The sequence below is a fragment of the Ahaetulla prasina genome, chromosome 2, assembly GCF_028640845.1.
Source record: "Ahaetulla prasina isolate Xishuangbanna chromosome 2, ASM2864084v1, whole genome shotgun sequence".
NCBI classification, from domain to species: domain Eukaryota; kingdom Metazoa; phylum Chordata; class Lepidosauria; order Squamata; family Colubridae; genus Ahaetulla; species Ahaetulla prasina.
This window is the reverse complement of record NC_080540.1, coordinates 95,874,457-96,121,317: the sequence shown is the minus strand read 5'-3', so window position 1 is coordinate 96,121,317 and position 246,861 is coordinate 95,874,457. Positions and strand designations below refer to the sequence as shown.

The window sequence follows — 246,861 nt, the reverse complement described above, 5'->3', positions numbered from 1 at the left end:
CAATTTTTGATTTCACCCCTGCTACAGGTTACTGTAATAAAACCTTGCAAGCCTGATTCACCTCCCTTATATTTTAGTGAATCAGGGAGGAGCTTATTTGTGACTTTTCTGAATACTGTCTCTTTCTCAGTGCTTAAGGAATGTTTCAGCCCTCTTTTTTACTCTTCCATGTCTGCAACCTTGAGGATGGGATTTCTCACTCTTCTCACTCCAGGAGGCATATGTTAACTGGCTGCACAACTGCTTGCATCTGTACCTATTTATCAATTATAAATATATCCTACTGTAAGGCTCAAAAAAATATGCACAAGGGACTTTCCAGTTGGGATATTCATTCAGAAACTAACAAGTTGTCTTACTCAAGCAGTTATAGGCTATGTGCCTTTAGACTGGAGTGAAGATATGTTATTTGTGAGCCTGCTATAGAAGTGATTCATTTCACTTGATCTGTAGCCAACAGTCTGCTGATATTGAATCCAATGCTACACTAGATTTGGGTTACAAAGGCTAAAAAAAGTGGGGTTGAGAATAGGAATTTTAATTCATGTCCTGGATATCAGCTGCATCCCTATAATAAGTAAATACTATCTTTGTTTGAATTAATGATACACTTCTTGAAGAATTTATCTATCAGTGTTGCAAATGACAATACTCTATTCCAGTGATGAACCTTTTCGACATCGAGTGCTCAAACCCGAACACACACGTGCCATAGCATGGGAAACCCGAAGACCAGCTGGCCGGTGCACATGCGCTGGTTTTCTGTTTTCCATCTGGTCTTCGGGTTTCTGGTGCTCCAGTGCGTGCAAAGACCAGCTGGCCAGTACGCATATGTGCACCAAAAACCAGAAGAGCAGCTGGCGACAGTGCATGTGCCCACAAAGAGGGCTCTGTATGCCACCTCTGGCACGCATGCCATAGGTTTTCCATCATGGCTCTATTCTCTTACTTGAGATCCAACAGACATGTTCTGTTTTTCCTGACAGGTATGACAGTAAAATACTAATGTTTATATATGTACATGTATATGACAAACTCCTTGATTTTGACAATTTCTAAGAGTGAAGCTTTATAGCCGTAATTCTAAATGATATACATCTATTATGGAGTTCTATATTAATGATTTAATAATATATTCAGTAACACACAAAATTATTATAATTAGACCAATTTGATCTAGTGATTAAGGAACCATGCTAGAAACCAGGAGTTTTAGTCTCAATTTAGGCATGAAAGTCAAGTGGGTGTTGTTAGGCCAATCACTCTTTTTTAGGCCAATCCAACCTCACAGGTTGTTGTTGCGGGGAAATAGGAGGAGGAAGGAATATTAGGTATATATGTTTGCCATCTTGAGTTACTTACAAAATAATAAAGATGGGATAAAAATACAATAAAAATACTTCACTATTGCTTTTTATGCTTGTACCTCACTTGCCATATTGAGTGATGTATTTCAGAAGTAATCTGTACAAGTGATAAACTCTTTATCCTTAATAAAAATAGGGCCTGCTAATTCAAAGGAATCCAAGCAAAATATGGACATTTATTATCCAGATAACATCCTGGGGTTTGCAAAACATATATGCAGCACCCAAAATAGTCTTCCTTCAGCGATTGTCCACAAGATGTTCCTGCAACTTGATGTAACAATGGAAGTTACGATGATGTAACTTCCATTGTCCTCACTCTGGATAGCTGGTGGGATGAAGGGAGTGCCATACCATTGTATTTATTATTTATTCAGCCTACAATGAGAACATGACAAAAGAGAAGGAAACATATACCCACAATCCACGTAAGACCACTGTATTAGGAAATATGACAGGAGAAGCTTGAACATATGATGATGATGATGAGTCAAGTCATTTTCAACTCCTAGCAACAGATCTGATCTATGCATACAGTGCATTGACTGAGCAACCAACATGGCAGCATGCTATACTTGATATTTATTCAATATTCTATTTGAGGGAAACCTGTTTTAGCATTTCTATCTAGTCTGTCCAAAGTCATCTCCAAATATAGTGCAAGCCAAATTTGATTCAAATTATCTTCCTTATTCTTGTGACCTCCAAATATCCTTACAATTTCCTTAGATATTTTGAGGCATCCTTATATACTGTAGTTTAAATGTGTGCTTCAGTATCTGAGATAAACTTTGTCTATGGGAAGGAGGTTTAAAAAAAAAGCCAGGATGGTAGCCATAATCAGGTAATCAAAGCCCCTATCCATTTTTACATGTCATGATGCACATAAAAAAGGTGGAGCTTTGATCACAAGGTAATGGATGCCATGCTGACTTTTTTTTTTTACCCTCTTCCTGCAGATAGCTATTATTAGTGTGAGAAGCATTATCCAGTGACCCCACAACATCAGCTGTTTAAGACAGGAAGCTTGCCTCAATTAAAACAAAAATCCTAGGATACAGTAACTAATATAATTTCCAATAGCAATTTACGGCAAGGATCTTTATCTACTTTGTTTTCACAATATGCCTCTCATTTTACTGTCGAGGAAGGAGCAAAGCCCAAAAGACAGGAGAACTAACAGGGAAGTTTTTAACAGAATGGACTCAAGTTGCAAACAGTTAAGGCTACAGAAAAAAGCTGCAAGAGCTACGGTGTGCTCGCATGCTGTATGTAGTACGATCCTCCACAGCTAGAAAACCTGCCAATCCGTCGAGTGACGATTGGTAGCAATGATAGTACTTGAATCCAAAACCAGAGCAAGCAATACCAGCTCTGAAAAGAAAAAAAGTTGTCCCTGGGACTGAAGGAATGGGGCCACTGAGAAAAAAGGCTATCAAAGTTCCCGGACTGAGGGGGTTTGCAAGGATGCCATCCAGGGCGAGAGACTAGTGTCTGGAGCGGGCGGGATTCGGTCAGGTAGGCGGCCTGTCCCGCTCTTTTCCTCTCTAGAGTGAAATAATCGCCCTTCTTCTGGAAGTCGGTGCCTGCCGAAAGCAGCAGCGGTGGGTGTGGCCAGCTGGATGTCGGAGCAGTTCTCAGTTGCCGCTGCCGCTACAGGGAAACAGACAAACACCCTCCCAGCCACACGGCTTGAAGTGCATTGTTTGTGCATGACAAGGTCAAGTCGAGAACTAGAGGAGGGCGGCCCTGGGGCTTTTTCTTCCTGTGCAAAACGGCGCAAACTTCGTTTCCCTCGCCGCTTTTCAGAAGCCTTGAAGAGAAGAGAGCGCGGGCGCAGGGAAAAAGAGAAAAGACTGCCGGGAACGTAGCAACCCGGCTTCATGGGACGAAGTGTGGGGGGTGGGGGTGGAGAGGAAAAGCGACATTGCTCCGTTCTTTTCACCCGCTTGGCACCTCTCCTTAAAAAAAATAAAGGAGCAAGTGCTTTAAAGCCAGCTTAATCTCGGCCCAAGGTGATCCCGGAGAACCGTTTCCCTCAACGAACCGCCGCCGCCGAATAACTTTGGGATCCGCGGGAGAACAATCTCCTTCCCATCTACATTTGCCCCGGTTACTTTGCCCCCTGCCCGCTCCTCGTGCATGTCTACTCGGAGGCGATCGCCCGCCCCGCCCCCCACGCGAGGTTTTTGGGTCTTGTTAAAAAAAAAAAATCGGTCCCAGGGTCTTTCTCTCTCTTTTTTTTTTTTGCCCCCTTCACTCCTGCGCTCGCCCTCTCCGCTCTGCACCTCATCTGTTATTTGTAAGAAACGTCTATTTGACGCAGGAAGAAATGGCAAATTTGAAGTACGTCATTAATATGGCGCCAAAAGATTTTGTTAAGTATAAGGTTATTTTTCGTAAGGTTGCAGCAACAGCAGCAGGCTTAGCTGCTACGCCTTTGCATAGCTTCGAGGAGGTGAAAGCGCTCGCGGCGGCGGCGGCGGCGGGGGGGGGGCGCGCGCGAGAGGAGACCGGGTTGGGGGTGTGTGTGTGTTTGCGTATGAAAAGCGGAGGAAGCGAAGAAAGTGTTACAGCTCTTGTGATCTGTGCGTGCACCGCCGCCACTGTTGTGAGAGCGCGCGAGCCTGAAGATCGTTGCGAAAGTGACCTGAGCAGGCTCGGGAGGGAGAGCGCGAGGGAAAAGCGAGTCCGCCTGTGCAACCCGAGCCTTTTCCAGCTGCCCAGGGCACCAGAAAGACAAGAGATGGGGACTCGGCGCACCGGAGGGGGGTGAAAACAAGGGAAGGAGAGGGGAGGGAGGGGGTGGGCGAAGAGTGCGCCGGGGTGGGAGGCAACACATGCCGAGCACAATCAGGGATGGGACCCACGTCTGCAGCTGCACCTGGACCTGCTGCTCGTCAGGAGGGAGAAACAACCAGCAAGAAAAGAAGAAATTGAGAGAAGGGGGGCGAGGGGTGAACTCGCCAGCATCAGTCTTAATTTATACACTCCTTCGGAGAAGTCCGTTCTTCTCCAGCGAGGGGATTAAATAATAATAAATAATAAAGCCTAGGCGCAGACGTTCGGGCAATTGCACAAAGATCCGGAAAGAAGTCTAGAATTTTTTTTTTTTTTTTAAAAACAGAAACACGCACGCAGGGCTTGCTGGATTTTGCACAGAGCGGCCATCTCAGCTGGAAGCAATTCTTTGGATTTTTTTTTTAAATGCATCGATGGAGTTACTTTGTATCTACTCCTGAAAGGGGAGGGTATCATCTTCGGATCCTACGAGGGGGAGTCGTTCTCCCCCTCCGCAATGGTACCGGATTGATCCTTGCAAAGGGAGATTCCGTAAGCGTTGCCATTTCTGGAGCATCTCTCGCTTACCCCTCTGGTAGCCCGACGGAGATTCTCAACTCTTGGGAGGACGCTCTCTCCCAGCCAAGGTAAAATGGGTGGAGGATTGCTCCATTTCCCCCCACCCCACCCCCGGTTTTTGCAGCTCCTCTCTATTCTCTCCCTTCCCTCCTTGCATTTGTTTTACTGCTCCCTGACTGTACTGCCTGCAAAGGAAAGGGGGGGGGATGTGCAGCGTTTTTTAGAGATTGATTGCGCATGTTGGTCAGTCATGTTTTAAAAGGGAGGCGGCAGGAATGTAAACAACAACTTTTTAAAGGAACGGAAGCCTCGGGAAACGGTTCCTCGGATTAATGACTGCGGCAGAGGTAACCCCAGAAGGTCTTAAGGGGGTGAGGGGGAAAAGGGACTCGCCACAGTTTAAGACCAAGTGGGGGGAGGGCGGGGGAAGAGAGGGCACGGAGAAGAAAAATAGGGTTCCAGAATATGAACCCAGGACAGGGGGGTTGGAGGGTAAAAAAGAAAAAAAACAATGCGTTGCATGTGGGGAATTACGTGGGGGCGTGTGTGTGTGTGTCAAGTGGTGCAAAAGGGGATCGCGCGGCAATTAGGAGACGGGAGTTTCATTTTTGTTGAGACGCAGCACGTTTTGGAGCATTTGCCTGTCTTGAAGCTGGTGCACCCACATGATCGGCTCCTCTCACGTGCTGAGGTTGTGGGGTTCCTGCCAAGCTCCTGCAACAGACATAAACAATGCGCCCAGGAGGCAAGCAGAAAAAGCAGCGCAGTCTTCGGCCAGGGTGGGAAAGCCCCACGGGGCTTTGAATGGTATCAGCTTCTCTGGGGCGCTGATGGCTTTTGCAGCCACGCCGTAACCTAGCGAAGGATGGCTGGGCTGCGTGGTGGTGGAGGGAGGGGAGGGGAGGGGAGGGGAGGGAGGGAGGGAGGGAGCGAGGACGAGAGTCACGCCGCTGGGGGATCCAGAGAGATTCGGGAATGGAAATGTACAGGCAGCGGCTGCGATTGAGCTGCGCGGTGGAGCTGAGGACTGTAGGGGGCGTGGCTGTTGTTTACCTTCTCAAACTCTCCCTGTTCCCAACGGGCTGCTCGGGGCCGTCTCATCTTTTGCATCTCTGCTACCGAATCGCTCCCGCCCCTCTATGCCCGCCCGCTGATACGCGGGCTGCTCCTTCCTCCCTTCTCGGAGGCGTTTTCTTCCACCCGGTTTGCCTGCCCCCTTCCCTGCATTCCCTCACAGGCTTGCACTTTGCCTGCGGTAGGCATTCCTTCCGAAAGCGTCTCGCCGTTGTTGCTCTGCTGTTTTCTCATGCCGCCATCCCTCTTCCCTCCCTGTCGGTTTTTTTGGAGGCGGGGGACGGCACAGCCTTTTTCTTTAGGCTCCCTGCTACCAAAAAGAGGACATGATCCCCTTTTTTATAAGGCTTCAACTTGCCTCCCAAGTCATGGGTCTTGTCCCGGGCAACACCCCCCCCCGCCCACATTTCTGATTCGAGGTGACTGAAGATGATGAGAGAGAAGTAAAATATATGCGTTGGAGCCTTTTCCTCTGTTCTGTTCTATTTTGGGATGAAGCTTGTTCTCTCTCCTCCTCACTCACACCTCCTTATCTGTCATAGGGGAGACCTAGATCTCCCTTACAAACTATGGGCAGCTTTCTGGACAGATTCTTCAGGAGAACTGGGGTTGCTGGCTGGGACTTTCCACTTTGTGTCAACTTCCAGAATTCCAGAAAGGAAAAACAGTAAAGGGTTAGAATCTGACTTGGAAGCTAGAAGTGGCTCCCAATTGTCCCATGCTCTCATCGCATCTTTCCCGATATACCTTTTCCCTTTTATAATTCCCAATCAGATTAGTCCAGGTTGAACCGCTTTTTAAGAGTATTATCCTTTCTTCTTAGCAAAACCCACCTGCTTATCCAGTTTATCATTTAGTAACCTTGTCAACTTCTTTCCAGTATTTTCTGTTCTGTCCCCCTTCCACAACACTTAGTTGTCAACTTCATTTCACCTGCACTTTTTGCCTGTTTCTGAATTCTTGAACCTTCCATTCAGAAACTTACTTTTTGTCACCATTCAGTTTTGTTTTTAAAGCTCATAGAAATGCTCATATTCTCACTTGGTGCTGTCTTCCCCAGTGGGACTCATTTCTAATCCCTGATGATAGCTTAAGCCCTCCTTGATGCTCCAATAATACCTTCTATTCTAGCACAGTGGACTTTAGAGTAGCATACTGGCACTCACTGGGCAGCACTGCATATTCTTAATGCTCTCCCCCCTTTCACCACTCATACATTTCTCCTTCTTTTCAAGGAACTGTGAATACTTTAATAGGAGTATAATATGTTGCTTACTGGATTGTTTTGTTATCCAGAAATGGTTCTAAAATAATTTCTTGCCTATGTCCATTTGTCCCTCAGCTAGCTTTCTTTGGTTATCTTATCTTTTCCCTGCCATATCACTGGTTCCTCATTCCTTGGAATTGAGACTGTATTATCCCTGCTTTTCTCAAGCATTGTTTTCAGTATTTTATTTTCCTTCCTTCCTTCCTTCCTTAATTAATTAATTAATTAAACTTGTTTACTAGGAAAAAACCCAATAATATCCAGAAACTGTTTCTTTACGTGATTTGATGGTGTTATTATCATGGTTGATCACAGAGTCAGCCAGAGATTTGGTTTCATTTGGAATTATTATCCACCTGTCACAAGTCCTTCTCAAGGATCTGGGATAGGCAGATGTTGTTATTATATAGTGTTAAAGGTATTGTTGCAGGATGTAATCTATTCCAAGTAAAACTGTCTTGCAATTAACTTGTGATTTTTGGCAATGCTGATGGCATTCAAGTAGTGTTCCAAATGATGTGAGTGTGTAGCTAGGCACCAAGCTTTGTTTTCTTTTGCCACAGTTCTGTTGTTGTTGTTATTATGTCTGAGTTCATCTCTTTACTTTTACTCTTGAAATTTAAAAATATTGCACACAGCAAATGTCCGTCTTCAATTAATTTATCAAGATGTTAAGTGAAACAGACAATTCTTAATTTAATGATCTTTCAAACCAGCAGGACTATATAATGAAATTAGTTAATGAAAATTGTATTTGAAGTTTGAGTGTGTGGAGATTGTATATGTCCTTAACAAGATTTTTTAAAAAGTTAAACTTTGAATGCACTCTATTAATAGATGATCTTAATCTTATGCACAATAGCCTTTGGTTAGCCAAAAAAAAGTTACTTCTTTAGGAGTTATTAAACCTAATGCCTATTGAAAAATAACACCAAACTTCACCAAACATAAGATCAAACTTAAAAGTTTCATTGATTTGCTATTTGATTTGCTCAGTCTATCATTGGTGCTAAGAATTCTTGACTTTTAAACACTTGCTGGGTACTCAGGTGAAAGCATAATTGACAGTGGAAAAGATGTTAGTTTTGCTCTTCTGTAAGAAAATTCAAGTTCAGCTTGAATTTTGATAATCAAATCAGTTAAAGCAAGAAGAAAAACTTTCTTCTTTATTCATTCATTTTGTTCCATAAGATTATAATTAGAATGTATCTTTAGGTAGTTACTAAAAATCTTATTACGATACTTTGGTATAGAGAACACAAAAGAATTTTACTATTTATACAATAATGGGAAAAGTTGCACCTGTTGAAACTGTCTCCTCTATATTCCTATGAAAAATGTAGAAAACATGCCTTTTTTTGACTTTGGTCAAATCCATGATCTTAATCCACGATAACTTGAAATTCTTGTTAGTCAATGTGGCAATGTCCCTTGGAACTAAAAATTGACTTTAATTTCTGTTTAATTTTTTTGGTATGACGTTAAAATGAATGAAATAGGAACATTTTACAGGTATTCCTTTAATAGCAACCCATATTTGTCACTTAAGTTTCTAGTGTTAATATAGAATAATGTAAAAAAAGAAAAAGAAATTGGAATGTTTTATCATTATCTTAGAATACTGTATATCAATTTTCTTTGAGATTTTTTTTTTATTTAAAAAAAACCCTGCTCTTTATCATCATCTCCCAAGCTTTTTAGATAGAATTTTTTTAACAAAAATGATGGATGGGTGCAACTCAGTACTTAGTTTAAGACAGCTTATGTGCCAAGAAAAATAAATTACAGTAGGGTGGTAGGGAGCATCCTGAAAGACTAAGAGGGTTAGCATTTGACCTATATTGATACTGCACATCATGTCTATCATAGCCATTTGACTATGATATATGTCCACCTGTCCAACATAAATAGTCAGACATCTGTAGAGTAACTGCATGAATATTGAAGAGAATAGGAAGTTACTAGTAGCAATACTGTGCTTCAGCTAACTTTTAAGAATAGGTGTTCTCTTCAGCTAAAAGTTGTTTATAGAAGCAGAAAATACTTTTCTAATTGCTAATAGTGGAGTTCACCATCTTTAAAAATCTTTACTAAGTAATCGGAAATTTGCATTCTTGGTAATAAATGTAACACCTTGAAGTAACCTGATCCTCTTTTGCTACCAGTCACTTTCCAAAGTGGCATGGTTAACCTTCTGTATAGTGAGCTAAGCTTGTCATAGTTATATTTATTCATTGCTATTCTAATTTAAACAGTCAGTAATGCTTCTATCTCTCCCCGTATCTTAATAATCATTTATGTTTTTATTTATTAATAAGGTTTTGATTAGTCAGAGAATTAAGAAAAATAAAGGTTAAAAATGCAAAAGAAAAATTAGAATCATAAATATAAGTATCTGCTAGATACAGAAAATATGTTTGCTATTGAAATCACCCAAACAGCTTATTTTATATTTCAGAAAGATTAAAACAGAATCCCCCAGTTTGGTGCCCTCTAGATAGAGTGAGAAAATTCCCTCTAAAGCAGGGCTGCCAAACTCCTGGCCCATAGGCTGGATGCATCATGTGCTGACCACACCACACCAGGTTTAGCGAAGAGGGGAAAAGTCCTGATATGTCACATGATGCCGCTGTAAGTTTGACACCCTTGCTCTAAAGGCATACTGATTGGAAATTCTGAAAGTTACAATCCTAACACATCTGGAGAATGCCAGGTTGGGGAAGCTTAGAAGTTCTTCATAGAACCAAAATATCAAGCATTGCTATAGCACTATCAAAATCATAGCAATCAATATGCATTAATTCCTCAATAAAAACAAAGCATGCTATTGCTAGATCTTATAATGTCAGAATCCATTAAAGCTGAACTGAGCAATATGTTATCATCCAGATCTTACTGCAGCCTTAATTCCTATGACCCATATTTAACATACTGAAGATTCAAGATATAGTAGTTGTACTATCTTTGCTTGATTATGTACCATCAAGTTATGGTTGAGCCTTAGTGACAGCATAGATAGACTTTCTCCATGATAATTCATCCCTATATACCAGGTCTTCCAATAATAGATTCATCACCATTGTAATTTAGTCCATCCACTTTGCTGTTGGTCATCCTCTTCTTTCCTTCTACCTTTTCCAGCATTGGAGCTTTTCCTGATATCTAAATTTTCGCATAATGTGTGAAAGTAGAATAATTTGAGTCTGATCTGGTTGTAACCTCTGGAAGATGCTTTATTGTACATTCTTACGTTAATTCTGTGTACTTTCCCCTGGGATGGTTGGGTAAATGAAAGCAAATCCCTCTAACAGCTGTTCTTTAGTTAGCAAAAACTCTTGATTTTAGATGGAAGGTGCATGACTTCTGGGATTAACATGGAAAGCTCTAAAAAGAGATTATAGATTGCTGAATGATGTCAAACAATATCTCTCAGAATGACATTTTCATCCTATGATTCTTTATTTATGTAAAGATTTCTATGCTTCCTTGCAGGCATTGAAATCTCAGGGTAGCTTTGGAAATCATAAAACAAATTCAACAGTGATAAAAACATAAATATAATTGCACAACACAATACAACAGAAGACTATAAAATGAAACTACAAAAACTTTGGAGTGTAGTAAAAATTACTAGATTAAAACCAGCTAGCTGATAGACTAGAAGAATCAGCAATTAGAAAATCAGGCTTGCCAATTCTCACACTGAACCTGCCTGAGAAGACCAATCCAAATGGAAGACACCACAATAGGGAAGACCCTCCAGTTACTGCCTGTCTATATTCATCAGAGAGCACTTGAGAAAAGTTTTGAGATGGCAAACAACTTTGGAGGCGGCTCATGTGAGCCAGCTATCATGTCATTTGTGTCTGAAAAGGTCAACCCTGTCACTTGTTTTGTTCAGAAACTATCCTGAAGTTCAAGGCATGGCAAGATGTACTACTTATTGCCAGATCTAGAAGTTCTGACCCAGTTTGAAGTCTTCCACCTGTATTTGAACTAATAATTAGGAAACATTTTCATAGTAGCTCCACATCCAATGCATATATTTTATGTGGGTATATGCATATTTATTTATTTAGTCATGTTTCTGTAGTGTATATTGGAGGTGGTGACACTTTGAGAACTGTATGCAATGAAATTTCATTTTAATGTATGCCGATTAGTGTACATTCAAAGTGACAAAGTTATTATAAGTTCTCTGTACTGACCATGCAGACTGGAGTTCCTTGGAATTATATTAGCTCATCAATATATAGAGGCTATGTAGTATGCACTCTACATTGCATATATAATCAAATTTTGGAAATCTGGCCAGGATTCAGCTTCAGTTTTTAGGCCCTTACTCTGTACATTCTATTGCTGTTACAAGATCTTAAAAATTGACTCCATCATTCCTTTTGCTAAATGGAGGGAAGAAGAAATACAGAACTTCCTCTCATCAAAGATTAAAAGTAAATAATACAGGAAACAAGATGGACCATACAATATAAAAAGTCACGTGAAAGTGACTGAAATTACTATAATTCAATGTTTTCCACTCAATCCAGAAGAATGATACAGTTGATGATAATACAATAAACATGTCTGTGACAATGAGCTGAACTCACTGGTTTACTGTCTCTTGGTCCTTTCCCCATCCCCCCCTCATATTTTATTGACAAAATCAGGTTTAAATGCAAATTGAAATCTAGAGTTCTTAGAGATATTGGAAGCAATGTGTAAAAAATGAAAGGTGCAGCACTTAGTTATCAGTGGTATTGGGATGCATAAAACGTTCACGGCAAGGTAATCTGGCACTGAGGTATAATATTTTTCTCTTAGAATAGGGTTCTTTAGCACAGTGGTCCCTAACCTTTCTGGCTTGGCAGACCAAGGAGAGGGGACATGATAGTTTCGTGTGAGTAACAGGCATACAATACCATTTGTGTGAGTGGCAATTGGAGCTTTTTGCATGACTGTGGGCACCCACTACTTGTGCAAATAAAGCTTCATGCAAGTGGAGCTGCGTGCACGCATCCGCTTGCCCACTGCTTGTGCAGCCCAGTTCCAAATGAGCCATAGCCAGAGAGACCCCTGCTTTAACAGACCAGAACTATTATATCCAAAATTACAATACTTGATGCTAAAGTTGAAGAGTTTCAGTGCTATGGGAGCCTCTCCAGCTATTCAAGTAGTGTTCAATTTGTTGCTACTGTCTGATGTATTCATATCTATTTTATTGATAGATATAAAACATGAGTGACTTAATATTCAGATATATACAGTACATATATTTATTAATTTAAGCCTTTCACAACAGATTAACTTGTCCAGCACCAAAGCTTTTTCTCACATATTTGGAATTCTGGTGTGCAGTTCATCAGCATAGTTTGGTTATACAAGCTGATTGTAATTTGCCTTTCATTTCCATGAAATGTCCACACACAGCTGATTGACATGGCATTATATATACTTAGTCTGAGTTATTAACCTTCAGCTGTGTAATGTCTAAGTGTGATACCGAAGATAAAAATTGTAAACATATGAATTGAAAAACAAATTGAAATCTTTGCTTGAGCCCTGTTTTGAGAAAGAGGGGGCTTTTTCCCTATTAACAATCAGTAAAACTTCCTTAAAAATAAAAACATCCATTTTCAGGATTCTAAATGAACTTTTTATAGTGCACATGTATGCATATGCACAAAGGTTAAATACGTTAATCTATTAAATGAAAGCGAATTGGTTACATTTGGTTTTTAGAGACGTGCCTCTTCTGTCTGGTAAAATATGTTAGCTGCTTATATAGCCAATATTCACTTTTAAAAATGAAGAGATGAAAGAGATTTCCTTTGAGTGTTAAGAAAAATAACGATAATAGCAAATTTGATACCTGTCCTTTTATGTATAGCTTATCATGGACACAATCCCCATAGAAATATTATAAATCATTAGATATTAATGTTAAGTTACTGTGAAGTATTATGATTGGTAGATATTGATCCTGAAAGGAATGAGCTTCTCTTCTTGAAAAGTTAGGCCTGATGGACAAACGTGTAAGTCCTTTTTCTTGAAAGAAGTGATCTTTCTGTGAGAAGGAAACCTGCAGCAATAACCAACAGCCTAGAATAAAATGAGAAAAAAGTAGATTTAAAGTAATTCCTGACTTAACAACTAGAAGTTGTCTATTCTTTAAGACTCTGGTTCCTTTTGAATGTACACTATGATGTCCATTTAAGCAGTACTCCACTTGCAGAAGAGGAACTAACTTATTTCTGTCAAGTGCAAACTAATTTGGGCATATTTATTCAAAATACCTGATGTTTTAAATCAGGCAGAAGCTATAGATAAGTTATTAAGGGATCTAAATGTAGAAATAGCTCATTCAGAAGGTCCTTGATCAGGGCCTAAAACCCTATTAAAACAAAAGATAGGTAATCCATACTCCAACAAAATAGGGCCATTTTACTAGGTAGAAAGAATTGTTGCTACAGGTAATACCGTAGCTGTTTGCAAGGCATGAATGTTAATAATAGGCTGTCATATCTAACAGCAGCTTGTTAAATGAAAATGTTATCATTTTCATAATAATTTCCCTGATTCCTGCTCCCCTTAAATAGACAGGGAACACTAATTTTCTGCTCTGCCTGAAGGAGTAGGTTTGGGGCTAGTCTGCCTTAATGGTTGACATTTAAACCCAGCTAATTATTTTAAAATTATGTGCAGTATGAACCCAGAGCAGGTGTTAGTCATCTTCTGAAAGGATTTGCAAACTGCTTACAGAATCAACAGGTACATTATCTGTTCTAAAATGTAAGCTGCTGGGACTCAGTGATTGTCCTTATAATGCATCTTCCATCATTCCTGGTTTAAAAAAAGAGAAGTGGGTCCAGCAAATGAAGGAGTTCTCCTCCTAATGAGAGCCCCCAAGAAAAGTGGGGACAAATCCCCAGTTAGAGGAGATTCTCCCATTCTTGACTAAATAGTTTTTTCTCACCGGTTCCTATATAGAAGTGATTATTGTATGTTCTTCTCGTGAAACACTTCAATACTTCAGTTTTCCAGCAGACATTTTTCCTCCTATTTCGGGGATGGGGGTAGTCAATCTGATTAAGGTGCTTCTAATGAAAGCAAGACATTGCTGGCATTCTGGCTCCTTCCCTAGATTGTTCATCACTTCTAATTCTGAGCCTGAAGTATATTTGTGGATCAAAAAGTCAGCAAATTCAATACTGCTTTCCCTGGCTGGCAGCTGCTATCCTGGGCCCAAGGCAAAAGAAGAAGCCATTTATGACCACCAGCTATTGTGAGAGGAGGTGGCAGGACTAAGCTTGGAACCTCCACCAGGCTAATACCTTTTAATCTGCCCACTCGGCAGAATTAGATTCTGCTCCAGTAGAACTAAATAGCCCACATCTTGTGGCTTCAAGCTGAATGACAAGTGGAGCAGGAATTCGGGCCTGTGTAAATGTCTCCTGTGATGGAACTCACTTTGTGCTTCTTTTTTAGGCTGATTTTCCAAGCCTTACAAACTCCTTTGGGATTCCGTAACTGATCTTAAAAGCTGGCATATTAATGAGAATTTTTTGCATTAAAAACCAGTCTCTCTATCTGCCTACTAATTTGCATTTCAGCAACATTAGTGAAGTAGTTGAGTTCAAAAATGACTGTTCTACACTGAATTCTGACATTCTAAGCAATTTTCATAAGAAATTTGTTACATTAATTTGGTGTTCCTTTCTCCTCAGTGTAGGCCACTCACCCATCCTGCTCCGAGCTTGTAGGGAAGAGAAAGGGGACCTGTGAAATCCTCTGATCAGTTACCTACTTCCCCTGTGTTAGTGAGTAAAATCTATACAAGAATAACTGGATGAAGAATGTCTGAAGCAGAGAAATGTGGGAGGAGTGGGGAAGAGATAAAACTGAGGCTTTCTCAGAAAACTCTGAGAGTTTTCTCTATTCTAAGGTATTGGAAATCCCACTGAGGCAACTGGTAAAAATAAGGATATCAAGAAAAAAATTTCCTGCTTCATTTAGCAACAGGTTTCTTAATTTTGTGACTCTGTTTGCCCAGTTTTTCTATTCAGCAATCCAATGGAGAAAAAACCAAGATTCTTCCTGTGATCAGGGCTAAAAGAAATAACCAAGGGAAGAGTGTATCTGAAAACATTTAGGCTTTGTGCTTGTTGATAAAATCCCTTTATCAGGGAGGAGGATTCAAACTGAAAATGTTTGGGGCTACCAAATTCAGGATTGTCCTGGGTGCTTTATGTCCAACCTGTTGGTTCTGTGCTATCTAGGGAGAACTTAAAAGAATTGACCTCCATTCTGCCAGTTAATCTAATTTCTAGACAGTTGTTTTAGGCAGTATTGTTGAATGAAGATATTCAGAGAGAATACTGATCGCAAAATGCTCAATGATTCTGAGGGAAAAAACAGTATTTCATTCTTTCATTATTATTTTGTTATTATTCATCAACACTTCTGACGAAAGTTGGATTAAAAAGTTGAAGACAGAGCCAAAGACTACCCCAATGATTCATCTCTGGAGGCAGGAAAGTTTTGTTTACAGGCTCTTGTCTTCTCAGTGGAGAAGAATTTAAACAATCAATTTGTTCTATTGGCCCTGCTCTTTCACTGCTTGAGAAGATTTAATAATTCTAATTTCCAACTTACTTAATTACTGCAATGTTTTTAGAACTCCTGTTGAACATGAAGGTTAGTTTCCAAGTCTGGGTATGGTAAGAGATTTTAAAAATAGTTTTACTGGGTCTCTTTCTCCTCTTTTTGTTATTCTCCAGCAGAGGGCCTGCTGTTCAGTTTGGAAACTGCTGTAGGCTGAAATAAACAGGCATAAAATTGAAAATTCCCCCAAAGAAAAATGGAGTGAAAAGCAAGCAACCAAGAGATGAAGGAGACTGAAAAGAAGATTAAGCATAGCAAGCACCATATTAATAAAGACCAACTGATGAAATAATATACAGGATCAGATTCAAGCATCATATGAAACGTTTATTGAACCATATGGATTTTGTAAGAAATGCTTCATCCATATTCAGTAATAATCTTTTACTTTACAGTGATATTATATTTTCAAATTCCACTCAGGTTTTGGGAAATTTGAATATACAGTACACATTTTCATAATCCATACTACGTAAACTGCAGCCTTCTGAAGTGTTGGAGTTTCCTTGGATTCTCAAAATAGAGGTCAATAAATAGTGTACAATGAAAAGGTTAGATGAAATTAATAAAAAAATAATCCACAAGCTTTAGTAAATGCAAATTTTGTTAATATAATGTTGAATTAGTCTCTGTGTGTGCGTGTGTATTGAAACAAGATATAAGATTCCTAGTGCTGGAAAGAGTTTTATATGCCTTGTTCTTCCCGTTCTTTGAAGGATTAACTATTGTGTAAACAAGGTGCCTGGTTTACGTTATGGCCTTTCAGAGGACAGGAGCAGCAAAGTGCATTTCTATGACTGACTATGGAAGGAATCTTATTCATTTTTTCACTGAATTTATCAATGTCGTTCCACGCCCCCACCCAACCAGAGTATATTCCCACTTCAGGCTATACAGCTACAGACAGTTGTGATTCTATTATGACAAAGCCACTCTAGTTTTCTGTGTGGTTCTTCTGATGCTTCAGATTTAAATTCTAAACTACAGATGCAGCTAGTGTAGGACTTCCCCAGCACCTGAAATGTAATTTATACTGACAACTCAATCAGTTTTGCAGGGTATCTTGGGTATTGCTTCCTTTGCTTTCTCTACACCTCTGTTGACCCTCTCCTAATTACCAGAGAAAGTATTATCTGGCTCTTGTTTTTAAATACTCCAGTCCAAAGGTGACTGGTGTTCTGTTAAGGATAATTTGACAAATATCTCCTCAATTTGTTAAAAAATAGATTTACCACAACTTGGCTTATAAATAAAGTAGAAGTTTGAATATTACATGGAATGGTCTCACCATTTTAAACATTTGGGAAACTTTAAAATTCAAGACACTAAGACAGTGCAGTCCAACCTTTAGAACATGATAATGATTAAAATTAAACGGAAAAAATATTTTTCTGGGCTGAAAATAGATATAAGATGGAATGAGAGCTCAAATTATGTATTATATAAACATACACTGGGTCATTAGTCCCTAAACCTTCAGATTTTTTCTACAGACTGATTACCATGCCCCTCCAGACATTTTGGACAAATGTCTTCCTTAGTCTTGTTGGGAGATAGTGGATTGAATCTAGTCCTTTCTTCATGCAAGGCACAGGTGTTAACCAGTCACATTCTAATTCTTTCATTTGGCATCGATAAAGAAACCATTAATGAATTTTCACCAATAGTATTCTGTGTGTGATCATGTGGCAACAAAGGTCCATCAGTAGTTTGTCAGGAAAAGGCACAACGGTCGTAAGTAGTGTCACTGCTGTGTTTCCTGAAAATAAGACCCTGTCTTATTTTGAACCCTAAAATAAGCACTTGGTCTTATTTTCGGGGAGGTCTTATTATTTTGGGGCGGGTGGAGCAGGACGGCTCCTTTTGCTGTCTTAGTTGATTTCCAGCTCTGTCTCCCTAAGCCCGAGGAAATGGCGGGGACCAGCTGCGCATGCATTTAAATATTTTTGGGGAGGGCTTAATTTTGGAGAGGGCTCATTTTGGTGGGGGGATTTTGGCACATGTGCTCAAAAGCCCGATTGGGCTTATCAGGGAATGTCTTATTTTCAGGGAAACAGGTAGTGGAGAAGGGCAAAACTGAGAAAGTCAGCCTCTGTTCAGTTTACTAAGTAATGCCATATTCTAATGAATAGGGAAAGTTTGAAACAATCTTGCTATTCTTTAGAACTATCTTATGATTATACCTTTCTTTGCGATATAAATTCTTCATGGCTAATTCTGTACGTTTCTTTGACATGTAGAGTAAGGGTAGGTGGTGCCTATAGGCTGGAGTTCTGGTTACAATTTTTTTTTTTACCACAAGAGAAATTTGCAAAGATCCCTAGTGGAGTAGAAAGCATGTTTGTATTTCTTTTTTAAGTATGAGGAAATATTTTACACCAGCCTATAAAGGAATGACTTCCACTGAGTCATTTGAGGAAAAAAGTACCGTAAAGATTTTTATTTGCAGTCGGAACAAATTATTTCCTTTGCTCTCTTTGCTCTGCAGGATGACTCTGGTTCTCCTGAGAACAACTTTCATGAATGTGCAGTTTAGTGACCATGAAGAAAGCACTGGTGCCCTTTAGCTCAGGGGTCACCAACTTTTTGGACTTCAGGAACCACTTCAGGAACCACTAAAATTCATAATTTTAAATCCCATGGACTACTAATATGATCTGCCTAATGACCGACTGGGTGGGCTTGGCTAGGTGGTCATGTAACTGGGTGGGCGTGGTCAACTCGATTTCACTCATATCGAGGGGCACCTCGCAAGCCTCTACTTGCCCCTTCCCTGCCAGCCACTCCTTACCTCCCCACCCGGGCTCCTTAGGGCCCCAACAGGAAGCAGTAGTTGAAGCTAAGCCATGAGAAAGAGTTGGCAAAACAGCTGGCTCAGTTCAAACTGGATCTGACCGAGAAGGACACTCATAGAAGCACCTCACTGAGGACTATGAGCATAGGCTTTCCAAGCAGAGCGAAGACCTGTGGGAGTGCAAGGCCAGGTGGAGGCTCAGCGGGCTGAGATGGTCAGCCAGTTCCAGGCCATGATGCAGTTCCACTGGAACAAGACCCTCCAGCTCTTTGCCACCAGCAGCACTTCCCTCCAGCCTTCGCCCAAAGCTCACACCAGGAGGCTGAAGCAGATCCCAAGTCGGAATTTCTTGCCCCCTCTGACCCACACAAAAAGACCCCGAAGGGGGAGACTCTCTGCAGCAACACAAACATTCATTGCACGTATCCAGCCCAGGGGCCATAGTTTGAGGACCCCTGATTTAGTGCAATATAAAAAATGCAAATCATTTTTCTACGGATCACCAACATTTTCTCACGGACCACCAGTGGTCCACGGAACATCAGTTGGTGACCGCTGCTTTAGTCTGTCTTCCCCTTTTGCCACTTATCATAAGGATAAATATGTTGTTGGTTAATAGACGGGATAGGCCCAGGAATTCTTAATTTGGTTGGTTGCTGTTGGAATTAACATAATCAAGATTAGAAGTCGTCTTTGCTTTTATTAAAAATATAATTTTAATAAATATTTTTCCCAGTGGGGCATTTTTAAAGAAAGTTGTATCAATTCCAAGGCTTTTATAGGCTCATGAGTCCTTTTGCTTGAATTTTGAAATAGAACTATATTCACCATGGTTATAAATGTGGGCTTGGTTTGTGTTACTTCATGCTGCAGATGGAAAGAAATTTTATCTGTAAATTGTAGACTAGAGGCAGAATCCAAATTTAGCCAGGAGCTCTAGCTTTTGATTCCCAAAATGTAGAGGAAACACTTGATGACATAACTAAAGAAAGTCTAGGACAAAGCTTGTTCTGGACATGTCTAGCCTAATTATAGAATTTGTGGGTGGGAAGGGTCCGAACATATTTTTCTACCAGTACTGCTGCTTTCTTGCCAAAAGAACTATTAATAAGGGAAATATGGACTAGTTATACAATATCTTTTGAATTCTGCCCTTAGGAGAACTCCCTGTGGAAGCAACGAATCTCTCAGCAGCCTTTTTCTCCCCAGCAAAATATTTTAATGATATTTTACCTATCTAAGAAAACATTAGCTTTATTTTTTTTAGAAAGTACTGTATTATTAACATAAAGGCCAAGCAGCACTGAACTGTCCATCTAATTTCAGCTGAGAAAATAAGAACCAAATGGATTGCTAGAGGGTAGTTAGTGATTCAAAGATTTCTAAAATGCCATTGGGGTTGCCTATTTCTTTCCTGGCTAAGTTTAAAACAACAACAACAGATAAATAGGAAAAACAAATGGAAAATTGTTTTATTTCTTTTTCAGGACAACCCAGCATGTGCTTTTTACTTCTTTATCACAAAATAAGTCACCAGAGACAGGAAAAGAAGCAAGTAGAGATGTTAAATGTGATTAATAAATAAATTAATAGCCAAAGCATTTCAGCGAAAATTATTTGATGACTAATAACTTTGCTGCTTCTCCAATTTGTCCCCTAAAATGATAACCTACTTTTAAAAAAAAGATTGTGATTCTAAGCATCCATTGGATTGATGTAGGAATTTGCACTCTTCATCTGGTTAGAGATATCAGCAGCATTCAGAATCATCAGCCATTGTCTCCTTTTGGATTTTCTGTGAGGTTATGGAGATTGGAGGAACGGTTTTGTAACTTTTTCTCCATAGTGGTAGAGACAGCAGGCAGGAATGGATTGTACTCGTCTGTTCAGTTGAAGGACTGAGTCTGTCAGAGTTGTTAAGTCCCACCCCTGTTGCTAGGGCCTTCCAGCTTTTGACTTAGTCCTTCAAACTGGATGGACATATCAGATAGCTTCTCTTCACATTCCTGGCTACTTCTCCTTATCATCGAGAATTATTCTACTTCACATTTTCATCTTTCATGAGTAGTGACCAGCCGACACCCAATTCTGGTTGAGTCACTGTTGTTTTTTCCCCAATGGCAGGGCTTCGGCTCAGCCATTGTCGGTTTTCCCAGCTTCTTGAGGGTTTGCACGTGGCTACGTTAGCCCTAGCGTCTCCGATGATCTGCGAGCATTCCGGAGTGGCAGTGGAGCTCTGCGCTCCATGGGAGCTGGGATAGCTTACAAGACTCGTGTGATTCTTTGATACTAACAGTGACTTGGCGGAGCTTCGTGCTCCCAGACAGGCTTTTTGGGTGGTCATTTGGTTTAATCTCGGCTGCACCCAACATTTAAATTTCAGTGTGCTTCGGGTTCTTATTTCGTCTGCCTGCATTTCAGACAACCTCCTGTGCTTTCCTTTGCCTCAGCGGCAGCATTAGCAGGAACTCCATGCTTCATAGATATAACGTTTGAGCCGCCATTTTCCTGAGCCTCGTGCTCCACTGGCAGCCGGGCCATACTTATCAGGAGTTTCGTACTCCATTACCGCTGAGCGAGTAATTTCAGGAGCTTCGTGCTCTATTGTAGCCTGAGTACTACTTTTAGGAGCTTTGTGCTCCATTACCACATGAGCTGTCCTTTCAGGAGCTTCACGCTCCACGGTCATCTGCTCACCAATCTCAGGAGTCTATTGCTCTATTATTGGCCGAACTGCTCTTACTAGGAGCTTTCCGCTCCATTGCCGGCTGGACTGACATCATCGGGAGCTTTGTGCTCCGCTGCCGGCCAGACTGCAGTTTGAGGCTTCGTGCACAATTTATCTGCTGCGCTATGCGAGGCAGTTTATATTTCTCCCGGCATGAATACCCTTTGGCAAGCAGAGCAGTGAATCACAGGGAGTGGCAGGTTCTCAGGAGGGCATCGGGCCAACAACCTTCATTCCAGATTAGCAGCACAGCCGCGGCTCAGTGGGGGCCATCACTGTTTGAGGCTTTTGCCTCAGTTAGTGGCCAACAGCAATCTTGGTTGTGATCGGCTTCGGTGCGGAGAAATTGTTCTCTTGGGTACTGGTCAGTCAGCACAAGATGATGCCGAAGGTCCTGTGTAAATCCAAGAGAGGCAGAAAGGCTGAAGAAGCCATAATGGCTACCATGGCACCTATGGAACTTGCCCCAGGGCAATCCAGGGCTATTGACTCGGGGGCTACATTCAGGGAATATCACAGCTCCCGGCCTCATCATAAAACTGGCCACCAAGCAAGTCATCCCTGCAGGATGACAGACACAGGGACCAGGCCCTGCAGAAGATCTGCAGTAAGGCCAGTAAACAAAGAGACTCTCAAGTGACTACCGGGGCAGATCCCTGTACACCGGCTGCCCTAGTTCTGGGCCAATGGTCACCTGGGGCACCCCCTGACCAGATTTCTATCCGAGATTGCCCCCTCACTGTTTCACCATCCGACTTGTGGGGTCTTTCACTTACATTACTGGAACAGCCTGCCTCTGGCAAACCTGTCCAGGATCCCAAACAGGTTCCTCACACCACTGTCCATCCAGACATCGGTTTAGGCCCTGCAGGGGATTGGGGGTTTTCCTTACTGGATAATTTACAAGACATAATTTCAAGAGCCATACAGAAGACTCTTTCTGCCAGTTTCCAACAGCCCAGTTGAGCATTCTCTGATGCGTCAATCGCATTGGGCTCGTGTATGGACCCTTGTCAGGAGGACTTCCAATCCTTTCGAGACCCGGGGTCCCTGGCTCCTTCCCACGAGAGCCAACCATCACTCTTCGAGGAAGTTGAGCACAAGGAACCGGAACTTTCAGATGAAGAAGGTTTGCCACTGAGCAACCTACCTTTACCGGTCTCTTCTCACCTGCCATTTTCAATTCATTGTTGTTCAAGGCCACCAATGTGGTACGTGTTGTGTTTCGTCCGATCTTACCACAGCCGGTGCCTTCTTATCTGCTTCCGAACACGGAGGAATGTCCTAGTATGCCTCCCGGCCCCAGCCCTGGCTCCATGCCCAGACAGGCTGAAGAGGAAGTATCTCCAGCCCCCAGCTCTGGCTCCATGCCCAGGCAAACGGAGCAACTAGACCTCTCCTCCTCCTCCACAGCATGTCAGCCTGAGGGAGGTCAATTGCCAACAGCTGCAGACTGGAGTGACCCTCGCGTCAGAAGACTTGATAGATGGAGGCAACAGAAGGAAGGGAGGGGCAGGCCTGGATAAGTGCTGAGTCATGGAGCCACACCCCATGGCCTATATAAAGGACCTGCTTTCTGGCATTCTCTGAGTCAGGCAAAGTCTAAACATATCTTGCTGAAGTCACTTTCTGGTCTCTTGCCTGCCCTGAGGACTTTGCGAGGACTTTGGCAGAGCTGCGGAGGCACGCCTGATTCAGATTTCCCTGACCCGGCCGTCAGCGGAGGAGTGGGACACGACAGTACGTCTGGGGTCTTCCCCGGATGGGGAGACACCCCAGACTTCCTGTAAGCTGTCGGACTCTGTACAGTTGCGGCTGTTCAACATCTATTAGATATCAAAGCCATTCAGAGGGTATCGGACGATCAGACAGGGCAAGACTTCTACTCTTTCTTGTTTATCATATTCCCAAGTCCTCGGGTGGGTGGCAACCAATTCTCGACCTTAAAAAGCTGAACCAATATATTGTGTACAAACAGTTCATAATCCAGTCTCTTCAATCTATTCTCGCTGACGTCAGGAAGGGCGACTTCCTCACTTCTATTGATCTAGCTGAGGCGTATCTGCACATTCCGATCTGTTATCCACATCAGCAATTTCTGATTTTGTTATGCGGGTGCTCATTTTCAGCATAGAGCATTACCCTTTGGGCTTTCCTCAGCCCCTCATACATTTACTAAGGTATTAGCTGCCTTGGCAGCCCATCTCAGGGCCATACCTGTCCATGTCCAATGTTATTTGGACGATATACTAATTCAGTCCTCTTCTAGTCAGCAATCTAATTATTATGAATAAATAATAATAAATAAATCTATTGAGGATCTCCAAGTAACGATTCAGTCTCTAAAACATCCCGGCTTCTCTGTTAATATGGAGAAAAGCCACTTGACCTCTTCAACCAGCCCGCTCCAACTTGGGGCAGTTATAGACCCTGTTGAGGACAAACTGTATTTGTCTCAGGAGAGACAGGACACCTTAGACACTTGGTGGGTTGGATTCAATTGGAACGCAGAGTACCCTTGAAACTGCTGTCCTAGCTACTGGGCAAAATGATCTCTGCCATTCATATCACCCCGTGGGCCTGACTGCACACTAGAGATCTTCAATGGTTTCTTTTGCCTTTCCAGAGGGCGGGCAGAGGTATTTCCCCAGCCAAGGTCCTGGTTCCAGTCAACGTCATCAAATCCCTCGACTGGTGGAAATCTCCGGCCATCTCCATGGGGCAGCTTTTCCACAAGGCCCAACGACTGGTTCTGAAAATGGACCCAGCCTCTTTGTTTGGGGGGCACATCTCCAGTCGGGTGGCCCACGGCAGATTGTCGCCTGGGATCTCCAACACAACATCAACTGGTTGGAGCTGTGGGCAGTCTTCCTGGCCCTCATTCAATTTCAGCAATCGGTCACAGACAAACATGTTGGTGTTGACCAACAATGTGGCTGCGAAAGTGCACATCAACCTCCAGGAGGGGCACCAGATCCATGGCACTGATGTTGGAATCCAGGAGATTGGGCCTATGGGCGGAGCGTCAACTACGCTCCTTAGAGGCGGAGTACATCTCTGGGGTGTCCAACATGCAGGCGAACTGGCTCAGCCAGACAGTCATTGACCACGCAGAGTGGTGCCTGCACCCGTCCATCTTCTGGGGCCTGACGAACCAATTTAGCGTTCCGGAGGTGTACTTGTTTGCTACCCCCAGAGAATTCACAGCTCCCACAATTTTATACCAGGTTTCCTGCCCCAAGGGTGGAGGGATTAGACGCTCTCTGCAGCCCATTGCCACCAGGGCTACTGGAAGAGAGGGTGGAGGTCCTGCTCCTGGCTCCTTATTAGCCCAGGAGGCCTTGATTCACCAAATTCAAGACCCTGTTGGTGGCCCACCCTGGAGGATCCCTCAGGACGTGGCATTGCTCAACCAGGGGGCGTTGGTCTACCCGGACCCTCAGTGCCTCCAATTGACCACCTGGCACTTGAGCGAGGACAACTCCTCCAGGGTCATCTGGACCATTCAGGCTTCTCGGAAGCTTTCTATGGAGCGTATTTTTTCTGCCCCTTGGGGGGCCTTTTGTGCTTGGTGTGGGCAAGCAGGTATTTTCCTACCTAGAGGTCTCCATCGCCCAAATCCTGGAATTTCTCAAGGATGGATTGGATGATGGGCTTTTGCCAAACACCTTGTGGAGGCAAGTAGCGGCCCTTTCATCTGTACTGACTTGTGGGTCTCTTGATTCCCTGTCTCAACATACCACCATATGGAGGTTTCTTAGGTTTCTTAGGAGAGCAATTAACTTACGTCCCCCATGGTATAGGTGGGGGACCTGTATGGGACCTGTATATTGTACTGCGGTCCCTCATGGGAGCCCCATATGAACCTTTGCGGGTCACCAGCAGGAGTGAAATGCTCCCGGATTGGACCGGATCACGCGATCCGGTAGCGATGGCGGCTGCTGGTTTGGAGGACCGGTAGCAAAAATCCCTGGCCCCGCCCCCCACCTCTACTGAGCCACACCATCAGCAGAGGTTTTTTTTTTTTACTTTTAAAAGCCGGTTTTGCTTCAGCTGAAACATGCCTTTAAAAGTAAAAAAAAAAGCCTTTGAGGATCACGCCCCTCAGCTGAGATCGGCAGACACTTTAAACTTTAAAAAAAAAATTTAAAGTCTCCTCTGGCGATCTCACCTGAGTTCCTCATCAGCAGAACCTTACTTGTACTCTTACTTGTGGAAAACATATTTTCTACAAGTAAGAGTAGAGATTCTAAGGCACTTTCCTGATTACTAATGAACGCATGGCCACAGCTCGAAAGCAGTTTCAGCCAGACAGAATCAATCGCTCAGCTAATCTATTTCCTTGGTGATCAACTGGCTGGCTTTGCAGGCTGAGGAACTCTGGGATTTGAAGTCCACAATAAAATAAAATAAAATAAAATAATAAAATATTTGTGCAGCTTTCTGAGATTTGGTGTGTTTCTGTAATGTTTCACTCTAACTACACAAACACACAAAATCTCAGAAAGCTGTATGTGGCATATTTTGTGTGTGTGTGTGTGTTAGTTGTGTATGTGTAAAGTGAAAGTTGGTTTTTGAGCTTTGTGGCTGTGTGAAGTGCAGCTGCTTTTACATTGTGTGTGAGTCAGTTGTGTTGTGTGTGTGTAAAGTGTGAAAGTTGGTTTTTGGTACCTCTTATTGTTTTTTATACTTTGTTTATTATTTTTATTATTTATTATTGGCCACGCCCAGCCAGCCACGCCCACCAATTAAGCCACGCCCACAGAACCGGTAGGGAAAATTTTTAGATTTCATCCCTGGTCACCAGACTCTGCCTTTTGTCCTGCAAGGTCGCCTTCCTGATGGCGATTACTTCCGCTAGGCAGATATCTGAGATTGCAGCACTCTCTTTGAGGAGCGATCTCTGCATCTTTCATGATGATCGAGTGGTTCTTTGACTAGCTCCTTTCTTTTTGCCCAAGATAAACACTCCCTTTCATAGAATGCAAGAACTAATCTTGCCCAACTTCTGCCCTGATCCTGCACACCCTTTGGAAGTGGCATACCTTGGACATACCAGTAGCATACCTTGGACGTCCGAAGGGCGGAGGGTTGGGTTGCAGTGGACAGAATAGCTTTTTGTCTCCTTTCTGCCAGCGTCTTTGGGTTGCAGAGTCACGCCTTCAACCATCGGCAGATGGATCTGACAAACTATCGCCAAGGCCTATGAGCTGCGTTCCCTTCTGAAGCCTGCACGCGTGACAGCACATTCGACCTGAAGCGCAGCCACATCAGCAGCGTGGGCCACTCAGATTTCCCTGATAGAAATTTCTAGGGCAGCCACTTGGACTTCCCCTTCACCATTTATCGAACACTATAAAATAGATTCACCTCTGCCAAGATGGAATTTGGCCGCAGGGTCTTGCAGACGGGGAGATTTCTGACCAGACTGGGGCAGACTGATTCAAGGGCAGTCAGCTTTGGTAAGTCCCATTCCTGGCTGCTGTCTCCACCACTATGGAGAAGGGGCGTTGGTCTTACCTGAGGCGCACCTTCTTGTTGGGTGGAGACAGCAGCCAGCTCCACCCATTCATCAGTCTGGTCTCCATTTCTTTAACTCACCTTTTCATTCTGACACATCGAGTCTGTTTCTTCATCTTCGCCAAAAGCTGGAAGGCCCTAGCAACAGGGGCAGGACTTGAACAACTTTGACAGACTCAGTCCTTCAACTGAACATGCGAGTACAACCCATTCCTGGCTGCTGTCTCCACCCAACGAGAAGGTACGTCTCAGGCAAATCCAACATCCCTTTTGTTCAGGTTCCTGAGCAATGTTATTAGGACAGGAGAGATCAAGCCCTTAGTCATCCATTTTGTGCCCCCCCCCCCGGTCCACTGATGGGCTTCTCTCTTGTCTTTTTAAACATATATGTAAAACTCCCTCAGTTTGGAACCTGATAAAGGTTGATGAAGTTCATTATACGTTGAGAGCTTATATCAAATAGGAAATGTGGTGGAAGTCCTAGTGCTAGAAAGGTCTACTGGGGTGAAATAAACTAAGACTAAATTACAGCATGATATAAAGAAATGTCTGGTTCCATGATAACTTTGTATATTGTTCTTTATGAGGTTATAGTCTTCCAAAAGGTCCTGATGAGCAATTTGGAAGTTCTCCTGGACTCAGACCTCCTGCTGGAACTGCAAGTAGGAGTTGCAGCCAGGAGCCTTCTCTGGTAGCTTCAGCAGCGAATCCCTCAGTTGCACTTGTTCTTGGACCTAAAGATACTGAAGACAGTAATTTGTGCATAGCTTTCAGACTATTGTAATTTGTTCTAGGTGTGGTTGTCTTTGACGATGACTTGAAAGCATCAGCTGGCACAGAACTCACTTGCTAACCAGTGCTAGTTACTTCAGCCTCTCTATTCCAAAAGTTGCACTGGCTGCCAGTGGGATAATGGACTTAATTCAAAATTCTGATAGTTTGCTTTTAAAAGATTATATGGCTTACGGTAGATCCTTACTATCTCTGGCGCTGCCTTATCCAGATGGAATCTGCTTGCTGCTGGTCCTCCATCTTAGTTTAAATGGTGCAGACTTGGAAAATACATTCTCAGTGGCATTCATGTCATTTTAAAATAGCTTATTACCTAAGGGGGATGGCACCCTTTTATTTTTCAGGAAGTTGGTGAAAACTGTTGTCTTCTTTAGGATTTTGAGAGTAGTTAATTTTAATGGGAAACATATTGTTGAAAGGGTTTAAAGTGATTTTAGCATAGTAAGCTACCTAGATTTGTTTAACTGGGCAGCATGCAAATAATTTGATTTTTTTTTAAATAATGTGGAAGTTCCAGAATTGCCCAGTCAACAGGGCCAAATATACTCCTAACATATCTGAAAGGTGCCAGATTCAGGAAGATTCAATTGCACAAATAGTTACCATCTTTACTTATGGGCTTCCAGAAGCCTCTGGATGGTTGATACTGAAATTCAAGAAGTGGGGCTTCGGAGTGTGATATAATTCACAGAGAGATCTGCAGAAACTGGAGAGATTTGTAAGCCTGCCTGTTCTCTGCATGGGAGAATGGCACAGCTAACAGAGAAACAGTGCAAAGAATGTAGAGAATGCCACTTACCCTGCTGGATGGGTAAACCTAGTAATCTAATCTGCAGATTGTTGTTATTTCAAGACTCTAGAACCACAAGTAACTGTCAAAGCCTGGCAGAATTTCTTTTAGAGGAAACCAGAAGAAGCAATACAATTGGTTGTCAGGAGACTGTGAAAAAACATACACCCTTCCTTTCTTTGAGAGAAAGGGTCCTTGGTGCTCTCAGCTTTCTTGCAGATATTTCATTACCCAAATTAGGTAACATCATCAGTGCTAGTGATGACCGCAGAACTGATGATGTTACCTAGTTTGGGTAATGAAACGTGCAACAAAACAACCAAGCTCAGAGAACATCAAGGACCCCTCATTTCAACCCTGAGCTACAAATATTTTTCCTTTATTGGATTCTTTGAGAGATAAGTAATGGAAGAGTACAGTCCTCCGCCTACTTTGTAGCAATTTACGGTAGTTAACTGCCAGGCTTTGTGATATTGTGTGCTGGTAATGTCCCCATGGGAAAATGCTGCCAGCATGGGGGCATCTCCCGTTTGTATGGCTCCTCTTCTATGAATGGATAATTGAACTACAGTTTCTGCCCCATTATTTGCCACATTATGGGTTTATGATAAAAGAGATTCCGATAATTGCTCAACAGTTCTCATATATAATGCACCTAAAAGGGAAACTTGGTTGCAAATCTATTTCAAAAATTTCTTTTAAAGAATACAATTCTTATTACAGGTAGTCTTCGACTTACAACATAGTGATCGTTCAAAATTGCAACAGCACTAAAAAATATGACTTATGACCATTTTTCAGACTTACAACTTTTGTAGCAGCCCCTATGATCATGTGATCAAAATTCAGATGCTTGGCAACTGGTTCATTCTTATGACCGCTGCTGTGTCCCAAGGTCATGTGATCACCTTTTGCAACCTTTTGACAAGCAAAATCAATAGGGAAGCCACATTCATTTAACAACTGTGTCACTAATTTAACAACTGCAGCAGGGGTAGGTTCTACTTACATTTTCTACCAGTTCACATCGTGCCCGTGCGCTCTTCTGCACATGTGCAGATCACTTTTGATGATGTTCGGGTCAGTGGGCGGAGCCTCCCCCGGTTTTACTACCGGTCTGACCCGGGGGCAACCCAGCACTGAATTGCAGTGATTCACTTAACAACTGTGGCAGGAAATGTCATAAAATGGGGCAAAATCCGCTCATCAAATGTCTCACATAACAACAGAAATTTTGGGCTCAATTTTGTTGTAAGTCGAGGACTACCTGTGTTGATTTTTTACATTGCATGCAATTAAGCAGACCCTGGCCATTTCTCAGAGATGCTACAGTTCAGCGTGGGTCATCTGAGGTTGAAACTCTGATAGGTGTAAAGAGCATCAGGTTGAGAAAGGCTGCTATAATTGTATCTGGCCTTTTGGTTTGTACATAAATAAATAGTTTAACTCCAAAGCCCTTTTTGATTCCACATGTTATCACAATTTTCCTCCAAATGGTGCCTGCCTTCTGTGTTAGAAATGCAATTCTCAAAATTCCCACCAACATGTCTGAAAATTTTGGAAGTTGTAGCTTCAAAGCTACCAGATTAGGGAAGACAGAATTACAAGGTAAGATGTTGCAAGCTCCTATCTAGGAGAGAAGCTTGACGTAAAAGGAAAATGAGCACCAGACTTTTAGCATCATTTTACAAGTGGAAAAATTATACAGCTTCATAAAAAATCCTGATAATCTCTGTGAAGTTATTTATTTATTGCGCAGATTAGCAAGCTTGTGCTGGCACACAGATTCTAGAGAGTAGTATGTTCCCATGGAACTCATTTAGTTCCCTAGATGAAGCTTTTTGCTTCTAATGGATTTTCCCCACATAAATTCTATTTTCAAGAAAAAGCCCATAGGCGTAGGTGTAAAAAATAAAGGACAGAAGTAGTAGTAAGTAGCAAAATAGTTGGCTTAAGTTGATGAAAAATAGGGTAGTAGAATTTTATAGGTATATTTCATTTACCCTGATTTTAGATCTAGATAGCATGCCATTAAATATAACACAGGCACTGCATTCTAAGGGAATTATATAGGATAGCATGAGAACTTGACTAAAATATTTCTCTGTTCTTAGCTTCAAGAAACAGGAATTACCCTATTATAGGTTTTTTTTTTTACCTTTGTCCTTTTGGAGTTTTTACGTTGACCTAGTCAGCAAAAATCAATACTGTATTCAGTTGGAATTTCAGCTCTATAAACTGTCTTCAATCCATCTTCAGCACCTTTTTCTCTCCCTGAAATCTAATAGCCGTCAAGTACAAGGCTGGTTTAATAACATCTGTTCCCTCTGAATTACTGGAGAGAAGTATTGATATAGCCATATTGTCAAGAAGTAATTTTAATCATGTTTTGACGGGGCAATTTTTTATCACAGCATTGTCAGTAAAAATGTTTATGTTAGTTCACTGTTATTATCATTCATAGTGGTATGTTAAAACATTGCACATGTGTTGGAGATGAAAGCAGTACTTAAGGTTTTATGATTTAGTATTTATGGGAATTCCTTTGCAGATTGTCATCTCCTCCAAAGGATAATGGCATCCTGTGGTCTTGTCATCAAGTGCAATTTTCTTCTAATAGCTCTAGTGATTAAACCACAAACAAAAACCACTATTTTCCATACTTTGCTTGTTCTTTCCTCCCTCAGCCTTAGAGAAAGTTAACAGTATCTGTTGGGTGACAGCTTTCGAGAACTTCAGACCAGTGTGTTAAGATTCTTTGTGGTTTTCTTTTGTGAGATAATGTTGTAATTGCATGCTAAATACACCTGCATCGCTTCAATTTTTGTAAAGCAGGTGTGTCAACAAAGGCTTTTTCTCGTGCCAAGGAACTATATGAGCCCTTAATACTTAAGGTGTAGTCAAATTATGACCCCAAGAAGATGCAGATAACTTTTTCATGCAATGAAGAAACAGATAATTTTAGCTGCTTTTGCTAGTTTCTACAGAAATTTTGATATTTTCTTTCCCATATGCTGTACTTTTCAGAGTATAAGACGCACTTCCCCCCCCCCAAAAGAGGGTGGAAATGTTGGTGCATCTTATACACCGAATATAGCCATTTTTGGCCTCCTGAACCCCTGCCCCTTGCATCCCGTTTTTGAAAAAAAACGGACCCATTTTTTGCAAAAACAGGGCATGCAGAGGCTTTGGGAGGCCTGCAGATTGCTCCTGCGAGCTGGGGAGAGCAAGAATGGACTTACTAAGTGAATTCCTTAGTGGAGAATCCTTAGATTTGGGTAAGTTGTAGGGGTGGTTTGAAAATTATACTTATGAGACAAGTTGCATAATTAAAAGCAAGACACACTCATGCATCCAAGAGGCAGAGACTTGAAAAGAAAATAATGTTACATCTAAAAATTTTATTTTTTAAAAAAAAGCCTTTAGTAATTTACTGTCATTAGGCTAAGTATTCACTTGTTCTGCTGGGTTAATGCGATGTGTGGATTTCCTGAGATAACAGTGATTTGGTGCCATAATGAGTTTCTTGGACAGCAAATGTAATGTTCAATTTCTTCAATTTCTTTTCTTACAGATGGAAGAGAAACGGCGAAAATACTCGATCAGCAGTGATAACTCAGACACCACTGACAGTAAGACTTTTTATTCAAGCCTTACAACAAGATAACCAAATGATGATTCATCTTCAGCAGGGAAATAATTTGAATAATTACTTGCAGACAGTTGGGGAAACTACATGTTACAGATAGTCCCTGGTCAATGAATTGTATGCAGGGATTACTTATAAATATATTACAAGAAGTAAATATCTATTTACATACCTGTCAATGGAAGTCTTATAACTACCATATTTGTCTTCCTGTTGTGAATAATGTGGTTAAAATAGGCCAATAGCAAAATCTTGATCTAGAAGTAAGCCTATCTGCAAACACAGGTGGGTTTCAAGTTGAGTTATCTGATAGCTGGACAATAATTACAAGGATGGGGCTACTGAAAGTAGAACATGCTTCAAAATTATTCTCCAAACCAAAAGGTTTAGTCAAAATGTATATTTCTTCTGTCCTTCTACATTTCTTACTTTATCATATCCAAGTGACGTTATGAAGATACCCTACTTTTACTGCTTCTTCCTGTTAAAACCTAAGCCTTGGCCAGAACACTTGGTGCTTAAGAACTAATGTCTGAGTTTGGGCAGTTAAAGCAATCCAGAGTGTAGTTAAAATGAATTGTGCAAGGCTATCTCCGTTGACCAAAGGAACTGGTTTTGGACTTGTGCCAGGCATGGAATTACTTTGGCTTGCAAATGTGATGTAAACTTATCAATAAACTCTTACCTACCTTTAAACAAGGTACAAGGTGTGACATTTAGAGCCACATGACACTGTGAAGCTGCTATCTGTTCTTGGAAAAGGGAGGTTGTAGTTAGGTTTATGATTACTCTAGTTAAAATACCACCCACTGTATAAAAAGCAAAGCCAGCAAAGATGAGGCAGAGCTATTTAAAGACTGACTGATTTTAAAGAGGTTGTGTTTTTTTTTAACGTCTGCAGGCAAAACTGTATATTTTTAGGACCACTGTATTTCGGGGATATTGCGACATTACTTAAACAGGAAGAGGGGGGAATCCTTCCAGTGGGTACCTGCTTTGTCCTCAGGTGGTTCTGCGGCTGTTTCAGGCAGAGGAAACAATACTCGGCTGAGTGACTGTATAAATGTGTGTGCATATATACACGTAGAAAGCCTTATTGCCACTTTCCCTCAGGTCGCTGAGAGTCAAAATTTCAGGAAAGACGAAGAGTCAGATTTGCCCAGAGAATGCTAGTTGCTACCTGTTAATTCTTATTCCCACCTATCCCCATCCGTCCCTCCCACCCTCCAGCTCCTTCTCTCTTTCTCCTCTCTCTGTCTCCCTCCCCCCCCTTGTCTCACACACACAGGGAGAGGGAGAGAGAAAGAGAAAGAGGCAGCATACATCAGAATTTGAAATGTGTAAATTTAAAATAAAGAATTAAAAACTTTAACCTTTCCGTATTATTTCTATATTTATTTGAAGATAGGGTTTTTTAAAGTATTATAACAATATACATGATTCAGTGAGGAAAGAAATCCTTCCCTATTAAGATTAATATTTGATTTACAGGTATCTGGGGGGAGAGAGTATGTTTGATGTTTATAGGACAGAGTTACTCTGCAATCTTGGCACTACTTGCAAATTGACTAAATTTTTAAAAATAATATGTATATATGATTTGTTAGTAAAAAAACCTCTTTTTGTTCATTAGAGTAGAAAGGTACATCATAAATAAAATATCACCTAGAATAAAAATTGCTTTGGTCTAAATTTTGCAAATGCGTTGGTTTAAAATTCAGTTTGTACTTACAAACCATCATGTCTTGTAGTTCATTGTGATAGTTGGGCACCCAACTAGAAACTAGGAGACTGCGTTCTTGTCTCGCCTTAAGCCAACTGTGTGATCTTGGGCCAGTCCCTTTCTCTCAGTCCCAGAAAGAAGGCAATGGCAAATCACTTCTGAAATCATGCCAGGAAAGCTACAGGGACGTTCAGGACAGTCACCAGGAATCAATGCTGACTTAAAGTCACGCACACACAACCAAACAAGTAACCTCGTCATGTTCTTCGTGGTACAACTTTTATATGGTACAACTTTAGGGGTCAAGTTGTGTATTAAAAATGCTACCAATAAGGTGACTTGTAAGCCTCAGATTCAGGAGGGGATTGATACATGAGGTAGCCTTCTCAACTAGAATAAAATGTTATCTACTGGGATTTGAAAGTAAAAGGAGCACATGCAATTAATTCCTTGTGACAATTTGCTTTGAAAGTAAAGAATGTTCACATTCTCCAAAATCTTCATTGTGAGGATTATGGGTGTGGGGGTCCTTATTTGCACTGTTGCAAGAACAGCGACTTTTAAAAAAAAGAAAACACAAGGTAGAGATACGTTAGCCCTGGTAAAAAAAAGGAAAATTTCTAGAAACAAAATGAAGGAACACTAAAAAAACACATCCTTATAGCTTCTGTTGAAATGCAGCAAGCCCCCTACCAGTTGTGTTTTAAAAACTACTACCGTAGTATTAGGTAGCTCCTTTAAAATAAATTAAGGGAGAATAATGTTTATGAACAATTAATATGGAAGTCTGGAACTTATACAGTCCATTTGTGCGGATACACAGCACTTCTACTAAATTACACTCATCAAGAAAACTGTCCAGGTAGTCTCTGAGAATCAGACACAACTAAATGGAAGAGGGAAAAAGACACTTGAGGTGGGTATAAGGGATCTTGCTAGACTTCTTCACTGCAGTCTTCACATTTTTCACTTATCTAAACATTGTCATGGTAGTTAATTGATTATAATTTTTAAATTATAATCCAAATATAGATATGAAAGGTAACCCAGAAGATTTGATAACCAATCTCTCTTTAAAAGTGCAAGGATAAGAAAACCAGTGAACAGAAAATCCGAGGTGGTAAGAGCAGCATGCTTAAAACTTGCTGATTGGTGATTCTAGCACATCAGAACAAGAAAACCATTCAGACCCACAACATATAATTCAATCAGAGTTTATTTTAGCCATAATCAGATTATACAACTTCTAGAAGTGGGCTGCAAGATTCTTAATTACCAGTCAATTAACAAATTGTCAGGGTTCACTCTATATTTGAACCCTACTTGAAAGCCAGATATACACCTTGTGACTTAGCACGGTGTATGAACTCAATTGTATATCAGTATTAAAAAACAATGATTTTGAGAGCATAGTCCTCTCTCTCTCATAGTTCATTGCATGAAAAACTTGGGCAACTAGCTACAATTTGTGAGTGCAGAAGAGGGGCGGTTGATGGAGGAAATCTACCTAACCCACATTTTTCTGCTTAATATTAATTCATTCCATGGAAGAGACAAACCGAGGCAAGCAATTTCAAACTCACAGGTGCAAAACCCAAGGCTGGGAAATATGAACTGCATAAAAATGCTAATTTAACCTAGATTTTCCTACTCCCAGTCTCTATCAGGACCCAGTTACTTGAAAAAGACACATGACCATAAGTTCAAAATTGCAAAGCAAATTGAAGGAGACTAGAAGTAATGTCTGAGTTCACAGATGCATTCTAATTTACAGCTAATTTAACCGCTTTATTTTGTGAACCAGTACAATTGCTGATTTTGCAAAGCACACTGAACCATAACCTAACTGCTCTGATTAGGTTTGCAAATACACTGAGCCAATGATGGGTTTCAAATTTTTTTACTACCGGTTTGTGGGTGTGGCTTGGTGGGCATGGCAGGGGAAGGATACTGTAAAATCTCTATTCCTACCCTACTCCAGGAGAAGGACACTGCAAAATCCCCATTTCTTCCCAATCAGCTGGAACTCGGGAGGCAGAGAATAGATGGGGGCAGGGCCACTCAGAATTTTTACTACGGTTCTCCAAACTACTCAAAATTTCCACTACCAGTTCTCCAGAACTGGTCAGAATCTGCTGAAATCCACCTCTGCACTGAACCAATAAACTAGTTAACAATACTTTAGCTTAACATGTTGTGTGACCCCAGATAGTGAGGGGTTGAGAATTCCAAGATTGTTGGTTAAGTACCCAACAATCATTTCTACTTCACTAGGATAGCCAAGTAAAAAAATAAAATTTGAGTAAAAAGAATTTAAAAATTTAGTCAAGTATTGGGCTTTTCATCCTTTACCTGGTGATGGGTTACATGTCTCTAGATTTGTATTCAATTACTTTCTAAAATGAAAATAAACATTAAAATAACTATTGTCTCCCAAGGTCCTAGCACTCATATACAAACATACAAGCAAATCAACCTTCTGGTCTCTGGTACACTTTATGCTTTTTTGGGGGGGATCTAGCAGCAAGACAATAAAGCAACAAATAATTATCTGCGTCCATCTTGAATGCCCTATTTAGAAAGAAATACCTGAGTCCAGAATGGATTTGGGGAACTGCTGAGTAAATTTGCTCTGTTCTCTTTAATCAAGATGGTGATTATAAATTTGATAGTTCTCTAGCCAAGAAAAAAATGAAAAGAAAGATGAACCATTTTAAGCCATACAGGTCAAGAGGTTTGAGATCACTCCATAGTTTATTTTATTTTATTTTATTTTATTTATTTATTTATTTATTTATTTATTTATTTATTTATTTATTTATTTATTTGTCACAACAGTATATATAAGCATAAGCATGAAATAACTATACAATATATAAATACATATATAAGCATAAGCATGAAATAACTATACAAATTGGATACAATCAAAGGGAACATTAGGATAGGAACGGTAGGCACGTTGGTGCTCTTAGGCACGCCCCTTACAGACCTCTTAGGAATGGGGTCAGTAGTAGATAGTCTTTGGTTAAAGCTTTGGGGTTTTTGGGAAGAGACTACAGAGTCAGGTAGTGCATTCCAGGCATTAACAACTCTGTTACTGAAGTCATATTTTTTGCAATCAAGATTGGAATGGTTCACATTAAGCTTAAATCTATTGTGTGCTCGTGTATTGTTGTGATTGAAGCTGAAGTAGTCTTCAACAGGAAGGACATTGTAATGGATGATTCTATGAATTAAACTCAGGTCATGTTGAAGGCGGCGGAGTTCTAAATTTTCTAAACCCAGGATTTCAAGTCTGATGGCATAAGGTATTTTGTTGTAATCAGAGGAGTGGAGAACTCTTCTTGTAAAGTATTTCTGGACTCGCTCAATTGTATTGATGTCAGAAATGAGGTGTGGGTTCCAGACAGGCGAGCTGTATTCAAAAATTGGTCTAGCAAACATTTTATATGCTCTGGTTAGTAGTGTAATCTTTCTGGAGAAGAAGCTATGCAAGATTAAATTTACAACTCTTAAAGCCTTTTTTGCGATATAGTTGCAGTGGCCTTTGGCACTTAGATCATTTGATATGAAAACTCCAATTGTCTGTTTGACAGGAACGCTGTTATCCAATTATGGAGGGGTCCGAAGATGCCGTAGGATTTTAGTTTTAGAAGAAGTTTGTCATGTACCACTGACTCAAAAGCTTTACAGAAGTCTATGTAAATTGCATCTATTGCTTTGCCCTAATCAAGATTTGTAGTCCATATGTTTTTGCAGTGAAGAAGTTGTAAATTACAGGATAATTTTTTTCTGAAACCAAATTGTTTATTAGCGAGTAGGTTGTTTGTTTATAATAATAGTAAATGTTTATAATTCTTTGGGGAAAAGGAATGAAAGTAGCAAGCATGCCATAGAAGAAATCACTTTTGTGGACATGAATAGAGCTGACCCTGAAGGGAAGGGCTGACATGGGGAAATGATTAAAAATATATGAAAGGGTTGAAGTTGGTCAGGTAAAGACCCTTGAGCCTCATGCCTGAAAAAACTGTTTTGTAAACAAGAGATGTATGACAGAGAGCTTCAATGCTGGAGAAGAAGTATCAGAAATCTGTTGGTAAAACAGGACGAAGCTAAGGATTTTTAACCTTGAGATTGACATACCTATTTATATATATATAAATAGACATATGCAGAATTTCGTATCTACTGTTTCCTGATTCCCTGCAATTAAAGTTATTTGCCTAATCTCCTATCTATTTGGAAATTCAGAGTTGAGAAAGAGGATAACGTTTTCTGGTAAGACACACTGACAATAATGATAGAACTTTTAAAAATGCAGAGTTAACTTAAGTTTGCATAATCTGCAGATATTTTAATGCCAAGGGATACTAACAGTGCAATCCATTTATTGATTTGATTTATTTATCCCTTTTGTTCAGAAGCTTAAAATGGTATGTGTAATATGGAGACTTAATGTCAGATTTTGACAAATTGAAATTGCTGGCATATGTTGCTATTCCATGCTGAAAGCTGAAAGCGTTTGAGATTTGTGTACTGCAAACAACATTTGGTTTGCAATTAAGCTGTTCTTAATTTAAGGCTTGGTTTATCTTTAACTTAATTTATTTTTCTTCAAAGGCCAAACAACATCAACTTCAAGATGCTCCAGAATTCCAAATACAAAATCTGGTTGGTCAAGGCAAAAGGAGAAGAAACCTTCAGAGGTTTGTTGAATTTTTTATTTTCTTAGACCCTTTTCTCGGCATTTTTCTATAATTTCAATTATGAACTGCACTCTTAAAAAGTGCATGGGTGCAGAACAAAGGAAGTAAATAGGGGAAATAAATTTGATTCAATTTAAATTAAATTTAGTATAATTAAAATGATTCATCATGTGCCTATTTTTCCCTTAAGCCCTTTTAAAATTACACAAACAGATTTGCAGTCTCAAGTTTATAGTCTTGCCTTTGAACTTTCCTCCCCATCTTGTTATCCTTGTGTTAGATTTCAATTCTTGTAAGCCCTACCTAGCATAAGGAATCTGAGATGATGGCTAGTGCCTTTTCCCTCTCCAATTATTCACCAAGGAGAAAGCTAGGACTGGCACAAAGAACTGCAGACTTCATGCAGAATTAGCCACAGCATTTTAATTATTTTAAGAAAAAGTTTCGTACATGGAATGATCTACTACAGGCAGGGTGGATTTGATTTAAATCAAGTCGATTTAAATCGTGATTTAAATCACTGGTAAAAAGGCTTGATTTAAATCAATTCGGTTTAAATCATAATTTTTAAAGAGCAACTGTTATCTCTGTCCCACAGCGGCTCATCCTCTGATCCACTGTTGACTCACCGACAGTCCCATTCACTTCAATGGGACAGCTGGTGATGCAGCAGTGACATAACAAGATGAGGGACATGGCAAGCAGCAGGTGAGTGGACGCCCGCTAACAGGTGTTGCCATGATGGATCTGAAATGACAGGTGCTTTTTAATATTATATTTATAAGCTGCTTAGAAGGTTTCACTTTCATTTTTACTGCTTGCCCTTCCTCCTCACACTTAGAGCATGGTGGTACAGATGCATTTCTCTTCAAACAATCATACAGTTTGTAGTATACATAGATTTACAAAACAATGGGATAAAGGAATATTCTTGAACTTTGTTTTATGATTTATCTCATGGTTACTGTGAAATTGTGTGAATGCATCAATGCATTACATGTTATGTCAGCTTGCAGAGCTTGGATTCATTGAATGAGTTTACCAAAAATGTAACTTATTGCAGAATATACAGCCTCATGCTACATAACTAAGCTCCATTTCATGCTGAATAAACTAAATTATTAATGAATAGAAAACTATCTTTAGATAGATTTTTACTCCAAAAGTATTTTATTAAAATAAATTTGATTAAAAAAATCAGATTTAAATAAAACAGATTTAAATTTAAAAAAATCATCGATTTTTATCCACCCTGATTGAAGAGCTCCCCCAATCCCAGGTCATATATCAGTACTTGTCTGTGGCTTGTTAGGAAATGGGCTGCAAAGCTGGAGGTGAGCGGTGAGTGAGCAAAACTGAAACCATCCCCATCCTCCATCCATGGAAAAATTGTCTTCCATGAAACTAGTCCTTGGTGCCAAAAAGGGGACTGCTGATTTATTGGACTGATTATAAGCAATTGGAAGACTTCTAGGTGGAGGTACTGGGTGTGTAAAGAAAATCATTTATAGTGTTTAAAATGCAGTATTGCATGCTGACTCTGCTGACTGCCAGGAGTTCGAGCCTGACCAACTCAAGATTGACGCCACCTTCCATCTTTCCAAGGTCGGTAAAATGAGGTCTCAGATTGTGTGTGTGTGGGGGGGGGAAAGGGGTATATGTTTACTCTGTAAACTGCTATGAAGCGATCTATAAATCTAAATGTTATTGCTATTGCTATTTATGTAGAGGTCTTTAAAATGTACGTGAGGGAACTGACATCATAGAAGAAGCTCTCACAGCAGCTTCTCTGAGCTCCATTCACCATTTGATTACAGTATCTTCATGAGCATTCTTCCCAGACCCCAGTTTAGAGCTATTGTGCACTTTATCACAATATATATGTGTCTGAGTAACATCAATCTAGCCTTCCCTTGTATTTTATTAGTTTATGTCAGGTAAGAAAGACCCACATGTGAAGATTCAATTAAAAACTAATATACTGCTAAGAGCCTATGTGCTGGAATCTTCCCAACTAAGGGCCAGCTTCTGGTTAGAGTTAGAGAAGGCACTCAAGGGGGGTTGACTACAGAGGAATTCTAGGCTGATCCCCCTTTTTGCTCCGGTTCTGTCATCCCTTTTTCATACACATCTTGTCTTAAAATTTATTCAGCTGCCCTTCTGAGGTAAACAGACAGCTCTCAAAGCAGGATGCAACAATGACAATTCAAGATTCCGTTTAAAGTTTGAGGTGAAAATTTGGAAAATATACTTCTGCCTTCTGAAACTATGTAAGGAATAGGAAGTGGGGAAGATTATAGGGAAGTGCTGTTTGTGGGTTGCCATCTTCTTAAAAGTTGTGAAGGTATCTCCAGATGCACAAACATGTAGTGCTGGCCCAAGATGTTTGGTTGCCTGAAGTAGATTTCAAACGCTTCCTCACCTTTTCAAATTGGAGGCATTTTTGGAAATATCGTTGCATCATTCAAGCAATAGTAGCTGACATTATTTCAGCCTTCTAAAAATGAGTTTGGTGTCATGTCTCCTACAATATCTTCCCATTCAGAGCATTTCAGCATGTTTCAGGTTCTGTTTATCCAATAACAGCGGTAATAATAATTTATTAGATTTTGATTCCATCCAAATCCCAGTGGCTTCAGGCGGATCACTGCAATCAAACAAATTATTAAAAAGATACATGATGGCAAGTGTGATGAAGTGAGAGGTCTCAGTCTCCTTTTACAAAGGTTTGGATGAAGATCTAAGTCTTCATGGCTCTTTTAAATAATAGTGGAATGGACGTCTGGATCTCAGGAGCTTTGTTCCAAGGGTCAGGTGATGGGTCCTTCAGTGATACACCATCACTGAAGGACAGGTCCCTTCAGTGATGGTGTATTTCTGAGATCATTGATCTACTAAAGCAGCCCCTCTCCAACCATGTTGGAGGCATAGACTGGGAAATATTGGTTTAAGGGCAGTTTTACTTATTACTACACGTATCATGAACTTTTTGAAAAAGAAAAGTATCTTTGAGACTGCAGGTAATTCTCGCTTAATGACCAGTCACTTAATGACCGGTTGCAATTATGACAAGCCTCCCCAGAGGTACTTAATGACCCAGGCCAGAGGTTCTGATGGCCACACACATACACACCAGTCACATGATCACATTTTGAGTGGTTGGCAACCAGCTCACTTTTATGGCCATTTGCAGTGTTCCATGGTCACATGAATACAATTTTCAGTATTTACTTCTGGGCTCTGAGAAAAAGTTCCCATTGAAGAAAATGGGCTCCTTTAACAACTGTGGTGTTTGGTTAATGATGGCTGCAAAACATCAAAAAATCAGGTGCAGTCATGTGGTGGCTAGTTAATGATCACTATGAATTATGATTGTAAGTGTGGGCTCAGTTACAGGCACTATTTAAATGCACACCTAGTCTGCATATTTCTGACCATTTCAGAAATAGGCTGATATTGAAAAAGAATGCACCCACTTCAGTTAATGGTTTATGACATAATGTATGCACATCAAAGTCAGCTGCAGTAAATAAAGTGAGAAAATGTGCATGTTTCAGTCCAAGCTCAGCAGTAATGCTCTGCACTATTCCTGTCATGAGCAGCTTGTTTTAAGAGGATGGTTAGTTATATGCATTTTTCCAGGCTTCTAGCAAGCATATGACGCATAAACATTCAACACAAACCTCCAGGGAGATGAGATGAATCACTCATCGCAGGCTGAAGGAGAAAGAGTTTGGCACTTTTAACTACTTCTCAAGGTTGGGCAACAGTTTCCTTTGGTCATCTGAGGTGTCAGGCTTCATGTCTCTAGGAAATACAATTTCTTGGAATCATGTTCCAGAAATTGCAGAGTAGGAGAACATAAAACTATTGCTGTTCCTTAATAATGGAGGCTGAGGACATTTATTTTGTAGTTCATGGAAAGAGCTGCTTCTTCATGCTGAACCTAAAAAGCCCCAATACTTTAAATCCATTTGTTTGTTTGTTTGTTTGTTTTTCTGTTTTTCATTCATTCATTCATTCCTGAAGCCGCTCATTTCAAACAAGTGACCCTGGTTGGCTTACTGCTGGAGATCATCTAAGAGCATGTTATAAGTGCATACACAGTGCTTTTTTCTAATATTGGCAAAAATAGTAGAAATAATATTTATCTTTATTTCTTTAATTTTAGAAATTGTCCAATTACTTAATAATAAATAAATAAATAATGAAATTACCTAATAAATAATTGCAACTTTACAGCCCATTCATATAGGTTGCATTATGTATACCAAGTATATACTAATATATACCAAGTTCACTTAATAAAGGAATTATTTATGGAATGCTTCTCTTTATGTTAGACATTATTCCCAAGAGATTTTGAATTTCCAGGTGCAGATTTTTGATGTGCATTTATGAGTGTGCTTGGATTTAAATCCTTTATTCTAGTTAAGCTACATTTGTTCTGTTTCTAGAATGAAAATTAAGATCCAAGCCATTTGTTTGAAATCCTTATAAACCTATAAAACAAGAATAGTATTATTTTATCTTCTTCATATAACCATGGACTTGGAAGGAACCATTGGAATCACCTACTCCGTTCCTCTGCTGTGCAAACCAATTGAACTATGCTCAAGTAGTGACTCATTTTCATTAAAACTACCAGAGATGGAGAGTCACTTCTGTAGATAGACTTTTTCACTGTCATACAGTTCATGCCATCAGGAAGGTTTTCTTTATATCTAAATGAAATAAATAATGCAACTTATATCCATTATTTCTTGTCCCAAAATAACAATGCAAAATATTTCTTGACTATCTCTCCTATTGCATGGTTCACCTCAACTATTGATAAAGAAATTTCCCCTTTAGTCTTCCTTTCTCCAGATGGGACATGCCACATTCCTTCAATTTGTCCTCAGAGCATGTCCTCAGATTAATCTTTTTTGACCTACTGTAACCTGTGCATATCCTTATGGAAATGTGGTACCCAGAATCATACACAATACTCCAGAGGTGGTCTCAACAGAGAATAGAGAATAATACGGACGTTATGCACCTTTGATGCAGCACTTCTAATGTAGCAGAACTTGTTAGTTCTTCTAGCAGCTTTGGGACCTGGGAATTTGAAGGCATTCAGATTAGCTAGGTCTTTTATCATTTCTTTGCTGACCTGCACTCCTCTCAGTTTCAGTTTTGCCCAGTCTGTGCTGCTTAAATCATCATTTCCTTTGTATGTAAATAAAGATAAGGCAAAGTGGGAGTTGAGTTCCTCTGCTTTCTCTTGGTCACTTGTTAAGATTTCTCCTTTTGGATTAAATATCATCCCATTGTCTTGTTTTTCTTTCTTTTCCTGACATATTTGAAGAAACATTCTCGCTGATTTTGCCTTTCTCACTAATCTTATCTCATCTTTTTTCATAGCTTTTTCAGGCTTCAGTTATCTGCTTTAATAAATATTCATCTGCTACTTTAATGGGTTAATGGTCTGTAGCAGATACCTAGCGAGATACCCCTTCTGTGAGCTTGGCTTTTATCTTATCAGATCCTTTCAACACTTGGGCTAACCACGAATCTAGTAAAACTCTGTACTAGTAAGTTTATTCTTGATAGAATATGCCATCTCCTTTGTTGTATTGCCTGTTCCTCTGAAACAAGTGGAGCCAATATTCCATCATTGAATATCATCCCACTACGTTTTTTTAATCTCTAGTAAATCATGCTTGCATTTATGCCTCATGGCATTCGGCTAATCTAGTATATTATTCCTAATTTGTGTATCAATGAAGATAAATTTAAAATGATGGGTTGAACTCCCTCCTCTTTCCTTTTATGCTTGTGTTTTCTTTGTTTCAAACCAGTAATTTTCAACACATTTTGCTTTGTTGCTCTTTTCAACCCATTACTTGCTAATTCATCACTCACCAGTGATTTTACAATTCCTACCTCCTTATATTCTAGTTTAAAGATGCTTTTTCAAGAGGCAACTGGACTTTCTTATTTTTTGTATGTTGTATCCCTCCCCCTCTATTGAGGGAGGGCTTTTCAATTTTGACATAGATGGCCCATTATCCAATTAGGTAACATCAAAATTGAACAGCCCTCCCTCAACAGAGGGAGAGGGATACAACATCATCTGTCTCCAGCCTACAACACAGTCCTTTCAGCAGTTCCAAGAAGGCTCCACACCCATTTGCACTACTCAGGTGACTGAGAACATAGGTAAACTTCCAGGTCTCTTCAGTGATAATGCAAATAACCAGCTGTCTGCAAGGAATACAAATCTTTCCATTCCCTGCCATCCAGTCAGAGCTGAAGAAATTTCTTGGATGAGAAGCAAAATGTCTTCAAAAGAAAACAACAAAAGTCCAGTTGCCTCTTTAAGAAAGCACCTTTGGGACAATCATGACCTGGATGACTGAGAATTTCCATAGATACTCTGGTTTAAAGCCATCCTGATCTGGTTAGCTGCCTGTTACCCAGATACATACTGTCCCTCCTTAGAAATTAATTCCACTTCCGCAAACCACTCTTCTTGACTTTTATACTAGTGTTGAAAAAAATGAAGTCTGTACTGATTACACAAATGTTGCATTGAAGAGTTCACCAATCCTTTCTTTCTATTGCTAGCCTTTTGTCTTCAACAGAAAATATTGACACCAACCAAGCCCTGAGATCTTCATTACCCTCCTTTTAGTAAACATGCTCTATAATATAATTTGTGCTCATTGGAGGAGGAGTAAGTTTGTATAATCAGTGGGTGTGATAAGCCTGATCAGTTTTTACCTCATATCTCAGATTTGTGCTCCTAGAAGATAGCATACATGTTAAGAAAGATGGATGACAGATGGAAATTTCTGTGGCTTTCAAGATGAAGTTGCCTACAAAGCACCCTCTTTTTCTGCTTATTAGTGATTGAATGATTCCACTTGGAAATGCTGGTTGTAGCTAGTCAGATGTAGTCTAACCTTCTCTTCTGCTTGCGATGACTTCTTTCTTTCTAAAACGCAGCGGGAATGCAGTGTTGCAGATATCAGGGTGAGGGAATGACAGGTTCCTTAAAGCAAAGTAGTAAGTTTATGACATGGGTGACAATACCTATTGAGAATTTCCTAATTCTTTCCTAATTAAAATTTATTGCATCTGTTGCCAGGATCACTCACTATGGGGTTAAAAGAGTTAACATAATCATACAGAGCATGGTAACAAGAACCATGAATTCTGGAATGCTTGCTATGAAGATTAGGTAGACTTTGATCCCTTTTATAAGTTGTATTCTACAGTTCTGAAGTTCAAATATCATATATGGCAGTTTCCTTAGTATAGTAGGTGATGAGCTAGATCCTCTTTCTTTGCTAGAATGTTCTGATCAGGAGTGGAATCTAAAAATTTTCCCTACCCATTCGGTGGGTGTAGCTTAATTGGTGGGTGTGGCTTGGTGGTCAGGTGGTCAGGTGGGTGTGGCCAATAATAAAAATAATAAAGTACACAAAACAATAAGAGATACCAAAAACCAACTTTCATACTTTACACACATACACAACCCAACACAACTGACTCACACACAATGTAAAAGCAGCTGTACTTCACCCAAAATGGCCCCTGCAACAAGCAGGAACCTCACACAGCCACTAAAAGCTCAAAAACCAACTTTCACACTTTATACACACATAACACAACGCAACTGATTCACACACACACACACACACACACAAAATGCCACATACAGCTTTGTGAGATTTTGTGTGTTTGTGTAGAGTGAAACACTACAGAAACATACCAGATCTCAGAAAGCTGCACAAATATTTTATTTTATTATTTCATTTTATTTATATTTTTTAGATAAAAGCAGCTAAAATTAAAACTTCCTTAACTTTTAAATTGCTGTCTAAAAAAAACTCCTTAAAAAAACTCAATTAACTATTTTTTAAAGCCCCCCCCCCCCATTACTTACCCAATTGGAGGCAGGCAGATTCAGTTGCTCACTGATGAGATGGATTGCAGGCAGGCAGATTCAGTTGCTAGTTGATGCAATTGATTGCAGCAGCCGAAGCAAGGCTTTTGAAGCCCGAAAGAAGCAGCAAGTAGGCAAGTGGGGACCAGGCAATTGCATGGGCATGGGCGGGGGCTGTTGTAAGAGTTGTAAAAAAATGATTTTAAAGCCTGTGATGATCAGGCAACTCAGCTGGGATCACCAGAGGAAAGAAAGCTTTTAAAAAGCTCCTCTGACGATCCCAGCTGAAATTGCCTGATCACTGGAACCTTTTAAAAGGATTTTTTAAATAATCTCTTCGGCTGAAGAGCTTGTAGAAAACATGCTTTTTAAAGTTTCTGGCAATCAGGCAACTCAGCTGGGATTGCCAGAGGAGCCTTTTAAAAGTTTTTTTTTTTAAATCTCTTCGGCCGAAGGGGTTTTAAAGGGTTCTGACGATTCCAACTGAGCCGCTCGAACATGAAAGGCTTTTTTTTACTTTGAAAAACATTTTTTCGGCTGAAGAAAAAATGCTTTTAAAAGTAAAAAAAAACCACCCTCTGATGATCGCACGGCTCAGCTGGGGCAGGGGGCGGGACCAGGGATTTTTGCTACCGGTTCTCCGAACTACCCGCCGCCATCGCTACCAGATTGGGCAATCTGGTCTGAACCGGGAGCATTTCAACCCTGGTTCTGATTCCATCTTGCAGCTGAGGTGCCATTTGTGGTATCTCCATTGGTATAAACAGGGAAGAGGAAGAAACGAAAAGCTGGCATAGTCATACTCCACTCAGTATAAAGGGTGCAGCTGTAGAGCTAATCAACAGTATTAAGTATCTTGGGGTGCAGATAACTAACAATCTGAAATGGTCTCTCCACATGTCATCCTTAGTAAACCGTGCAAACCAGCAACTGCATTTCTTATGTTGGATGAGGAGAGCACATCTTTGTCCTTCTATCCTGGCCACTTTTTACAGAGACATGATTGAGAGTGTTTTAACAAGCTGCATCACTATTTGGTTTGGTGACAGCAGTGCCTCAGATAGAAAGTCCATACAGAGAGTGGTAAGGACAACCGAGAAGATTATAGGAAGCTCGTTCCCTGTTATTCAGGATACTATGTGCTAAGCTCAAAGCATTGTTAGAGACCCTCACACCCACTTTACAGTCCCATTTCTGTTGGTCTCCTCTGGGAGGAGGTTTCGAAATACCTATAGCAGGACTACTAGATTCTATAACAGCTTTGTTCCCTATGCCATCCATCTGGTAAACTCTTAACATTCGTTTTTCTTGCCATGTACATCTGAACTAGACTGTTGTTTCTCTGTGTCATATATATGTGGGTATATGCATAATTTTTATTTATTTATTTTATCATGTTTATGTAGTGTATATTGGAGGTGGTCACCCTTTGAAAGATGTATGCAACAAAATTTCATTTTAATGTATGCCGATTACTGTACATTCAAAGTGACAATAAAGTTATTCTAAGTTCTAAAAAGTTACATAATCATTACCTATGTCAAAGGTGATGCTTATTATGAAAGACTGTGAGAAATGATTAATTATAAGCATTGCTGTAGAACTGGAACAACTAGATGCTTACCTAAGGGTGGGAGGAGAGAACCATATTAACCTATTTGTAAACACTGATTTTATTGTATAACAATGTTAGGATAGACAAAGAATTCATTATTGGTGATGATTTCCGATTCTTCTCTGGTGTGTCATCAATTCTTTAGAAGCCTTGGGCCTTTTTGCTTCTTGCCACAATACATATTCTGGTTTTGTTTGTTTAATTTAAAGCATTTATAAGGTTATCTAATTCAATCAGTGTGACTCTGGGCAATGTATAATAAACCAATGAACAACGATACTAAAATCAAAATAAACAATGCCAGCTGAAAAGAGATACAGCAATTAATCACTTCCTTTTCACCAATTTTTATGGCTAGCATTTGATTCAGTTCTACTCTGGAAAATACCAATTATTCCAATACAAATCTATTGTGGAATTCTCTTACTTTAGTTCCATTTAAAATTATTTGATCACATTTATTTATTTATTTATTTATTTATTTATTATTTATTTATTTATTTATTTATTTATTTATTTATTATTTTTAATGTAGGTTCTTGTCTTAACCTTTAACAACTTGACCTCATTTTCAAAACAGTTTTTTTTTACTTCTCTCAAAAGTCACTGCCTTTTTAATCACTAGTGTTTCTTGTTATATTTTACTATTTGCTTTCTAACTACCTTTTCTTTATAATATTTTTTCATAATTTTTAGCAATCTTTGTATTGTTTTTTCAACCTATTTTCATTTCATTATTCCACCAAGCATCCATTTTCAAACTTATTAGCATAATTACACAAGCTTCTATAAGGCCATCACTCTGCTAAACAAATAATTCCCTCAACACTGTCAGACTATTTACTGAATCTGCACTACTATTAATCGTTTCATAGCTCCCATCACCAATCTCTTTCCACTTATGACTGTATGACTATAACTTGTTGCTGGCAATCCTTATGATTTATATTGATATATTGATCATCAATTGTGTTGTAAATGTTGTACCTTGATGAACGTATCTTTTCTTTTATGTAACACTGAGAGCATATGCACCAAGACAAATTCCTTGTGTGTCCAATCACACTTGGCCAATAAAATTCTATTCTAATACCCTTTAACCTAATTCTTTTCACTGTTTTCATGCAGCTTCCACAACTTCTTATGTCATCTTTCCATGCATATAGTTGAATGGAACCATATCTTTTAACACTTTTAATACAGGACCCATAATAAATCCTAAGCCTTAGCTTCTCTGCACAGATTCATCAACTTCACTTGACAAGATCACATCATTGTTGCATAGATGTATTACATAGATGTTTTGTTTAATTTATTAAACCATGCCCCTTACTGCTGTTTTATTCTAAACCTCAGTCTTCCATATGCTGTGGGCATCATAGATGGACCCACAATCATTAATTTTTGCTGCCATCATGGCTTTACTTTGTTAAGGTTTTCACATTTACTGTGTAATAATATAGAGAAAGTATAAACATGCTCTTCATTTTTAGCTGCACCTATGTCATATGCAAAGTTCCCTGCTAATAAGGGTATTACTGCTCAGTTGAATGTCTGGAGAGTCTTAGTCATCCAGGTCATGGTTGTCCCAAGGGTGCTTTTTAAGGGGCAACTGGACGTTCTGGGTTTTCTTTGAAGTCATTTCGCTTCTCATCCATGAAGCTTCTTCAGCTCTTCAGAAAAACAAGAACGTCCAGTTGCCTCTTAAAAAAGCACTCTTGGGACTGACTACTGCTCAGTTGGGTGAAGGGCATCCGCTAGGTATGGGAAGGCAACATGCCAGAAGCACAACTAAAACCCAGGGTTATTCCAAGCATGTTCATGCCACTCTGTAACTCAAGGCGGCGCACATACTTAACATTCCTTCTTCCTCCTATTTTCCCCACATCAACTCTGTGATATGACTTGGACTGAGAAAGAGTGATTGACCCAAATTCACCCAACCAGCTTTCACAACTAAGGCGGGACTAAAACTCATAGACTGTGATATGTCTAATGTACTGACACACATCACATTTTTTTTATCTCGAGAGTGCGTATCCATCTATCAGTCTACAGGGTATCTGTTTACAATTATTGCCGAGTTATTCCAGTTTCTGATTTCCACAATCTATTCTAAAGAATACTTCGATGTTGCTGGAAACCGTAAACTGTTTTAACCTTCCAGAGGGCTGCAACATGCTAAGACCCAATGGCGAAGAATATACAATGATGGATTTACCTTTATATTCTTCCACCTTCTGAAATACAGTATATGTGCACCATGAGGAAGATTTAGCTGAAGGGGATACTGTAGATTGTTCAGGGACATGGAATAGATGAGAAAGAGTTTAGGATGAAAATAGCAAAAGGGAGAGATGAATGATAGAAGTCAGTAGAAGATTTATAGTGAATATTACAACAAGGATATGTTTCTGTTTAAATTCCTCACATAAACTCACTGGTATCTCCTATGGAAGGCATTGTCGACAGTTGTGGGTTATCCTGAAGCAGGTTTAAGAAGCTGTAATATAACAGCAGTTTTTTAAATGTCTGCTTCACCTTGGGGTCCACACAAGCCAGTTAACAATATTAAAATATTTTAAAAGATATAACACTAAATCCGCAATGGTCCTTTATCTTTTCTCAAAGAAATTAGAATCATAATCTACCTTAAATAAGGATTGATGATTCCAATTGTAAGTACGGTTTATGGCTTAACAGGAAGATAAACTACTACCATTATAGTAAGGATGAACCAAGACTAGCTTATTAAGAAACCAAAAACGATGTTGACATTGTCACATAAATGCATCAGTGTTTTTAAGTAAGATGTCTGGAATCATGAAATGAAAAATTAAACACTATGTAAAAGTCCCTGGCTGAAATCCAGACAGTTTCCTTTCTCTGCTATGGACTTTCCAGGAATGGCATGTGGCCCGGAAGGGGATGGGGAGGGGAGGGGTTTTCTGCAAGTCCCACTTCCTTCCTCCTCTCCAAATGATCTTCTCAAAAGTTCCAAAACAACTTTGGGAAAAGCTGCAGAGAATTTTGAAACCTGTAATAGAAGAGAGTATCTGTAGTTCAGGATTGAATTGTCGAGTTCTTGGTGTTCTCTGAGCTTGGTTGGTTGTTTGCAGACATTTAATTACCCAATTAGGTAACATCATCAATGCTGACACCTTCATGGGTTGATTCTTTTTTTTGAGATACAGGTAGTCCTCACTTAACATCCATTCCTTCAGCGACTTTGACTTTACGATGGTACTGAATGAAGGGACTTATGGCATATCCTTGAAGTTCCAGCTTTTGTACACCGCCATGGTTACATGAAAATCTGAGCACTTGGCAGCCAGGGCACACTTACAACTGGTTGCAACATCCTGCCATCACTTAATCACTATTTGCAAGTGCAGTCTTCTCTTTTGACTCCTAACAAGAGTTGCTACTGACTCTTCTCCAACCTTATTACAGTCACGTGCTTCACACTTTTCTTTCCTCCTTTGCTTGCAAACATGCATATGCTGTACCCCCCTTTACTGCTTTGCTCACACACATGCACCATGCCCTCCTTTCCTCACATGCACTGCAGCCTTCTTCCTCCCTGCCCTTCCTGGACTTGAGTTGCTCTGCAGTACTCCCCCTTCCCCAATTTGTGCATGACTTGTGCTTCCTACCCAAGGCCTCTCCACCGGGGTAAAATCCAGCAGGTTCTGACAGGTTCTGGAGAACCGGTAGCGGAAATTTTGAGTAGTTTGGAGAACTGGCAAATGCCAGCTGATAGGGAGGAAATTGGGATTTTGCCGTATCCTTTCCCCAGAGTGGGGTAGGAATGGAGATTTTGCAGTATCCTTCCCCTGCCATGCACACCAAACCACACCACACCACACCTGCCATGCCCACAGAACTGGTAGAATTTGAGGAATACCCATACTTAGATACTTATCTGAGAAACACTCTGAAAGACCTGTGCTTCTTTCTGAAGCAAGATAGTTCATGTGAATTTTCTCAGATGTAGATATAAATGACATGTATGTAACTGTCTTTTTGTCCACTCAGAACTGAATCTATCTGATTTTCAGTTGGACTTACTCTGAAATAAAAGTTGTGATTTACCTGCTTCAGCATAGGTTTTTGGCTGATAAATATAAGACAGGGTCTTATTTTCGGGGAAACACAGGTACTTTTTGCAAAAGAATAAACCAAGTACTAACCATTGTTCCAATGCATTAATGAGCTCAGTGTGAGCATTACCCAGCCTACATCAATGTCAGATTGTTCTTTTATGGGGATGTTCAACATCCGGTAAACTATTTGTATTAAGCAAATTTATGCAAATGTGCTTGATCCACTGTTAGAAGCAGTGCTAAACATGAACTTGGAAGGTTTAGTTGATATGTGTAAAAAGAAATATTAGCCTTTTATAAAGAGGCAAGTTGAATCAAGTTTGAGTTATTGCAGAGTTTGTTCCAAGATCAACCTTTCCCAAGATCATCATCTCCAGATGTCTTCTGGAGTAGCTCCATCATCCACAGCAAGCACTGCCAGTGCCCATGCTGACTGGAGATAATGGGTGCTATTGTCCAAAATATCAGAAGGCAGTTGATTTGGCAGTTTATTTCCAAAGGAAATTCAAAAGATTTCCTTTGGAAAATTTAAAAGTAGCTGAGGGGCAAATTTGCCTTTTAAAAGTAGCTGAGGACAAAATTAAAAACAAGCACCACAGCAGTTTTGCATAGTTTGGCAATCCTTTGAGACAGTCTGCTATTATTATCAAAATCAGAAACTAATTTTCTTTGAATTTAACAGTCATGATTTCCTTTTCCATATCAACTGATACAAGTAAACTGGAAAGAAATGCATTCTAACAAGCAGAATAATTTTTATAATCTTTAATTACTGGGAGGATAGAGCCACAGGAGAATTTGATTTCTGGCCAACTTTACTTTTAATCAGCTATCAAGTAAATGGAAATGAAAAGATTTTATCAAATGGATCTTTGAGCAACACTGATATCTAAAATACAGGACTTCCCTGATATTTCTTAGCACAAATTTCAACATTCAAGGGTGAATGTTGATTTACATATTAAAGCTGGAAAGTGGTATTGTTTATCTGTTTATCTACTATTAATGCTAAAGGCAAGAAATGTATGAATTTATAATGTGATTCTGATTCAATAATAGTAGAATGTTAGCCTGGAAATATCACAAATTACTTGTGTTGGTTTTTCACAGAGGTATCAAGAATGATAACATTTTCATGGTTGGTAATTTCAGATAAAAAGTTGATTTCTTAGGGTTCATTTTCTGTCAAATATTTTGATTTTCTTTGCAGAAGAAAGTGCTGGCCAAGGGCATACAGTACATGTATTAGTTATGATTTTTATTTATTTTACTTTATATGATTATCCAATTTGCAAAGCAACTCTGGGAAATTTACCATTTGTAAAAGTGTTTAATCTCATATTAAAAACAATAAACATCTGAAATAAAATCATTCTGAGTAATAGAATGGCTGAGATGAAGATATATATATCCTCAGAAAACATATATATATATATATATATATGTCTTTGGTTGTTCGGGTTTTCTCCCGTGTAAAATTGGAAGTGTCTTGGCGACGTTTCGACGAAGTCTCATTCGTCATCTTCAGGCTTCAGCTTCGTGCTTCTGGCAGCAATGTGTGATCGCAGCTGTTTCTTCCTTTTAACTGCTAGTGGGGGTTTGAACTGATTGGGTGGGAGCTTGGCTGTGCTCTGATAGGATGGGGGTTTTTCTGTGCTCTGATTGGCTGGGGGTGTGTCCTGTGTTGGTGGGGGCTTGGTTGTGCTCAGTCTAGTCTGTGCTGCAGGGGGATTTGAGCTGGTGAGCTGCATAGCTGTTTGGCTTTGTGGTCGTGCTACATCTTCATAGTGGGTGTCAGTCTGCTGCATGAATGGATTGGAGGGGTTTGAAATGGCTAATGTTGCAGCTGCGGTCTGGCTTCTGGTCCTTGGTCGTGCTTCATGATCAGTGTGGGTTTGGGTCTGCTTTCTGGGTGGATGTGCGGTGGTGACATCCTGTGTGGACCTTGTGAGTGTGGGTCTGGTGTCATTCCTCGTGTTAGGGACTCGTTTGTCAATAAGGGCGGGTTTCCAAATGGCTGGTAGGCGGGAGGTGTCATCTCGTTTGTTCATGCTGTGTGGGCGTTTTTCTATCTCAATGGCTTCTCTGATTATTCTGTTGTTAAAGTGTTCAGTTTTGGCGATAGTTCTGGTCTTTTTAAAGTCAATATCATGTCCTGTGACTTTAAAGTGTTGGACCAGGGAAGAAGTTGGTTCCTCTTTTTTGAATGAGTTCTTGTGTTCTTCAATGCGTGCACTTATTCTTCTGTTGGTTTGTCCAATGTATGTGGTGGGGCAGGCGGTGCATGGGATTTCATATACTCCTTGATTTTCTAACTCAATTTTGTCAGACCGCAGCTGCAACATTAGCCATTTCAAACCCCTCCAATCCATTCATGCAGCAGACTGACACCCACTATGAAGATGTAGCACGACCACAAAGCCAAACAACAGCTATGCAGCTCACCAGCTCAAATCCCCCTGCAGCACAGACTAGACTGAGCACAACCAAGCCCCCACCAACACAGGACACACCCCCAGCCAATCAGAGCACAGAAAAACCCCCATCCTATCAGAGCACAGCCAAGCTCCCACCCAATCAGTTCAAACCCCCACTAGCAGTTAAAAGGAAGAAACAGCTGCGATCACACATTGCTGCCAGAAGCACGGTTGAAGCCTGAAGATGACGAATGAGACTTCGTCGAAACGTCGCCAAGACACTTCCAATTTTACACGGAGAAAACCCGAACAACCAAAGACCTATATACAAACACCGTGAAAACCTCAGAAAATATATATATATATATATATATATATATATATATATATATATATATTTATTTATTTATTTATTTATTTATTTATTTATTTATTTATTTATTTATTTATTTATTTATTTATTTATTTATTTATTTATTTTCCATCAAAGACTATTCATTCTGGATAGGCTCATCCTATATTCTGATCCTATGACCAGAAGAAAAACTATGTTTCAGGATCTTAAAGGTAAAGGTAAAGGTTCCCCTGGCACGTACGTGCTAATCGTTCCCGACTCTAGGGGGCGGTGCTCATCTCCGTTTCAAAGCCGAAGAGCCAGCGCTGTCCAAAGACGTCTCCGTGGTCATGTGGCCAGCACGACTCAACGCCAAAGGCGCACGGAACGCTGTTACCTTCCCACCAACGGTGGTCCCTATTTTTTCTATTTGCATTTTTACGTGCTTTCAAAACTGCTAGGTTGCCAGAAGCTGGGACAAGTAACAGGAGCGCACCCCGTTACATGGCAGCACTAGGGATTCGAACCGCTGAGCTGCCGACCTTTCGATCAACAATCTCCACATCCTAGCCCCTGAGCCACCGCATTCAGGACCTTATGGAAGGTCAATAGAGTTGAGGTCATCTAAACCATGGAAGCCATGATACACTGGGCAGGAGCTACAACGGAGAAGGTATCCCTCTTGGATCTCTGGAAGTGACATCTTTTCCTAGAAGAGATCCAAAGTATGCCCATCTGCTGGGCCTCATGGGATAAACTGATTATAGGTGGTCCAAAAATATCCTGGTTCTGTGCTATGTGAAATACTTTCTAGGTGATCACTAGCATTTGACTTAATCTTGGGTGCTTATGGAGCGTCCCTTGAAGTAGTGGCATTATATTTTCCCGATGCATATTCATAATTATTCATATCTCTGCATTATGGACCACTTATTACTTCCAGCTCCATTTAGAACGCACTGCAGTAGTCAAAATGAGATGTGGCCGAGGCAGGAATGACTGTGAGCAAACCCTCCCAATCCAAGGATGGGTGCAGTTGGTGCACAAGATGGATTTGTAAAAAGGACCTCTTTGCCTTCTCCATTTTGGCTTTCTTTTTGTAAAATAAATCATGACATGGTATAATATGTCATGGATTATTGTTCCTCTGAGGTCGTATTTACTTACTTTTAAGAACAGCTAAGGACCAGATTGTTTTTACTATGTCTTTACACATAAAACAATAGAACTCAAAAGAGGGTGTACTTACTTTTTCACATGACTGTAGCTGCAAAAACTAAAACTCAAGTTTAGGTTGTATCAATAGAAGGAAATTGCATCTAAGAAAGAGGGAGGGAAATTAGAACAGATTATTATAGCATATTATATTATATATTATTATATATATATAATATATATATATATTATTATATATATTATATATATATTATATATATACATGGCTGAATTCATCCCTTCCTGACTCCATTATCTCAAACAAAGAATATCAAGTCTATCGATCAGATCGGGAAAACCGAAGAGGTGGTGGAGTGGCTATCTTTTACAAAAAGACACTGAATCTAAAAAATATCCAAGTAGCACATAAACTCTCTCTTCCTGAAACCATAGTATGCGACCTATCCCTTGACACTACTCTTCGATTCTTACTATGCTACAGAGCCCCCGACTATGACATTACCCACGCAAATATGCTAACCTCAATGCTAACATGGACTACCTCTTGCCCATACCCTCTTATCTTCCTTGGTACCTCTCATTAACTGGACAACCAATGAATGTTCAACTGACCCAATCCATACTACACTATACAACGCTGTTACAAACCTAGGTCTTGAACAACTTGTAACTAACAATACAAGACTCAACAACTGCCTTGACCTCATCTTCTGCAACAATCCAAACTCAATTTACGGAATACAAATTAAAGAACCTTTTTCAAACAGTGACCACTGCATGATTGATTTTCGTCTCAATATACGTCCATACTTAATTCGCCATAACACCAGAACTCCCAACTACAACTTCAAGAAAGCCAATTACGACCTTATAAACAACGATCTTTCACTTCTGAACTGGCAAAATCTGTTTGCAACCTGCATAACCGCTGATGACCTCTATAGAATCTTCCTACTTGAAATCAATAGAGTCATTAAATTATATGTACCACGAATGACTACCATGTCCAAGAAAACAAACTACCCATATCAATAAAAAGCTTCAATCAAAAAAATCCCTCTGGAAAAGAAACAAAAAAGGCTATGTTACAAACTTCAGAAACCGTTACAGAAACATATGCAACCAAATTAAAACTGAATGCACAAATTACCACACCAAGCAAGAAGAAAACCTTCTACGCACAAATTCCAATCGTGCCTTTTATAATTTTGTCAACAGTAAACTTAAAGATTCAAGATCCATCCCACCACTAAAAGATTCTAACAACAAAGAATGCAATGACGAAACAGTCAAAGCAAACCTCTTCAACATTTTCTTTGGCTCAGTTTTTGTTAACTCCGATAACACATATCCAACATTCCACAAACGAACCAGCAATGACTATGATGATTTAACTCATATAGATTTCACAGAAGACAACGTTGGTAAAGCTCTTCACAACTTAAAACCATCGCTTTCTATTGGACCTGATGGTCTATGTGCATATTTCTTAAAAACTTTCCATTAATATAGCTGAACCCCTAAGTATTATCTTTGATAAAGCTTTCACTACCAGTTCTCTTCCCAAACTTTGGTCACTAGCCACAGTCATCCCCATCTTCAAAAAGGAGACCCCAGCTTAGTCGAAAACTACAGACCGATCTCCCTTTGCTCGTCACCTGCAAAGTCATGGAATCTATCATCAATCAATCCATTACCTCACAGTTAGAAACTAACAACCTACTCTCCAACAAACAATTTGGTTTCAGGAAAAGTTATCATGTAACTTACAACTTCTCCACTGCAAAAACATATGGACTTCAAATCTAGATCAAGGCAAATCAATAGATGCAATCTACATAGACCTCTGCAAAGCTTTTGACTCAGTAGTACGATAAACTTCTCCTTAAACTAACATCCTATGGCATCTCAGGACCCCTCCACAAATGGATATCTGCTTTTCTGTCTAACAGACAACAAGTGGTCAAAATTGGCAATGCTTTATCAAATCCTGTTCCTGTCAAGAGTGGCGTTCCTCAAGGCAGCGTCCTTGGACCAACACTCTTTATTCTATACATTAATGATCTTTGTGACCATATCTCAAGTAATTGTGTTCTCTTTGCTGACGATGTCAAACTATTTAACACCACAGACAACACTTCTATCATTCAAAACGACCTTGACCATCTAACGCTTGGTCTAAAATTGGCAGCTCAAATTTCAACCAGCAAATGCTCAGTCTTACATATAGGAAAAAGAACTCTAAAACTAAGTACATACTAGATGGACATTACCTTACAGACGACCCCCATCCGTTAAAGACCTTGGAGTTTTCATGTCAAATGATCTAAGTGCCAAAGCCCACTGCAACTACATAGCAAAAAGCTCTAAGAGTTGTAAACCTAATTTTATGTAGCTTCTTTTCCAAAACACCACACTACTAACCAGAGCATATAAAACATTTGCTAGACCAATTCTAGAATACAGCTCACCTGTTTGGAACCCTCACCACATCTCTGACATCAATACAATTGAACGTGTCCAGAAATATTTTACAAGAAGAGTTCTCCATTCCTCTGAAAACAACAAAATACCTTATCCCACCAGACTTGAAATCCTAGGCTTAGAAAACTTGGAACTCCGTCGCCGACAAGACCTAAGTTTAACTCACAGAATCATCTATTGTAATGTCCTTCCTGTCAAAGACTACTTCAGCTTTAATTGCAATAATACAAGGGCAACCAATAGATTTAAACTTAATGTAAACCGCTTTAATCTAGATTGCAGAAAATACGACTTCTGCAACAGAATCATCAGTGCTTGGAATACTTTACCCGACTCTGTGGTCTCTTCCCATAATCCTAATAGCTTTAACCAAAAACTTTCTACTATTGACCTCACCCCATTCCTAAGAGGACCATAAGGGGCGTGCATAAGCGCACAAACGTGCCTACCGTTCCTGTCCTATTGTTTTTCTTTTCTTCTTCCTATATATGTTTATATGTGTATATACTATATAATCTTTTTGTATGATGTTGTGACAAAATAAATAAATAAATAAAAAAAAATAAATAATTAATATAATATAATATTATTATATATTATTATTATATTATATTATATTATAATAATATTATTATTATATTATATTATAACAGGTCAACAAGGATGATCCAGGGAGTAGAACTTTTAAGACGAGAGAATGCAGGAACAGGATATGTTTAGCTTTGGGTAGAAATATGACAATACTAGCATATACCTGTTGTGGTGCCACACAGAAGATGGCCAAGACCTGGTCTCTATTGTCTAGAAAACAGAAAATGACAGAATGAAATGATATAGGAAGGCAGTTACCAATTAAATATTAAGGGGAAAAATCTAAAAAATAAGAGCAGTGCAACCAATGAGCAAGGAAAATGGCAAGTCCTTATTTGGACGTATTCAAATGGAGAAATGTGATTCCTGCACTGAGCAGGTGTTGGCTTGATGGCCTCTTCCAATTCACAATTATTCAGAAGAGACAGTTTTGAAATGCTAATTTTCTTGAGCTGTCCTGCCTTTGGCAACTAAAAGGCTTTAATGCAAAACAGGAGCCTTGATGACCAGTGTACTTTTCCTTCTGCTTTTAATAGAGAAAGCACCTGTGAGTTAGGAAGATTATAGCTGTTAATCCTTCAGTTATGTTTTAAAACATGCCACTTTCTAGGATAGATCATAAGTCAGAAATTTGCAAATAGCATATTGAAATACAGTTGTGGTTGTTCCATTTATCCTCTGCTTCTCTCAGGAGCATGGAGCAGAGCAAATTACATATATTAAAGTTGATTTTTAATGATGGCATTTACCATGTTATAGGAGGAGTTGGGCAGAACTAACCTCTCAAGGAAGAATTGCTAGGCCATCACCTGCAACACTGCTTGAACTTTCAAATGCAAGGAGTCTTAACTAGGCTTGGCAGATCCCAATGTTAGCTGTACCTCCCTGGGAGCAGGAAGTATTTGGGCAAGGGAAATTCATAACATAACATAACAACAGAGTTGGAAGGGACCTTGGAGGACTTCTAGTCCAACCCCCTGCCTAGGCAGGAACCCTACACCATCTCAGTCAGATGGTTATCCAACATTTTCTTAAAAATTTCCAGTGTTGGAGCATTCACAACTTCTGCAGGCAAGTCGTTCCACTTATTAATTGTTCTAACTGTCAGGAAATTTCTCCTTAGTTCTAAGTTGCTTCTTTCTTTGATTAGTTTCCACCCATTGCTTCTTGTTCTACCCTCAGGTGCTTTGGAGAACAGCCCGACTCCCTCTTCTTTGTGGCAACCCCTGAGATATTGGAACACTGCTATCATGTCTCCCCTAGTCCTTCTTTTTATTAAACTAGACATACCCAGTTCCTGCAACCGTTCTTCATATGTTTTAGCCTCCAGTCCTCTAATCATCTTTGTTGCTCTTCTCTGCACTCTTTCTAGAGTCTCAACATCTTTTTTACATCGTGGAGACCAAAACTGGATGCAATATTCCAAGTGTGGCCTTACCAAGGCATTATAAAGTGGTACTAACACTTCACGTGATCTTGATTTTATTCCTCTGTTTATGCAGCCCAGAACTATGTTGGCTTTTTTAGCAGCTGCTGCACACTGCTGGCTCATATCTAAATGGTTATCCACTAGGACTCCAAGATCCCTCTCACAGGTACTACTATTGAGCAAGGTACCACATATACGGTACTGGTGCATTTTGGGTTTTTTTGCCTAAATGTAGAATCTTACTTTTTTCACTGTTGAATTTCATTTTGTTAGATAGCGCCCAATGTTCAAGTCTGTCAAGATCTTTCTGTAACTTGAGCCTATCTTCTGGAGTGTTGGCTATTCCTGCCAGCTTGGTGTCATCTGCAAATTTGATGAGTTCCCCATCTATCCCCTCGTCCAAGTCATTGATGAAGATGTTGAAGAGTACTGGGCCTAAAACAGAGCCTTGGGGTACTCCACTGCATACTTCCCTCCATGTGGATGTAGTTCCGTTGAGGACTACACGTTGAGTGCGGTTGGTCAGCCAGTTACGAATCCATCTGGTGGTGGTGCTGTCTAACCCACATTTTTCTACTTTATCTAGTAGTAGGTTATGGTCTACTTTATCAAATGCTTTACTGAAGTCCAAGTAAATTATATCGACAGCATTCCTCTGGTCTACTAATTTTGTCATTTTGTCAAAGAATGCGATAAGATTAGTCTGGCATGATCTGTTTTTGACAAACCCATGTTGGCTTTTGGTTATTACTTTGTTTGCTTCTAGGTGTTTGGTGATTCGTTGCTTGATTATCTTTTCTAGAATCTTCCCCGGTATTGAGGTCAGGCTGATAGGTCTGTAGTTTCCTGGGTCTGTTTTTTTTCCTTTTTTGAAGATGGGAACTACATCAGCTCTTTTCCAGTCCTCTGGCAGCTCCCCTGTGCTCCAGGATCTTTGAAAGATATAGTTCAGTGGTTCTGAGATCACGTCTGCCAGTTCCTTCAGAACCTTGGGGTGTAATCCATCCGGTCCTGGTGATTTGAACTCGTCTAGGATAGACAGGTGTTCACTTACCATTTTCTTCCCTATTTTAACTTGTGTTTCTAATCTGTTTTTTGTAGTGCTGTTTTTGATAGGTTGGATTGTTTTTTCCTTTTGTGTAAAGACAGATGCAAAATATGAGTTAAGTAGATCTGCTTTCTCCCTGTTGCTTGTCATCTTCTTGCCACTTTCTCCCAGCAATGAGCCAATTGTTTCCTTGACTTTTTTCTTGTTTTTAACATGTTGGAAGAAGCTTTTTTTGTTATTTTTTACTTTTGTCGCTAGCCTTTGTTCATTGTGAGCCTTAGCTTTCCTCACTTCATCTTTACAAGCTCGGGCTATTTGCTGATATTCTGCCTTAGTTATTTGCTTTCCACTTTTTGCATTTGTCCTTTTTGTCTTTCAATTTGTCAGATAGTTCTTTATGCATCCATGCTGGTTTCTTTTGAGATCTATTATTTTTCTTCTTCATTGGTATTGTGCTAGACTGCGCTTTTATAATCTCACTTTTCAAAATTTCCCAAGCTTCTTGAGTTGTTTTCCCTCTGAGGATTCTCATCCATTGAATCCTTCTCAAGCTCTCTAAGTTTATTGAAATTAGCTCTCTTAAAGTCCAAGACTCTAGTTTGACTTTGTTCTACTACTTGTATTTGCTTAATGTCGAATTCCAATATTGCGTGGTCACTTGCCCCCAAGGTTCCTGTAGCTTCAACACCTTCTATCATTTCATCTCTGTTAGTGAGAATTAAGTCCAGTATGGCTGATCCCCTTGTCGCCTTCTCTATTTTTTGGGAAACAAAGTTGTCTGCTAGGTTTGTTAGGAACCTGTTGGATCTTCCACTTGGTGCAGAGTTTGTTTCCCAGTTGATGTCAGGGTAGTTAAAATCCCCCATTACTACTGTGATGTGCTTCCTACATACCTTAGTTTAATTCTGAACTGATTATGCAAGCAAACGAAGAGCACAAGCAACCCACTGGTGATTTAGTTGTTCGTGAAAAACACCTGATCCAGATAAAGTTTGGTAAAATCCTGCAGAAACATGTTTCTGGAATAACAATTTTTTGTTCTCACTGGAACTAAATAACAAATGTTATGTCCACGTTCTCTTGAAAATCTGGAGAAACAAGTGGGATTTGGCATTGTCCTCAAGCAAAGTGTCCATCTTGACATTTCTCTATTCTATCCCATTTTTTTCCCCAGCAGCTACCCCATATTTTGTCACCAATGAGTGTGGTAAATTTTTCTTTTTTTCTCTTCTTTATTATTTAAAAAGTTTTTTATTAAATAAACATTAAAAACATTGGACACAGTGTGACCATTCTGGTTTTGTCATTTCCATACATATTTTTAACATAACAACAAATAGTTACTATTTATCATCCAATTTTACACGGGAGAAAACCCGAACAACCAAAGACCTATATTTATCATACGTTACTACTTTGATCTTATAAACATATCCCTTGTCTTCATTTGTATATTTGTCTAAATATTGTCCATTTTCAGTTCTACAAACCCTAAATCTTTTCTGCTCTGATTCCTTTCCCTCCTTTCCAACCATTGATACAGTTTGTTCCCGATTTCGTAGTATTCTGTCTCACCCTTATTTTTGAGTCCTAGTGTCACCCTGTCCATTTCTGCGCAGACCAAGGTATTATTTCCTCTTCCGGGGAGATTCCTTCATTTTTCCAGTATTGCGCATAAACCAATCTTGCTGCTGTTATGACATGCAACATTATGTATATCAATCCTTTGCCATATTTCTCTTCTGTAATTCCTAGTAGGAATAATTCTGGTTTCAAATCTATGTTTTGGTCCAGCATCTCTTCCAACCATATCTTTATCTGACACCAAAATTCCCTAGCTTTTGTACATAACCACCACATGTGATAAAAAGATCCTAACACTGAGTTACATTTCCAACACTGCGGTGATAAATTCCTGTTCATTTTTCCTAACCCTGTAGGTGGAAGACTGTGCTTAATTTTTCTTGTGACTTGTTTTAGGGTTAATTTGTTTGTTGCTACCAAGAGATTACACTACTGCTAGTGTCAAGGACCTCTCTCCCCTCCCCCCCCACTTTTCTGCCTTATTTTGGCTCCGTTATCTGTCTGAATTTCACGTATTGGTGCTCACTTAGAAGTGATTTACCACTTGCATACTTACCCTTGAATATACCCATGGAAGGTCAAACATGATGAAGTAATGTTTTGTGACTGAAGCCTGTTTGCTGCTAGAGCAGGGGTCTCCCACCCTGGTCCCTTCAAGACTTGTGGACTTCAACTCCCAGAGTCCCTCAGCCAGCAAAGCAAATCTGGCTGAGGAACTCTGGGAGTTGAAATCCACAAGTCTTAAAGGGACCAAGGTGGGAGACCCTGTGCTAGAGGGAAAGCACTCCTTCCACCTTTTTAGTCTCCCTTTGAGAGAAACTTCCTACTTTCTACCTCTCCTTCCCCTTGTGTTTCTTTTTAAAGCTGACTGCTTCACCATGCTGGATGGCAGAATAAACTCTGTTTCCAAATCTTTATTAGAATGCCCTCTCACTGGTATGGTTCAAGTAGTTTGTCTCTTACCTAATGGTTGAGAAAAATCTAAGCAAACCAAAATCAGGTTCCATACCAAGACGTTTTCTGTGTTCTACAAATGTAGGTAATAATGCTTTCTTGCACCTTAGTGAAACCTGAGCACTTTAGATAGATTATTACTTGGTGAGCATATGCAGTGGCTTATCAGCCTTTTTTTTTTCTTCCTCTGACCAATTTTGCTTGCCATTAAATGAGAGGTGTTTCCCTTTAAACAGTTCTCATTGTTTGGAGAAGCAATTAACATCTTTCAAGCAGATCAGTGGAACTGGTGTTGCTAAGCAGCAGACCTTTAAAGATAATTTGTCAATTTCTGCAGAAGGAAGAAAATAATAAACACTCCTATTGAGAGAAAATTGCTTGTTTTCCAGTATGCAACTTTCCCTCCACCATCAGGTCTTCAGTTCATCATGCCCAATTTATTCTTTATTTAGCTTCTATAAATAATTCAGAAGAGCTTGAGTAGAATAATTGAGTTGTTTCCCAAACTCTAATCCCAAATAATTCAAAACCAAAGGGGGAAAATGTTCAGATTGCAGTTTGAGCATATGAGCTGTGGGCAGATCATTTTCCAGATAAACTGTGTTCTTGTTTCTTTTGTAAAATCCCTATTGCTTGATCTTTTAAAGTACTCCTTTCTTGATAGTTCATAATTTCCAGTTTGACATTAGAAAAGGCTTCATCCTAATGGAGGTATTTGGCAGATACTGCTTGTCTTTGAATCTAGAGGCTTTTCTTTTCAATGGGAATTAAACAAGCAAGGCAATAATATTGCACATCCAGGCTGCAGCGCTTTTCATCTTTGGGGGAAATTAATACAAGCATTGCTATTTGGTCAAAATTAGAACTAATCTTTTAACTCTGGTTCTGAACAGAAATGTTAAAAAGAGCGTCTTAGCAATAGTGGGTAAGACTGAAAGGTGAGGAAAGATTTAATGTAAAGAATATACACCTGAAACCCAAAGGTGTTTTTTTAAAAAAAGGCAACTGGACTTCCTTTGTTTTTCCTTGCAGATATTTTGCTTCTTGCCCAAGAAGCTTCTTCAGTTCTGACTGAATGTGGCGAATGGAAGGATTTATATTCGTTGCAGTCATCTGGTCATTAGCACTCTTTCTGAGAGTCGTGGAGGCCACTTGGGGGTTTATCTGAGCCCTTAAGGTCACCTGAATAGTGCAAATGGGTGTAGAACCTTCTTGGAACTGCTGAAAGGACTGGTTTGTAAACAGGAGATAGGTGGCGTTATATGCCTCCCCCTCTGTTGAGAGTGGACTATTCAGTCTCAACATAGATGGCCTCTTTGACTCCTCTTTCAATCATTGGGACGACCATGACCTGGATGTCTGAGAATATCCATAAACATACACTTGGAATCTATGTAGATATGTTGATGAGAAATTGTACTAAATACTGACCTTTCATTCCATAGCTTTTTTGAGTCTTTTGAATGTTGTGGATATTAGATTTTCTAATCCAAGATATTATAAACAACTTGCAGAGTTGTCTTGGCTTATTTGGTGATCAGAATCTCTCAAAAGTGTGAGCTAAAGAAGATGCCACTTGTGGCTGTGGCAGGTGGATGCATGTTCATCTAAAGCACGGGGGTCAAACTTGTGGCGTCATGTTGCCATCATGTGACGTTTTGCGATGTCTTTTCCCTTCCCGGAGCTGAGGTGGGCGTGGCCTGTCCATGACGCATCCGGCCTGCGGGCTGCCAATTTGACACCCCTGATCTAAAGAGAAGCCATGACCCCCATCAAGCTGTCCTGGTGACTTAAAATGAACTATATAAACGTTTTTAGACAGTAGCTGGAAGTAAAACATGCAAACATAATTTTGTTTTTATGGTAGCAAGCAGTGCTCCTTTGCAAAAGAATAGTATTCTATTCTTACCAAGGAGTATGTGAGAAAGATGGGCTGACCTCCTACTGCAGTAAAAAAAAATCCTGGGGGTGATTCCTTTTTTTTTTTTAACGTGTTGATCTCATTGCCTGTATGCCTTTGTCACAGAAGAGGACGGGGTACAGGGGTGGGAGGTAGATGAAGTGAAAGCCGCAAACTATTATGTAGCTGACTGTCAATTAAAATGAGTTATTCTTCATTCAGGCTTTGCGGTCAGGAAGATCTGTAGATGGTGAAGAAGGTAAAGAGGGCAAGAATTTTACTGCACCAGTCTAAGATTACAGAGGCATGGTTAATGATGGGGAATCTCTTTTGTAGAGGTTCAGTACTGAGTTCAGATTCTGTTTGGACAGAGCAATACATGAATAAATACAGCCTGGTTAGTTCAATTAGTTTTTAATCTCCTTATAAATCTGCTAAACTGCTTCAGTGGTTCACACCACAGGAGATTCCTTTCTGTGATTTTGTAAGTATGGAGCCAGAAAGCAATATCAACCTAACCATAATATATTGTGTGTGTTTGTCTGCTAGTCTATAGATTTCTTGTAATTCAAACATGATCTCACTTTGGTTTCTGTTTGAATCCCATAATAGCACCAAGTTTGATCAAGTGGCTATCCCATTGAACCTCTGGTGGAGTTAGTAGTACTATAGTGGTAGTACCACTATACAAATAATTCCTAGGACTCCTTTTTCCATTTGATTTGCAAATGTCTCTCCTAATCTTTTCTCTTAAAATGCCCTTTGTTCACCTTGGGATTTGTGTATCAATTGGTATTTGTTCCTCTGTACTTTTCTCTAAAACTTTTTCAGTCTCATATTTTCTGCTTCTACCTTTTCGCTGGCGATAATCTTCAAGTTCATGTTTTCATTCTGTACTCTCACATAAGTGTAGATGGGATCTGGACATACATTTGTCTGACCAGACAAAACACTGATATTTTAACATCTGCTTCTGTTGCATCACTTCCCATTGCTGAAAAGGCAAGCAACTTTAGAAGTTGTTCCTTGGTCAGCAAATATTGTTAGTGAAGAAATATTTTAAGTTAAACTCTGATGCTATGCATGTTTTCCTCACGTTTCGATGTTCCCTCCTAGGTGTTCCTCTGTCATCACCTCCAGAAATTCAACATAGCAAAGCAGACTTCCTGTTTTCCTCATCAGGCTTGTCTCCTGATTCTCTGTTTAGAGATACCAGCTTTCTCCCTAAACGACCCTTGAAATTTTCTCCAAATTCTCTGTACTTTAGTGAGATGGCTAATAATGGAGGAAAAAAAGATCAAGGTTTCAAATGGACATTGAATGCTCACATCCATAATATAATGAGCAGATTGTCATGGACACGAGATATGCCTTAGATACCCTGAGTCAACTAGGCATCTGGTAGAAGCTGGAGAGCTACGGTAAAAGGCTTTGCTTTATCTTGTTTGCTCTTTCCCTGTAGGTGATAGTTACTTGGCAATACTGAATAATTCAAAACCGCCTCTAGCATGACACTGTGACAGAGAAAAGCAAACACATGGAAAGAGCAATAATGTTTGTTATATTTAGAAAAGATACTAGATTAGCTTTGGACGGTGGTAGAGGTCTTTTTTCTCTTTTTCGTTTTCATTAGCTTACTTACTTCTCTGATAACCAGAAAATACACAAAAAGGATTCTGATGTTTTTCAGATACTGTCTCAACCTTAATTAGCATTTATCTTAATCTCATTTTATTTTATTTTTCCACACCAGCTAAGTAATGAAATGCTATTGCGGCATTTTTAACTATTATGTTCTATTGGCAGATAGAGACTTCAAGGAAGCTGACCTTTCTCAAGCCCAGGCTTTATAAAAACTAGACTGTTAATTATGTTTTTATTGGAAGATGCATCCTGACAATGTCTGGGTAGTTCAGTTTTGCTCTGCTTAGTTGTGGTAGGAAGTATTCACTGAACAAATGCAGTGGATAGAAAGAGCTGCTGATATACAAAAAGTGGAACTGACATTATAGAAAAAGGTTACTTATGTTTGTGTAGTTCAGCTTTAATTGAGTTATCAGCTGAAGCTTAAAGAATTAAATGAATTAACTTCCGTATTAGGTTTCTGTTGAGGTAAATCATCTCTATGCCTTCAAAGGTCCCCCCCCCCAAGTCTTTCTTAGGATAGTTTGCCTTGCATTAAAAGCATAAAATGGACTTTAAATCATTTAGTTGATACTGGGCGATGGTCAGAATGTTGAGAGCAAAGGCTGAAGACAAATAGTATGGATACGGATATTTCAACAAGTCAACTATTTTCATATATTCCCTTCTATTAAAATTATTTTCTCTTCTATTAAAACTACTTTCAATCCAGAAGCAATATAACTATGAGCATTAGGGTGGAGTTTTTCTGATTTTCTCACACAGCCTTTGTTCGAACTAGTGAGAAGGAGGGATTTCCTCACTGATAAAGTTGGTAACTCAGACAGTCGCTCATACTCTAGTCACCTCATGACTAGACTTTTGCAATGTATTCTACGTGGGGCTGCCCTTAAAGACCATCCAGAAGTTACAGCTGGTTCAAAGTACAGCAAAGCAAGATGAGTGTGTCTCATTATGTCAATGTGTTCTTGTGACTTCATAAGCTGCATTAGTTTCCTGCCAGTTTCTGGATGCACTTCCAAGGAGCTGGTTGTCACCTACAAAATCTTTCATGGCATTTTGCCTTGTTTTTGAAGAACTCACTTGTCTTCAATTGCTTCAGCCTGGGTGGAATTTTTATGATATGTGAACCACTTCGGAATCAGATCTACATTTGTTGAGAATCCTTGACCACAGATTTTGCTCATTATTGATAAGATTTAGAACTTTCCCTGTTCATCTCCTAAGAGAACTTGTTGATCTCTCTTAACCTGTCAGTTATGTCTCTGGTGTCTCTGGCTAATTTGAGATCTTCTCTGACTTGATCACCTAATGCTCAGGTTGAGAACCAAGCCCCCAGCTTTCCCACAACAAATAAATTGTCAAAGCTTGTTGGAAAAATCAAATCCAGAAGCACACGCAGATAAACTGGTTCAGCAGGATTCATTAACTTATTTGTACACATAATAATGGGTGAAGTATTTACAATACCAATAGTTGATTCTTCTTCAACATAGCAGTTACAACACAAGGCAGGAGAGAACAGTTAGTTTCATTTTCAGCAGAGCAGACAGCATGCATACACACACTGGTTTTAGTTTCTCTTTTCTCTGCACAGAATCAGAAGCTGCAGACTAAGACATACCCTGGCTCCAGTCTTTCTCAGCTCCCAATTGGCTGACTTAGTTGATATGCCTATTCATTGGCTGACCTTATTACCATGACTTCCCAGTCATGAATATTCTGACATAAATTGATAGGATTGGTATATTATTATTTTTTTTGGTTTTGAGGCTCAACAGTCATCTCTAAAAATAGAATATAATTAAACTAGTCCAAGTTTCTTTTACTCCTATTCCATTTGCTTCTAGTCTTTCTTGAGACAGCAAGAAGTTTCTGGACCAAACCAGTTTTCATGCCATTGACATTTCATTATATTGAGATTCATTATACTGCAGAATAAAGGAAGGACTGCTGTTTCTTATTGCAACATCCATTGCCTAACTCAGTTTTAATGGAGGCAGAGTGGCAGACAACCCTGAGTTGCTGCATGCTGTCAAATAATGACTTAATTTTCAGAAACATTCTGAAGGCTTCTCAGCCAACAGGATAAAGTGTACAGAGGGAACACATACAGCCAAATAGAGCAAGCCTCTTCAGCATAATTTAGTTATGCCTAGTTCCCAAGGGTTTTGTGCTGATGGCTTTTTAAAATTTAAAAGTCTCTTCTAAATTTTTGTTCATTCATCCTTGCAACTGTATATTCTGTTGCACACTTTTGTTTCTGGAACCTGTTGGAGTTTCCACAAAAATCTGTGAAAACAGTATTGGTTGGTATGCCACTCTCAGATCTGTGAATGCACTTTGGTATAAGTATGCTTGATGGCACTATGTAATGCATTTTGCTGTAGAGGCAGTTTTGAACTTGTTGATTTGACTTTTATGCTTTAATGCTTTATGTATAAAATGAAGTTGTTTTCTGAAGCAATTGCACAGCTCTTTTATTCTTTGTATCACTAAGTACTGAGGATGTAAATATACATATTTTAATTAAGATGTAAATGTTGGCAGCAGACAGGAAATTTTGTGTTTATCACATGGGTAGCTGCCTGCCTGCCTGCCTGCCTAAATGGCACTTTTGTTTGTTTTTGGCAGCCAGGAAGGGAAAAGAAGATAAATCTGCAGGTGAACCTTTTCCTGATTATGTCCAAGGTTAAGTTTTAAGTGTAAAGAACATAGGTTTAAAAGAAAGGGTTTATTCAAAAATAAACTGATAGATTTTAATTCATGTAGCATTTTGTGCCACAATGTTCTTCTGCCATGGAGGAGGTAATTAAATGAAAAAATTACATGGAGATCAAACACATAGAGGCAGCCTATTCTCCTCCTCTTGTTTTGCATCAGAATATCTGTCCCCTCAGGGCAAATGGTTGAGGCCAAGGGAGAATCTCAAGCTGAAACTACAGTTCTTGGCTGCAAAAACCTGGATGATCACTAGATGAAGAGATACATATGTCAGTTTTCCAGTGTTCTGGTGACCTAGAGGTTTGTTTTAAATCTCCGTTTGCAATGTGCAAAACAGTTTCCTCTAATGAAACATGGAACTGAATAACAGAATAACAAAGTTGGAAGGGACCTTAGAGGTCTTCTAGTCCAACCCTCTGCTCAAGCAGAAAACCCTGTACCATTGGTTGTCCAATCTCTACTTAAAAACCTCCAGTGTTGGAGTACCCACAACTTCTGGAGGCAAGCTGTCATGCTAATTAATTGTTCTGTTGGGAAAGTTCTAAGTTGCTTTTCTTCTTGAGTAGTTGGAAAATTGATTGGAAAACTAGAAAATTAGGGGTTTTGCTCCTGCTTAAGTTCCATTCTTTATGATCCACTAGGTCAAAATGTTTGGCAGGATCGGGGTGAAATGCTACCGGTTCGCTCTGGTTCAGGCGAATCAGTAGTGATAAAAACTACTGGTTTGGGTGAACCAGTAGTAAAAAAATGTTTTAAAAGGTAAAAAAAAAAAGTTCCGACGATCACAGCTGTGCTGTGCGATCATCAGAACCATTTTTTAAACCTTTTTTTACTACCTGTTTGTGTGAATAGGTAGTAAAAAAAGCTTTAAAAAAGTAAAAAAAGGTTCCAACAATCATGCAGCACAGCTATGATCGTCAGAACTTTTTTAAAAACTTTTTTAAAGCATTTTTTTACTACCTGTTTGGGAAAATAGGTAGCAAAAAAATGCTTTAAAAAGAAAAAAAAGTTGGCCACGCCCATCCAGTCACATGACCCCCACCCCCACCAAGCCATGCCCACCAAGCCACACCCACAGAACCGGTAGCAAAAAAAATTACATTTCACCACTGGGCAGGGTGTATAGTGGGAGTACCCAAACAAGATTCTGCAAAGGCATATAATAACCCATATGTGTAAATCCACAAATGGCTTTTCAGAGAATTGCAGTTACTGTACATGTAAGGAACCAGATCCTTACTGATCTTTCTGTGAGGGGTAAGATTGCCGAAAACAAATTACTGTTCTCAGGTTATTTCCTCATCAAAAGGTTTCATATGCTGTTAAGAGGTTGAGACTTGTTTTGATAAATTATTGTGAATAAACTTACCAAAAGAAAATTGCATATAGCTCAAGGTACTCTCATTATCTCCTTAACGAATATACAGTATTTGCATGTTTTACCTGTGAGAGTGTAATGGTATGTGGGAGTGACCTTGGCAAATCAGTGGTGGGTTGCTCCCAGTTCGCTCCGGTTCTGAGGAGCCGGTAGTAAAAATCTGCTGGCGTTCGGAGAACCGATAGTAATGGCTGGCTGGCCACGCCCTCGAACCAGTTCCCCGATCATCAGAGGTTTAGGTTTTTTTACTTTTAAAAGCATCTTTTCTTCAGCCAAAAAAAGGCTTTTAAAAGTAAAAAAAAAACCCTCTGATGATTGCGGGGCTGAGCAAGGATCATCAGAATCCTTTAAAAGTTTTTTTTTAACAACCTCTTCGCCTGGAAAGGTTGTTAAAACAAAAGGTTTTAAAAGGCTCCTTTGGCAATCCCAGCTGAGTTAAGAGGTTCTGGGCTGCGATTAAGCAACTTCAGCTGGGATTGTCAGAGGAGCCTTTTAAAATCTTTTTTTCCTCTGGCCCACCCAATCCCCCCTCCTCACTTACCTCATTACAGCTTCTTTCAGGCTGGCAAAGCCATGCTTTACATCAGTTGCATCAGCTAGTAACTGAATCTGCCTGCCTGGAATCCATCTCCTCTGCTAAACTGCTTTGCTGGCTGAGGAACTCTGGGAATTGAAGTCCACAAACCTTAAAGTTACTAAGGTTGGAGATCCTTGATCTAAAAAATATAAATAAAATAAAATAATAAAATAAAAATTTGTGCAGCTTTCTGAGATTTGGTGTGTTTCTATAGTGTTTCACTCTAACTATACAAACACACAAAATCTCACAAAGCTGTATATGGCATTTTGTGTGTGTGTGAGAGAGAGAGTTGTGTTGTGTGTATGTAAAGTGTGAAAGTTGGTTTTTGAGCTTTTTGTGGCTGTGTGAGGTTCCTGCTTGTTGCAGGGACCATTTTGGGTGAAGTGCAGCTGCTTTTACATTGTGTGTGAGTCAGTTCTGTTGTGTTGTGTTGTGTGTCCCTTCGCAAGGACTTGGAGGCAGTTCCTTTGAGGAAAAGAGGAAGTGCCGAAGCTCTGGCTGTCACCCGGGAGAAATCGCCCTGTCTCTGCAGCATTGGACATGTCACTGAGTGGGCGTGGCCAACTTGATGTCACTCACAGCAAGGTGCCACCCCACCTTGCCCGGAGTGACTTCAAGTTGGCCACACCCACCCAGTCATATGACCACCAAGCCACACCCACCAAATAAGCCACGCCCACAGAACCAGAAGTAAAAAAATTTGGAACCCACCCCTGGGGTGTATGTGTGTGTGTGGGGGGGAGAGGATAAAAATGTGTATCCCATAAAGAAAGCAATTCAGAAAGGAACCTTCCTAACTTCTCAGGCTGTAAAAGAGAGGGTGGAAGATTTGAATCATCACACTTGCAAAATTCTATCAATGTAACCTTGCAAAAAAGTATAATTAGGTCATTTGATCAGGTTTTCTGTCTGAGAAGGCTGACAGGGAGTACTTTCATCAAAATATTATTCCATATGTTTAAATTTCTGGATAAGTAAGAACATATCTGTTAGACTTGGTAGACATAGTTTGTCCTTTTTAATTATTTATTTAAAACTATTTTTTTTTTTGCCTAATGTCTGAAGACAGTACAAGGACTGTTTTCATTCTGTTTGGCAGATACTCCACTTCACTGCTATGATAGCTTACCTGAATAGAAATGAGCTGTGATTTATGCACTTAATCCACTTTTCTGGGTTAATAGCTGGAATCATTACTGAGCCACGGTTGCGCAGTAGTTAGAATGCAGTACTGCAGGCTACATCTGCTGACTGCAGTTTGGCAGTTCAAATCTCACCAGGTTCAAGCCTTCCATTCTTCTGAGGTAAGTAAAATGAGGACCCAGATTGTCAGGGGCTATATGCTGACTCTGTAAATCACTTAGAGAGGGCTGTAAAGCACCGTGAAGCAGTATATAAGTCTAAGTGCTATTGCTATCATGGACCATGTAAATAGGTTGATGCAACATACTAGGCTTGTGATGGCGAACCTATGCATGTGTGCCACAGGTGGCACGCAGAGCCCTCTCTTTGGGCACGCCAGCTGTCGCCCCAGCCCTGCTCCACAGTGCAGGCACGCGTGCCTCCCGCCGACCAGCTAATCTGCAGGTCTCTGCTGCGCGGGGGGGGGGCAGGGCACATGTGGGTATTGTGCACATGTACAGAGGAGCGGGTGCATGAGCAGGTTGGTGCAGGAGACTTTCCAGGCCCAAAATGGTGCGGAGGGGCCATGTGAACTCTCCGGCACCTCGTTTTGGGCCTGGAAAGCCTCCTGCACCAACCTGGAAGCCAAAATGGGGCACGGGGGGACTGCACAAGAGCCCCCTGCACCCTGTTTTGGGCCTGGAAAGTCTCCTCCACCACCTGGAAGCCAAAAGGGCACGGGAGGGCCAGGGCGTATGTTGGGGACATGCACAGTGGGTGCATGCGCGGGGACAGGACACATGCTTGGGGAACGTTTGCATTGCATTTTGGGGTTTCGGGCACACACACACTTTGGGCACTCAGCACTAGTAGCATCATTGTACTAGGCTGAAAAGTAGTTGGCTAGGTTGTGACTTTGTGCAAAAACAGTCATAGGTTCACCCTAATGTACAAATTCTCTCTTCCTGAAGAAGTACAATACTATGACTATACTAACTTGCACATGGCATATATTCATAAAATTCCTGTGAGGCTTTGAACTGGAAAAAAGAGTTAGAGAAATGGAGTATTGTGGTGTATAAATCCATCCACAGGTGTATCTGGTGTGTTCCTACGTCCCACACTTTATATTTATTTATCGCTACTCAACAGACAATAAATTTTTTATGGCTATATACATTTCCTCCAAGGTAATCATATAGAGTACAAAGTTTTAGAGAAGTCAACGGAAAAAAGAAGACTTATCTCTCTAACATTCTAAAGCACTTCAAAAGAGTAATTTAAAAAAAAACACACTTATGTACAGAGGATTCTCATTTGTTTCAGAGAGTTTCTTCAACATATATTAACAATATGCTAGACAAGGGAATATTAATGTATGGAATTCAAATGGTATATGCTTGAACAGACTTACACTAAATTATCCACTAGTTTGTCCAAACCTATAGCTTATTGATGGAGGTATGGGGTTTTCAAAGCAGATTTTGAAAAAGCATGAGAGGCGAGAGTTTGGATTGCTTAGACTAGTCACTAGAGTGATTTATTTTGTTCTATATCACTGTCATGTGCAGAGATGGAATACAAACTTCAAGGCTGCAAATCATCTTTCAGTCAATTACCAAGGATTAGAATTTGCTATGCTATGTCAAATTGTCACAGGCTAGTCTCTTTTTCTACTCCTACAGTGAAATTAAGCAGCTCTAGAAAGAAGGAAAGAAACATTCCCTAGCTTAGGCTATGCATACATACCACACACACAATTCAATTCAGAAGTTACAAGCAGCACTATAAATTGCTGTTCCAGAATAATTTCTGGGAGAAATGAGGGCAAATTGAAAGATACACTGGTTTCTAAGCATGGAGTATCCCTAATTATAAAGTACAAATTGGAGACTACTTGCTAATATTGCCATACAAAGATCCCCCTGTGTTTCTGGTCATTGGTGAATAAAGTGTTTGTGTTGTTTCTCTTCAGTATAGTGGTACTTTCCTTAAGAATAATGTTCTACTTTGAAAATAATAGTTTCTAAAAATTAAGAGGAGAAAGTTCGTTTTTTTTTTCTTGATTTATATGAATAGTAAAATGAAACATACTTGAGAATTCAGACTGTGCACATGGGAAATACAAGGAAAGTATATGTCCAAGGGGAGAGTAGCACAATGGAAAGAAAACCAGAATAATAGTTGCTAATTTCATTTAGTATCATGGGGGTGATGGTGCATACATTCATTACCTGAACAAAAAAGTTCTTGTCCTTTTTCTCCAGTGTTAAATATTCTCAGTATTAGTTCTACCTCCAAAGGAACTTAGCTCCCTTGTTCAGTGCTTCACTTGCTCAGAAATAAATTTGAGTAACTTTTTTTCCCACCATTGTGAATAGCAAATCATTTTCAGCCTTATTCAGTGCAGTATTGCCTAGTTTTATAAGCAAGCATATGATATGATACTGTTCTCCTCTAGTTTTTCGGAGCTGCGTATTTGAATCCCAGGTTTGATTTTTTTTTTCTGATTGGCTGAATTCAGACATGCCAGCTTAGCATGTATATAAGGAGCCATTTTATTGGCCATATCTGTTTCAGCTTGTCCAATCCACTCCCTCATCTATTACAAGCTTGGCAAAGTTCTGCTTTCGAAATCTTCATTGCCAGTGATTTCATTATTGTCCTTTTCATCTCTCATCTTCAGGTTTTTCGCACCGACTTGATAACAGCAATGAAGATCCCAGATTCTTTTCAGCTGAGCCCGGATGAGTACTATATCCTTGCTGATCCCTGGAGGCAAGAGTGGGAAAAAGGTGTTCAGGTGCCAGCAAATACAGAAACGATCCCAGATCCAGTGGTAAGGTAAGTGAGCCTGGTACCCTTTTCTCCTTCCTGAGTGAGATACATGTTTATGGTTGGGTTTGGCTTGGCTTTGTCTCTGTGGCACTGTATTTCAGTGTTTAGCACCTGTGTTTCATTGAGGGCTTTCCAAAATCATTAAGTAAATCTGGTAAATAAAAGCAAAGAACCATGCAGTGTGATACTTTAGGATACTCAAAAAGAGGAATCCAGTAATACAGCTGTGCTGCAAGACTTCTAAAGTGGTTTGTCAGGACAGTTTAATCAATGCAAAACATGTTTCTCAATGAATTTTGGATCTAAAATGAAGAAGTAAAACAATAGGTAAAGTTCTACCTATATATTTGTATATTTGACTAGAAATTCATTACTGTTGTGAGTTATTAAACCTTTGGAGCGTGCCATGTCTATTATATATTTCTTTGGAAACATTTAGGAACAAGGACTCTATAAGGAGGAATGTTTGAAATGTTATTTTACTTTGTCCTGGAAGGCACTGTTAGTAAAAGCCAGAGTAGTTGATAGAATGGGATTGTGCATGCTACAAAAATCACGTGGAAGAACAGCTTTAGAATTTGCTTGATGAGAGAATCGGAAGCGTTGCGGTGAGACTGGCTGGAAAATAGCGGGCTCTGACGAGCCTCACGAAAATCTAGCCAGACAAACCGCTGTCAGGGGTCTTTGGACTGGAACCATCTTGGAGGGATGGTGAAGAAGGAGAGGCACCTCAGATGACCAAGAGGAACAGGCAAGTTCCTGGAAGGGTCGAAGGCAGCTCTCTGAACCAGCGCCGGGGGTGGCGGCCAGTAAAACGACCGCTCTGAAGCTGGGGCAACCGGACTAAGATTTGTGCAGGACCAATCATTGAAAGGAGTATTGTTACCAGGTGAGTGATTGGCCAACTCACAGGTAAAAAGATTTTTTTAAAAAAAAAAAGGTTAAAAGAAGGTCCCGGCATGGAACTAAGCGGCTAATTAGCACTTGGGAATTTTAATTGGAGGAAGAAGAACAAAGAGGAAGTTAAAGTACTAAACCCAAAAAAGAAAAAAAAAACTTTCTATTTGGATTTAAAATTGGAATTGGAGAAATTAAATGGAATTTAGAGAAATTAAAAACAATAAAAGGAAAAGAAATTGAAGAGAAAGTACTTTTTTTGTGGATTTAAATGTGCTTCTTTGTTGTCTCGGAATTTGTGGATTGGAGAGAGACATCTGCTAGTGGAAAGGAAGCACTACAACTCTTGCTTTCAAAATTGAAAAATTAGCAAGGATTTCAACTACCGTGAGAAATTTTAAGGAGTACTTGTTTATTTTTAAATAGCTGGGTCTTGACTCTGAAAGGAGGTAAAAAAGAACAAAGCCTTAAATTGGAATGGACTAGATAAATATTGGAACCGGATATTATTTGGAAATAAAAAAAGAGAGACTTCATTGACTTGAACCTTAATTAAACATAAAGTAAAAAAATTTTAAAAATTGAATTGACAATATGGAGCACTGGGAATATGAGGAACTAATGGAGTTGTTTAAGGGTAATAAAGAAGCAGAAGCCAGGTTAGAATACACAAAAAAGCAAAAAATAAAAATGAGAAGCAAGAATACAATGTTGAAGGGAAAATAAATGAAGATATAAAGATAGATAATTACACTGGGATTGACAGTGACCCAAAAAAAAAAGGATAGGGGGGAATATCACCCAAAAAAGAAGAGGAAAAAAGGAAATGGGAAAAGACTGGGTAAAAATGGGAAGAAATATAAAGGTAACAGTCTTAAAAGTTAGAGAAAGGATCCAGGGGAAAAGATACAATAAATACAAAAAGAAATAGAAGAAGATAAGAGAATGGGATAAAGGGAGAAAAATATGAAGGAATGGAATTTTGGAGAGGCCCAAAGAAAATGGTTAAAAGGGGAAGAATAATGGAGAGAAGGAAAGGAAATAAAGCATTTATTAGTTGATTTAAGGGAATTGTATTAACAGTAGAAATTGTATGTAAGAAGCAAACAAGATGACGTATATTGTTAATTGTAAAATGGATCAGCAGATGTAATATGAAATGTAATTTGGTTTAACTATGGAAATAACTGAAATTAAGATACAAAATTGAAATGTTAGTAAATGATGAAATAAAATAATTAATTGATGTTGGAATAAGAAACTAGGAATTAAGGAAAATAAGAGGTGGAAGGTTAATTAAGTTAAAAGGTTTCAATGTAAAAATGAAATAATCAAAAAATGTGATGGGCCTGTCGACAAACATTTAATAAAAGGAGAAAAATTGGGATTGCTCAGATGCCATTTTGGAAAATATTGAATTGAAAATGAATACAACAATGGAGAGAGAATGGAAAGAGGAGTAGAGGGGTAGAAGGAGGGGAGAAGAGAGGAACAGAAGAAAAGGAAAAAGAGAGGAAGAAAGGGGAAATAAGAGTAGGAGAGTCAGGAAGGGAGGAGGAGTGGGGGAAAGGAAGGGGAAATAAAGAAGGGAAAGGAGAGAAGGAAAGAAGAAAGTAGAAAAGGATAGAAAAAGGGAGGGAAGGGAAAGAGAGGAGAAGGAGAAGAAGGATTGTTGTAAAGTTAGGGAGTTGGAATGATAGAAGAGCAACCCCGAGTATACTCATACTTACTAGGATGAAGAACGAATTAATATGTAAATTAAAAGAGAATATATGATTAACAATGGATAAGATAAGATAATCAACTGAAGGAGACGACTTCCGGTATCCAGTGGCAACGGACGTCTGGAAGGCTTCTCCTGCCTCCAGCGCCCGAATCCGGCCGCCGCCGAGGCCCTCAGGGGCCAGGTGTTCCGAAAAGGACACCTGCCGCACGGACGGCTCGCCAGGGGTCTCCCAGCCGACATACAGGACTGTGGGGACCGATGCTGGCGCGTCCTAGGCTTGGCGGGGTTTGGAGGCCACAGGCCGCGGCCATTATTTTGGTCGTCGCCTGGGCCGCTGTGCCCAGTGACACCGGGGCATTGGATTTATAACTGCAGCAGCCTGGTGGTGAACAGGGCACGGAGAAGAATTGAGGAGGAGAAGGGAAGGGAATATCGGTAAATGTGAGTGGAGTGCTCCGGAGTGCGGGGGGGTTTTTTCTCCCCTGCGGTTGGAAGGAGCACGAGTTATTCTGGAGAGAGGAGAACTTAAAATAAGAAGATTACCGGTTTTGTGGAGCTCTGGAGAGAAGAGGTGATGGAGAAATTTAGGAGGGAAGGTTTGAGGCCCCTCCTTCTGGGGAACAGTGGTGGCGCCCAGCTTCCGCCTTCACTATGAGAATTTTGATGACATCACTTCCTTCGGCTTCCTGGTTGACTAACTGTACTCTGGACTCGTTGTTCTGTGAGTGCCCCTGGTGGATCCGGAGGAAATTACAAGGATACTGTGCCTGCCTGAGGATTTTGTATTTTTTTTTTCCTTAATGGCAAAAGGTCAGAGACCAACTGCTGGAGAGATGGAGAGAATTTTGGAAAAGTTATCTAATATGGACAAGAAATTGATGAAATAAGAGCAGAAATTGTGACTATCCAAAAGGATTTAAAGGATACTCAACAAGTTTCAGCAGAAAACAAGCAGAAAGTGGAAGGTTTGAGGGTGAGATGCGGGCAGTGCAGAAAAGAGAGGAGACGACAGGCAATGCTGTGCTTGGACCACAGATGGATAAAATGTCTTATTTCCTTAGGTTTCAAAATTTGGAAGAAGTGGACCAAGAAGACTTGAGAGATGTTGTGACTAAATTGTTGGGAGAATTTCTTGGGAGAGGTGTTGATTTCATGAATTGGGATGTGGATCGAGTTTATAGAGTTAATTCGCAATATGCACGCACGCATGCAGTTCCCAGAGAGGTTCATGTCAAATTTGTGAGAAGAGAGACGAGAGATGAAATTTTAGAAAACATAGGAGTGGGGCACTGATTTACAGGGGCAGGGAGATAGCCATTCTGAGGCAGATTCCCAGACAGGTACGTGAAAAAGAAAGAAATATTATTTTTGTCAAGCAAATTGTACCAGAAGGAGTGGGCTTCAGATGGCTGATGCCAGAGGGATTGATGATTTTCCGGGAGGGCATTACGAAAAAATCAGTACAATTATGGAGGCTACGGCCTATGTGGAGGAACACAAAGCCCTCCTGGAATCAGATGACCCAGGAATTGAAGAAGGGGAGGTTATAGATCATGGGGCGGAAGCGGCTGCCGCTGTTGCGGCCCTGGAGTTGGGTCAGGCTGAACCCAGAGTTCTGAGATCCAAAACTAGGAAGTGATAAAGATATTTGGGATTGTGTTGGTTTTCCTTATTCTCTTTTGTACGATATTCTGTTTATTCTTGACTCTTCTTTATTACGTATTTAAAATTTGTAAACTTAGCTACTTCGTGTCACCTGCTTGCCATATGGCTGTTGTATGTGTTAAAAAATTTGAGTAAAATTCTTATTTTAGATAAGAAAAATGAAAATTTACCATACCTGAAATGTATTTGTATAAACCTTTTTTGACTAATAAAAACTTTTTGAATATAAAAAAAAGATAATCAACTGAAATAATGTTAAGAAATTAGGATTTGAGGGCAGATGATGATACTATTTACCATATTTTTCGGAGTATAAGACGCACCGGAGTATAAGATGCACCTTAATTTTTGGGGAGGAAAACAAGAAAAAAAGAATTCTGCTCTGCCTACCAGCATCAAGATCAGCCATGTCCACACTTCCACTTGATTTTGATAACCAGCAGCACAGATCTTTTTATCTGTTTAAAACAAACCCTATCACTCTATATGCATTTAACAGGAATGAGTGGGGTGGAGGATGATTTTCATGGGGCAGAAGAGGGACTTGGCACTGAAGGCTCTGCTCCCAAGATGCCCCCGTCTTCCTACCTATAGCTCTGGGGGAGGGTCAGAGCACAGCCTGAGGAACAAACCTCTTCAGGATGTTCTGGGGGGTGGAATCGGCCCAGCAGCTTCAGCAAACAAGGCGGGCCCCATGGTTCGCGGCTGGTCACCCCTCTGGCTGCCGAGCAGACAGCTCAGGGCAGAGAGTGGTTGCAATGACTTCACTCCCCAGCAACGTGAGGAGCCACTGCTGCCGCCACCGCCTAAGCAGTCTCTACGCCTAGGAGCCGAGCAGGAGTCCCTAAAGTGAAATGTCCCTCCTTTGCAGCCATCGCTGCCTGTTGGCCTGATTCCCCAATGCAATTCTCAGAGCTGCGTTTTAGGCGGCGGCCAAGTCCCCTTCAATGTGCAGCGGGGAACCATGAACCGTTTTGGATTCGGGGAGGGGATTGCAGTGCTGCCGCCTTTGCGTTGCACATTGCAGAGCCATTCACCCTCATCTTCCTTGCAGACTCACCTTCTCTTTCCTCATGGCCATATCTGCCGCCTATTTTTTTTTTTTTTAATTTGCATTTATATCCCGCCCTTCTCCGAAGACTCAGGGCGGCTTACACTATGTTAGCAATAGTCTTCATCCTATTTGTATATTTATATACAAAGTCAACATATTGCCCCCAACAATCTGGGTCCTCATTTTACCTACCTTATAAAGGATGGAAGGCTGAGTCAACCTTGGGCCTTGGTGGGATTTGAACCTGCAGTAATTGCAAGCAGCTGTGTTAATAACAGACTGCATTAGTCTGTTGAGCCACCAGAGGCCCTATAATGCGATGCACTTTTTTTTGCCTCTGCACAAAAAAGAATCAGGAAGGGGATCACGGGTCTGCCTCCTGAAAATGCTTTCCTTTGGAATCAGGAAGGAAAGCTGTCTTTGGAATGTATCCTGATTCCAAAGGAATTCAAAGGAAAGCGCTGTGATCCCTTCCCTGAATCCAAAACGGTTCCCGGTTCCCTGTTGCACATTGCAGGGGAACTGGCCACCCCTGAAACACTGCTCTGAGAATTGCATTGGGGAATTGGACCAACGGGCAGCGGTGGCTGGAAAGGAGGGACGTTTCACTTTATGGGTTCCCACTCGGCTTGGCTCGGCTCCTGGGCGTGGAGAGGGCTTAGGTGGTGGCGGCAGCAGTGACTCTTCACATTGCTGGGGAGTGAAGTCATCGTGACCGTTGTCTAGCCTGAGCTGCCAGCTGGGCGTCCAGAGGGGTGACCAGCCGCAAACTGTGGGGCCCGCCTTGTTCACCAAAGCCACCGGGAAGATCCTCCCACAAACTGTCTCAAAGAGGTTTGTTCTTCTGGCTGTGCCCCGACCCAGATCCCCGCACCTGGAACAGCCCGAAAATATCCAAAGGGTGGGGGCCGGCAGGTGGGCAGGGCTACATTTTGCGTATAAGACGCACCCAGATTTTCGCCCTCTTTTGGGGGGTAAAAAGGTGCGTCTTTTACTCCAAAAAATACGGTATATAGTAAGTATAGAAGTATTAAGACAAGATAAAAAAGTAGGGAAAAATAATATTTTGGCAGAAATTGAAACTATGTAAAATGTATTTGGATATGATAAGTTGTATAAGATATGATTTGGTTAATACTCTGTTCATAAAATATATGTGTGAAAGAAAAAAACCCAATAAAACTTGTTTCCAAAAAAAAAAAGAATTTGCTTGATTACAGTGCTTCTCTTTTGTTTGTTAAATAGCTTGTTCCTTTCTTCAAGCTTCTGTGCAAATCTGAAAATATGCTGCTGTGGCTTTAATAAATCAGACCATTGAAACTGTGCCTCTTATAATAATAATAATAATAATAATAATAATAATAATAATAATAATAATAATAATATTTTTATATCACCCTTGTCCCGAAGGACTCAGGGCGGTGAACAGGCAAAATAAAAACAATCAAATAGATACAGAATATTAATTAAAAAACTTATTTAAATTAGCCCAATCTAAAAATACTTTTAAAATCCCAAAACCTAATTTAAAAATTTAAAACCCTAAAAACAACTAAAATTTAATGCAACTTTTAAAGCAGGGACATCTTATTCTAGGTTTGCATTGAAATCTGAAGGAAAAAAAAGAATTTTAAAGGATAGCAGAAAGATGCTGCGCTTTGTCTGCTTGTCCTTCTGAGTCATTTTTAAAGTATGCATTGTCTTAATATGAAACATGAACTGTAACTCTTAATTACTGAAATCAACCAAATGAAAACTTATTAAGAGTTTAAGGAAGTTGGAAGGCAGATGAAAGGCATTCCACTTCGTTAGAACCTACTAGCTCTTCTTACAAAACCTTTTCTTGCCTTTTCTTTTTCTTGGCTTTCAGAAGAATTAGGAGGCATATTGTTCTAGCTCTATTAACTTCTAGGAGGTGCTTTGGTATTTGCTTCCTAACCGACTATAGATTGTTTCCCTAGCACAGGTCTATTTCGAACATGCTGGTGGGACTGAAAAGCAACTTTAAAAGGGTTACTTGCTCTGTAGGAATAGCTTTTAAGGCTTATAATAATGTCAGTCCTAAATCCTTTGATGTAAGGGGATGAATTTAGGATTGTGGATTGGATACTCTTAGGTGAGAACCGATGTTCCATATCATTTGTTCTGTTCTGATGAAAGATGAAACAGAGCTGGATGTTTTCTTTGAACACACATGTCATAGCTTGGATAGTTGGGTGATTTTCACTTGTATGTGCTGTTCCATAGAGAATTGAATTTTAATTTTAGCCAGGCGACTGTTTTAGTCCCACTTTAGGCATGAAAGCCAGCTGGGTGACTTTGGACCATTTATATTCTCTCAGCCCAATCCTCCTCACTGGGTTGTTATGGGGAAAATAGGAGCCACGAGACTGTCCAATTGTTATCAAATCGGTGTGTAGGGGCAGGCTTACTGTGAACTTAGTTTTTGTTTCAGTCTCTGAAGGGGTAGACTGGATATGGGGTAGTGGTGATGACAAAAGCTATTTGGCTGTCTTTGTCATCTGATGAGTGTTGGTTCCATGGTGGCATGCGTCTTCTGCTAGGATTAGGGGCCCACTAATGTGATCCATCTTATGGCTTGGGGAATCCAATGAATTTCTAAATCCTCCAGGAGAGTTTATAAAAACCAGAGCAAGAATCCTGTCAAGGCTCTGATTGAGAATGGAATTATGAGAAAAATGGGCTACTGATATGGTCAGTCTCAAATGTCTTCTCAGACCATCTAGAACCGCAGTTTGACCCTGATTCTCTGAAACAGAATAATGGAACAGGCCAAGAGAAAGTTAAAATGTCTGTCCAACCAGGCATGCATACTGTATATCTACTAATTTGTGATGAGGCTGCAAAAAAGTTTACTTTGTAATCTCCACTGCATCCTCAAATAAGCATCCAGCAGACCTCTTCAGAATAATTAAGGTCTTGTTATTTGCCCTTGATAATCCCAAAAGCCTGCTATGACCAATTTGCAAGACATTTGGAAGATAAAATCATGTTCCTGTCATCTCGTATTTTACTTTTGACACAGTATCTGGTACATCATTTGGTCCAATTATGTCTCAGTGCTTTCAGTTTTGAACGCCTGAGGATATGGACACGCTGCTTGTAGCTGATCAATCTGCACCTCTTGACCCTTTCCCCTCCTGGCTGTTAGAGCTAGCTGAGCTAAGTATATCTGTAAAGTGGTTGAACACATTTTTGAGTGGTAGCTTGTGCTGCCAGCTTCTTAAAGAGGCGGTAGTTACCCCTTTCTGAGGGACAAAACGTGTAAAGTATTATATTCATCGAAGTACCTCCTTTGAGAGCAAGGAGCTGGAAAGGGATAATGCTGTGCATCTGCGTAGTATTCTCATTTTGTTGAAAAAAAACACCACACAACTACGTTGAATTTCAACCTGGATTCAGACACAATTTAAAGACTGAATTAGCCTTGGATGACCTGATGGATGACCTTCTATGAAAAAGAGATGACAGTGTGATTCTGTTGATCCTGGAGCTTTTTTGTACTATTAACCATTGGTATCCTTCTGAATCAGCTCCATGAGAAGGTTTTGGAGACATGCCAACTTGCAGAGACAGTATTAGAAAATAACATTGAATGACAGCACCTTAGAATCATGGCAGTTGAACAAGGCATAATCATATCTCAAATAATTTTTAACCGTTTATATGAACCCAGTGGATGCAATCATCAGGAGAACCATTTGGTCAATATCAACATTAGCAGGTATTGTCTTTTCCTAAATAAGAATAGTATGTCAAAGCATTGGTTAACTGCATATTTGGATTATTCTAAAACTTCAATGAACACAGAATGTAGAGGTCAGGTTGTTACATTTGGCACATGGCTGGGCAATATGACCCCATCATATTACGGTGTATCAATCTGCTTTTGGGCCACAGGCAGGTTTTCTTATTCATGCATAAATATCTGGATGACTTTGGTCTATGACCAAAATTAACCAAAAATGGCTAACCTTTTTGCCATTGCATGCCAAAAGTGGGGGGTTGCGTGTGTGTACCCACACCCATAATTCTATGCGCCCCACCCCCCACACATGCGCACATGAGCCCCCCGTGCTCCCCCCGCTTATGGCACAGTGGGCCAGATAAGCCCCTTTTGTTTTGTTTTTTGCTCTCCCCAGGCTCCAGAGCCTCTCTAAGAGCCTGTGGAGGGCGAAAATGGCCTTCCCCACCCCTCCAGAGCCCTTCTGGAGGCCAGAAATGGCCCGTTTGCCAACTTCTGATGGGCCCAAAAATCAGCTGGCCAGCACACGCATGTGTGCCGGAGCTGAGCTCGCATGCCCACCGATATGGTTTTGCATGTCACCTGTGGCACACGTGCCATAGGTTCACCATCACAGATCTATGATATTGACTTTCTGCTTCTAAACTGCATAAATACTGAGATTGTCGAAGGCGATCATATTGCAAGTTTCAACAAGTATAGATTGTCACCTTACAGTTACATAGTCAGACCTCTCGGGAAGGATGCCTGCTCTGTGGAATGCTCTTCTCCACTAGCATTCAGTCGTCTCATTGCTGCATTGTTTTGGTACCAAAGACTGATATTTATAACTAGGTCGCTCGCATAGGGACAAATTCTTTTTTCATACCTATTCATGTCTTTGATTGTTTAACTTGGTTTATTTATTTAATGTCAAACCACTTAAAGTTATTTTATGAACAGTAGTATAGAAGTGTTTTAATCAGTAATGAAAATGAAGTAGCATTGTTTGCACATTTCTTGATCAAGCTATTTCCTACATATTATCTTTTCTATCAAAGTCCAGTGCGAATAATTTTTTCCCCTAGTTTTAACCTCATTAAGCAACCCTTTGTTCTACTAGGAAATTTGGGATCTTGGTCATTTGTGATGGTCTCTCTTTGCACAACTGTGTATATTATTTATCGCTAATAAAAAGAGCATTTTAATAGTGTAAATATCCAATTGTTGTTTCCCCTATGTATACAGTATATAGAAAAGGAAGCTGTGGGAAACTCTACACTGACTTAACAGTATCTCTGTCTCTACTTTTTTTTCTTTCTTTTTTTGTAAAAGTCAGCTGTGGTAATGTATAAAAGATTTGGGGAGGCTTCTTTACTTCAAAGATGTTAAGTGTCACTATGAAGACTGATTAGATAGCATTCTTACTCTGCAGAAATAATGCTTTGACAGGAAACAGAATTTTAAACATGTTTAAGGTGTTTTTCAGATTTTATCCAGGAAATCTCTCCCTCCCCACAGGATTCAGTAAAGTCAATAATTGCCTGAAGCACTGCTTGCTCAGCAGTGACAGCAGCAACAGCTGTTGGTGAAGGAAAGTTATGAAATAAACTTTTGTGCTTTCATCTCCTTCCATTAGTATGGGGGAAGGGAAGGCCATAACCTTCAAAAACGAGAAAAAAATGTAATGAGAAATTGGAAAGGAAATTAGGCAAATTACATTTTAAACTCATTCAGTATTTTAACATGTTGGTAGAATGTTTGTCTTTGCCAACTTTGATACATGCATACTTTTTTGCTGTCCTGAATGTTCTGCTGTAAAGCTGAAGGTTGAATCCGGTGCTGGGTCAAGATGAAAAGTGATATCTTGGCATTGCCTGAGCCGGAGGTTCCTATTTAAAGCTAGGCTAAACAGATTCACATTTTTGCAAATGTACTTTGCAGGCATATGCAGTTGTTTAACATGGTCAGCGCTTTCTCCCTGGTAGAAGGCTACTGAATATTCTGACTTCATTCCAGTACAGCAGTAGACGTTTGAGATTCCTTTGGAATCAAGGAATTCAAGACTCCTTTGGATTAAGCATAGCCCTCAGACATAATCCCCAGTAGGCAATAGGACTGTCCTGGCTTGTCCTCAGATGGGTGGATTTCACTTCCTATAATATCTAGACAACATAATATCCAGTCATTGGTTTTGCTGGCTCATGATTATGAAAGTTGAAGACCTCTCACATTTGGTGCAGAACATCTTGGGAAAGGCTGCATCATTTAGACACAGAGTGAGATATTTAGTGCACACATAGTGCTTAGGGAGGAGAAGAACACTTAGGGTGATGAAATACATCAGATCTTCTTGTTTTCCAAATCTAGAAATAATTTCATCTATAGAGATGGTTAATATACTATCCTACTGCTGCTCAAAAAAAAACCTTGGAAGGTTATGTTGTTGTTGTTTTTTTAGTTTTTAACTCATCTGTCTATTAAAACTGATTTCTGAATTAATCTTGCATTTGGTAGATGCAGAAATGGTAAGGTTTTCCTGTGCTAGATACAGACTAAGATAAGATTTGCAGGAGCTGATTTATTGGATTTCTAGAAATATGAGCTCCACCAACCACATATTCACTGCATCCACAAGGAGCAGGTTATCCATTGGGAAAATATATTTATTGAAATATAAAATTGCATCTGTCTTGCTATAGCAGATTAACTGAGTGAAGCTAATTGAGGGGTGGGCGGGGGAAGAGAGACAGCAGTTGTTAAACAAAGTTGGGTGTCAGAAATGCATGCCTGTCTACTTCAGGCTGTCAAGACATCCCACTGAGTGAGTTGGTCTACTCTATGCTATAACCTCAAATTCACTGCATTCCTAGTCCAGGCACCTATCATTGAGGGACTTGTTTCCAAGTTCCCAGATGGATACATTGACCTAAATTCATTCATCTGTATTTGTTCTTCCCCATCTCTCTCATACAGCTCTTTCATAGCCATTTGCACAGTGGACCATTGTCTAAACCAATAAATACATAAGGAAGCCACAGCTTCCTGTGTTGGTACAGAAGGTGCCTCCAAAGTGCTTAGCATTTCCTGTTTTAACTTTCCTATATTTTTGCATAAACATTTTTTCCCCCATATAAATGTTTCAAGGCAGTTGACCTGCCAATTCAGTATAAAAATAAGTATTAAATCTGTAGGAGAAACAATTATCTAGCAAGTATGAGTTATAATGCAGCTTACTAGTTTTCTCAGTCTGTGAACATGTTTTAAAAATGAACGACTTAGCCACCTTACACATTCTGGCACAAAAGATTATTGTAAATGCAGGGCAATTGAGAATCAGAATTGTGATCTGTAAATAGTGACCTTCTTGGATGTCTTTATGTTAGCAAACAAGAAGGAAGGAAATGAAAAGTAATGTATGCATTGTTCCTTCAATTAGTACTCTCCCCCCTCCTCCAAAGTTTTGTCCAGGTGTTTTCTACCTTCTGTAAAATGTCATTAAAATAAGGAAGGTGGGTTTAGATGCAAAACAGATATCTTCTAGCATATATCAAAAACATGAGTTCACCACTTTGAATATGTAAGAATCTGGTGGGCATGTTTCTATTTCATTTGAAAATGAGCTGAAAATAAAATTGATGGAGAGAATATGAAATTCTAATGAAGGGATTCTTTTAGTGTTTAGCAATATAATACAGGCAGCGGGGAAAGATCTTAAGAGTCATTGAAGGACATTATGGGGAACAAAGTAAAAGGAGGTAGACGGTTATGGCATTGGTAAATGAGTGGAGTAAGTACATGTTATCAAATCTTTCCACCATTAATCTTTTGCAGGTCTAATTATCAAAATATTTTATTACTATTTTTGTGTTAATTTGCTCAAGTATGCAAACAGTACTTAACATTTTTTGAAATGTAAATACCGTATATACTCGAATATAAGCCGATCCGAGTATAAGCCGAGGTCCCCAATTTTACCCCAAAAACTGGGGTAAACTGGGGACTCGAGTATAAGCCGAGGGTGGGAAATGAGGCACCTACCGGTTGGGGAAACCCCTCCTCAGCTGAGAAGGCTGGCGGCCCCCGCCCGCCTCTCACTGCACCGCAGGGCTTCCCGTGCCGTCCGCAAAATGTGAAAAAGAAAAAAAACTCGAGTATAAGCCGATATATCGAGTATAAGCCGAGGCTTAAAAAAAAAACTCGAGTATAAGCCGTATAGACCCGAGTATAAGCCGAGGGGACGTTTTTCAGCACAAAAAACGTGCTGAAAAACTCGGCTTATACTCGAGTATATACGGTAGGTATTTTATCTCTTTAAGGTCTCTTTATAACATAATGTATCTATGAACATGAAAAATGCTATAGTGAGGTCATCAGTAAAGAAATGAGGACCATGTATTCTGTCGGACTAGTGCTATTACTCTTGATGATTATTTAAATTTAAATTATTAAATTCTATGTAAAAGACTGGCAGCCACAAATCAAGGTAACAGCATCATATGACACATTAGGAAGTAATTTCACTGTAGGTCTTAGGCCAGGGGTCCCCAACCTCCCAAAATACCTTGGTACCAGTCCATGGTGTGTTAGGAATTGGGCCGTGCAAATGCGAATGAAGCTTCATCTGTACATACGCAGGATCTAGCTTGTGCACAAACCCCCCTTCCTGGTACATGGAAGAATTGTCTTCCATGAAACCAGTCCCTGGTACCAGAAAGGTTGGAGACCACTGTCTTATACAGATCTTCTTAGCTGGCAAATATTTAGATAGTTTATGGATGTGGGATTTTTTTCTAAAGGGAAAAAGAAAAAAACAAGATATCCCATTCTCTAGTGTGCTGAGGAGAGAATCCAGGAATGGGTGTTAACTCAGCTTCTCTGCCTGGAGACTGAGCCTGTCGTCTTTTTGGTGATGCCTCCCTTGCCTGGTGATCTCCCAGTTTCGGCTCAATCTTCAACCAGTAGAGACATACAGAAGAAACGGCTTCACAGCACCATTAATTCCTGGATTCTCTTCCAAACTGTGAGAATTTTTGTTGTAAAAAGGGAAAATCCTTAAAAGATTGCAGGAAAGCAATCCAGGTGGCTTTCTGGTCCGCTGGTTAGCCGCCTCACCAGCTAAATTTAAAAGTCGAGGTGACTGCTATTCCCGCGCTTTAGCGGAGGGGGGCTTGACTTCCGAGCCAGCTCAGAACTAACAAGCCGAGGCCCTGGCAACATCCCGCGTAGCAGCGGAGGGGACTCAGTCACTGTCCGGATCTGTCCAGTCACACTGACAGTGACTAGCGCGATCAGTGCAAATTCAAGCCGTGGCAGCAGCAGTTCACTGCAAACTAGTCTGCCTAACAACGACCTGGTAAATGGCAGCTCTTGAGCCCTCCACCAGCCACAGGAGACGAGCAGGGAAAATAGGGCTTCTCCTATACATCCCCCAAGCTGCTTCAGCCAGAAAGTAGCTGTCAAAGGAGCAAAGGCTCGGAGCCGTATTACAGCCTTTGGAAGCAGCAAAGGCTTGAAGGCTGCTGAAAAGGACACCAGAAGATGCCAAAAGGTCATTGAGAAAGAAATGGCCAAAGCAGAAAAGGCTGTAAAAATCCAGAGGCCGGGGAGCTCTCCCAAGGGAGGAGCTGTCATTTTCCACTCTGAGAGAGAATCCAGCCCTACCCTGAAAAATGTCTGGTCCACAGTCCGGGAGGGGCTAATGTTTTCACAGGTCACAAGCCTAGTCAATCGCTACACCGGGATAGCTCAGGCTGTTAAGAAGCCTGTTATGAACACAGTAGCCTGCAATTACTGCAGGTTCAAGCCCGGCCCAAGGTTGACTCAGCCTTCCATCCTTTATAAGGTAGGTAAAATGAGGACCCAGATTGTTGGGGGTGCAATAAGTTGACTTTGTAAAAAATATACAAATAGAATGAGACTATTGCCTTATACACTGTAAGCCGCCCTGAGTCTTCGGAGAAGGGCGGGATATAAATGTAAAAAAAAAAAAACCTTCACCAAAATTGGGAGGTCACTGTTGTGACCGAGGCCCAAGTAGTGATTACCAAACACAATTTTTTTTAATTTGCATTTATATCCCGCCCTTCTCCGAAGACTCAGGGCGGCTTACACTATGTTAAGCAATAGCCTTCATCCGTTTGTATATTATATACAAAGTCAAACTTATTGCCCCCAACAATCTGGGTCCTCATTTTATCTACCTTATAAAGGATGGAAGGCTGAGTCAACCTTGGGCCTGGTGGGACTTGAACTTGCAATAATTGCAAGCAGCTGTGTTAATAACAGACTGTCTTAGCAATCTGAGCCACCAGAGGCCCCTGGTGCCTCTCAATCCTGAACAAACTTATTTTATTAGAATAGCTGAGAATTAATTCATTCTCACCTTAGCCCAAAGCAAATTCTTCATAAACAGTCCTTCCGCCTTATCACCAACCTTTATTGTCTTTGGCAACCTACCAAAGGCTTTTCTTGGCAAAACCCCCACAAAGTTCAAGAGACACTGACAAGAAGCAATAGAATCAACGTTGCTTTTCTACAAAGAACCCAACGGCTCGTTGCTGCTCTTTTAAGCCTTATGGGAGTGGCCAATCATCTTCTGGCCTTATTCCCGAGTTGTCCTTTTTGCTTCAGCTGCTCTTGCCTTCTGGCAGCTCTTCGCATGCATGCACTAGGAACAGGCTCTTCGGTTCTTCTTGTTCCTCTGTCTCTCTAGAGGCTCCGGAGTCCACGCATTGCTCCCAGATGCCCTGGCCCCATCTCTGCTTCTGACGCAGAGCCCTCGTCCGGGCCTTCCCCTGACTCCAGGACTGGCCCATTGTCCTCCCCAGCCTCCTCACTGTCCAACTCCGCTGCCAGGTCCGTAGGCTGCTGGCAGACCACAACAGTCACCAGGCAAGGAAGGCATCACCAAAAAGATTACAGGTTCAGTCTCCAGGCAGAGAAGCTGAGTTAACACCCATTCCTCGATTCTCTCTCAGCACACCAAAAAGGAGTGTATCAGGTAAGACCAACACCCCTTTCCCTGTTCGTCCTTCTGTCCCAGCAATTAAATCGTTGGGTTTTGGAGCGAAAATTATTTTAGTTGTTTTTTTCTTTTGCCTTTCGTTTTATTTGTGAACTCATATCATAAAAGGAATCTTAAATTCTTAGTAACTCTGTTTCTAATTTAAAGAATAATTATGGATTTTTTAAATAATGTTCATAATTACAGAGATGAGAGGAGGAATTTGTTGAAATCAGTCCAGTTGCCTAAACCTGATGATGTTCCACATTGGTTGAAGATCAGGGAATTGCAGCTTAAAAAGAAGATGAAGAAGATTGTTAAAGTGGATGTCCTATAAAATACTGTGTTTCCCCCAAAATAAGACCCTGTCTTATATTTTTTTGAACCTTGAAATAAGCACTTGGCTTTATTTTTGAGGTGGGGGTGGGGTCTTATTATTTTGGGACACATGGAGCAAGATGGGGCTCCTCTTGCCCTCTTACTTGATTTCCAGCTCTGCGTTTAAATATTTTCAGGGACGGCTTATTTTCACACATGCGCTCAAAAGCCCAATTAGGCTTATTATCAGGGGAAACAGGGTTATAATAACAACTTGGTTTGGGCTGCACAAAACAACCTTTTCCCCACACAAAATGTCAGGAATTAGAAGGAACATAGCTCTTGGGCTAGAAAAGACTATCTATTCTTACTTTATAATGACCAGAATGAACATTGCTGCAAATGTTGGGTTCAAATGTTTTTTCACTTATTTTCAGGTAAAGTTATGGGGGCAAATGGAGGTTTTCATTTTCCATAAGCACAACTTTGTTACTCCATAGCCCCTAAGCAAATTCACTTACTTTTAACTATAACTTGTTTGAAACAAGCAAAATTCAGAATTGTGGTATTGGCTTGTTTAGCAAGCCACTTAAATCAAACAATATTCGAGCTTTTGGACAATACTGTAGCACTAAAATATAGGGCTAAGCCAACTAAAGCAAAAACTTCAGATCTCCTTAGTAGTTGCATTAAAAAGAGAGAGAGAATACGTGAGGTCAAGGTACAGTATATCTTGTTCCCATCAAGCTTTGTTTCATTGTGGCCTCCAAATTGACTGTTGGATTTCCTGTATATACACAGCAAGAGAGAAACAAAGAAAAATTCTGAGCTATTTTGCCTGATATATTTGGGTTCTGTTGATGCTTTTGTAGTTATTGTGGATTTCAGAGACAGACCTTTGGAATGAGAGTGGAAGCCCTTTGGAATAAGGTGGATGAATTCCTGCATTGTAAGAAGTTCCATATCCTCTCTCTGAATCTGTAGCAAATCAGATCATTCCAATGGAATTGTCAACACTTAGAAACCAGGGGATTCTATATTACAAATGTCTGTAGATCAGGAGTCTCCAACCTTAGCAACTTTAAGACTTGTGGACTCCCAGAACTCTGGGAGTTGAAGTTCACAAGTCCTAAAGTTGGCAAGGTTGGAGACCCCTGGTTTAGATTACACCTGTTATACAAGATTAGCAAAGGACTTTGGAAGAATTTAACTTCTAATTAAATTAGGGATTGACTCTGTTTCTCCTAACTACAAGTGAATTGAGAGAACAGCTGTCAATTTATGTTTTTAATACCACATAGACTACCACCAAAACAGATTTTAAGGTGTTCTTGGTAGATTTACCATCTCATGGTAAACATACCTATTATAGGTAAACTGTTACAGTTTTTTGACCAGTCCTGAATACATAGCAACTTTATGAGCATGAATATGTACAGAAAAGTCCCTGTTGTTTTTCTATGTAACTCTACATGAATATGCATATTTTCATTACTGCAATAATTTTAAAATCCTGGTGATTCTTTGATATTTAATTCCAGTCATTCAGCAATTCTTTTCTGGTTCTGATTCAACATAACTTGTGACCCACAGTGCTAAACAGAATCCATCAGCAGTGCTGGCATACATACATCAGGCTAATTGTTAATATGTTAGCTGCTTGCCTGATTGTAAAACAATAGAAAACTGAGGAAACATCATAAGTTGTATTGCTCTACTCTTATCTTTATCTCAGCTGTCCTGTTTTCTTTTCCTACTTCTTTTCCTCCATGAATCTCCCGCCCCCCATTCTAAATATGAATTGTTTAATTTAAGTGATAGAAACCTACCCTTTGTTCAGGCACATGCTTTTTTGTTGTCAGAAAAGAAGATAGAAAAGATTATTCTGCTTATGAATCTCCAAACACATTATTTATTTGTTTGAGTTATATCCCACCTTTCTATTCAATTTGAGCACTCAAGAAGACTCGTATTCAGTGACATACAAAATAAAAAATGCAACTTCAAGCATGATAAATAAAACCAATTAAAAGCCTAGTGATAGAGCTTATATATGTCCCCTTAGCTCTGAAAATTGGAGCACATATGCTCTGTTCCTAATGAGGATTGGTTTGTTTTGGGAATGAGAATTAGATTTTAATGAAGAGAAGGGGTATTACCTGAGAGAGCCTGTTTCAGGTAAGGCAACAGGGCATAAATCTTCAAAAAAAAACCAAAACCCTTCCAACACAAATGTTTGGGATGATAGTCTGCTTAAGGCTGCCTCTCTTTTGTTTGAGAGTTTCTTATTCCCAGGTCCATATACTTCTGATAGGTAGAATAACTGGGAAGAAAGATCCCATGCTTACTGTGATTAGTCTGTTACTTAAAAAACACCTCTAAAAAAGACACTAATTCCTTCCCGTTCTTCTAACTTGGTTTTTTTAATAGAAGCCAGGTCAAAACACTTTTCCACAATTGTATTAGAAAAGAAACAAAGCATCCTCTTTCCCCTTAAACTAGAAGGTTTAGTAAGGAGGAGGCTGCAGGCAAGCCACAGAATTTACTGGAGTTAGTAGATGGATCAGAAGGGGAAACTGTAGATTTTTCCGTTTTCATTTCTCACCAGTATTCAAGTCTATCAGTGTCCTTCTGTATCTGAAGCCTATCTTCTGGAGTGTTGGTTATTCCTGCCAGCTTGGTGTTATCTATAAATTTGACGAGTTTCCCTTCTGTCCCCTCCTCTAAATCATTGATGAAAATATTGAAGATTACTGGGCCCAGGTTAGGGCCTCAAGGTACTCCACACATACTTCCCTCCTTGTAGATGCAGTTCCATTAAGATTACATGTTGAGTGCAGTTAGTCAGCCAGTTACAAATCCATCCAATGATGATGCTGTCTAACCCACATTTCTCTATCTTACCAAGAGTATGTTGTGGTCTACTTTATCAACTGCCTTGCTGAAATCCAAGTAAATTATATCCACAACATTTCGCTGGTCCACTAATTTTGTCACATTGTCAAAGAATGCAATAAGCTTTGTCTGGCATGATCTGTTTTTGACAAACCCATGTTGGCTTCTGGTTATGACTTTGTTTGCTTTTAAGGTGTTCACAGATTTGTTGCTTGATTATCTTTTCCAGAACCTTCCCAGGTATTGATGTCAGATTGATAAGTCTGCAGTTTCCTAGATCCAGGTTTTTGGTGTTTTATTTTGTTCTTCATTTTTTGAAGATGGGAACCATACCAGCTGTTTTCCAGACATCTGGTAGCTAGCTCCCTGATGCTCCAAGATTTTTGAAGGATATAGTTCAATGATTCTGAGATCACATCTGCCAATTCCTTCGAAACCTGGGCACCTTCCTGAACTCACAATTTCTGCATGAAGAGCAGGTGGCAGTTACGGCTAGAAGAACCTTCATACCAATTGCACCTATTCCTGCAGCAGGAAGTTCTAAGTTCAGTCACTCATGCCCTAGTCACCTCCTACATGGATTGCTGTAATGTTTTCTAAATGGGGATGCCCTTGAAGTGCATTTGGAAGCTTCAGTTGCTATACAGTGCAGTGCTGTTGGCAGTTATGCGCCCACCTAGATTACAACTCTGTTCCAAATGCTGCATTGGTTACCAGTTTGTTTCCAGGTCCAATTCAAGCTGTTAGTAATATCCTGTGAAATCCTACATGGCCTGAAGCCAGTTAAATTGAGGGACGGCTTCTCCATAGTATCATCAGCCCATCAGGTCCCATCAGGTCCAGCAGAAGAGGTTTGTTATGAGCTCCCTCCACTAGAAAATGTCATCTTGCAGGACCAGGAAAAGGACCTTTTCTGTTGCTGCACCCTCCCTTTGGAACTTCATTCCCTCTGAGGTCAGGCCGACTCCGACCTTGATTACTTCCAGGAGGGCCTGAAGACCTGGCTTTGCCAGGGGATCAGAGAGTGGTGTGGAGCTCATAAAATGGCAGTGTTGTGTCTTGCCCGCCCTCAGAGCAGCCGGGGCCTTCTTACCTGCTCCCGAACACTGAGGAATGTATGCCTCCCGGCCCAAGTCCTGGCTCCATGCCCACACAAACTGCAGAAGAAGGAGCACCTCCCTGCCCCAGCCCTGACTCCATGCCCAGGCAAACGGAGCAGCTAGACCCCTCCCCCTCCTCCACAGCAGGTGAGCCTGAGGAGGGTTTACTCCCAACAACAGCTGATTGGAGTAATCCTCGCATCAGAAGATTGGAGAGGCGGAGGCAACAGAAGGAAGGGAGGGGCAGGCCTTAATGAGTGCTGAGTCATGGAGCCACACCCCATGGCCTATATAAAGGATCTACTTTCTGGCAGTCTCTGAGTCAGGCAAAAGTCAAACTTATCTTGCTGAAGTCACTTACTGGTCTCCTGCCTGCTCTGAGGACTTTGCTAGGACTTTGGACAGAGCTGCAGAGGCACGCCTGATTCGGATTTCCCGGACCCAGCCGTCAGCGGAGGAGTGGGACACGACAGGCAGTGCAGTTCTTGAATGGCTGTGCTCTCCTGGTGATTCTATTGCATTGTTTTTCATATTTGTATATGTTCAATGCCTCCCTTATTCACTGGAACATAAGAAGAGGGAGAAGATGCAGTACTATCAGATTCACAAGATTCTGTTATTATACCCATCCTCAATAAAAGTGGTTTTAGCTTTTCTGTGGAGCCGAGTTTTCAGTCTGCTCTACATAGTGGGGCTGAGACTATTAGAAGCAATATATAAAAGTAGCCCTACAAGACTACCTGGTACTATTATTCTTTCGGAGCAAATGATCCCTTCAGGCAATCAAACAACAGTAACTTTGAAATCATGAACAACCTAATAAAATTGCAATGCCAAGAGTTCTGATTTCCTCTGCTTCTATTCTTTTGCTGCTGATAAGCAAATATCCATATCGGATATGAGCAGGTTATTGCTGTTGAACTACTTCTGTGCCAGAGGTGTTATCTAAGTGGTTCAAGAGGATCAGTTATTAATTCTTTCTCAGTTGGCTGAGATGAGATGCACCTGGGTTCCTCACACTAGCTTTCCAGATATGTCTGGGCAGCGATCAGTCCCTCGTACAGAAAATGACAAGCCTTGGCGTAGGCTGAGATGTTAACATTTTCCTTGCTGCCATTGTAGCTGCTGCTGTGGTACTACTTTCTTCTGTTTTCCTCCTGCAAGATCTCCTTCTGCTACTGCAGCTGGGACACTTGGCATGGACTTTTCTCAGAGAAGCAGCAACAATGGATGCTGCTCTATTTCTTTCTCTGAACATCTTTTAAGGGTTCAACTCAGGGGTGAAATGCTCCCGGTTCGGACCAGATTGCTCAATCTGGTAGTGATGGCGGCGGGTGGTTCGGAGAGCCGGTAGCAAAAATCCCTGCCCGCCTCCATGCCCAGCTGAGCTGCGCGATCATCAGAGGGTGTGGGTTTTTTTTTACTTTTAAAAGCATTTAAAAGCATTTTTTCTTCAGCTTTTAAAAGTTTTTTAAAAAGCCTCTGGTGATTGCGCAGCTCAGCTGGGATCACCAGAGGCTTTTAAAAGCATTTTTTTACAACCACTTCGGCTGAAGAGGTTGTAGAAAAAATGCTTTTAAAAGGCCCCTCTGACGATCCCAGCTGAGTTGCCTGATCATCAGAAGCTTTTAAAAGCATTATAGAAAAAATGCTTTTAAAAGTAAAAAGAAAAAAGTTGGCCACGCCCACCCAGTCACATTACACCCTCCCCACCAAGCCACGCCCATGGAACCTTTTGTAACAAATTTTACATTTCACCCCTGGTTCAGTTCCTTCAGCTGCTACTTGGCTCCTCAGGTCCCAGTTGCCTTGGTCTCTGGCAGCCCAGTCACGTAGCTGTAAAAGGCACAAAGACAATTGCTTGCTGCTGCTGCCACCTTCATTACTTCCACTTAGGGAACTTCTGCGGCTGCCGCACTTTTCTTCTCTCTCCTGATTCCTTTTTATTATGATTCTTCTGTAATAAACTTTATGATCTGTATAAACTAAAAATTATATAGCACAAGAAACTTTTAAGTTCTTGCTCTTTAACTCACAGTTCTACTGAGCAGTATGTACATATTTGTATTGATGAGTTATACACATGGATATCTATCCTGGGCCCTGCATTTCATATGTATAGTGTATTAACATAACATAACATAACATAACATAACATAACATAACATAACATAACATAACATAACAACAGAGTTGGAAGGGACCTTGGAGGTCTTCTAGTCCAACCCCCTGCCGAGGCAGGAAACCCTACACCATTTCAGACAAATGGCTATCCAACATTTTCTTAAAAATTTCCAGTGTTGGAGCATTCACAACTTCTGCAGGCAATTGTTCCACATATTGATTGTTCTAACTGTCAGGAAATTTCTCCTTAGTTCTAAGTTGCTTCTCTCCTTGATTAGTTGCTTCTTGTTCTACCCTCAGGTGCTTTGGAGAATAGTTTGACTCCCTCTTCTTTGTGGCAACCCCTGAGATATTGGAACACTGCTATCATGTCTCCCCTAGTCCTTCTCTGCACTCTTTCTAGAGTCTCAACATTTTTTTTACATTGTGGTGACTGAATGCAATATTCCAAGTGTGGCCTCACCAAGGCATTATAAAGTGGTATTAACACTTCATGTGATCTTGATTCTATCCCTCTGTTTATGCAGCCCAGAACTGTGTTGGCTTTTTTTAGCAGCAGCTGCACACTGCTGGCTCATATCTAAATGGTTATCCACTAGGACTCCAAGATCCCTCTCACAGGTACTACTATTGAGCAAGGTACCACATATCCGGTACCTGTGCATTTTGTTTTTTTGGCCTAAATGTAGAACCTTACTTTTTTCACTGTTGAATTTCATTTTGTTAGTTAGCACCCAATGTTCAAGTCTGTCAAGATCCTTCTGTATCTTGAGCCTATCTTCTGGAGCGTTGACTATTCCTGCCAGCTTGGTGTCATCTGCAAATTTGATGAGTTCCCCATCTATCCCCTCGTCCAAGTCATTGATGAAGATGTTGAAGAGTACTGGGCCTAAAACGGAGCCTTGGGGTACTCCACTGCATACTTCCCTCCGTGTGGATGTAGTTCCTTTGAGGACTACACATTGAGTGCGGTTGGTCAGCCAGTTATGAATCCATCTGGTGGTGCTGCTGTCTAACCCACATTTTTCTACTTTATCTAGTAATAGGTTATGGTCTACTTTATCAAATACTACTATTTACACTCTCAGATATATGTTGACAGAGCAATATGTATGTATATTGATTGGTTAGTTGGTATCTCCAGCAACATATTTGCAGCTGCTTCTGCCTTGCATCATTGTGCATTAATAATATTTGTAATGCAGCAAGTTTTCCTTATCACATGGTTCCCGCATGTCAATTTTCTCTTGATTAAAAAGGATATTTCGCAGGACAGGAAGAATCAGATATTTATTTCTCAGTAACTATCTAACAGCAAAACTACAAAGCCATTATGAAAGTATTCCGGTGACTACTGTGTATGAAACACAAGGTCAATTTATAACAACTGTTATTCAGGTTTTTTGCCCTCTTTTTCCCTCCTGCAGTACATAAAAGGTCTAGCAGTGATTCTCTTTTGGATGGGAGGTAAAGTTTCCATCTGTTCTTTGTCTGGTAATTATGTGATCTGGTATCTGGTTGCTTATTTTGATCATGTGAGAATTAACTTTCACACCACAGTCCAAAAATTTGCTCCTGTTTTTGTTGGATTAGAACCAGATTTATAATTGTTTCTTCATGTATTTTATTTATATAGACACTCTTCCCAATCTTCTATTCCCTACACATAATACAAATATACTAGCAAAACACAAAAACAGTTTAAAATGTCTACAACTGTTGGATAAAAATGCTGAAGAATTCTCTTAGCTTTTCTATCCTGAAGGACATTTAGTCAACACTTTTGCTGTTTTCTTAGAAATATTAAAAGTAATATTTAATCAATCCTTAGAGGATCAAATCATCGGAGCAGGAGACTTCAATAAAGTGATAACCACTTTGGGATCTGTCTTAAGAACTTTATTTACAAAATATATTGTAAGTTAAACATACGTTGTAAGTCCTAAAACATATGTTGGATATCTTTTTATTTTGTCCACTTATTTTATTAATTTTGTTTTAACTTACCAAAGAGCATATTATCAGGCAGGCCAAGGGAAAATTTACAGTAAATAGTGGAACAGTCTAGAATTGAGGGCAGGAAAACCTTAGGAACCTGATTTCTAACTCATTTCCATAGGCTGGTCACTGTGGCTAAAATAATTTGGGGTTCTCGTGTGCTGGTAAGGTTTTAAGCTTCATTCCTGTAATGTGGTGGGGAAAGTGCTAGGGCGGAAAGGGTTGAGACCCAAGATAGAAATGCTTACTGAGCCATAAAGCTCATTGAAGGGCGTTGGTCCAAGTCTCTCTTCTTAAGATTCTTTGGCTATTTTCCCATAAGTTCTTGTGATCTGCAGTTTCACGGGAGAGAAGAAAAAGATAGCAGGGCAGAACTGTTTGCAGATCATATCTCTCAATTTGCCCCACTTGTACATAAAGCAGCATCCAAGTAGAAGATCCCATTTTACTCTACGTGATTTTAGCATTGTTTTTACCAGTGGTGGTATTCAAAATTTTTTACTACTGGTTCTGTAGGCATGGCTTGGTGGGTATGGTGTGGCTTGGTGGGCATGGCAGGGGAAGGATACTTTAAAATCCCCATTTCCACCCCACTCAAGGGGAAGGATACTGTAAAATCCCCATTCCCTCCCCACCCAACTAACCTGCTTTCCGGTTCCCTTCTCTTGTGCAGGGCAACAAAAGAAGACCCAGCCAATCAGCTGGGTCTCAGGAGGAAGCGAATAGATGGGGGCTGGGCCAACCAGAGGTGGTATTTACCAGTTCTCCAAACTACTCAAAATTTCTGCTATCGTTTCTCTAGAACCTGTCAAAACTGGCTGAATAGCACCTCTGGTTTTTACCCTGCTACCCTTCACCATCACCTATGTCCTACCAGGGTGGCACATACGATTTTGTCTTGTCTTCAGATTAGTGCATGGAGATGCAAAAACATTTTTTTCTTCATCTAGAAGCACTTCATAAAATGTCCTAATACCGGCCTAACCTGGCAGGATTTGAACTTGAAGCTTTTTCTGGGAATTCCATTCTTTCATCTTTCATCTCTAATCATAACCCTAATAGTCCTACATGTTAACCAGTGTTTCAATATAAATTTGCCATCACTTATAAATAAACACAATGAAATTTTAGGTTCATAATGTGTGACAAGTACCCTAAATTCCCAATATTTTAATACATGGCAATAATAAGTTATTGTATTTTTCCAAAATAATTCCCCAGTTAATTGAGGTGGCATAATAGCAGTAGGAACATCCATTGAAGGCTGCTGGCAGAATTATCTTCCCACTGGCTTTCATGAACTAATTTATTTATGGATACTAGCTGAGAAATCTTTAGATGACAGTATAGGTAAAGAGAAGATGACTGACTAAAAGCCTCTGTTATAATAATACAATTAAGGATTTATATGAAGGTCCTACGTCATGTCTTTCTTTCTCAATGAAGATTGGATAAAAAGAAAAATAGCTGTGTTTTGGCTGACTTACATCCAGAATACGGTAATGTTTTGGGACTTGTTTAAATACGTTTTAACCATTCATCATTTTCATAGTTTTCTTGTTAGCCTTAGTTTATTCCTTTCATCCATCTTTAGTTATTTCATATTTAGTAAGACCAGATGTGCCATTCATTCATTCATTCATTCATTCAATTTATATGACTGCCTATCTCAAAACATGTCTCTGGGAGCCTAACAGAAAATTAAAAACAAGATAAAAACATACACTATGTAAAACATTAAAAAGGAAATATATGAACCAAAATGTATATGCCATTTAGTTGAAAAACTCTAGGCAGCTTACAATGATCCATTAAAAACATTCATAAATTCCATAAATCATTAAAATCTTTTTTTAAAAACTGCTGCTTCCATTATCATTCAAATTCTCCCAAAGCCATACAGAACAGGCTTTTCACATGACTACTGAGGAATAAAAGGATGGGGCTAACCCACCTGGAGGGTAAGCTTTTCCTAAGCAGTTATTTAAAGCAATTACTAGTGCTGATTCCCTGACGTGGATCTCGGTAATCTTATTTTACTCACTCGATTTCTTTTTCTCGGGTTGTTACTTTAATTTTAATTATTTGTACTTTTTAAGCTACCTAGAAATCAGTTTGGTGTAGTGGCTGTGGCATCAGAATAGAAGAGGCATCTAGACTTGTCCAGACAGTTGCTAAGGAACATAACTTACCACCAGAGGGATTGATTATCCAGAAAATATTTGAACGTGCCGAAATGAATAAACTAACCTTAAAATTAAAAGAAAAAGATGATTTGGAATATTATGCGGTTTGGGAAAAATGGTATTGGTGGATAGACAACACAACAAAAATAGTAATATTCATAAGGAAATTGAGGGTGTATATATATATATATATATATATATGTAGGTCTTTGGTTGTTCGGGTTTTCTCCCGTGTAAAATTGGAAATGTCTTGGCGACGTTTCGACGAAGTCTCATTCGTCATCTTCAGGCTTCAGCTTCGTGCTTCTGGGAGCAATGTGTGATCGCAGCTGTTTCTTCCTTTTAACTGCTAGTGGGAGTTTGAACTGATTGGGTGGGAGCTTGGCTGTGTTCTGATTGGCTGGGGTTTTTTTTGTGCTCTGATTGGCTGGGGGTGTGTCCTGTTTGGGTGGGGGCTTGGTTGTGCTCAATTTAGTCTGTGTTGCAGGGGAATTTGAGCTGGTGAGCTGCATAGCTGTTGTTTGGCTTTGTGGTGGTGCTACATCTTCATAGTGGGTGTCAGTCTGCTGCATGTATGGATTGGAGGGGTTTGAAATGGCTAATGTTGCAGCTGCTTCTGGTCCTTGGTCGTGCTTCATGATCAGTGTGGGTTTGGGTCTGCTTTCTGGGTGGATGTGCGGTGGTGACATCCTGTGTGGACCTCGTGAGTGTGGGTCTGGTGTCATTCCTCGTGTTAAGGACTCGTTTGTCAATAAGGGCGGGTTTCCAAATGGCTGGTAGGCGGGAGGTATCATCTCGTTTGTTCATGCTGTGTGGGCGTTTTTCTATCTCAATGGCTTCTCTGATTATTCTGTTGTTAAAGTGTTCAGTTTTGGCGATAGTTCTGGTCTTTTTAAAGTCAATATCATGTCCTGTGACTTTAAAGTGTTGGACCAGGGAAGAAGTTGGTTCCTCTTAACACGAGTCCTTAACACGAGGAATGACACCAGACCCACACTCACGAGGTCCACACAGGATGTCACCACCGCACATCCACCCAGAAAGCAAAGGTGCACACAAACACACACACACACACACACACACACACACACACGGGGGGGGGAGAAATACTATGTCTGACATATAGTAAAGCAAGAATTATTGATTTAACTCCTCGTGGTCCAGAAATGAGCACAACCAGCCAAAGCTAACCAAGATCTCTCCTGGCAATGTTTTCCATCTGTTGTTCTGGCAGGAGGCAGAAGTTCAAAAGAATGCCCAGATTGAACACCTCACAATTTCTGAAGACACATAACTCTGTTAAGAACTATAGATTGAACTTCAGTGGAATTGTATACTTTTTGTACCAACAGTAATTCCATTTTGCTGGACTGTAACTACAATCTATTTTTCCTCATCAGTTGCTTATACCCCAAATATTGGGTAAGACCTTCAACTACAGTACAGCACTTGTAAGGCTTGGGGTCAAGAAGTAATCCTGATTGGGATTGCCCAGCTCTCAAACAAGATTGCAAAGGATACCACTGAACATTACTCAGAGATTGAAATGAATGAGAAGAGGTACACCACTTCCCTCAAACCATGCAGTGGGTCCTCCACAGGAATGACTAATACAGTTTCAGTTGTGTGCTCAGGCCCACAAAACGCATTTCATCAAAGACCTTCTCTGGTTGGAGGCTAACCACCTTCTCAATAATTTTACTAAAAATTGGCAGGGTGGAGACCAGCCCATATTTATCTAACTCAGATGAGTCCAGGAATGGCTTTTGTCCTGGAGAATAAAGGGAATTTAGGCCATTCATAGTTTCTTGGCAAATACATGCTGGATGTTTGCTAAAGTGTATTGCCGCATTCATAATTTACATTAACTGCACAAATATCCTATCGGAGATGTAAACCTTCCAAAATACAGATGAAGTAGCCATCCACCAATAAAAACTGAATTCATATAATGGGTCTGTGGTATTCTGGAACCTCAAGGCTAATTCAGTCGTTCATAATCCTATTTATGTGATGTGGTGTAATGAAATATGTGACCAGTGCTGTCCACAAATTGTTACAGCAAATCAGATATAATTATTCCAGTTGCAGCAACTGACAGTGTTGCCTCAAGATGTAAATCATCACCAGGAATCTTCATTAGTCTTTGCAGATATCCTGGACCATAATTTTAATTCTCCACACAAATATGTCTCCTAAAACAGTTGCACAGAGAAAATTTTGAATATTTACAATGGTCTCTACTACTTCTAATTGGATGGTACTCTAACTTTTATGGTATATTATTTCATAGGTTATATCTGCGTATTCAATTACCATTAGTGTAAATGTGTACTTTAGAAGCTTTAGAGAACAGATTCAGAAAGTGTTACAAAATATTTTATATTTTATTCAGAAAAATGATATCAAGAGATAAAGCCTTTATTTTATTGATTTTGTGATTGCTTATTGTTTCCTCCAGGACATTCTCCTTATTCCTCTAAAGATACTTATCATAAATTTCCAAAAGAGAGCAACATGTTTAAGCAGTGAGAAGGAATGCTACATATTACTGACATTCATAGATAATACATGCTTCTCTTGTGTTCCCAATTAAGCAATAGCTAAGGCAGGGATGGACAACTAAAGCCCCATTATGACCTATGGACTTCAACTACAACCTATAGCTTGCCCAGGAATTCTGGGAGTTGAAGTACACAGGTTGTAAAAGGGGCCATAGTTCCCCATGGTATTCTGATAAATCATGTGCTTAGTTCACTTTTATGTACTTGACAAGGCAGGAGGCAAGAAAAAAGTTGGAGAGTGAGTACACAAAACTCACTAGGGATCACTCCCTATTAAGGCTTCTTAAATGAAGTTACTTGTTAAGGAATGTTGTTTTCATTGTTGGCAGAAGATATCAGACAAGTAATATAAAAATGAATCTAGTAGACTTGTAATAGCGTGTTCAGGGCACTAATATTAGTCCCTAACTATATCTTGCCTTCAATAGGGCAGAACCCTTTGTATTCTTCAACAGTAGTATGTCCTGTTTTTTTCGTCTGAATTTCATCCCAAGTAACATTCATAATATTGCAAATCTCTGTGGATGCAGGTTGTAATCTCCATGGTGACTAAGAGGCTGGGTTCATATAAATTTTGCTAAGCCATGATATGGTTTACATTGTTTTTGCATAGAGTTGTGTGACTGCAAACATTTCACTTTGTGGAACAGAGTTTATGATTCAGAATACAATGTGAATCCAGCCAATTTGTTGATTAAAAATGGTTAAAATTGGTCTCTGGTGATGCCCTGACTCATAGGCTTGTCATTCCCCAGAATCTTTTTTAAAATTACTCTTGCCTTGAGTTTCTTTTTGTCCTTATTGTATTAGACAAGCTATTTTCTTTGATATACATGTCCTGGTCCATGATGGAACAATAATAATTTTATTTGTTACTTTCTATCCAGTGCTTCCTGTGAGGAATTCAGGGCAATTTTGACTTTACAAATTGAAAGAAGCTAGTTATAAGAAGACATGCCTCTACAGCTTTTAATAGGTCTGTGGAAGAGGACATTTTATGAGAAGTTTCCACTTCTGCTCAACTGTCCCGCCACAGCCCTCTCTTCAGAATGGGACTTTTCATCTCCTACCCTTGGCCATGCCTCCTTCTCTGCCAGCGTTTCTCCTCTGGCAATTCTCCTTTGACTTTTCTCCTCAGCTGACACGCTCCCACTCATTCTCAATGGGCAATGGCCATGGCCCCTCTGTCCCACGCGCTTCATCATGGCCAATTCGCAGAAGGGTTCATCCTGGGTTTTTCGCCTCCCAGGACAGTTAGCCACCAACCAACCCCAGCAGCCGTAAGCCAAACACTTGTTAGGAGAAGGATCAGGAGGTAGTGGAAACAAACAACAGGAGAAGAGCGGGAGGGAAGGGGTGGTAAGTACACCAGCTTCATCCAAAGGGAAGGGGGAAAGAGAGAAAGAGAGAGAAGGGAGAGAAGAAGAAAAAGGAAGGAAGGAGGGAAGAGAGAAAGAAAGAAAAAGACGGAGGGAAAGAGGGAAGGTAAGACAAAGTGAATGGGAGGGAGGGAGGTTAGGTCCATCCATTCATCCATATTTCATTCACTTTCCCTTCCCTTTCTCTTTCTCCCTTCCCTCCCTCTTTCTTTTTCTTTATCCCTTCCCACCCTCTTCCTTCCTTCCTTTTTCTTTTTTTTTTATTCAAAATGTTTTACAAAAAAAATTCCCCCCCAACCCCCCTCCCTTCATTAATCCCTCCCCCCTCCCCCCTGACTTCCCGGATGAAGTACAAGGTATAGTTAAAAATAAAACAAACATATGCTAAGAAGATTTTCCACAAAAACTATTATACCAATTTTCCCTCTCTAGCTCTGACTTCCTCCTAACACAACCAAAATCCTTCAAGAAAAAAATATATTAACAATTAAGAATAACAAAATATGTAAATCAATAAAACAAATTAATCCTAAAGTATTTAAAACCAACTAAAACATAAAAATCCAATCCAATTCAAAGAATATCTCCCTTATAGCTTCTATAACCATATAATTTTTCCCCCAGGTCTTTCTTACATAAACTCTTTCAAAAATATTCTATTCAAAATACAATACAACACATTATAAAATTTCAATACCAAGAATTACAGTAGCTATTCAAATTTAGTCCATCCTCGTCAAAATCCAGTATAAATCCAAATACCTAGTCTTTTATAATAGATATAAAACATATAATCAACCCATTTCTTCCAGATCTTCCTCACATATTGTCTTTCAGGGACAGTAATATTTTTGTCTGTTAATAATTCAAAGGATAATACTTTTGTCTCTTGCCATTTTTTTGATGCATTAATCTCTGTCTTTCCTTCATTTCTCCTTTTGAAAAGTCAGTCACAATATTGCCTAATAGATCCTTATGTTCAAAAATCCACAAATTACTACCATATATTCCATCAATCCAAAGAGAGAATTCTTGAAAAGCATTAAGCCTGTAAATTTTTTCAGTTCGGGAGACAGCCTCTTGTAGCACAAATTCTGACATTTCATCCAAACTATTTAAAGGAAACTTCTTTACATCAACTTGTTTATTCACGATCATATCTTCATATTTATCCATTTTTATTTGTATCTCCTCCATTGCATTTAAGTCCTGTTTCAGTTCGTATTTTTGAATAATTAAATACATTCTTTCTGTGTAATCCTGTATAAAGTCACGAATCCATTCTTCTGAAAGAACCTTCATGGCAAAGTTCTTGCTGAAAATCCCCTTATGAAATACTTAAACAACGTAATATAACCCAACAATCCAGAATCCAACACAATAAGATAAGTCTCCATTCAGTTTCGATTTCGCAGCAAGGCTGGTCTATTTGCAGTTAGTCTAAAACACCATTTTAAGAGAAGGAAAAAATAATAATTTTTCTCTCTTTAAAAAAGGAGGAAGTCAGGAAATCAACAATACTTGCAAACCAATAATTGTTCACTCATGCTTCTTCCGCCTGCTTATAGAAATCCACAAAAAGAAATCAATTGTTAGCAGAACTTGGACACCTTCCTCTTTTCCTGCTGTTGCAGGAGACGCCCTGGATAATGGAGGTAGGAGGAATTCAAAGGGATTCGACCTTTCGGGACTTTGCATAACAAAAACAAAGCCCCTAGGGGAATCTACCTCTCTCCCCCCTGCTCTTTCCCCTGCTCTCTCAACCAGAGAGGGAAAATTAAGTCGGGAACAGCTGTTCGTAGCTATTTACACCGGTTTTTACAATATCCAGTGCGGAGTGCCATAAATTAGCACCCAGCGAGAAGGGTGGCGCGAAACGGAACTCCTTCCTTTTTCTTTTTTGTCTCCCTTCTCTCTCTCTCTCTTTCTTTTTCTCTCTCTCCCCCTTCCCTTTGGATGAAGCTGGAGTACTTACTGCCCCTCCTCCCTTTCTTCCCTTCTTGTTCTTTGTTTCCACCCCCTCCAGTTCCTTCTCCTAACAAGCTTTTGACTTGTTTGGCTTATGGCTGCTGGCATTGGTTGTGTTGTGCCTCGCCCGCCCTCCTCTCCTCAGCCGGGCCCCTTCCATCTCCTGCTATCCGATTCAGAGTCTGATAATGAAGAGGAACGGCCTGGCTTGCCTCCAGCCCCAACCCTGGCACCATGCCCGGACAGAATGTCAGGAATGCACAAACAAACCTCACTTCTACAGCGTGTGAGCACGAAGCCAGCCACGTGCTAGAATTGCCGGCAGCAGATCAGGAGGAAGGGAGTTCTCAGTGGACGGATCCCCGCTTCCGGAGAATTGAGAGGCGACGTCAGCAAAAGGAAGGGAGGGGCAGGCCTGGATAAGTGCTGAGTCATGGAGCCACACCCCATGGCCTATATAAAGGATCTGCTTTTTGGCATTCCTTGAGTCAAGCAAAGTCTCATCTGGTTTGCTGAAGTCACACCTTGGATTCCTGCCTGCCTGAGAAATCTGAATGGAATTTGGCAAAACTGCAGAGGCTTCGTGGCCACGCTTGATACAGACTTCCCAGACCCGGTGGTCGGAGGGGGAGGGGGACACGACCAGTTGGTGGCTAACTGTCCCGGGTGGTGAAAAACCCAGGACAAACCCTCCTTCTGCGATTTGGCTGTGCCGAAGTGCGTGGGACGGAGGGGCTGTGGCTGTAGTTGGGGGCATGTCAGCCAAGGAGAAAAGTCAGAGGAGAATCACCCGAGGAGGAACGCTGGCAGAGAAGGAGGTGCGGCCAAGGGTAGGAGACGAAAAGTCCTAGACCCCCTCTCTTTGACACCTGTCCACCTGCTTATAAAATCATGAATAGCTTAGTATTACATCCGTGACTCTTAACATCTTTATTGAGCTCTGTCACTAATATGTTTCATAACAAATAAAAACATTTCAATGCAAAGAAAAATATCAAACAATGCCATTTTTATTATGTGGTTTATGTAAGTAAATTTACTATGTAATCAACATGCACTCCAGCAACAGTAACCACAAACAAATTTTGATGGGAGCACTGCATTGGCAAATAACTATTGAAGGATAGATGCAAATGTTGTTTTCTTGCCATTGTTGAACTAATGGGGAGAGCAGGACAGTGCTTTCTCGCACTGACTACTATACAGGCTTATCTTCATGATTATAACTTGATTTCTATTCCATTGATTAATGCAAACTGAAAGAGGCTGTTGAACATATGAATTTACTCCAGTGAAGGAATTTGTATTTGAGGTGTTTGGGGGACAGACAGCTCCTCTCTCTCCTTTGTCTTCCATTACGAATAATTCAAAGGAAATATCAATGTTGCTAAATGTCCTTTAGGTCAAGGGCACAAAAGATGTGGCCTCAAAGCTACATGCAGGCCATCTGTGTTGTCCTTCTGTCCTAGAGTTGGTGTGGTCCTAAATGTAACCCTTTTTTGAAGGACTGGAGCATGAAAAGAAACCCATTTTATGCCTTAAAACTCATTAAACTTACAAAACCTGACCAGATCCCAGTTTTACCCACTTTTGGTATGCAGCCTTGGATAGGACATGCAAAGTTTACTGCACCTGCCAAGCTACACGCTCTGGATGATTGACAACTTACTGTGGGTTATAAATTGGAACCATGCAAAATAGGTTTGTGTCAGTTTGTGTTCACTTATTCAAATAACTGTGTGATATTATAAACCTCAAATGCATATATAAACTAGCAGCAGGTCACATTAGTTTCCTCTGCTGCCTACTTCACAAGGCATGTCTGCAGCAACATATATTCTGCCTAATAACTATACAGTTTAATTAAGTTTTATCCAAATACCTTTGATGCATTCTATCTGGGTCAATCAGATAAGTGTAGTTGTACTAAACGTATATAGGAGTGAACATGCGCTTCAATTGCAGGTTTCTTTTTGAAAAATTAGGAACCTCAGTGCTGCTGTATGTAATTTCAGGGAGCTTGTCTTGTTCCTGTAGTGTTACTAGAGAAGCTTGAAGTACGGATCTTTCAAGACCTGCAGAATTAGCTATTTCCTCCATGATTATAAAAGAGGTGAGACCTTTTAGCAGGACTTTAACAGAAGTACCATTACGTTTGCAAATTATTAAGTGGGATAAAAATCTAACAAGTGTTTACATTGATCCTGGATATTGTGTGTGATATCTTGGCATGGCCTCTAAATAAACGCTTCAGAATTGCACCATTTTAAAAGATTAATGCTTTCCCCAATGGCCCTGTATTTTATTTGGATATTTTAAGGTTAAAAATGCCTTTATTCTTTTAATGTTTTCCTTTTCCACATATTTATCCTCTGCCCACCTTCCTCTTTTACTCCTTTTGAAAAGATTTCCTGTACACAGGGATGAGTCACTCAGTTCCTGTGACATTTTCAAACCCCTCCACTGGTTATGATCAATTCTTTCTGTTCTCTTATCTCTCTGAATATATCATGCAGAGCCTTTAAAGTTCAAAAGTCTTATCTTGTTCTTTGGGTGGCAGGTTTATCACAACATAGAGCTGTTTTCAGCTCCTATTGTTCTTTTCTTTAAACTTAGAATGCTCATTCAGGTTGTTTTTTTTGTGGGGGGGGGAAGTTTGTATCTGTTCTAGGTGTTTCTCATTAAATTCCTTCTTTTTTTTATTGTGAACCAGGAGGATTCCTATTTTTATCTCCAGATTTCAGGACAGTGCAAAATTCCACCAATCAAATATAACTACAGTGGGTCCTTCTACATTGACAGTGGGAACACAGAGTACTTCTTGATGTCCCACAGTGAAAATAGACATTATGTCATCTTGAAGGATGGAAAAACATGCTGTCAAAGCTTTATATGGCAGGATTTTATTCTCCGTAAAGTGCCTCTCCATAACATGCTATTAACACCTGTGACACAAATGGGACGCTTATGTTGCATCATAGGGATATTCTGTAGCTAGTATTTGTGCATGAACTGTAATTTTACATATGTGGTCCTGATCTTAGCTGTCCCATGAAGTTGTTTTTCCAGATGCATAATTACAGTTGAGAATTGCAGGATGTACAACAGGCTACATGCATACAAATTATCTACTATAGTTTTTCTGTTGTCATAGTCAGCATAGCATAGCATTACTTCTAAATCAGCACCGGCTGTGGTCATCATTGACTAAAACTATCCTCATCATTAGAATTCAAAGCCAGCATTTGAACTTAGTTTGAAAAACCTTGGTAATTAATGGAAGCTAGTGAAGGTTTGTGTAACCATAGAACAATGCTGCATCATTGTTAAAGCAGATTATACAATCGGTAGAGGAAAAGGAAAGAAAAGAAGGATAGCAGAAACCTGTAGACTATTGCTATCTTCTAATCATATTTAGGAATAATGGCATGGGCAGATTTAATTGAGATTGGGGCCCCACATACATTCCACGGTGTTCCATCTCCTAGTTCTTTTTTTCCTAATTCTGTTCAATCATGTATGATTTTTGGAGACTGCCCCGACAAGTCCTTGCAATTTTCTTGGCATGGTTTTTCAGAAATAGTTTTCCATTAAAAGTAGTCCTTGACGTATGACCACAATTGAGCCCAAAATTTCTATTGTTAAGTGAGACATTTGTTAAGTGAGTTTTGCCCCATTTTATGACCTTGCTTGCCATAGATGTTAAATGAATTACTGAAGTTAATAAGCTAGTAACCTGGTTGTTAAGTGAATCTGGCTTTCCCATTGATTTTGCTTGTCAGAAGGTTGCAAAAGGATAACATGACCTTGGGACAGAGCAGCAGTCAAAAGTATGAACCAATTGCCAAGCATCTGAATTATGATCACGTGACCAAGGGGATGCTGCAAAGGACATAACTTTTTTCAGTGCCGTTGTAACCTTGAACGGTCACTAAATGAATTGTTTTAAGTCAAAGGCTACCTGTATTTGCTTCTTAGGGCTGAGAAAATGTGACTGGTCTGAAGTCACCCAGATGGCTTTTTGCCCAAGGTGCAACTAAAACTCATGATCTCCTGGTTTTTAGCTTGGTGTCTTAACCACTACATCGAACTAGGTCTCAAACCTCATTTACCCTCCCTGATTTTTCCCAGTTATTTGTCTTACAGTCCATACCTGATAGCAGCTACTTTGTTTGTTGCTTTATTAATTTTTTAAAAATCATGGATGCCCTTGAGTCTGCTGTATCTCCGTCTTTCATTTCTTCAAGGAGCCTCTAAAGTAGGAGTATCAAATTCGCATCATCATAGCGGCGTCACGTGACGTATTTTTCCCCCTTCGCTAAATCAGGCATGGGTGTGGCCATCATGTGACACATCCAGCCCATGGGCCGTGAATTTGACATCCCTGCTCTAAAGGAAGAAAAACGGAGCAGAGAAGCTTTTTCTTTGTCAATCCATGGTTTTAAATTTAGCAGCCATCTAGGTGTCTAAATTCTGCACCTGTAGTCATGCATCCAGTTCTAACGATGCCATAAGTTAGAGTTTAGGAATAGAATTACTAGAGACCTTCTAGTAATCATCTTTTTGTTTTTGTTCAGATAGAGTTTTTATGTGTTTGTGATTTTAATCTTCATAAAGATTTGTGAGTTGCTGAGAGTATTTAATAAGTGTATAGTTGATACATTTACATGACTCTGTTCTTACCATATTTAATATGTAACTGACAATATGTTTAAGTATGACTTTTAGATTCTGCACAAGACTTCAGAAGTGTTGGATCATAACAATCAGGCTCCTACAGGCAAAGCTAACACAACATGCACCTGAATCTATGACTCATTCTTTAATCAGCTTCCAACTTGAATGCCAAGTTTTATTTCACCAAATACAAGTAAAAGGAAACAAGCATTACTTCTAAATATTTTGGATAACATTTTCCATTTTAATTCATAACTTTTTAGGTAGATACATATGAGAACTTTTATGAGCAATATTTTGTAATGCAAGAGGAAATGAGAATAAGTTATAAAGAAGAGCCAAGATGACGAGAAGAAGGGAAGGAAGAAAAGAGCATGCAAAGAAAAGAAGATGAAAGAGATCGGGAGAAAATAGCATTGAGAGAGGGAGCAAGAGCAAAAGAGCCAAGAGAGAGAAGAACGACTAGAATAACAAATCCTATTTACAAATAACTATGGAAGAGTGAAAAAAGTAAGGTTCTACATTTAGGCCAAAAAAACAAAATGCACAGGTACCGGATATGTGGTACCTTGCTCAATAGTAGTAACTGTGAGAGGGATCTTGGAGTCCTAGTGGACAACCATTTAGATATGAGCCAGCAGCTGCCAAAAAAGCCAACACAATTCTTGGCTGCATAAACAGGATAGAATCAAGATCACGTGAAGTGTTAATACCACTTTATAATGCCCTGGTAAGGCCACACTTGGAATACTGCATTCAGTTTTGGTCGCCACGATGTAAAAAGGATGTTGAGACTCTAGAAAGAGTGCAGCGAAGAGCAACGAAGATGATTAGGGGACTGGAGGCTAAAACACATGAAGAACAGTTGCAGGAACTCGGTATGCCTAGTTTAATGAAAAGGACTAGGGGAGACATGATAGCAGTGTTCCAATATCTCAGGGGTTGCCACAAAAAAGAGGGAGTCAAACTGTTCTCCAAAGCACCTGAGGGTAGAACAAGAAGCAATGGGTGGAAACTAATCAAGGAGAGAAGCAACCTAGAACTAAGGAGAAATTTCCTGATAGTTAAACAATCAGTGGAACAATTGCCTGCAGAAGTTGTAAATGCTCCAACACTGGAAATTTTTAAGAAAATGTTGGATAGCTATTTGTCTGAAATGGTGTAGGGTTTCCTGCCTGGGCAGGGGGTTGGACTAGAAGACCTCCAAGGTCCCTTCCAACTCTGATATTATTATTATTATTATTATTATTATTATTATTATTATTATTATTATTATTATTATTATTATTATTATTATTATTATATATTTGAGTTAGAATGACAAGGAGAATGTTCTGAATGTAGGCTGGGCCGAGGCCATTTTTCTAAGGAGAGATTGGTTAATCTTTTAAAGTCCATGTATAACTTGTTGGTTGGCTTAAACAACCCTCTAAGTTTTGTGGCAGAAAAATCAGTTTTGTAACATGCATACCACTACACAGCAGTTGTTACTTTCATCCAAGAGACTTGGATCCAATGTGCCTGTTAATTGAATTACTCTTAAAACCTTGAGAATAATGGCAGTGCTTTGGGTAATAGGACATAAGAAGGACTTAGCTATTGTAGACAAACAGGCATAGCATGTATTTGAAACCATTTTTAAATCTTTCTTATCACTGTCCAAGTAATTTATGGGTCCCACCATAAAGTCCCTATTTTCTGAAAAAGAATATTTTATATATTTACATGCATTAGTTACTGTTAAATTGGAGGAACATAGCAATTGCGGTAAAATGAATTATCATTTATTATAAGGTAGTGTTATGTGTAAGGTAGAAAAAAATAGAGACAATGGATGGGACAAAACTAGTTTATTCTGTGGCTGCAGTTTCAGTGGGATGGAATAGAAAATGAAATGGATTCAAAATACAGGGCTTTTTTCTCATACAGTATCTGCAGTGCTTAATACTATACCAAACTAAGTCAAAAGATGGCACAGCAAATGCATTAGTTTATTAATTCCATTTAGAAAGTATTCTATCATCCAAATGTTGGTACAGCCCTAAGTTTAGAGACAGCTTGGAAAGGTAAACAACCCACTCAGGAGTTTTCACTGTTGGGAACAAGGAACAGACAGTGGCCTGTCTAAGATGTGATGCTCTTTAAATTAAGAGTTTTATCAGGGCTGAAAAAGACATGTTAGGAGCTGGCTGGCTTGCATGAAGAAGACAGGTATTCCCATGGAAATGTATAGAACTCAATCAGCAACAGCTATGTTTACAATACAACAGCAGAAAGATTTTGCACAGTTGCTTCCTACCTCCAGCACATTTGACTGAAAACTGGCTTTCTTGCTTCCTCTCCATCTACTTTAATGTTCTGACACCCAATTTTAGAAGAATTTTATTCCTCCCTGAATTCTTCTGTCTAGCATTAGTGTAATGTCAGCTGAGAAATACAACTTTAGATATTTATCAGAGCCAACAAGACCTGACGTTTGTTTATTCTTTAACCAATATCGGGGAAGTACAGGCAGGGATGAGATAATAGATGAGGACTATTTAGAAAACAGGCTTTAATATCAGTTGGCTAAAGACAGAGGAAAGGGAAACGAGACTGTGTGAGTTACAAGATAACTAGTTTGTCCTTGAAACCCTTATTTCAAAACAGCCAGTCAAAAGGATATTTGTGTTAAGGAGCCTTAAGCTACTGTACTTCATATACATTAACTTCAGGTAGAGATATCATAAGAAATGTCATCCTCTGTAGGAGTTAGAATATTTATTGGTTAAAAAAACACCGTCCCCGTTCCAAAAATCCACATATATTTTTTTCATTCCTGATAAGAGCATAGCAGCAGTTAAGAAGGAAGGAATGAGCAGAAACTAACTGTAGATAGACTTGCAAAGATTAGCTTGAAGATCATTTGGAAGGGGTTACTTACCCAGTTAATTTTAACTCTTGTTGTAATGCAGGGGTGTTAAAGTGGCGGGCCGGGGGCTGGATGCGTCACGCGCAGACCATGCCACCCCAGCTTCACAAATGGGAAAATGTCACGAAACACCACATGATGGCAACGTGACGCAGCGAGTTTGACACCTGTGTTGCAGTGGCTGCATACTCTCCTTGTCCTTTTCATTTCAGATAGCTCTTCTCTCTTCATCCACTTTTCTCTTCCTTTACTTTCCTGGCGAAAGTAGTTTCCTTCTTTTCATCCTCGCCCTCCCTCTTCCTTCATTCTTAGCAACTGCCTGAATAAGCCTCTGCAGTTTTTTGGGCAGCAGTTTCAGCCTTTGACTCCATTCTAGAGGGGAAGGAGAGTGAATGGCCCAAAGTCATTAGCTGGCTTTCTGGCTTAAGGTGAGGCCAGAACTCAGTCTCCCTGAGTTTCTAGCCTGATGCATTAACGCTAGATAGTCCTTCACTTATGACTATAACTGAACCTGGAATTGTGATTGTAAGTCATGTTGGTCATTAAGTGGGTCACCACAGGACAATGCCCAATTTTGTGATCTTTTATATCACAGTCATTAAAGTGAACACCACTCTCATTAAGTGGATCCATTGACCACAAGGGTCTTTTTTTTAAAAAACGGAAAGTAAAAGTAAATACCAGTTTCCAACAAAAAAACATTGTAAATAGTGGTTAAAATTATGGTGATTGTGGGACACTGCAAAAGGCAGTGCAAAAGGCCACAAAAAAGGCCACTGCAAAAGGCTGAGCACTTAAAATGCCATTACGTCACCAAGGGGAGGCAGTGGTGTCACAACTTCAAATTCGGGTCATAAGTAGCCCTGTGGGGGTTTGTTGTAATTTTTAATGATAGCTAAACAACTGATTGTAAATCAGGATTTACCTATAGATCATACTGGCTCTTCAGTGCTCCTTAGCTTCTGTTGTAGTATTTCTGATGGGTTACAGTACTTCTGATGGGAAGAGACATTTGTCTGTATAGGAGATTGGCTGCTCAAGGCAGATAGGGATTAAATTGTATACACAGAATAATAGAGTTGAAAGTGACCCTGGAGGTCTTCTAGTCCAACCCCCTACACAAACAGGAGACCCTACAGATACTGGCTGTCCAGTCTTTCCTTAAAAGCCTCCAATGATTAAGTACCGTTCCACTGGTTAATTATTCTCACTGTTAGGAAGTTTCTCCTTAGTTCTAGGTTGCTTCTGTATATTTTACAAAGTTATTGATTGCTGTTTCAAATCCTTTTTGAGTGTGTGGATATTGGTAAATACACAGAAGTGGGGGATGGGGGAGAAATCTTCAGAGCAGATTTCAGATACAGCAGATAGCCAGGAAAATTGAGTGTGCACATTTTTCTTTTTTCTGTGTTTAGAAAAACATCTATATACCTTCTCATTTTGTTCCACGGAGTTCATCTTAAATGCAGGGTCAACTTTCTTTTAAATAAAATGGTGCTTAGTATGGTTTCATAAGAAGTGTCAGATTCCATTACTTCCTTTGGAAGTGTATCTCTACTGTTCTTCTGCCAGCATCCTTTCTTCTTCCAAGCAACTTTCTGGAGTTCTCAGTCTACAGTATTATTTCTGTAGGAATTCTGCCCATCCTGTGAACCCAAGAAATGGACTATTGCCAGGAAATCAACTTGGTCCTTTAGTTTAGGTCTGGTCTTAATTAAGTTATTTTCTTCCTTCTCTGTGTTCTTTCTTGAATTGGGAAAAGCTTCAAATTATAGCATCATTAAAGTTTAATTCAATACTGTTGTACCTCCTGCTGTTGATAGATAGTCATCTTTTTTTGGCATGGTGAAATGTAAGCTACGTTATAGGCACTGAGTGTTGAAACTGCCACTAAGTGCTCCCCTGATAGCTTTCTTGCAGTTCGATTTCCAGCCAATCTGACAAGCTTTTTCTGTAATGAATTTTTTGACTTTCATCTCTTCTCCCTTTTCCTTTCTAGGATCATTTCTGAAAAAACTCTGATATGGTTTAAACATGTCTAACAAATACCTGCCTGTAGTGCTTAACCAAAGGAAGATTGTGTATGCTGAGTTTGTAGTATCCAGATTTGTTAGATGAGCAACAAGCATTCTAATATCCAAGCTTGCCACCTGAGTTCGAACAGCATAAAATAATCAGCTAGTACAGAACTTATATTTAAAAAATAGCTGTTGGCAGCAAAAAAAAATATGTGGTAGCGTTTCTTTCTTTTTCTTTTTTTTTAAATGCAACCCTGGAAATGGAAAAGCAATAAAGCTAAGAATATAATTCTTCAGTCCTCTGGAATTCTGTTTCTGTGATAGCCTAAGCATCACAGATTTCTAAGCAAATAGATGTCAGAGACTGCCTTCATATTCACTCTGGAATGGATATAAATGTTTTTTTTTTGGCTAACAGAGTGGAATGAGGACCTTAATTACAAAGAAAATAATAATTACAGTCAGTACAAAACAAACTCACCGTCAAATTCTAGAAACAACAGTACATAGGTGTATAGCATCCGATGTAAAAATGATCTAAAATCAGGGCATGTGTGGAGTATAGGCCAACTGTGAGACAAGGCAGAAGCCAGTAGGCTGCACCAGCAAATGTCAGAGTCACAAGGTGCCGTGTGTGTGAATAGGTTAACACGCACAACAAACCTATCTTAACAAATTTTTCAGGAGCCATTCAACCGTCTCCATTTATTTGTTCAGCCTCTGGCATCAGACCCAGCAAGAGATCCTAAAGAAGGCATATGCTGATCTGACAAGGTTTGCAGTTCAGTGTGTGCTAGGGTTGCCAAGCAGAGTGTGATGACTGCAGAGAGGTTGAGGGAATATACTGCGCAGTTAAGGGGCAATGGCGTGATTTGAAGACATTCACATGATAGGGTTGAATGAACTAGGATGGTACCTTCCTCAATAAGTAGTCCTAGGAAAGTGAACACATTCAGTGATGGATTAATTCAGGGGTGTCAAACTGGTGGCGCACAGGCAATGATGGGATTCAAATAATTTAACTATTGGTTCTCTGCCCTAATGACTGGCTGGGTGGGTGTTGCTGTGGTGGGCATGGCCAGAGTGTGTGTCAGGCAGCACTCGGCCTCCTGCACCCCTGCAGAAACAGGCCGCAGGGGGGACACGCCCCCCACAGCCCGTTTTGGGCCTAGGAGACCCCCCTGCACTTACCTGGGAGCCAATATAAGGTGCGTGGGACTCCTGGAAGGGGCGGGGCCAGCCAGAAATTTAAGTACCGGTTTTCCCGAACCGGCTGAATCCCACCACTGTGCGCAGGCCACGCCCACTCCAGCTCCCCGAAGGGAAAAAACATGTGACGGCAATGTGACGCTGCGAGTTTGACACTGGTAGATTAATTGGATTGATCATATTGACCTGAAGTTCTGCACTGCCCTGCCACTGGCTGATCCCAATTCTGTAGTCTTCCTGGCTCAAGAGTATTATTACAAAAGGTCTCTCTATAGCCCTTGAACATCAAACTATTCTGTTACTTTTACTGGTACTTGCTTGCTCTATGACTCCAGTTGTTAGTAGTACAGTGCTCAAAGTGATCATGTATTGGGCCAATCAGCTGCTATCCAGGAGATTCATTCCTTTCCAAAGTGTAGGATCGAAGCACCATATCACCAAGTGCCACCTTTCTTACTTTTTTTAATGCGTAACTTGTTTTTCCTCTGGCAGACACTATGGAATACAAATCAAAGCAAGGACAGCAACGTCCGTGAGAATCAGTTGACCCAATGTGGTTAAAGTGCTGATTGCAACCTATTAAATCTCAAGTATCAGAGTGAAATAGCTAAGATTTCCATACGAAGTATGGAAGGCGAAGTAAAATTTACTACAAAAAAAAAGATGTGAATATAAAATATCCCAAAGATATTTGGCAAAGTGATTGAGAAGAAACCTTAAGGATCAACCTGCCTCCGTGTATGACACCATAGTAGATTCTGCAAAACTCCTTTGACCCTCAGGAGGCTGGATTTTTCAAACATTGGAAGAAATTCCCGATTTAAAGTGATTGAAATCTGTACTGCAATGCCTGGGTAAAAATAACAGAGACCTTAGCCTCTACTCCCTACCCCCATCCCACCCAGCCCCTGCTTTCTTTGCAGTCTCAGTGGAGAAGCTAACTATTCTGCAAAGCTGCAGACACTAGATGAGAGCTTACCTTAATTCATTACTCTCAGTATAGAGATGCTCCTATCAGTCTCTTCCTCCCCCCACCTTTTTTTTTTCTTTCCCCTGAAGCTAAAGGAAACAGCTTTACATCTATTACATGAGCATTGTGAAATTCTGCACACTTCAGGAGATTTCCTTAGAAATGAAAGTTTCCTTTTTTTTCATTGTCTGGCTCAGCTTTGTGTCAACACTGGAAACTGTCTGTGCTTGCATTATAAACAACTATAGTGCGATTCTGAGAGTTTGACAACAGGAGCTGTTTTTAGTTCACATCTTCTATAACAAGCCGTTCAATTATTTGTGTTCCTGGCTATCAAATGGACACTCTGGTATTTATTTTAAGAGGGTGTCAAGAGGTTTGATTTGTGTACATTTGTAAATTAGACACAGTGTACTATTTATTACTGCTAGATGAGAAGCTGATGTCTTAATTAAACTATTAATAACCAGCTGTAACATCCCACCCTGTATCATGACACAGAGCAAAATAGGCAGTGTGACAAATAAACATGTTTGATGTGTTGTGCCCTAGGTAAGTAATTTATTATTGCGTAGGTACTCCAGAATGCCCTAAGAGTTTTCCCATTTGAAGCCATTTTGCACATAATGTTCCTTTGCGTGGGTTGAGTCCATTCTTTGATAATGGAATCTTAAATATAGAAACATCAGGCTGTTCACTGAAGAGCAAACAGAGGTTTAGACAGGTCTATCAGCATTAAGAAATACATATATACCTGACACAATTATCTGTGTGAAGGAGGAGGGTACCTATATAGATCAATTGATTATCTTTAACCCTATGTATCAACTGAGTAACCCTTTAATTTCCTTTTAGAACTAAAGCAGCAGCAATGTGAATTGGACATCTCTCATGTGCTTGAATACTAGATGACAATTACGATTTTTGGTAAATGTATTTTTCAGGTCTTGGTTGATCTACATCAGTTTTTTCCCCCCTGGTCTACGTAGTGCTATTGATGTTCTTTCCTTTGATCCTTGATCACATTGTAAAATCTGCTGACTTGGCCATGTACCTATTACTGCGCCCCCTAAAGCATTCTAGGAGAGTCCCAGCTCTCACACAGGGTTGCTGCTGTTGTTAGCAGCAGCAGGGGTGTAGGACCTGGGCAGATATCATGACATTAAAAGTGGAAGCCCTGATAGCCTCCAAAACTGGCCACTATACCCCTTTCTCATCTCTGTTCCTTGCTGGCTCATGTTACAGTTCTAATTGGAGAATTTTTAATGTTGCTTCCTAATTACAGTTGTGAGTGGGTTTTTTTTTTTTTTTTTTTGCTAAATCTCCTTTTCTTTTGACTCCTGCCTATGGAGTTTGCTCAGATTTTCTCATAGCAGTTTCTCTGATGGGACTAGGACTCTTACGGAAAGTCTTGAATTCAATATTTCCCTGACCAAAAAAAGGGGAGGGAGGGGGAGTTTTATTTTCCCCATCAGCCGAAGGGATAGCCACAGTGGCCAGATGGGAGAAGACAATTATTCAGAGAACCAATTGGAATTCAGCAAGTTGTTGATGTCCAGGTTTCTTTGGGACACAGGATGTTCGCATAGGAGGCCTTTTTCTATTTTCTCACGGAAATCATTTTGGCCAGAGCACCTTGTTCTAGTTTTGATTTCCACAGCAGTGGGCTTGACCCCAAGATGGCGGCTCCAGTATCAGAGCATGTCCCCTCAAACTATGTTACTCCACTACAATAAAGAGCATTCCTTGAATGTCTGTTTCTTGATTTTATGTATCTTGAGGGCTGGCACCCTCCTAACTTCAATTAACATCAATTAATTCAACAAACACTTATTAAAAATTGGTAACTAGTCGTTACTTCGTTTTTTTGTTGTCAAGCTTCTGTGGATTTGGAAGATGCCCAGAGGAATCAAAGGTTTAGTTTGCATATTACATTTAATTACATATTATATCGGAAGGTTGCCTGAAATAGCAGATGTGGTTACTCCAGAAGGTGCAGGTACATGTGGACAGGATGTACAGGCAGAGATTTTTGGTGTGAACTGATTATTCTTTGTACTGTATGTCTGTGTACACACGCACATACATACATACATACATACATACATACATACAGTATATCTGTATGATGCACTTGATGATCCATTTATGCTGCCATTATCATTTACAGTGCTGGAAAAACAATAGTGTGATCTGTGAAAGCCTAAAGCTAACAAAGCTATGCTGAGTCTTTACTTAATCATTCAATCAGGTCAGAGATCTCTTTAGACATCTGCTGGAAAGAATGGGGAGCTAAATTTGCTAAATTGGCATTTTAAGCACTTCATAAGCTCTCATTCATTTTAGGTATAGTCATTTTAATTGGCATATAGAAATGTCAGAGATTGTAATTTATTGATAAACTAACAAGTAGGATTGACGACTTTCTTCTGCAGGGCACTGCAGAAGTGTTTACTCATCAAATTAGATAAGGTTGTCCCCAAACCAGTACAACACCACACACACACACACACACACACACACACACACACACACGAGAGAGAGAGAGAGAGAGAGAGAGAGAGAGACAGAGACAGAGACAGAGACAGAGACAGAGACAGAGAGGGAGGGAGGGAGGGAGGGAGGGAGGGAGGGAGGGGGAGAGAGACTTATTTTTGAAGCAACTCTAAGCATTCCCAATAGATTTACTCAAGACCCAGTGAAATTATCAAGAATCCCTTTCCTGAACCAGCTGGACTTTTCAGAGCATTTCTTCATTTCTTGCCCTAGACATAGACTCTGGCTCTGGTAGAACTAATTATGTTTTAGCACTAATTCAGGAATTGCCACGTGGCTCTGTCTCTCACTCCCTTTGCTCTGGGTATTAGTTTAACTGGAGTTGCAAGAATCCCTGCCTGCAACTGAAGGAGCCCTTCAGGACTGGGCTGCCAGAACTATAATGTGCAGTCAGCATCCTCTGTTCTCTTATTATATGTTTAATCCCCTTCCAGAGCAACATGTTCAGTGTAGTGTGGGTATTCTCTGTTCTCAGGTTTTTAGGTCCTTGTAGTCATTATCAGCTTTAGGCAGGTGATTACAAGACTGGACAGAGATTTATTTCCCTCCATTGGAAAGCTTTCACCTCTAGCTTCAATTGTGCTTTGTTTCAGATTTCATTCTACAAAGTAATAGTTTTGGATAAAAACCTTCAGGGAGATACACACACTATTAATCATTCAAGAGTTGTGCTTCCACAACTCTCTGCAAATCACCAGTGCTTTGTGGTTTTGGTTATTGTAGTAAAATATCAGATGTACTGACAACTTCCCAAGGCTTTTCCTGCCTCCTGGGGAACTGACATTGCTATCAGTATCAGAGTTTCTAAATCCCAGAGGCTGTCACTGGTGTACATTGTTTGGTCCTTTGGCAGTGTTATTACTAGCAACTGCCTTTAATTTAACACACTTTGAGCACATGATTGCTCTTGTACTTACAAAGCCCTGTAGTTGTGAAGCTTTGATGTGCAGAAGCTTCTGTATGGAGGAAAAGTAAGGAAGATTATGATGGTGGTCTAACTCACAACTGTGCATTATGCACAGGCAACAAACAGGCTGGCCCTAGTATCCACATTTACCTATTTCAGGTCATATGCTCTGTATAAATTCTGCAAAGCTAAAAACCATGCCTTTAGTTAAATGTAATAATATTAAATTTAGCAAAGAAGGAATTAATGCATTTTTCCAAGAATCATCTCTTGGAAGTGGAAGTTGATGGTAGTTAAAATGTCTGTCTTCATACTTCTTGCACCATAGTCATTTCTTCATACATTTCCATCAAACTATGTTTTCATCTTCCATTGGGGCTTCAAATGCACAAACCACACATTTATCCATCTTTCTCCAATACAGTTATTAATCCGTGCATTGTATCCATCAATCTATCCCTCCTTAATACCAGTACCATGGAAGGAATGATAAATATTATCCTATGTGGTCATTCTTAAATGATTAGGCTGAATGATACCTTCTGTGCATACCTTATGCTTTTGATTATGCATTCTCCCTCCCTCTCTCTCTCTCTCTCCCTCCCTCACACACACACAATCATTCTCTGCAACTCTTAAAAAACTTCATTCCACCCCCACCTTAAGCTTCGGGACAAATTTGTTTCCGATAAACATAATAAAATAAAAAATATAAAGAATAAAAAATATCACTGCTACCAATAACATGAAAGAGAGGCTGATATCCTACACAGGTTTGATAGCATATTTTTAGGGATAAAGGATCTCTGGGATTTTGGTACAGGAGCAAGATCACATTTTTGCATTGGATATTCCTTTTTCTGCTTCCATAAATATGCTTACATAGGTCTGCTAGAAGGGGAACAAAAGGATTGAATCTCCTCAGGTTCTCCATCCCATGATGTAGTTCATACATAAAGTGATTGCATGTTCACAGTAACCCCCACCTTAATTCATTTTTTTTCCTCCAACCATCTCTCACATTTGCTGCAATCCATTTTGTGCTAACAGCTGTCATTCTGATGTTTGTTTAATTCTGCTGTCTCTGCCTTAAAACAGAATTGTTTCTTAAACAATTACAAAGATAAAAGACTAATACTAAGTAAGAAAAGTAGAAATGAATGAAAAATGATACAGAAAGTGTGGAAAAGAAAGTAAAAAGAAAAAGAAAATAAGGAAAAGAAAAAAAGAACATACTAAAAAAAGCAAAATATATAAAGGAAGGACTTCCCCTTCATCACAAGTAGAAACAATTTCAGTAACTGATCATCTTCTTTGGAAATACAACAAAAGATCTCTTATTCCCTTATCTCATCTCTGTAAACAAAGCCCTGTCATCAGCCCTAGTTAGCAAAAGTCCACTGACGGTTACCAGAAAGCATATTTTATTATATTTTAGCTTCTATTTTAACCTTATTCAAATTTTATATTCCTTCCCTTTACTATAACACAGTAACTTATCACTTTCTCTAATACAACAACAACAAAATATTTTTCTAAATACCTAAAGTCTCATCATTTGGTCTTAGTCAGTAAAAATCCTTTAAAGATTATCAGAAACAACAAAATACTTATTTTTAAATTTAAGTAAATAAACCAATTTTACATTCCTTCCTTTTGATTTTAGCAATCTTTAAATAATATTCCATAGTTTTTATAAATACCAAATAAGAACATTAACCAAATCATTCTTCTGGTTTTTATTTGTATATCCCTTTTAATTATTAAGAAATATGGCATTTTCATTTGTATATCCAGTATAATATCAGTCTTATAACTTGTCATTTTAAATCCATATTCATATAATCCTCAATCTCAGTTTTATCCAGTAAAACCTGTTCCTCTTCGATAGCCTCTTTTAAATTCAATATTTTCATGATAACAATCTTAAGATTAACTTTCAAAATCCCATCTTACCATTTTTTAAATGATTGCATTTTCCTAGGGAATATTTAATTTCAAGATTATTTTAAATCCCTCTGGACCTTATCCATTTATAACTTTCTAAAGTCAAAACTCTAATTATCCTTTTCCTGTTTATGTCGCACTTTAAACGTCTTTTTCCAAGGATTGATGAAGATTCATTCAGTGAATGTTGTAAAACTTGCCGATTTGAGGGTTTTTAATAGTTGAAAAGCAATTTAAAAGCGATTAAGAAATAAGGCTCAACTGAGCTTTTTGTCCTTATAGGCCACACTAAATGCTTGATGAAACTCCTTCAATTCACAGCCACTCTTGATTCCTGTGGTCTACTTGCAAGGAGCAGCTGCCTGAAGTACATGTGAGCAATTTCACAATCTCTTCTTTTCTAGAGAGAATGTAAGTAGTCAGAATTAGTCATCTAGTCATCCTGCTCCTTTTCAAGGATGTACAGCTTGCTCTGGCCACCCTAGACAGGACTCCTGAAGAGAAATATATATTGGAAACTGTGGCGTGGTCAGAACTATGGATCCAGAGTTCTCTACTTCAGTTTTGATGGATTATTTTTTCCAGACTTTACAGCTCAGGTGTCAAACATGTGGCATCACATTGCTGTCAAGTGACATTTCACAATCGTTTTTTTCACGGAGCTGGAGTGGGTGTGGCCTGTACATGCCGCATCCGGCCTGTGGGCCGCCAGTTTGACAGCCCTGCTCTACAGCTTCTTACTCCAACTAAAGAAGATTTAACAGGTGAAGCCACTAGAGAATCACTGCAGAAAGACTCCTAATCTGGCAAATTTCCCAGTCTATCATGATTTTCTCTGCTGTGGAAAATAAGTTCCAGGATATTCATGATACCCACTTTTTTCACTGAAGAAAATAGAGAGGTGATTATAAGGAAGGGAAAGAATAAGCAGTTGTTCTTGAATCATTCCAAAATATTAATGCTGTTTTGTTGCCAGTCCTGTGAATGCTGTCTTGAATGTGTAGAGTGAGTGTTATTTGCATGTTTATCTTCTGCTAAAAAACTACTTTTGAGGATCATTAGTTGACTGCATGTCAAACTATTACCTAGTGCAGTGGTTCCCAACCTTTTCTTGTTTGAGGCACAACCTTTTCTTGTTTGAGGCACCCTTGGAAAGCCTTTCAAAAGTTCTCGGCACCCTTATAAGGAAATAGATATTTAAAATCTCCGTAGCTCAAAAGTTCCCGGCACCCTCAAAAGATCTCACGGCACCCCTTAGTGCCGCGGCACACTGGTTGGGAACCACTGACCTAGTGTAACCTGACAGTTATGTAAGCCAGTTACTTAAATAGGATTAACAGAGACTTAAAAGTCTAATCATGTGTGAGCTGGGTCAGTTCGGAGGTAACATAGTGGTGCCAATTATGTCTGGCTTAGTTTTTGTTTGCACTCACTTTCTATTTCAAGCATTGGCTCATGATTTAACATCTGTGCTGATACCATGAGGTCAAGAAAATAACAGAGTTTAGGATGGACATCTGCAGTAATGACATTCTAGAAAGTCTGACAGATGTTTGGATTCAAATTGGGGCAGAATTCTAAAGATGTATTTCTCTTCAAACTATGCATGGTTTGCGGAAAATCTGGCCTAAACAGAATAAGGAATTGATATTTCTGATACAAAGAATTAGAAAATACTTTCAAATTTACACAAACAATAAGAAAACAACATTTGTTCTTGCCAAAAACAGGAGGGGGGCAGGGAGGAGTCGGAGAGAAGCAGTAAATGCAAAATACATTTACAAAAAAACAAGAAGATAATATAGATTTTGTTCCATTTTGATAATTTAAAATAATCATTTGGAATAGTGTTTGATTTATGCCTTTAATAGGTAATGAGTCCAATAAATAAACAGAAGAACAAACATTGCTCATGAAATTGAGAATTATTTCTAATGAAAAGTTCCTGTTTTAGCATCCTTTTTTAAATAGTAAAAACAAATTTTTATTGTAGCCCTGTTAATGGTTTTAATGAGATCCAGCTATTCAATTAGCAAATATGGAAGCTATCACAAAAAGTGAAAATTGCACTGAAATATGTCCAAATTTTCTCTTTTAGTGTTACCATTTTGGACTGACAAATCACATTCTTTGCCTGTGTCCTTAACTTGCTGTGTATAAATCAAGTAGTTCCATTTTGGTGGTCTGACAAATCATTCTATCAAATTTGGTGTTAGATTTGTGTAGCATAAACAATTTTAGCATCTCCTAAGGCAGGGGCCCCCAACCTTTTGGGCACCAGGACAGATTCTGTGGAGAGAGGTTTATCCACAGACTGGAAGGGGCATGGTTTTGCTTGCTGCTTGCATCCCGGAGATGGAGCTTCGCTTGTTTGCACAGCCCAGTTTCTGGCATGCCGCAGCCCAGTGCTGGTCCACGCACTGGGGGTTGGGGACGCCTATCCTATTCATCTAAATATAAAATCTCTTTTATATTTAATTCCTACATTGATCTCATTTCAGTTACTTACATATCTTTTCTAATTTTGTAAGCTAAGATTACAGTTACAGTTATTGTATCTCTGAAACTTTATATTTGGGTAGTTCCGGTAACAATCCACCAACACATCTTAATCTTCCCAACCAAAACATAGAATTGTAAGAGGTTTCTGCTGCATCTCCCCTGTTTCTGCTTTTTAGATAATGATGTAAGCCAGGGATCTCCAACCTTGGCAACTTTAAGAATTGTGGATTTTAATTCCCAGAGTTCTCTGGGAGTTGAAGTCCACAAATCTTAAAGTTGCCAAGGTTGGAGACCCCTGATGTAAGCCACATATCTCTGACCTATGATTGGAATTCTTTTAGTTCTTTGAATCCAGACTGTTGAATTTCTAAACCTTTTTAAGTATTTTAATGCATAAAGATTCCCCAGCAATTTTTTATTCTCCTTTTTCTTATGCTTAAATATTTTAAAACATTACTGACCAATTTATTCAAATCATAAGTATGAATGGTTCTTCTAAAACCCTATTGTGCATTTTCAAAATTTTAGTATCTAGTGCCTAAATTAGGGTATAAAAAAATCCTTCAGATCATTCACACAGGTACTGAATAAATATCTACCGTTACAATTTATATTAAAGAAATGTCATTTCATTAATGATATTTTACTTGCTATTCCTATGGTTCCTCTAAATTTGATCAGTGACCCATTTTCTAATTTTTTTCTTCCAAAAGTAGATGTTCCTCATTTTATTGAACTTCTATATTTATCACAGAATTACCTTTTAAATTAATTTTTTAACATTAATAATTATAAATTTTCATATTTTATTTCCCCCCCCCCGGTATGTTCATATGTACTTTAACCCATGTAATATATGTAGGGATGTTGTTGTTTTTTATTGTGTACCCACTAATTTTTCTTTGTTTATTATACTTTCCTAACAGTTTTTAATGAACATGTAAAAATGTTTCTTCCTCCAAGAAATCAAGGGAACTAGTTGTAAATAATTTATTTTGGTGCCAATTGCATTATTTAATAATAGATGGGTAAAAGTGCTACCAAATTTAATTTATAAATGTAATGAAGACATATCTGAATTCAAAAAAGGAAACTTCGCTAAAATGGTAAAAATATGAAAGTCAAGGGTATTATTAGAGGTTACTAGAAGTTATTCACAAACTAGTTTTTAAAATATCTGAAATATAATAAGGTTTCACCAAATCCAAGAACATGTCACTATGGTTAGGATTCTAAGGCAACAGCTTGATTAACAGTTATTTTCCTACAAAATAGAATGGGTTCCAAATAATAAGAAAAAGTAAAAGCTCACTGAAAAGAAATATAGGAGGATGGTAAGTCTAAAGCAAGGAACTATAGGCTGCATATAGTCACTCAGCCCTCTTTTGGTACCCTTTTAGTGGATGGAAGAGGGGCGCAATGACTCAGTGGTTAAAAACTCTGAGCTCGTCAGCTGGAAAGCTGATAGACCAAGTTTGAGACCAAGGAACCATGTGACAGGGTGAGTTCCTATTACTTGCCTTAGCTCCTGCCCACCTAGCAGTTCGAAAGTGTGCAAATGCGAGTAACAGCGTTCCATGTGTCTCGACATATAGTCATGCTGGCCACGTGATCACAGAAGTGTCTTTGAACAACGCTGCCTCTCGACTAAGAAATGGAGTCAAACAAGAAACCTTTACCTTTAGTAAATGGAAGTGTTCAGTTCAGATTTGGAATATTTACTCATTTGATCCTTAAAATTGGCCAAACCATAGAGGGGAAATAATTCCATTTCACCTTTGGACTCTCTGATAATATAATATGTCATTAACTATGTATTTTGCAATTCCCAGGAAAGAGATACCGTATATACTCGAATATAAGCCGATCCGAGTATAAGCCGAGGTCCCCAATTTTACCCCAAAAACTGGGGTAAACTGGGGACTCGAGTATAAGCCGAGGGTGGGAAATGAGGCACCTACCGGTTGGGGAAACCCTCCCTCCCTCAGCTGAGAAGGCTGGCGGCTCCCCCGCCCCGCCCTCTCACTGCACCGGCAGGGCTTCCCCGCGCCGTCCGGTAAAATGTGAAGGAAAAAAAAAACAAAAACTCGAGTATAAGCCGTATATACTCGAGTATAAGCCGAGGGGCTTAAAAAAAAAAAAAACTCGAGTATAAGCCGTATAGACCCGAGTATAAGCCGAGGGGACGTTTTTCAGCACAAAAAACGTGCTGAAAAACTCGGCTTATACTCGAGTATATACGGTAATGCAATTTCCACATTGAAAAAGATTTTTCTTGTATATAGTATTCCACACAACAATAGTTGCTAATAATAATGTTAAGAGTGATTTTTTTTGAAATGTAGTTAGTTTAAGTACCGTATATACTCGAGTATAAGCCGAGTTTTTCAGCACGTTTTTTGTGCTGGAAAACGTCCCCTCGGCTTATTCTCGGGTCTATACGGCTTATACTCGAGTTTTTTTTTTTTTTTATGCCCTCGCTTATACCGAGTATATACGGCTTATACTCGAGTTTTTTTTTCTTTTTCACATTTTACCGACGGCGCTGGGAAGCCCTGCCGGTGCAGTGAGAGGGCGGGCGGGGAGCCGCCAGCCTTCTCAGCTGAGGAGGAGGGTTTCCCCAACCGGTAGGTGCCTCATTTCCCACCCTCGGCTTATACTCGAGTCCCCAGTTTACCCCAGTTTTTGGGGTAAAATTGGGGACCTCGGCTTATACTCGGATCGGCTTATATTCGAGTATATACGGTAAATCAGAAGCAAGTAACCATTTAAAGGAAAGATTGATCAGTTGGTTGAGTAAAAAAAAAAGTAGCAAAAGAGATGTTACTGAACAGTAATTTAATAGTATTCTAAACCACATAACAAAGGAACTTGGATAAACTTAAGTAGTCATGAGGTAGGATTCTTTTAGTACAACAGGATTTAGAACTAGAAGCAAATTGAAAATATTCACAAAGCAGAAGTAATAATAAACCCCCTCAAAGTTTTATAATAGGCACAAACACGAGTAGCAAAGCAGCTAAGCTTGTGTTAAAAGCAATTTATTCAGACCAGTTTAGGTGCACTTAGAATAATGTATATAATTGTAATTGCCCTAGGTCAATAGGATATTGTAGCACTTGGGAGGAATCTGAGATGCACAACAAAACCAATGATTTATTTATGTACTTACTTGCTGATTTATTTAAAGGTATTTAACAGTATGTTTTTAGAGTTCAGCTTTCTCAAAGTATCTTCCAACACAGATGTTAGAATGCATGTTTAAAACATTACATGAATAATACTTAGTATAATTATAGTTCATATTTCTATTAAATAGGATTTAGTAAGAATGGTAAAATCAAGTAATTAGAACCAATCATAGTACTGGTTAGAAAGTGACCCCAAAGAATTTTCATTCATTTAAAGCTACTTGTAATTAAATAAACTTGATACTCAATGGGCTCATCTTACATATTTACTAATTTAATTAATTTAATTTGTATGTCAAATTTAGAGGCTGCTGACCTCACATAGCAACTATATTTCAGTGGAACATAGTTTTATAAATGAAGCCACAGCCCATATTGTGTCCTCATGCCAATGCAGAGATAAAATTGATAAGCAAAGGTTAATATGTTTAGGGCTTTCAGTGGAAAATTGACTAACAGAGAACATGGTGATAGAGGTTTTTATGTTTACTAGCTGAACACCCTTGCTTCCCTACGAAACTATGTGCTCAGGCTTGATAAATTGACATTTACAGCCTGAAACTTAATGTAGAATGTGTAACTCCGTAGCATCAGAGTGTGTTAATATAATGCAACTGGCAGTTGGAACAGAGGGGGAGGGGGAGTAGAATGTCCCAGCCCACAGCATCCATCGGTATTCATCTGCCTAGAATCCTGACAGTGTGTGAGAATATTGAGGGGTGTTTGGAAACTCAAACAGTATTTGCTGTGTGAGCAAGAAGGAAACAGGAAGGAGGCTAGGTGTGGCTTAGCTCAACTGTTTTGTAGTAAAGCTGCTTGCTGCTGTGAAAGTAAAACTGAAACTGAAACCTCTCTCCTCTGCTTGTGTTTTGCATTTGGAACAGATTTCTTTTCAGGTGGGGAGGGGGAGTAGAATTCCTTAGCATCAGAGCATGTTAATAATAATATAGTAAATACTAATGCTCTGATGGTCGTTTCAAAAGATCCTTTCGTAGTGAGCACCTAGAAACCGAGAGGAACATACGTGGCAAATTTCAGGATTTTACGCTTTACGGTTCTGGAGGTTTTGTGATTATGGCATGAGTGGTTTTTGCTTTTATATATATATAGATTCTTGGTATGGGGAAAATGATTATTTCCCTTCGTCACCCCACCCCACCCCACCCCATAATATTGAGACTAGGATTCAGCCAATAAAATTGATAGGTAAAATCTCACTTCCCAATTGGTAGAAGATTCAAAACAGTTAAACGAAAATGCTATTCAGCTCAGTTGGTTTACTGCTACCTTCTCCAGCCAATCCCATATATGTTTGAGTGAAACTCCCTAAATATAAAAACTGGTTATTCGGTAGATTGCTGTTCCAGCACACCTGAAGGTCATCATATTTGAGAAGGTGCATGTAAAGCAGTGGTCCCCAACTGTTTTGGTTCAATGGACCAGCAGCTTCAGTGGTTTCAGCGGCGGGGGGGGGGTGGGAGAATGCTTTCACATGCACAACCTAAATCCTGCACATGTGCAAATGAAGCTTTGCATTCTCACCTGCTGCTTTGGCAGCCTGGTTCCCAACAGGTCACAGCCTGCTAGCAGACCACAGCCCTGGTTAGGGGACCCCTAATGTAAAGAATTCAGTATCTTAAGATATAGTGATGTAATTTCAGAAGCCGGCATGAACGAATGAGCAAAATGTATGTAATATGCTGAAGATCCACTGATGACTGTTAGTCCTCGTACCTATGTAAAATGACCCTTCAGGCATGGAATGTGTCTGAAATCTAGATAAGATGGCAGAGAGTATAAGGTGTTAGAGCAGGGCTGTCAAACTCATGGCCCTGGGCCGGATGCGTCACGTGCTGGTCACGCCCACTTTCGTGAAGGGAGGGTGTCCCGATACATCATGTGACACTGCTGTGATAATGCAAGTTTTACACCCCTGTCTGAGAGAGTTATATTCATTTTGAGTATCTCCAAACATTTGGGTCACTTACTTTTTAGAAACTGCATGCTGAGCAATAGGGCTTCTTGTTTTGGCCAGGGCAACTATGATAAGATTCATATCCCTTGGTAACAAAATTGCCCACGGTTTGTTCTTTTGAAAATGTTGAAATAATGTGAATTGAGTGATCACAAAAATCTCAGACTTAAAAAGTTTTTCCTGTACTAGATATCACTGTTCATTTTTGTCAGCATCAGTGTATATTGGCACTTACAGAGTGATATTTCAAAGGGAAAATGTGGTTCTTTGCAAATACCATGGCAAGCTTCACCTTTTGAATGAGCCAGGAACTGTCAGAACTGGCATCAGAATTTGCTTCTCAGATGAAACTTTTCCTCTCGGGATATATTGCTATGTGTGATGCTGTTTATTTAATTTAAAAGTTTTGAATAGATGCCCATCTTATATCAAACTCCTGGTGGTTCCCAATCAACAGTATCAATAATAAAACAATATAGTACATAAATCTATTAAAAACATAAACATCTAAAAAAAACTGGTACCAAAGTTAAACTTCCAATATTGCTTGCTTCCCAGACTTTAAAGTTTATTTGCTAAATGGGGTAGCTGGGAGGAAAGCTATCTTCTTAGCTTTTTGGACAAACACCCCCCTCCCCCGCAGCTGTCCCTGGCCAGCTTGCAATCCAACAAACATGGCATGTGTTTAACTCATACTGAGATCAGTGAGAGTTTAATTTGGAATAAATACTGAGTTTGATTTAATCAAATTATTTTCAAAACTTGAAATGTTGAAATATGAATTTGAAGAATTGATTGCATAAGCTGGTGGGAAATAGATTCCTTAGAACAAATGTGAGCCCTTTTTATTATTATATTATAATAAACCATGTAGTAAGTGGGCAGGAGAGAACATTTTCTTCTTCTTTTATGAAGACTGAATTCTATTGTAGTGTATACTGGGGCTAGCTTTTCCAGAGCCAAACTTCAGCACTTTATTTGTATATACAGGGTGTACCAGAAGTCAGTGGCCATAAGCCATTCACTTTAAATTTTATTAATGTTTTTCCAGAGTAAACATTACTGTAGTTAAGAATGTCCCAAAGTTATACATCCAACAAGTAAGGAAGTGTTTAGGAAAAATATTTTGAATATTAAATATTGAATATTTAATGTAATATATATAATAAATTGTCTGTGGGACTTGTGTTTGTCTATGGAGCCTGATTTAAGGTATATTCTATATATCTGGGAAAAGTGGATGCAGTTGTTGTTGTTGTTGTTTTAAATAAGAACAAGTTTGGCTTCCTTTTTTTGCTATTAAAATCTTCCCAATTAGCATTGGGAGGGAATGGCTTTTCTGCATCAAATCTTGCACTATGGACTACCCATATATATTCAGTATTCCATATCCACTTTCAAAATTACTTTGCCAGTAACTTTCTTCCCCATTAAAATTAAAATGTGGTGCTGGCTGACAAATCCATATTCTATGACTCAATTTCTTTTGGATAGAACTGATTCTATCAGAGATGAAGAGGAAGATGTTAGGGAGAAAAATTTCCCATAAATAATGGACATTGGGGTATTAGTTATCTGTTGGATTGATTGATTGATTGATTGATTGATTGATTGATTAAGGAAAGGAAGTTTGGAAACCCATCAAAAACTGCCCTGCATTGAATTTGTAAGGACAGTTCCCCACCCCACCCCACTCAGTTTTCCTCACTGAGGCATAGTGAAGTTCAGCCGTGAGGCTGCACAAATTACATTGACATACTTTTCTGCCAAGTCAAGGACATGGTAATGAGGTTGTGAGGAAGTGTTCATAATTCATGAAGCAGGCAGTGGATGCACTAAAATGTTTTACGTGGTGAAAGTAAAACATTTTTTAAACACAGTTTGAAAACAGTAATTTCTATGAAATGTCATCCTATTCTGCTGGAAAAACTATACATACTCATGTGTTTTTTCTAGTTTGTATGAATCTTGCTTAAAATCCAGGTGTCAAACCAGATTTGACTGTTTCCGGAGCAATGTGTGCTAGATTGGATATTTCTGTAACTTCAGATACATCTCTGGATTGAGGGGATTTTGCAGTAATCTGCATATAACAGTAACTTCCTGGAAAAATAATATTGAGCTTTATCAACTTTTGCAGAAATGGAGAAGGCTTTGAAAATATCTTTTAAAAAGAATATGATCAGGATGTTGTTATGTTTGTTTTGTTTTGTTTTTAAGAACTTTTACAGTTTAGGTAGAGGAAGCAGCCTTCTGGGGTTAATCATCTGCTTCTGGAAACCTTCAATACAAATTATTTTCATAGTTACAGTAATTTAGCCTTCTGTATTTCAGCTGAGGCTAAAGCAGCTTGTACTCATTTATCATTCATATCATATATACACATCCAAAATGTTCTTTTTTCCTCCTCTTCTGAAGTGGGGGTTTGTTTATACATGTGATTTCTGAGTGATATCTTTATAAGCTCCAGGGAAAAGAAAGTCTCTAGTGTCTAATATTATGAGAAGATTGATGTAGGCAGATTTGTCACATTTGTTTGACTTCTGAATCAAAAAGGGAGGAGGTACTACCAGCAAATCATGTTTGCAAGGCTGAAAGGAAATAGAAGAATCACATTTAATGGGGATAGAATTGAGAGGATGATGACTTTTAGCTGCTAATGGTGTCAGCAGAAAGTATTTTAAGTTTCAAAGAATCTGTGGTGTTGTGATATATACGTTCTCTGAACTGGTGGCATGAGGATTGCGAAATAAAAGTAGAAACCTATTAGCAAAATCCATCTGGCTTGAGTGTAGTGATGCGTGCCCTTAGCATCAAGTGTGCCCTTAGTATCAAGTCAGAGATAAGGCATAAGGAAGCATGGGAAAAGTAAAGAGACAGAATACATGGTATTAGAAGTTTCTTAATTTGTCATTGTGATCCTTCTAGTGTCACTGAACATAAACTTGTAGGAGTAGAATCATGGAAAAAGGAAAAACAAAAAAAATCAAATAATCTGTTGCTTTGAAGCTACAGAACCCTTCACCTTCCACCCCAACTAGAGGGCTATCAATACAGAGTATGATAGAAGAATCATAGAGGAACTAGATATCTCAGTTAAAAATTAGATGTATTGCCTAAGATCCTTGCACTTAAACTAGATTTGATAGTTTTTCTCCTTCAAATAAATAAATGTTATAGGCAATAGGAAAGCTAGTTCAGATAAACGAAAACCAAGGTAAGAGGGGTATGAGAATTATAGAGAGTTAAAAAAAATAAGCCACAGTGTGAAGAAAGTGGCTAGGGGGGAAATTATTATCTCACTTTATCACACCAAGATATAAAGATTGCGAACACTGGTGAAGGGTAAGCCCATTAAGAAACATAAACCAGAACAAATGAAGCTGTCTTTGAGTACCAGCTCCTGGGGAAAAAAACAACAGGGGCAGAGTTACAGCAATGCCCTCATGCGTTGTTTGTTGTTGACTTCACAGAAGCATCTGTGTCTGATCACTGCTTGACAAGAATGCTGGATTAGATGGTTCCTTTGCTAATACAGCAAAGTCGTTCTTAAAGAGAGCAAAGCAGAATCAAGGGTTTTTGAAATATTATTTCAAGTCTCATTTGGGCAGCCACTCAGAAATGATGACTCAAGCCAATAAAAATTGAGTATTTTATAGAAGAACAACACTGTGGCATCAAGCTTCTTGTTCAAATGTATGGAAAGTTCCTTATGTCCCAGAGGAAAAAAGTGTGATTGCATGTGTGTGTGTGGGGGGGGGGGGGAAACAGATCTTTAGATTTTGAATTGTTCTGTCTTGAGCAACCGGGGAGGATGTTGCTTTCATGTCTGCACAATCGTTTTGTGTATCTTATCCCTCTTCTAGCCCTTGGGACAATGGCTAGGATAAGATTTGAGGGCTACAGGGAAGAAGTTGATGGCAGTGATATCACCATACACTTTAAACTTTGCAGTAGTTTTTGTACAGCCCAATCCTTTAAAGATGCTGTCTAAAACCAGTTTATTTGTTGCTGAATGTCAGTGGCTAACAGTGTTCTGGAGGGTTTTATAATCCTTGGATATTACCCAGGTTTGCAAAATAATTTACGTGTTAAGGTAGTTTCAGAATCCTTACTCACACAAGCTAGTTTAAAGAGCTGTGGTGGTGCAGTGGTTAAAATGCAATATTGCAGCCTAATTCTGCCGATTGCCAGCAATTCAATTCTCACTGGCTCAAGGTTGACTCAGCCTTCCATCCTTCCAAGGTCGATAAAATGAGGATTGTTGGGGGCAATATGCTGACTCTGTAAACTGCTTAGAGAGGGCTGTACAGCACTGTGAAGTGGTATATAAGTGTAAGTGCTATTGTGCTGTTGCTGTTAATATGCTATTAGATTACCTGCCTCTATGGAGTTCTGCTGAACTAATCTTATGATTAAACAGTCTTCCTTTTTTAAAAAAAACCAAGCTATTGGGGTATAATTACAATTCATTAGCTGTATTACTTCTAACAATATAACTATTATAGGTTCACCAATAGGATTCTCTGGCTTTAGAAGCTTATAGGCCAGTCCATAATTTGAGGTTATCTTGCAATTATTTCAGGTTAAATGCTGTCTGTACTTTTTGATACAGTAAAAAAATTATTTGATATGAAGTTACAGTGATGTATAATCAGATTATAGTTGAATGAAGGAATCTTTTTTGTTATCTGTTCTTTGAATAATAGCTGCTGAGCACCAGGCAAGTTTTGTTCTGAGTGACGAAAAAAAGCCATAGGTCATCTAATTTGCACACAATACCTGTGTTTATTGTAATAAGTGAGGTCTTATTTGAGATTATCTACCAATTGAATCACTTAAACAGAGACCATTTTTGTAATAGGGTCATAGGTGAAATAAGTGCAACTTCAGACAAGAAGGGTCTTTTAAAGTTTTTCTTAATATATCTGAATATCAAACGATTTAATATTTAGGATATTAAACCCTTTATTCTGCTGATGTTAGATCTTTCAGAAGACATTTCCTGATTGTGAAAAAAGTCAGTGACTATAGTTTCAAGACAGACTCTTAATTTTATGTGGTAATTCTTGATAGTTTACCAGAGATGCAGAGAGTCAATAATGAACACCATATTTATGTTGAGTGTAATTTGGCTTTTGCAATGTGATATACTAAATACTTTCTTCATTCTAGTATTTCAGGGTTGTACTGTGGAAGGGATAACTTTGAAAACATTTGTAAAAGGTCCTTTTATCATCTCCCTCTGTCTGATATTCTTGCATGAATTTTGAATCTTGCCCCCAGGATTTATTATATGCCTAAATTTCTCCACTCCAAAATGGTTGCTTTACATATTGGATAATGGAACTCAAAACTTACTTTAGTGTTTTCCCCCCCGCTAAATATACATATTTATAATTTGTATGTGTATTGATGCTTTCAATATACCTTCTACATGTTTCTAACAGACTTATTTCATTTCTAAATCTGTCTTTTACAACAAAGCTTGATTTCTTCCATAGGATAATACCTCTGCTAGACCATTCTTCACCACAGACCTTTCCAAGGAACTTGTCCAGCTCTAAAAGTTCAGATGCTTCCAGAATATATTCCCAGAGAGTATGTCGCTATGATCTGGATGAAATTGATGCTTGCTGGTTGGAACTTTTCAACATGGAGCTCAAAGAAATGGGTAGGTGTTCGTAAACGAGTGTGTGTATGTTTTAATTTCTGATTTTAATTTTATCTCTCTTTTTATCCAAGCCAAATTCTTTATCACTTTTTTGGGGGGGGGAGGGGCCTAATGCTACATAACTAAGATTATACATAGGAGAAACTTTAATGAACTGAAATTTGGGCAGCATACAAATTTAATTCACCTTCATCACCCAAGAAATAATATGAGGGTATATCTGAGAGGATGAAGGATGGTGGTGTATTGGGCGTTAAACTTAGGCAGTTTTCTTTTTCACCATATGGTTGACATATTGAAACATAACCAATAACAAAGCACCAATGTATTGGCATGCAACCTTCCATAGCCTTTACCAGTGGTAGGTTGCTACTGGTTCACCCCGATCGGGCGAACCGATAGTAGCGGCAGCAGGAGGCTCTGCCCATCCAACTGGACGTCATCAAATATGCTCTGCGCATGTACAGAAGCTTCTGTGCATGTGCGAGCGAACCGGTAGCAAAAGTAAGTAAAACCCACCACTGGCCTTTATCCCTTGTGACAGAATATCCAACAGACCCTGGAAATGCAGAGAAGCTACTGTGACTGTTAAAGGAAGAAGAAGGCCAGTTCCAGAAATGATTTCTTAGTTGGGAAGGGTGGGAGGACACGAGAGACGCATAAGAAAGCCTCAGAATAACTATGCCTTAGATATAAACTGAGCTGGAAAATGACTTTCACGGGCTGTCAAAAGTTTTTTACATTACCCTACTAGAAATAAAAGTTATTGGCTAGAAATTCAAGTGATTCTTATTCCCTGAGTTTGCTGGCCATGCAGGATTCCCTATTAATTATCCAACCTTATTTGGGTTTGGTTTCTTTCTGAAAAGGTGGACACTGAGCTTCTGCCATTCCTTTCATTTCGTTTTCATTTTCTGAGAATGGGACAGGGCAAGGGAGTCACACTGTTAAATAGAGTTTTCCACAGCACAAGTGCCAATTATGTTAACCATCTACAGTTGCAGCCCTGAAGAGAGTGCAAAGCAGAGTATCTGAGAAGGGATGAGAAAAGTGAGGGAAAAGTGCTGGATTTAAACTGGAGTGGGTATCAGAAGGGCTGCTCTCTCACGTGGACAAAGGGCAGTTAGCCACACAAAATGGTTCCATTTCAGTCAGGCTTCTTATCTAATCATGACTTGGTGGATGTCTGGGTAGCTTCTTCCAAGTTTAAAGGGGAGAACCCGAGAAAGGGCATTTTGGGAAAGGTAGACAGTTCTGGAGGGCAGTACTTTTTATTAAGAAAGTGTAAAAAATAAGTCATGTGGGACAGAGAGACTGGCACAAAGAGTGGTGTCTTTGGGTATACTGACACATTGGAAATACTGCTGTTAAATCATATTTTTCATATTTTTCTATTCTGTGGTGAAATTAAACTGTATTGTATTGTATTTAAGTTTTGTATAACTTCCCTCTCTAAATAATTCTGGGTAACCCACAACAATAAAGCTATAAAAGCATATTTAAAAAAAACTAACAATCCTGCCCTCCATCAACCTTCCAGGTGTCCCAACAACTCTCCATAGTGTCTAGATAAAGAGCCAGTTTTCACCTTTCTAAAAGGTGAGAGTTTGGGGGTCCTGCCAGGTTGTTGGGGGAACAGTGTCTTCCGTAAGGTGGGCCACTGAAAAAGCAGACTTCCTAGTTCTGCGAGATGACAATACTGTGTAGAAGTGAATTGGAGCATGCTTATCCTATCTGTTCTAGTGAAGCAGGCAGATACCCTCAGGAAATAAGTGGTCTCACACTTATCACATTGTGTTATGTTATTAATATCATGTAGTATTCATGTCTACCTGGGATTTTTCCAGGAAACTGTATAAACAAAGAAAATGTTGTACTAAATTGAGTAAAAGTAGATGTAGAGCAGAATAGTAGAATAGGACTGTAAAAAAGTAGAATACTATCTGTTGGATTGCAGGGACTATTAAGGTAGTCAAGTTAAGGTAAAGAAAGTTGATAGGGTCAAGTTAAGGTAAGGAAATTCCAGCCCAGGTAGGATTGTAAGGTCTAGGCAGATGAGGTTGAGTCAAGAAGGTGGAAGCTATAGGAGGAAGAGAAATCCTGTGACATTAACTGTAAACTTAAGCATTTATCTCTGCACTTTTTTTTTTGGCTGTTTGAGAAGCATAACATTGAATAGAATTATGTTCTTTCTGGTTTTGGGCAAAACTATAGTAGCAAGGTCAGCACAATCCCAAAAATACAAATTTCCATATATGTTACCAAGGCAACATCGCAGGTCACAGCACAGTTTTTTATTATTCTGATTATTCAATAGACATTTCAATGCCATGCAAATTGGAAATCTGATTCTGCCTTCAGAAACCCTTTTTTGTTTCCTTTTGGCCTCTTTTTCTACTGAGAAAGAAAAGTTGTTGAGTTCACCTCTGAGCTGTTCTTGTCTGCATTTGCACATACATCTCTGAACAATGCTCTGGCTGCCAAATCTTGCAAAGCTGCCTCGGCCATTTACCAAATATATCAAACAAAATCTGCAGGGAATCATACCACATCACAGTTTCAGAACTGTTCCTCGTTTTCATGGCTCAGCCTTGAAGGAAGCCCTAGCATCCTCACTAAGCCAATCCCGCAGTCATACGCCTTAGAAAAAGTGGCTTGAGGAAGTTGCCATTATGCATACACTTGGTAGTATAAAGTATGATAAAACATGTTTATGTATAATATATCTTTAATTCTTGCACTATGATTCCATGCATATTTAGAGCTAAGTAAATTCTACTGAAGACAGTAAAGATTGCTTTCAAGAACATTCATATACAGGTAGTTCTTGACTTAGAACAGCAATTTGGATTGGAATTTCTGTCACTAAGTGATGCAGTTGTTGGGTGAAACATCATGTGACTACACCACTTAGTGACAGCAGTTCCAATAATCCCAGTTGCAGTCATTAGGCCATGACATTGTATTTGTTAGGCCATGACCTCATATTTCTCTTGCTCTACCCCATTTATCTTCACTTCAACTCCCCCAATCCGCCTATCTCCCTCCCCCATCTCTGCCTTTTTTTGTCCTTATTAATAAAATGTTTATTTAAATGCTCAGAAATCCAGAGGAAACTCTTTGTCATATGCTGACAATTATCAACTCTGTAGAAGAAAAAGTCAGTATAAAGAATTGCCAGTTGAACATTTAACTTGTTTGAAGGTTTTATTGGTCGGCGCTGTATGCAAAAATAGTTCACAAATAATCTGGATCAAGTATTGAATTTTACTTGCATATAGTCAGTGTGAGCTTCTTCTAATCTTCATGTAATCCAGTTTGTGTGTCGTTATAAATAATATGTTTGGAATGGCTTGAAAAGAAAACCCTTCGTTCTTTAGCAGCACTGTCTATCTGATATATATCATATATCATATCAGAATCTACCTATAGTCTGAAAGAGTCACCAATAAGTCACCTGACGGAAGGCAAGTATTGACAATGGGTAATATGTAATATGTAATATGAGGTGAGCAGTGGTGGAATTCAAATTTTTTACTGCCGGTTCTGTGGGTGCAGCTTGGTAGGCATGGCAGGGGAAGGATACTGCAAAATCTCCATTCCCACCCAGTTGTGGGTTTCCCCCAGTTCGGTCCAGTTCTTGCGAACTGATACTAAAACCGGTGGGAAGCTCTGCCCACCCACCCAGATGTCATCATAGATGATCTGCGCCTGCCCAGAAGCTTATGAGCAGAAGCACAGCATGCACAAGCAATCCCGTTGTGAACTGGTAGTAAAGGTAAGTAGAACCCACCCCACTCTGGGGCCATCCAGAGGTGGTATTTGCTGGTTCTTTAAACTACTCAAAATTTCCACTACAAGTTCTCTAGAACCTGTCGGAACCTGCTGAATTTCACCCCTGGAGGTGAACCTGCATATAGACTATTTTAAGTTACTTTTAAGTTCAAATGTTAACAAAGCGATTGTTTCACCTAGCTGTTTCAGAGAAATAAAGGAGAAAGACAAAAGAATTTCTGAACAAGAAAAGGAGTGAGTGGTGACAGAAAAATACATCATTTACAGATTTCCCAGGTTTAATGGGATCTAACTTTAAGTGTGAAGAAAAAAAAGAATACACACATCAAAAAAGATATATTATACTGATATAGCCCTTTCCCTACTTATTTCATAATAAAGCCTGTTGTTTGTTTGTTTGTTTGTTTGTTTTGGTTAAAAAGCCTGCTGGTCAAAATTTGGGAAAGTACTGGTTTGGGAAAGTCTTACTACAGATCTAATACAAGATATATTAACCGATTAAGTCTTTCCAAATTCTGGTCCGTTTTAAGACTCAGGCTGAGTTTTATTCAACATTTTGCAAGCTCCAGTGGCCAAGACCAAATAAATCACGTTATGACTTCATATGTAATGTGAACTAGATCAAAAAGTCTTAGGCTGCAGTCCAAATTCACTGGGACTTTCTGACTTACTTTTTTGTAGGAAAAGGATTCTGTAGGATTGCTTTGCTAAGTAGTTATTGGTGATGCCATTAGTCACCAGAGAAGAAATCTGTTTAAAATAGTTCCAGAGGGATGCTCACAAGAAGCCATTGAACATAGATTAATTAATGGTGTCAGCGTGCTGTTGCTTCTTTCCTGTATAATCTAGTTTTGTAGCAAGAAAGTAATAAACATCCAACAAGAAAACTCAAGGGAAGCCAGAGCTTGAAAATACAAATAGCAGTTTGCCCTAGAATCCAGTCTCCAAAGGAGGCTCTTTAAAATGGACAACTGACTCAAGAAACTTGAGGAGCTAAATACACATAAAATAAACCACAGTAGTGCTGATGAAGGGAAAACCATTAAGTCCTGTGAGGTTTGTTTGATGGTAATAAAATAACTGGGCCACAGATTCAGCAAAAGATTTATAGTAGATATGTTGGCAATTCTAATACAGGGATTTAACAAGCAGGCTATCCTGATCTTCTTTCCTTAAAAATCCACTTTTACTTAATAAGGGATTATATTATACAATACCATGATGCTATTATTAAGGTGGTATCCTTTCATATTTGATAAATTATGATCCTGTAATTAAAAGGATACAGGGAAATGGAGACATTACAAGTTACACACAGGAGTTAGTCATCAAGGATGTAAAAAGGTTCTGTGACTATTGGACATTATCTTGAAAGTTCATTGTTTAAATACAAATCAACTTAGCTAAATTTTTGGGTCAATCTTGGAACCGAATCAAAGGCCCTCACGACTACTGTAATAATATTCAGTTGCCTGGTCCAAGGCTTGGAAAACTTGTTATGACATCAGAACAACTAATAACTCAGTAATAACTTGAGGGTAAAGATAGCTAAGTATCTTTAGATATTTGAGAGCATGAATTGTCTTGAACCTACAGAACCATTTGCTTAATTTATTATTGCATATGTATAGAATTTAAGTTCTGTACAACCACTTTTAAAACCATGCTTATATAATTCTGATTTTGCTGTGATAAAACTTTGTTTCTGTAATCTGTATAAATTATACATATTGTACAACTCTACATAATTTATATTTCAGCATAACTTGCGTTTACAATATGGTTATGGAGAGTAATTAGTTATTTTCCTACTCTTCCATATCTAGGATTTTTAAAAATAATCAGTCTTCACCTCATACATAATTCCAATCATATTCAAAGCCATAAGGATCAATAACAACCTCTCCTTAAAAATGAAAAGGGTGATTTTCAGGGAGCTGAATTCTCCACGTAAACCATATTGTACAGTTTCTTTGCTGTATTGCAATAGAATCACCATTTGCACCACTGTAACGAGCCTGATTATATTGGCTGATCATCTTTTAAAATTTATTTGTGGTTGAAATGTCCCCAAACTTAGCCGGTTATTTAGGAGCCTCTGGTGGCTCAACAGACTAAGCAGTCTGTTATTAACACAGCTGCTTGCAATTACTGCAAGTTCAAGTCCCACCAGGCCCAAGGTTGACTCAGCTTTCCATCCTTTATAAGGTTGGTAAAATGAGGACCCAGATTGTTGGGGGCAATAAAAGTTGACTTTGTATATAATATACAAATGGATGAAGACTATTGCTTAACACAATGTAAGCCGCCCTGAGTCTTCAGAGAAGGGCGGGATATAAATTAAAAAAAAAAAAGTGTGTTATATCCATAACTGTTACTGGTTCTCTTATACCAGTGATGGCGAACCTTTGATGTCACCGCATGCCGGCCTATGTGCTGAAAGTGGCATGTGAAACCATCCCACGAGGCATGCGCAGCCTCGCTGGCCTTCGCGCACATGGGAGCACCAATATCTGGAAGAACAGTGTTCCGTCGCGCATGCACAAGCCTGCACCCAAACACCCAGATACCAGCATGGACATGTGCCCGACGAATAGCTGGCCATCACGCATGCATGCAACATCAATCGAAAGTTCGGGTGACGGCCTGTGCATGCGTGACGGAACGCCGCTCTTCCGGGTTCCACCGCTTCTGCGTGCACGATGGCCAGCTGACCAGTGCGTGTGTGATCACAGGAACACAGAATAGGAGCCAGCGAGGCTACGCATTCTTCGCGGGATGGTTTCGCATGCCGTTTCCAGCACACGTGCCATAGGTTCACCATCTACTGCTACTGAATACCTCTCACCGACCCGTGCGCTCTCACAGAGAGGGACTCCTCAGGGTGCCGTCAGCGAGGCAGTGTCGTCTGGCGACGCCCAGGGGAAGGACCTTCTCTGTGGGGGCTCCCACCCTCTGGAACGAACTACCCCCAGGACTTCGTCAACTTCCGGACCTCCGAACCTTCTGTCGCGAGCTTAAAACACACTTATTCATCTGCGCAGGACTGGATTAGATTTTAAATTTATTGGTTTTAAATGGGTTTTTATTATTTATATTGTTTTTAATAATTCGGCCTTGTAGAATAAGTTTTTTAATTGTTATTTTAATCTGTATTTATATGTTTTTTATTTGCCTGTGAACCGCCCTGAGTCCTTCGGGAGATAGGGCAGTATATAAATGTGATTAATAATAATAATAATAATAATAATAATAATAATAATAATAATAATAATAATAATAATAATAATAATAATAATAATAACCAACACTGTCTTATACAATATATTTCAGATTTTTGAGATGCGAGTTCCCTTCTCAATGTACTATATATTTTGGTACTCACAGTAGAGGCTTCCACTCACTCAGTCTCCTTTCAGAAAGATACAGAAATGCTCCCTGCCTGTATTTGATGCTGTACATTGAAATCTTGAGCCAAAAGAAAAGGCTGTTATATTGCTGAAGGCACAGTAAAAGACATTTTGGGATAGGCCGGGCCATTTTTACATCTAGGTATCACTTTTATAGGAGAAATTAGTATATCTTCCTTGGCTGAGTACATCTGTGTCTTTTGGTAGAATAGAATAGAATAGAATAGAATAGAATAGAATAGAATAGAATAGAATAGAATAGAATAGAATAGAATAGAATAGAATAGAATTTTTTATTGGACACACAAGGAATTTGTCTTGGTGCATATGCTCTCAGTGTACATAAAAGAAAAGATACGCTCATCAAGGTACAACATTTACAACACAATTGATGGTCAATATATCAGTATAAATCATAAGGATTGCCAGCAACAAGTTATAGTCATACAGTCATAAGTGGAAAGAGATTGGTGATGGGAACAATGAGAAGATTAATAGTAGTGCAGATTTAGTAAATAGTTTGACAGTGTTGAGGGAATTATTTGTTTAGCAGAGTGATGGCCTTCGGGAAAAAACTGTTCTTGTGTCTAGTTGTTCTGGTGTGCAGTGCTCTATAGCGTCGTTTTGAGGGTAGGAGTTGAAACAGTTTATGTCCAGGATGTGAGGGATCTGTAAATATTTTCACGGCCCTCTTCTTGATTCGTGCAGTATACAGGTCCTCAATGGAAGGCAGGTTGGTAGCAATTATTTTTTCTGCAGTTCTAATTATCCTCTGAAGTCTGTGTCTTTCTTGTTGGGTTGCAGAACCGAACCAGACAGTTATAGAGGTGCAAATGACAGACTCAATAATTCCTCTGTAGAACTGAATCAGCAGCTCCTTGGACAGTTTGAGCTTACTGAATTGGCGCAGAAAGAACATTCTTTGTTGTCCCTTTTTGATGATATTTTTGAAGTTAGCTGTCCATTTTAGATCTTGCGCTATGATAGAACCTAGAAATTTAAAGGTTTCTACTATTGATACTGTGTTGTCTAGTATTGTGAGAGGTGGAAGTATGGAAGGGTTTCTCCTAAAGTCTACCACCATTTCTATAGTTTTGAGTGTAGGAATGGGATAATGAATTGGTTTAAATAATAATGCTTATTTTCACAATCTTTAGTCAGCTTTAATTATGGGATATTTATTACTTGGAGAAAAAGAATTAAATCTTGATTAGATAGCTTTTGTTTTGTTTTTTCATGAGCAGGTGAATTCCTGATCAGTCCATGTTGTTGGTATCAAACGATTAGAGACATTGTGATTAGAGTATTTATCTTAGGTTTTCCTTTATTCAGATGGGAGGAATGACAGAAAGGCATTCCACATGCAGATTAATTGTCTGAAATGTAGTTTAGGATATTACACACACAGTGAAACCTATATATGCATGCTCCTTCTAATTAATTTTAGCACACTTTTGGTCCTTAGTTGTATTTGAACATCTATCATTGATAGTCCATTAGTGATTGTATTTCATGATTTGTATACATTAACTTTGCTAGGCAAGGTAGCAATTAAGTGAGTTTTGTCCCATTTATAGTCTTTTTGCCACAATTAAGTGACTCACCACAGTTGTTAAGTGAATTATGTGGTTGTTAAGCAAATCTGGTTAACCCCACCCCCCATGTCTTTGCTTGTCAGAAGGTCACAAAAGGTGATCCCTGCAACACTACAACTGTGATAAATATGAACCAGATGTCAGATCTAAATTCATCTCCCACCTGACCATGGGAATGCTGCAACAATCATAAGTGTGAAAAACAGTCATAAATCATTTTTTTCAATGCCATTGTAGCTTCAAATGGCCACTAAACAATGGTTGTAAGTCAAGGACTATACCTGTACAGTATGCAATTTGCTTTGAAGGCATAACTACTTAGGTGACCAGCTGAAGTCTGGTTGGTCTTCTAGGGCAGCCCATCTACAACAAATTGCAGCAATCCAGGCAAAAAGTGAGAAAAGTCACATGGTTATGTACAAGACCACCTGATCCAGAAATGGTCCCAGTGGGCACGTAAGATGCAGTTGTGTAAAGGCCCTTTTAGTCTTGGATTTGAGTAGTTGAAAGTTCAGAAGAACCTCAAGTTGCCCAAAGGTCAGTTCAGGGAATATGATCCTGTTCAGAGCTAAAGGCAGAATATATCTGGATTGCACCCATTCCATCTTGCTAAGGATTCATCTGAACCTTTATTTTCCTGCCCAGGAAATATAGTCCTTGTAGGAAAGGACCTAGATGTGCCTATCCCTGCTGCTTTTGAATGAATCCCTGGCTATTTCTAGAAAGCATGAAATGGAAGAAAGAATGGCATTCATTCCCAACCAGCCAGCTGAGATGCCAAATAAGTGCAAACAGTTTCCACATCTTCCCAAAGGAGACATCCTCTCTGTCATATACCCAGAGAGATATCAAGATCCTCTGTTTCGATGGAAAAGTTTGGGCATCCATCACAGGACTGAGGTTGAGAAAAAGTGGGGATTAACATTGTTCCTCCAAAACTAAGTTTGGAATTTTCAGGAAAAAAGGGATGTTCAGTCAATGGACTTTCGGAGGAATATATACTGTAGCTACTAGTTGTAAAGGAAGAAGGAAGAATTCTAGGAAATAATCTGCATTAGAACATTGATATTTATTTCCCTGTGCTATGAAGTCTGCTTTCTTTTATTTCTCTGTACTAGTTCAGTATTTTGTGGACTTCAGCCTTTTGTGAATATCTCTGATTGGGAATGAGGAAATAATTTCCCTTTTGAAATTTTGTGATTTGGAACAATGATATGAAATTCCATTCATTATAATATGTTCTTTTTATTTATATTTTTATTTATAGTGGATCATATTGTTGGTCTGTTTGGAGCACTGTAAACATTGGGTGGTGTTTTTATTTTTTTGTAATTTCCTTTTAAAGCTATTGTTTTTTCATGATTTGAATAGTATTCTGTTTTCTTCCTTTAACAGGAAATTTTGACTTTTTAATCTTAAGTTAAAAAGTTATTCCAGGTTATACAGGTTTCTAGTGAAGTTGGTCTGCACTGCCAGGAATGGCTGAAACCTCTAACCATACTTCTTGATGCCGTACTGCCAGGAGATGGTGGTATAGGAACTATGGTTTTTGGTTTCGTTTTGTTCTTCATTTTAATCACCAGAAGCTAACACAGAAGGTGGGAACCATTTCTCTCTGACACTCCAAGGTTACGTGCTAAACATTAGGTAAGGCACCATCAAATATACCAAAGCAGAGTGTCAAGCTTCAAAGCCATTTTGCTGTTGCCATTATTATCGCATCTCAACTTGCCAATGAACTATGGGGAGTGGGAGATAGCATATGGCCCAGACATCAAGATGTCTTTGTACGTATAATTAATGTAAGATTGGAGCTGCCTGGCTACCACTTCAGAATGATGGGAAAGAAGGAAGTAGAAGAGAGAAGGAGGTAGGAAAGAGAAGAGGAGGAAGAGGAAAGGAAGGAAGAGGGATAGAAGAGGGAGAAGAAAGGAGTAGGGAGGAAGGAGGCGAGGATGTAGATAAGAGAGGGGGAGGATGGTTGTGGAAAGTAGAAGAAGGTAGAGAAGGGAAGAGAGTTAAAGGAAAGGGGTGGTGACCGGGCAGGTCCGATTAATTGTATATGATGGTACATTAAATATGTTATTGGATATGAATGTTAAAATAAAACTTTTTTAATTAAAAAAAAAAGATGTCTTTGTGAGAACCAAGGACACTTCAGCAGATGTTTACAAAAGCCAAAGAGACTTTCCCACAGCAATATCCAGACAGTGTATTGGACAATGTGACCTGAGCTAATTGGAGGGTGGAAGGATGTGAACTTTAGCTAAGGGGCTTAGCATGGGAAAAATCTAGATCTGGTTTTGCCTTCAATCGTGCGGAAGTGATGTAGTCAATAAAGTTTTGCATGAAGAGATTGGATCGTCTCAATGGTGCTTACTTTGATTGGGTTCATCAGTCGAAACCTTAACACAGGTTGCCAGCGAGTGAAGACTCAAAAGACCCAAGACAGTTGAAGGCCTCTAGTCTTCCACCCTACGTGCTTCACCATGTTTCCTACAGCCACTTTGCCTTGGACTTCAATCTTGCACAGATCTAATCCTGGGAAGTACCGTATCAAACCAATGTATAGAAGTCTCTTCTAAGAAAAGATACCCAGAGTATAAATGCAGTGGGGTTTTCAAATCCTGGTAATACAGCCAATGCCATTTGGGTTGTGTTTTTTTTTGTTGGTTTGCATATTTATGCGATTATAATATTTACAGTATTAAACAGGTATAGTTGCATGATGTTGCTGACTCAGTTAGCCCTAGCATACAGGTAAAAAAAAACATAGGAAGCAGCCTATTTGGCAACCTCCCAGCCTTTTTTTTTTTTTTTTTTGCAGAATTAAAAAAAATGGATATCTAGAGTAGTGCATTTGTGGTTGGTGCCATTGTGGGAGGGTGAGAATAGCATCTTTCCTCACCCACACATTCTCTGGATTATGGGAAAGGGAGCAGAAAGTAAAACAGGAGAAAAGAGTTGAGTTTGAATAACACATGTGATTCAGGTGACATTTCATTCCTTGATCGAGCCCCCCACTATACTGTCTCGACCTTAACTATTTATAATATGCAACCTCCGCCCCAATGCAGTTCAGAGTGTCATCCAAACAAGGCAATTTTTTGCTGCTTCAGAGGGCCTTTCAGGAGCAAAGGTGAAGTGCAGTGATGGTAACCTTTAGCTGCTGAGGCAGCATTTGCTTTATTCATATATTTATTGGTTGCTGAAGGCCGCAAGGGATGTAGTGTTTATAAAAATGTATTAGGGGAGGTTTATACAAAATAGGAGAAAGAGAAAGAAAACCACAATTTTAACACCGCATTTGAACCATCCGGTGGCCATTACTGTAGGACAAGGGGGGATGTTTGCTGATCAAATTGGCAAATAAGTTTTATGTGGCTGTTTGGACAAACTTATAGAAATCACTGGAGAAGTTCAAATTGATTAGATAGGGTCAGTGTTAGAGGAGGCCTGGCTGCAAATGTGGGGGTTTTGTTACAGATGGCAAACTACCCATTGCCCTGGATTTGAGAATCATCTCAAACAATAACAAAAAAGGATCTTTTTAAGTGGGCCCATTGCCTTCTGCATAGCCGAAGCAAGTAAGCCATCACTTCAAATGTTTTCCCAATTCCCGAGACATAGAAGAGACAGTGCTTCCTTGAGAAGTTGTAGGAGAATTAAGCAGGTGGTTCTCTACTTCACTGCATGGGTCTGGAGCTCCTTACTAGAGGAGAAACAAGAAATGTTGCAGTCAGCCCCTTCAGACCAATGCAGGTAACTGATTGGAAATCCAGAAGGAGCAGAAAATGACCTTTGTTTCATTTCTTTTTATAGATGGTACTAAGCCAGCAATATGTAAATCATGATTTGTAGAATATTTTTCCCTCAGAAGGGCCATGTCTTTGCATTGAATTGTTTATGTTGTTGTTTTTTAAAAAATTTTAAGTCTCCCAGATTTGTGCATGATGGACACCAGATAAATCAAATTCATTCATTCATTCATTCATTCATAAATAAATAAATAAATAAATAATAATTATTATTATTATTATTATTATTATTATTATTATTATTATTATTATTATTATTATTATTATTATTTAATTTCTATACTGCCCTTCTCCCGAAGGACTTTTTACAGCCAGGTAAAAACAACAATCAATAAATACAATATAAATAAAAACCAATGTTAAAAAAAGCTTATTCAATTTGGCCCATCATTTAAAATACATTACATCATAAAAACCCCATTAAAAACCCCATTAAAATTACTAATAAAACTAATTTTATGCCAGTCCTGCGCGGAAGAATAAATACGTCTTCAGCTCGCGGCGGAAGGTCCGGAGGTCGGGAAGTTGTCAAAGTCCTGGGGGAAGCTCATTCCAGAGAGTAGGAGCCCCCACAGAGAAGGGTCTCCCCCTGGGGGTCGCCAGCCGACATTGTTTGGCTGACGGCACCCTGAGAAGGCCCTCTCTATGGGAGCGCACTGGTCGGTGGGAGGCAAGCAGTAGCAGTAGGCAGTCCCGTAAATAACCCGGTCCTAAGCCATGGAGCGCTTTGAAGGGGGTAACCAATACCTTGAAGTGCACCCGGAAGACCACAGGCAGCCAGTGCAGTTTGCACAGGAGAGGTGTTATATGGGAGCCACGAGTGGCTCCCTCTATCACCCGCGCAGCCGCATTCTGGACTAACTGGAGCCTCCGGGGGCTCTTCAAGGGAAGCCCCATGTAGAGAGCATTACAGTAGTCCAGGCAAGAAGTGACGAGGGCATGAGTGACTGTGCATAGGGAGTCCTGGTCTAGAAAGAGGCGCAACTGGCGGACCAGGCGGACCTGGTAAAAAGCTCTCCTGGAGACGGTCGTCAGGTGTTCTTCAAAAGACAACCGCCCATCCAGGAGAACGCATAGGTTGCGCACCCTCTCCATTGGGGCAGCTGACTGCACCGGGATGCCGGCATCCACAGCCACTCCGTCTTGGAGGGGTTGAGCTTGAGCCTGTTTCTCCCCATCCAGACCCGCACGGCCTCCAGGCACCGGGACAGCACTTCGACAGCTTCGTTGGGGTGGTCAGGGGTAGAGATGTACAGCTGAGTATCATCAGCATACAGCTGGTATCTCACCCCAAAATCACTGATGATCTCACCCAGCAGCTTCATATAGATGTTGAACAGGAGAGGCAAGAGAACCGACCCTTGTGGCACCCCACACATGAGGCGCCTTGCGGTCGATCTCTGCCCCTGTCAACACCGTCTGCGACCGGTCAGAGAGATAGGACGAGAACCACCGAAAAACGGTGCCCCCCACTCCTAAACTCCCCAACCGTCGCAGCAGGATACCATGGTCGATGGTATCAAAAGCCGCTGAGAGATCTAAGAGGACCAGGGCAGAGGAATAACCCCTGTCCCGAGCCCTCCAGAGATCATCCACCAACGCGACCAAAGCCGTCTCCGTGCTGTACCCAGGCCGAAAACCGGACTGGAACGGGTCTAGATAGACAGTTTCATCCAGGTACTGGGATAACTGGTGTGCCACCACACTCTCAACAACCTTTGCTACAAAGCAAGCAAATAGGCAAGCAAGCAAATAAGCTGTAGTGGCCTTTCACACTACATGTAAATTCACAACAGATTGTAAAGAAACACTTAACCATAATGCATAGTGAAACCTTGCCAGTTCTGTCCGGCTTGTGCAAGCTGATAGCGCCGGTGGCACGTGGTTCAGCGAACCAGTAGCGGTGGCAGAGCGAGGCTCCGTCCGGACATAGTTACTTCTTGGTTTTTAACCCTCTGCAGATGCGCAAAGCCTTCTGACATGCAGCACGCGCACTTCCAAACCGGTAGGGAAGGTAAGTAGATTTCACCCCTGCCATAATGCAATATATTGTGATGGTGAACACAGCTAACGTATAAGAGGCCAAATAATTGTGGAGGGGGAGAGTTGTCATTGATTACAATGGACTTTTCCTGCTGCAAAAGTGCTAGCTTTAACATGGCAACCCATTGCTGTTGCCGTGACTCCTTCACACTATTTGTCTCATCTCTGTCCTTAAAAAATAGTATGGGGAGCCCCAGGATATTTTGCTGTGTCCCAACAACAAACCTGAGTTTACACTTTCTTTGGGAAAGTGAAGCACTAAGTGGTATTGCAAAGGCAAAAAAATATATATTATAAAGTGGCTTCTGAAAATGTGCCATTATCTTAAATTTAAGAAATAGCTGATGTCGGTAGGTGACATAAAGGGTGATAATTGATTCTTAAGTGCATTAGCAAGATAGGTTCATAATGAAATACTAGGGAGTTTCAGAGCACATTTTTGGCTCATATGCTAGTTGTTTTGATTCATTTATGGAGATGGGATTCATTGCTATGAGCATCTCAGAACACCACTCTGAGAAAAAAGATGAAAGCATTGTTATTCCCCTTTCCCTTGATTTCTAAAAAGAGCAAAATTAATATGCATGTGAAGGTAAGGGAAAAAATTAGAAGGCCCTCATTTTAAAAAAATAAGAGCCCTAGTTTTTAAAACAATGGTACGTATCTAGAATAAGCAATTAATAAAATGTATTTTTACCTCTTAATTATGTTTGGAGGGAAATTTCACTGTTTTAAGAGGAAAATACTTTGACATTTAATATGAAGATCTCCATACTGTATGTAATTTCATCATTCACTTTAATGTAAAGAAAAGCTGGGAAGGAAATTAAGAGAGATTGCCAACATACAACTGCTTTATTTCACTGATAGTGAATTTGATTAAAGATCTGCCATGTTTAGATGATTTTGTTATGTGGTCATCAACTTTTATGTCACTAGCTTTCCTTTTCCCCAAATATGGATGGGCAAAGTCTGTTAGCCAAGAAAAGTACAAAACACTGTCAGTTTGGGTATCTTTGTTTCATGGTAAGCCATAGATCACGGGTGTCAAACGTGCTATGTCACTTTGCCATCACATGATGTTTCGCGACAGTTTTCCCATTCACAGAGTTGGGGTGGGCATGGCCTGTGCGTGACGTATCCAGCGCACGGGTCACCAGTTTGATACCCCTACTATAGATGATCTTGGAGAAACTATATGGTGAGAATTACAAAAGTATGTTCTAAGCCTAGGGAATGTGGGAAAAAAGATAGAAACTCAGACTGGTTTTGTCCTGACTCCCTGGGGTATAAGAGGGAGGAAAGAGAAGAGTTCAGATTTTGTAATTCTTGCCCATATCAGTAGAGTTCCAGTATTCTTAGGGACTTTGTTTCCTGAGTTTGTTTGCTCTATCTCAAAGGGGTTGACATCATTCTTGAAAGCCTGATTGTGTTTTCCCTTCCTTCTCTTAAATTCCAGGGTGTTAAGTTTGACAGGGAGTTTCCCCCATGTTTTTATAACTTTTGTCACATCATTTCTTCAAAGTCACATCTGTATCTATTCACACATTTAGAAGAAGTTGAATGCTTCTAAACAGCAATGTATTATGGTAAGCAAACTGAGTGGATTTACTGAAAATTGGCCTCAGTGTTTGTCACTTGGGATTCATGATTTGTGATTTTTAGGGGACGCTTCAGAAATGTTCACTAAGCAGTCTTGTAAGCTTGTACAAAAGTTCATAATGTCAAAATCATATATCAAGCTTTTCTTTAGCAGAACTGTGTTTCTATTCTCTGTGGAAACATTTGTGTTATAATCAATCAACATATTTAATAGCAAAAATACATCTGCCCAAAATTCAGAGAAAACCATCTTGTTTTGTTTTGGAGAGATAAAGATAGAGGTTAAGTTTTACAGTATTTAAACTTTGAAAACACAATGTAAATGTTGATAGATTCTCACATTGTGTTATTATGGTGGAGGGGTGTGTGTGTGTGCTTTTCAGAAGGAATCACTGTTTTAATATATCTTTATGCTTTACCAAGTGGATCATTATCAGGTCACTTAGACAGTTAGAAGGCCTTTAAATATATGTAAGCAATGATTATTATATTACAGATAGGACATTCATGCACCTGTGTGTGTACACATACACACACACACAGAGAGAGAGAGAGAGAGAGAGAGAGGGATTTTGGTCTATTATTCCACTTTTTTTTCTTCCAAAAATGTTTGTATCTAATACTTTGATTTGTACAAGCAAAACAAAAGGCTTAGAGAAAAAAATACCTTTTATATACATATATATGTATATGTACACATACACACACACATTTCTGAACCGTTATCAAATAATTTTTAGACACATACAATCATACACTAGAAAAAAGGCTAAGGTTTGTATGTTGTGTCTCAGTTTATAAAATGACCAATGAGCTTAAAATTACTGTTTAAGAATTATTTTATTCTCCTTGACATACTCCACAGAGTGAAAAAGGTCCAGGTTTCAGTAAATGGATTTCAGCTGAAGTGCAATTCAGTTGAAAATAAGTCTCAATGATTGTACAACATGGCTGATGTTAATATTTCTCTCTATTTTACCAAGTGGATCATTATCAGGACACTTAGAAAGTAAGAAATGTGTGTTTAAAATGAAAGTGTTGTTGTTGTTTTTTAACTAGGGGAGTAAGACAGATTCTACACCTCATTTCTCTAGGTGGTACGGTAGATGCAGAAAAGCGATAGAAGTAGACCTAGAAAATTTGTTAACATGTGATGAATGGAAATGTTTCAATTTCAGTAGAAACCCTATTTTTACTCAGTGACATGCAATGTGATGGGAGTCAAAATCTATAGGATGGCAGGTGTGACATTGCAATTTCAACCCCACCACTTTTATACACGCATTGAAATTGCATGCATGAATAAAAGGAATAGGGCATGGGTTCTACCCCTTTGCAGATTTTGATGCACACATGAGCACACATACATACACACGCACCGTACCTTGCTTGATGCTAGGCTGAAGTCATGCGCAGTGAAAAGGTTTTTATTATGATTATTTTTTTAATAGAAGGGATTGCTTTCTGCCTTGGAAACACTGAAGTGTAAAGAGTTTGTAAAGCAAACTGCAAGCCTTGAATTAGTATGTTTCCTCAGCCTGTCATTCTTTTTTTTATGCAGCCAGCAAAAAATATTAAAAGGTTCTTTAGTGTTTCTCAGAAACAATCATGACATGCGGAAATACTGAGCAAAGCCCCACTTGAAATTTAACAGAGATAAATGCAAAGTTTTATATTTGGGTTGGAAAACAAATAAAAATTAAGTTTAAGACGGAGGGAGAGCTCCAAGATAGCAATACATGTAATGGGGTGGTAGGGAGAAGAAGAATCTGGGTGTCTTGGTGTGCATTCACAAGCTGAATATGAGCCACAATGTGATACAGTTGCAAAAAAAAAAAAGGTAAGTGCAATCAATCCTAGATCATGTTGCTAATAATATCAAGATCAAAAGAAATTGCCATTCCTCTTCATTCTACAATGGCCAGAGTGTGCCTAACATACCAGGTTCAGTTTGGGGTACTGCATTTTAGGAAGAACACTGACAAATTGGAGCATGTCTGAATTGAAACTAAGATGATAAAGGGCCTAAAAGGAAAGTTTTAGAACGAACAGTTAGATCCTTTGGCTATGTCATCCTGAGAAAGAGAAGGCAAACGGGAAATGGGATAGCTATTTTTTAATAGTCTTTCATCTGCAGGATGTTATGAAGAGGTCAAGGTAACATTGATGCAGAAGGCTGGACAAGTAGCAATGGATTTAAATTATAAGGAAATTAATTTTGATTAATTATTGCGGGGGACTTGGAACAGTAACGTTTGTTCTATACGGATTGCCCTAGGAGCTAGTGAACTGGACATGTTTAAGAAGAAGCTGACTATTGATAGATTTGTGCTTTAGGCAGTGGGTTGGATTCGATGATCTCTAAGAATCCCTTACATTCTCTTGTTTCTGTGAAAATAGTTGGCACATTTTATCTGGTGTAAATAAACTGGGGATTCTAATACTAGCCAGTGGTAAAGAATGATTATTACAATTCACTACTGTTTATATGCCACTCTAATCCCAACAAGTCTCTGTGCATCTTACAAAATAATAAAAAGGTTAGCGGGAAAGAATGGTAAAGCCAATAGCAGCAGCATCCAGGTCCATAGAAGAAAGGTCCCCCTCATCACAAACGTATTCCCAAGGCTAGACAGGTTTTAATGGCTTTTCAGGAAATCAGTGGGCTGGGAGACAGTCTGATCTTGGGAGAGATACCCAGCCATCAAGTGAGAAATTAGTGGTTTTGCAACATTACTGATTAATAGTTTCCTCGTGCCTCTGATCAGAAGACTGGAAAAGTAGCAACTATTTCCATTATGTCTCATTTTGCAGAAGAAGAGGTATAAATGATTGACTAGCAGTCGATATCAGGCGGCAGGTTTTCCTAGGGAATGTCACGACTATTGTTTCTGTGGCAATGCCTTTTCTTCGTATTAATCTAATTATACATTCCTTTGTCACTGTGTCCCAGATTGTGATCTCACTTCTACAGAAATAAGTCCAGATCTGTTTCAGGAGACTTGCTGAGGGCCACTTACATTTACATATTGCTTTTTCTCTACTGTTCAAAAGTAAAAGCTGCTGAGCATTAACAATTTTACAAATGGCTCTTGCTTTCTATTTAAAGACATTCCTGTACATAAAAATGAAGGTCAAAACACTTGAAGGCCAGAGAAAGCTCCCCTGCTAAATGTTCTCAAAAGGCAGCAATTCTGCTCATATTGGTTTTGGGTTTTTTTAACCTACCTTTATGAATAGTGATAACTTTATATGATACTAAGGAAAATAAATGGAGTATAAATAGAAAAAGTATTTTACCCTTAGGTTCTGTGGTTGAGTGATCCATAAGCCATTAATTGTTTTGTTCCTATCCAGTGTATTTGTCGCCACAAAGGCTCTGGGGTACTTCTGAATTGAACCTGGTACCTCATTACAGTAGTAGTATAATTACACACAAATGGAAAGTGAGTGCATGTGTAAAAAGGGAGGGAAAAAAATAGCCATTTAACCCACAAGCCTAAATTGCTGAGGATAACACCATCCATAAGTCATCTTGTGTAATTTTTGCTTAGTACTTAAAAACTTAATGAGACTCAGGCCTTCTGCTGAATAATAACACCTTCAGAATGAAGGGAAATTAGAAGATGGAAATTTTTCATTTATCCCTTTCGTATGTAGATTCACTTGGGCAGTATGTCTAACAATGAAAAATTTATGAGCTTCCTAAATTATGGGGAATAAGCTGTAACAGAAGGTATATGGTAGGGTAGAATTGCAGGTATGAGAAGTTTAATTTCTCTTGGAATGAAATACCAATCCTTCTGGGTCTTTTGTGATCTCTGCAGGAAATAGAGGTGAGGTTTTTTTTTCCCTTTCCCTGAGAATCTTTTCTATACCTTTCTAACTTTTTCACTTTGACTCTACAACACAAGTAGAAAAATTAAGATTATTAAATTCAGCTGTAAATTGCACTTAAGTTTGTTTTAGTCATTTTGATTGCTTTGTTTCTACATGCCCCAGTTCAAATCCTTCACAAAATCTTTCTGCCATTATTTCTTTAGAGAATCAGAAGGGCCATATGGGCCATCAAGTCCAATGCCTTGTTCAGAGTAAGAATCCAAGTTAAAGCTTCCTAGATGGACAGTTGTACAGCATAGCCTCTGAAAAAAAGCATCACCTTCCCAGGTAGCTACTTTCGGACTGCTCTTACTGTTAACTCACACTGAACTAAATTACTAAACATCATGTCATGAGATGTTTTGACAAATGGTTTACTGAAATCAAGATATATTATGTCTGTAATAATCTCACACTCTATTAAGAAAGCTTCCAACTAAAAAGTGAGATAAAGTTAAGCAAGATTCGTTTTTATCCTACTGCCTCTTCTTCAGGATTTTTCAAAGATAAAAGTTTGGCCATTCTAGCTCCTTCGGTACTTTAAGTTGCAGTTCATTTGGCTCCAGAGAATTAAACTCATTCAAGTAAACAGATTGTCTTTTAAATCCTAATTTTTTCAATGCCTCTGCCTATATTCTTATGGAAAGAGGTTACCCATTAACAATTTGTCTGCTATTGAAGATGGTCATATTGAGTCTTCCTCTGAGATACCAATTTATATGTACAGTCCGTGTACCATAAAAGACAGCTGGGAAGCCTTTGGCTTGTAAATACAGTGGTACCTTAGTACTTGTCATTAATTGGTTTAAGTACCAAAAATGATGAGTACCAAACAAATTTTTCATATAAGGAATAATGTATTAGTCATGAGGCAACCGATACTGACAAGTTGTAGCTTGTTTGTCAAGTACCAAACAAATGGCGAGTACTGGTACAAAATTTTCAGGTCAAAATTTTCAAGTTTCAAGTACCAAATTCATTGAGTTTTAAAGAGTCAAGTACCAAGGTGCCACTGTATAGTCCAGTCTTCCAGTCCTTGCATCCAGCTAAAGAATTTTGGGGAATATCCCTTCCCCATAAATCCACCAGTACTGCTCTCTCACCAGGAAGCAGTCATTTCAAGGTGCTGGTAGCACCTTCAAGTTATACTTTCTCAAGTATCACTTCTCTCTCCCCTTTGCCTAAGATGAAAAACTAAGTTGAGGCAGAAATATCACCAGGATATAGGGTAAAAAATACAGATAACAATTTCCCTGTCCATTTCTGTCCAACTCTAGGGTGCAGTGCTGATCTCCGTTTCTTGGCTGAGGGAACTAGCATTATCCAAAGACATTTTCCATGGTCATGTGACTATCATGGCTATACACCAAAGGCACATGGAACTCAGTTACCTTCCCACCAAAGTGGTACCTATTAATCTACTTGCATTTGCATGCTGGCGAACTACTAGGTGGGCAGGGGCAAGGAATGGGACCTCACCTCATTATGTGATTTTGAACCTGGACTGTCCACTTTCCAGCTAACAAGCTCAGCTTCTTTAACAACTGAGCCATTGCACCCCTAGGATAGGGAAGGCTAAGATAATTCCACAGAATGATTCCTAGGAGATTGAACCAGCTAGCACATCAGGTCATATTTTGATGCTGCCTTCAGAATAACTTTGAAGTTCTGTGCCAAATTAAAAGGATGCTTAAGGGATTGTTTACAAATATTATAAATTTATACCTTTGTCCACAGAAGAAAGGACTTCTGTTTAAATCAGCATAAATAGCCAATGATTCTTATCTTTCCCCCTCCTTGGAATGATGCTGGAACAATACGTTATTTTGAGCCAGGAGGGTGTACCTGTTGAAGGACAAAGCATGTTGTACTGCTACATCCAATATAGGCAAATAGTTGGGATCATACTAGTAAAAATATTTTCTAAAAGGTGATATCTGCACTGTTTCAAAGATTCAATACCAAACTTGGTTTCCTAAAGGTTTGTCAGCAATGAAACTGCTGCAGTCAAGCTTCTCTGCATGTTGTGGTTTAATCATTCTAGTCTTTTAAAGAATTTTGGTTTGGAATTGTATTGGCTAAATCCCAGATCAATAGAGACAGGCAAGGTGCCATACCACCCCAGATCCTTGTGTAAACGTGTTTTTTTTAAAGACCAAGTTTCATAAAGAATTTGGTACCTTAGCCCAAGGTCCAAATATATTGTGGGTGGTGGGGTTTTATTCTGTTTTTTGTTTTAATTTAAAAAACAAAATCCTTCACTAAGAACAGCCAGGTGTTGAAATAAAAATAAGCCCTGATAGCTAGAGTTATCTTTTTTTCAGTGCAGTTTTAACTCTCCCTTCTCCTTCTTTCTTGTAAAAACTCATCCATTCCCAGAGAGTTATCTAAGGTCTTTCACAAGCTGCAAAAACAAATGGATTACCTTTCATAAATTTATTTTCTTTCCAATTTCAAGTTTTTCAAAAAGTTAATGTTCTTGGCAAGAAGAAGAAGATAAAGACAGAAAAGAAAGGATGAATGAAAGAAAAGTACTAGAGACTGTGGTCCCAATTCTTATGGGATTGTGTGTGAGGTAGATAAGAATAATAGCTACAGAACAAAGAGAATAGGCAGTTTGTGCTGCTACTTCCAACCACTGCAGTCCCTATTTCACCTAGGAAAATTAGCATGCTTCCTTCCTTTCAGTTGCTTGAACTTTTTTTAATTGTTTATTTATACCATGTATCTATTGCTTTTTTAATAAAATACCAAATAGCTATGATGCAAGCTCAATTCCATCAAGTTAGCTAAATTACCATGTGTAAAAGTCTTTGTTTCTTTGTTTGTTTACTAAATATTTGAATGCACTATTAGCAATAAATGTCTGTTTATGCAAATTTGACTTTCAGGATGGATATGTAGTGCTAAAAGATTGTCTTCCCTTTCATAGAACCGGTAATCCTCTTGAAAAGCCAGACTTTTTAAAATATAAATCTTACTGAAGAATTTTTTTAATGAGATAAAAACAAATATTAGAAAAGAAACAGAAAATAAGAAAAAATAGTGAATAAATAAGAAAATTTTAAAAATATTATAAGGAGTTTATCTTTTGATAAAAGTTATATATACAATTATATTTTAGAGGATATATTTTACCCTTTCTAAGGTTATACCATAATTTCCTTCTTTCCATAGGATACTTTTTCTTCTAATTTTCAAACCCATAGATTACAAGTTCATTTTTCTTTCCTTTTTTTCAGCAAAAAGTCCATAAGGATCTCAAGTCACTGATAAATGTAGTTATTGATCTTTCTCTAATCAAGTTAATTTAGCCACTGTTTCTAGTTCTGTCATCTTCAATACACATTCATCTGTTGGGGGTATTTCAGAATCTGAAAGCCAGATTTTTGTGGGCCAAATAAAACCTTAGGTCCTTTCATGGAATCTACTCAAGATTAATATCAATTGGTTGAGTTGTATTATTTATTTATTGCGTACCTACCTACTCACTCATTCTCCAGGAATTATTTTTTTTAGCAGTCCAACAACATTCCTGGAGGCACTACATCCCCCCAGGAATTCTTGAAAGAGAATGTTTGAAGTGGCAGCTTTGGCTCTCCCCTCATCAGAATCAGCGGAGGAAAATGCTCTGCCTCCTTTTGTTTATATTCAGCTTCTTCCACGAAATGTTTTATAATTATCTCCCTCAGGCAAATATTGATTTGAGTATCTATATCCGGTAAGATTGTGTGAGTTGTATAAAGACAGAGCAGCTGAGAATCCAAAACAGAAAATGAATGGGTGCAGGGTGGGGGGAATTTTCCTCATAAACTGTCTCTCCAATTTGTAGTTTGATGGACAGAGAATAGGATCTCATCATAGCCGGGATGTTTTCTCTCAAGTGCTACAAATCTATAGAGGTCCCTGTTTCTTACATATAGGAGGAGGAGGCAATAGGTCTGGGCAGCAAACTGGCAATGGGAGGATAAACAAGCACTTAATAATCAATTCAGCACCATGTTCATAGAATAGAATAGAATAGACAGTGAATTGAATTGAATTGAATTGAATTTTTTATTGGCTAAGTGTAATTGGACAGACAAGGAATTTTGTCTTTGTGTATATGCTCTCAGTGTATGTAAAGAAAAACAAAATACATTCACCAAGAATCATAAGATACAACGCTTAGTGATAGTCCTAGGTTACTAATAAGCAATCAAATCTCACTAGGAAACAAATAAAACAGTATAAATTGTAAAGATACAAGCAATATGGTTATAGTCATAAGTGGGAAGAGATAGATATTAGGAAGAATGAGAAGAAGAATAGTAATACAGTCTTAGTAAATTATTTGACAATTTTGTGAGAAGTAGTTGTTTGGCATAGTGATGGCATTCAGGGGAAAACCGTCCTTGTGTCTAGTTGTTCTGGTGTGCAATGCTCTATAATGTCGTTTTGAGGGTACAAGTTGAAACAATTTATGTCCAGGATGTGAGGGGGTCTGTAGATATTTTCACAGCTCTCTTTTTGATTCATGCAGTATACAGGTCTTCAATGGAAGGCAGGTTGGTAGCAATTGTTTTTTCTGCAGTTCTAATTATACGTTGAAGTCTGTGTCTGTCTTGTTCTGTTGCAGAGCCAAACCAGACAGTTATAGAGGTGCAGATGACAGACTCAATAGTTCCTCTGTAGAAATGAATCAGCAGCTCCTTTGGCAGTTTGAGCTTTCTGAGTTGGCACAGAAAGAACATTCTGTGTTGTGCTTTTTTGATGACTCTTTTGATGTTAGGTGTCAATTTTAAGTCTTGAGATATGATAGAACCTAAAAACTTGAAGGTTTCTATTGTTGATACTGTGTTGTCCAGTATTGTAAGAGGTGGTAGTAAGGGAGGGTTTCTCCTAAAATCTACCACCATTTCTATGATTTTGAGTATACTGAGTTCAACATTGTTCTGATTGCACCACAAGGCTAGTTGTTCAATCTCCCGTCTGTATGCAGATTCATCATAGTCTCGAATGAGACCAATCACTGTTGTATTATCTGCAAACTTCAGTATTTTAAGAGGGATCTTTTGAGATGCAGTCGTTGGTGTCTAGAGAAAAGAGAAGTGGAGAGAGCACACAGCCCTGGGGGCTCCCGTGCTAATTTTACAGGTATCTGATGTGATTTTGCCAACTTCACCTGCTGCTTCCTGTCTGTTAGGAAACTTACGATCCATTTTCAAGTGTGGTCAGGTACAGCTAGCTGATTTAGTTTAGTTAGAAGAATATCTGGAATGATGGTATTGAATATCTGAGCTGATGTCTATAAAGAGGACCCCTGCATAGGTCTTTGGAGATTCCAGATGTTGTAGGATGTAGTGCAGAGTCATATGGGGTAGGTTGTAGGAGGCTTAGCTGTTGTTGGTATGTCCGAGATGGGAATTGTGGAGATGGCAGTAATTTTCTCTCAAACCTACAGTAAAACACATTCAGGTCATCTACCAGTTGTTGATTTATTTCAGCATGGGAAGGAGGTTTGCTGTAACCAGTGATATTATTAAGAGTTTTCCACATGTTTGCTAGTTCATTTGTTGAGAACTGATTCCTTATCTTTTCAGAGTAGCTTCTTTTTGCTGCTCTGATCTCGCTTGTTAATATATTTCTAGCTTGATTGTACAATATTCTATCGCCTTGTCTGTAGACTTCCTCTTTGGCATGACATAGCTGCTTAAGTTTAGCTGTGAACCAAGGTTTATTGTTACTCTATATTCACAGGTTTCTGGTTGGCACACATAGGTCTTCACAAAAACTGACATATGATGTTATAGTATCTGTGAGTTCATCCAACTCTCCAGAGGTATCTTCGAAAACATTCCAATCAGTGCAGTCAAGGCAAGCTTGTAGCTTTAGCTTTGCCTCCTCAGTTCAAGTCCTCACTGATTTAATTGTTGGTTTCATGGTTTTAAATCTGTAAGCAGGTACAAGGTGAATCATGCAATGATCAGAGTGTCCCACAGCTGCTTGTGATAAAGACCGATAAGCATCTTTTAATATTGTGTAGCAATGGTCTAAAGTATTGTTGCCTCTTGTGAGACAATTGATATGCTGAAAATATTTTGGTAGCTCTTTCCTTAAGTTGGCTTTGTTAAAATCTCCTAAAATAATCAGAAGTGAATCTGGGTATTTAACTTCAGCCCACATAATCTGATCAGTTAGAGTTCGTAATGCATTGTTTACACAAGCTTGTGGTGAAACATACACAGCAATTAGGAGAAATGAGGAAAACTCGTGGTGAATAGAATGGTTTGTAATTGATAATTAATATCTATAAATCCACATCACAAAATTTCTTTAGTATAGTTATATCTTGGGACCAGTGGCTGTTAATATATAAAGATAGGCCTCCTCCCTTCTTTTTACCTGATGCTTCTACAATTCTGTCTGGTCTTTGTATCTGAAACCCTGAGATATGCAGACTGCTATCATTAATTGACTCGTTTAGCCAAGTTTCAGTAAAGCAGAGAGCTGCTGAGTTGTAAAAATCAGAATTGCATCTATTTAAAAGAAGTATTTTTATTTATTTATTTATTTTTGTCACACAGTGTATATAAGCATAAGCATGTAATAACTATACAATATATAAGCATATATATGTATGAGTATGTAATAACTATATTAATTGGATATAACGAAAGGAAACAATAGGACAGGAATGGTAGGCACGCTTGTGCTCTCATGCACACCCCTTACAGACCTCTTAGAAATGGAGTGAGGTCAATAGTAGACAGTTTTTGGTTGAAGCTATGGGGATTTTGGGAAGAGACCACAGAGTCAGGTAGTTTATTCCAAGCATTAACAACTCTGTTACTGAAGTCATATTTTCTGCAATCAAGATTGAGGCGGTTAACATTAAGCTTAAATCTATTGTGTGCTCGTGTATTGTTGCAATTGAAGCTAAAGTAGTCTTCGACAGGAAGGACATTGTAATAGATGATTTTATAAGGTAAACTCATGTCATGTCGATGGCGGCGTAGTTCTAAATTTTCTAAGCCCAGGATTTCAAGTCTGGTGGCATAAGGTATTTTGTTGTATTCAGAGGAGTGGAGGACTCTTCTTGTAAAATATTTCTGGACACGTTCAATTGTATTGATGTCAGAAATGTGGTATGGGTTCCAGACAGTCCAGCTGTATTCAAGAATTGGTCTAGCAAATGTTTTATATGCTCTGGTTAGTAGGGTAGTTGTTATGTCTGCACCCCCCGAGCCAGACCTCCTGCCAGAAAGTGACTTGGAGCCGGGCCTCCTGCCAGTAAGTGATTTGGAAAGTGAGGGGGAAGGGCCATCAGGACTTACCTCGGGAGCACCGGCTTTCCTGGCTCAGCTCCAGGAGCCAGAGACAGGCCAAGTGGAAGAGATAACAAGGCCTCCCTCTCCTGATTCTTCCCCTCCCCCAGGCCACACCTTCAGACCCAGCTGATGGCAATCAGGCTTGGTTGGACCCTAGGTTTCGTAGGCAGGAGATGAGGGAACAACAGAAGCAGGGGTGGGGCAAGCCTAGGAAGTGCTGAGTCATGGAGCCACACCCCACAGGATATAAAGGCAGCCAGAGCTGCTGTGCCTCTTCGTAGCAGGCAAATCAACTGATTAACTAAGAGCTGAAGTTTATTCCTGGTGACTCATCAGCATCAAGGGAGATAACATAGACACTTGGCAAATGCTCGCTATTCTGCTGCAGAGCTGATAGTGCCGGCTAATTAAGCCATCACTCGGACGGAGGCGAAGGAGGACAGAACTATAGTGTTTTTGGAGAAGAAGCTACGCAAGATTAGGTTTACAACTCTTAAAGCCTTTTTTGCGATGTAGCGAATTATTAGCGAATGAGTGTAAATTAGTCAGAAATAGTGAAGGGAGAGCGGTTTTTTTCTGACTTTTCCTTAGTCTATTCAAAATTCCTGCTTGCTTACCCCTTCCTTCTTCACCTCTGGCTCTCCTCCATCCCCTCCATTTGTTTTTGTTTATCCATTGTTTAGAGGAAGTTGCTTTTTCCTGTGTTAGAAACTCTTCTGCATTTGTAAAGATGGTGTGTGTGTATGTGTGTGAAGTCACAGAAAGCTGCCCATCAAGGAAAGATTGCTTGATGCTTAGTAGTTGGTCTCTTGAGCATGAAATCCATAGTGAATCACAGAGAATGATAAAAAACAGAAAAAACTATCAGAGAGCATTTCACCAAGGCTGCTGTCGGCGATGCCATCTTGGAATACATTTGGGACAATGTTCACTGTCTTAAAAAAGTATCATGTAAAATTAATATATACCCACACCAGATTGTTTTCTAAATACAAATCACAAATATTCGGAACATAAAGGAAGCAAAAGATTAGCAGTTCTCCAGGATTCCAAATATAAAAGGTGTTCTATAACAGGAAAATGATTTTTGATGCAGTTATACTGCCTCTAAACAAATAATCCTTGCTTTGGATTGGCTGCCTCAAGACCACAATTTAAGCCACTAATTTTATCATGTAATACATAAATCTCACTTTTCCTTTATAACAAGTATGAACTCTAAAGAAAATCACCTTTATGATCTTGCTTATTATGAAGTAATATGCAACCCTCCAACTAAGTTTGTTTGGTTGTAAGTTTGGTTGTGATCTAAGTGCTGTTTTGATTTAATTTTGATCATTTCATTTTGGTTCCCTTTGCATATTCATCATTTGATTGATCAGTTGAGATTTCAGGATGTCCTAAACCCTTCACAGTATATCCCTTGAGACCCTCTATTTGAGGAGTGATGCGCTAGTACTAATTATGATAAATAGAATAGAATAGAATTTTATTGGCCAAGTGTGATTGGACACACAAGGAATTTGTCTTGGTGCATATGCTCTCAGTGTACATAAAAGAAAAGATACGTTCATCAAGGTACAACATTTACAACACAATTGATGATCAATATATCAATATAAATCATAAGGATTGCCAGCAACAAGTTATAGTCATACAGTCATAAGTGGAAAGAGATTGGTGATGGGAACTATGAAACGATTAATAGTAGTGCAGATTCAGTAAATAGTCTGACAGTGTTGAGGGAATTATTTGTTTAGCAGAGTGATGGCCTTCGGGAAAAAACTGTTCTTGTGTCTAGTTGTTCTGGTGTGCAGTGCTCTATAGCGTCGTTTTGAGGGTAGGAGTTGAAACAGTTTATGTCCAGGATGCGAGGGATCTGCAAATATTTTCACGGCTCTCTTCTTGATTCGTGCAGTATACAGGTCCTCAATGGAAGGCAAGTTGGTAGCAATTATTTTTTCTGCAGTTCTAATTATCCTCTGAAGTCTGTGTTTTTCTTGTTGGGTTGCAGAACCGAACCAGACAGTTATAGAGGTGCAAATGACAGACTCAATAATTCCTCTGTAGAACTGGATCAGCAGCTCCTTGGGCAGTTTGAGCTTACTGAGTTGGCGCAGAAAGAACATTCTTTGTTGTCCTTTTTTAATGATGTTTTTGATGTTAGCTGTCCATTTGAGATCTTGCGATATGATAGAACCCAGAAATTTGAAGGTTTCTACTGTTGATACTGTGTTGTCAAGTATTGTGTTGTCAAGTATAAAGCAGAGATATGAAAATTATTTCAGGCTGAGAAGCACATTTGGCAAGACACCATATATTTTTTGAGACAATTGTGTTTGAAAGGGCTTTTAGGTGCTGCTGCTATAACGCTGAAAGGCCAAGAAGAGAACACAACATGAATGCAACTTGTTTTCTCTATGAAATAATGTTCCCATCATAACTACTAACCGTTTCTTTAATGCAAACCATAGCCACATAAATAACTATTTAATAATTGTTTTACATCAGGCTAGGAACTGGGATACCATGAGTCTAATTCAGCCTTAGGCACAAAACCAGCTGGGTGACTTTGGACCAGTCCTGAGAAGGAGGCAAGGGCAAATCACTTCTGAAATCTTGCTAAGAAGACTGCAGGGATTAGACAAAAATTGACTCAAAGGCACAGAAAAAAAGTTATATTACTAGTAAAATTATTTTCCTTTGTTCTTTGCTTTCTTTTCCCCTTTACTAGAATGCAGAATCCTTAACAAAATATATTTTAAACATACCAGAACTATTATATACTGCATTGTGGGTGGAATCAAAGTGACAAGTTATAAGTCACTTCTACAAGGATGGCTGATTTGATATAATACCAGACCCGTGATTCCTGCTGTGAATTAGGCACTTTCGCAATCAAATGGCTGCCTTTAGTTACTTAGAAGTCTGATTTAATAAGAATAAGCCACAAGATAGGATAGGCAAAAAAGTGAGCAGTCTGCTGAAATTGAAGTTAACTTAGAAGAGAAAGCTTCTTTTAAGAACTTCTGGTACCCGATTTTAGTGGGCATATTTTATTATGCTCAAATGTCAAACTGAACCATAGTTTTTGCAGTACACACCACAGCCACTGGGTTTATTTAACACCACTGTAGAAATTATATTTTGGCTCATTGGGGAGAATATGCTGCCACCTACAAGACCAAGAAAACATGAATATAATGTTGTTCTCTGACTTTCCTTTCCTGTCTGTTCTTAATACTGGCTCAGGCACAGTGTTGAACCTGTGAGGAGTATGTGCTCATCCGCTGTAGCAGTAAGCTTCAGATCCTCACTGATTTTCTTTCTGAGATTCCTTGCTCCTTTTGTGTTGCATATACCTTTATTTCAATTAAGATTGAAGAGAAATACAGTTGATGCTCAATTTATTAGAAAACTGATGCTAATAGAGGAATTTCTCTTCTCTTGACTCCTAATGGTCAACCAATATCTATCACGACAGAGTTTGAGACTCTTCACAGAAAGTAAATAAAGTGTTGCTGCCTTTTCTCTTTAAGAAAAGCCAGAAATTGATGAATTCACCTTGGAAAGAGTGCTTGAGGAACTGGAGACTGTGTGCTATGAGAATATGAACATTGCCATTGAGACAGAAGAAGGCCTTGGGATAGAGTACGATGAGGATGTGGTATGTGATGTGTGCCGTTCACCAGAAGGAGAAGATGGCAATGAGATGGTTTTCTGTGACAAATGCAATGTCTGTGTGCATCAGGTGAGTATCAGTTCTCTCTCTGATTGGGTAGTATTTATTTATTTATTTATTTTATTTATTTATTATTTAAATTTGTATACCGCCCTTCTCCCGAAGGACTCAGGGCGGTTCACAGCCAAGTAAAAAATGAATACATTGTAGATACAATTAAAATACTAATAAAAAACTTATTTGAATTGGCCACAATTAAAATTTAGAGATAAAACCCATTAAAAACCCATAACTTAAGAAAACTAACCCAGTCCAGCGCAGATAAATAAGTAAGTTTTGAGCTCGCGGCGAAAGGTTCGGAGGTCCGGAAGTTGACGAAGTCCTGGGGGGAGTTTGTTCCAGATGGCGGGAGCCCCCACAGAGAAGGCCCTTCCCCTGGGTGTCGCCAGACGACACTGTCGCGCCAACGGCACCCTGAGGAGTCCCTCTCTGTGAGAGCGCACGGGTCGGTGAGAGGTATTCGGTAGCAGCAGGTGGTCCCGTAAGTAACCCGGCCCTATGCCATGGAGCGCTTTAAAGACGTTCACCAACACCTTGAAGCGCACCCGGAAGGCCACAGGTAGCCAGTGCAGCCTGCGCAGGATAGGTGTCACTCGGGAGCCACGAGGGGCTCCCTCTATCACCCGCGCAGCTGCATTCTGGACCAACTGCAGCCTCCGGATGCCCTTCAAGGGGAGCCCCATGTAGAGAGCATTGCAGTAGTCAGGCGAGGCGTCACAAGGGCGTGAGTGACTGTGCACAAGGCATCCCGGTCTAGAAAGGCGCAACTGGCGCACCAGGCGAACCTGGTGGAAAGCTCTCCTGGAGACGGCCGTCAAATGATCTTCAAAAGACAGCCGTGCATCCAGGAGAACACCCAAATTGCGCACCCTCTCCATCGGGGCCAATGACTCGCTCCCGACAGTCAGCCGCGGACTCAGCTGACTGTACCGGGGTGCCGGCATCCACAGCCACTCCGTCTTGGAGGGATTGAGCTTGAGCCTGTTTCTCCCCATCCAGACCCGTACGGCTTCCAAACACCGGGACAGCACTTCGATAGCTTCATTGGGGTGGCCCGGTGTGGAAAAGTACAGCTGGGTGTCATCAGCGTACAGCTGGTACCTCACACCGAAGCCACTGATGATCTCACCCAGCGGCTTCATATAGATGTTGAACAGAAGGGGCGAGAGAATCGACCCCTGCGGCACCCCACAAGTGGGGCGCCGCGGGGGCGACCTCTGCCCCCCCGTCAACACCGTCTGCGACCGGTCGGAGAGATAGGAGGAGAACCACCGATAAACGGTGCCTCCCACTCCCAATCCCTCCAACCGGCGCAGCAGGATACCATGGTCGATGGTATCAAAAGCCGCTGAGAGGTCTAATAGGACCAGGGCAGAGGAATAACCCCTATCCCTGGCCCTCCAGAGATCATCATCATAGTAAGGACAGTTCCCTCAAATTCATTGACTCATAGAATTGGAAGAGTACCTTATCTTAGGAAAGCGTTCTCAAGACTGTACATTTTTATCTCTGGGAAGTCTAGGGCATTTGCAGGTGCTTAGAACTACCATATCTACAAAAATCCTGGCAACTACATTGAAGAGGCAGGGTTCTGGAGACTTGCCACAGCCAGATTCTGCTCTGGGCAACTTTAGGAGTTACTTAAAGGGAGAACAGGAGACTCTCTACTATTTCTTGTTTATCAACAACAGCAAATGACAATGCTTTTTGCAGATCTTAACCATTGGATGCATATTCATTATACTTTTGTTGTTAATTATGACCAGTTTACTGCTTGTCAGGATATTAAGGGAATAATAGCCGGGGTGTGGCTCAGGCTGTAAGAAGCCTGTTATTAAAACACAGCTGCCTGCAATTACTGCAGGTTCTAGTCCCACCAGGTCCAAGGTTGACTCAGCCTTCCATCCTTTATAAGGTAGGTAAAATGAGGACCCAGATTGTTGGGGGGGCAATAAGTTGACTTTGTAAATATACAAATAGAATGAGACTATTGCCTTACACACTGTAAGCTGCCCTGAGTCTTCGGAGAAGGGCGGGATATAAATGTAAACAAAAAAAATTCAAGGATGCCAGTGATGTCTAGGAATTCTTACGTTGGAAACACAGTAGGACCTGAAATGGAAGATCACTAGACTAGATTCACCATTCTTTTTAAATGTTTTTCTCCCCCCCCCTTTTTTTTTTTTTTTTAATTCACAAATTGCTGAATCTGGCATCTTTTTAGCTACTCATTTATGTTTCTTTATTATCATTAGGGAATGATTATTAGGGAAGGCTTAGAGCCGAGGGAGGCCACTGTTCCTCAGATAGCCGGTTGTGAATCCCTCTTTGTGAGGTGGGGCCATAGGAATCAGTTGGGCTTGTTGATCACGTACCTGGCTCCTTGCTGTGTGACTACAGCCCTACCCGAGTTGTTGGAGGTGCTTGCCGGGGTGGCGGTTGAGACCCCCAGACTTATAGTCATGGGGGATTTCAACTTGCCATCGACCGGCTTGTCATCGATGGCGGCCCGGGAGTTCCAGGCTTCCATGACGGCCTTGGACCTGATTCAAGTAATTGATGGCCCTACGCACACTGGAGGAGGCACACTGGATCTAATTTATATCTCTGGACAGTGGTTAAATGATCTGGAATTAGATGATTTAGTAACAGAACCTGTGTCATGGTCAGATCATTTTCTCCTTCGCCTGGACTTTCGAACCGCCACCCACCACCGCAGGGAGTTCCGTCCCAGGCGCCTGATGGATCCCGAGAGGTTCCTGACGGAGCTTGGGCCGTTCCCTGAGGATCTGGCCCACGGCACGGCAGAAGAACTAGTTGTGGCCTGGGGCTTTGGACCGTGTCGTACCTTTGCGGCCTCTGACCCGGCGCAGATCTCAGCCGGCCCCTTGGTTCTCCGAGGGGCTGAGGGAGATGAAACACCGAAGAAGACGCCTAGAGAGTACCTGGAGGTCCAGTCGTTCCGAAGCTGACCGGACACTAGTGAGGTCTTATTCTAAGGCCTACCTAGTGGCACTGAGGGAGGCGAAGCGTTCTTACGCTTCCAACCTCATTGCGTCGGCAGATAACCGCCCGGCCGCCCTGTTTCGGGTGACCCGCTCTCTCCTTCATCAGGAGGTGCGGGATGACCCTTTGCAGGGACGTGCCGAGGAGTTTAATGGTTATCTATACGATAAAATCGTTCAGCTCCGGGATTGCTTGGACTGGAATTGGGATGATCCAAGTGAGAGGGCGGAGTCGCGTCTTGTCGAGATTGTTTGGGATGAGTTTGACCCTGTGGCTCTCAAGGACATGGACAGGTTGTTGGGGAGGCTTCACGTCACCACATGTTTACTGGACTCGTGCCCTTCCTGGTTGGTGCTGGCCACACAGGAGGTGACACGAGGCTGGCTCCAGGGGATTATTAATGCTTCCTTGTTGGAGGGGGTTTTCCCTGCCGCCTTGAAAGAGGTGGTAGTGAGACCCCTCCTCAAGAAGCCTTCCCTGGACCCAGCTATTTTGGGTAATTATCGTCCGGTCTCCAACCTTCGCTTTGTTGCGAAGGTTGTAGAGAGTGTTGTGGCGCGGCAGCTACCCCAATACCTGGATGAAGCTGTCTATCTAGACCCGTTCCAGTCCGGCTTCCAACCCGGATATATTACGGAGACAGCTTTGGTCGCATTGGTGGATGATCTCTGGAGGGCCAGAGACGGGGGTTGTTCCTCTGCCCTGGTCCTATTAGATCTCTCAGCAGCTTTTGATACCATCGACCATGGTATCTTGCTGCACCGGTTGGAGGGGTTGGGAGTGGGAGGCACCGTTTACCGGTGGTTCTCCTCCTATCTCTCTGACCGGTCGCAGACGTTGTTGACAGGGGCAGAGGTCGACCGCGAGGCGCCTTACTTGTGGGGTGCCGCAGGGGTCGATTCTCTCGCCTCTCCTGTTCAACATCTATATGAAGCCGCTGGGTGAGATCATCAGTGGCTTTGGGGTGAGATACCAACTGTACGCTAATGACACGCAGCTGTACTTTTCCACCCCGGGCCACCCCAACGAAGCTGTTGAAGTGCTGTCCCGGTGTTTGGAAGCCGTACAGGTCTGGATGGGGAGAAACAGGCTCAAGCTCAATCCCTCCAAGACGGAGTGGCTGTGGATGCCGGCACCCCGATACAGTCAGCTGGAGCCGCAGCTGACTGTTGGGGGCGAGTCATTGGCCCCAATGGAAAGGGTGCGCAACTTGGGTGTTCTCCTGGATGGACAGCTGTCGTTCGAAGATCATTTGACGGCCGTCTCCAGGAGAGCTTTCCACCAGGTTCGCCTGGTTCGCCAGTTGCGCCCCTTCCTTGATCGGGATGCCTTATGCACAGTCACTCATGCTCTTGTTACCTCTCGCTTGGATTATTGCAATGCTCTCTACATGGAGCTCCCCTTGAAGTGCACTCGGAGGCTTCAGTTAGTCCAGAATGCAGCTGCGCGGGTGATAGAGGGAGCCGCACGCGGCTCCCATGTAACACCACTCCTGCGCAGGCTGCACTGGCTGCCTGTGGTCTTTCGGGTGCACTTTAAGGTTTTGGTCACTATCTTTAAAGCGCTCCATGGCTTGGGGCCTGGGTACTTATGGGACCGCCTACTGTTACCCCATGCCTCCCACCGACCCGTACGCTCACACAGAGAGGGACTTCTCAGGTGCCGTCCGCCAAGCAATGCCGGCTGGCGGCCCCCAGGGGAAGATCCTTCTCTGTGGGGGCTCCTACCCTCTGGAACGAACTTCCCCCTGGCTTGCGCCAATTACCTGATCTTTGGACCTTTCGCCGTGAGTTGAAAACGTATTTCTTTACTCGCGCGGGGCTGGCTTAAATTTTAAATTTCTTAATTTTAAATTTCTAGATTAATTTTAATGGGTTTTTTAGATTTTAAATGTTTTTAAATTTTCGGCCAATTATATAATAAGTTTTTTAATTTTGTTTTAATTGTATATTGCTTGTGTTCTTATTCTGGCTGTAAACCGCCCTGAGTCCTTCGGGAGAAGGGCAGTATAAAAATCTAATTAATAATAATAATAATAATAATAATAATAATAATAATAATAATAATAATAATAATAATAATAATAATAATAATAATAATTCAGTACATATATTGCACTAAGCCATTATCTGTTTTAACAACTTGTTGCACAAGCTATTATAACATGAAGTCAAAATCAAACCATTTCGTGGTTTTCTGTGATCTGTAAACTTAACCAGAAAATTGAATAAACTTTACTTAACAAAATAGGTCTCTGCTGTGACTATGGAAAACAGCTTTGAAAAATGTTTTGTACTGAATTTGATAGAAAAAAAGTAACAAAAATTATTATTGCAATTAAGATGCTAATTAAAAAGATTTCTTGTGCAGTTGAAAAGTCCAGATCAAAAAGTTCAAAATTAAGGCAATGGGGTCAGGCAGTCATGGAAATTTAGGGGTAAGAATAATGTATTGCCCATCTTCTCACTCTTTTTCAACCCTCATTCATTCATTCATTCAGAAAATTGCTTAATCAGATTTTTTGGAAGGAATATTACTGTTTCAACTACATTATATTAATCATAGATATGAACAGGGAATCACATACACTTAATATTTGTAAACTAATAGGGTCATTTTATTCATAAAATGCATGTTATTTACTTTATTGTAAGGTATGTTAAAAAATGCAAGTAGAAAAATAGGGACCACCTTTGGTGGGAAGGTAACAGCGTTCCGTGCGCCTTTGGCATTGAGTCATGCCGGCCACATGACCACGGAGACGTCTTCAGACAGCGCTGGCTCTTTGGCTTTGGAACGGAGATGAGCACCGCCCCCTAGAGTCGGGAACGACTAGCACATATGTGCGAGGGGAAACTTTACCTTTACCTTTTAAGGTATGTTAGAATACAATAGATAGAATAGCATTTTTTTTATTGGCCAAGTGTGATTGGACACACAAAGAATTTGTCTTGGTGCATATGCTCTCAGTGTACATAAAAGAAAAGATATGATCGTCAAGAATCTTAAGGTACAACACTTAATAATAGCCATGGGGTACAAATAAGCAATCGGGAAACAATCAATATCAATATAAATCGTAAGGATACAAGCAACAAAGTTACAGTCATAAGTGGAAAGAGATTGGTGATGGGAACGATGAGAAGATTAATAGTAGTGCAGACTTAGTAATAGTGTGACAGTGTTGAGGGAATTATTTGTTTAGCAGAGCGATGGCGTTCGGAAAAAAACTGTTCTTGTGTCTAGTTGTTCTGGTGTGCAGTGCTCTATAGCGTAGTTTTGAGGGTAGGAGCTGAAACAGTTTATGTTCAATATTTTCACAGCCCACTTTTTGACTCATGCAGTATACAGGTCCCCAATGGAAGGCAGGTTGGTAGCCATTGTTTTAATCTTGATATGCACTCATCACATAAGTAACTAATCTTGGTCCTTATATTTCTTTTTAGGCTTGCTATGGAATCCTAAAAGTTCCCCTTGGAAACTGGCTCTGTCGGACCTGTGCCCTGGGAGTTCAGCCAAAGTGTTTACTCTGCCCAAAGAGAGGGGGAGCCCTGAAACCTACCCGAAGTGGAACAAAATGGGTTCACGTTAGCTGTGCCTTATGGATTCCTGAAGTACGAGACAAAGTGATTTCTGCCTAAACAGAATGAATGGAATGTGGATGAAATCTGTTTGAATTATATCATGCTTGATACATCTTCCACAAACCGTTCATACCATTTTTAGTTCATACTAAAAATCTAGCATTTGAAACATTATTATAGTTAAGCAATAACTGATTATCAGTTCAGACATTCCAAATAAATATCATCATGATATGGGCTATGAGTAAGCCCAGAGATTTGTGTCAAAGATGTCTTTCATGTTATTCATCTTAAGGGGGAATCGATTCATTGTTCTTCAAGACAATATATGGAAACTGATTATTTGTATGCTTGGTCTTATTCTCAGGTTAGCATTGGATGCCCTGAAAAAATGGAACCAATTACAAAAATTTCACATATCCCAGCAAGCAGATGGGCTCTGTCATGCAGTCTTTGCAAGGAATGTACGGGAACCTGTATTCAAGTAAGTAATTGATTCTAAGAAAATCCAAGAATCAGATCATTTCCTTTTGTGCTATGCACACTTGAAAAAATGATTATATCATGGCCTTGCAGTTTTTTATAGACTCAATGTTGTGCAGGCTGGGATTCACTGGGCAGCAATATAAACAGTTTAAAAAGTCTGTTATTGCTGGCTTTTCAGAATATTTAAGCAGTGATGCTGCCTTTATTTAGCATATTAATATCAGTGCACTTGGGTCTGTTAACAACAGAATCATTCAACTTAGAATACAGCAGAAGACCATTTAATTGAGTCCCTGGGTCTGAAACACATTTTCCCAGACGTGATATGTTGTTCTTTGATTAGTGCTAGAAGAGTTGTTATGGCATCTTCATGCTGTCTGCTGCATCTCTGCAGGCAGCTCTCTCTACTAACAGGAGAGTAAGAGAGATTGTTTGCAAGTCTCAGCCTGACTGATAGCTCTTTTTCTACCAGGCAGACAAACTAATAAGATAATTAATTAATCAGGGGTTTGTTTTAACTGCAACCACGGAACAACTCTTTGGCAGGATCCTGTAAGTGCCATGGAAATGTCATCTTTGATACCAGGCCTCGCTTTCTTAGAATGTGTTTCATTAACATTAAAATTATTTCTATCCTGAAATGAAAACTTTTAATGCATTTCTTTAAATCTCCCCAATGTTGATTTAGTTCCGTTTGTGACGGTTCTTGGTGGATCTGCTTATTCACCCTGCCAGATGGAGATATTTTGTCACAAAGGCAGCGGCTTTCAAAGAACGGAAGGGCAAAGAAATCAGCTACACTTGGCAGTGGGGGTGGGGAGGGATATGTTTTCTCCAAGATTTCATCCTCTTAGTTCTGGTTCACATCTTGGTTTTGAAACTGAATGGATTTGCATGAAAAGTTATCTGAAATAGAAAACAAAGTGTTATTCTTCTGTTGAGAGCTACAGTCCGTCAGTCTTCATTAAGATTGCCGGCAAGGCTATTGGTCAGTGCTAATCTTGTACAAGTTGAACCTTATTGCAAAGAAGAAATATGTGGATGATTCATTTGTTTAAACATTTAAGCAATGACTAAGCACTAATCTGGAATTTAGAAATAAATGAAATTTAATCTGCATACCCTCCCACTCCATTAGGATTGCAAATTCCCTTGCATTGTGGTGATACAGCACCTTCTTCTGGATTTGTTTATCCAGATGAATTTTAAAATGCAACTCTCTATTTTGAGTTTGAGTTGGCATAATCTTTGTTGTCACTGAAACCTTATTGGAGAGAGCTATCAAAATCTTTTAAGCTTAGGGAAAGCTACAGAGCTTAGCACAAAGTGGATATAATTCTGAAGAAATCAACATGAGTGGTTAAAAGAGCAACTATCCAAAAGGGACTGCCTAATTATATTTAAATAAAAAATTGGGGAGAGATTATGCTAGTAAAAGCACAAATATACAATGGCTGAAAGTAAGAAAATAGACTCCAGCTAGCATTTGACCATTATATAGACAAAGTACCCATAATAAATGAAAGTTAAGAATTATGATATGGAAAAATATTAATTTGTGCGTCCCCGGTGACTTTCCATCAATATTAAGGAAATAAGATGCTGCATGAAAGCTCTGAAAGCATAACAGGAAGCATCATCTCACTGCTACAAGGCATCAATGACATGTAACTGTTTGTCAAACATCTTGCAAAGCTATAACTAAATTATCAGCAACCTTAAAGAAGTGCAGCTAGAATCATCTTATATCATGTGATGATTCATAATTGGCTGCATTCACTGTACTCAGAGTTCTTGGGAGAAAGTGGGGAAAATGCATTTTGGTTTTTTGAGCTCAGAATAACTCATAATTTACGTATGAACCAGTTTGGTCTAGTGATTAAAGCACCAGTTTAGAAACCAGGAGACCGTGAGTTCAGGTCCCACCTTAACCATGAAAGCCAGCTGGATTACTTTGGTCCAGTCACCCTCTCTCAACCCAACCCACCTCACAGGGATGTTGTTGTGGGTAAAATAGGAGGAGAAAGTCTATTCTCAATCATCCAAATCATGATTGTCTCAAAGGTGTTTTTCAAAAGCAACTGAACTTTCTTGGGTTTTTTTTCCCCTCGAAAACGTTTCACTTCTCACTCAAGAAGCTTCTTCAGTTCTGGCTAGAAACAGTTTTCAAGGGAAAAAAAACCAAGAAAGTCCAGTTGCCTTTTGAAAAGCACATTTGGGACATAGGAGGAGGAAGGTGTGTTGGCTGTGTTTGCCGCCTTGAATTGCTTATAAAAAAAATAAAGGCAATGTAGAAATAAATATTTCATGACTTGCCAGATAAAGTTATTTGGTTTGTAGGGACTTGAATATGATCTGAGATAAGTTAGAGTCTTACTAATCTCATGTTGATGGTAGAGGTATCCATTTCCAGTGGCCAGAATTGCACTAACATCACATAATACTCTACTCTACTATAGTAATATTTAGGCATAGGAGACTCACTTCATATCCTAAGGCCTTTTGCTGGAGTTCCTAGAACATAAGATTCTACTATTAATCTCAGTTCTGTCTGGAGTGAGATTGATGGGTAGCCTGGAGATTACTTGTTTCCTGCCTACTCCTCTCTTACTTTCCTCTCCCTGTGTATAAAATGATGTTCAAACCAGAAGATGCTGCTGTTGTTCAGTAATAAATTCTGCTGGGGGAAAATGTGTAGATATATCCATTACAAGCAGAGAAAGTAGAGGAGGCTTTATTTTTCTTTATTTTATGAACTCGTGGCCTTAAGAAAGATCGTAGGGAGAAGAGATGAAAGGCACTTTCTTTACTTTTCCAAGATACCCATGTGCACTTGAGATCTTTAGCTGCCCATAAATCAGCATTAATCTTTACCAGGTTTGTAATTCCCTGAATTTTCCTTTCCCCTTTTTGAAGGCAGGGGCAGCAAAGCTCTGATTCAACCCAAATTAGATGGAGTGGCTATTGATTTGGAAGCTGTCTGATTCTCTGATTACATCAATCCTGACTCTTGATGGGGTTGTGTTTCCCCAGAACGAGCAGGATGTCATCCTTGGTTCATGCTCAAAGAGCAAGTGAAAATCATAACCAGGAAGAGTATCACACAGCTACGCTCCTGAAGAACCAGTCGTGGCCTTATGTTCAATAAAATTAGGAACAGAATGTAGTGAAAGTGGCCACTGATGTCCTTATCATCACTAAATTACTGTAACACATTGTACATTGGGCTGCCCTTAAAGACCATCTGGAATCTTCAAGTACTCCAGAAAGTGACAGCAAGCATGCTCAGTAGATAATCTCGATGATACACCGCTGCTGTTGCAATTGTACTGGTTACCTATAGATTCCTAAGTGCAATTTAATGTGCTGGTTAAAGGCCTATGTGGCTTAGGACATGAGTATCTTAGGGACTGCCTTTCCCTAGTAGTTTCTAGCCATCCTACCGAAACTGTTAAGGAATTCTGTTTCTGTTATTTGTACATTGAATGATTGTACAGCAGTCTTATCTGGAATTTTCTTGTAAGTGGTTCATAGACTTCCAACTGGGTTGGTTATGGAATCTTTCAGTGGAGTCTTTTTACACACACACATGCACACAGACAGAAAACATTGATACTGAAGGCTCTGCATTGGCTGCAATCTAACTATTGATTAAACATATTAAAGGAAACTGTTGAAACTAAGAAAATAAAGTACTGGGAGCATAAGATTAGCCAAAACAGCTTCAATACTATAGGACTTGTTATCCTGAATTGCATATATGAATAAACATATATAGGTTTATCAGCCAATCATTGCTGTCTTCTTTAACTAGAACATTCAAATAAGAATGTTTTAACACAGGCTTATCTAACCCTGTGGTTTATCTTATTCCTGTTAGTATGTGTGTGCACATTATCATGTAACTTAGTTCATTTTCTCTTTCAGGATTTTCTCCCTTACCCAGCTGTATAGTTACATTCTGCTAGTCTGGGTTGTGGGCCAAAAAAAATGCATCAATAATGACTTCACTCTTTCTTTATTAGCATTCTTTGATACCAAAGGTTGAACAGGTACTTCTTTGTTGTTGATCCATTATCCCAGCTTACTAATTATTTCCTGTGTGCATTTTGGGCAGAGTCCCTGATAAGCACCACTTGCCATCTGTCAAACGAAACCCTGGATGGGTGGCATTCTATTTACTTTATCTCTAAGGTAGCATGGATCATCTTTCCAGTGTGAAAGGGCATCGTGTAGGCTGTTGTTCCAGCAAAAGCCATAAACAATTTAAGAATGATATTAATACTGTTTGTGACGCAAGTAGCGAAGGCAAGTAGGGGGATGGGACTGATTGATTCATTTATTGCTGTAACTTGAAAACTGTAGTAGAGCCAAAAAGTTTCTTGCTCAGCTTTCATCTCACTACCTTTGCCTGTTACTTGTCCACATAGCAGCACAAAGGATCTTTCCAATCGTTCATTTTAAAGTACCCCTGAATGTTACACCAATATAAACACAATTGCCTCCATTGGCAATAAAATTATGGCTTTAGCTACTGGATAAGAAAACTCAATCGGAGCTGTTTATAATTGGCAACTGCCTGCAACCTCAAAATGCAGCAAGAATAAGAAAAATAATGGCATTGCATCTTTTCAACGTATTTTTGACTCCCTGAGTCACATAGGTATGTGACCCAGGCCCAAGTAGGTAATAATAAACTTAGTCCGTGGAAAAACAAACTTTATTTGAATAGCTGGGAATTACTTCATTTTTGAGTCGTTCAGCTCAAAGTAAAACAAATGCCTCCCAACACAAATTCCTCAGTTATTTCACAAACCTTAGTCCAATTAGGCAAACTGCCAAAGGCCCTTCCTGGCAAACGTCCAGAAGCCACAAAAACAAAGACATAGATGAAGAAGAAGACAAAGCAGAAGACGCAGCTACAATGTTGTTTTCCGGCAAAGCTGAAACACCAGTGCTGGTCTGTTTTAAGCCTTATGGGTTGGGCCAATCATCTCTTGGCCCTACTCCCGAGTTGTCCTCTCGACTCGAGCTGCTCTTGCCTTCTGGCAGCTCTTCTTATGCGTGCATTAGGAACAGGCTCCTCCTGTTCCTCTGCCTCACTACTATCAGTCTTTGGAGGCTCTGGAGTCCGCACCTCACTTCCCGATGGCCCTGGCCTCACCTCAGCCTCATCGCTGTCCGACTCCGTTGCCAGCTCCATAGGCTGCTGACAGACCACAACAATGCCTACAATGAACCACATCATAACCAACCAACTTTCCTTTATGAATCTTTTTTAAAATGTTTTTTAAATTGCCGCTTTTATTTTTACCTGAGCTTCCCATGCTGTGGATTCCTCATGCCTTGGCTCTAAAAGGCAATTTGAAGTCTTTAATATTTAACGGTTAACTCGGGGCCTATTTAATCCTGGCAGATTCCAAGTACATAAAGCAAAGGCAACGGACTACTTTGTATAGAAAAAGTTATGAAGAAAAAGATGGGGAAATAACACTCTTCATACCAGCCTCATATTCTCCTATGGTGATTTTTGGAGTTCATCAGAGCAGAAAAATGCCTTGGAGGATCATTGAAGCAAAAATGAAACCACAAGAACGGATATATAAAACTATCCATAGAATTGCTCTTCCTTTTCCCTGAAGTATCAGCTCTCATACTTAACTTCTCAGTATCCTGGGTGTTAATGTAATCACTCAAAGCCAGAGCTAGTATTTTGGTAATTATAAGAACCTGGTTATGTAAGTCATTCAGGATGCTGCCTACAGTAATTAACCCTTCAAAATAGCTGCTTACTGCAGTTTAACTGGCATTAACAGCTAGAATAGACTGATTTCATATGGGTTATGGCTTGAATAATTACGTGACACTCTGAACCATTAAAAAACAGTTGATGAAGAGGTATGATAGTATATACGTGTTGTATTCAGAGGAAATTGTGCTTTAGGTTTTGTCACCTGGGAAAGGGGGATCTAGCAGAAGACTTTCATAAAACGGCTTTAAGCTTCAAAAATATATTGACTTTTAAATTCTCTTTTCTCAGTGCAGTAAACATTAATACATTTATTTTATAAGATAGTCACCCAGAAGAAACTGAAGTCACTTTTCCCATTTTTAGATTAAAGTCATGTACGTTATGTGTGTGTGCATCTCTAATATCAAAGAAGAAATAGGGAAAAATTAGTGCTTTTAGGTATATTACGGATTCCTGAAAAAAATTTCATACTTTTTTTTCATAAAATTACACCCTGCCAAGCAATAATCAAGATACTGTAGTTTAAAGATTAAAAGGAATAGTAGCAAATAACTATTGGTAGGTGCCGACTTACAACTAATTGCTTAGTAACTGTTCAAAGTTATGATCAGATTTGAAGTTCCCCTTCTGTGGTCACATGACCTGATTTTGAGTGTTTGGCAACATGGCTGCAGTTATGGACATCTGCAGTGTTTCACAGTTACATGACTGTGTTTTACGACAGTTTTGCCAAAATCCAGCACTTTCCGTTTTTGACAAAACCCTACCCATAGCAAACAGTTGCTTCATTTAATGACTGTGGATGTAATGTGTGCAATGACCGCCACAAAAAAATATAAAATTGGTCAGTCATGTGGCTGAGCAGCTTTACTGCCAGCCGCATTGCAGTCATATATTGGACTGTCTGAATGACAGAAGACCCATCTTCCCAGCCGCCAAATACATTAGTACTTAAGAAGTACACACTTTAGTGTTGTTCTGTTTCCTTCATCAAAATCTCAAGAAAAAAGGATGATTCAGTAGGAAGAATGGGAAGAAAAGGCTTTTAAATTTCATTTCTTTGCCATTAATATCACATACTAATACCTTACATCTCCAAACATCTCCAAATTATGTTACTTTTCTGTACTTATGTTCTTGTGCCATATGACTTTGCTCAGACACCCAGTTGCATCATTTCTTATAACAGAAGTTTACTTTCAATGCTGAAATTGTTTGTGTCTTATTTTATCCATGTGACACATTTAAAGACTTTCCTTATGATGTTTTTCATTCTTCCTTTTTCTCAGTCCCTTCCCCCAGAAAACGTTCTGCCACATAGTCCACATATAAGTAGTGGACTTTTTATGGGATTTGTTTATTTCATTTCCTTTTCTGAATCTTTTGAATAAAAGGGTTCTTAGGGTAAATCATGTTGCTCCAGGTAGGTAGGAAGGTAGGTAGATGGATGGATGGATGGATTGATGGATTAGATAGGAGAGAGAGAGAGAGAAATTAGGCCTCTGAAAAACTGCTATACAGAGAGGTAGGTGACAGTGAGGAGGGAAATAAAATTGCTTTATCATTATTTGCCAAACGTGTTTCTTTGGAAGGATGTATTTTCTTGTATGTATTTTTTACCTTTGTGATCGACCATAGAAAATGAATTATATATACTTAGGAAAATTGGCTCCTTAGTGGGAAGTAAGTATGCATCTCCTTAGCAGCACAGTGCACATTTTAAAAGCTGGAGCAGTGTATCAGTGTATTTGTTACATCTTGCCCCACAGGGCATATGGTTATCCTCCTTTTGAATGAATCTTTCATTATATTTCATATGTTACATTATCACAGAAGGCTATCAAACAATCAGAACACTTAATCTGATCATACTGAAGTACATACAGTGGATCGGTTTAACAAGACAGAGGTTTGTCTATATTGAATAATTTAATTATGTCTCAGCAAATCAAATAGATCCCATGAGAAATAGTTATGTGATATAAAAATAATGAGAGCAGCAACGCAGCATATAAACAAGGTATTTCTCAATGCTTAAATGGTTGGTGAAAATGCACGTGGGGTATTTCTTCATCACCTCAAGAAAATGCCAGTGTGAAAGCTAATGAGAATACAGTACTTTCCATTCCTTTCCGCCGCCTCCTGTTCTCTTGGTAATTCTCTCTCGGGCTTATATTGAGATCTTCTTGCAAAAATATTACTAGTTGACAATATTTTATATGCAATGTTCCAATAGGCTATTCAAGCATTTGTTCTCTTTTCTTTCTCATTCTAGTGTTCCATGCCTTCCTGCATCACAGCCTTCCATGTAACGTGTGCCTTTGAGCACAATTTGGACATGCGGACACTGTTAGCAGAAAACGATGAGGTCAAGTTCAAGTCATTCTGTCTTGAGCATAGCACTGGTGCCACCAAGCCACCAGATGATACACGGATGGAGGCAGATCAAGGTAAACTAGACATGGAAAAGGTAACACTGAGAAAACAGAAGCTCCAACAGTTGGAAGAGGACTTCTATGATCTTGTGAAACCTTCTGAAGTGGCTGAGAACCTTGATTTGACTGAGTGGCTAGTTGATTTTGTCTATCAGTACTGGAAATTGAAGAGAAAAGCCAATTATAACAAGCCACTACTTATGCCCAAGACAGATGAAGTGGATAATTTGGCTCAGCAAGAGCAGGATGTATTGTACCGACGCTTGAAGCTCTTCACACACCTTAGACAGGATCTTGAAAGGGTGAGTAGAATTATTGGGATTGGTAACTCTTGTTTGTATAATCCTGCTTTCCGCATTCTGGCACCATCAAACTGCCCAAAAGATTACAGCTCCCCAAATTCCAATGCAAATGTCCCAATTCATCTGTAGATTACCAGGCTTGAGGGAGTTTGTTTTAATCAGCTTTCTCTACAGTTATTCAAACCGGCAGTGGACAGACATACATTGCCTCAAATTATTCAATCTCATTATAATAATCCATGGGTTTCATATTTTTGTTTGCTACATTAATGCTGAATATGTCATTACCATCTAGTGAGGAAATTATAAAAACATCAACTTTTCTTTCTAGCTGGGAGGAAAGTGACCCTAATTATTCGGTGCAAACCAACCATAAATAGTTCAGAAGCATGCAAAACAAAACTAAACTATCCCTATTTCATTTTTTTCTGTGGTTAAATGTATATTTTTGCTTTTATTTTTCAAGTGCGATAAAAGGGTTAATTATTAGTGCTGCCTAAGGTCATCTTTTGATGCACGTTCACTGGTTTGATTAGAAGACAAACTTTATGCCCATTACATCCTCTAGTTCTTTCATTGTATTGTATGATAAGATATAACTGTAGCAAGACTGCGGCCATAAGATGAAGGACTGGAGGTACCAAAAGATGGTTTGGTTCCTCCAATCTTTCGGACTTCATATCCTTGAATCTACTTCCTGGTTTAGGTAGCAGCTTGGTTGTTCGTTTTCCCAACACTTGTCTTCCATAGGGCACTTCATCTGTCATCTATCCCCTAACTCCAGTAAGAGAGAGAAATGACATATTCTGTGCCTTTTTTAAGTGATTAAAAATCAAAGTGCAAAAATTGAAATAATTTCTATAGTGCCGCTTCTTTGCTATGTAGTATGTAAATGTGGGAACTAAAGAATTCAGCCTTTCCTCCCCCAGCCCCTCCCCCCCTTTGAAAAATCAATTTTACAGGAGATAAACAAAGGAAAATATTAGAAAACTAAAAACATGTAATTTTTAAAATTTCAGTATGTATACATTCATTATAGAAGAACATAACTGCAAAACGTTGCCTCCAAAGACATACTATAGTAGCTTGCAGGTTGTGAAGAAAAAAGATTCAAAAGTAAAAGCAATGTTCCAAGTAGACCATTGCTATAGTTGAAGAACCTTCCATTGAAGATCTCTGGAAAGAGCCTGGAAAGGTTTCAAATTATTATTACAGAAAAAACTATATTCTTTGAATACAGGCTGAAATATAACTGAAAGTAGGCCCACAATACCATAGCTTAGACTTGGTGTAAGACAGAAGCAGAAAACAAATCCTAACACAAATTCCTCGCTATACTTTTTACCAATGTCTATAGTCCTAAATCAGATAGTCTGCTTCAGAGTTCCTTTCAATCTTTCTTTGGTTCACACCATCACTGTGTACTGTAAGCCCGAGAAAAAATACAGCACTAATAGCTTTGGCAGGCATGCCCACATCAGTGGTGGTTTTCAAATTTTTTTACTACCGGTTCTGTGGGTGTAGCTTGGTGGACATGGCAGGGGAAGGATTCTGTAAAATCTCCATTCCCACCCTACTCCAGGGGAAGGATACTGCAAAATCCCCATTTCCTCCCAATCAGCTGGGACTTGGGAGGTAGAGAATAGTTGGGGGCGGGGCCAGTCAGAATTTTTACTACCAGTTCTCCGAACTACTCAAAATTTCCGCTACCGGTTCTCCAGAACTGGTCAGAACCTGCCGAAACCCACCTCTGGCCCACATCTCTTCCAAACCACTTTTTCAGCTTCAAATTCAAAGCACTGTGCACCTCCCTACTGAGATATGATACAATACAATGTGATAAAATACGAATACAACACAATACGGTACGATACATTATAATGTAATACAGTGGTTCTCAACCTGTGGTTTGCAGACCCTTGGGGGGCCACAATGTTGACACGGGATCCGTGAAGGCTTAAAGAAAGTTATGATTTAAATCTTGAGATAAGTCTTGGTGATCCGTGGCCATAGTCCATGGCCACAAAAAGTATTTAAAGGAAGTCCGTGGTGGAGAAAAGTTGAGAACCACTGATTTAATACATTTCTAAAGCACACAGTTATTTCTGGAATGAAATCTCTTCTAAATACTGTAAATCTATTCTCTGCTGCTTTTCTTATTTGGTGATTAATTCTCAGAGTAGAGATGAGTTTATAAATAGGACCAGGAAATATGTTAACACTGTCTTTTTGAAAGGATAGTTGATATTAGTGAAGACACACACAGTAACCAATTACCATGGGAAAATTGTGGGGGGGGGGTTTCCCCCACTTGTTATTCCCCTGCCATATATAGTGGTAGGGTTGATGCCTACAAGAAGTTTTCTTAAATCTTGCTTTTCAAAGTGCCATGTTATAAATACTATGAATTCTTACGAATTGCTTTTTTTATTAGCTATGCACGTCTGAAATTATTTATTTATTTATTTATTAAATTTGTATACCGCCCTTCTCCCGAAGGACTCAGGGCGGTTCACAGCCAAGTAAAATAGACAATATATAAATACAGTTTAAAATACACTTAAAAAACTTATTAAAATTGGCCACAATTAAAATTTAAAACTAAAACCCATTTAAAAACCCATAAATTTAAAAACTAACCCAGGCCAGCGCAGATAAATAAGTAAGTTTTAAGCTCGCGAAAGGTTCGGAGGTCCGGAAGTTGGCGAAGTCCTGGGGAGGTCGTTCCAGAGGCGGGAGCCCCACAGAAGGCCCTTCCTGGGCGTCGCCAGGCGACACTGTCGCGCCGACGGCACCCTGAGGAGTCCCTCTCTGTGAGAGCGCACGGTCGGTGAGAGGTATTCGGTAGCAGCAGGCGGTCCCGTAAGTAGCCCGGCCCTATGCCATGGGCGCTTTAAAGGCGTTCACCAAAACCTTGAAGCGCACCGGAAAGCCACAGGCAGCCAGTGCAGCCTGCGCAGGATAGGTGTCATTCGGGAGCCACGAGGGCTCCTCTATCACCAGCGCAGCTGCATTCTGGACTAACTGTAGCCTCCGGATGCCCCTCAAGGAGCCCCATGTAGAGAGCATTGCAGTAATCCAGGCGAGGCGTCACAAGGCGTGAGTGACCGTGCATAGGCATCCCGGTCTAGAAAGGCGCAACTGGCGCACCAGGCGAACCTGGTGGAAAGCTCTCCTGGAGGCGGCCGTCAGGTGTTCATCAAAAGACAGCCGTTCATCCAGGAGAACGCCCAAATTGCGCACCCTCTCCGCCGGGGCCAATGACTCGCTCCCGACAGTCAGCCGTGGACTCAGCTGACTGTACCGGGATGCCGGCATCCACAGCCACTCTGTCTTGGAGGATTGAGCTTGAGCCTGTTTCTCCCCATCCAGACCCGTCGGCTTCCAAACACCGGGACAGCACTTGATAGCTTCATTGGGGTGGCCCGGTGTGGAAAAGTACAGCTGAGTGTCATCAGCGTACAGCTGGTACCTCACACGAAACCACTGATGATCTCACCCAGCGGCTTCATATAGATGTTGAACAGAAGGCGAGAGAATCGGCCCTGCGGCACCCACAAGTGAGGCGCCGCGGGTCGACCTCTGCCCCGTCAACACCGTCTGCGACCGGTCGAGAGATAGGAGGAGAACCACCGATAAACGGTGCCTCCCACTCCCAATCCCCCCAACCGGCGCAGCAGGATACCATGGTCGATGGTATCAAAAGCCGCTGAGAGGTCTAATAGGACCAGGGCAGAGGAACAACCCCTATCCCTGGCCCTCCAGAGATCATCCACCAACGCGACCAAAGCCGTCTCAGTGCTGTAACCGGGCGGAAACCGGACTGGAGCAGGTCTAGATAGACAGTTTCCTCCAGGTGCAGGGGAAACTGATATGCCACCATACTCTCTACAACCTTCGCATGAGCGGGTTGGAGACCGGACGATAATTACCTAAAACAGCCGGGTCCAGGAAGGCTTCTTGAGGAGGGCCTCACCACCGCCTCTTTCAAGGCGGCGGAAGACTCCCTCAACAAGGAAGCACTCGTAATCCCTGGAGCCAGCCTCGTGTCACCTCCCGGTGGCCAGCACCAGCCAGGAGGGGCACGGGTCCAGTAAACACGTGGTGGCATTCAGTCTACCCAGCAACCTGTCCATGTCCTCGGGAGTCACAGGGTCAAACTCATCCCAGACAACATCACCAAGACCGCCCTCGGACGCCCCATCCGAATCGCCACAATTTTGGTCCAGACCGTCCTTAAGCTGAACGATTTTATCGTATAGATAACCGTTAAACTCCTCAGCACGTCCCTGCAACGGGTCATCCCGCTCCCCCTGGTGAAGGAGGGAGCGGGTCACCCGAAACAGGGCAGCTGGGCGGTTATCTGCCGACGCAATGAGGGAGGAGGCGTAGCAACGCCTCGCTTCCCTCAGTGCCACTAGGTAGGTCCTAGTATAGGATCTAACTAGTGTCCGATCAGCCTCTGAACGGCTGGACCTCCAGGAACTCTCTAGGCGTCTTCTCCGGCGTTTCATCCCCCTCAGCTCCTCGGAGAACCAAGGGGCCGGTTGGGATCTGCGCCGGGTCAGAGGCCGCAAAGGCACGACACGGTCTAAGGCCCCAGCCGCAGCCCGTTCCCAGGCTGCAGCTAGTTCCTCTGCCGTGCCGTGAGCCAGACCCTCAGGAAGTGGCCCAAGCTCCGTCTGAAACCTCTCTGGGTCCATTAGGCGCCTGGGACGGTACCAACGTACTGGTTCCGTCTCCCTGCGGTGTTGGGTAGCGGTCAGAAAGTCCAGGCGAAGGAGAGAGTGATCTGACCATGACAAAGGTTCAATGACTATTTCCTTTAAGTCCAGATCTCTCAACCACTGACCAGAGACAAAAATCAGGTCCAGTGTGCCTCCCCCGATGTGAGTGGGGCCATCCACTACTTGAGTCAGGTCCAAGGCCGTCATGGAAGCCAAGAACTCCCGAGCTACCCGAGCTACCGAATTAAAATATATATATAGTGTAACTAATCACGTAACTGTGCAAAGCGAAGGAGATGGGGACAGAACTGGCAGTATGTTATCAGCACAGGAGCTGAAAAAGCAAAACGGGAAGATCTCTGAAAACAAAGTACAAACAAGCTAAAAAAAGAAATCTGAGATAGGAAGCAAGAGGAAGATAATAATGTGTGGGAATAAATATATGCAGGACAAGTGAATATGGTAGTGAATATTTCAGGTGCATGCGGCTGCCCATAGTTGGGCCAAGTTGAAGGAGACAGCTGTGGTTGATCAGCTCCAAGTATGGTGAGATGAAGAGTCGGAGCACAAATAAAAACAATGTTTTTATTATTTATTTTTATTCTATCACTTAATATTATGAGTTTGTTTATATGTAATGAACAGCTTGTCTTTTTATAGAAAGGAGCGCTCTGCAGCAAATATTTGTATGGGCATGGAGCCCACCTGCAATTTACATAACACTTTGCAAGTCTCATTGTTACAAAAACCCATTGCCTCCATGATCCCAAAAAAAGTAGGAAAGGTCATAGGAAATGGCAGTAAATAGTCAGAGAAAAAAGAATATTTTTTAAGAAAAGCGTTTTTCAAACAAGAAAACAAGAGTTAAAATTGCATTGGTCTCAACTGTTCTTCTAATTTGTGATTTTATTAGTACTTCGGCAACAGCTGTTGCTCCTTTCCTGTTAAATCAACCCTTCCTACAGTCATAGATTATTATGGTCAGCTTAGATTTGAAAGTAATAATCTTTCCATTAATATGAATCATCTATATCAGGGCTGTCAAACTCATGGCCCGCGGGCTGGATGCATCATGGTCTGACCACACCCATGCCCAGTTTAGCGAAGGGGGGAGAATTATATATATTATATATATATAATTTTTTTAACAAAAACGAACAACAATACATAACATACATTGACATAAAACATATATTCCTTCTTTATATCAGCTTCGTTTCCTTATTCTTCTCATATTTACATCCTTATTCCCCCTCTCATTTCATTTAATTATACTTTTCTTTTTTGTCCCATTTTCTCTTGTTTCTTTTTGTCTTCTATCCTATCTATCCTTCTAACTATTCATTTTCTTTCATACGTAGAATAGAATAGAATAGAATAGAATAGAATAGAATAGAATAGAATAGAATAGAATAGAATAGAATAGAATGTTATTGGCCAAGTGTGATTGGACACACAAGGAATTTGTCTTGGTGCATATGCTCTCAGTGTACATAAAAGATACCTTCATCAAGGTACAACACTTACAACACTTAATGATGGTCATAGGGTACAAATTTAACACTTAATGATAGAACACTTAATGATAGTCATAGGCTACAAATAAGCAATCAGGAAACAATCAGTATCAGTATAAATCATAAGGATTATCAGCAACAGAGTTACAGTCATACAGTCATAAGTGGAAGGAGATGCGGTGGCTCAGGGGCTAAAAGACAGCTGAGCTTGTCAATCGAAAGGTCGGCAATTTGGCGGTTCAAATCCCTAGTGCTGCCGTGTAACAGGGTGAGCTCCCATTACTAGTCCCAGCTTCTGCCAACCTAGCAGTTTCAAAAGCACATAAAAATGCAAGTAGAAAAAATAGGGACCACCTTTGGTGGGAAGGTAACAGCGTTCCGTGCGCCTTTGGCATTGAGTTATGCCGGCCACAAGACCACGGAGATGTCTTCGGACAGCGCTGGCTCTTCGGCTTTGAAACAGAGATGAGCACTGCCCCCTAGAGTCGTCAACGACTAGCACGTAAGTGCAAGGGGAACCTTTACCTTGACATTGACATTGTTGAGGGAAATATTTGTTTAGCAGAGTGATGGCGTTCGGAAAAAACTGTTCTTGTGTCTAGTTGTTCTGGTGTGCAGTGCTCTATAGCGTCGTTTTGAGGGTTGGAGTTGAAACAGTTTATGTCCAAGATGTGAGGGATCTGTAAATATTTTCACGGCCCTCTTCTTGATTCGTGCAGTATACAGGTCCTCAATGGAAGGCAAGTTAATAGCAATTATTTTTTCTGCAGTTCTAATTATCCTCTGAAGTCGGTGTCTATCTTGTTGGGTTGCAGAACCAAACCAGTCAGTTATAGAAGTGCAAATGACAGACTCAATAATGCCTCTGTAGAACTGGATCAGCAGCTCCTTGGGCAGTTTGAGCTTTCTGAGTTGGCGCAGAAAGAACATTCTTTGCTGTCCTTTTTTGATGATGTTTTTGATGTTAGTTGTCCATTTTAGATCTTGCGATATGGTAGAACCTAGAAATTTGAAGGTTTCTACTGTTGATACTGTGTTGTCTAGTATTGTGAGAGGTGGAAGTATGGAAGGGTTTTTCCTAAAGTCTACCACCATTTCTACGGTTTTGAGTGGGTTCAGTTCCAGATTGTTTCGGTCGCATCACGAGGCTAGTCGTTTGACCTCCTGTCCATATGCGGATTCATCATTGTCTCGAATGAGACCGATCACTGTTGTGTCATCTGCGAACTTCAGTAGTTTAACAGATGGATCATTATATACATATCTATACATACATACATACATACATACACACATACATACATACATACATACATACATAAATAAGCTTTTCACCTTTTTTCATCATCTAGTATTTCAATCTGTAGCCAAGTGAAAATATTTGCAGATCCCTCGCATCCTGGACATAAACTGTTTCAACTCCTACCCTCAAAACGACGCTATAGAGCACTGCACACCAGAACAACTAGACACAAGAACAGTTTTTTCCCGAAGGCCATCACTCTGCTAAACAAATAATTCCATCAACACTGTCAGACTATTTACTGAATCTACACTACTATTAATCGTTCCATAGTTCCCATCGCCAATCTCTTTCCACTTATGACTGTATGACTATAACTTGTTGCTGGCAATCCTTATGATTTATATTGATATATTGATCATCAATTGTGTTTTAAATGTTGTACCTTGATGAACGTATCTTTTCTTTTATGTACACTGAGAGCATATGCACCAAGACAAATTCCTTGTGTGTCCAATCACACTTGGCCAATAAAAAATTCTATTCTATTCTATTCTATTCTATTCTATTCTATTCTATTCTATTATACAATTTGTTCCATACTATGTAATATTCCGACTCTTATTTTTCTTTTAACTCCTTTGTTAGTTTATCCATCTCAGCACATTCCAAGATTTTCTTTATCACCTCCTCCTCCGTTGGTATATTCTCGTTTTTCCACTTCTGTGCGTATGCTATTGTGGCAGTTGTTACTATATGTAGAATTAGGTTTCCTATATCTTTACTATATTTCGTGTGGAATATTCCCAACAGGAAGGTCTTTGGTCGGAGAAGATTGATTTTCATTGTGGTACTAAAATAACATGTTCTGTGTATTGAAATAGGACAGTATAAAGCTAAATAATGCCATGAATATTAATTACCACTGTAGTAATTTATTGGAGTGTATTGATAATATGACAGCTGACTTCTGGGCTGAAATTAGATGAACATTTTGCAAATCAACCTTCAAGGCTCAAATGCAATACTTCTTTAAATGCAAACTCTCCTCACTGACCACTTTCTGCTATAGTGCTATCTAGATTCCAAAAGTATCTTTATTCTCTGTTGATTCTCATCATCTGTCTCACAGAATCTTCCAATGTACTCCTTTTAACACTGTTTTACATTTCACTTTCTGCAGTATTTTCATCATCAAGTTTCAATGATTAAGAATCTTGTTCAATTTAGAAGCTGTTTTCTGGTATTGTAACCAGATGCATCTGGAAGCTCCTAATAGATAATTGCATAGATTTTTTTTTTTCTTCAGTTCAATAAATCCCTGTAGTCTTCTTGGTAGGCTTTTTCAGAAGTGGTTTATCACAGCCTCTATCTTATGGCTGCAAGAAACTGAACGGCCCAAAGTCACCCAGCTGGCTTTGTGCCTAAGGCAGGACTAGAATTCACAATTTCCTGGCATCTATCCTGATGCCTTAACCACTACACCATACTGGGTCTCTATCTGCGATTATAGATAACTGCAATTGGGAGAAATGTCAGAAGCTTACAAAATATAAATATGGCTTAAGATTTTCCAATAAATGCCCAGAAAGACAATATTGCCAATATTATTCCCTTCACAAACACAAATGTACCCTTGCTGCATTTCCAGTTAACTCATCACAACTGCCTCTTAAGATACATGTTATTTTTTTTTCTATTGACCCTTCATAAAAGCACTTCAAAGCAGGATAGATTGCATTTTCTTCCATTTTTCCTCACAGCTGCAACCCTATGAATTAGATTGGACTCAGAATGAATGACTTAGATTTAAAGGCATCCAGTGAATACCCATGGCTGAAGATGGGCTAGAAGCTGAATCTACCCAATGCCAGTCCATTACCTTAACCACTCCACTGCTGGCCTTGAACATATGATATTCCCTGGAATCTTGGCTCTCAATACCTTACCATCTTCAGCAGCTCAAAGAGACACAGTTCCGACAAGTAGAGTAAAATGTTTCCGTGAAGCATTTTAGCAATGAAGGCTTCACAAACTTTAACTTTTAAGGATAACAGAAATCATTCTGCTCCCAAGGCAACCCAAAAGTTCCCAAGGTCTCCAAAATAATAAGTAATAGTAACTTCATTAGAGCATGAAGCTTAAAATTATCTTTTTGCCCTCATAATTCCCCAATTAGACAGAAAATATTAAAGGTCATGGGTTGCTTTTTTTTATTTGAACAATCTTAATATTTAAGGCTTGTTCAAATGAGTAGATCACTTCTATCATAATTGGCAATCAGAGGCTCAGTATCTGATTTTCTCTGTCTTTAATTTAATTTAATTCAAGTAGAAGAGCCTCTTTGGTCTAGTGATTAAAATCCAGGACTAGACAAATCTGAGTTCTAGTCCTGCCTTAGGCACAAAAACCAGCTGGATGACCTTGATAACCATTTTTTATCCGCCTGAGGAAGAAGGCAATGGCAAATCGCTTATGAAAATGTTGCCTAGATAACTACAGGGATTTGTTAATGTAATTCCCAAAAGTTATGTTTAACTTGAAGCACATCTTAAGTAGAAATGTGGAGTTGAATCACTTGAAATAGTTATACAGTAAGAAGCCAACCTAAAAGGTATGTGTTGGCAAAACATTGAAGTGAATTCAGTTTTCTGATTTTCTGTACTAAACACAAGACAAATACTTTGTCAGTAGAAAAATCCAATTAAAGCTGCTATGAATTATACCTGTAACTGCTTAGATTAGAAAATTATAAATAAAACATCAAGTACATCCTAATAAAACAATTTATCTTGATCACTAAATGCACGAAATGCATTTTACTAATCTAATAAAATCTTTTTATGCATGAACGGACATTTTACTTGTAGTTGACAAAAGCAAAACATTCAGTTTTGGAAACTTCATTCCCTTTAAAATGTAACTGACTATATTTGTTTCAGGATGGCTAATGAGAATGCATTAAGCCTATTATACTCATATTTTCCATTCCCTTTTGATTGGTTTTATTTATAAACTGACATCTTTTGTATTAATTTGCATAATATGTTTTACAAGGAAGTATGATTAAACAAAGCCAAAACCAAGCTAACAAACAGGACCATATTACAAACATCCTTTGTCTTGTTTCTTTAATGCTATTATCCCTTATATTTTTTAAAAAATATATCTTCCAGACTTAGCCATCCAAATGTCTCACTGCATCCAGAGACAATTAGAAAAATTGAATGCGGGGTTCTCCTATCTTAATGACAAACATTCTGTTGTAGTTTGCCTAGTTGCTTATTTACAATTCAGATCCTGGAAGTTCACTGTCCATATAAAACTTCATTCACATTAATTCATCAGGAAAGATGAATCACAATAATTGGGTATTATATTAAGTTTCTATTATCATTTCTGGTGCGCCTTCCAAAAGAGCCTAGGAAACCAGCGGTTCTATTATTACTTTGCAATGAAGCAAGTGGGATTCATATTGATGATCGATGTATCATCAACAAAATAATTTGTAAACTCTTACTTTTTTAAAAAGGTAGCTAAACCTATCGTCATCATAGGTCATAGAGCATTGAGAACGGTTATGAAAATATCTTAATGTGTCAATATAAATTACTCTCATATTAATTAAACTTTCTTATTTTTTCCCCTTTTTAAAAAAATTATAAATATAATACAGTGTGAGTTTTAAAACAATAAAGATAACTTATTAAAATTATTTTAAGGTGTCAATTGTTGAGGAGGCAGCTTACACATCTGGAATTGGGCTTCTACCAATTCCTATCTCCATTAATCTCAGCCTGTTATATTTCATTTACATTGAAGTTATAATTCCCATAATCTCCATCTACTATAATCAGTGGGAGAAATTGTAGGTTAACATATTTGGAAGACACCAGATTGCACTTCTCGATTGTTTTATCATAATGCAACATTGATCATACTTCCTGTCTTCTGCAAACAAATGAGTATGTAGCAGTCACTGAGCAATTGTGAGAGTTTTCTGTGGATTGAACAAAATAACCATATTAGAAACAAATTAAAAAAATAAAAATAAAGTGTCTCCTTTTCCTTCCTATAAAGCCTTGTTATACTAAGCCTTCATGTGATACGCTTGTTTGCAGGTTGACATGCATAACTGTTAACTTCCTCAAGGGCAGAAAAGTTCAATAAACAAACCAAAGAGAGTATTTTACTATATTTTTTTTATTTTACTAATAAAATGTACATCCACTTTTTTCCCTTCCTTGAAATGGCTTGCCCAATGCAGCTTGCAACATATAAAAACATAAAACCAATCATAAAACATATTTATAGTGCTTGAAAGAATGCAGCATTAAATTGGCATAAATACTTTTGAGTGTTATTTATAACTGTATGAATAAAACTTCATTTTAATAACAGGCTTCCAATATCATTTCAGATTATGACTCTAGTCTAGTGGCATTGCAGGTGGAGTTCCATTGCTCAATAGACGCAAAATTCAGCCTGTTAATATAGGAATGAACCAATGAGATCAAAAGAGAATGGAGCCTATGTTGATGCCTGCTAAGGCTTTATTTTTCCTTCACACCATCTTTCTGTCAGCATGTGACAGGGAGACTTAAAGCCATCTACTGAAGCTAGTTTGGATTCATGGTAATCTTTTTTTCTTGATACTGCATTTGAAGAAGCAAATGGTAGAAATCAAGAGCTCTTCAACTGAAGAACTGATCTTGAGCATTAGGGTCAGAGGTTACGCGCTCAGGGCTCCTGTAGTGGCCTCCGCATGATAATATGTCAGGAAGTAATTTGACACTTGAACAGCTCTTGTTGGTCTCTTGATCTGTGTCTAGCTTTGCTCTCTCCAGAATGGCTATGCTGTCAATAGAAGATAGCTAACCAATTTTTTACTGCTTGACATTCCCACTGCATACAGTATTTATGCTGAATGGAGCTTTTCTCTGGAAGAAATTTATTGCAACTGGGTCATTGGTCAATGGCAAAACAACAGCTCTCCTGAAGGAATCATGGCAGAAGTGACCTTTCGATGACTGGGGTTTATTTCAATAGAGTGGTTGTTGGTTGTGTACCTGCCTGGTAGGGAAAAAAAATTGCATGAAACAAAGAACCCTTTATTGGTTGGAACAATCTAGCTATGAAAAGCAAATATTAAGAGGTCAAGCCATTACCCTGAAAGATAGCTTAGTATGCAGGAAGCTGAGATGTCTGGACAAAATAAAATTAGGAGAAATTCAAATTGGAAATATGGAATGCAACAGAGGATGTTTAAAGTAATTTAATAGTCTTTTTGAAAAATCCATGGACAGTGAAAGTATTTGGGGGTCCAAATCACAAGTGAGATTATAGGACATGAAAAAGCAAAATTTATTTTATGGCACAGTGCTGTGGACCTTTATTCAGAAGTTAGTCCAGCTATGTTCAGTGTGATTTAATTCCTAATAAGCGAAGGTAAGATTGCAAGCTCATTTTCTAAATGTAATTAAAGGAAATTGTTTAGTTGTAGGAATGATAACCTCTTCTTCATAGCCAAGAAGACAACAATAAAAATAATTTGTCCAATAATTTGTAAACAAGTGTGCTGACTACCCTGAGCAGTATGTCAGAATAATGTATTCTTTGAATAGCTAAGGGTCACAAGTCCAGATTTTTCATTACACTATGTTAAATAAACAATATTGTGGTTAGAATTTTAAATTAAATCCAGGTGGAACTTACAGTACCCACCATATTCAATTAAAATATTTCTGTGTGATATAGTTCCAGAATTCTTAAATACAGTATTCTCACTTTCTTAATGAAGAAAAATGGAATAAATAGAAAAAGAAGTGATTTCATGGAATTTTTTATACTTCATTCATCTCATGTTACGGTGGGTTTGCATCCCGCTTGGAACGGTTCAGGTATGTGCAAAGGTTCCCCACAGAAAACAATCTAGTATTTATGGAGATCAGCTCTTCAGGAATGATACTATCAGGAGGATTTGCAGAAGGAGAGGCTGCTTCTCAAATGCTAAAAGTCTATGCATGGAAATAACATGTGAATAGGGCTATATGGATGGTGTTTGCTGTAAATTTAAATTTAAAAAAACCAAAGAAACCAAGGAATCTGTTCCCAGACAATTAACATTTAATTGGATTGAAATACTCACTGTTACCTTGATAGATTGTAGATATAGGTTGCAAGTAACAGAATGAAAGTCAATAGAAATAAGTGCATAGTTTGTCTTTTGGGAAACAAAATGAAAATGCACAGGCATAGATGTATCATGGAGAATATTTGGTTTGATGACAGTCCGTAAGAAGATAATCTTGGAGTGGTAGTTGATTGCAAAGTAAATATGAGCTTGAAGTGCGATGTGATTGCAAGGAAGACAAATGCACATCAACAAGATTTATCATTTACAGTTCAGAGACAGTAATTGCCCAGCTATATTCTGATTTTGTTAGACCTCAGCTTGAGTCTAGTTTTGGGCATCATATTGTAAGTAGGATTCAGCGAAATTAAGCAGATTCAGAAAAGGACAGTAAACATAATCAGAGAATTAGAATGCCCTATGAAGAAGTTGCTGAATATGTTAGCCCTTGAGAAAAAACTGTGGGGTGAATTTATTTATTTATTTATTTATTTATTTATTTATTAAACTTTTATACCGCCCTTCTCCCGAAGGACTCAGGGCGGTGTACAGCCAAGATAAAAACAATAAATATACACAGTTAAAAATCAATTTAAAATACCTATTCAATAGTGGCCGAATTAAAACCGTCGAATTGACCAACCTAAAATACCCCATATAAAATTACAGGAAATATAAAAAAATTAAAATTTTAAAATTTAGAAATTTAAAAAATCTAAAAAATCAGTCCAGTCCCACTTGGATGAATAAATAAGTTTTTAATTCCCGACGAAAGGTCCAAAGGTCAGATATTTGACGCAAACCGGGGGGAAGGTCGTTCCAGAGAGTAGGAGCTCCAACAGAGAAGGCCCTTCCCCTGGGGGCATTGCTTGGCGGACGGCACCCTGAGAAGACCCTCTCTGTGAGAGCGTACGGGTCGATGGGAGGCATAAGGTAACAGCAGGCGGTCCCGTAAGTACCCGGGCCCTAAGCCATGGAGCGCTTTAAAGGTGGTAACCAGAACCTTGAAGCACACCCGAAAGACCACAGGTAGCCAGTGCAGACTGCGCAGGAGTGGTGTTACCCGGGAGCAACGTGGTGCTCCCTCAATCACCCGCGCAGCTGCATTCTGGACTAGCTGAAGTCTCCGGGTGCACCTCAGGGGTAGCCCCATGTAGAGAGCATTGCAATAATCCAGGCGGGAAGTGACGAGAGCATGAGTGACCGTGCATAAGGCATCCCGGTCCAGAAAGGGGCGCAACTGGCGCACCAGGCGGACCTGGTAAAAAGCTCTCCTGGAGACGGCCGCCACATGGTCTTCAAACAACAGCCGTCCATCCAGGAGAACGCCCAAGTTGCGCACCCTTTCCGTCGGGGCCAGTGACTCACCCCCAACAGTCAGCTGCGGTTGCAGCTGACTGTACCGAGATGCCGGCATCCACAGCCACTCCGTCTTGGATGGATTGAGTCTGAGTCTGTTTCTCCCCATCCAGACCCGTACGGCCTCCAAACAACGGGACAGCACTTCGACAGCTTCGCTGGGGTGGCCTGGGGTGGAGAAGTACAGCTGAGTATCATCAGCGTACAGATGATAACTCACCCCAAAGCCACTGATGACCTCGCCCAACGGCTTCATATAGATGTTGAACAGGAGAGGCGAGAGGATCGACCCCTGCGGCACCCCACAGGTGAGGTGCCTCGCGGTCGATCTCTGCCCTCCTGTCAACACCGTCTGCGACCGGTCAGAGAGGTAGGAGGAGAACCACCGATAAACGGTGCCTCCCACTCCCAACCCCTCCAACCGGCGCAGCAAGATACCATGGTCGATGGTATCAAAAGCCGATGAGAGATCTAACAGGACCAAGGCAGAGGAGCAACCCCTGTCCCTGGCCCTCCAGAGGTCATCCACCAACGCGACCAAAGCTGTCTCCGTGCTGTGCCCGGGTCGGAAGCCGGACTGGAACGGGTCTAGATAGACAGCTTCCTCCAGGTACTGAGGAAACTGCCACGCCACCACACTCTCTACAACCTTCGCGATAAAGCGAAGGTTGGAGACTGGACGGTAATTACCCAAAATAGCTGGGTCCAGGGAAGGCTTCTTGAGGAGGGGTCTCACCACCGCCTCTTTCAAGGCGGCGGGGAAGATCCCCTCCATCAAAGAAGCATTTATAATCCCCTGGAGCCAGCCTCGTGTCACCTCCTGTGTGGCCAGCACCAGCCAGGAGGGGCACGGGTCCAGTAAACATGTAGTGGCATGCAGCCTTCCCAGCAGCCTGTCCACGTCCTCGGGAGTCACAGAATCGAACTCATCCCAAACGGTATCAACAAGACGCGCCTCAGTCATCTCATCCGGATCATCGCAATCTTGGTCCAAGCTATCCCGGAGCTGAGCGATTTTGTCGTACAGATAACCGTTAAACTCCTCGGCACGTCCCTGTAAGGGGTCATCCCGCTCCCCCTGGTGAAGGAGGGAACGGGTTACCCGAAACAGGGCGGCCGGGCGGTTATCTGCCGACACAATGAGGGCGGAAGCGTAGGAGCGCCTCGCCACCCTCAGTGCCACTAGGTAGGTCCTTGAAAAAGACCTAACTAGTGTCTGATCAGCGTCGGAACGGCTGGACCTCCAAACGCTCTCTAGGCGTCTTCTCCGGCGTTTCATCTTTCTCAGCTCCTCAGAGAACCAAGGAGCTAATTGAGATCTGCGCCAGGTCAGAGGCCGCAAAGGCACGACACGGTCCAAAGCCCCAGCCGCGGCCTGTTCCCAGGCCGCAACTAGTTCTTCAATGAGATATGATAGCACACTGAACAAGATGAGGACCTATTGTCTGTTATTTCAGAGTTAATTTAGAAGAAGACAGATTCTAACTGCATGTTAGTAAGAACACCCTAACAGTATAGAACAGTGATGGCTAACTTTTTCTGGACCGAATGCCTAAAACGCATGATGCATGCGTGGATATGCCTGCATGCACCTGAACTCCCAAACTGTGATGCACGTGCGGACTTTGCTCATGTACCCACTCCCAAAGCATGTGCGCACCCTCACACATGTGCATGCCCCATGTGCACCCCCATGCACACGCAGCCCGCACATGCATGCCCAGCAGAGATCTGAAGACCAGCTAGCCAGTGGGACGTGCACACGCATGCACAGCAGAGCTGAACTGGGGGGATGGCCATCAGACAGGGCATTTCGTGCCACCTTTGGTACACGTGCCAGAGGTTTGCCATCATGGGTATAGAACCTGTTAGATATTAGGCTCTATAAATGGATATGTTCAAGCAATGGCTATACAGCCAATTATATATGAGATGCTTTACATGATTTTCATTCAAATTTTATCTGTAAAAGAACCTTATTTCTGAATGTTACTGCATATAGTACAAATCTGTTTCACTTTGGAAAACAATTATTTCCTTCAGTGGAGTACTGTAGTGCCTGGAAAAAGAAGGTCAACAAATCTAATAAAAGTAATTAATTACTTTTAATTATTACTATTAAAAGTAATAATCTTTTAATTTTTTACCTGAATAAATATTAAGGTGGAATACTTCTTTTCTACATCAGAACTAGTTCAATTTTATTTTTTCAAATATTTTATAAGCCTTTCTATTAGATAACCAAAAATATTACCTGCAGATATCATTTATAGTATATTTTAGATACTTCTGCTTTCGTTAACATGCCGTGTTAATTTTTGCCTAATGGTCTGGGTTCACTTACTCAGACTGGCTGGGTTGGGAATTTATACAAAGACAAAAATGTGATTATTACTGTTTAATGTATCCACATCATAACCTGTAAGTATATCTGTATTTTGGGACATTCATAAATCAAGCATAGATTTAACAGATGACTCCGCAATTTTTATCAGCTCAAGGATCACGTTGAACTTTGGCCAGCAAGTTGAGTAGCTAGAGTTACTTTATTTAATCCTATCTTCCAGCATTAATGTATCTTATTCGGTCCCAAAGGTGCTTTTCAAAGGCACTGACATTGTTTTTCTTCAGATGTTTCGCTTCTCATCCAAGAAGCTTCTTCAGTTTCAGCTTCTTGGATGAGAAGCAAAACGTCATAAAAAAACAAAAACAAAGTCCAGTTGCCTTTTGAAAAAGCACCTTTGGGACAACCATGACCTAGATGACTGATATTCTCTATAGACATGTACCTTATTCATATAGATTGCAGTTAAATTAGGTACAGAGCTGCCAATCATTTTTCAAATAATTAATTATTAAATAAAAGCTCTTACTCTCCTTTGCAGGTTAGAAATCTTTGTTATATGGTAACAAAACAAGAAAATGAAGCACTCCATTTGCAAACTCCAGGAACAAATTTTCCATCTCCAGATGAAACTTATTGAGAAAGATCTTTATGCAGGTAATTTTTCCTATTGAGACCTAGAAAATCTGTATTATAAATTCTGTTATGGCATTTTATTTTTTTTATTTACAGAGTTTTTAAAGAGATTAGAAAAAGTATTTTTAGAAAACTGAAAGAAGTGGGGTTATCTGACATTTGAAAGTTTTGATGTATTCATTTTGCTTTGGGCAATGTATGTAATTAGAGCAGTGGCTTATGTTTTCAAACAGTGGAAAACTTTACCATGATACTTAATTCCTACCTAAAAAGATTCTAAAAATATTTGGACGAGGAATATATATAATCTAGAAACTAAAACTATAAAGAAAATTAAATTGTTGCAAAAATATATTAAATCAGTACCACTTGTATCTCTTTTAGCAGAACTTCTTAGAATTGGAGAATATCCGTGAAGGCCCTCTTCATTACCCACTTACATTTCAAAATCTATATCTGCTTATAATAAAAATTAATAGAGGTTTATCACATGTATAGGTAGATACAGATACTTCTTTTCTACATCAGAACTAGTTCAATTTTATTTTTTCAAATATTTTATAAGCCTTTCTATTAGATAACCAAAAATATTACCTGCAGATATCATTTATAGTATATTTTAGATACTTCTGCTTTCGTTAACATGCCGTGTTAATTTTTGCCTAATGGTCTGGGTTCACTTACTCAGACTGGCTGGGTTGGGAATTTATACAAAGACAAAAATGTGATTATTACTGTTTAATGTATCCACATCATAACCTGTAAGTATATCTGTATTTTGGGACATTCATAAATCAAGCATAGATTTAACAGATGACTCCGCAATTTTTATCAGCTCAAGGATCACGTTGAACTTTGGCCAGCAAGTTGAGTAGCTAGAGTTACTTTATTTAATCCTATCTTCCAGCATTAATGTATCTTATTCGGTCCCAAAGGTGCTTTTCCAAAAGGCAACTGGACATTGTTTTTCCTTCAAGATGTTTCACTTCTCATCCAATAAACTTCTTCAGTTGGATGAGAAGCAAAACATCTTCAAGGAAAAACAAAGTCCAGTTGCCTTTTGAAAAAGCACCTTTGGGACAACCATGACCTAGATGACTGATATTCTCTATAGACATGTACCTTATTCATATAGATTGCAGTTAAATTAGGTACAGAGCTGCCAATCATTTTTCAAATAATTAATTATTAAATAAAAGCTCTTACTCTCCTTTGCAGGTTAGAAATCTTTGTTATATGGTAACAAAACGAGAGAAAATGAAGCACTCCATTTGCAAACTCCAGGAACAAATTTTCCATCTCCAGATGAAACTTATTGAGAAAGATCTTTATGCAGGTAATTTTTCCTATTGAGACCTAGAAAATCTGTATTATAAATTCTGTTATGGCATTTTATTTTTTTTATTTACAGAGTTTTTAAAGAGATTAGAAAAAGTATTTTTAGAAAACTGAAAGAAGTGGGGTTATCTGACATTTGAAAGTTTTGATGTATTCATTTTGCTTTGGGCAATGTATGTAATTAGAGCAGTGGCTTATGTTTTCAAACAGTGGAAAACTTTACCATGATACTTAATTCCTACCTAAAAAGATTCTAAAAATATTTGGACGAGGAATATATATAATCTAGAAACTAAAACTATAAAGAAAATTAAATTGTTGCAAAAATATATTAAATCAGTACCACTTGTATCTCTTTTAGCAGAACTTCTTAGAATTGGAGAATATCCGTGAAGGCCCTCTCTTCATTACCCACTTACATTTCAAAATCTATATCTGCTTATAATAAAAAATTAATAGAGGTTTATCACATGTATAGGTAGATACAGATACTTCTTTTTCACAATAATCCGGTTTCTTCAGAATATACTGTTAAGACAGGACAACTCATTTAATTTCATGATTTGGACAAGAACCTGATAATGTGGTTGTACTGACCTTGTATAAGCAAACCATATAATATCTCTAAAAAGAACATTAAGCAGAAACTCTTAACAAATTTACTGATAGTTAATTTTTGTTTTCTCAACTTAGTCTGGGCTGAAGTCTTTGGCAGAGGTTTGATGTACTAACGTACCATCTCTTTGGATTCTTAGTGCTAATCTTGCCCCTAAGGCTGTAGATACTAAAATTTTAGAGGTGATATCTGGTTCATTGGCAGAGTTTAGTAACTATTCTGTTGCCTTTTTGGCATCTACTATTTTGGGAAAGATCAAAGGTTAAATTATAGCAGATACTTCTTTTTTGGTCCTTTGTGTTTTTAGCTTTATCTTTAAATAAAGTTGTACTTATACATAAGGAATGCCTTCCAATACATAATAGTCTAAATGGACAAAAGTCAAGTTTTTAAATGAACATGAAATCAGAACACGTTCTAGAAAAAAACAACACAATACACAGTTGCTAATCTGCAACTTGTACATTTTATGTTGTTTTCAAGAAGAATACATAACCCAAAACTTAAGCTGTGTAACATCCAGAATAAGCATCTGACTGTTTGGCAGAATATTTATCCAATTATATTTGTGGGTTTGAAATCATCTCAGAAGCCATTACATGGTTCGGGGTTCTTTAGGACTGTCTGGATTACATTCAATACTGAAATTTGATCTTAAAAATTTGAGCACTGAAAAATATCTGGGTTTCAATCAATTGATTGAAACAAATTAGAAATGTGCATAGTATTTTGTTACAATGAGATCTTCAGATCCACTATCTTCAAGATTGTAACATCAGGGGAAAATGATATTTTGATGATAAATATATAGTCTTACAGGAAAAGCAATTGTTATTCTTGTGGTATTTTTTGTAACGTATGCTTCTGTGGAATACAGTTAATTTTGAATTATGGGCTGAGAATGAGACAATGGGGCCAAAACATTATGAAATGCGAAAGTACAACTATAGCACTGTGACATTTCTGTTTATATCCCAAATGTACCCATGATAAGAACATCTGACACCTCTTAAAACTGTTAAATTAGACTGGTACAGCTAGAAAGACAATGTTGTCAGAGTGATTACAGCTGTGAATGGGTTATTCTATTCTTATCTTGTAAGCGCTGGGGATTACACATGGAAATGTCACAGCCTTACTGCTTGCGTTTCACAGCCTTACTGTTTACAGTGTTGTCAGGAACTAGATATATAGGTAGACTTTTCTGCCAAAAAAGAATCATAAACTTATGCCTTTAATAAAACTTGCCAGAAAGTGTTTACTTTTCGTATTAAAAAAGGATGCTCATAACAGTAAGTTTTGTAAATATTTCTTCACTTAGATGATAGACAGACCTTGCTTAATGTCCATTCATTCAGTGACTGTTTGAAATTACGATGGTGCTGAACAAGAATGACCTCACAGTCTATCCACAGTCACATAATTATGATTTGTGCAGTTGGCAGTTGTAATATTGTGGTCCCGCCATCGTGTGATCTCCATTTGCGACCTTTACTTCCAGCTTTCAACAAGCAAAGTCAATGGAGAAGATGGCAGGAGATTGCAAATGGCGATAATTTGTGGAATGCTGTGTCTGTGCAGGATTCACCTAAAAATGTCAACCAGAATTATGGTTGTAAGTTGGCACAGTCACATGAAGTTTCACCTTACAATTGTGTGAGGGGCACAGTTTCTGGTCTCAATTACCATTGGTAACCAAGAACTACCTGTAACCCAGAATTTGTTAAACTTCAGAGCTATTGTGAATTTTATTAGTTGTTGTATGCTGTCTTGTATCTATTTAATCCTGTTTATAACAATGTCTGATAGAAAGACTCATTTCTGCTCTTTATACATGTGTGTGAAGTAGCATTGGAGTACTTTTGAAGGAAAACAGTTGTTTGCATGGTTGTTGCTGTTTTCCTTTTACAAGGCAGCACTGCAGGGTTGGCACTGAGGGGAATGAAAATATCATGTTCGTGCATGGATTGTCACCAGTATACTCAATTTAATGATTTTTCCAATGCACACTCTTGATAAATATAAAAAATGCAAGATAAATCTATAGTACAAACTTACAATTTAATCTCTTAAACAGAAAGTGCAATCTGTTCAAAAGTCAGTACGATACTATCTGTTTAAGAATTCAGCGGATGAACTTCAGTCCTATCCTTTTCTTAATGAAGACTTGACTTCAGTGCAGCTTGGCTTTCAAAAAGAGATGATAATTGTTTAAAAGATAAGCATTGGTGGTGAGCCATGACAGCTAAGGGAGAATAGAAAAAGCATTTTGTTGAATATTAGTTGAGGCTTAAAACAAGCCATAATTGAACAGGATTCCTGACTGGTTGCAATAAATTGCTGACCTGTTCATCCTTTTCTGATCCAGCATTCCCTCTCCTACCTTCAAATCATGCTTGATTTCTGGCAATATTTGGAAAAGTCTATTTCCTTGGCTGGATTTTTTGGATGTGGCTTATCAGTATCTGAGAGGGCTGGGAAGAAATGACTGACCAAAGGTGCTTAGATGGCGGGGAGGGGGGCAAGAATTCAATGTCTTCAGGCAGGCCATAATGATCATAACTGCAATGTGAAAACCAGTCATAAGTCATTTTTTTCAGTACTCTCATAACTTTGAATGTCCATTGAACTAATGGTCATAAATCAGGACCACCTGCACTTGGGACTGTCCCTGAAGACCATTAGAAAGCTACTAAAAAATGCCATATCAATCTAAAACTACTTTTATTAGAACATCTATAGCAGGGGTCTCCAACCTTGGCCATTTTAAGCTTGGAGTCCTCCAGGCTTAAAGTGGCCAAGGTTGGAGACCTCTGATCTATAGAACATTTTGCCAGTCTGTGTGTGCTCCCCCCCCCACCGCACTTTATCTTCATAAAATTTAGGGAGGTACCTGTCGGAGACATTTACTCAAATTCTGAATGTTATCTGAGCAGTTATTCCTTTTGGCCCTGAAAGTCATTCCATGTGCCCCTCTGCAGGTCCATAATAGTACAATGTGGGCAATGAAGGTGGGTCTGTGTTATTCACACACTGCCCTGCTGCTCCACAGGCTGCACTGCTTCCCACTTGACTTCTAGGTGTGGTTATGACATGCAAGGCCTGGCTGTCTGAGAAATTACTTAGATTCAGGTATCTGTGGACATCCCTAACTGGGGGGGGGGGAGGTGTGTCAACTCTGGCCTCATCAATTGATTTATATTGATATATTGATCATCAATTGTGTTGTAAATGTTGTACCTTGATGAACGTATCTTTTCTTTTATGTACACTGAGAGCATATGCACCAAGACAAATTCCTTGTGTGTCCAATCACACTTGGCCAATAAAATTCTATTCTATTCTATTCTATCAATTAAAGAATGTCATCTTGCAGGGTTCAGAAAGCATGCCTTCTCTGTTGCCCTCTGGAGTGGTTTCTCCCAGGGATTCATGTAGCACACACCCTTACGTTGTTCAGGAAACTATTGAAGAACTGGTTACATAGGTCTTGAGGAGAGGGGGATTATGGAACTTTTTTTTTTTGCTTGCTTGCTTTTATTTGTTTTTATTACTTTACTCTTCTGTTCTATGACAGTCCAATGATCTATGAATTAAATAAAGTTATGAAAACTGACAGACAACTAAAATACCCTTATAATTGGGCAAAAGAAAAGGAGTGCATTTGGCACTAAAAGCTGGTGGCTGCTACCTCAGTGACCCCTCCACACTTAAAAGGGTTGGACTGAAACTCTCCAACTGGTAGAGCCTTATGGCCCCTCTGCTGCCAGCCTTATGGCCCCTCTACACCCTTTCCCTGTTGTACATTGGTAAAATGCAACCAAGAAATGCTAGGAAAACTGTAGCTTGATTGGCCCAACTCAACTTGCCTGCATCTACAAAGGCATGCCTTGCTGACCACACTTAGGACATATCATTGCACCTATAGAAGGCGAGTTTAACCTCACCTTTGCCTTATCAAGGATGTCTCTGTGTTCATAATTGGCCAGCTTACTTCACTTTGACCCACCCATCTGAGGGGAAAATGTGGGTAAACAGAAGAGAATGGAGGACTGGAGCAGAAGAAATAGAAGCGTCATACGGCCAGCTTTAGTAGCACCAACTGCTACTGCTTTAAGCTTATTGAAATATCCAGCTGCCAGGAAAAGAGTGACAACAAGCAAGAGCAACCCTGTTTGAAAGACTGCTTGAAATTCAATTTAATGCTCAGTATCCCTCTTGCTTAGAGCTCACTTAGAGTTGGGTCTGGAGCTTGGTAGCCACTCCACTCGGGGTGAAATGCTCCCGGATTGGACCGGATCCCGCGATCCGGTAGCAATGGCGGCTGCTGGTTCGGAGGACCGGTAGCAAAAATCACTGGCCCCACCCCCCCTGCCTCTGCGAGCCGCACCATCTGCAGAGGTTTTTGGTTTTTTTTTAATTTTAAAAGCCGGTTTTGCTTCAGCCGAAACAGGCCTTTAAAAGTTAAAAAAAAGCCTTTGAGAATCCCGCCCCTCAGCTGAGATCGGCAGAGACTTTAAACTTTAAAAAAAAAAATTAAAGTCTCCTCTGGCGATCTCACCTGAGTTCCTCATCAGCAGAACCTTACTTGTACTCTTACTTGTAGAAAACATGTTTTCTACAATAAGAGTAGAGATTCTAAGGCACTTACCTGATTACTGATGAACGCATGGCTCTCTTTCCAGCCCGAAAGCAGTTTCAGTTTCAGCCAGACAGAATCAATCGCTCAGCTAATCTATTTCCTCGGTGATCAACTGGCTGGCTTTGCTGGCTGAGGAATTCTGGGATTTGAAATCCACAATAAAATAAAATAAAATAATAAAATAAAATAAAATATTTGTGCAGCTTTCTGAGATTTGGTGTGTTTCTGTAGTGTTTCACTCTAACTACACAAACACACAAAATCTCAGAAAGCTGTATGTGGCATATTGTGTGTGTGTGTGTGTTAGTTGTGTGTGTATAAAGTGTGAAAGTTGGTTTTTGAGCTTTTTGTGGCTGTGTGAAGTGTGACATACAGCTGCTTTTACATTGTGTGTGAGTCAGTTGTGTTGTGTTGTCTTGTGTTGTGTGTGTGTAAAGTGTGAAAGTTGGTTTTTGAGCTTTTTGTGGCTATGTGAAGTGTGAAGTGCAGCTGCTTTTACATTGTGTGTGAGTCAGTTGTGCTGTGTTGTGTTGTGTATCTGTAGTGTGTGAAAGTTGGTTTTTGAGCTTTTTGTGTCTGTGTGAAGTGCAGCTGCTTTTACATTGTATGTGAGTCAGTTGTATTAGTATTTATTAAATACTTGTTGTGTTGTGTTGTGTGTGTGTAAAGTGTGAAAGTTGGTTTTTGGTACCTCTTATTGTTTTTTTTATACTTTGTTTATTATTTTTATTATTTATTGTTATTGGCCACGCCCACCAAGCCATCTGACCACCAAGTCACACCCACCAATTAAGCCAGGCCCACAGAACCAGTAGGGAAAATTTTTAGATTTCACCCCTGACTCCACTTCACAGCTGGTACAAACAAGGCAAGATTATACCAACCCCCATAATAGGCAAGTAACACTAATAGGAGGCAAGGATTGAACATTACATTGGAGAACTTAAAGGGCCAGAAAATGTTAAGAGCCCAAGGATTAATTACTTGGATATTAATCCTATTCAAATTATCTAGAATAAACTGTACTTGCAATGGAGAGTGGAGAAAAGAAAGCTACAAGCTTGTATTGGGGACATCTTGAAACATAATAAAGATCTTTAAAGTATCCACTCCGTCTACAGCCATAATGAAAAGAACCCATTCACAGTAATTACCCTTGGCATTAATTGGACCTCTGGGAACAAAGGATAATTTAACTGCATATAGCTTTCTGCATCTCAAAGATATGGGCATTTCATAACAACCTTTTCTTCTACTTTGTCTGCTCTGGATAACTGAGCATCCAGTCAGAAAGCCCTTATCAAGTCTGTGACATGGTAAACCATAAATGAGTGCTTATAAAGCCATAATGTGGCTAAGCCAGAAACAAACAAAAAAGATCATGTCTTAAAGTATCTCATTAAGTCATATGTGGAATGTTTTAGTTGGTATGTTGGATAATCATAGCTATTGGTATCCTGTTAACTATGTTTTAGCATGCATGTACAACCTCTGACTCTTCCACCTATACTGATTTAATTCTATGTTTGCGTGTTTCACAGAATTCACACAATAAAGTATGTAAAAGTCTTAGTTAAATACAGTAGTGTATTTACAAATAAATACAAATAAAAGTCTTAGTTATATACAGTAGTGGCCAAAATTGTGGAAACCTTTTGGGAAAAGTGTATTTTTGAGGTTTAATGGCTAATAACACCACTTTTTTTGGGAGTAGTACCATAAAATTATATATCAATGGAAAGATAATTTAATCAAGAATGTAATGCAACAAAATTTGTTTAATTATCTGTGTTCTTGAAAAGTCATAGCCAAATAACCAGAAAAGGGAAGCACAACTTGCTTAGGTTGATATTAGGTAGCTTTCCTTTATCTAATTGTAGCCAATGAGCATGAGTATTTAGACAGCCAATCAGGTGTCATCTTATTTTGGCAATGAGCCAATCAGATCACAGTAGGATTCAGTTATTGATGTCATATATTAAAGCTGAGAGGAGGACATTTGTCACTGTGTTATGTGATCGCTATCAAGTTGGTTGTGGTTTTTTGGTGTTCGTTCATTTAGTGAGCTTGTAAAATGTAATAAAATTAAAATAATGGTGCAAAGAGTTGACCGGTCGCCCAGAAAGCGATGTAAAATAGTATTATTAAGTGAACAAGCCTACAGTTATAAAGAAATTAGAAGAAAAATTGGTGAAAACCTAAGTAAAGGTGGCATTTCTAAGTTTTTGAAGAGATATAAGTACTCAGTCACTACAAAACCCACTAATAAAGGCAAGAAAAAGTGCACAACAGCAAGTGATGATTGAAGAATTAAGGGACTGTGTCTACGTGACAGAAGAAAATCATCTGGGTGTATAGAAGGTGAAATGGTGCAATGTAATATGAAGTTGAGTGTAAGGACTGTTCGACGCAGACTGCAGGAATTTGGACTAAAATCTTGAATTCCACAAAAAAAGCCACTTTTATCTCTCAAACAAAGGTTGAAAAGCATTACATTCTTGATTAAATTATCTTTCCATTGATATATAATTTTATGGTACTACAAAAAAAAGTGGTATTATTAGCCATCAAACCTCAAAAATACAGTTTTCCCAAAAGGTTTCCACAATTTTGGCCACTACTGTAAGATGCAGTAGTGCTCCTGGGCATTCAGAGATACTATATTATGTATAAGTCTCATTTAGATTAAAAATGCATTACTGTGAGTATGCATGAGGAAAAAAATTCTCCACCAACTGACATAGTAGTTATTTCTAAACAGTCAGGAAGAATGTTGCAGCCACAGGCGTGATTCACATAGCAGCTTCCATACTGGGTTCACAATTAGCCAGGTTCTTCAGTGTTTGGAGGGCCCAGCCAATGGTTCATATTTGCCAAGAGAGGCTGAGCTGACTGGGCTTGAGTTTCATTTTCTGTCTGAGCTGAAGTTGAGACATGATTGCTACCTCAGGAATAGACATCCACAAAAGAAAGGTCTGGGAGAAGCACACTTTCTACTGGAAATGTTGTTTTTGTTGTTGTTGTTGTTCCTATTAAGTCAAGTGGTACTTTTGCCATTGTTTTCGTCCTGAGCCTTCTGCAGCAGCCTGGGAAGTCCCAAGGGGTCTCCCCTTCCAGTAGTAATCAATTACAACTCTAATAACTTTTTCAAAACCACCTATGTGTTTCCACCTTCTGTGACTTTGAACCATAAACTTGGCATTTAAGATTTAACCCTCCTGCTGATCTCACCTTCTATAGAATAGAAGCATTTTAAAACTGTTTTTGTAAATTGTAGAATTCAAATCAGATTCAGTGGGTTTTTTTTGCTCTATCACAGAGGAGAATTTCATTCAAACTTGTCTTCATGCTTTATTATATGTTAAATAAGACGATGCCAATTGTTTTTAGACTTATTTTCGGTTCAGAATATCATTGGGCAAATAACTCTTGCCAATTTAATTTTTTCATATGATTCTCTATTCACAGTAGTCACAGGACTATCTAATAAATGTTGCTCTTTTGAAATGCAGCACAGAAGTTCTTTTTGTCCAAAACAGATTGTTTTCTTGGACGTGTTTAAAACGATCTTGTTGTACTGTCACTTGTGGTTTCTTTGAATATTTGGCTTGTGAAACATAGAGTTATGGAAATCTAAATAGTATAACTTTATAGTCACAAAATATAATTTATTTCCCAAAGCAGGGAATTTTTATATGTGGGAACAACTATGAATTAGATGCTTTCCAGATAATCTCAGAGTTCAGGGCAGTTCACTTAAGAACAAGCATGTTCTAGGATATTTTGAACCAAAGTTACTTAGAGCTGTAAGGATTTTTAGGATTTGAACTGAACCCAGAAATAATAGGAGCCCATCAGTGGTGGGTTTCAAATTTTTTTACTACCGGTCCTGTGGGCATGGCTTGGTGGACATGGCATGGCTTGGTGGGTGTGGCTTGGTGGGTGTGGCTTGGTGGGCGTGGCAGGGGAAGGATACTGTAAAATCTCCATTCCCACCCCAATTCCGGGGAAGGTTACTGCAAAATCCCCATTTCCTCCAGATCAGCTTGGAATTGGGAGGTAGAAAATAGATGGGGGTGGGGCCAGTCAGACTTTTTATTACTGGTTCTCCAAACTACTCAAAATTTTCGCTACTGGTTCTCCAGAACTGGTCAGAACCTGCTGAAACCCACCTCTGCAGCCGATGCAGTTGGGGGGAAAAATGGAGTCTTGGGATTCCATCCTATTTGGCCCTTCTGCTTCAACATCCTATTTACCAGAAGTAGAGGAAAATTTTCCAAGAAAAGGAAAAGAAAGTTCCTCCCTTGAAAAAGATATGGCCAGATTGGAAGACATTTGGGCATATATTTTATCTGTCTGTTTTTCATCAGTTTTGAAAAATGGGAATTTTTTTTAAGCCTGTTCTCGGACAGCTTTAGAAATTGGAATAAATCCTGAAACATACTCTTCCTAGTGTTACTCTCACACCTAATATATTTATTGAATTGGAACATTCCAGTATTTTTTTTTCTTGTTGGAAACGTTTGTTTCCTATTCTATTCTATTCTATTCTATTCTATTCTATTCTATTCTATTCTATTCTATTCTATTCTACTCTACTCTACTCTACTCTACTCTACTCTACTCTACTCTACTCTACTCTACTCTACTCTACTCTACTCTACTCTACTCTACTCTACTCTACTCTTCTATTCCTATTCTATTCTAAATATATGCCCTATTCTATTCTATTCTATTTGTAAAGGTATCTAAAAAATACCCACTTTTTCATGGAATATTGCTTGATGCACCAATCCATGAGTTGTGGAAAAAAATTGCTTCATGAGCCTTGTTGGTTGCTGAGTCTGTCACCATCTGCTTTCCTTCAAAAACATCAGACGCACCGCGTGACATGCCACATGGAACCAGCACTGATCTTCATGCATATGGCTCTTCAGTGGTCTGCACATAAGGTTGGGACTAGCAGGATGATTAAACGTTGTTTTCCTCTGAGAGTGATTGGAAAATATATTGTTTTGTTTCTCAGTTTCTGAGTGGTGTATTTCACTCATCATCTTTGTTACAGGCTGGGAGATATGTCATCTGTAAACCAGAAAGTAGCCCTTTCCATCATGGATCCCTCCAGATGTTTGGGTTTATAATACTCATCCATCAATCCCAGGCTGCCCTAGAGAGAAAGATGGGAAATATGGCTGGTTTCAGCACACTCTGCTCCGTATTTCTTGTTTTGTTACTTTTATATTACCAACAAATTCAGAACCAAAGTAGATAAGAAAACACAGATCCATTATTGAATGTTCTGCTTCTAAGGGCTGGCAAATAAGCATAGGAGGGTGGGGAAGAAGGAGCAACCCAGATCATTAACCCTTTTCCCATGCCCTTTTCCTAATGAAAATTGCTTCTCTCCAGAGCTACTCTTTTCCCAGCTCTGTTTCCAGAGAGACTTTGGGTGTAATCAGCCTGCATGTATACATTTCTATAATAGGACAAATAACAGATTTAAGGGGTGATTATGCTCAGGAAATGGATCAGGGAGTAGACACATTTTCCCCTCCTCCGTGCCACTGAATCAGCCTCCATGTCCCTTGCCAATGTTATAGGCATTATTAGATTGTCCTCTTTGTCCAGTTTAGCTCTCAGCTACCTTACTTGAAAGAAATACACTACGACAGCCAAGTCTTGCCCTCGTCAAAGCCTAGATCAAAAATTACAGGCTTCATATCAACCATTTTGACGGCCAGCAGTTTTTGGTAAAACATCTTTTCCAATGGAATTCAGTAGACTGAAATAGATTGAAAGAGTTGGCATCTCCATTTTTTATAATGTTTACTGTTAATGTGATTTTTATATTTTTTAATATATATCTGGTTTTTTTTATCTGTTTGTTGTGTACTGCGCAGAGTTCCCTTTACGAGATGGGAGGCTATATAAATTTGTTTAATAATTATTAAGTAAATAAGAAACATTTTATACCATATTTTACTTGCTGTACTTCACTGTTCCTTATTCCCCTGTTTATTTTGGGGAACAGAGAAGGGCAAGCTTTGCTTTTTATTATAGTTGTAGAATCATTTCCCTCTCAGCAATTATTTACAATGTGAATTATAGCCCTATGAGTGGCATTGTGAAGAAATGCAAGCCTGATTGACATTGATGGGCTTTGAAGATTACCTGAGCATCTTTATTTTCAATATTCTTAAGTTTCATTTTAGTCCTCAACTTATCACTACAGTTGAGATCAGGATTTGCATTGTTAAGCCAGGTGGTTGTTAAATGAGTAGCGCTCAATTTTATGATTATTTTTTTTTGCCACAGCTGTTAAGCAAATCATTGTGGCTGTTAAGCGAATCATGAAGTCTTTAAACAAATCCAGCTTTCCCTATTGATTTTGCTTGCCGGGACAGCTAGCTGGGACAGTCATAATTTTTTTTTTTTTTTTGCATTTATATCCCGCCCTTCTCCGAAGACTCAGGGCGTACACTATGTCAAGCAATAGTCTTCATCCATTTGTATATTATATGCAAAGTCAACTTATTGCCCACAACAATCTGGGTCCTCATTTTACCTACCTTATAAAGGATGGAAGGCTGAGTCAACCTTGGGCCTGGTGGGACTTGAACCTGCAGTAATTGCAAGCAGCTGCTGTTAATAGCAGACTGCATTAGTCTGTTGAGCCACCAGATGCCCATAAATGGCAATCCTGTGACCCCAGGATGCTGCAACCATTGTAAATAACATGCTGGATGCCAAGCAACCAAAGTTTGATTACATGACTCTGCTGGGGATGCTGCATTTGTTGTTAGTCTGATGACTGGTTATAAGTCACATTTTTCAGTGTTATTGTAACTTTGAATGGTCACTGAACGAATGGTTGTAAGTCAAAGACTCCCTCTAGTTACATGGTTTGGCTTGTTCAGATTAACCCAAATTGTCTTACTCTGTTTGTCTCCAGCACAGAGGGAAGACATGTCCCTCCTTTATCATTGATCTAGTGCAAGTTTATTAATTGCTACATGCATCCTAGTTAATGTAGGTAGAACATATTTGGCACATTAATGGACAAGCTGAACTTGGTGGACGATTGTGTGGTTGATGAATAATCTTATAGGCAGGCGATGTCTCCTAAAGCTGGAAAGGTTGCCCGTCTGAAAGCTGCTTTTCCCCTATCTATCTTCTGTGAACTGAAAAACAACCCTCTAGTTGTCAGGCTTTGAAATGCAGCTGTTCCTTTTGACAGGCTTCTTTTTCAAAAAGTCTAGCGTTGATATTGTTGTTTGGAAGCACTGCACCATCTAAACAAAGCCATATATTTTATTTGTCAAGTCAAGTGAAAAATGCGTCTGCCCTTCTCCAGTTCGTTGGCAGGAACTGAGCAAACATCAATTCTGCTTTGCTTTTCTTCCTGGAAATCGGTTCAGTAATTGTGAGAAAAATCTTTGATTGGCAAGCCTGCAAATATAAATCCTGTATTAAAAGAATAATAGTGGTTTATTAACTGGCTGCAACAAAAGCCTAATTGCTTTAAGCCAATAGTACTTAACTCCAGTATTCTTGTTGGGATGGCAGCCCATTCTGGAGGTTTAGGAATAAGTTCATAGTGGTAAGACCTGTTGGTGTGTGCACTATGGAAATGACTCCTGTGTTTTCATCTTGGTAGCTCTAATCCGCAAAGTAGCAGCTAAAGTCAACTGACTTGCATTAGGTAGAAACTTCCAAAAGTGGGTGCTTGATAAAAACTGCTTTCTAGCATTACATCAAGACCTCTTGGGAGAAGAGAGACAAAACCACAACATGTTTGCACTCCCAGTAAGAGGTTTATAACCCAGAAAAAAAAAGCTATCCATCAAGAATAGAATCAGATAGACACATTTGTTTTTCTAATATCAATTTGGACCATAATGCAGATTCCTTATGAAAGTTCACACTCTTATTTTCTAAGCATCTTCCTTATGCGCCCTTTGCAATTAATAAGAATTAGCAACGAGCTAAAAAGTATAGGTAGTCCTCAACTTACAACAGTCCATTTAATGACCATTTGAAGCTGCAACAGCACTGAAAAAAGTGACATACAACCATTTTTTCACACTGATGACTGTTGCAGCATCCTTATAGTCATACGATCAAAATTCAAGTGCTTGGCAACTGACCAATCTTTATGACGGTTGCATAAAGTATCCTGCGTTCACGTGATGGTCTTTTGCAACCTTCTGACAAGCAAAGTCAGTGAGGAAGCCAGATTCATTTAACAACCGTATTACTAACTTAACAACTGCAGTGATTCACTTAATAACTGTGGCCAAAAAAAATTATAAAATGAGGCAAAATTCACTTGACAAGTGTCTCACTTAGCAACAGAAATTTTGAGCTCAGTTGTGGCACGGGTGAAATGTAAAATTTGTTACTACCGGTTCTGTGGCACGGCTTGGTGGTGGGGTAATGTGACTGGGTGGTCAACTTTTTTTTTACTTTTAAAAGTATTTTTTCTACAACCTCTTTGGCCGAAGAGGTTGTAGAAAAAATGCTTTTAAAGGGTTCTGACGATCCCAGCTGAGTTACCTGATTGCCAAAACCCTTTAAAAGATTTTTTTTTACAGCCTCTTCGGCCAAAGAGGTTGTAGAAAAAAAATGCTTTTAAAGGGTTCTGAAGATCCCAGCTGAGCCGCGCGATCATCAGAGGCTTTTTCAGCCGAAGAAAAAATGTTTTTAAAAGTTAAAAAAAAAACTGATGATCACGCGGCTCAGCTGGGTATGTGGGGGGGAGCAGGGATTTTTGCTACCGATTCTCCGAACCACCGGCTGCCATCACTACCAGATTGGGCAATCCGGTCCGAACTGGGAGCATTTCACCCCTGAGTTGTGGTCATTTGTGCAGTTGCAAGTAGGGGGGGAGATAGCAGAGCTAATTACTATTGCCTGTAAGAGCAGATGGCTTGAGAGAACAGCAACAGGACAAGCAATCATCCAGTGGAGATAGAGAAGCCAGCGGGAGCTCCTAGATATTTTTGACAAGAACAAAACGGAAGTGGAGGCCTGACTCTCATGAATTCTGGAATTTCCTCCTTGAGGAAGCCCGGAAAGTCACGATTGCATCCCCATCCAAAAAATTAGCCAAATGTTTCTTCTGTAGCAGGTAGTTGGATAGCAGGACAGATTTAATTTTAAACTGACTGGTTTTATTGCTCTTCTGTTTAGTGTTGCCCTGTAGATTTATTAGGCTGCTATTTTAAATTAATTGTTAAGCATTTATTGATATTTTGTGACCATTTAAAATTGGATTTTAATTGTTTTGTAATTTAATATTGTAGGATGCCCTAAGGGGCCCGTTCAGGCAGTGTAGCAAGATATAAGAATAATAAATGTGCTGGTGTACAACCCTTACTAAACTTTGATCCAGAAAATGTGTGTTTAAATGGCTACCAATGTTATCTTCATAAACTTCTTTTACAAATTTAATTGCCAACAAAATATTTGACCTCCAACATGAAGGAGTCAAAACTAGTGAAAACTTAGAAAACTGCTAGAAGTCTACCAGCAAAAATCTTTTACATCAGTTGCTAGCAGTGGATGTCCAAGGTTAAATATGTTATTGTATGTGGGTAAAGCATATATTTTATCAATGGACCATGGTCCCATCTGGCACGATTCCACAGAATGCATTTTGGAATTTTGCTACCTTTGCATCTTTTTTTTTAACCTTAGTCCTTCATAATCTCAAATTCCTGTTTGGTCAATAATTAACTATATGCTAAGATTATACTGAAAATGTGGAAACGTTGAAATGGAACTTTAGCCTTATAGAAGGGATAATGCCTACGTGATGTGCTCTTGCAAAATCTATAATTTATTATTATTATTATTTTTTACATTTATATCCCGCCCTTCTCCGAAGACTCAGGGCGGCTTACATTGTGTAAGGCAATAGTTTCATCCTATTTGTATATTTATATACAAAGTCAACTTATTGCCCCCCCAACAATCTGGGTCCTCATTTTACCTACCTTATAAAGGATGGAAGGCTGAGTCAACCTTGGGCCTGGTGGGACTCGAGCCTACAGTAATTGCAGGCAGCTGTGTTTAATAACAGCCTATCTTACAGCCTGAGCCACACCGCGGCCCTTAATGATTTATTGACCCAAATATAAATGTACATAGTCTGTATAATGACTTCAGAATCACAGCCAAGAGGAACCACCAGAATGTAAAATAGGATTATTGTGTTTAATTAATGGTCTTAATTTAAATAATAAGACTATAGGAGAAGGAGTAGAAGAACCTTAGGGGTGGAGTCAAAAGAAGAATCCGCCAAGAGTCCCTACGGAACCACAAATGGACTAAAGTCCAACCCCTCTTGAATTCCGTTGACCCTTATCTAACACCAAGATAGTGTTGACTGTTAGTGGGATAGATTCTTGTGCATAGGCATGATTAGTAATAAATCAGTCTTAATTGGAACTTCACATATGGTCCTGATCTTCCATGTCTGATATTAATCTACTCCCCTAATGGTCAGCACTACCTTGGTGTTAGATAAGAGTCAACAAAATTTAAGAGGGCTTGGGCTTAGTCTGTTTGTGGCTAAATAGAGACTCTAAGCCAATTCTTTTTTTGACTCCACCCCAGGTTCTGCCATTCCTCCTACAAAGACTCTAGTAAACAAAGTTGTCATAAAGGAAGTAGGTTGGTTGGTTGGTTGGTTGGTTGGTTGGTTGGTTGGTTGGTTGGTTGGTTGATTGATTGATTAATTACAAGGGTATTGCTTCATATAAGCAATAATACTCAATTAAGGATTCATATCCTGTTCAAGGATGGCCTGGATAATAATCCATACTCCATGCTGGCAATCTCCCTTCTGGATTCCTTTATCATACTAGATATGTATCTGCTCTTAAAGATAACATAGAACCTGTCATTGGTATACAATGTGGTAGCAAAGCTACTATCAATATTTTTTTAAGACACAATCCCAATCTTAAAATTAACACCTTTACATCACTAGTCTGACCTCTATATTTTTAGTGATGTTCAAAGTCCTTAAAGGTTTAGAATATTGATACTTATGGAAGCACCTCCTCCAGCACATACCCCTCTGAAGGTTAACAGCTCTAAAGGAAGACTCTCTTAGGGATTCCATAGTTTTGTTTTGTTTTATATTTATTATGGCTGGCGTGTTCTGGTCGAGTTTGGAGACAGTTGCTGGAGGATTGCTGGAGGACTGCAGAGAGTAAGACGACGGTCTGTTCTCGGCCTGTCTTTTTCCCTGATGCTGTGATACCATCGGCAGTTTCCCCTGGCCTTTTGTGGCCCTTTCTGGTCCTTTGTGGACTATTAGGAACAGATGGGAGACTTGTCCGGAGACAGCAGAATAACATCAATGGCGGCAACAGAAGCACCAACCCCACCCTTTTCTTCATGTTTTTGGACTTGGCTCTGGACAGTCTTACAGTATTTTTTACCCTGGATTTAAGAGCTTATAATTATTGGACCTAATTAAGATCTTGGTCCAGAAACTGGCCAGGATGATACCATCGAGACTGTCCATTGTTTTTATCATCATACGCCCGTCCTTAACTGAGAACTATTAAGTATTACCATTCTAGCCAATCCGGAGATGGAGTCATCTTTCGCCGATTTTTATTCTTATGCGGTATTCCTCATATGAACTCTTGCGCCTGCGAGGTGTCCCCGCCTGGCAGGAATGGCCCCCTACATTACCGAGGGCCGGCCTCAATGACGGGTCTTGGGACCCACAGAGGTGGCATGCGTTTAGAAAGAACCTGTGGGGATTTTTAGATAGGGAATTTTTAAGGGGAGGGAGGGAAAGGGCAGTCACTGCGCGTGCAGTGGTGGGGCAGTCACTGCGCGTGCTCGCGGCGTGGTTTCAACAGGTCCGAAGGCATCGGGGGAAGGTGATGTTCCTGGTGGTGAGGGTGGTTCCATGTGTCTGGTTAGTGGGAGGGGCAGATATGGCGGAAGTGAGGGGCCGTATCGACCTTTGGGGGCGCGTGCTCGCTGTTTAAAAGCGATCGCGCACCCCGGCCCTTCAGAATTTTCCCATTCCCCAGGCGGCCAGGATACTCAGAGCTTGGGCCTTCTGTTGATGCTGTGCAATGCACGGTCCGTGGTTAATAAAGCCCCCCTACTTTGTGATCTTATACAGGGGGGGTCAGCGGACCTTATGGGCATTACGGAGACCTGGCTGGGCACGGAAGGGGGAGTTCCCCTTGTCGAAATGGGCCCACCGGGTTTCCGAGCATTCCATCAACCGAGGGCCCAAGGTGGGGGGGGGTGGCGGTTGTTATTAAGGAAAGCCTAGAACCGAAGGAGACCACTGTACCTCAGATAGCCGGTTGTGAATCCCTCTTCGTGAAGTGGGGTCATAGGGTTCATGTGGGCTTGTTGATCACGTACCTGGCTCATTGCTGCGTGACTACAGCCCTGTTGGAGGTGCTTGCCGGGGTGGTAGTTGAGACCCCCAGACTTATGGTCATGGGGGATTTCAACTTGTCATCGACCGGCCTGTCATCGACAGCGGCCCGGGAGTTCATGGCCTCCATGACGGCCTTGGACCTGACACAAATAGTTGATGGCCCTACTCACATTGGGGGAGGCACACTGGATCTGATTTTTATCTCTGGACAGTGGTTAAATGATCTGGATTTAGGAGATTTAGTTACCGAGCCGTTGTCATGGTCAGATCATTTTCTCCTTCGCCTGGACTTTCGGACCGCCACTCAACACTCAACACTCAATACATTGGTTCCGTCCCAGGCGCCTGATGGACCCGGAGAGGTTCCTGATGGAGCTTGAGCCGTTCCCTGAGGATCTGGCCCACGGCACGGCTGAAGAGCTAGTCGCGGCCTGGGAACTGGCCGCGACTGGTGCTTTAGACCGCATCGCGCCTTTGCGGCCCTCTAACCCGGCGTAGATCTCAACCAACTCCTTGGTTTTCCGAGGGGCTGAGGGAGATGAAACGCCGGAGAAGACGCCTAGAGAGTGCCTGGAGATCCAGCCGTTCCAAGGCTGACCGGACACTAGTTGGGTCTTATAGTAGGACCTACCTAGTGACATTGAGGGAAGCAAAGCGTCTCTACGTTTCCTCCCTCATTGCGTCGGCAGATAACCGCCCGGCTGCCCTGTTTCGGGTGACCCGCTCTCTCCTTCAACAGGAGGTGCGGGATGACCCCTTACAGGGCCGTGCCGAGGAGTTTAGTGGTTATCTATACGATAAAATCGTTCAGCTTCGGGATGGATTGGATCAAAATTGGGTAGATCCAGGTGAGAGGTCGGAGACTCGTCTTGTTGAGAATGTTTGGGATGGATTTGACCCTGTGACTCCTGAGGACATGGACAGTTTGTTGGGGCAGTTGAATGCCACCACATGTTTACTGGACCCATGCCCCTCCTGGCTGGTGCTGGCCACGCAGGAGGTGACACGAGGCTGGCTCCAGGGGATTATTAACGCTTCTTTGATGGAAGGGGTTTTCCCTGCCGCCTTGAAAGAGGCGGTGGTGAGACCCCTCCTCAAGAAGCCTTCCCTGTACCCAGCTGTTTTGGGAAATTATTGTCCAGTCTCCAACTTTCGCTTTGTGGCGAAGGTTGTAGAGATTGTGGTGGCACGTCAATTACCCCAATACCTGGATGAATCTGTCTATCTAGACCCGTTCTAGTCCGGCTTTCGGCCTGGATACAGTGCAGAGACGGCTTTGGTCGCATTGATTGATGATCTCTGGAGGGCCAGGGACAGGGGTTATTCCTCTGCCCTGGTCCTATTAGATCTCTCAGCGGCTTTTGATACCATCGACCATGGTATCCTGCTGCACCTGGGGAGTTTGGGAGTGGGAGGCACAGTTGGGGAGTGGGGGGCACCGTTTATCAGTGGTTCTCCTCCTATCTCTCTGACCGGTCACAGACGGTGTTGGCAAGGGGGGCAGAGATCGACCGCGAGGCCCCTCACGTGTGGGGTGAAGCAGGGGTCGATTCTCTCGCCTCTCCTGTTCAACATCTATATGAAGCCGCTGGGTGAGATCATCAATGGCTTTGGGGTGAGGTATCAACTGTACGCTGATGACACGCAGCTGTACTTTTCCACCCCAGGCCACCCCAACGAAGCTATCGAAGTACTGTCCCGGTGTCTGGAAGCCATATGGGTCTGGATGGGGAGAAACAGGCTCAAGCTCAATCCCTCCAAGATGGAGTGGCTGTGGATGCCGGCACCCCGGTACAGTCAGCTGCAGCCGCGGCTGACTGTTGGGGCGAATCATTGGCCCCAGTGGAAAGGGTACGCAACTTGAGCGTTCTCCTGGATGGACGGTTGTCTTTTGAAGATCACCTGACGACCGTCTCCAGGAGAGCTTTTTATCAGGTTCGCCTGGTCCGCCAGTTGCGCCCCTTCCTTGACTGGGATGCCCTATGCACGGTCACTCATGCTCTTGTTACCTCTCGCTTGGATTACTGCAATGCTCTCTACATGGGGCTCCCCTTGAAGAGCACCCGGAGGCTCCAGTTGGTTCAGAATGCAGCTGCGCGGGTGATAGAGGGAGCCGCACATGGCTCCCATGTAACACCACTCCAGCGCAGGCTGCACTGGCTACCTGTGGTCTTTTGGGTGCACTTCAAGGTTTTGGTGACTACCTTTAAAGCGCTCCATGGCTTAGGGCCAGGGTACTTACGGGACCGCCTGCTGTTACCGAATGCCTCCCACCGACCCGTACGCTTGCACAGAGAGGGACTCCTCAGGGTGCCGTCCGCCAAGAAATGTCGACTGGCGGCCCCCAGGGGAAGGGCCTTCTCTGTGGGGGCTCCCACCCTTTGGAACGAACTTCCCCCTGGACTTCGTCAACTGCCAGACCTTCGGACCTTCCGCCGCGAGCTGAAGACCTATTTGTTTATTCGCGCAGGACTGGCATAGGATTTTTAAGAGTTTTAATATTTGATATAAATTTTATGGGGTTTTATCATTTTAAATGTTTTGATTCGGCCATATATTTAATAAGTTTTTTAATTCATTGTTTTATTTGTATATTATTGTCTTTTTATCTTGGCTGTAAACCGCCCTGAGTCCTTCGGGAGAAGGGCGGTATAAAAATCCAATAAACAAATAAATAAATAAATAAATAAAATTTATTTATTTATTTATTTTGTCACACAGTATATATAAGCATAAGCATGAAATAATTATACAATATATAAGCATATATATGAGTATGAGTATGTAATAACTGTATTAACTGGATATAATGAAAGGAAACAATAGGACAGGAACGGTAGGCACATTAGTGTTCTTATGCATGCCCCTTACAGACCTCTTAGGAATGAGGTGAGGTAAATAGTAGATAGTTTTTGGTTGAAGCTTGGGGGATTTTGGGAAGAGATCACAGAATCAGGTAGTGTATTCCAAGCATTAACAACTCTGTTACTGAAGTCATATTTTCTGCAATCAAGATTGGAGCGGTTCACATTAAACTTAAATCTATTGTGTGCTCGTGTATTGTTGCGATTGAAGCTGAAGTAGTCTTCGACAGGAAGGACATTGTAATAGATGATTCTATGAGTTAAACTCAGGTCATGTCGAAGGCGGCGTAGTTCTAAATTTTCTAAACCCAGGATTTCAAGTCTGATGGCATAAGGTATTTTGTTGTATTCAGAGGAGTGGAGAACTCTTCTTGTAAAATATTTCTAGACACGTTCAATTGTATTGATGTCAGAAATGTGGTATGGGTTCCAAACAGTCGAGCTGTATTCAAGAATTGATCTAGCAAATGTTTTATATGCTCTGGTTAGTAGTGTAGTGCTTTTGGAGAAGAAGCTACGCAAGATTAGGTTTACAACTCTTAAGGCCTTTTTTGCGATGTAGTTACAGTGGGCTTTGGCGCTTAGATCATTTGATATGAAAACTCCAAGATCTTTAACAGTTGGGTGCGTTGAGACCCAGGCTGAGAGTAGGCTTTTGTTGTGGTCCCTGGCTGTAGTATCCCCTTCCCTTGGTGACCAAGTGCTCTTATTACCTGCCTCTCAGTGCCTGGTGAAGACCTGGTTTTTGTAACTGTTTCACATTCTGGAATCCTGAGCCTGATTCCATTTTTTTCTTCCTTGGATAATTTTGTAAAATCAGGTATTTGGTAGCATCTTTTTAGATTAAGAGATTTTATTAAAAAGTATAAGCTTTTGTGAGCTACAGCTCATCGTGTCTATGTCACTTCACATTTTTATTTTCATTTGCTATCTCAGAGTCATCGTTGACTCCTTGTCACTATCTAGACTAGTCCCTGCAGTTTTCTTAGCAAGGTTTTTTGAAAGTGTTTTGCCATTGTCTTCTTTCTAGGGCTGAGAGAGTATGACTGGCCGAAGGTCACCTATCTGACTTTGTGTTCAAGGCAAGACTAGAATTTAAAGTCTTCTGATTTATAGCCTGATGCCTTAACCACTACACCAAACTGGCTCTCTGATTAGACACATTACTGTATGTTTAAAATTGTTAACATATTTTACTGTTTTATCTGGCATATTTTACAGATCATAATTCACCATAAGATATTTTGAAGAACATGAAAGAAGCCACTGTTCTAAATAATAAAATAAGCAGTGGCGTCTCAGGTTATGACGTCTCCCTGTGGCAGATGTTGTTTTTTTAATGTATTTTACTGTGCTGTTCCATGTGTTACCAGGTTAGGGACAGATTCACAGAAAAGATCTATGTGGTCAATAAACCAGCACCAACTTGATGGCACCTAGACCTTTATTGTGTTATTGATTCATTCTGTTTTTTAATTTGAACAGAGCAAGCTGAAAAGAGAACAAAAGGAAGGAGAAGTGACCCAAAAAGAAAAGGAAGAGATGATAGGAAAAGCAGTCCTGAGAAGAAAGAAAAGAGAAAATCAGGGAATGAGTTAGTGCTGGGACAGCTGGGTAAGTTTAACTTCAAAATATAAGTTTGAAACCTATCAAGCCTTTATATGATGAGGTTATAAATGCTCAAAATGTTTTCTGAGAAATAAATATTTTAACTAAATTTTCATATTCATTTCACCTTTGACACACATTCATTTTAGCCATGCAGGGTAAATTTTGAAAACAGGAGTTGCGTTTTTTCCTCAGTTTTGCCTTTCTACTAGTTTGTGTCAAATATATAGGGCATAATATTTTGCAAACTGCAGATGGCATTCCTTTGGGCAGAGTGCTCAAGTATATAATGGCTGTTCCACTATAGATATTCTTGGATGCAGCTGTTTAATTGGGTCATTTAGGTTGTGACACAAAAACCATCACAGTTGCTGCTACGCTAGGATAGACTTCATGGTACGCAGGCATCGGTGCGCTAGGGGATGTGTCTCTTGCACTTGCCAGACTCTCTGAACTACTTGACTTCATTTTTATTTGCTTACTTTTTATATCGTGTTACCTTTTCTTCTAAACAATGTCTCTGGATTCCACATAGCCCATCTTGGAGCCTTAGAAAATAAAAGCAGTGGACTTCTGCTTTTATTTTCTGCCTTTTATTTTATTTTCTACTTTTGCGAAATCAGACTGTGCTGATTTTGGAACATGTGTACCCAGAGAAAAGAAAATGGGCCATGGGAAGAACAGGCATGATTTTGTGGAGCTGATAGAAAGGGCAAACCACTGTAAATGTGTGTTTCAAATTGACCGCATTCACTGTTATGGACCCTTTATGAATATCCAAGTTCCCTCTCTCCAGCAGCATCCATTTGGTAAAAATATGCACAGTGTGCTCCTTTATCCTGGTGGGGAACTGAATGGCTGATGCTAGAGAAGGATCAGGAATTGAAAATTATTTTGATTTTATTTCTCAACAACTCTCCATGCACTTATACGTGATGTTGTTTTGAACAGACTCTCAATTTAGGGATTAGAATCATTACGTAGAATTACTTGATTCCAGATTTCACTGACCACTGTTATAGTAGAATCCATGGGAGATAATGCATGCTGAAATACTATATCCTTTTTTCAATTATTTTCTTTAACGGCATCAGCCGTTCTTTAGGTACAATACAACTCTGTTTCTCTTTTACTTTTGAGATTACATTTAGAAGGGCTAAATCAGCAGCACCTATTGGCGATTGAGAAAAGGCTGCACAGGCACCAATAGGCTGTTCGGTGGTGGAGATATTATTAGATTATGGTTCATCTATCTGGGATAATAGTCCAATTCTGGATGCACTTGCACGTGACTTTAAACAGAACTGGGCTGCTCCTTAAAATGGGATTGGATTGTTGTGAGAGGGTGACAGATGATAGTAACAGGGACCAGAACATTGTTTCCCCTGCGAACTCCGATCTGACCCTAATCCATATTAAGGAGTACTTCTTCCAATCACTGGGAGCATATGACCTCATTGGAAACAGTTTTACCCATTGGGAAGGGCAGAAGGCAAGCTATTCAGGGGTTTCCATCTCTCAAGAGCAAGGAAGCCTATTGGAGTTTTGTTGTGACTTAAAAACTAGAAAATACCTTGTGGATTTTATGGATTCCGGTCCTTTAATTATTACTCATGCAGGCAATTTCTATCTCATATATTTATGGTTAAAAAACAATATCAAAAAAGGGTCCATTGGATATTGTTAAGGTAAGAATATAACACTGGAAAGGGCATTATAGGTAGTCCTTGACTCATGACCACAATTGAGCCCAAAATTTCTGTTGCTAAGTGAGACATTTGTTAAGTGAAGTTTGCCCCATTTCACACGGTCCTTGCCACAGTTGTTAACTGAATCACTGCAGTTATTAAGTTAGTGACACAGATGTTTGGTGACTTGTGCTTCCCCATTGACTTTGCTTGTCAGAAAGTTGCAAAAGTTGGTCACATGACCCCAGGACACTGCAGCAGCAATAAATATGATTCAGTTGCCAAGTGTCTAAATTTTGATCACGGGTCCATGGGGATGCTACAAAATGGTCATAACTCACTTTTTTCAATGCCGTTGCAACTTCAAATGGTCACTAAACAAACTGTTGTAAGGATTGCCTGTATTTAACGGTGAGGCAAAAGGAAAATTACGTTCAGAAAATAGTGACCATGGTGATGGTGGCTGTTCACAAAGCAGTTGCTACCTGTGATTCAGATAGTCTTGCATTATTGAACTGGCTTCTTGTAATCTAATTATTAGACAGTGTTTGAATTTATACTGAGTTGTAAAAAAAAATAATGACTGGTCTTAACACATTCTATGTTTCTACCCATTCTTGCAATAGGCTTGTCAACTTCCTTTCCCATTGCCGGGACCTTCTTCAACAGCTGGTTGGCTCAATCTGTACAGATCACCACAGAGAACATGGCAATGAGTGGGTGGTCCTTGAACAACGGCCACCATGAAAACACCACTCCAGGCCTTTCCGAGGAACTTTTACAAGATGAAGAGACCTTATTAAGTTTCATGATGGATCATTCCTTGAAGTCCCCATTGAAACAGAGTGACACAACTAAGAAAACAAAAAGTAAACATCGAACACACACTAAGAAAAAAACAGCAAGAAATGGCTTAAATGCCCTCTTTAAAAGACATCAAGAAGAGGATTCAAATAAATGGACTAACAGCAGTTATTTGGCAAATAACACCACAAAATCTTTATCCCATGATTTAAGAAATGGCAAGGCAGAGAAAAGTATGGACAAATTACACTCAGAGCGCAAGGGGGCATGTGAAGTGAAAAAGACATCTAAGAAGGGCTCTTCTCATCCTGCACTTCCTCTTCCAAAAGCAAATGATTCTCAAGCGTCCCCGAGTCTCATCAATAACCTAAACCATGATGAGGATGTCATGAAATACACCCCAACAGATCCTAACTCTATGGTTCAAGTGCCTGATTCAGTAGGTAGTCTGAAAACAGTGGTGAGGTTCAAATTACCGAAAGAAGGCAAAGGGACTCAAAGATCACAAAACAAGACGATGCCTGAAATGCTTCATGGACCTCCAGAAAATGAAAGATCAAAGGTTATCTTGCATCCTTTTGACAATGAGACTGATGGCTACTTTTCAGATGCAGAAATGAGTGACTCTGACACAGAATCTGGAAGTGGCAGAGGGCACCACAGCCAGTTAGATTCAGGAAACGAGGATAATTTCAGAATGAGTATTTTAGCATCTTAATGCACCTCTGAGACCAGTCATGACAGCTTTGTGAGGCCTAAATCCAGTTAAAACTGCCATGTCCAATTTCAACTGGTATCATAACTAAGGGTTTTGGTTTGTTACTTTGTTTTTAATTTGTATATATAATTCAGAAAAGAGCACTGTTGTTTCCTCTCTCTATATGCTTGAGAAACAGCTCCAGGCTTCACCAATTTAGACTTCTATACAGTCACAGTAGTTAACCCTTGTCACATGTATATCTTGGTTACATAGAATGCAAGCATACACATTATTAAGGACATCAGTTTTCTGGGAGCAAGCAGGACATCTCAGGATTTTAATGAGGAGATCTGAGATTGCCAGCGTCTGTTGTTCATGCAGGGATGACAGTTTTATGGGCATTACTTAAGCAAATTGATTTCATGATCTACCAGATGTTACTGCCTCTTTGAGGGCAGGTTTCAGAAGGAGAATACTACTATGGAAGCCAACTATGTCCATAGAAGGTAGAATAGTGAAAATAGATGTTAATAGGTATGTGTGTCTGCACCTGCACATGCATGTACACATGTGCAGGGTTTGCCAGTGTGTGTGTCTGCGTGTGCAAGTATGAAGTAAAATAAGCAATTCTTTTTTTTTAAAGAAGCACAACAGGCTTATTTGAAGAAAGCACTTAATGGGTAGAGGAATACAACATTGTATTTATGGTCTACTAAACTTTTTTTTTTCCTTCTTCTTCCTCACCTCTTCAGTTCAATTAGGGTCCATCCAGGAAGCAAGAACCAAGATTTAACTCTTACCACTCCAATTATCAACTGAGCAGTTCTATAAAAACCCACCCAAAACTCTCAGTAGATAGAAATTACAGATCCACGCTAAAGCTGCTCTGTTCCCTGTCAGTATCTTTCCAGATTAATTTGGGGTATTATTTACACTACTCATTGGTAAAACCTAAACCTTTGATTATTAGAGCCATTTCCCCATAAGTTCCTCAGGTTAAAGTAGCCTAGTATGGGCCAAACAAAGATCAGAAGAAGAAATGCTTCTATTACTCAGAGGGGGAATTATTCAAATAGCTTCAAAGAACTCCAGTCTGTGCTTTCATGATAACTCAATAAATCTCTGCTCAACTCTTTAGGAGCTGCTTCTGTACAGGAGCAGTCACTTGGTTGAAGAGGCAGCATCATTGAAACATTTCCTTTCCCATCTTATTTGTTTTTATAAACACTAATTACACTGATGGCTTTTCCCCTTTATTTCCTTTCCTTTCAAAGTAAAAACTTGTTAGTGAGCCATCAACACATCCTAAGAGGGTGATTCACAGAACTCAGCATTCTAAATATTTCAGTAATACTGTACATCAGATGTTTCTAATAAGCCTTAAATGTTGTTTAAAAGCTGGTGTGACTTATGAGTCATACGGATCTCCAAGTTTGCACTTCGTTACACTATTGATTCAATTTTGGCTTCAAAGGTTACGCAGTCAAGGTTTTAAGGTTTGCTACAGGTTTGATGGGAGTGGCCCCAGTGTAAGCTCAGGGACGTAAAATAAAAAGACAAGTGAAGTTCACTAAACATTTTTGCTGATGGTAGGTAACTTTGAATACAAATGTGTGTGTGTGTATATGTGTGTATGTGGTATACGCACATTTATACATACCCTTACATATGCACACTGGGACACTTTCAAACTGGGGGAGAAAAGCATCTTGTAATTCTGATGAATCTGTGAAATTATTTTATGGATGCCAAAGAATATAGTAAAATAGCACAGCCAGAAACCAGAAATTTACTATGAGCAAAAGCTGTTGAGTAACTAAAGGACTAAATCCGTATTCATGACCCACTTTACACGCTTGCTGAAGATGATGCTTTCAACATTTGAACCACCTTTCACCATTGTGATTTCTGATGTTACTTGTTCACTGCAGTAAGAGCAATATTGTTTTGGGGTTTTTTGTTTTGTTTTGTTTTGTTTTCCGGTGCCATATACTGGCAATTCTTTTTTATTTTGTTTTTTTTGGAAAGTCACATTATTTTTACCAGTCTTCTGAAGTCCTTAATACTATTCCATTTGACCTATAATTTAGAGAATCTCTATTCTGGAAAGAAACCAAAATCAGTTGCCAAATACATGTCAGTGTTTTACTGATACATGTTTGCAAAACTATTTTTCAAATCATTGACCAAAATGGAACAGTTCAATGTTAGTAGCCTAACATATGGATTGGCAAGTAAATTTTGTTCCATCTTCAAGGCTTGGTATGTTCAGATAATGTTAAATACAGTAAATAGGACTTAGTTTTATCTTATCAAGCTTGCTAGACTTTAGCTACAATATCCTAGTTATGTCATACAAATAATCAATATGCTGCCTTTAATGGATCTTGCTTCCGTGTGCTTTAGTTCAACTATTGCTTTAAAAACCAGAGAAAAAAAATCCAGAAATCTTGCTGTATGCAGCTTCATTTGCCAGCTACTGCATTACTTGCTTGCTCACTCAATACAGGACAGCAAAAAGGGTAAACTTTAAAGAACAACCAAACTAAAGCAACATCTCTTCATTTAGATGATGTATAGAAGGATGGAACACTCCGTTTTTTTTACTGTGAATAAGATTCTATTATGAAACCATTTTTTAAAGAAGAAAATACAAAAATAATTATTACTTTGCCATGGTCCAGAGTCTCCAGTGCAATCTTAAAAGTGATATAGATGTATAGATATAAATGTATCACAAAAATCTCATTGAATGTTGCCGACTCACAGTCTTCCTTAAAACTGGAGGGAACAAGATAGCCTGTATTCATGTGGGACTTAACAGAGTCGAATGGAGTGTTGGAGTACAGCCTTTCTATATGATACGCTCATATTGCTTTAGCTATCATGTTTTTCGCAGAGAGCAAACGTTTACAAGGCTAGAGTGGGATTTGTTGTATGGAGCGTAAGAACTGTACGTGAGAAAAAGAATAACGAAGAGTTCACAAAGAAACAGGAACCCACTTTCTCCTGATAACTTTAATTGCCCTTCCCCTCACAAAAGTGGTTCGACTCCAGAGGGGCTTCTGCCAGCAAATGAAAGAGTTTTCACTGATTCCTTTTGCAGCTTTCCACCTCTTACATTGTGCATTACTAAGCATTTCAGGCACCTAGCATGAATTGGTAAAAATCCGCATACACACTTCAATTGTTTGTTGAAACCTTATGGGGATACGTGTACGTTCTTTCAGACAGAACTCGATAAGGCTGGGTTCATGAAGTGTATGTATTTTTGCAAATACTGAGGAACATGGATTTGGATTTTTTTTAAAAAAATTAATATGCTCAGACTAAGTAATGCTCACAAGAGTTCACAATGTCCCTATAGAAATGTTTCTCAGCTTTGGCAGTTTTTAGGAGGTTATTCTGGGAGTTGTAGTCCATGCCTCTTTCAAGTTGCCGAGGTAGCTACAGTGAAGTCCAGTAAGTGCCTTGGACCTGGGTTTCAGTCTATTAAAGAAGAAGCCCTCTGCCAGCTGTTGCGATATAATATGGAGGAGGGCACAACTTCCATTAGTTCAGCAGCTGCCCTCACTTAGAGGAACATGTTGAAGGTTGCAGTCCAAAAGTGGGCAGGGCCAGGCCCCATTTGGCAAGAATGAGGCTGGGAGCGTAAAGGGTTGAAGTGAGTGCCTTAAGCAGGTACCAGTTATAAGGCAAATAGTTTGCTTCCAAATCCAAACAATCCACTCTGAAGGCCATCAAAGGGATGCCAGCGGTCCCATTTTTTGTTTTTATTTTGTTTGTGCCCCCAATAATAGTGTTACCGTGTGGTGGAATAAACACAGTGAAATGCTCCAGATGGTTAAATCAAAGTCTTCTCTAGTATTTGAGGCTTGATATATATAGCTAGCTGTCGACGGGAGTTGCTCATCGCACAAGATGAGAGTTTTGTCACGGTTAAGATCCAGCTCTGAATTACTTAAAATCTGTTCTTTTGTGTTGTTTCCAGTAGTGTCTCTGTTAGCTCCTGCTCAGTTGACAGCTATGTGCATATTCGTCAAAACCCTTTTAAGGAGAATGCCAATCTTCCTTTGCTACTTAGCACCTGCCTCTTTTCTTGTAGAAGCTAGAGAGATTTGCATAAAGGAAAAAGGAATTGTATGTGAAAAATATTTTTGATGCATTATAAATGTATTTTGAAATGAACGGGGGGGGAGCATAAATGGTCTATTTTATTACATAAAAGTCTTTAATCCAATAATGTGTGAACTTCAGGCATTGACATTTGCACTGTAATGGGTGAATCCTGTTAGCATCATGATTATGTATTAACATGGCTATAGTAAAGCTCATTTTTGTGTTCATTAATAAGGATCAAACATTGTTTTTGAAACCTTAGATTTAAGTGGAATGTCTTAAGAGTCCGGTTTTAGGAAATGCTCAAATACACTCAAATTTCACCTTCAATTTTTGGAAACAGGAGTTTTGTGGTCTATTTTGAATCTTTTGTTGATAGTTATTATGTCAGCATTTTTAAGAAACAAAGGTTTGGCAGTGCTTTTCCTCAAAGCACAGTGGCAAATTAGCCATTTCTCCCCAAAGAGTGGGGGGAAAGGGTAAAATTAATTCCTGCCTGTTCTTGCAACCTTGTCACAAGGCTCCCTTTCCTGTTACTAAATGGGTGTGGCAATTTGGTTGTTCTTTAAGGAATCTCTTGCACACTTTGGTCCATTCCACACTGACACAATACAGGCCCACTCTGTATCAGTTACAGGAAACAATATGAATGTCACAGGAGGCAAAGGCCGCCTGTTTTCTTTGTTTCAAAGAAAGTGATGTGCCATTTGTTAATATAAAAGAGAAATATTGAAAATATATTGAAAAGAGCAATTTTAAATTATTTTTGGCTTATGTTGCAATATTTATTTTCTTGTATTAGAAATTCCTTTGTAGAGAAAAAAATGTATTTTTCATTAATGCAAAACCTATTTCTCCTTTTTGTACATTTTCCATGTTAGTTAATCCTTAAAGCAATATAATGTATCAAGGTTGTTCTGTGTGAAAGCTGTATTATGCATGCTGTTTGTGTTGCCTTGGAATAGGTCTGTCTGCCATAATTTTCATCATGTTTCGATTTAGTGTATGCTTTAATACACATTGGGACCATGGCCCATTTGCTTATGGAAAAAGAAATACCTTTGCATTCTTCAATGTGTTAGCAAATGCAGTCAATAAAGATGTGTTTTCTGTGTACCTTGATCTGAATGTTAAATATTTAGCAGCCCAGGTTAACTCAGTATTAAAGGAAACCATCCTTTAATATGTCCACAAGTGTCCATAAGACTTTAAGATGAATATATACAATATGAATTGTTTCTATCAGGATGGATGATATCATTCAATGTTAATTTCTTAATTGTGTAGCCATGAGTGTGCCATAGTTCAGTTAAATGACAAAAAAAAGCTGCAGAATGTGATAGCTACTTTTCAATAGTTTAGGAACAGAAATGGATGTCTCAAAAGACAACAGTGAGCGAACAAGATTTTTAAGCAGAGGAAAGTGCTTATTTTCATCTATTTGCTAGTTCACTAAACACTCCAGTGATTGTTTATACTCCTACACACAACCCAGAGAGCAAGAATTAAAGTTGCGTGGATTATGTGTTTTTAATGTTTAACTTACAAGACTTTAAATATTGAAACCTAGTGAAGAGGAGGATGGAGAAAACAGGAGTTGATAGCAAAGAAAATGATCAGCTTTATACAAACTTTGTTATTAACACTAAACAACTAGGTGTAAAATCGTAGTTATGTAGAACCAAACAATGGATATGTTCCTTTTAATTTCATCAGGCTTTCAAGTAAAATAAGTGAACAATACCAGATAGTCCTTCCTTAACAGTGGGTAACAGGGACCAGCCATTCCAGCAGTTCCACTTGTTAGGCTAATCCTGCACAATTACAGCATCCTCCGGTCATGTAATCACCATTTCCAATTTCCTGCTGGCTTCCCCATTGACTTTGCTTGTTGGAAGCCAGCAATGAAGGTCGCAAATAGTGATCACAAGACACTGCAACATCATATTTGCCAAGCACCTGTAGGACAACCATGACTGCGTGGATTCTGCAGTGGCAGCAATTACAAGGATCCAGTGTAAGTCCCCTCCAGTGCTGTTACAACTTTGAATGGTCACCAAAGAAGTATCTAAGATAATAAATGCATCCTATGAGAAAGATAAATGACCTTGGATCCCCAAGTGCCAAAACACTGGCTATATACAAATAACAGCAGATATGCCATACATATAAAGGCAAATAAATCAATTGTTCCATTCTAAAGTTCATTTAAATAGCCAGGTAAGTGTATTTAGAATTGGAGTTATAAACACATGGGGTCAAAATCCACCACAGTTCTTCAGGTCCTCAGCTGCTAAGTGTAATTAATTCTGAATGCATTTATGATCAGACACACCAAGTGAGTTACCAATAAGATATTTTAGTTGCATTCTAAAAAGTTAATTTAAATATAACAAATGAGGTTATTCTCAAAACAATTTTCTCCTGTCAAGTTTTTAAAATGTAATGAAAACTTTCAGAAAGTTTTACTGACTTGTTGCTATCTTTGCCTACTGCTGCAGGGAGCGATTGGGTAGGACAGAACAGGTTTTTGTAGCGGCTACCCTCCAGTTTATCAGCTTTTTAGACTTTTGAAAGATTAGAAGGCAATTAAGACATTAGAGAAATCTAAAAGCCATTTAAGCTTTTTTTCTAGGCACAAACTGCTGCTGCATTTTCTAAAACAATGTATTTGGAAATATATTTCATTGATCATCACTGATGAGTCAACAATACTAGCTTCCAAATTCTGCATTCTTTATCCTCTGTGATCTGGCTGACCAAATGTGCTGGAAATGGAAATTCTCCATAGTGGTGGAAATAGCAGCCAGGGATGGATTGTACTCATCTGTTCAGTTGAAGGACTAAGTCTGTCAGAGTTGTTAAGTCCCGCCCTTGTTGCTAGGGGCTTCCAGCTTTTGACTCAGTCCTGGACAGATGTGCCGGATTGCCTTTCTCTACAGATTCTTGTTGACTATTTCATTTCTTCCCTTATTGTGGATTGTGAGTAGAGGGCTGGCTGAACATTTGGTTGAGTCGTGCCCTTCTCCAGCGGCTGGGCTTTGGCTCTAATGGCTGTGAGGAAAGCCCAACTTCCCGTCAGGTGAATTCTAACAATACATGTGTCTCTGTTGAACTGCAGGCGTTCCGGAGTGGTGGTGGTGGAGCTCTGCACTCCTGTGGGCACTGGGATAGGTGACTGTTGGAGTTCTCATGCTCCCTTTTAGAGAGAAAAAAAGTTGGGACAAGAGTTGGTGGAGCTTCGTGCTCCTGAACAGGTTGGTCGAGCAGCCATTTGCTTCACACGTGGAGAAAGCTGCCCAACGCTTTTTAGACATATCAGGAATGCTCCCATTCGCCTGCCTGCACCTCTGATAAAGGTGACAGCCCAGATCAAGTGTTTCCCTGACCTGGTGGCTACGGCTACAGATTTCTGACCTCCAAACTGCATTTTTCCAGCGCTTCGGCTCCCTCTTGTATTGGGCAGCCATTTTGAGTTTCATGCTACATTGTGAATTGCTGAGTGCCATTTGAGCTTCACGCTCATCATTATTGGATGCAGCTGCTCAGGGAGGTGAGAGCCCACACTTTACATTTCAATGGATCTGATCCTAGCTGCTTGGTCTCCTGTTGAGAACTATTTCTGCCTCCACCAACTTTGTCTTTGAACTGGGGCCTGAAACGGCCAGATCTAAAACAGACACTGCGCTCATTGTCCTCTCATTTATATCTCAGGCCTTAAGCAGAGGTGGCTATTTTGTGAGGCCCAACTTAAAGCCAACCATGATCTGGGACCCATTATTTAACCTTATTCTGGAGAGCCCTGGTTAGATGGCCTTTTAACATTGGACACTCACGGACTGTCTGAAGTGTTGGCGGTTCCTTGGTGGCATTTAAAAAAAACAAGGGGACATCCATTTAACATCTAGGCTTAATAAACCTTTTTTGTGAATAATTTGGAGGCTATAATAAGCAGAGACAGCTAGAGCAATGCCTAAGGCACTCGCCAAATCAAAGATCAGCTGAAGGCTACAGCAGCCAAAATGGCTGATTTGGTCCCAATGAACTCATATCCAGGGATGTCTAAGGCCCACAATCCTATGGACGAGGCCAAGGACAGACATGGCTCCCGGTCTCACCATAAGACAGGTCGCCACAGTAAGGCATCCTTATGACATAAGAGGCACAGGGATCAGGCCCTGCAAAACATCTGCAACAAGGCTAGTTAGCAAGAGGCTTCTTCCTTACTAACCAGGGATGATCCCTGTGCATCAGTTCCTTGATGTCGTTCAGCGACAGTGGGCAATGCCTGGGTCGGCTCTGGTTCCTTCTTCCACAGACAGGCATTTCTTCAATGTTGCCCTGGAGCTGGTGACACTGCTCCAAGTCCCATCGATAGATGCTCCAATAGCAGCCTTATTGCCTAACATTTCCAGTCCCGGTGAACCTGACGAAGGGTTATGCCCAGAAGAATGATGGTTAGATCAGTCTCTTCAGCGAGCCCACCTGGAGCCTACCTGGACTATTAGATCAGCTACCATGGCATCGTTCTTTAATAGGACCACCTTGCTTTGGCTGCGACAATTGCAGGACAAATTGTCCGCACATGACACCAGACTGCAGCAGGATATAAATAAGATAGTTGCTGCAGTTCAATTTTTGGCTGACACTACACTAAATTTGGCCCACTTCACTTCAAAGACCATGGTGTCTGCTGTGGCAGCGCATCGTCTGCTCTGGCTGAAGCATTGGCAGGTGGACGCCTGTCACAAGTGGTGCCTTGCCTCTGGTCCCTTTACGGGAGACAAGTTGTTTGGGCCAGCATTAGAACTATTGTTGATGGAGACAAAGGACAGGTGTAAAATGCTCCCTGCCTTTCAGCAAAGGAGTGATTCCCGCTATTGTCCATTTTTGCACCGGCCTCCATATCGGGGATCCGATAGGGATGCTGGTACGTCCCACTCCCAGGGGTTCTTCGGGTCTAGAGGGGGCACCAGGACAGGCCGCCTCGAGGTAGGGCCTTCCCAAGCAAATGGCCTTTTCAAGGGGGAGGAAGTCATTCGCTCCAACACCATCGCTAACTGCATGTCCGACCCTCCCATCGGGGGCAGACTAGCTCTCTTTGCCAATTGATGGGATGAACTTACGTCAGACGTCTGGGTCAGGGATACTCTAAGAACTGGTCTATCCCTCGAATTCCTCTCCACACACACACACCGCGGTTTTTTATCCACTGCCCTGTTTCTAGAGATAAGAACAAAAAGATCCTCATGGACTTGGCCGTGCAGCACCTGCTGAACATTACAGCTATCCAGCAGGTACAGGGCAGGGGTTCTACTCTCTTTTATTTCTTGTTCCTAAGTCCTGGGGTGGGTGGAGACCTATTCTGGACCTTAAAAGACTGAACCGATACCTTGTGTATAAATGGTTCAAAATGCAGTCTCTCCAATCTATTCTTGCTGGTGTTAGGAAGGGCGACTTCCTTACTTCTATTAATCTCACTGAAGCATACTTGCAAATTCCGATATTTCCTCCACATCAGAGATTTCTTAGATTTTATTATGCCGGTACTCACTATCAGTATCGATCGTTACCATTTGGAGTTTCCTCGCCCCCCCCCATACCTTTACCAAGTATCAGCCACCCTGGTGGCCCAGCTCAGGGCCATACCTATGCGTGCCCAATGTTACTTGGATGACATATTAAATCAGTCCTCTTCTAGTCAAAAATCTATAGAGGATCTCCAAGTAACCATTCAGCGCGTCAAACATCACGGCTTCTCCATCCCCATTCTACATGGGGAAGAGCCACCTGAACCCTTCAACCCGATTACTCCCTCTTGGTGCTGTGATAGATTCAATGGAGAGCAAGGTGTACTTGTCTCCAGAGCGGCAGGCTAGGTCGGGGATTTAGCTGGCAGGGTTCAGAGAGATCATAGAGTACCTTTGGCACTGCTGTCTAAGCTTCTTGGCAACATGGTGTCGGCCATTCACATCACCCCATGGGCGCACCTTCATGCCAGAGACCATAACAACAACAACAACAACAACAACAGAGTTGGAAGGGACCTTGGAGGTCTTCTAGTCCAACCCCCTGCCCAGGCAGGAAACACTACACCACTTCAGACAAATGGTTATCCAACGTCTTCTTAAAAAATTCCAGTGTTGGAGCATTCACAACTTCTGCAGGCAAGTTGTTCCACTTATTAATTGTTCTAACTGTCTATTGGAGAATAGTTTGACTCCCTCTTCTTTGTGGCAACCCCTGAGATATTGGAACACTGCTGTCATGTCTCCCCTAGTCCTTCTTTTCATTAAATTAGACATACCAGTTCCTGCAACCATTCTTCATATGTTTCAATGGTTTCTTTTGCCTTTTCAGAAGGTGGGCAGAGGCACTTTGTTGGCCAAGGTCTAGGTTCCCTAAAAGTCAGCAGATCTCTCAACTGGTGGAGGTCACCGACCATCTCCAAGGGGCAGCTGATTCACAAGCCCCACTGGCTGGTGCTGACAACCGACGCCAGCCATTTCAGTTGGAGGGCACATCTTCACTTGCAGGTGGCTCAGGGCAGGTGGACAGGCTGCGACCTTCAACAAAATATCACCTGGCTAGAGTTGCAAGCAGTTTATCAAATGCAAGGAAGTACAAAAACTCATTGATCAGCTCAAGCCTGGTAAAGACCCCAGAGGTTGACTGTATCCCCCTTGAGCTAATTAAATCTAATACAAATTTCTAGGACCCTATTTTGGCCTGTTTATTTTCATACCTTAACCACACAACCAAAATTCCGGAGGATTGGGGGGGGGCAGGAATTATAATTGACATCTTATGTTAAAAGGATGATAGGGATGAGCTGGCTAATTATAAGCCAATTAGTCTATTGAACATCATTAGCATATGCCACATACTTATCAGATTCCAAACCTGAATAATAGAGAACAGAATAATTGACACAAAGCAAGCAAGGTTTCAAACAGGATGTCCTACTATTCATCATTGCTTCAACATCTGGCAGATAAATATACAAACTACTGACTTGAATTTATATGTAGCCTTTGTTGAGTTCAAGGCAATTTTTGATAATTTCTCAAGAATAAGCTGTTCCTCTACAGACAAAGACTCCTGTTAAAATGGAGCTGAGGTAACTGGCGAGAGGACCTTTCTGATTTTATTCAATATATCTAACACAAATGTGAAACAAGGATGTATTCTACCATTGCTTTTTAACATATATATCAACTCTCTGATCAAAACTCTTCAGAAATATCCATGGGTCTAAATTAGCCCATAGACATTTGTATTGATGATTTGTTTCTTTACATCTTGTCTTTTGTAGGCATCAAGCAGGCACTGAGAATGCTGGCATCCTACTCTAATGAAGAACAATTACTGTAATAATCAATTATGAAAAATCTAAAGTTTTAGTTTTTTCAAACAAAAGGCAAAAGCAGGAATTAACAATTGGGTCCCCTGAATTAAAGCAGGTCAAATGTTTTAAATATTTGGGAATATCGTATTTCAGGGCTCCAGGAAAGTAACAGCCTAGGTAAATTATGCCTCTTCTATTGGCCAAAAGAGCACACAAGCAATAATTAAATTTCATAGGCAACAGGGGGCAAATTAGATCCCAGCAGCAGTTAAATTGTTTATGGCTAAAACAGTTGCCAACCTATTATATGGGATACAATAGGACCCATACACAACCCTGGGGGCCTCTGATGCCATTCAATCAAATTTCCTTAGGACTTTGTTTGATACCCCAAAATGCATCCCCAATGCAATATTGAGTTTTTAAACCACTGTGACAAGTATTAAGGCTCAGGCCTAGACTAGGATTTTAATCTCAGAATTCAGAATCATGTTTGACCTTACAGGCTGATGACTCTGGTGCTGTCAAGACTTAATAATCTGAATCTGTTATTGGCGCCGCATTTGTATAGCTGAACTTTGCAGGCTTTGTCTCTCTCCTGAATATTTGGCCAATTAATAGTAAAAGAGAGAATATGAGGACTTTGTCAAAATGATTTCACCACTGCCACTGAATGCTATTGCCAAATGTTAGACATATCTCTTCTACTGCAAGGTATCTACACAATCTAAACTATTATGTATGGGCCTTTTCCAGAGTCTGTTTTGATGCCCTCCCATTAATTCTACTGGGGGAAGACTTCAAAAGCTTATTTGCAGAGAGTTTGCTTTTGCTGATACAGGGAGGTAGAAATTCTTGCTCATATTCTCAATTAGTGTCCCAGGATCTACTCTGATCACCCCAATCATTTCCAGATACAAGGCCCACACTGATAAGTTTTATGTTTAATATTTTTAAGGGATATTCGCACAGCAGGTAGCCAAATATCTTCACCATGTTATACAACTGCACAATTTATTTATATATGCCATTTTATTGTCCTGTTTTTTTTCCTTTCCCAATAACAATACCCAATTGTTATGTCAACCCTTCTTTCTTTTTACCATAAAAGCTGATCAAAGACACTTACAAAGATGTTTGATTTTATTATGAGAGAAAAAACAAGTTGCAGCAGCATTAAGAGAATAAGGAATGGCTAAGGTTTTTAAAAGGCAGAAAAAAATGTAAAGCAATTTCCATAAAAGTAAACAAGTTGCTTGAGAAATAGCGGTAAAGCTGTAAAGTCACAAACAAGGTATTTCCAGCAGAATGACTGGAATTAAAAATAAATTTGAAGAAATTATTTGGAATGGAACTTACAGGAGAGAACACTGTAAAAGTTATTTTAGAGATTTAAATAGCAATGGAAGGGATTCAAAGTGGAATTGTGCCAAGAAATAGATTTTCAGAAATAGCAAGGCTACAGGTGAAAATCATGTAATTGGCAAAATATTACCGCAAAACATTAAAGCATAAATATGGCTTGTTAATAAATGGCTACACCGCTTGCTTAACATCGGGGTGAAGATGGCATATCTGCTACCTCACAATTGGAAGAATTAGATTGTTGTTCCCCTCTATAAAGGAAAACATAACAAGAGTGAATGCAAAAACTCCAGGATCATTCATTTCTTATGTCTGCTTGGGAAGGTGCTTGGAGAGATTTGGATTGATGGCCTGCAAGAGGGAAAACGGAGAAGTTTTGCTTTTTCACATGTCGAGCCTTACATTAAAGAGGAGGGGGTTTCAATGCCACAGTCAGGCCTGCCACTATGGCTTTTCTGAGTCCCCTGGAGATGCCTCTGGTTAGGAGAAATAGATGTTTGTCAACAGAAGAAAAAAGATGGCACTTCTGTTGCAAAGGAAATGGGTTACTTGAAAAAATGTATGCGATCAAACAAGAGTCAAGAATATGCTGGAAGAAAGTGGATTGAATCGTAATGTGTATGACTAGTCCATAAGAAATAAGTTGAGATGATTTGATTATATAAAGTTTTTTTTTACACAATTACACAAAATACGTCTGTATTTATAAAATTATGTTTTGAAGTGCAAAAACAAAGATATGAGTAGATCAAAGCATGATGGTTGAATGGAGCTGAGGTCCTTAAGTGTTTAAAGAAGGAATGGTTGTGTATGAATTGGCATGTGAACATTGTACAACAACGGATGGCTACCAACATCAAAAAGCTATGGAGCTGCAGAGTAAAGTGTGTGGGTGCAAACAAAATCTCACATTGCTTCATTTATTCTACTGCAGACCTCTCATCTTTTTGGCTTGCTATTTTTCACATCCTTTCGGTGCTTTGCATAATGTGGCTTAACCTGGCAGAAACTCGCCCGCCGTATACATAAACAATAGACCAAAAGAAATGGAACAAATCCTCTAAGAAAAAAAACAACTTTCTGCTGATTTCATATCCAAAGTAAATAGCTGTAAACTACAAACTGTTGTCAGTGTTGGTCTGAAGCCAAAGAAAATAATAATCGAATAGCATTCTTTCATTCTGGAGATGAAATAGTGGACATTTTTACCAGGAATAATGACTATAAGAATGCCATTTAAAGATGAATATTTTACTTTTCAGGGATAAATGGCCACCTAGTGGCAGTTATATAGTTTCCACTCATAAGGGTCCATTGTTGTGAATGAGAATCTGCCAGATTCATGACCGTTACCTCAAATCATAAGCAAGTCGCCTGGGTTTGATTGTCTCAATATTTAGGAAATATGCCACCCAGTTGATAAACATGGTTCATGGGATATCATTTTTCTGCTGTGGAGAAAACCTTCATCGTGATTTTCTAGACTTTTTTTATCAAGAGAAGATTGGATAAACTGCAAACAGACAGTCCAAAACTTACGACCACAATCAGGGCTGGAATTTTGGTCACTAAAGAATGCAGTTGTAAATGGCTGCAATCACTTAGCGACTGCAATCCCTGCTGCTATCATTAAGTGAATTTTACCAGTCGTTAGCGGAGGACCCAGGCCAAGGCAAGCCAAGCCGTTCCAGGAGTGATCCCTCCCAGCTCCAAGCCTCAGTATGATAAGGGAGAGATTGTTTCTAACTTCCCCTGCCTATCTCCTCTACGTTGCTGTCTTTTTGGCTGCCCTGTACCCTGCATTGAGGGATTTCAAGCAGCCCCATAATCATCTGGCTCTGGGCCTGATTGCCCTGCTATGGGAAGCTGCAGTCCCCCCACTTCAGCCCAGTCCCATTCGCCCTGCCTCAAGGCCCCTGTCACTCTGCTGATCTTTATTGCCATCTTCTTGCTCCTGATGGTGACAGTGCATGCCCAAACTGGCTGCTGGACCTTTGAGGCTGATTTTGCATGATGAAAAAGGAAAAAAAAAGAAAAGCAAAAGCAACTTAAAGGAACCACAGCATGCCAAAATGCCCGTTTGTGCCACACAATGGGCCAAATGGCTGGCTTTGCGCTGTGAAAAATGGGGGAAGAAGGACAGAAATAGCGGAGTCAGTGATGGCGAATCTTTTAGGGACCGAGTGCCCAAGCTGCAACCCAAAACCCACTTGCTTAGCACAGAGTGCCAACATGGCAATTTAACTTGAATAATGAGGTTTTGTGAGGAATTTCAATCACTCTTTCACAACTTGACTTGTCCCTGGTGGCACTGGATTTCTTTAACAGCACGACTTCAGGAATGATGGAAGTGTAGTGCAAATTGAAATTCCTTTGGATGGCCATCACACCCTTATTCCTTCCTTTTTCCTTCCTTCCTTCCTTCCTTCCTTCCTTCCTTCCTTCCTTCCTTCCTTCCTACCTACCTACCTACCTACCTACCTACCTACCTTCCTTTCCCCCTCCTCTGATTTCACCTTCCTTCCTTTAATCTTGTATATTATGGTTAGTTATTGTTAGTATTTATTAAAGAATGCTGTGTAGCTTAGAAGCTCTCAGCAAAAATAATAGCAGCTGTTGTTTGTGGCTGAAGCTATTTGGGCTGTTATTTACACACACACACATACACATACACACACACACATACACACACACACATTTTTATTCCATTTTCCCTGGGTCCTTGGGAAAGGAATGGCATCTTTTCCCCATCCCTGTATTTAATAATCAGGACTTTGCACCACTGCAAGATTTAAGCACACATTTTGTGAAGTGTCTCCTCTCCTCCCACCCAGAAAAAAACAACTTTCTGCTGATTTCATATCCAAAGTAAATAGCTGTAAACTACAAACTGTTGTCAGTGTTGGTCTGAAGCCAAAGAAAATAATAATCGAATAGCATTCTTTCATTCTGGAGATGAAATAGTGGACATTTTTACCAGGAATAATGACTATAAGAATGCCATTTAAAGATGAATATTTTACTTTTCAGGGATAAATGGCCACCTAGTGGCAGTTATATAGTTTCCACTCATAAGGGTCCATTGTTGTGAATGAGAATCTGCCAGATTCATGACCGTTACCTCAAATCATAAGCAAGTCGCCTGGGTTTGATTGTCTCAATATTTAG

At 39.9% G+C, this 246,861-nt stretch overlaps 1 protein-coding gene across 5 annotated transcripts; it reads left to right on the top strand.

Annotated features, from left to right (window-relative positions):
- Positions 1 to 4,183: 4,183 nt before the first annotated feature.
- On the top strand, positions 4,184 to 236,096 carry JADE2 (jade family PHD finger 2). Of its 5 annotated transcripts, none has more exons than XM_058173992.1 (12): positions 4,184 to 4,795; positions 31,928 to 31,985; positions 38,349 to 38,434; positions 76,143 to 76,300; positions 139,287 to 139,456; positions 170,448 to 170,659; positions 177,103 to 177,270; positions 177,608 to 177,724; positions 185,754 to 186,215; positions 205,393 to 205,510; positions 227,547 to 227,675; positions 229,984 to 236,096. In XM_058173992.1, exons 2-12 carry the CDS (start codon positions 31,928 to 31,930, stop codon positions 230,877 to 230,879), a joined length of 2,574 nt encoding a protein of 857 aa, XP_058029975.1. In that variant the 5' UTR covers positions 4,184 to 4,795; the 3' UTR covers positions 230,880 to 236,096. The 5 variants fall into 5 exon arrangements, with proteins under 5 accessions (XP_058029975.1, XP_058029974.1, XP_058029977.1 ...); XM_058173991.1 differs by lacking the exon at positions 4,184 to 4,795 and adding an exon at positions 4,950 to 5,074; XM_058173994.1 differs by lacking the exons at positions 4,184 to 4,795; positions 31,928 to 31,985; positions 38,349 to 38,434 and adding an exon at positions 126,397 to 126,487 and having other exon boundaries at positions 76,228 to 76,300.
- Positions 236,097 to 246,861: the final 10,765 nt, after the last annotated feature.

What these genes read in the sequence shown, in the direction of transcription:
- JADE2 (XM_058173991.1), top strand. An exon ending in ATCCCAGATCCAGTGGTAAG is followed by an intron (nt 76,301 to 139,286) that starts GTAAGTGAGCCT and finishes TTTCTTCCATAG; the next exon opens with GATAATACCTCTGCTAGACC. An exon ending in GTGCCTTATGGATTCCTGAA is followed by an intron (nt 177,271 to 177,607) that starts GTACGAGACAAA and finishes TCTTATTCTCAG; the next exon opens with GTTAGCATTGGATGCCCTGA.